Source organism: Phyllobates terribilis, unplaced genomic scaffold (assembly GCF_046119375.1).
Source record: "Phyllobates terribilis strain yellow unplaced genomic scaffold, ASM4611937v1 Scaffold_3__8_contigs__length_932513732, whole genome shotgun sequence".
NCBI lineage: Eukaryota > Metazoa > Chordata > Amphibia > Anura > Dendrobatidae > Phyllobates > Phyllobates terribilis.
This window is the reverse complement of record NW_027362763.1, coordinates 258,183,455-258,471,812: the sequence shown is the minus strand read 5'-3', so window position 1 is coordinate 258,471,812 and position 288,358 is coordinate 258,183,455. Positions and strand designations below refer to the sequence as shown.

Sequence of the window (288,358 nt, the reverse complement as noted above, 5' to 3'; positions counted from 1 at the left end):
GGTTTTACTGTCATCTGGGTGGTCGTGGACCGTTTTAGCAAGATGTGTCACTTGGTTCCTTTCGTCAAACTGCCCTGCGCTAAAACTCTCACTAAGGCCTTTGTCAAGGAAATTGTCAGACTTCATGGCGTTCCTACTGACATTGTTTCTGATAGGGGTCCTCAGTTCGTGGCTCGTTTTTGGCGTGCCTTTTGTGATAGGTTGGGAATTCATTTGTCGTTCTCGTCCGGATATCATCCTGAATCTAATGGCCAGACAGAAAGGAAAAACCAGGATGTTGAGCAGTTCTTGCGTTGTTTTGTGGCAGACAATCAAGAGGGGTGGTCTGAGTTTCTGCCACTTGCTGAATTTGCTCTGAACAATCATACATCTTCTTCTGCTGGTTGTTCGCCTTTTTTTTGTTGTTCTGGGAGACATCTGTCGTTTGGGTCGTTCTCCAAGTTGGGATCTGCCATGCCTGAGGAGGAGAATTTTTCCGGTGATTTGGAGAGAGTTTGGACGGATGTGCGTGGTAATCTTCAGGAGGCCAACAGAAAATCTAAAGACTACTTTGATAGGAAACGACAGGAGGTTTTGTTCACTGTTGGTGACATGGTTTGGTTGTCCTCTAGGAATCTGCGGTTGAGGATTCCTTCAAAGAAATTGGGTCCCAAGTTTGTAGGGCCCTTTAAGGTGCTTCAGGTTGTCAACCAATCTGCTGTTAGGTTGGAGGTTCCTACCTCCTGGAGAATTAATCCGGTATTTCATGTCTCTCTGTTGAAAAAAGCTGTTGTGTCGGATGGTGACGCCTCTGCCTCTGTTCCTCCGGTGGTGGAGGACGGGGAATATGAAATTTCTCGCATCCTTAACTCTAGACGGTATAGAGGTAGTTTGCAGTATCTTGTGGCCTGGAAAGGTTTCGGTCCCGAGGATAACTCTTGGGTGAGGTCGGATGATGTTTCCGCGTCCAGACTTATCAGAGCGTTTCACAGGAGATTTCCTGATAAGCCTGGTCCTAGGGGATCCGGAGGATCCTCTTAGAAGGGGGGTACTGTTAGAACCTTGCTCTTAGGTCTTTTTTCCTTTGCTGGTCACATGACCTTGTTGGCCTATTTAATCCTGTTCCGCCCTCCTGGCTTTGCTGGACTTCATTGTATATCTACTTTCTAGCTAGCCTGTGCTCTGTGTCTTGCTCTGTTAGTTTGCTTGGTCTACTGACTAGTGTTGAGCCACCCCCGTAGTGTTCGAGTTCGGTTCGGTTCGTCGAACACCCGTGTGTTCGCCGAACTGTTCGTCGAACTGTTCGTCGAACACCTTCGAACACCGTTAAAACCAATGGCAGGCAAACAAAAACACATAGAAACACATAGAAAACACCTTCAAAGGTGTCCAAAAGCTGACAAACTGCTCAGAAGACATAACTAACACATGGAAAAGTGACAAGTACATATAGTCATGCGAAAATAAAAGAGGTGGAGGAGTAAAAGGAGGGGGAGACACAGATATAGGCATGTCATGCCCTTCTAAAATCCAAAAAGTGAGAAGCCGACACGGCCAGTCCGCTCCTGCCCGTGCCACCTCCGTGTCGCCGGGTTTGTGCCAGAGCCGCAGTGAACCCTGACGGCCAGCCCCCCTCTCCCAATACTGGTGCCTGTCCGCTGGTGGGTCGAGCGAGCCCCCCTGTGGTGGAGGCAGCTCTAAGCTTTTTAATTTAAATTGTCTCTCTAATTTGAATGAATACACTTTAAATCCATTTACAAGGATCTATTGGAGGGCAAGTCTCATGCCAGCAGCCGCGGTAATTCCAGCTCCAGTAGCGTCCACTAAAGCTGCTGCAGTTAAAAAGCTTTTATAAGGATCGAGCTCGGCTGTCCACCGCAAGGCATCCTACTGCCAGTCCCAGCCCCTATGCCTTGGGGTGCCTCCTGATGCTCTTCACTAAGTATCCCATGGTCCCGAAGCATTTCCTTTGAAAAAATTAAGTGTCTAAACTACAGGTGGTGCAGCTTGCTTAACAGCCGGGATAATCCGCTCACTAGCAGACACTGCTACTAGGCACAAAGTATTTCCTGGGCTAGATGCAGTTAAAAATTTGTAATTAGATACTCTCGTTGGATGCTGAGAAAGCATTCCATAGAGTCTCCTGGCACGCCATATATGATTCTCTTAAAAAGCTTGGGGTAGGGGTCTAGGGGACCCTTTTATAGCCAAAATCACGGCCCTGTATCGCAATACGTCACCTAGGCTGAAGATAAATGGAACTGTAGCACCCTGAGGGCTCGGTTGCTACAGACGTATTGCACCTCACCCAGAGGTGTGATATCTCACTCTCAGGTAAGGATGGAGTGTGGATCAGGACCCGACACCTGCATGCATTACACCACATTGCCGTGGGGCAGGGCGACCAATATGCCCCTGAGATGGGCACGACAGTCCCTGTCCCTGGCTGGAGTGGGGGGAGGGAACACTGAGGAAGGGGAACCCTGTAGTGCAGGAGCAGGGAGGAAGCAGTTCCTGGGTGCATTGAGAAGGGAGTATAAAAGGTGGGCACCATCTTAGTTCAGTGCAGAGAAGTCTGAGCAGAAGTGGCAGGGAGCAGGGGCTCTGCATGAGCTCTGCTCCGGAGGCGGGCCTAGTAACAGAGGCCCAGGCCTGGAAGAGGGAGAAGGAAGGAAGAGGAGCGGAGAAGGCTCCAGGAACGAGGAATGAAGGGATCCCAGGGGTGCGGACGGGCGAGTCGCCACCGCACGCCCGAATCCACCTGCGTGGAGGGGTCAGGCCAAAGGGGGAGACCGGTCCCCGAACTAGTGGAGGCAGGAAACGACCCTCAGCTAGAAACCGGAGGCTCTGACATTTTATGTGGCGCAGCCCCTCGCTACACCCGCTAGGAAGGCACCACATAGGGTCAGGGAAACTGGCGCCAAGTTTACCAAGAGGAGGCCCGAGGCAGCCGGACAGAAGTGTTGGTAAGAAAGGCCAGACAAAGGACACACAAAGGGGGTCCTGTGAAGTGCTCCAAAGTTATCTGGGAGTTGTCTGAGCCCCTCACCTGGTGAGCACAGTACGACGTGGGCAGCCGTTACCTGCAGACGTGGTCTGGATAATAAGAACTGTGAGTAAAGGCCCTGAACTGCATCACTGACTCCGTGTCATTACTGCTGCTGCCCTGCACCATCACCCCCATCCTCCGCATACACTGCCCTGAGGCTATACTCCTCCCATGGGGAGTTATGCTACGCTCTGCTGCACCCACAACACCAGCCTCAGTGGTCTGCCCTGTAGCGGCGGTTCACTCTGACCGCAATCCACGGGTGGCGTAGTCGGACATTTAAACATGAAAACCACATAAATAGTTCCGCCACTGGTTTGACCGCCCTGAGCCACGGAACTGGGTCGCCGCCACGAAGACTACAACCACCAGCATCCACCAAAAAGGGACCGGCTCCGGGTGTCCCAAGGCCCAGGGGGTGCGTCAGAACATTTTCATCACCTTTCACAATCACCAATGGGACAAGGCAGTGATGTCCTCTGTCCCCTCTCTTATACATCCTAGTGACGGAGCACCTGCTCTCATCAATTCGCCATAACCCCAATATTAGGTGGATTGAGGTGGGAGGCACCGAGTACAAGTGCTCTCTATTTGCTGATGATGTCCTAGTATATATCACTCAATCACATATATCCATCCATGCTGTTATGGCTGAAATAGATCACTTTGTTACATGGTAAAATTTTAAAATCAATGCAGCGAAGTCTGAGGCCCTCGATGTCTCCCTCCCCAAATCCATATAGGATTCCATCCAGTCCAACTTTCCCTTTGCCTGGCCCTCACAGGGTATCAAATACTTAGGAATTCCTATTCATAGAGACCTCTCCCATCTATGTTATCTTAATTTTGGGCCCTTTATTGAACAACTCCATACAGACCACGGTTGGCAAGTTAGAACTGTAAGATTCACTACGTGAACCACTGGTGTTTTGTGGAAAAGCACATGTACACTGCGTTCCAAATTATTATACAAAAAGTGTTTAGGAGTGATAAGGGAAGAATTTGTTTGTTTGTCAGTTAAACTCATTGATGGTGATGTGTGTCAGGGCTCTTTATATCACTGTAAGCAATTGCAGACACCTGTGCTAATTAGTTTGGCAGGTGTGTCCAATGAAAGGCAAGACTACTTAAGAAGGCTCTCTCACATTATTAAGCAGCCTACATTTTCTGCCAAAATGGGAAAGAAAAAGGATGTGTCAGTTGCTGAGAAGCAACAAATTGTGGAGTGTTTAGGTCAAGGCATGACTACAATCAACATTGTGCGATGATCAGGATGAAGTGTCTTGGCAATCAAGAAGTATGTAGCTGATTCACAGTACACACGTGTGCGTGCTGATAAGGGCAAATTGAGGACTCTTTCCTACAGGCAATTACATCAGGTTGAAAGAGCAGCGGCAAAAAAGCCTTGTCATAGCAGCAGACAAGTTTTTGAAGCTGCTTGTGCCTCCAACGTCCCCCGAACAACAAGATGCAGGGTCCTTCAGAGGTTTGCAGCTGTGCATGCGCCATCCTGTCGACCTCCTCTATCCACTTCACACAAGCAGAAACGGCTCCAGTGGGCCAAACATTACATGAAGACTGATTTCAAAACTGTTTTGTTCATGGATGAGTGCCGTGCAGCGCTCGATGGTCCAGATGGATGGAGTGGAGGATGGCTGGTTGATGGACACCCCACGCAAACACGGCTACAGCGCCAACAAGGAGGAGGTGGAGTAATGTTTTGGGCTGGAATCATGGGGAGAGAGATTGTCGGCCCCTTTAGGATCCCTGAAGGCGCTAAAGATGAACTCCATAATGTATGTGGATTTTCTCAAACAGCACTTCCTGCCATGGTTCAAGAAGAAGAACCGTGTATTTCACAGCAAGATCATTTTTCTGCATGATAATGCACCATCTCATGCTGCACATAAAACATCTGCATCTCTGGCTGATATGGGCATAAAAGGGGACAAACTTATGGTGTGACCCCCATGCTCCCCTGACCTCTACCCCATTCAGAACCTTTGGAGCATCATTAAAAGGAGTGTCTATGATGGCGGGAGGCAGTTCACATCTAAGCAACAGCTCTGGGAGGGTATTCTGTCCTCATGCAAAACAATTGAAGCAGAAACCATCCAAAACCTGACAAATTCAATGGACGAGAGAGTTCAGAAGCTCCTTTCGAACAAGGGGTCCTATGTGAAAATGTAACATCACCTAGAATAAAGTTTTGAGTTGAAAACTGTTTGATTTCAGTTTCTAACAACCTGCTAATGCTTATAATTTCAAAAATGACCATTTTTTTGGTCTTTATTAAAATGAAAAGGTTGATCGAAAAGTTTGGGGGATCTAAGAGTGTGGCAACCCAGTAATCATGATTACTTCGAATTCTGACAATATGAGGGTCATGCTGCAGGTAGTGCAGCAAGAAGGCACTTATGTGCCTTGCGCATCTCGGAGCCCCAAAATTATTTTCCGGGCTAGATGCAGCTAAAAATTATTTTTAATTTTAAATCTGGTGAAGCTTTAGTATAGATGGCCTAATAGGATCAGTGCTGCACACTGCTACAAAGCCCAAATTATTTTCCAGTCAAGATACAGATAAACATGATTAGTAATTTGAAAGCTTAAAACGGTTGGTAGGGTGATTTTAACCAATCATCAAGCTTTTACTCTCCCCAGGATGACACAGGGGTAGAAAAGTCGTTTCGGATCTATGATTTGTTCATCTTTATGAACGTGAGTCTGTCTACATTATCAGTGGAGAGCCGCGTGCGCTTATCTGTCAGCACACCACCAGCAGCGCTGAACACACGTTCAGACAGAACGCTGGCTGCGGGGCATGACAAGATCTCCAAGGCGTAAGTGGCTAGCTCCGGCCATTTATCCAGATTGGAAGCCCAAAAAGAGCAAAGGGTCCAGTGACACAGTCGTGGCTTCAATGTTTACTTGGAGATACTCCTGTACCATCGTCTCTAGGCGTTGACTATGTGTCAGACTTCTTGTCTCCTGTGGCCTTGCAAAGGATGGGCTAAAAAAGTGGTGAAATGATTCCGCAAAATTGATGTTACCAGCAGATACTGTGGTTCTGTTACGGTTTGAGTGCTGAACACTTGACGGTCCCACGGTTGGCAAGTTGGAACTGTGAGATTCACTACGTGCACCACTGGTATTTTGTGGAAAAGCACATGTAAGATTCTGCAACAGTCTCTGCTGATACTCCTGCATGCGTGCATCCCTTTCTATGGCAGGAATAATTTCTGCAAATTTACTTTTGTACCGGGGATCTAACAGTGTGGCAACCCAGTAGTCAGGATTATTTCTAATTCTCACAATTCGAGGGTCATGTTGCAGGTAGTGCAGCAAGAAGGCACTCATGTGTGTTGCGCATCCAGGAGCACCAAGTCCCTGTTGTGTTGGTGGCGAGGTAACAATCATGCTTCCTTCCTCTGTCCTCTCCCCCCAACCTCGCACAACAGAAATGTGATCAAGGTCTCCCTCATCTGATGAGTCTTCCATCAGTTCGTCCTCCACTTCTTCCTGGGCTCCTGCACCTTCCTCACTAGTTTGGCTGCTACCATGCGCCCTGGTAAAACCATCTCCCCCACCCTCACATGCCTGCCGCCTTGGTGCTGCCGACCGTCTGGACCTTGCAGATGTTAGCCCTTCCGCATACAACTCCTCCTCCTCTACTTCCTCCACCTCCTCTTGTGCCACCACCTGACTCCGAATTCTGTTTAACATGTGCTCCAGCATGTAAATCACCGGAATAGTCATGCTGATAATGGCATCGTCAGCACTAAACATCTTCGTCGCCATTTCAAAACTGTGCAGAAGGGTGCATAGGTCCCTGATCTGAGACCACTCCTCCAGCGTGATTTGCCCCACCTCTGAATCTCGTTGGCCCAGGCTATACGTCAGAACGTATTGCACCAGGGCTTGTCGGTGCTGCCACAGTCGCTGCAACATGTGCAGAGTTGAATTCCACCGGGTAGGCACATCGCATTTTAGCCGGTGAAGTGGCAGGCCCAACGACTTCTGTAGAGATGTAAGTCGCTGAGCTGCGGGATGCGAACGGCGGAAGTGAGCACACAGCGACCGTGCCCTCTGCAGAAGGCCATCTAGTCTGGGATAGTGGGCTAAAAATTGCTGGACAACCAGGTTCAACACGTGAGCCATACAAGGCACGTGTGTGACATTGCCCCGGCGAAGGGCCGCACCCAGGTTTGCAGCATTGTCGCACACGGCCTTCCCTGGTTTCAGGTCCAGTGGAGACAACCATTCATGAAATTGGTTCTCCAGAGCTGACCACAACTCCTCAGCTGTGTGACTCACATTTCCCAGACATTTCAATGTAAAAACCACCTGATGACGTTGAGCCCTACTGCCAGCATAGTAAGGAGGTGTGCAGGATCCCTTCTGTGCAGTTAGAAAGCTTGTGGCATGACCAGACAGGCTTTGGGTGCAGGTGGAAGACCGAGAGGAGGTTGAGGAGGCAGAAGCAGTGGAGGAACTTTGACATAAAGAGGATTGACGCACAACTCGTGGGGACGGCAAGACTTGGACAGCAGCCCCTTGTCCTGCTGTCACCATAGTTACCCAGTGCCCAGTCAGCGACATGTAACGCCCCTGTCCATGCCTACTCGTCCAAGTGTCTGTGGTGAAATGCACCCTGTCACACACAGAGTTTCTCAAAGAAGCGGTGATGTTGTGTGCGACATGCTGGTGGAGCGCAGGCACACCTTTCTTTGAGAAGTAGTGCCGACTGGGCATCTGGTACTGGGGCACTGCGACGGACATAAGGTCTCGAAAATCCTCTGTGTCCACCAGGCGGAAAGGCAGCATTTCTGTAGCCAAGAGCTTGCAGATGGTGAAATTCAACCTCTTAACTTTCTCATGGCTAGGAGGAAATGGTCTTTTACTTGTCCACATCTGAGGGACCGAGGGCTGGCTATTGTGCTTAGACGGGGTTGATAAGGGTGTCCCCGGCAAACTGCCGGTCTGTGAGGAAGATGCAGGCGGACATGTTAGGTTGCCTTGATCCAAAGGTGGTGCTATCGATGTCGGACAGCGCTCAACACCAGCTGGTGATACCACCTCCAAAGAAAATGATGACCTCCCAATCACGCTGGCTGTTGCGGGTAAAGAGGTGGCAGGTCTGCGCCCCAAAACAGGTGTGACTGCTGTCCCCCCAGTCACAGAGGATGAAGAGGCCGCGGATGCACAAGATATGGCAGACGGTGATTGGCCCGGCCGGCTAGGCCGCATTGTAGCACACTGAGCTTCCCACTGCAACTTATGCTTCATGTCCATGTGCCGGTTCATGCATGAAGTACTCAAACTATGTATTTTTTGGCCTCTACTTAGCTTTTGCTGACAAATGTTACAGATAACACGAGTTGGGTCATCTTTATCGATCTGAAAAAATGCCCAGGCTATGCAAGGCTTAGCACCCATGCGACCTGAAGAGCCACCACGACTTGTGGTGAGAGGCAGAGTTGTGTTTGAGGATGCAGTTGTTGACGTGCTTCCAGTACTACGTCTCTGTCCAGGAAGGCGCAACCTGACCTCGTCGTCACTAGCATCTTCCTCCACCTCCTCTGCTGACCTCATCTCTTGGCTGACTGTGGGTTGACAGTAAGTGGGATCTCCGACCTCATCATCATCACCCTGTGCGTTATCACACCCGTCGTCCTCAGAGCCAACCTGTTCCTGCCCTGACAAAAAACTAAAGTTGTCGCTCCAATCAGGTATTTGAGTCTTATCATCGTCTTCCTCATTGTCTCCACCAACAGGAGTTACAGTTTGGGAATGAGGGTCTACATTATGGTCAGAACCTTCTGCGTCTGGTCCTGGATCCGACTCATAAAGATTCTGGGCATCAGTGCAGATCATTTCCTCGTCTGGATTCACAGAAGCGCTGGAGTCGACCTCTGATTCCCAGGCTATAGTATGAGTAAACAACTCTGCAGACTCAACCATCTGTTCTACCTCATACTCAGACGGGCAGCTGGAGATTTGGGAGCTGTGAGGAAGCAAGTGCGATTTGGGTGACACCTTTGAGGACTGGAGTATTTGTGATGTTGAAGTTGATGTGGAGGAGAGCCCACTTAAAGGAGCACTTGATATCCGTTGAAGCACCTGCTGTTTTTGTGCCTCATCTGGAATTTGTAGCGATTGGCGTGGCCGTAAGAAAGGGATCTTATCACATTGTCCGCTAAAAGAAGTAGACATTTTAGTTTGGCTGGAAGATGGTCTTTCTTCTGCAGATGTTACTGTTGCTTTAACACCTACCCCACGGACACAACCTTTTTTCCCCTTCCCAACACGCCTATTCCCCTTTCCACCAGCAGCAGGCCTTTTTCCACTCATTTTGGTGGTTAACTAATTCACAATTCTGGAGTTGTTTGCACAAAAAAACAATGGATGGTAACCGAGCAGAGCTGAGTGGCCAAACTGTGGTATTAGGCCAAAACTATTGGCTGGGTTAGATGCAGAAAAAAAATATTTTGAATTTGCAACCTGATGGAGGTCAGTATAGATGGACTAATACAAATAGTCCCACACACTGCTAGAAGCCCAAATATTTTTTCAGAGGTACTGTAGATGCAGATAAAAATTATAGATGGACTAATAGACCAAGTCCCACACACTGCTAGAAGCCCAAATATTTTTTCAGAGCTAGATGCAGAAAAAAATTATTTTTAATTTGCAACCTGATGGAGGTCAGTATAGATGGACTAATAGACCAAGTCCCACACACCGCTAGAAGCCCAACTATTTTTTCAGAGCTAGATGCAGAAAAAAATTATATTCAATTTGCAACCTGCTGGAGGTCAGTATAGAAGGACTAATAGAACAAGTCCCACACACTGCTAGAAGCCCAAATATTTTTTCAGAGCTAAATGAAGAAAAAAATTATTTTTAATTTGCAACCTGATGGAGGTCAGTATAGATGGACTAATAGACCAAGTCCCACACACCGCTAGAAGCCCAACTATTTTTTCAGAGCTAGATGCAGAAAAAAATTATATTCAATTTGCAACCTGCTGGAGGTCAGTATAGAAGGACTAATAGAACAAGTCCCACACACTGCTAGAAGCCCAAATATTTTTTCAGAGCTAAATGAAGAAAAAAATTATTTTTAATTTGCAACCTGATGGAGGTCAGTATAGATGGACTAATAGACCAAGTCCCACACACTGCTAGAAGCCCAAATATTTTTTCAGAGCTAGATGCAGAAAAAAATTATTTTTAATTTGCAACCTGATGGAGGTCAGTATAGATGGACTAATAGACCAAGTCCCACACACCGCTAGAAGCCCAAATATTTTTTCAGAGCTAGATGCAGAAAAAAATTATTTTTAATTTGCAACCTGATGGAGGTCAGTATAGATGGACTAATAGACCAAGTCCCACACACTGCTAGAAGCCCAAATATTTTTTCAGAGCTAGATGCAGAAAAAAATTATTTTTAATTTGCAACCTGATGGAGGTCAGTATAGATGGACTAATAGACCAAGTCCCACACACCGCTAGAAGCCCAAATATTTTTTCAGAGCTAGATGCAGAAAAAAATTATTTTTAATTTGCAACCTGATGGAGGTCAGTATAGATGGACTAATAGACCAAGTCCCACACACTGCTAGAAGCCCAAATATTTTTTCAGAGCTAGATGCAGAAAAAAATTATTTTTAATTTGCAAGCTGATGGAGGTCAGTATAGATGGACTAATAGACCAAGTCCCACACACCGCTAGAAGCCCAAATATTTTTTCAGAGCTAGATGCAGAAAAAAATTATTTTTAATTTGCAACCTGATGGAGGTCAGTATAGATGGACTAATAGACCAAGTCCCACACACTGCTAGAAGCCCAAATATTTTTTCAGAGCTAGATGCAGAAAAAAATTATTTTTAATTTGCAACCTGATGGAGGTCAGTATAGATGGACTAATAGACCAAGTCCCACACACCGCTAGAAGCCCAAATATTTTTTCAGAGCTAGATGCAGAAAAAAATTATTTTTAATTTGCAACCTGATGGAGGTCAGTATAGATGGACTAATAGACCAAGTCCCACACACTGCTAGAAGCCCAAATATTTTTTCAGAGCTAGATGCAGAAAAAAATTATTTTTAATTTGCAACCTGATGGAGGTCAGTATAGATGGACTAATAGACCAAGTCCCACACACCGCTAGAAGCCCAACTATTTTTTCAGAGCTAGATGCAGAAAAAAATTATATTCAATTTGCAACCTGCTGGAGGTCAGTATAGAAGGACTAATAGAACAAGTCCCACACACTGCTAGAAGCCCAAATATTTTTTCAGAGCTAAATGAAGAAAAAAATTATTTTTAATTTGCAACCTGATGGAGGTCAGTATAGATGGACTAATAGACCAAGTCCCACACACTGCTAGAAGCCCAAATATTTTTTCAGAGCTAGATGCAGAAAAAAATTATTTTTAATTTGCAACCTGATGGAGGTCAGTATAGATGGACTAATAGACCAAGTCCCACACACTGCTAGAAGCCCAAATATTTTTTCAGAGCTAGATGCAGAAAAAAATTATTTTTAATTTGCAACCTGATGGAGGTCAGTATAGATGGACTAATAGACCAAGTCCCACACACTGCTAGAAGCTCAAATATTTTTTCAGAGCTAGATGCAGAAAAAAATTATTTTTAATTTGCAACCTGATGGAGGTCAGTATAGATGGACTAATAGACCAAGTCCCACACACCGCTAGAAGCCCAACTATTTTTTCAGAGCTAGATGCAGAAAAAAATTATATTCAATTTGCAACCTGCTGGAGGTCAGTATAGAAGGACTAATAGAACAAGTCCCACACACTGCTAGAAGCCCAAATATTTTTTCAGAGCTAAATGAAGAAAAAAATTATTTTTAATTTGCAACCTGATGGAGGTCAGTATAGATGGACTAATAGACCAAGTCCCACACACTGCTAGAAGCCCAAATATTTTTTCAGAGGTAGATGCAGAAAAAAATTATATTCAGTTTGCAACCTGATGAAGGTCAGTATAGATGGACTAATAGAATGATGCTATGCCCAAAAGATTTTACTTCACTAGGTGCAGTAAAAAAATTGGTATTCTATACACAGGTGTTATATCTTGCAACACAGATAGGCTACTCCACTGACTAACACACTCTGCAATAGGCCAAAAAGGATTAGCTTTGCTAGATTCAGCCAAATGCTGTGAAAAAAACTTGCACAGCACTGGCACAGACCTGCCTGGCAAAAACTGATAGGAACTCATGTAACCTAGTCCTGAAAAGGACTCCAATTACAATTAGTCTTTACTCCCACAACCTATCTATTTAAGAGCACAGACCTCCCTGATAAAAGTCGTAGGAAATGCTGTAACCTAGTCCTTAAAAGGACTGCAATCACAACTATTCCCTACTCCCAAGCTATCTGTATATTTGTGCGAAAATTGGCTTGAAATTAACAAGGTATAGCGCACACAGCAACAGCGGTGCCGTCTAACACGCAGCTGCAGCAGTGAGAAAATGGTGGCGACGGGGAAAATGGCTTGGTCTTATAGGGCAAGGACATGTGACATACACTGCCAATGACACATGCCCTTGCTTGTGTGAAAAAAAGCACTTAGCTCCGTGTGTGCGCTGCTGATAGGCTGACAGATTGCACCTCCCCACTGCAAATGCGGGAAAGAGAAAAAAAAATGGAGATCTTCATTGTTCCTGCAGAGATCCATCCCCTGCCCCTCCCCCCACCCCGCTGTACACTCAAACTGCGTATTAACATTAATTTTCATCATTACTGAGAAAAAATCCAGTTATAATTTTGGTGCACGAACAGTTATCGAACATAACCTCGAACAGCCGAATTTTTCTCAAATTGTTCGTGTTCGCCGAACGGCTCGAACACCGCCCAAAACAGCTCGAATTTGAGATTGGCGAACAGTTCGAGTAGAACAACGCTCATCTCTACTACTGACCTCTATGTTCTATATATTTTGTTTGTTCGTCTGTCTGCTACTATTTCTGTTAGGAGGTGTCCCATATTCCTCCCAGTCCTTAGTACTTGTAGGGATTCCTTCCCCACATCTATAGGTCTCCGTACAGACTAGCTTAGGACTTTAGCAGGTCTGATCGCAGGATCAGGTCCCCTGTTACATCGTAGGGATTAAGCTGAGTTCTATCGTAGGGACAGATCTCCTCTCTTTCCTTAGCTCTGGTAGCAGAACATAACATAGAATTTGTATTATGGCAAGAAAAAAGCAGCTAAGTAAAGAAAAACGAGTGGCCATCATTACTTTAAGAAATGAAGGTCAGTCAGTCTGAAAAATTGGGCAAACTTTGAAAGTGTCCCCAAGTGCAGTTGCAAAAACCATTAAGCGCTACAAAAAATCTGGCTCACATGAGGACTGCCCCAGGAAAGGAAGACCAAGAGTCACCTCTGCTTCTGAGGATAAGTTTATCCGAGTCACCAGCCTCAGAAATCAAACGTTAACAGCAGCTCAGATTAGAGACCAGGTCAATGGCACACAGAGTTCTAGCAGCAGACACATCTCTTCAGCAACTGTTAAGAGGAGACTTTGTGCAGCAAGCCTTCATGGTAAAATAGCTGCTAGGAAACCACTGCTAAGGACAGGCAACAAGCAGAAGAGACTTGATTGGGCTAAAGAACACAAGGAATGGACATTAGACCAGTGGAAATCTGTGCTTTGGTCTGATGAGTCCAAATTTGAGATCTTTGGTTCCAACCACTGTGTCTTTGTGCGACGCAGAAAAGGTGAACGGATGGACTCTACATGCCTGGTTCCCACCGTGAAGCATGGAGGAGGTGTGATGGTGTGGGGGTGCTTTGCTAGTGACACTGTTGGGGATTTATTAAAAATTGAAGGCATACTGAACCAGCATGGCTACCACAGCATCTTGCAGCGGCATGCTATTCCATCCGGTTTGCGTTTAGTTAGACCATCATTTATTTTTCAACAGGACAATGACCCCAAACACACCTCCAGGCTGTGTAAGGGCTATTTGACCAAGGATGAGAGTGATGGAGTGCTATGCCAGATGACCTGGCCTCCACAGTCACCAGACCTGAACCCAATCGAGATGGTTTGGGGTGAGCCGGACCGCAGAGTGAAGTCAAAAGGGCCAACAAGTGCTAAGCATCTCTGGGAACTTCTTCAGGATTGTTGGAAAACCATTTCTGGTGACTACTAGTGTTGAGCCACCCCCGTAGTGTTCGGGTTCGGTTCGGTTCGTCGAACACCGGGATGTTCGAGGAACTGTTCGTCGAACTGTTCGTCGAACTGTTCGTCGAACACCTTAGAACACCGTCGAACACCGTTAAAACCAATGGCAGGCAAACAAAAACACATAGGAACACATAGAAAACACCTTCAAAGGTGTCCAAAAGCTGACAAACTGCTCAGAAGACGCTTTCTTTAAAAAAGCCGGCCGGCAATTCAGCAGCGGCATACACCGGTACCCGACAATTTAGACATGAAGGAATAGAGCATCACACATAGATTAGATAGATAGAAACATGTCAGTCACATATATATGAAGTACAGTGACAGTGTTGCTTACTGTACTTGTCATTTAGTGTAAAGGATTTATTAAAAAATATAATAGTGTTTTCGTGCACCGTCTCTTTAAAAAAGCCGGCCGGCAATTCAGCATCTGTACCCGACAATTTATAACAGACAGAATAGAGCTTCACACATAGATTAGATAGATAGAAACATGTCAGTCACATATATATGAAGTACTGTGACAGTGTTGGTTACTGTACTTGTCATTTAGTGTAAAGGATTTATTAAAAAAAATAATAGTGTTTTCATGCACCGTCTCTTTAAAAAAGCCGGCCGGCAATTCAGCATCTGTACCCGACAATTTATAACAGACAGAATAGAGCTTCACACATAGATTAGATAGATAGAACATGTCAGTCACATATATAATAAATACAGTGACAGTGTTGGTTACTGTACTTGTCATTTAGTATTAAAATAAAGGATTTATTATTAAAAAAAATTGGCGTGGGGTTCCCCGTTATTTTAGTCTCTAGCGGAGGTTAAGCAGACAGCTGGGGCAGATGTTTGAAGCCTGGGAAGGGGGTAATACCCACGGAGCTTCCCAGGCTACTAATATCAGCCCCCAGCTGAATACCTAGCCTTTACTAGCTATTAAAATGGAGGACCCCCCCAAAAAAAATGACGTGGGGTCCCCCCTAATTTAATAGCTAGCAAAGGCTAGGCAGACAGCTGGGGGCTGATATTAATAGCCCAGGAAGGGAGCCATGAATATTGGCCCCCTCCCAGGCTAGAAACACCAGCCGTCAGCCGCCCCAGAAATGGCGCATCCATAGGATGCGCCAATTCTGGCACTTAGCCTCGCTCTTCCACGCTGCCCTGGTGCGGTGGCAGGGGGTAATAGGGTTGGGGTTGATGTCAGCTTATAATGCCAGCTGACATCAAGCCCAGGTTAGTAATGGAGAGGCGTCTATAAGACACCCCCATTACTAACCCCATAGTCAAAGTTAAAAGAAAACACAAACACCCAGAATAAAGTCCTTTAATTGAAATAAAGACACATTCCTTTATTGTTCTAAATTAAACCATACTTACCGTCACGCCCATTCCAGCTGAAGCCAACGATCTCCTGCAATAAAAGAAAAATAATAAAGCAACCTCATCCTTACCTTTCCATGGTTCCCAGGACAGCTTCAGCTCTGCTACATCGAGATGACAGGCTGGACCGCAGCAGAACGCTGCCATCCAGCCTGTCATCCCGCAGACACTGAGAAGCGCAGGCATGCTTGCACTCCTCAGTGTCTGACTGACGGCATCCAGATGAGCCGACAATGAACTCGGCTCACCTCATGTACGTCACTGACAGCGTGGGAAAATTCTCCTGCACTCAGCGCTTCAGCGTGAGAATTCTTCCACGCTGTCAGTGACGTGCATGAGGTGCGCCGAGTTCATTGGACATGAACTCGGCTCATCTGGATGCCGCCACAGCCAGACACTGCAGAGCGCAAGCATGCCTGCGCTTCTCAGTGTCTGCGGGATGACAGGCTGGATGGCAGCGTTCTGCTGCGGTCCAGCCTGTCATCTCGATGTAGCAGAGCTGAAGCTGTCGTGGGAGCCATGGAAAGGTAAGGATGATGTTGCTTTATTATTTTACTTTTATTGCAGGAGATCATTGGCTTCAGCTGGAATGGGCGTGATGGTAAGTATGGTTTAATTTAGAACAATAAAGAATTGTGTGTTTATTTCAATTAAAGGACTTTTTTCTGGGTGTTTGTGTTTTTTTAAAATACTTTACTAGAAATTCATGGTGGTCATGTCTAATATTGGCGTGACCCCATGAATTTCGGGCTTAGGGCCAGCTGATAATGCCAAGCTGGCCTTAACCCCTTTATTACCCAGTGAGCCACCGCACCAGGGCCCTGGATGAGTTGGGTACAGCGCCAGAAGATGGCGCTTCTATGAACGCGCCATTTTCCGGGGCGGCTGCGGACTGCAATTTGCAGCGGGTGGGGCCCAGAAAGCTTGGGCCTCCCTGCGCTGCAGATTCCAGCCCCCAGCTGCCTAGTTGTACCTGGCTGGACACAAAAATAGGGCGAAGCCCCACGTATTTTTTTTTTAAATTCATGAAATTCATGGAATAATTAAGAAAAAAAGGGCTTCCCTATATTGTTGTGTCCGGCTAGGTACAAATAGGCAGCTGGTGGTTGGGAGCAGCCCGTTCCTGCCTGCTGTACCTGACTGGACACAAATATAGGGCGAAGCCCCACATCAATTTTTTTTTCATTATTTCATGAATTTCCTGAAATAATTGAAAAAAAATTGATGTGGGGCTTCGCCCTATATTTGTGTCCAGTCAGGTACAGCAGGCAGGAACGGGCTGCCCCCAACCACCAGCTGCCTATTTGTACCTGGCCAGACACAACAATATAGGGAAGCCCTTTTTTAAAAAAATTATTTCATGAAATAATTAAAAAAAAATTGACGTGGGGCTTCGCACTATATTTGTGTCCAGCCAGGTACAGCAGGCAGGGACGGGCTGCCCCCAACCACCAGCTGCTTATTTGTACCTGGTTGGACACAACAATATAGGGAAGCCCTTTTTTTCTTAATTATTCCATGAATTTCATGAAATAATTTAAAAAAAAAATGCGTGGGGCTTCGCCCTATTTTTGTGCCCAGCCAGATACAACTAGGCAGCTGGGGGCTGGAATCAGCAGCGCAGGGAGGCCCAAGCTTTCTGGGCCCCACCCGCTGCAAATTGCAGTCCGCAGCCGCCCCAGAAAATGGCGCGTTCATAGAAGCGCCATCTTCTGGCGCTGTACCCAACTCATCCAGGGCCCTGGTGCGGTGGCTCACTGGGTAATAAAGGGGTTAAGGCCAGCTTGGCATTATCAGCTGGCCCTAAGCCCGAAATTCATGGGGTCACGCCAATATTAGACATGACCACCGTGAATTTCTAGTAAAGTATTTAAAAAAACACAACACCCAGAATAAAGTCCTTTAATTGAAATAAACACACAATTCTTTATTGTTCTAAATTAAACCATACTTACCATCACGCCCATTCCAGCTGAAGCCAATGTCTTCTGCAATAAAAGTAAAATAATTAAGCAACCTCATCCTTACCTTTCCATGGTTCCCACGACAGCTTCAGCTCTGCTACATCGAGATGACAGGCTGGACCGCAGCAGAACGCTGCCATCCAGCCTGTCATCCCGCGGACACTCAGAAGCGCAGGCATGCTTGCGCTCCTCAGTGTCTCGCTGTGACGGCATAAAGATGAGACGAGTTCATGTTCAATGAACTCGGCTCACCTCATGCACGTCACTGACAGCGTGGGAGAATTCTCCTGCACTCAGCGCTTCAGCGTGAAAATTCTCCCACGCTGTCAGTGACGTACATGAGGTCAGCTGAGTTCATTGGACATGAATGAGCTCACCTCATGCACGTCACTGACAGCGTGGGAAAATTCTCACGCTGAAGCGCTGAGTGCAGGAGAATTTTCCCACGCTGTCAGTGACGTGCATGAGGTGAGCTCATTCATGTCCAATGATCTCAGCTCACCTCATGCACGTCACTGACAGCGTGGGAAAATTCTCCTGCACTCAGCGCTACAGCGTGAGAATTCTCCCACGCTGTCAGTGACGTGCATGAGGTGAGCTCATTCATGTTCAATGAACTCAGCTGACCTCATGCACGTCACTGACAGCGTGGGAGAATTCTCACGCTGAAGTGCTGAGTGCAGGAGAATTCTCCCACGCTCTCAGTGACGTGCATGAGGTGCGCCGAGTTCATTGGACATGAACTCGTCTCATCTTTATGCCGTCACAGCCAGACACTGCAGAGCGCAAGCATGCCTGCGCTTCTCAGTGTCTGCGGGATGACAGGCTGGATGGCAGCGTTCTGCTGCGGTCCAGCCTGTTATCTCGATGTAGCAGAGCTGAAGCTGTCGTGGGAACCATGGAAAGGTAAGGATGAGGTTGCTTTATTATTTTTCTTTTATTGCAGGAGATCGTTGGCTTCAGCTGGAATGGGCGTGACTGTAAGTATGGTTTAATTTAGAACAATAAAGAATTGTGTCTTTATTTCAATTAAAGGACTTTATTCTGGGTGTTTGTGTTTTCTTTTAACTTTGACTATGGGGTTAGTAATGGGGGTGTCTTATAGACGCCTCTCCATTACTAACCTGGGCTTGATGTCAGCTGGCATTATAAGCTGACATCAATCCCAACCCTATTACCCCCTGCCACCGCACCAGGGCAGCGTGGAAGAGCGAGGCTAAGTGCCAGAATTGGCGCATCCTATGGATGCGCCATTTCTGGGGCGGCTGACGGCTGGTGTTTCTAGCCTGGGAGGGGGCCAATATTCATGGCTCCCTTCCTGGGCTATTAATATCAGCCCCCAGCTGTCTGCCTAGCCTTTGCTAGCTATTAAATTAGGGGGGACCCCACGTCATTTTTTGGGGGGGTCCTCCATTTTAATAGCTAGTAAAGGCTAGGTATTCAGCTGGGGGCTGATATTAGTAGCCTGGGAAGCTCCGTGGGTATTACCCCCTTCCCAGGCTTCAAACATCTGCCCCAGCTGTCTGCTTAACCTCCGCTAGAGACTAAAATTACGGGGAACCCCACGCCAATTTTTTTTAATAATAAATCCTTTATTTTAATACTAAATGACAAGTACAGTAACCAACACTGTCACTGTACTTATTATATATGTGACTGACATGTTTCTATCTATCTAATCTATGTGTGAAGCTCTATTCTGTCTGTTATAAATTGTCGGGTACAGATGCTGAATTGCCGGCCGGCTTTTTTAAAGAGACAGTGCATGAAAACACTATTATTTTTTTGTAATAAATCCTTTGCAGTAAATGACAAGTACAGTAAGCAACACTGTCACAGTACTTCATATATATGTGACTGACATGTTTCTATCTACCTAATCTATGTGTGATTCTCTATTCTTTCTGTTATAAATTGTCGGGTACAGATGCTGAATTGCCGGCCGGCTTTTTTAAAGAGATGGTGCATGGAAACACTATTATTTTTTTTAATAAATCCTTTGCAGTAAATGACAAGTACAGTAAGCAACACTGTCACAGTACTTCATATATATGTGACTGACATGTTTCTATCTATCTAATCTATGTGTGAAGCTCTATTCTGTCTGTTATAAATTGTCGGGTACCGCTGCTGAATTGCCGGCCGGCTTTTTTAAAGAGACGGTGCACGAAAACACTATTATATTTTTTAATAAATCCTTTACACTAAATGACAAGTACAGTAAGCAACACTGTCACTGTACTTCGTATATATGTGGCTGACATGTTTCTATCTATCTAATCTATGTGTGATTCTCTGTTCCTTCTATTCTAAATTGTCGGGTACAGATGCTGAATTGCCGGCCGGCTTTTTTAAAGAGACGGTGCATGAAAACACTATTATTTTTTTTGATAAATCCTTTACACTAAATGACAAGTACAGTAAGCAACACTGTCACTGTACTTCTTATATGTGTGACTGACATGTTTCTATCTATATAATCTATGTGTGAAGCTCTATTCTTTCGGTTCTAAATTGTCGGGTACCGGTGTATGCCGCTGCTGAATTGCCGGCTTTTCATGTTTCACTGTGAGCACTGTTCCCATCGATTTGGGCAATCACTGTAATGCCACAACCACCATGGCTGTGGCATTACAGTGAGTGGCAGACAATCCCTGCATGATTGGTGCTCTAAATAGCACCAGACATGCAGGACACGCTTTTGGTGCACGAACAGTTATCGAACATAACCTCGAACAGCCGAATTTTTTGCAAATCGTTCGGGTTCGTCGAACAACTCGAACACCACCCAAAACAGCTCGAATTTGAGATTGGCGAACAGTTCTAGTCGAACACCGCTCATCTCTAGTGACTACCTCTTGAAGCTCACCAAGAGAATGCCAAGAGTGTGCAAAGCAGTCATCAAAGCAAAAGGTGGATATAAGACATATTTTCAGTTGTTTCACACTTTTTTATTAAGTATATAATTCCACATGTGTTAATTCATAGCTTTGATGCCTTCAGTGGGAATGTACAATTTTCATAGTCATGAAAATACAGAAAAATCTTTAAATGGGAAGGTGTGTCCAAACTTTACTTTTGGTCTGAACTGTATATATATATATATATATATATATATATATATATATATATATATATATGGTGGATGGAGCGAAACATGATGTCCCAGATGTGGTCAATCGGATTCAGGTCTGGAGAACGGGCGGGCTAGTCCATAGCTTCAATGCTTTCATCTTGCAGGAACTGGTGACACACTGCAGCCACATGAGGTCTGGCATTTTCCTGCATTAGGAGGAACACAGGGCCAACTGCACCAGCATATGGTCTCCCAAGTGGTCTGAGGATCTCATCTCAGTACCTAATGGCAGTCAGGCTACCTCTGGCAAGCACATGGAGGGCTGTGCGGCCTTCCAAAGAAATGCCACCCCACACCATTACTGACCCACAGCCAAACCGGTCATGCTGAAGGATGTTGCAGGCAGCAGATTGCTCTCCACGGTGTCTCCAGACTCTGTCACGTCTGTCACATGTGCTCAGTGTGAACCTGCTTTCATCTGTGAAGAGCAAAGGGCGCCAGTGGCGACTTTGCCAATCCTTGTATTCTGTGGCAAATGGCAAGCGTCCTGCACGGTGTTGGGCTGTGAGTACAACCCCCATCTGTGGACGTCAGGCCCTGATACCACCCTCATGGAGTCGGTTTCTAACCGTTTGTGCAGACACATGCACATTTGTGGCCTGCTGGAGGTCATTTTGCACAAAGGCGGAGGTAGCGGTCCTGCTGCTGTGTTGTTGCCCTCCTATGGCCCCCTCCACGTCTCCTGGTGTACTGGCCTGTCTCCTGGTAGTGCCTCCAGCCTCTGGACGCTATGCTGACAGACACAGCAAACCTTCTAGCCACAGCTCGCATTTGTTATGATCTGCAACATGAACTAAGGAAAGATAGGGGAAAGCTGTCCCTACAGTAAGACTAAGCTGAATTCCTACGATGTAGCGGGCTGCCTGTTCCTAGTGAACAGACCCGCCTTAGTCCTCGGCTAGTCTGAACGAAGACCTATAGAATTAAGGGAGGGGTCCCTAAAAGAACTAAGGACTGGGACAAAAATGGGACACCTCCTAAACAGAAGTTGTTGCAGAACACAGAAAGACAAACTGACAAAATGTACTAGAGGTCCCAGAGGACCAAGCGAACTTGACAGAGAAAGGCACCGAAGCACCAGGCTAGAGAAACAGTCAAACACTGAAGTTCAGCACAGCCAGAAGGGCAGAGCTGGAATATAAAGGCAGATGGTCACGTGACCGCAAAACACAAGATAGAAAAAACAAACAGGAGGGTTCTAACAGCATTGATGTGCCATCCTGGATGAGCTGCACTACCTGAGCAACTTCTGTGGGTTGTAGAGTAAGTCTCATGCTACCACGAGTGTGAAAGCACAATCAACATTCAAAAGTGACCAAAACATCAGCCAGAAAGCATTGGTATTGAGATGTAGTCTGTGGTCCCCACCTGCAGAACCATTCATTTATTGAGTGTGTCTTGATAATTGCCAATAATTTCCATCTATTATCTATTGCATTTGCACATCAGCATGTGAAATTGATTGTTAATCAGTGTTGCTTTCTAAGTGGACAGTTTGATTTCACATTAGTTTGATTCACTTGGAGTTATATACTGCTGTTTAAGTGTTCCCTTTATTTTTTTGAGCAGTGTATATCCAACTGAACTAACAGTCCTTCTGAGGACTAATCCAGCTGCATATATTCAGTGGTGATAGCAGGAGTTAGGCCGGCAGGCAGAGGGTCCATTGAACGTCCTGTCTGCTGCTGATGTAATAATTACAGATATTTGTAGACATAGCCCCAGATATCAGGGGCCAGGGCAATTTTTTTTTTATCTTAATCCTGGTTATTTGCTTAAAAAGCAATCCGGAGTACACCATTTTTTGCCTTTTGCTCCATTTGCTTGTTAGCACTGCAGAATACAGCCAGATCTGTTCCATATTTCAGCATTAAAAATCCAGAAATTTGAACTGAACATGGAAAATATTGGCCTCCTTTTCCATTCTGTTGCAGTGTGTCAGTCAAGCTATTCACACTAGGTCTCTGTGTAGAATAATATTAGTAAATTACAGGCCAGCTATTTAAAACTATGGTTCTCTGTCAGATATATCACCTATAAGAGTGTTCCAAAATCAGTCATTTCTTCCATTTTAATTTCGTTGCAGTGTGTTGGTCAAGCTATTCACACTAGGTCTCTGTGTAGAATAATATTAATAAATTACAACCCTGCTATTTAAAACCGTGGTTCTCTGTCAGACATATCACATATAACTGCATTCCAAAATCAGCCATTTCTTGTGAACGTGGAAAATATTGTCGTCCATTTAAAATGGGCAAGGTGCGTGGCAAGGGACGGGGAAGTGGATGTGATCATGCATGCAGATGCCAAGGCCGTGGGCAAGCTGAAATTGTGCCACCCTGTCTTCCACAGGGTCAAGTCTCAGTAGCTGTGAGTCTGTACCGCAAATTCCACACCATGATCCTCCTTCCTCCCACCAGACCGAGTGCCCGAAGACAACTGATCCCACACTTGGACACTCAGAAGAGCTGTTCACTTTTCCATTTATAGATTCGGTCCTCTCGACCGGCCAGCTTCAAGTGAGTCAAGAGGAGAATGCGAGTAGTGATGCCCAAATATTGGAGCAGCCACGGTCACACGAAGACAATGGTAGGAAAGTGCAATTACTGTTGCAAGAGGTGGATGATGAGACACAATTGCCAGAAAGTCAGGAGCGGGACAAGGGTGCGGAAGTGGAAGACAAGGTGGTGGATGATATAGTAAATGACAGGGGGACATACAGAGTGAGGACAGCAGTACACAGGGGGAGGGAGGCGTAGCACCACAACAGGCAGGAAGAAGCAGTGTGGTCGTCGCAGACACAAGGCGGGAAAGCGTTCCTCATAATGCCAACACGACGGAAGTTGCCAGTACAACTGTTAGGTCTTCCCGAGCCTGGTTGTTTCTTAAAGACTCTGCAGATAACCCCAAAAAGGCCATTTGCACCACCTGCCAGGTCAGCATCAGCAGGGGTAGCAAAACTAGCAGCCTGACCACCACCAGCATGATCAGGCACATGGCAGCAAAGCACCCAACTAAGTGGGCTGAACCCGAGGGTCCAGAAACAGTGTCTGCTGGTGACACCACTGCTTCTTCCGTGTTGAGCGTGCACGGCAATCCCCTGTCCATGGCGCATGCCAAGATGCCTCCCGCCCTGCACGTGTCATTGCACACTCTCAACTAGCACCATCAGCAACCACGTCCACGTCCTTGTCCCGGCACAGCGTTCAGTTGTCCCTACCCCAGTCCTTGGAACGCAAGCACAAATACACTGCCAACGCCCCACAGGCCACACTACTGAATTCACACATTTCACGAATGCTTGCGTTCGAAATGTTGCCTTTTAGGCTCGTGGAGATGGAAGCTTTCCGCAACCTGATGGCAGTGGCTGTCCTCAATACTCGGTCCCCAGCCACCACTATTTCTCCCGATGTGCCGTCCCCGCATTATATGAGCACGTATCACAACATTAGCTGTGCCCTTAAAAACGCAGTTACTGAGAAAGTCCACCTAACCACGGACACGTGGACAAGTGCTTGTGGGCAGGGATGGTACATCTCGCTGACGGCACACTGGGTTAATATAGTGGAAGCCGGGACCCAGTCAGGCCTTGGGACAGAACAAATCCTCCCGACGCTGAGGATTGCGGGTCCTGGGTCCATCAGGATTGCCCCCACATTCTACAGCTCCTGCACCTCCTCTTCAGCCTCCATCTCTGAATCAGTCGCAAGCTGCAAGCACTGCAGCAATGCCTTGGCCAAGCAGCAACAGGCTGTGCTGAAGCTAATATGCTTAGGTGACAAACCGCACAACGCTGAAGAGTTGTGGACAGCTCTGAAGGAGCAGGCAGATCTGTGGCTGACACCGCTGACCCTACCGCCAGGCATGGTTGTGTGTGACAATGGCCGGAACCTGGTGGCAGCTCTGAGGCGAGGCTAGCTCACACATGTACCATGCCTGGCCCATGTGCTTAACCTCGTGGTTCAGTGGTTTCTCATAACCTACCCAGATCTGCTTGTCAAAGTACGCCGCCTGTGTGCCCATTTTAGAAAGTCAGCTACAGCTTCTGCCACCCTTGCCATGCTTCAGCAGCGTTTGCAGCTTCCAGCTGATCTGCGATGTCTCCACGCATTGGAACTCTACATTACAGATGTTGGGAAGGATTTGTGAGCAGAAGAGGGCAGTTGTTGACTACCAACATCAACAAGGCTGTCGGTATTCAGTTCAGACTCCACACATAAAACCCCATGAGTGGACATGGATGTCAGACATATGTACCATCCTCCAAAACTTTGAGGACTCCACCAAGATGGTGAGCGGCGATGACGCCATAATTAGCGTCACCACCCCGATTCTCTGCCTTCTGAAACGCTCTCTGCTCACAATTAAAGAGGATGCATTGCAGGCGGAGCACGATGAGATGGAGCAAGGAACCATACAGGATAATTCCACACAGCCCAGCCTCATCTCATCTCAATGTGGATTGGGTGACAAAAAGGAGGAGGAGGAAGAACAGGAGTTGGTTCCTGCGCTATAGACGGTGCTACCTGCACAACTGTCATACCGTCTGTTCAGCGTGGATGGCCTGAGGACAGGGAGGAGGAGGAGGAGGATGAGAGCATGGTCAGTTGTCCTCTTGGTGAGGACATGGAAGTCTTGCCTGTTAGCAGTCTGGCACACATGGCTGAGTTTATGTTACGCTGCTTTTCCCGTGACCCTCGCGTTGTCCAAAATTTGGGTGACAGTCATTACTGGTTGGTGACACTTCTAGACCCACGCTGTAAAGAACTTTCTGGCTCTTATTCCCTTGCAGGACAGGCTTAATAAAATGGTGCAGTACGAGAAGGCCCCTGTTGCGGATTTTAAAAATTCCCATCTGAAAACGATTGTGGCAGAGGTCACAGTTCGTTGGACAACCAAGAAGTACAGGCAAGAGTGACACAAATGCAATCTAGCAGAGGCAGGGGAGCACTGTCAAAGTTCTGGGACAGTTTTCTCAGACCCTCCCATAACACAGGCCCTGAGGCACGGGGTACTCTCCAAAGTAGGGAAAAGTTTCAGAAGATGGTGAGGGAGTACCTTGCCGACCGTACCAACGTCCTCCGTGATTCCGGTGGAATTATACCCGATAGGCGCATCCATCTGTCAACTGAAAATGCTGACAGGCTGACTCTTATAAAAATGAACAAGGGCCAGACTTCTCAACATCACTGAATTATAGCAAACAGGTTTTTTGGGAGGTCTAACTCTATTCCCATGCACCTCTGTCTTCATACCCAGACATGGGTATATGCTTCCTGGTTTTGTCTATTTGCTCTTGTCCTTCTCCTTCTCCTCATCCACCTCCATATCACCACCATATCTACCATACCTACGTCTCTTGCAAGGGACATTGGAGTTCCTCCAAATTTTTGGCAGCCGTTGCATTCACTGTATAGGCAAACAGTATGGGAGACGCACTCCTTTTCAATGGGAACATGTTGTACTCGTTACTGTAGCCCAACTCCATGTGTCTTTAAATTGTTAGTAGGGTTTTTCCTAAATTTTGACAGCCGTTGGACTCACTGTATACCCTATAACTGGATAGCAGACCCTCTCCTTTCTAATGGGAACATGTCATTACTCTGGCCCAGCTTTATGTGTCTTTAAATTGTTAGTGGGTTTTTTCCTAAATTTTGGCAGCTGTTGGACTCACTGCATACCCTATAACTGTATAGCAGACCCTCTCCTTTCTAATGGGAATATGTCGTTACTGTGGCCCAGCTCCATGTGTGTTTAAATTATTAGTGGGGTTTTTTCCCAAATATTGGCAGCCCTTGCAGTCACAGCATGGGCATTACCACTATAGGAGACTCACTCCTTCATAATGGGAACATTTTTTTTACTGAGACCCTCCTCTATGTCTCTTCAAAGGGGTATTGGGTTGCCTCCAATTTTTTGGCAGCCCTTGCAGTCACTGCATATGCAATAACAGTATAGGAGACCCACTCTTTAATAATGGGAACAACAAAGCATAGCCGACTGCTGGCCCTTTAAGAATAGTAAGGCTATAAAAATAGAGTTTGTGACTTTCACAATCCCTACTTCATAAATGAAACAGGATGTGTCTGATGATGTTTCACACCCCACATGGCCAGAAAAGGTTGTAAAATGTTAAAATGACATTTCCCGGTGAATGCATTTGTCTTGGTTGAAAGCAATGCAAAAGTGCAAAAATGCATCAAAAACGCTTCGTGTGAACATAGCCCAAGGCGTGGAGGAGCATTTTTGGTTTTGGTTATTTATTTTGCCTTATATACAAATCATTACCCTGGAAAGGATGTTCCTTAACATATTTCCCAGGAAAATCCATTCTGGTTTCGTTTTTGTATATTTTATTAGGAGTCCGTAAAAGTGGCGTAATACCTCTGACAACATTTTTGACAGCATTGACCTGGGAGTCAGAAATGCTTCCAGGGGTCTTCCCCATGCTGTTCCCATCAATTTGGGCAATTTTTGGGCCCTCTGCAGACCGCCGGGGGGAGCCGCCGGAAAAATGCTTGAGTTTCCCATAGACTTACATTGAGCTTGTTACTTGGACTCAGCACTCGAGCATTCCAATTTGTTCTACCCAAGCAACGAGTACCTGAGCATTTTAGTGCTCGCTCATCACCAGTGTGCTCCTGTACATAGAAGAGCTATGTGTGTGAACATGTAAGGTGCACAGGGCGGCAGACATGGTCGAGGGACTGCGTTCCCACGCCCTCACAGACCACAAATAAAGTGTCCCTGTCCATCAATGTTGTACTGTGTACAATGCAGTGTATTCACTTTTAGGCAGGATGCCTCCGCTGCATCCACGTCCTTTGGTCCAGGATCAGCCGCATACAAATCAGGGGACATTCGCTCCTTAACAACCAGTTCAACTTTACTAAAAAGGAACCTATCAGGTCCTGCATGCCCTCTAAACTAGCAGTATTCAGCCATGTGTGATAAAACCCCACCCTAACCATGCCTGTGTAACATAAGTCAGTTAAATAAATGCTTTAAAAAAAAGCATTTATAACCTCCGCTTTCCCTCTGCTAATGAGGGCTTTGATTAGTCGATGGGGCATTGTCACGGGTTTATCAAGTGTGACAGACAGTGGCTCTGGATCCGGCTGTAGAAGGTGTAGCGTCGGCGTCCCTGCCCTCTGCTAGGCAGGGACGCTGTTCCCCTCACCTCTCTGCTCCGAGCCCGGCGTCCTCCTCCCGCTCTGCTGGCAGCGCGCGCTCCTTCCCGGCCACTGTGCTTAGGGCGCGCGCGCGCTCCCTCCCTCTTAAAGGGGCCGCGCGCGCCGTCCTAAGGAGTCCCCGGCCAATGGCCGGAGGACTTCACCATATATAAGGCACCTCCTCCAAAATGGAGGTGCCCGAGCAATGTTGTTGCACTGTTCTACTCTGCTTCAGCCCTCAGGTCCCATTGCCAGTTACCTGTCAGATACCTGCCAGATTCCTGCCAGCCTGCTGTCTTATTCCTGCCTGATACTCTGCTACCTGCCTGCTAGCCTGAGGTCCGACGGTCTGCCTTACTACTCCTGTCAGTCTGTCTAAGGACCAGCTTGCCCGCTCACCTGGGAGCGCACATCAACTACCTGCCTGATTGCCTGAGGTCCGACGGTCTGCCTTCCAATTCTTGTCAGTCTGTCTAAGGACCAGCTTGCCCGCTCACCTGGGAGCGCACATCTGCTACCTGCCTGCTAGCCTACCTGGAGGCTCTGCCGTCACGTGCTGTGACCACCAGCCTGTCCAGTGACTCCTGCCCGCTCACCCGAGAGCGCTCATCTGCTGCCTGTCTGCTAGCCTACCTGGAGGCTCTGCCGTCACGTGCTGTGACCACCCGCCTGTCCAGAGACTTCTGCCCGCTCACCTGGGAGCGCTCATCTGCCGCCTGTCTGTTGGTCTTCCTGGAGGCTCCGCCGTCACATGCTGTGACCACCCGTTTATCCAGAGACTCTCGCCTGCTCACCTGGGAGCTCACGTCTACCATCAGCCGCCACAGGTCGTACCAACCCTTTACCCAGAGACTGCCCCGGTCACTTGCCGTGATCATCTGCCCGTTCACCCAGAGACTGCCCCGGTCACTTGCCGTGACCATCTGCCCGTTCACCCAGAGACTGCCCCGGTCACTTGCCGTGACCATCTGCCCGTTCATCCAGAGACTGTCCCGGTCACTTGCCGTGACCTCCTACCCGTTCTTCTAGAGACTGTCCCGGTCACCTGCTGTGACTGCCTGCCTGGTCGCCACCCGCTCCCTTACAAGGACCGCCCCCTTGTATAGTAGCCCAGAGGTTCCGCCTCCCAGACCCGTTACAGAAGGTCACTGAGCTTGGTATTGCAGATGCCTTCTTGATGCTCTCATCTCTGTAGTGTAGTGATATCCTTCTTTCTTTAGGACCCAGCAGCGACCTCCACCTTCTGCTGCTAAATGACACACCCTTGCTTGATAGTTAAAAACTCTCAGTGTCTCCAGAGAGTCGCCGGTGATATTCCTATGTTCCTCTGTCCAAGCCTGGAGTACTAGTAGTCGGCTAGATTCTTCTTGGATTTTCCTTGGAGGACTGTTAGCTTGAGAAGACACCAGAGAGATAACGCTAAGTGTATCCCCTTTGTTTACCTTGTTGTCTTTAGTTACAGTGGGGCCTTACTAGTGTTCACTCCATCCCCTCCCTACCTAGGGTCAATCTGCCTGAGCAGATTTGCATTAGCTGGCGATTACGCCGCTTGTGCAAATTATGTTATCACGCCCACAGGGGCATAACGTGGAAAGAGGTCTGACTAGTCTGGGGAACTCTTGCCCCATAGACTAGTCAAAACCCTCATTAGCATAAGGAAAACGAAAGGTTAAATGCTTTTTTAAAGCATTTATTTAACGGAATTATATTACACAGGGCTGGTTATGGTGGGCGTTTTATCACACATGGCTGAATACTGCTGATTTAGAGCACATGGGGGACCGGGCAGGTTCCCTTTAACAGTCTGAGTTCAATTGATGATAAGGTGTAGTACGTTTTCATGCATGTTTTAATTGTCTGATCTATCCCTTTCCTTACTAGGTCCTTCAGCCATAGGGATATTCTGTCCGGCTCGGTAGTACTCACAAGACCCGTCCCGGCTCCCTCACGCGTTTCCATTTGTTAAAAGGGAATAAGAAACCCTTCCCAGTGCCTAGCTTGGGCCATAGGCCCCGGACGTTGCAGGAATGTCCGCTGAAAAAGTTGCTGATGTTCTCATGCTGCCGGAACAATCCGTACTTTTCGTACCCTCCAGCCTTGAACTCTTACTAATACTTTATCTATCTCTCAATCTAATCTAACCAGGAAGCGCTCTCCTTTTTATATGACCATTCCCCTCCCATGGTAGGCTGGTCCCAAACATATTAACCGTATCTAACGCTGTGCACTACTTCCTGCAACTAATATGCCGGCCTCTGCATATTTCCCTCTCTTAATCTAAACTATAAGCACTATACGACACTGCTCAAAAAAATAAAGGGAACACTCAAATAACACATTCTAGATCTGAATGAATGAAATATTCTCATTGAATACTTTGTTCTGTACAAAGTTGAATGTGCTAACAACAAAATCACACATCATCAATGGAAATCAAATTTATTAACCAATGGAGGCCTGGATTTGGAGTCACCCCCAAAATTAAAGTGGAAAAACACACTACAGGCTGATCCAACTTTGATGTAATGACCTTAAAACAAGTCAAAATGAGGCTCAGTATTGTGTGTGGCCTCCACGTGCCTGTATGACCTCCCTACAACACCTGGGCATGCTCCTGATGAGGTTGCCGATGGTCTCCTGTGGGATCTCCTCCCAGACCTGGACAAAAGCATCCGCCAACTCCTGGACAATCTGTGGTGCAACGTGACATTGGTGGATGGAGGAGACATGATGTCCCAGATATGCTCAATCGGATTCAGGTCTGGGGAACGGGCGGACCAGTCCATAGCTTCATTGCCTTCATCTTGCAGGAACTGCTGACACACTCCACATGAGGTCTGGCATTGTCCTGCATTAGGAGGAACCCAGGGCCAACCGCACCAGCGTATTGTCTCACAAGGGGTCTGAGGATCTCATCTCGGTTCCTAATGGCAGTCAGGCTACCTCTGGCGAGCACATGGAGGGCTGTGCGGCCCTCCAAAGAAATGCCACCCCACAACATTACTGACCTAGTGCAAAACCGGTCATGCTGAAGGATGTTGCAGGCAGCAGATTGCTTTCCACGGCGTCTCCAGACTCTGTCACATGTGCTCAGTGTGAACCTGCTTTCATCTGTGAAGAGCACAGGGCACCAATGGCGACTTTGCCAATCCTGGTATTCTGTGGCAAATGCAAAGCGTCCTGCATGGTGTTGGACTGTGAGCACAACCCCCATCTGGGGCGTCAGGCCCTCATATCACCTTCATGGAGTTGGTTTCTAACAGTTTGTGCAGACACATGCACATTTGTGGCCTGCTGGAGGTCATTTTGCAGGGCTCTGGCAGTGCTCCTCCTGTTCCTCCTTGCACAAAGGCGGAGGTAGCTGTCCTGTTGCTCGGTTGTTGCTCTCCTATAGCTCCCTCCACATCTCCTGGTATCTGCTCCATGCTCTGGACACTGTGCTAACAGACACAGCTACCCTTCTTGCCACAGCTCGCACTGATGTGCCATCCTTGATGAACTGCACTACCTTAGCAACTTCTGTGGGTTGTACTGTAGACACCACCTCATGCTACTGTACCTCTAGGGGTGAGAGCAATGGCAAATGAAAAAGTGAACAAAACAACAGCCAAAAAGGCTGAGAACAGAGAAGTGGTCTGTGGTCCCCACCTGCAGAACCACTCCTTTATAGGGGATATCTTGCTAATTGCCTATCATTTCTACCAGTTGTCTGTTCCATTTGCACAAGAAATTGCAGGAGAAATTGATTCACAATCAGTGTTGCTTCATAACTGGACAGGTAGATTTCACAGAAGTGTGATTGACTTGGAGTTACATTGTGTTGTTTTAAGTGTTCCCTTTATTTTTTGAGCAGTGTATATCTTATGTCCTAAGCCTATCTATTCTTTCCCTATACACTACACATTAATAACATTGTACATTAATCACCATACATTAGAAAAACCGCATACATTAGTGCCTACAAGATTCTATACACTTTACACTGCTATGAAAATACAATAAAACCACCTATTTAAATAAACATCTTACAAATGCTGTTTTCAGGAGGAGAGGCATATGACAGTCCCATGCTATAAAACTATACGTGCATAACATACATGCTACAAAGAAACACTAACCATAGATATATTACCGCCATATTCTACCCTACTGTGTTGAAATGAGATATTGACCCTTGCCATACCTTACACCGCCAGTGAAGTTTTTCTTTTATGTAGTCTCAAATATGTTTATCCTATTTTCTGCTGTTTACACCTGTGATGTGTCTTATAGCACGGTGCGTCCTACAGTCCGAAAAATATGACAATTTAGGACCTATTATTAAGGTCACTTTGTCAGCACTCCATCAAAAAGTGAAGAAGAAATGTATCCAAGCTTTAACCCCTTTACCCCCGAGGGTGGTTTGCACGTTAATGACCAGGCCAATTTTTACAATTCTGACCACGGTCAGTTTATGAGGTAATTACTCTGAAACGCTTCAACGGATCCCCCTGATTCTGAGATTGTTTTTTCGTGACATATTGTACTTCATGATTGTGGTAAAATTTCTTCCATATCACTTGCGCTTATTTGTGAAAAAAATGGAAATTTGGTGAAAATTTAGCAATTTTAAAAATTTGAATTTTTATGCCCTTAAATCAGAGAGATATGTCACACAAAATAGTTAATAAATAACATTTCCCACATGTCTACTTTACATCAGCACAATTTTGGAACCAACATTTTTTTTTGTTAGGGAGCTATAAGGGTTAAAAGTTGACCAGCGATTTCTCATTTTTCCAACAAAATTTACAAAACCATTTTTTTAGGGACGACATCACATTTGAAGTCACTTTGAGAGGTCTTTATGACAGAAAGTACCCAAAAGTGACACCATTCTAAAAACAGCACCCCTCAACGTGCTCAAAACCACATTCAAGAACTTTATTAACCCTTTAGGTGCTTCACAGGAATTTTTGGAATGTGGAAGAAAAAAATGAACATTTAACTTTTTTTACAAAAATGTTACTTTAGACCCAATTTTTTTTATTTTCGCAGATAACAAGAAAAAATGGACCCCAAAATTTGTTGTGCAATTTCCCCTGGGCATGCAGATACCCCATATGTGGGGAAAAAACACTGTTTGGGCGCATGACAGGGCTCGGAAGGGAAGGAGCGCCATTTGACTTTTTGATTGTAAAATTTGCTTGAATAATTAGCGGACGCCATGTTGCATTTGGAGAGCCCCTGATGTGCCTAAACAGTGGAAACCCACCACAAGTGACCCCATTTTGGAAACTAGACCCTCCAGGGAACTTATCTAGATGGGTGGTGAGCATTTTGAACCCCCAAGTGCTTTGCAAATTAATCCGTAAAAATGAAAAAGTATTTTTTTTCCCACTTTTTCATTTTTACGAATCAATTTGTGAAGCACCTGGTGGTTCCAAGTGCTCACTATGCATCTAGATAGGTGCCTTGGGGGGTCTAGTTTCAAAAATGGGGTCACTTGTGGGGGAGCTCCAATGTTTAGGCACACAGGGGCTCTCCAAACGCGACATGGTGTCCGCTAACAAATTGAATGGAAAATCGGCTCAAATTGTTAGCGGACACCATGTGGAAAACAGTGTAAATGCCCAACAAGTGACCCCTTTCTGGAACGGATACCTGATTTGTCAATTTTATAATGTAGTGTTATACGCCAGTTGTGTAGGACAACCTGACAAACACTACACAACTGAAGTATGACAACCTGACGAACACTACGTCAGCTGTGTAGTGTTCGTCAGGTTGTCATACGTCAGAAATTAATTCAATAGTCCATGGAAGTATGGTACCTTCTGAAGCATTCTTTCATGCAGAGGCCAGGTTTGTCGAGGCAGGTGTCACATTGGTAAATGGTGTCCTTGCGTATTCCCCTTCGGTAACACACTCGGCACCTCTTTTGTGACTTACCTTTTTTCCGCTGGTGAGGGATCTGCCCCGGGAAATGCTGGCCCGGTACAATTCGAGGTCCTTCAGTTCCAGAAGTAGTGGGGCCCGCTCCGCCACCACTGCCAAATATCAGGGCCTTGATAACTGTCTCTTGAAAGTGAAGATACGACGCAGAAGTCTGGCCTGCACATTTTGACAGAAGGAAAGCGTTGTGCATTGCCATCTGAACAATGTGCACGGCCAGCTTCTTATACCATACCTTGGCCTTTCTCAAAGCACTGAACGGCTGGAGGACTTGATCGGAGAGATCAACTCCCCCCATGTACTTGTTGTACCCCACTACACAGTCTAGTTTGGCGACCTGTGTAGTGGAACCTCTTACAGTGCTGAGGGTGCTGCCATCACCATGTATGGTGGTCAAGAGAAGGACATCCCTCTTGTCCTTGACCACCAATAGGTGCTCGCTACATTGGGCTCTGCTCTCACCCCTTCTGAGCAGCTGCCCAATTAGCGTCTTTGGGAGGCCTTTCTGATTTTTGCGGACAGTACCGCAAGCTGCGGTATGTCGCGCAGAGAGGGACTTGAAGAGCGGGATACTTGTATAAAAGTTATCCACGTACAGGTGATAACCTTTATCCAACAGTGGGTGCACCAAATCCCACACAATTTTCCCACTCACTCCCAGAACAGGGGGGCATTCAGGGGATTCAATCCGGGAGTCCTTCCCTTCATAAACTCTAAACTTGTGAGTGTACACTGAGTACTCTCACAAAGTTTATACAGCTTGATCTCGTACCTGGACCTTTTACTGGGCAGGTACTGCCGGAATCCAAGCCGCCCCTTGAAAGAAATTGCGTGGATGAGTCCTTAGATGTCCCTTTGGGGCATGTACACTTCACCAAACTTGTTGTTGAAGTGCTCGATGACCGGCCGAACTTTGAAAAGACGATCAAAGTTCGGGTCATCGCGTGCAGGACACCTTGCATTATCTTGGTAATGCAAGAACTTGCGGATGGCCTCAAAACGTGTCCGGGTCATGACCATTCGGAACACTGGAGTGTTATACAAAACGTCAACACTCCAGTATTGCCGAACCTCTGTTTTTTTCAGGATCCCCATATGAAGGACCAGGCCCCAAAACTTCATCATTTCTTCTGCGTCTACAGACAAGTTAGAAAATGATGATGAGGGGTTTTGTTCCAAAAATTGATGAGCATACAAATTAGTTTGGCCCACCATGAGGTTTATAAAATCCTCAGAGAAAAAGACTTTGAAAAAGTCTATTTCTGTGAGGCCGGTGGTGTCAAACTTGATTCCTGATTCCGCTACGAAATCAGGAATCAGCGGCTCATAATTTTCGGGGGGCGAGGTCCATATGGGGTCAGTAGTGGGGGGCGCTGGAACATCTTCTCTCCTGCGATGACTGCGGGGCAGTCCAGCAGCACCTGAGGAGGAAGAGGAGGAAGAAGCGGAGGACGATAAGGTATCGGAAAAAAAAGAAATGTGGGATCCTCGCCCTCGCTGTCAGTCTCAGTGTCGGAGGCAACAATAGCGTATGCCTCCTCCGCTGAATAGCAAGTTTGGGATGAGCCGGACATTTTTTTTTCTCGTGTATGTGGTGCGTGTGTGTCAGTACTTTATTTAGAGTGTGAGTGTGTGTGTCAGTGTGCTTGGTGTGAACTTTTTTTTCTGAAAAAAAAAAGAAAAAAAGGAACTACCGTAGGTGGTGCAAACAGCGAGCACGAGTGTGGATCGGTGAACTATGTCACCAATCAACTCTCGGCAGCTGCTGGGTGTGTGCGCGGATGTGGTGCAAAGGTGGTGGGGGGGGGGAATTGACAGGGACAAGAAAAAGTCCTCAAAAGCAGCGAGCACGAACGTTGATCAGTGACGTAGACACTGCTCAGAGCTCGGCCGCTGCAGGACGCACGGAAAAAAAAAGCTGGGGGGGGAGGAGGATTGGGGGTAAAAGGAGGGGGGGGGAGAGGGGTGGATGAGGGGAGAACAGAGATGGACTTACCAAAGTCTTCTCTGCTCTTCTTTCAACAGGATCAGCAGCAGGTTCTGGAAGAGGCTCTGGAGCAGGATCCACAGCAGCAGGATAAGGAGCTGGAGACCCAGGACCCTGGAGACAGCAGCAGGACGCCGAAGCTGGAGACCCAGCAACCTGGAGACAGCAGCAGGACGCCGGAGCAGGAGATCCAGGACCCTGGAGACCACAGCAGGATGCCAGAGCAGCAGCAGTGACTGGAGCAGGTAGGAGAAAGGTCTTGTAGTGTAACAGAAGATTCTGTGGCACTACAAGGCCAAGCATAGCGCAGATCAGATGTGACCGCTCTGTAGAAATCCTCACCAAGTGTGAGGATCTGCAGGGCGGTCACGGGGGGGTGACAGGGTGGTGACAGGCAGGTCACAGGCCAGTCACCACCCTGTCAGGTACTCTGATTGGTGCGATCGATGATGACATCGATCGCACCAATCAGAGATGGCTGGGGCCTGGGCACGCACTACAGGGGGTCACAGGGAGGTGACAGGCAGGTCACAAGCCGGTCACCGCCCTGTCACCTGTCTTCAGGTACTCTGATTGGAGCGATCGATGTCATCATCGATCGCTCCAATCAGAGCTGGCTGGGGCTTCTATGACATCACAGGGGGTCATGGGGAGGTGACAGGCAGGTCACAAGCCGGTCACCGCCCCGTGACCGCCGTTACCGCGCGGTCCCGCTGTGATCGGCGATCGCACCGATCCTAGCAGTTTGGGGAGAGGGCTGGGGTTACTAGGCAACAGCCTAGGATAGGTGCTCTTAAGAGCACCGATCCTAGGCTGCACATCACTGTTTCCGGCAATCTGATTGCCGGAAACCGTGAGAAATGCTGTGATTGGCTGTTCAGAATTGAACAACCAATCACAGCGATCGTGGGTGTGAAGGGGAGGCGACACCCCCCAAGATGCTGGCGCCATCTACCCTAAGGTAAGATGGCACCGGAATTTTAATGCTATCACCGCGACTTCGGTCGCGGTGCCGCATTAAAGATAGGGCGTATTAATACGTATCTGGTCCATAAGACCCAGGGCACAGATACGTACTAATACGCCCTATGTCATAAAGGGGTTAAAGGGTATCTGGCAGATTCTCAGAAAGATCAGTAGATCTTAACAGCTCATTTACATATAAAAAAAAACATGAATTTCTCAGGAATAAGAGATCAGATCACAGATATAAAGGCATCTTTTTTTTAAGCGTCCTGTGACCTACATGCCCATATAGACAGCTTAGGAAGACTGATCCTACTGACACATTCCCAAATTCCCCAGCATTTCATCTTAACTCTACAGAGTGCCCTGGATTATACATTTATTATTATTGTTATGGTTGAAATACAGGTTACATTTTCTGTATCCCAAGCGCTACATTCATCACACGTTCACTAGTACAGCCTTGAGCTGTGAAATATTCCCACATATAACAATGAACTATCAGAACGCTTATAAAGCAGTGCAAGTCTCCAAGCAACAACAGAACTCCTCTTAAACTTATGGCGCAGTTCGCCCTTGTCCTTGCCCTTATGGCATCACCCATTCCTCCTCCATTATGCAGTGCACATCAGGTCAGGTAGACTGATGCCAGCACAATGATCATCTCCCCCTCTTCTGCTGTACACATGCTCCGCCACATGATAGAGACCTGTGCACTTGTATTACGTCATTACAAAGCAATTAGGTTTCCGTACACCTTTCTGAACACATTTTTTTAAAGGGATAGAAGCTAAATCTGCAAAAAAAGTTAGAAAAGTAAAAATACAGCAGTTTAAATGTGGCACCCCAGGGGTCTGGTTTCCACAGTAATAGCCATATTACGTCTGAGAGCAGGTGGGAGGTCTCCTGGTCAGGAATCCTATGCATGCCACACCTCCTGCCCAGTCCTGGGAGGGGAAGAACTTCCCCTATATAAAACTAGGGCTGAGGCAGGGTTGGAGAGAAGAGAGAAAGAGCAGAGAACACAGACAGAGACACAGTCTGGTCTGTAGTGGAGCAGCTTTAGGAACAAGAAAGATCAGGAGCTCTGTGGGAGCTGTGCTAAAAGAGATCAGGGGCTGGAAGCTGTAGAGCTCGCCCTGATTGAAGAGTTCTTACCGGACCCGGAGTCCGAGGCTGTGGGGACCAATCCTTACCCAGCAGCAGAAAACCGCCCGGCAGGGGATTTCAGGTCCTCTGACCAAGAAACCCGAAGGCACGGTCACACGCAAGGGACCAGCACCGCGACGTGGAGCGGAAGCTACCAAAAGGCCCCGAGTCACCGGCCATACGGGTGAGCACCACACGGTACACTCAGGGACGTGGGCTACTTTTACCCGCCTCTAGCAAGGTAGCCAGAAGAGTACGATTAGTTGGGGAGGCCTACAACTCCGCCTGGCCAGGGGAGATCCCATCAGCTCACGGACTGACCAGGCCCCGATCGCTAGCCAGTACTCCGGGAGGGTCTACCTTGTCACCAGTAAAGACCCAGAACTACACCGCACCGTCTCTGAGTGGTTCCTGCTACCCCCCTTCAAACACGTCGGTTGCCCTGAGGCCATACCCCTCCCGTTGGGGGTTCTACCAGCTACGCTGCACAACCTTACCACCGGCCTCAGCGGTCTGCCCTGCAGCGGCGGCTTCATAGCCGCATTCAACGGGTGGCGTAGTCGAACACCGTACCATCTTCTGCTAAAGACTGCCGCTCAGTTTGACTCCCTGGGCACGGACCGGGTCACCGCCACGAGACTACTACCCCCATCTGATCCGGCTCCGGGTAGGCTCCCGCGTGCGCAACGCTACTCAGCACAGGCCCAGGGGCGCGTCAACTTTTGGCGTAGTCGGCAGGATTTCGTGCCCGCAACCACCGGGTACTGCGTGCCTGAAAAAGAGACTTTTAAACTTACCTGTGGTGAAGATTCCCGCCATCCGGCGCCATCTTCTGCCTTCTTCCCGCCATCCGTGAAGTTTTCCCGCCATCCGGCGCCATCTTCTGCCTTCTTCCCGCCATCCGTGGAGTTTTCCCGCCGTTGGACGCCATCTTGAAGACGCCGCGCGGGAAGAAGAGGGGCGTGGACTCCGAAAAGCCCGCGAGAACTGAAGCCCCGCCTCACGTCCGGACGTTGCGTAAGGTCCTGGAAGGAGCCCAGCAGACGCCGACGTCACAGGAGCGCGACGGAAGGTCCTCGACCCTGACGATCCACTGCGAAGCCGCGGCCTACGGAAGAGGATCATCGCAAGGTAGGCCACGGTCCACTAGGGGGGAGGAAGATGTCGGATACGGAGGAGAGCTTCACTGCCACAGCCACCGCCAGCGCCACCGCTGCTGCGGTCATGCCTTTCACTATGCCCTATATCCCGGGGGCAGCCTGGCTGCCCCAGTACTCAGGGGAGTCACATACCCTGAATGACTTTAGAGAAAAGCTGGATAGCCTCTTCCAGGTGTACCCCCTCACAGAAGAGCAAAAAGTGAGCATCCTGGTGGCCCAACTAACCGGGGCAGCCCAAAGGGAGGTAAAGTCCTGGCCACCTGGGAGGAGGACTGTCGCAGGGATATTAACCCGGCTGAAGGACACCTTTGATACCCGCACCTCAGCCGAGATTAGGCTTAGATTCTACGGGTGCAAACAGCGAGCACATGAGAGTATAAGAGACTATGCACTAAACCTACAAGAGGCCCTGAGAGCCATTAAGCAGACCGACCCTGACGGCGTGGGAAACGAGGACAGGCTGTTGACCGAACAATTTATAGAGGGACTATATTGCAATGCCCACCGAACCCAGTTGCGGGCAATGGCCTTACAGGATCCTCAACTGGACTTTGCACAGTTCAAGGACAGAGCCATCCGGGTGCTCCGAGAACCGGCACCGGGTGGCGTTGTGACCCACAGGCGCCCTACTACCGCTTACCACCAGGAGGCGGCGCCCTTGTCGGCAGGGCCTGTGGGAGCTGATGCGCAGGCTTTGAACAATGACCCGGCTCCAGACCTGCACCATCAGGTCCAAGAGCTAGCTAAAAGCGTAGCTGCGCTAACCCGAACTGTGCAGTCTTTACAGGTTGCTGCTCCAGGGAAGATCCAGCTGGCATCCGGACCGGAGGACATCCCGTGGCGTCGACCAAGGAGGACCCCACCGGCCAGAGGAAGACCCAGCGACCGATACAACGAGGACGGACAACCCATCTGCCGCCGCTGCAATCAACCCGGACATATGGCAAGGTACTGTCCTTTAAACTGGCACAACCTGGGGTAGAGGGCCAACCCCCAGGAATAAGATCACCAGGCCCATCAAACTGGCGTGACAAATACGTGGGAGGACGTCCAGTCTTGCCTGTAGTACTGGATGGCATTCCTATGAGTGCCCTACTTGACACCGGGTCACAGGTCACCACCATCCCGTACGTGCTCTTTAAGCAGTACTGGAATGACTCGGATATAACCCGCTACCCTGACGACGACTTGAGTATCATCGCCAGCAATGGTCAGCCCGTGCCACAGATCGGATTTAAAGAGATGACCATTAAAATCGGTAGAGTCGAACTGGCAGCACAGGGACTGATCATTGTAGACATTGACAAGCGCGAGAGTCACCCAAAGATAACTCTAGGGACTAATGTGATTGAAAATTGTCTTGCAGAGGTGATTTTCATTTTACAGCAGGTTGCCAAGAACGCCAGCGCCGGCCAGCAGCGTGTGCTCCAAAAAGAGATCCGGGCACTGATGCGACGGCAACAGGTGGAACTCTCCGGTGGTGAGATTGGAAGCGTGAGAATGTGTGACCCTTTCCCTATTGCCATGCCCCCAAAAAGTGAAATGATGATTTGGTGCCGGGCAGCTATTGGTCTAAGAGGTAGAGATTACCAAGCAATGGTAGAACCCGTCTACTCAGACAGTAGGCCCACCATTTTGACAGCACGGGGGGTGGTTGATGTACGCCATGGGAGGGTGCCCGTTCGCATAATAAACATCGGGAAGAGAGAAGTACACCTGCCCCGGTATGCCACGCTAGCTAAATTGTTCACCATAAACCAGAATTCTGTACAGGCCGTGGAACCCTTGCCTCCATCTCAACCAGAGGAAGGTAACGGCTCTAAGAAAACAATAGAGGACTGGTGTCAGCAACTACATTTGGGTACTGACTCCACTCCCTCACACCAGAAACAGGGAGTCTATCGGGTGGTTCAAGAGTACGAGAGAGTGTTTAGTAAACACCCGTTAGACTTCGGGCGAGTAAAGGGAGTAGAACACCACATCCCCACGGGAGACCATCCTCCCATAAAGGAGAGATACCGACCCGTACCCCCTGCACACTACCAACACGCCAAGGGGATGCTTAGAGACATGAAGGAGGCTGGGGTAATCAGGGATAGCTGTAGCCCCTGGGCAGCTCCACTAGTCTTGGTTAAAAAGAAAGACAACACCATGAGAATGTGTGTAGATTACCGGAAAATCAACCGTATCACACACAAAGATGCGTACCCATTACCAAGGATAGAGGAGTCTTTGGCTGCTTTAAGATCTGCTAACTTCTTCTTTACTTTGGATCTCACTAGCGGGTACTGGCAGGTTCCTGTAGCAGAGGCGGACCGGGAGAAGACCGCATTCACCACCCCGATGGGACTTAGCGAGTTTACCTGCATGCCGTTCGGACTCTGCAACGCACCAGGAACCTCCCAACGGTTGATGGAATGCTGTCTGGGACACCGAAACTTCGAGACGGTCCTGTTATACCTGGACGATGTCATCGTCTACTCCAAGACCTACGAGGACCACCTGAAACACCTGGCAGAAGTGTTCGAAGCCCTGGCAAACTACGGCCTAAAGGTGAAACCCTCCAAGTGTCACCTCCTGAAACCAAAGGTGCAGTACCTGGGACACGTGGTGAGTGCTGACGGAGTGGCTCCCGACCCTGATAAGATCACCGCAATTAAGGAATGGCCAAGCCCCTCCAGCGTAAAGGAAGTGCGGCAGTTCCTCGGGTTGGTAGGCTACTACCGAAGGTTCATTCCCGGTTTCACCAAAAAGGCAGCTCCTATGCAGGACCTCCTGATAGGCCAGTCCAGGAAGGCCAAGAACCAGAAGCCGCCCTTCAGATGGGAGAAGTTGGAAGAAGAGTCCTTCCGCCAGCTGAAGATGGCCCTCACGGGTGATGAAATCCTGGCGTACCCGGATTACAGCCAGCCCTTTATCCTCTACACCGACGCAAGTAACATCGGGCTAGGAGCCGTACTGTCCCAGATCCAGCAGGGGAAGGAACGGGTAATTGCTTACGCCAGCCGAAAACTGCGACCCACCGAAAGAAACCCTGAGAATTACAGCTCATTCAAGCTAGAATTCCTGGCAGTGGTGTGGGCAGTCACCGAACGCTTTAAGCACTACCTCGCCTCTTCCCGGTTCACCGTGTACACGGATAACAACCCGTTGACACACCTGGATACAGCAAGACTCGGTGCCCTGGAGCAGAGATGGATGGCCCGCCTGTCCAACTTTGAGTTCACAATCAAATACCGGGCAGGACGCTCCAATACCAACGCGGATGCCTTGTCCAGAATGCCAAACCTACCGGACGTAGGAGAAGATCCAGAGGAACTGGAAGAAGTTGAACTCCCCGCGTTCCACCGTCATGGGACTATCCAGTATTCCCACCGTGTAAGGGGTAAGCAATCCGCTACGTTCAACCCCTTACCTCATTACAACTGGGGGGAAACGCAAGACAGTGACCCCGCTGTCCGACTGGTGAAGGAGATGCTGACTCAGCCAGATGCTCGCCTTGACCCAGACGCTCCGGAGGAGACCAAGCAACTGTGGGCTGAGAAGAGTCGACTGTTCCTTTACAAGGGGAAGTTGTGCCGCAGAATGGTTAACTCCCGGACGCATGAACTGATCTGGCAAGTAGTGGTGCCAAGAAGAGACGCGGCTATGGTACTGGAGGCATACCACGACGGAGCTGGGCACTTCGGATGGAAGAAGCTGGAGTTCCTGCTGCGCAGGCGGTTCCACTGGGTAGGCATGAGAGGAACCATCGAGAGGTGGTGCAGAGACTGTGGACCGTGCCACCTAAGAAGGAAGGACCGTGCCAGCCAGAAGACTCCCTTGCAGCCCATCATCACCCGACAGCCACTGGAACTGGTAGCCCTGGACCATGTGAAACTGGCTCCAAGCAGATCTGGGTATGTCTACGCCCTCACAATCGTAGATCATTACTCCCGGTTCCTGGTGGTGGTCCCGGTCAAGGACTTAACGGCTCAAACAGCAGCTAGAGCCTTCCAGCAGCACTTCTGCCGTCCACACGGATACCCGGAGCAGGTGCTGACGGACCAGGGACCTGCCTTTGAAGCGGAAGTCTTCCAGGAGTTCTGCACTCTGTATGGCTGCCGGAAGATAAGAACAACACCCTATCATCCGCAAACCAATGGGCTCTGCGAGAAAATGAACCAGGTGGTGATAGATCTTCTGAAAACATTGCCCCTGGAGGAACGCAGTCTGTGGCCTGAGAAACTGCCTGATCTGGTGGACCTATACAACCACATCCCGGTAGGTTCTACCAACTGTACCCCGGCTTACCTAATGAGAGCAAGACCTGGTAAGCTTCCTGTTGATCTGGAGATTGGAGTCCTGACACCCGAGGACACTTCACCAGAAGCAGACTGGGACACAGAAAGGCAGCAGCAGTACCGGAAAGTACAGGAGAGCGTGGAGCGAAGTCTGTCAAGCTAGAGAAAGACAGGAGAAGACTTACAACCAGTATGCTCCCGCTGTTCCCCTGGTACCTGGAGAGCAGGTCTTGAAGAGGAAGAAACGCCTCCACAAGTTGGACGACCAGTGGGAGAAGGACCCGTACACCGTACTGCCCTCAAGCCATGAGAACCCGAAAGTCTGCATAATCAGTAAGGATGGAGGAGAAATCACAGCCATTGTATCCCGAGATCACCTGAAGAAGTGTCCCGAACAGCTACGAAGCCCTGAAGAAGAACAAGAAGACCCTCGACCCGCAGAGGAAAGGGAAGATATGGTTAGTACTGTGCTCTGAGACTTCCCTCGGTCTTGGACTCAAGTCAATGGCGCAGTTGTGGTACCCGTCCTCACCTTCCTCCAACCAGCATCTCAAGTACCTACGGAGAAACAGGTAGAGCTGGAAGAGCAGCCGGTCCAGGAGGCAGAAGACCCCACACAAGCAGACCAGGAGAATCAACCCTCTGCTTATAGTGAGCCTGCCATACCCCTAGTGAGCCAAAGAGCCCGTAGACAGCTGCCCAGTTTACCTTTGACAGCTCCTACACCTGGTAGCTCAGGACCAGTCAGTCAGCTCCGTAGGTCCACTAGAGCCACTAGAGGCCAGTTACCCGTACGTTGGAGGATCTAAGTGTTTAGACTGTTTATTTGTATTTACCTGTTTTCTGTTACCTGTAAATAATTGTGTATTTTTAGTTATTCTATAGGTGTCGTTTGTGGATTATCCGGAATCCTTTGTACATATGTTTGGAGCGTAACCCGGGAATGGACTAAAGACTGTTAAAGACTCGGGGTAGGACAGACCCCTACCTGGTTACGGCTCCCTGTTCCTTGGTGAAATGGACACCCTTGTTTTCTTCAAAAACTGCACCCGGTTGCGGACACGCCGTGACCATCATAATGTGTTTTTCTTTGTTATGATGTTTCTGTTTATAACTTGTTTTGTTTACAAAAATATGTTTAGTCCCGGAGTACTAAATTTCACTAGGGGGGAATGTGGCACCCCAGGGGTCTGGTTTCCACAGTAATAGCCATATTACGTCTGAGAGCAGGTGGGAGGTCTCCTGGTCAGGAATCCTATGCATGCCACACCTCCTGCCCAGTCCTGGGAGGGGAAGAACTTCCCCTATATAAAACTAGGGCTGAGGCAGGGTTGGAGAGAAGAGAGAAAGAGCAGAGAACACAGACAGAGACACAGTCTGGTCTTTAGTGGAGCAGCTTTAGGAACAAGAAAGATCAGGAGCTCTGTGGGAGCTGTGCTAAAAGAGATCAGGGGCTGGAAGCTGTAGAGCTCGCCCTGATTGAAGAGTTCTTACCGGACCCAGAGTCCGAGGCTGTGGGGACTAATCCTTACCCAGCAGCAGAAAACCGCCCGGCAGGGGATTTCAGGTCCTCTGGCCAAGAAACCCGAAGGCACGGTCACACGCAAGGGACCAGCACCGCGACGTGGAGCGGAAGCTACCAAAAGGCCCCGAGTCACCGGCCATACGGGTGAGCACCACACGGTACACTCAGGGACGTGGGCTACTTTTACCCGCCTCTAGCAAGGTAGCCAGAAGAGTACGATTAGTTGGGGAGGCCTACAACTCCGCCTGGCCAGGGGAGATCCCATCAGCTCACGGACTGACCAGGCCACGATCGCTAGCCAGTACTCCGGGAGGGTCTACCTTGTCACCAGTAAAGACCCAGAACTACACCGCACCGTCTCTGAGTGGTTCCTGCTGCCCCCCTTCAAACACGTCGGTTGCCCTGAGGCCATACCCCTCCCGTTGGGGGTTCTACCAGCTACGCTGCACAACCTTACCACCGGCCTCAGCGGTCTGCCCTGCAGCGGCGGCTTCATAGCCGCATTCAACGGGTGGCGTAGTCGAACACCGTACCATCTTCTGCTAAAGACTGCCGCTCAGTTTGACTCCCTGGGCACGGACCGGGTCACCGCCACGAGACTACTACCCCCATCTGATCCGGCTCCGGGTAAGCCCCCGTGCGCGCGATGCCGCACGACACAGCAGGCCCAGGGGCGCGTCATAAGTTTGCAGCTGATGGTATATTCATTGCTATCAACCAATGTACTACTCGCCATACCAAGAGTGTAATATGCAATTACCCCCTTATGAATCTATCATTTTCTTTGGTTTGCTTTTTCGTTGTTTTTTTTATGTCATGTAGTTGCATAGAAAATGTTTCTGGGCAATATGTTCTTCTGTTTTTGTCTCCCATTGCTTCTGTATAGTCAGTTTTAGGACCACATGTATATTTGTATAGCAAGGATAATTTTGTATATGTCTCTTTTTTTAGCGATGTTTGAGAAAAGACCCAGAGAGAGTCGAAACTTTACCCAGCATATCGCTTTGGTCCATTATCAAGTATTACATTAACTAACACTGTGGTAAATGACTGTCATAATAAATCTATTTGTAAAGATATCTCCATGAGTGCGGCTGATTACCTCTTATTTAATATACAACCATGACTGCCCAGATGGTTTAATATTTGATTAAATGACAGAAAAGACGCTAAAGAGAAGAAAATGGAAACAAAAAATTGTATCCACTTTAACACATTCCACTAAACAGTTAAAAATGTCATCCCATAAAATATATCAATGAGCATCTAATGAAGATCTCCCAGCATGCAGAACTCACGTGGTATAATCCAACTCTTCACACGTTTTTTTTATTAATGCCACTAAGGTTGAAGAAATGTTGAAAAAAATAGAATTAGACTTACCGGTAATTCGGTTTCTAAGACCCTCCACGGCAGCACACCTGGAGGTAGCCTCCCCATCCTAATTAGGGACAGGAAAACAAGAGGTTAAATAGCCCCTCCCCGCTACAATCCCAGTGTTTTCAAAGGACCACACAGTATGAATGCTGTAAATATTTATTAACACTAAGGATTTTTCCAATCAAATAAGGAAAGAGCGGGAATTACCCGTGCTGTCGTGGAGGGTCTTAGAAACCGAATTATCGACAAGTCTAATTCTATTTTCTCCAATCCCCTCCATGACAGCACACCTGGAGTAATACCAAAGAATGAATTTTAGGGAGGGACAACAGCCTGAAGGACTTTCCTTCCAAATGCTAAGTCACTATTAGATATTACATCTAGTCTATAATGTTTAGCAAAGGTATGGAGAGACGACCATGTAGCTGCCCTGCAAATCTGCTCGATGGATGCACTAGCTTTTTCCGCCCAGGAGATCGACATAGCTTTAGAAGAATGAGCTTTCAAGGATTCCGGAGGAGGCAAATCTTGAACTATGTAGGCTTCAAAAATTGCTTTCTTAATCCAACTTGCTAGCGTATTTTTTGCAATTTTCTTTCCTTTATTTGGGCCTCCATATTGGACAAATAGGTTCTGATCCTTCCTCCAGGTTTCAGTCTCCCTCAAATAGCGGATTATAGTCCTTCCTACATCCAACGTGTGGAATACTTCTTCCTTGTTATTTGATGGATTTTGACAAAATGACAGAAGAATTATGGGCTGAGACATATGAAAATTAGACGACACTTTGGGTAGAAAAGAAGGATCCAACTGGAGGATGATCCTGTCCTCCAAAATACGACATTAAGGCTCTCTGAGAGACAGGGCTTGGATTTCACTCACTCTTCTGGCTGTAGTCAGAGCTATAAGCAATGCCGCTTTCCAAGACAATTTGTCTATGTGTGCCTCCGCTATTGGCTCGAAAGGATGCATAGTTAGGCCTCTAAGAACTACATTGAGATCCCAAGGTGGAACTATTTTAGCTTTTGTTGGATTAATCCGAGAAGCAGCTATCATGAACCTCTTAATCCATCTGTTTTGGGCCAAATCAGCATCAAAATAGGAACTTAAAGCCGAGACTTGGACCTTCAGTGTGTTTGGTCTTAATCCTTTAGACAGACCGTTCTGTAGGAAATCCAATATTATGGCCATGTCAGGCCGAAAAGGATCTAATGGACAAGGCTCATACCACAGCTTGAAAGCTTTCCAGATTTTTCCATAGATGGAATTCGTGACCGGTTTTCTGCTTTTCTGCAGTGTATGGATCACCTGTACTGAGAAGCCTCTGGCTTTTAAGAGGGCGGTCTCAGGAGCCAAGCTGCTAGAGACAAATTCTGAGGGGCCGGATGGAAAATCGGGCCCTGATGCAGTAGATAGCGGATTCGAGGAAGCATCAATGGATCCTCCATTCTTAGACTGCTTAATGTTCCAAACCATGCTCTTTTTGGCCACATTGGAGCTATTAGGATAGTTTTGACCCCTTCCGACCTGATTTTTTGTAAAGTCCTAGGTATTAACGGAATCGGGGGGAAAAGCATAAGCGAGCCCGACTTTCCAAGGGTGAGCGAATGCATCTATCCCTGTTGCTGAATCCTCGGGGTCCAAAGAGACAAAGGCTCTTACTTTTGCGTTCTTCTGGTTCGCAAACAGGTCCACATCTGGGTATCCCCACTTTTGAACAATCATCTGAAATATCTTCGAGTTCAGACTCCACTCCCCTCGATGAATGTCTTTTCTGCTCAGAAGATCTGCATGATAGTTGTCGGAGCCCCTCAGGTGCAGAGCCGATAAGGACAGTAGATGCTGCTCCGCCCAGTGGAAGATTCTTTCTGAGATCATCTGTAACCTCCTGTTTCTTGTACTTCCCAGATGTCTCAAGTGGGCTACAGTTGTCATATTGTCCGAGTAGCCTCTGACATGCGACCCCTGAAGCAGAGAATTGGCTGCCCATAGAGTTTCTTCTACCGCTTTCAGCTCTCTTAAGTTCGAGGACTGCTCTGCTATTTCTTGCGACCAGACCCCTTGGAAGGCCACGTGGGAGACTACTGCTCCCCATCCCCTTTTGTTTGTGTCTGTTTTGACGGATAACAAGGGAAGTTGAATCCAAGCTGAACCTTTCTCCAGATTTCCTGGATAGAGCCACCAATTTAAAGATGCTTTCACCTTCTCTGGCAGATGAATTCTGTTGGAGAGGGAACTTGGAGATTTGTCCCAACAGGAAAGGATGCAGTTTTGAAGGACCCTTGAATGTGCCTGAGCCCAAAGTACCGCCTGAATAGATGAGGTCATGGACCCGAGGACGGACATGGCGAATCTTAATGACACTCCGCTGCGGTTCTTTAGTGCATAGACTTTCGACCTCAACTGAATCTGCTTCTCTTTTGGAAAAAAAGAGGCTTGTTGCTGAGAATCCAGGAGAATTCCCAAGAAGGTCTTCCTAGTGGAGGGAATCAGATCTGACTTTTTGTAGTTTATCAACCATTCCAAAGATTCCAGGATCTGGAGGGTCATCTGAAGGTCTCTTTCCAAACTTGAAACCGAGGGAGCCATCATCAAAAAATCGTCTAAATATGGGACGATGCAGATATTCCGTTTCCTTAGATAAGCTACTACTTCTGCCATGATCTTTGTAAATAGGCGGGATGCTGACGAAATGCCGAAGGGGAGTATCATAGAATCATAGAATGGTAGAGTTGGAGGGGACCTCCTGGGTCATCTGGTCCAACCCCCTGCTCAAAGCAGGATTCACTAAATCATCTCAGACAGATGTCTGTCCAGCCTCTGTTTGAAGACGTCCATTGAAGGGGAACTCACCACCTCTCGTGGCAGCCTGTTCCACTCATTAATCACCCTAACTGTCAAAAAGTTTTTTCTAATATCTAATCTGTGTCTCCTCCCATTTAGTTTCATCCCATTGCTTCTAGCCTTTCCTTGTGCAAATGAGAATAAAGATGATCCTTCTACAATGTGACAGCCCTTGACATATTTGTAGACAGCTATTAAGTCTCCTCTCAGTCTTCTTTTTTGCAAGCTAAACATTCCCAAATCCTGCAACCGTTCCTCATAGGACATGGTTTGCAGACCAGTCACCATTCTGGTCGCTCTTCTCTGAACTTGCTCCAGTTTGTCTATGTCTTTTTTAAAATGTGGTGCCCAAAACTGTACACAGTATTCCAGATGAGGTCGGACCAAAGAGGAGTAAAGACCGATAATGACTTCACGTGATCTAGACTGTATGCTTCTGTTAATACATCCCAGAATTGTATTTGCCTTTTTTGCTGCTGCATCACACTGTTGACTCATGTTCAGTCTATGATCTATTAGTATACCTAAGTCTTTTTCACATGTACTGTTGCTTAGCTCTATTCCTCCCATTCTGTATATGATTTTTTCATTTTTATTGCCCAGATGTAGTACTTTGCATTTTTCCCTGTTAAAAACCATTCTGTTGGTTGCTGCCCACTGCTCCAGTTTATTTAGGTCTTTTTGAATCCTCTCTCTCTCTTCTCTAGTATTAGCTATCCCTCCTAGCTTTGTGTCATCAGCAAATTTAATCAGTTTACCCTCAATTCCTTCCTCTAAATCATTGATAAAGATGTTGAACAATACAGGTCCCAGGACGGAGCCCTGTGGTACCCCACTTGAGACATTCATCCAGCTGGATGTGAAGCCATTTGCAACCACCCTTTGAGTCCGATCACTAAGCCAGTTATGAATCCACCTAACAGTTGCCTGGTCCATTGCATACTTGGTCATTTTTTCAATAAGGATGGTGTGAGATACTTTGTCAAATGCTTTGCTGAAGTCAAGATATACTATATCTACAGCATTTCCCTGATCCACCCAGTCAGTGATTCTGTCATAGAAGGAAATTAGGTTAGTCTGACATGACTTGTTAGTTACAAACCCATGCTGACTCTGGTTAATCACTTCATTTTTATCCATGTACTTACATACATGTTGTTTAATAATTTGTTCAAAGATCTTTCCTGGTATAGAAGTCAGACTCACCGGCCTATAGTTCCCTGGGTCCACCTTCTTCCCCTTTTTGAAGATAGGAACAACATTTGCTCTTCTCCAGTCTTCTGGGACTTCTCCTGTTCTCCAAGAATTTTCAAAGATTATGGAGAGTGGTTCTAAAATTTCTTCTATGATCTCCTTCAGTACTCTGGGGTGTAATTCATCTGGACCTGGAGACTTGAACTCATTCATGTTAGCTAAATATTCCCTCACAATCTTTCTGTTTACAGATAACTTGGATTCCTCTATTCCTTTAAAAGGACAGTGAAGATCAGTTGATGTTACATTTTCTTTCTGAGAGAAAACAGATGCAAAATAGGAATTAAAAAGTTCGGCCTTCTCAACATCCTCTCTTACCATTTCTCCATTTTCATCCTGTAAAAATCCTATAGCATCTTTGACTTTTCTTTTACTTTTGACATACCCCCAAAATCCTTTTTTATTGCTTTTGACATCTCTTGCAAGCCTTAATTCATTGTCAGCTTTAGCTAACCTGATACGTGCCCTGCAGGATCTGCAGACTGCATTATAATCTTCTTTAGATATGCCTCCCTCTTTCCATTTAATAAACATTTCTTTCTTTCTTTTTAGCATGTGTTTAAGTTCTGTGTTCATCCATCCTGGTTTCCTTAAATGCTTCCCATTCTTCCTACTTTTCGGGATTGTTAACGATTGTGCTTTGAGAATCTCATTTTTAAAAATTTCCCATCCTTCCTGGACATTTTTGTCCTTAAGGACATCCAGCCATTGGATCCCTCCTATTCTCTTTCTGAGTCTCTTAAAATCTGCCTTTCTAAAATCTAACCTTGAAGTTTGAGTCTTCACATGTCTTCCTCCTCTAGTTATCCAAAATTCTATAATAGCATGATCGCTGCCTCCTAGGGTCCCAGCCACCTTTACCTCCTCAACCATTTCCTCCCTGTTTATAAGGATTAGATCCAAAGTAGCAGATCCCCTTGTTTTCTCCCCTACCTTTTGGAAGATAAAGTTGTCAGCAAGAGAGGGTAAGAATTTGCTTGACCTGTTAGTTTTACTTGAGAGAGATTCCCAACAAATGTCTGGATAGTTGAAATCTCCCATGACCACTACGTCATATTTTTTGGAGAACTTGGTCATTTGATACATAAAGAGTTCATCCATATCTTCAGCTTGCCCAGGTGGCCTGTAGTAAATGCCTACAATGGTGTCCTTTCCGTTGTTCTCTCCTTGTATTCTTACCCAAACAGTTTCCACAGAACTCCCAGTCTCTGAAGCTTCAATCTCTGTGCAGATATACGCTTTTCTAACATACAATGCAACACCTCCTCCTCGTTTATCAAGTCTGTTTCTTGCAAATAAGTTGTATCCGTTTAGCCTTTTATTCCAATCATGTGTATCGTCCCACCAAGTTTCAGTGATTCCAATGACATCATATTCCTTTTCCTGCATTAGTAGTTCCAATTCTCCTTGTTTGTTGCCCATGCTTTGTGCATTTGTATAAAAACATTTTAGTTTGTGATTGGTTTCTCTTCCTCCCATATTTTTAATATTTAAATTGTTTTGTCTTTGTTCTTCTTTTCCACTTCCAGTAGCAGAGATCTCAATAGTATTTGTCAGCTGTATGGCTTTTTCTGGCCTTTTGCTTCCCTTCCCACATTGTTCTAGTTTAAAGCTCTTCTGATGAGTGTAGCAAGGCGACTTCCAAATACATGTTTTCCAGTCTTCGTAAGGTGCACCCCATCTCTAGCAAGTAGTCCATCGTATAGGTAATTCATTCCGTCATCCAGAAATCCAAATCCTTGTTGACGGCACCATCGACGTAGCCAGTTGTTCACCTGTAGAATCTTATTCCACCTCATTGTTCCATGACCATCCACTGGGAGGATGGATGAGAAGACCACCTGCGCTCCCAATTCTTTCACTTTCTTGCCTAAGTCTTCAAAGTCACTGCAGATGGTTTCCAGGTCCTTTCCTGCGGTGTCATTTGTCCCCACATGTATTAGCAGGAATGGGTAGTGATCTGTAGGTCTGAAGAGTCTTGATATCCTGTCAGACACATCTTTAATTTTTGCTCCTGGAAGACAGCACATTTCTCTTGAGGTTATGTCTGGTCTGCAGATAGCGGCCTCTGTTCCTCTTAACAGGGAATCCCCCATGACCACCACTCTCCGTTTTTTCTTCACAACATTCTTCTTTCTCCATCCAGGAGGATTCTGAGGGCTTACAAGGTTATTCATTGCTGGCAAAGTCTTATTTTGCTGTATTTCTTCATGGTTCTCCTGCGTGAGAGCCTGGTACTGGTTCCTGAGCAGTATGGGTGCTGACTGCCTCTCGATCCTCCTGCTTCTGTGGGTCACATGCTTCCATTCCTCTGTTTCGTCAGGTGCAGTTCGAATTTATTCTCTTTCTGAATCATGAAGAGATAATTCTGCTCTGTCTAAGAACTCTTCACCTTCCTTAATGATTTTCAAGGTAGTTAACCTCTCTTCTAGATTTCGCAACTTTTCCTCCAACAGGGACACAAGCTTGCATTTCTGGCATGTGAAGTTTGGCTTTTCCACTGGCAAGTCTGTGAACATGTAGCAGGATATGCAGCTCACCAAATGGCTCCTGGACTCTTCCATGTTCTTATTGTTAATGTTCTGAAAACAGTGAAAAAAGCTTAAAAAAAAAGCTTCAAAATGCGCGTGCCGGTAGGCGCGCGGTTTACCGATGTCCTCTTTTCAGCTCCAACAGCCAAAATCCAGTATTCTTTGAGCTCGCGGAGACTCTTCACTTACCCCAAAATGCAGTGGGAATATGCAAATTATCTCCTCAGGACTCCTCCCCTGGTTTACCGATGTCCTCTTTTCAGCTCCAACCGCCAAAATCCAGTGTTCTTTGAGCTCGCGGAGACTCTTCACTTACCCCAAAATGCAGTGGGAATATGCAAATTATCTCCTCAGGACTCCTCCACTGAATTGAAAGTGAAGTACCTCTCGGTTCTGAGTTACAGCAAATCTGAGAAATTTTCTGTAATCCGGATGAATTGGCACGTGGTAGTAAGCCTCTTGCAGGCCATGACAAATCCTTTCCCAATCAACGGAATCGTGGACTTTATCGACTCCATCTTGAACCTTCTGTATTTCACATATTGGTTGAGATGTTTCAGATTGAGGATTATCCTGTAAGAACCTGAGACCTTCCTTAGCAGAAACACCCGAGAATAGTGTCCCTCTCCTTGTTCCATGCGAGGCACTGGTGAAATGACTCCAGAGTTTTGAAGCTTCTGAAGACCTAACATTAGGAGCCTGTGTAATCTTGCTGATGGTAAAGATGTTACCTCTATCACTCTTGGAGGGTAGGTGGTAAAGTCTATTTCTGCACCTACCGTCACTGTTATGCACACGCCCGAACTGACTGGCGTGTGCGTGTTTAGTGATCCCACTGTGCCATGAACCGGAGAGTGCCTGGAGGGGCGTAACTAAGTATCAACCCGATCCGACCAAGGTCGCACAACGGCTATGACGCCGTGCACCAGTGAGGTACCGAGCAGAGGGACCAGGTGCTACTCCAGGTCAGACCCCGGACACGGCTGTTGACCCACACCGGGGAATACAGGAACAGGCAGGTTAGGCTGGCACACTGACTGGTGGGTATAGGCAGGCACGACTGGTATGCAGACAGGCGGGTACTGGTAAGCACGACTGGTATGCAGGCAGGGGGTACTGGCAGGCACGGCTGCAGTGCAGACAGGGAGGCACTAGCAGGTTGGAGCACAGACTGAATAAGGTCCAGTACAGACTGGGACTCAGGAACAGAACCGCAGATGCGGTAGACAAGCAGAGCAGAGCGAGACCGCTGGAGCGGTGAGCAAGGCAGAGCAGGGCGAGACCGCCGGAGCGGTGAGCAAAGGCAGAGCAGAGCGAGACCGCCGGGGCGGTGAGCAAAGGCAGAGCAGAGCGAGACCGCCGGGGCGGTGAGCAAAGGCAGAGCAGAGCGAGACCACCGGAGCGGTGAGCAAAGGCAGAGCAGAGTGAGACCGCAGGAGCGGTGAGCAAAGGCAGAGCAGAGCGAGACCGCCGGAGCGGTGAGCAAGGCGAGACCGCCGGAGCAGTGAGCAAAGGCAGAGCAGAGCGAGACCGCCGGAGCGGTGAGCAAAGGCAGAGCAGAGAGAGACCGCAGGAGCGGTGAGCAAAGGCAGAGCAGAGAGAGACCGCCGGAGCGGTGAGGAAAGGCAGAGCAGGGCGAGACCGCCGGAGCGGTGAGCAAGGCAAAGCAGGCAGGAACCGCCGGAGCGGTGAGCAAGGCAGAGCAGAGAGAAGCCGCCGGAGAGGTGAGCAAGGCAGAGCAGAGCGAAGCTGCCGGAGCGGTGAGCAAGGCAGAGCAGGCAGGAACCGCCGGAGCGGTGAGCAAGGCAGAGCAGGCAGGAACCGCCGGAGCGGTGAGCAAGGCAGAGCAGAGGAGGCAGGGTTCTGTTCACATGGAACAGACTGGAAGGGAAAGGCAGAACCAGATACACACAAGGTACGAGTGGACTCTAAACTCACAAACGGAAGTACAGTGACGAGTAGGAGTTAGGTGCGGGTTCAGACTCTGCAGGAAAAGGGAAGGTACGGACATAGAGAAAAACAGGTAACAGGCTAGGAGAGTGTTCAGACAGGAACTGACACTGCAGTGAGATACAGGAGCGAGTCTGGGTATGCGGCCCCCAGAATGGCAGACAAACAGGCTAGGAGCGTGTTCAGACTGGCCTGGAAATACAGCCTCCAGGAAGGCGGACTGACAGGCAAGAAAACACAGATAACAGATCTAGGTATGCGGCCCCTAGAAGGCGGGACGAACAGGCTAGGAGCGTGTTCAGACTGGCCTGGAAATACAGCCTCAGGAAGGCGGACAGACAACAGGCTAGGAGATTGATGTGCCAGGTCCTGTCTGAACTGAGGCAACAAGCCCTCTGAAGGAACGAGTTGCTCAGGCCCCTCCTACTGGGTGGAGGGGGTTTAAATATCCAGTGACTCACAGCAATAGGCGGGAGACGCATTAGGGGTGCGCCCACAGCAGCTATAAGAATCAGGAAGTAACCGGGCCGCCACCCAAAGCAGTCAGTCAAGGGACATGCAAACAGCATACACAGGAGCAGGAATAGCAGACTGGACAGACAGGTAAGATGGCGGTCTTGCATAGTGGGAGGTGGTGCACTATGCAAGTACGCCGCCAGGGATGTTACAGTCACCATGTCCAGTATCTTCCAGTCTGAAGACATCAGCTGCCATTGAGGAAGGAAGCTTGTAATTCTGCCTCCTACGTTCTTGGCGTCATTGTCTGTCCTGCCTAGAACCTTGAAAGATATTCCTTCCTCTTCCCCCTTTTGGGTAACTCCAGCGACCAGTTTTACCCTTGCCTCTGTACTGAAATGTTTGCTGCTGTTGTTGTTGAGGGGGGAGAAATGGTCTCTTTCTGAAACTTCTTGGGTTCTTTGGCTCTGGCAGAGACTTCTTCTTGTCGGATGCTTTCTCCAACAACTCGTCTAGGACCGCCCCAAACATATACTCTCCTTTAAATGGAATGGAACAAAGCTTAGATTTTGATGCGTTGTCCCCACTCCACATCTTCAACCACAGGGCTCTTCTCGTAGAATTCGATAATGCTGCCGATCTTGCCGCAATCTTGACTGACTCCGCTGAGGCATCAGCTAGGAATCCAGTGGCCTTCTGCAGCAAAGGAAGAGATGCTAGGAGGTCTTCTCTAGGAGTACCTTTCCAGAGATGTTCCTCTAGTTGGTGGAGCCAGAGGAACATGGAATGAGCTAGCCAAGTTGAAGCAACATTAGTCTTCAGTGAAGCCGCCGATGTTTCCCATGCCTTCCTTAGCAGACTGTCCATCTTCCTATCCATAGGATCTTTGAGCTGTGACGAGTCTTCAAAGGGAAGGGTTGTTTTCTTCGCAACCCTTGCCACCTGTACATCAACCTTCGAGACTTCCATCCAAAGCTTAGCCGCCTTTTCATCTAGAGGGAATCTATCCTTCATTTCTCCTGCCATACTAAGCCTTTTCTCAGGTGACTCCCATTCATCCAAAATAAGACTCCGAATGTTGTCATGCACAGGGAACACTAACTTCTTTTTGGATTTCAGACCCCCAAACATTTCATCCTGAACTGTACGAGTTTCCTCCTCCTCTGCCACCGGCATCGTGTCTCTCACATGCAACAATTCCTCCATATTCTCGGACGAAAAGTAATATTTCCTAACTTCCTCCTGATCTTCACTTATGACCCCTTCTTCCGGTTCCTCCATAGACGCGAATTCTGAATCAGGGGTCTCCCTAACCGTATATTTTCTCCTTTTGGGGGGAGATGGACCTTCAGCTATGGCTTGTGAAAAGGTCTGTGAGAAGGAGGCTAGGGAAGATTGTATTTCCTGCCGAACCATTCCCCTGACTTCTTCCATAAGGGAAGGCTGTTCTTCCTTCATAATGTTGTCAGTGCATTTCCGGCATAGGGGTTTCTTATGCCCTGAAGCAAGCTTTTTTTCTACAGATGGCACATTTGCGAACTGTAGTGCTTTCTCCCACTCTCGGTGCAGGATCCTTGTCTCCCTAAATTAAAAATAAAAAGAGGGAGATTTAAAATATATTTAGGATCCTGCTCAAAAGAGAGTGGGGAATAACCTAGGACCTAGTACTTACTGGGGCTGGGTTAGCGCTGGGCTCTGCAGACACAGGCTTTGGAACAGCACCCTCCATAGTAGCAGAATATTCTGTCCTACCTTAATGGAGTCTTCTCATCTGGGTCTTTAGTAGGGGAGACCGAGATCCAGCGCCAAATTTTCACCTATCCGGTGAAGGATCCTCATTTTCGGGGCAAACCGCGGCTTCTCCATTTGAATTTCCCGCCGCGGCCCCCATGCGTTCCACGGTGGAACGCACCGGAAGTGACGTCCCGCAGGCCGAAAGCCTGACTTCCGGCACATCCTGCATGCGCGCCGGAACGCCGCCATGGAGGACAGAGGAGACTCCGGCCGGGGAGCTGCAGGAGGCCCCCAGCCCCCAAGACCCTACTCGGCTTTACCCGCAGGCGAGTAAGGGGGTCCCGCTCTCAAGGAGACACGGGAGCTGCTAAGGAAGGAAGGCCGGAGGTGATCACTCCCTGCAGCCCGGCAGGTAAACTTAATAGGGCCCTGCTTGCCGGCCGCAGGCACCCCAGGTAACCTCTTCATCCCATAGGGACAGGAAAACACTGGGGATTGTAGCGGGGAGGGGCTATTTAACCTCTTGTTTTCCTGTCCCTAATTATGATGGGGAGGCTACTTTCAGGTGTGCTGTCGTGGAGGGGATTGGAGAAAATAAAAATTATACATTTATATATGAAAATAAGGATCTTCTGACATGTTTAAATGGATTTGCCTGCGGGAGAAGCCTAGAAGCAATAGATGTCATTGTGAATTATCTAATTTGTGCGACAAGTTGCTCCAGAATGTCTCTGAACTAATCCGAAGGAGGAAATTAGTTCATGGCAAGTGCCCAACTGGTGTTTTGGATTTTCTGCAAGAAATTTTGAATTTTAGGTTTAGAATTAGATCTACACACATCACTTGAAAGGCTGCATGGATATAACGCTATAAAGATTTACATTTAAAATAGAAATAAGACTGTGAGAATAAGAGACTATAAGGAAGGGCAAATATACAACCATGAGGGGCAGAGAAGTAATGACAAGATAAACTCCATGATAGGGAGGGTGCAGGTGACCAGAGGGACCACGAATGCAGCTGGTCATCACTGTCTGTAGTAATACATGATCCTACTTGTCATGTGGCAGGAAATCTTCACTGAACCCAAGAGACGTCCAGATAAGGCTCTGCTCATATCTGCTCCACTGTGCAGTAAGGATAGGTTCACACCATCGGATACAAAAAAGGTCAGAATTTTATCCAGAAAAGTGGGATGATTTTTTTCTCACTTATCATCAGTATGCAATCTGTTTTCTCAGCAGCAGCTTTTAAAGGGAACCGGTCAGGTCCCCCGTGACCCCAGAACCACCAGCAGTTGTGTCTGCATATGTAAACTCCCTGCAATATGAGGTAGTGCAGAAATGTGAAGAGCGCTGTTGGAGAGAAAGATAAGTTTGTATTGTACAATGTAGTGAATGGGCAACCACGGCAATGACTGGCACAGGGTAGAGACAGTAGTGTAGCGGCTGAACAGAAATACGACCCTGGCTGCCGCATTCAGGAAGGATTGAAGAGGAGAGAGTTTGGTTAGAGGGAGATCGATCAGAAGAGAGTTGCAGTAGTCCAGACAGAGTGAATAAGAGCGACAGTAAGAGTTTTCAAAGGTGAGATAAGGTCAGATTGTGGAGATGTTTTTAAGATGTAGGAAGATGTAGGTGACAAGAGCGGGTGAGTGATCGAATATAGGGAATAAAGGAAAGTTCTGTGACAAATCACCCCAAAACAGCAAGAGTGCCGTTTGGGAGTTATGGTTGATCCTCCCAAGGTAATTGCAATATCGGTTATAGGTAGGTTAGTAGAGGAAACATGAGAAGTTCAGTTTTGGAGGGATTCAGTTTGGTTTGGCTTGACCACTACTAGGACAACCCCTTCTCATTTTTGACCCCATTAAAATAAAAACAATTAGGCCAGAGACACACTAGCGAATTACATCCGATGAGAGATGCTAATGACACTCGGCTCCTGCTCTGCTGCGAGAATGAGCCGAGTGTCAGTGCGCTGATCCTCTCACGAAAGAATAACAGCACAGCTGCAGAGGAGACGAAGAATGTAATTTCTCCCTCTCCTCTGTTGTCGACATCTGCGGGAATCGCACTGCACTCGGGTGACATCAGAGTGCAGAGTGATGTTTCACACGCACCCATAGACTTGTATGGATGTGTGCAATCCAAATTTCACATGCAATGGCAGCATGCTGCGTTTTTTTTTTTTTTCAGTCCAATCTCGATACGAGCAGGGCTCACGTGTCACAGCAACCGCATGTGAGCGCCGACAATGCTGAAAAGTCGCCGGAGGTAACTATAAGTGTTTTAATTAAAAAGGAACAACCTCTTTAAATAAAAAAGTATCAAAACATTGTAGGTACCACAAAATGGTACCAATGAAAACTACACATCAACACACTTAAAAAAAACCTCCCATCACACAGCGCCATCGGCGGAAAAAACTAAAAGTTACTGGTCTCCGAAAATTGCGATAAAACCAATTGTTCTTCTCACAAAATGATGAATATTTTTAGGACCAGTTAAGTATTAAAGCCTATACAAGCGTGGTATCGCCATAGACAGACTCAGTCAGACGGGCGTATAACACGGAGACGATCACATCGCACTGCTCGGACTGACCGCGGCTCTCCTGACCCGAGCATGACACTACAGTAACAAATGGCGTCATTCACAACTGAAAATGATCTGACAAAACAAGCCCTCAAGGCGATGGCCACGGAAAAAATAATGAGCGTTATGCTTCTTAGAAGGAGGGGGGAAACGAGAGCGAAAAGACATAAAATCGCCTTCAAGAAGGGGTTAATGTTAAGGCTGATAAACCAGCAGGTAGCCGACATCTCTGCCCTGTTCACATGATGCAGCTCTGCACCGATAAAGAGGAGGTCCAGAGACTGCTGATACACTGAAGCGGAAACCAGCACTGAAAGTCGCACTGATCCCACATATATGTATGCCCCGTGCACACACAGGTGACGTTTGGATATGCCGCACACAAATCGCAGTAATCACGTGTCTCCAGTGGAAAGAGCTGTGGTTGGCACCCACTAAGGCCGCACATGAATGACGTCAGTATAAGGCCTAACTAGCTGCTCCTTATCCTTACACCTCCGCTGCCCTGGAGAAAGATGGCCGCCACGCCGTAGCACCGGTCACGTGGCACAGAGTCTGCCGTTTACTCAGCAATACACTGATTTCTGTGCTTTCTTTCAGCAGTTGCTCACCTTGCCCTGCTCTGACCGGACACCTAGTAATAAATGTCGGTGAACGGAGCAGGATATTTCTCTATCTTTCCCCACCAACAAAACGGCCGCATCATTCTTAATGGCGACAGTTCCGTAACGGTAGTGACGTAATTGCTCGCAATTCGCATTTGCCCGTGGAAAGTGAATATTCCGGTATTATTTTGTCTCAGAAACCACGGTCTTCCACACACACGGTAAAGAAGGGCACGCGCTCATGTACAGTAAGTCACGTGACCACTGACGTCACATCTCTGCCCAGCGATTATTCGAGCATCTATCCCAAAACTGGTCAATCACACGAACTGTGCGCACGCGCTTTCAACGGCTGTACGGTGGCTACACTGGTGCAAACTTCCTCCGCTTTGATCCCCTCGCAGTCGTGCCGGTGACGGTTTGGTTGAGGTGGTCGCGGCTGTTTTTCTTTTCTTCTGCGCCATCATCCGGCGGTATGAGTTACGAGCAGCGGAAAGGATGGGGCCGGGGTCGCGGGGGACGAGGACGAGGGTCCTACTCCCATTACGAAGCTGGCTCTTCCAGGGAGACTGGAGAAGGTGTGAAAGAAAGACCCCCGCCGCACCTGAGAGGCCGGGCCATAGGAATGTGGTATGCACGGAGGCAAGGCCAGAGAGGCAAGGAGAAGGAAAGGCTGGAGGTAAGAGGGCACCTCTGGAGTACCACCCTGTGGGGATGCGGCTGTCACTGGCAGCTCTGGAGTACCACCCTGTGGGGATGCGGCTGTCACTGGCAGCTCTGGAGTACCACCCTGTGGGGATGCGGCTGTCACTGGCAGCTCTGGAGTACCACCCTGTGGGGATGAGGCGGTCACTGGCAGCTCTGGAGTACCACCCTGTGGGGATGAGGCGGTCACTGGCAGCTCTGGAGTACCACCCTGTGGGGATGAGGCTGTCACTGGCAGCTCTGGAGTACCACCTTGTGGGGATGAGGCTGTCACTGGCACCTCTGGAGTCTCACCTGTGGGGGATGAGGCTGTCACTGGCAGCTCTGGAGTACCGCCATGTGGGGATGTGGCTGTCACTGGCAGCTCTGGAGTACCGCCATGTGGGGATGCGGCTGTCACTGGCAGCTCTGGAGTACCACCCTGTGTTGATGACGCTGTCACTGGCAGCTCTGGAGTCTGTAGATGTGTAGAGAATGGGACAGCAACTCTAGGGCTCTGGCAAAATAATAAACGCCTCGCCCCTCAGCCGGTGCCATGACACGGGTTATGCTTTATTGGACCACTTGTAGTAACTACTAACCACGATATAAGAACACCCAAAATAATCTCAAAGTGGCTTCTACTTTCCCAGCATAGCTGTGTTCACTTTTACCTGCGATCATGTGAATGGATCAGTGCTGCAGAAGCTACAAGTGCTGCCATTATTGAGGTGGGGATCCCAGAGATCTGCCCTCACTGCTAGTGTAGAGAACACTAAACATTTAAAGGGAATCTGTCAATAAGATCACCCCTCCTAATCTGTCTATATGGGCATGCAGGTCATAGGAAGCTGAATAAAATGATATCTGCAATCTGATGTCTTATTCCAGAGAAATCAAGAGCTGATTTTAAAGGGAACCTGTCACCATGAAAATGCAGCCCAATCTGCAGGCACCATGTTATACAGCAGGGGGAGCTTAGCAGACCAATATATAGCTTTGTGAAAAAATTGAGTATAACCTGTGCTTTATTCATTTAATCCTCTGCTCTCTTTGGGATTTTCAGTCCATTGGGTGGTACTGACAGCTATTTCTTTATGCAAACTAATACAAAGGAAAATGCTTATTCATAAATGTCCAACAAATGTCAGCAAACATGCTAGACTCTATAATGTCAATATGTGACACCCCCTGGAAGAAGCATGGTGTGAAACAGCGTAGGGGTTCTGAGAGGTCAAGCTACACCAAATGGTTGTTTTCGATCTGCTTTACTCCAATAACCACAGGTATTTTTTATTTTTTTGTATTTATTTCTTACAGACACTTTGCACTTGATATATGAATTGATAATATCTATTGGTATACCGTTGGTTTATCTGAGCGAGACTCTCCATGGTTGCACTATTGGCACTTTGAAGTTCACATTTCATTCAGATATCCCTATACCTTTTTAAGTTCATTATACTTTGCTGACAATTCTATGTACCTGTGTGTTATCTGTAGTTATTACATTGTTATACAACCTAGCTTTACTGTGAATTTCTCTGCATTTGGAGGTTTCCTGTCCCTATTTTTTAATTTTATTCTTGTTACCTTATTGTTGTTTTTAATGAAATATATATTTAATAAAAATTGAGTTTTAATTAAGCTAGAGTCTCTGTTCTCATGGTAGTATCATATTAGGTTACATGGGATGGAGTGGATATTACAAAGGAAAATGTCAGTCACTGATGGGACCGCCCACTAGACCGTTCAGTGAGTGACAGCTTTTCTTGGCATAAGTGTGCATACAGAGACAGCTGTCAGTCACTGATAGCCCCGCCCACTGTATTGAAAATCCCAGAAAGAGCTGAGGATTAAATGAATAAAGCACGGGTTATACTGAATCTTTTTTCACAATGCTATAAGATAGGTCTGCTCAGCTCCCTCCACTAAATGAAATGGTGCCTGCAGATTGGACTGCATATTCATGGTGACAGGATCCCTTTAAATGAAAGGAGGCACTACCAGTGTGAGACATGTAACTAACACTGAAGAGCTGAACTTTGTCTTGTAACAAACACGTTAGCAGCTGCAGCTCTCACAGCTCTGCTGTATTGCAACACTGGCTGCCAGTAAGATGGAAACTAAAGCACTGAGAGGATTTCTACCAAAGTACTTAAAATACCCTAACCTCTTGTAATTAGCTTTATTAAACAATACCCTGCATTTTTCCCTGTCTAGCTAATCCTTTCATTTGAGATCATTCTCCAACATGATGTCACAGGAGTGTGGGGCTGCACTCACTTCCCATAGCATCCATCGCCTCTCCTGGAACAGGGTGTCATCAGGGGGCAGCGCTACAGTTACTTACTGCAGTCTTTTGTAATGCTAGCCCCAGAAGAAGTCTTGGATCCATAGTGATAGAAACTGCGGGAGAAGTGAGTGCAGCGCCGGCATTCTGTTTCTAACTGGGAAACAAGATGTAGTCAGGGGGCGGAGATAGAAGCAATGAGTGAGACCAGTACCACAACACAGCTTCTATCTCTGCCCCCTGATGAAGTCTTGTTTCACAGTTAGAAGCTGTGACGGCAGTGAAAGAAGCAGAGTGCGGTTGCTGCACTCCTCTCCCGCAGTGTCTATCACCATGGATCTAGGACATCTTTAGAGGGTGGCGATGCAAGAAACTGTAGTAAGTAACTGCAGTGCTGCTCTCTGTGATGTCCTGTTCCAGGAGGAGTGATAGATGCTGCGGGCAAGTGAGTGCAGCCCCAGCCTCCTGTGACTCCTCTGAAACAAAACATCACAAGAAGTGCAGTAAAAAACAAACATTTGGGGTTTAGCTGGATAGAGACAAGTGTAGGGTATTCTCTAATACTGCTAATTGCAGAAGTGGTTAGGGTGTAAAGATAGCTATTTAGAAAGTCAGTTACAATCAAACACAGCTCTGCAGTGAGATCAGGAGAGCAGAGAGCGGCCATTATATATCACACTGGTAACACTGCCTTTCATTTACAATAATCTCTGGAGGCAGATTCTCATACAGATCAGTGTCCAGACCATACATCTTATCTGCTCATTTACATACAAGAAAAATGTGGATTTCTCTGGAATAAGATATCAGATCACAGATATCAAGGTATCATTTTATTCAGCTTCCGATTGCCTACATGTCCATATAGATGACATAGGAGGGCTGATCCTACTGACAGATTCCCTTTAATTACATGTAAAATGTTCCATCCTGTGGTAATAATTTTGTAAATGACATGTTTTTTCATGTATTTGAGCTATACATTGCCTTTTTTGCAGTGAGGGGAGATCAGTACTGTAGACTGTAATATGGTATACTAATACATGTATTATTTTCTTCTATTGATTTATTTTAGAGAGCAGTGGTGCGGATGGATGAATCCAGAGAACAGCAGATTACACGACTTCTGAACTCTGTGCAAACGCAAAACAAGGATGTGAAGCAAGAGCCGAGCTCGGAGGAGTCCTGGTGGGCAACCGAGAACGAAAGGTGCTTGTTATTAACAACTATGGGGGACAGGCATTGAGCCATTTCCATCTCTGTACGTCTACAAGACTCATCCAGACTTTGATTTAAAAAAATCATTGTAGTTTTTTAGACAGGGGTCTCATATCCAGTTATGAAGCTTGTTCCTCTGGACTGTTACACATTATTGTCCCGACCTGTCGTCTATTCTCATTGTTGTGGTCTGGAGTCATCACTAATTACAATTCTTGGGGTATGTAGAAAAAGATTTCTACTCATTGCTTTACAGCCAGAAAATAAAATCCAAGGAGCCTGCTGATTTGGTGAAGTGTGAGATCTGTGATCAAATCTGCATTTCTTACATGGAATCTGTTGCAGATTTGGAGACCTGATCAGCAGTGGAAACTTTCTCCTGTGTGAACATGTCCTTATAGAAGAAAAATAGCGTACATATTTAATTGGTACAGTGCGATTATTTCCTTAGGGGTTGTTACAGCATAGAAATTGGCCATCTGTGCCTTATTTCTGGGGGTCCGACCAGAAATTGACTTCCCTTGTTCCACTTGTTTTAGCATAGGGTTAAAACTGTTCTCTAATGTCTCTGTTCTTTTCAGAAATATTGCGGCCCCTGATATCAAGCTGCCAGTAGACATTGTGAAAGATGCCTGGGATGACGATGATGACGATGAGAAATTCTCACAATCCTGTTATGGAGAAAATAGAGTAAACGCAGCCTTAGATCGACAGCTTAAAGAAGAACTGCGGGATAAAAGGAGCGATTATAGATATGTGGAAATGCAGGTGCCTCTTACATAGGATTTTCACTCTGAATGAAAAATCAGCCATATAATATTTAAAGGGTTTTCCACAAGACTGATATTGATGACCTATGCTTTGGATATGTCAACAATATTAGATAGAGGGAGGGCCAAGACATGACCCCCTACTGATCAGCTGATAGCCGTTCTGGCTGAGGCCAGAAATAAGCAGTGTGATGAGGCGGTACACTGCTCTCTGGTACTGCAGATCAGCTGCGGTCATATATGAGCAGTGTGATGAGGCGGTACACCGCTCTCTGGTACTGCAGATCAGCTGCGGTCATATATGAGCAGTGCGATGAGGTGGTACACCGCTCTCTGGTACTCCCGATCAGCTGTGGTCATATATAAGCAGTATGATGAGGCGGTACACTGCTCTCTGGTACTGCAGATCAGCTGCGGTCATATATAAACAGTGTGATGAGGCAGTACACTGCTCTCTGGTACTGCAGATCAGCTGCGGTCTTATATGAGCAGTATGATGAGGCGGTACACTGCTCTCTGGTACTGCAGATCAGCTGCGGTCATATATAAGCAGTGTGATGAGGCGGTACACTGCTCTCTGGTACTGCAGATCAGCTGCGGTCATATATGAGCAGTGTGATGAGGTGGTACACCGCTCTCTGGTACTGCAGATCAGCTGCGGTCATATATGAGCAGTGTGATGAGGCGGTACACCGCTCTCTGGTACTGCAGATCAGCTGCGGTCATATATGAGCAGTGTGATGAGGTGGTACACCGCTCTCTGGTACTCCCTATCAGCTGTGGTCATATATAAGCACTATGATGAGGCGGTACACTGCTCTCTGGTACTGCAGATCAGCTGCGGTCATATATAAACAGTGTGATGAGGCAGTACACTGCTCTCTGGTACTGCAGATCAGCTGCGGTCTTATATGAGCAGTATGATGAGGCGGTACACTGCTCTCTGGTACTGCAGATCAGCTGCGGTCATATATAAGCAGTGTGATGAGGCGGTACACTGCTCTCTGGTACTGCAGATCAGCTGCGGTCATATATGAGCAGTGTGATGAGGCGGTACACCGCTCTCTGGTACTGCAGATCAGCTGCGGTCATATATGAGCAGTGTGATGAGGTGGTACACCGCTCTCTGGTACTCCCGATCAGCTGTGGTCATATATAAGCAGTATGATGAGGCGGTACACTGCTCTCTGGTACTGCAGATCAGCTGCGGTCATATATAAACAGTGTGATGAGGCGGTACACTGCTCTCTGGTACTGCAGATCAGCTGCGGTCTTATATGAGCAGTATGATGAGGCGGTACACTGCTCTCTGGTACTGCAGATCAGCTGCGGTCATATATAAGCAGTGTGATGAGGCGGTACACTGCTCTCTGGTACTGCAGATCAGCTGCGGTCATATATGAGCAGTGCGATGAGGTGGTACACCGCTCTCTGGTACTCCCGATCAGCTGCGGTCATATATAAGCAGTGTGATGAGGCGGTACACTGCTCTCTGGTACTGCAGATCAGCTGCGGTCATATATAAGCAGTGTGATGAGGCGGTACACTGCTCTCTGGTACTGCAGATCAGCTGCGGTCATATATAAGCAGTGTGATGAGGCGGTACACTGCTCTCTGGTACTGCAGATCAGCTGCGGTCATATATAAGCAGTGTGATGAGGCGGTACACTGCTCTCTGGTACTGCAGATCAGCTGCGGTCATATATAAGCAGTGTGATGAGGCGGTACACTGCTCTCTGGTACTGCAGATCAGCTGCGGTCATATATGAGCAGTGTGATGAGGTGGTACACCGCTCTCTGGTACTGCAGATCATCTCCATTTATTGTAGTGGAAAACCCCTTTAAAAGAGAAATGGGAAACTAAACAAACAGTTATTGTAATTTTCCTGTCTTGATTTGCATTTGGCGGTTTTGTAAAATTGATAATGAAGTGCAGCCATATTGGTTGTCACTTTGGCATTCACTTTTCATAAACTGATCATCAGCTGTCAGAAGTTCACTCCATGATAGCGTGACAGTCTTAGCAGTATGTTTCTTGTTATTCAGGTGCATGTTCTCATTATATGTAATTTTGTTTTTTTTCCACCAGAGGTTTCGTGAAAAGTTACCATCAAATAATATGAAAGAGGTAAGGACAAAGTATGGATCGTTGCTTTTCCTTGTTCTACAATTAAATTATGTTTTACTAAAAATCTGATTACTGGGTAATGTTGAGTATTCGAGTGTCATGGCAGGACCAGATCAGACAGACTTATTGCTGCCTTAAGAATAAATGGGTTGTAGATCCGTGCGTAACATTATCATCTTCAAAGTATAAGAACCATTTCCAGCTCTGACTTCAAATCCCAGTTTGTTCTATGTAATTGCTCATGATTTTCTAATTTTATCCAATGCGTTTCTGAAGAAGTATAATAGCAAAAATAAAGTATGAGGACAGTTATTAGGATAGTCCATCATTTTATGATTAATGTTGCCTGATCCTGAGAATGCAGGTGCTGCAGTGCAGCGCCAACTTCTACATTCTTCCCTGCGTGCTGCCGATCACTCAAATAGAGCCGAGCTGCAATTTGTGGCCAGTAACTTCACTGTCTAGGGCAGGGATGTCAAACTCAAACACACTGAGGGACAAAATGAAATACTTGGACAAAGTTGCAGGCCAACCAGTATACAGTATAATGGGCCCCACATAGTGCTCTATACAGAATAATGGGACCCACATAGTGCTCTATACAGTATAATGGGCCCCACATAGTGCTCTATACAGTATAATGGGCCCCACATAGTGCTCTATACAGTATAATGGGCCCCACATAGTGCTCCATGCAATATAATGGGCCCCACATAGTGCTCCATGCAGTGTAATGGCCTCACATTGCCTTCCATACAAAATGGGCCCACATAGGGGTGGCAGTTCTGGTGTTGCCGGCCTAATATAATCACCCTGTGGGCCAGATTTGCCCCACGAGCTGGAGTTTGACATGTGTGGTCTTAGGGACAAGACGATGGACGAGCTGCAGCACTGTGACCATTTTTAAGGACGGGGGGTCCAAGTGGTCAGACCCCAGAAGTCATAGTCGTGACGTAGCCTACTACTGTAATGTTATTTATTTTTTATGTTGTTTTAAAGAAATGGCTCCTATCAGCTGCTGCTGGAGGGAGTTTAGTGGATACTAATATGTATGTAGTAAGATCCCAAGTCCCCCCTAGGCAGCGAGCTGCGTTTGACATGTTTATGCAGTGGATTTGTGGGTCTGACTGCTATAAAGATATATTCAGAAGTTAAAGGGTTAGTCTCATCATAGATGGGTATTGTTGGATTTTGCAATTTACTTTTAATTACAATTTTAAGCAGTTCTTCAGGTATTAACACTTTTCTTTTGTTTATAGCTTGTTGACTAAGTGACCGACCACCAGTACTGTCAAGAAGCGGTGACCGAATATGCCCAGTGCTTACAAGCTCTATTCTCTTTCATTGTTTTCATTTTTAAATCTCAGGAAATTATTAAAATGATCTCTGGCAATCAAGTGACGGTCATTAGTGGAGAGACTGGCTGCGGGAAGACTACACAAGTGACGCAGTTCATTCTGGATGATTACATTAACAAAGGAAAGGGCTCTGCTTGTCACATCGTGTGCACTCAGCCCAGAAGAATCAGCGCAATCTCGGTAAGATGTCCTAGTGGAGACCACTGCTGATGCATACGCTGCTGCTTAGTCTACCATGCAAGAAAAGCTCTTTGTATACCGATCAACCAAGTGAATTAGAACAATGTGAGTGGTGCTCACCATGCACAACACTGCAATGAACGTGCGAGCTCCCCCGGATTGCTGCTGCACCCACCATAGGCTCCCACTGCTGAAAGCACGGAGCTGGATGAATGAAGGAAGGGGAGAAAAAAAAAAGGAAAGCGACATCTACCAGGCGCTGCAAGGAGAAGACAGTAGATGCGGCTTTCCGTTTTTTTTTTGTTTTTTTTTTGGTTTTTTTTTTGCATTTTCCTTCACTTAGTATACCATGGATGTGTTGATAATCTAGTCATAGTTTTCCTTATTATTGTGGGCTGTTATAGATGGAACAATGGGGTTGTCCAAGAGTGATTACTTATCAGAAATTCCCTTGTTCAGTATCTGAGCACTTTGTTTCACGCTGCTGGAGCCACCCTTAAAATCATAAAAACAGGGGTTCAATGTTCCTTGTTTTAAGGCCCCGTCACACTAAGCGATGCAGCAGCGATCCCGACAACGATACGACCTGTCAGGGATCATTGCTGCGTCGCTATGTGGTCGCTGGTGAGCTGTCAAACAGGCAGGCTCACCAACGATCAGGGGAGCAGCGACATCGTGGAAAGAATCTTTCCACGATGTCCTGCTCCCAGTTACCAGCCTGCTGCTGAAGCAGGAGCAGGCTGGTAACTATGGTAAACATCGGGTTACTAAGTGCGCGTGTGCCCCTAGTAACCCGATGTTTACCATGGATACCACTCTGCTACGGTGCGCGGGAGGTTACCGTTCACCTTAGCGGAGTCATATCCATGATAAACATCGGGTTACTAGGGGCATACCCGCACTTAGTAACCCGATGTTTATCATGGATACGACTCTGCTAAGGTGAACGGTAACCTCCCGCGCACCGTAGCAGAGTGGTATCCATGGTAAACAGCGGGTTACTAAGTGCGCGCGTGCCCCTAGTAACCCGATATTTACCATGGATACCAGCCTGATCGTTGGTCCCGCTGGTCACACACAGCGATGTGTGCTGGCCAGCAGGAGGCCAACGACCAAAAAATGGTCCAGGACACTTTGCAGCGATCAGCGACCTCACAGCAGGGACCTGATCGCTGCAAAGTGTCACACATAGCGACATCGCTGGTGAGGTCGCTGTTGCGTCACCAAAACCGTGACACAGCAGCGATCTCGCTATGTGAGACGGGGGCTTAAGTGAACCAGTGCCATTCCTTTCAAAGTGTATGGGACTGAAGGAGATAAGTACAGCGAAGCTGACAAGTGAGCGACAGAAAGCTAGTGTCCACTTACTGCAACTGCTGTAGTGGCTAAAGAAGTAGCCGACAAAAGTTTAAGGGAGCTAAACCAAATGTGATCTGTTTGTGCTTTGAAGCAGCTATTTTACGAAAAGGAGAGTTTCTTAAGTTTCGGACCACCCCTTTAATTCTATCACTTATTTTAATCCTAAATCTCCATCTTTATAATGTAGTAATTTAACTTCTTTTCTAATATACTTTAATTAAAAATCCCTATTGCTCCCTCACTACTCCAAGGCTACGTCCCCACGATTAGGAACCAGCAGCGCTTTGGAAGCAGCATATTTTCTCAGCATCCAAAGCGCTGCGTTCCAAGGCTGCACTTGTTTTGTCAGTACATGTGGATACACTGCATGTACTAACATTCAATCGGTCAAAATCTGAAGCGGAGACTTAGCGTCTCCACTGCAGATAATTAACATGCTACTGCTCGTAAACCCGCACTGCGGGTGAGTTTACTCAACATCAAAAACAAGCACAGTTGGCATGGGATTTACTTCCTCTTTGATGACCCTTCATTTGAGAATCACAGGGCATTTTGGTAAAGTCAAAGGAGCTGTCATCCCGCATGAATATGAAGCGTCATCATTGACGTCCGTTTCAGAGGCTGGGCTGGTCCCTGCTCTGAGCTTCCCTCAGTTGTCTGTTCCGACATATGCTCAGTAGGATCTTGTCACTGTGTAATATACACAGTGACCGTGCGCTCCCTCGCCGGCTCTGATGAGAAGTGATGAGCTGCAAAAGAGTGCACTGTCAGTGCGCATTGTAACAAGATTGCCCTGCGTGTAGAAAATGCAGAGACCAGCCCCGACTCCGCATGTCATGTTAGTTTCGGACCTCCCCTTTAATACCGGAAGGCCAGAAAAATATCTACTCATAATCACTAAATAGAAAAAAGCTGAAGCAGCACCTTAGTAACAGAGGGTGCAAATCCAGGGACTTCAGTCAGATCCACAAGCAGATATACGGTAATATGAAAATTGCTCCAAAATTCAAATCGATAGAAAAAGTTGTGCATTTATTGAGCCATGTGGATATAGCAATGTTTCAGTCTCTCCTGGAAGGCTTGAAAAAGTTTCCAGGAGGAATCAAAATGGCTTAATAAATGCTCAACTTCTTTTTTCTTTTTTTTTCTTTTTTAGCAGTCTCCATATTATAGCTACTTTTAATCTCTAAATATTTCCTGTCCTGATGAACCCCAGAAACATTCATAAGCGTGTGTGTGAATGATGGTAGTGAATCTTATACATGTAACTTCTACGGACTGTTTCATTGGGCTTCAGACAGGATAGTCTGTGGTCTGTTATCTTCCAGCTCCCGACCTCTTCTGCACCTTGATAAGAGCTTTAATTAAAAATACAAAGTTGTTTCCTTTTTTTATCAACACATTGGACTGATATAGAAATACTAGGTATCCTGGTATGCATGGTACCCCATCCCTCATCCCCAATCCTGGTATGCATGGCTCCCTCATCCCCAACCCTGGCATGCATGGCACCCCTCATCCCCAACCCTGGTATGCATGGCACCCCTCATCTCCAATCCTGGTATACATGGTACCCCTCATCCCCAATCCTGGTATGCATGGTACCCCTTATCCCCAATCCTGGTATGCATGGCTCCTTCATCCCCAATCCTGATATGCATGGCTCCCTCACCCCTATCTTGGTATGCATGGCACTCCTCATCCCTATCCTGGTATGCATGGCACCCCTCATCCCCAATCCTGGTATGCATGGGCCGCTCATCCCCAATAGTGGTATACATGGTACCCCTCATCCCTTTTCTGGTATGTATGGTACCCCTCATCCTGGTATGCATTGCACCCTCATCTCATTTCTGGTATGTATGGCCTCCTCATCCCTGAAACCTGGTATGCATGGCACCCAATCCCTCATCCTAGTATGCATGGCACCCCTCATCCTTATCCTGGTATGCATGGTACCCCTCATCCTGGTATGCACAGCAACCCAACCCTCATCCTGGTATGCATGGTACCCCACATTCCTATCCTAGTATGCATGGCACCCCTCATCCCCTAATCCTGGAATGCATGGTCCCCTCACCCCCCAATCCTGGTATGCGTGGCCCCCTCACCCTGCAATCCTGGTGTGTGTGTGGTACCCCTCATCCCCCCCAATCCTGGTGTGTGTGGTACCCCTCATCCCCCCCCAATCCTGGTGTGTGTGGTACCCCTCATCCCCCCCCAATCCTGGTGTGTGTGGTACCACTCATCCCCCCCCAATCCTGGTGTGTGTGGTACCCCTCACCCCCCCCAATCCTGGTGTGTGTGGTACCCCTCATCCCCCCCAATCCTGGTGTGTGTGGTACCCCTCATCCCCCCCAATCCTGGTGTGTGTGGTACCCCTCATCCCCCCCGATCTTGGTGTGTGTGGTACCCCTCACCCCCCCGATCTTGGTGTGTGTGGTACCCCTCATCCCTTTCACGCTGTACACACATACAAAAAAATAAACACGTATACTCACCTTCCTTCCTTGTGCTCCAGCGCTGCTGTGTTCTGTTATGCCGGAGGACGCGCGTGCCCATACCGCTCTATCTGGCGCCATTTTGCTGAAGACACACTGCAAATGTGTCTTCAGTAAAATGGCGCCGGATAGCACTATGGGCATGCACCGATCCGACGCCTCACTCCTGTCCCGGTCTCCAGAGAAGAGAGGCGTCGCAGCAATGCTCCTCCCGGTCAGGTAAGTATGGCGCTGGAGATCGCGGTATGCGTTCAGTGTCTACGCATACCGTGATCTCCGGCGTCATACACTCCTCTTACCTGTAACGGCTAGATGTGGTCTTCTGTCTGGAGCCAGACTGTGCGTCGCGCATGCGCAGTCTATCGAGGCTTCAGACAGAGACACGCTTAGCCGATTATATTATAGATTGCAAAAGTTTATCTAAAGATTGTTAAATAAGTGACTGTAACAACTTATTTTTTTTTTAATTCTAGGTAGCAGAACGTGTGGCTGCAGAGCGGGCTGAACCCTGTGGCATGGGACACAGCACTGGCTACCAAATACGTCTGGAAAGGTATGTGATGGAGACCTGCTCATAGTGTTCTGGAGATGCACAGTATTTGAGACCATGCGTGGTTCTGAATTATAGAAGTAATTTGCTAAAAATGCTCAAGATTTTTAATATGTAGATGTCAGCTGCGTCCATGTCCACCAGATGATGCATTTTAGATATAGACTTTTTGGCAGCGTCTTACAATTGAGTAGAATATAGTCAGTCGTGTAAAGCCCTCGTCTCACATAGCGAGATCGCTAGTGCGATCGCTGCTGAGTCACAAGTTTTGTGACGCAACAGCGACCTCAGCAGCGATCTCGCTACGTTTGACACTTAGCAGCGACCAGGCCCCTGCTGTGAGATCGCTGGTCGTGTCGAAATGGCCTGGACCATTTTTTGATCGTTGAGGTCCCGCTGGGTAGCATGCATCAGTGTGTTTGACACCTTACCAACGCCCTCATTGGCTTCTCAGAACTGAGACACATAGGCGTGCATTTGCGTTGCATCGCTATACAGGTCGCTGTATCGTTGCTGCGTCGTTGGGAAGATCTGACTGTTTGACATCTCACCAGCGACCACATAGCGACACAGCAACGATCCCTGCCAGATCGTATCGTTGTCGGAATCGCTGTAGCGTCGCTAAGTGTGATGGGGCCTTAACAGATTGTATCAGCATTCAGTGATTATGAGACAAATGATAATGAGGACCTTTTGCATTGGGTAGGCTAATATATACTAATAACTTTTACAGAATATTAATATATTAACATGGCTTCAATGTCGTGGATGACTCAGTGTTGCCCCCACGGACAATGACCAGTAGAGTATAGTTATGTTGTGTTATCATTCAACATGTTTTGCAGATATTTTATCATTCTTGTTTCTTTTTTCTACCTATCTTTTTCTTTTTTACAGTCAGTTACCACGGGCACAAGGCTCTATTTTATACTGTACAACCGGCATAGTCCTCCAGTGGCTTCAGTCCGATCAGTAAGTGCCCTTCAAGTGTATGAAATCTGAACAATGATCTCCACTCTCTTTGACAGTAGATTAAGTCTTTTCTCAAATATCTCATTAGCAAATTAGATGATTTTTCATTAGATAATCAGATTGTTTCTTTATTTTAACAACACAGATTTTTCTCTCATTTTGGCAGCCTGGTATTCAGCACCTGTTCTAAAGAATACAATGAGAAAGTCCATTCCTTCCCTTACCTCTATGAATTTCTGATTAGTATATGGTTGTGTAATATGCAGCCCAGTTAAAGGAGGGGGACACATCAGCTTGTATATCTTCCTGGAGGAGGACATGACTGCTTCTAAAGAGTTAGTCTGCTAGAGTGTAATGTAGAGTTTAGACTAGCATGTTTGTGATCAGCATGCCGTCCCTGTGTTCATCAATGTCTAATTGCACATGAGCATACACTAGCTTCATACATTTAATGGATTGTACTCATCCTGCACATAGACTCCAGCCAGCCTCTGTCTTCCAGAGCTAAATTAGAGAAGTGTTTTTTTTTCCTTGAATTTCCTGGTTATGTATATTTCAGAGTAATAGGTTTTACTATTTTTCTCTGCTGATACCTAATCGGTTTTCTAGAATATTATAGTAGATCCTTTAAGCACTATACAGACATTTTTATTTCTTTCAGGCTATTGAGCAGCGTCAGCCATGTTATATTAGATGAAGTCCACGAGAGGAACTTACAATCTGATATGCTGATGACAATTGTAAAAGATCTTCTGAGGTGTCGTCCAGATCTGAAGGTCATACTGATGAGCGCCACGCTGAATGCCAATAAGTTTTCTCAGTATTTTGGTCAGTTAACCGTTTGCATTATGGTACTATCACTGCTTTTCATATACAGTAGAGTATGTATAGTTCATCTATATTTTCCTTGTAGAACTGGACTGACACTGATTCACACGTCTTTTACATTCTCCATTATAAATAAGTTCTGCAGTGTAAGGCATATGGTTCTTTCTATCACATTTTCATAAATCCTTTTAGTGTATTTACTGATCAAAACTAGTTTAAAATAATGAAAGCCGAACCAATATGGCACTAGGTATGGATGCGCCATATGGACTACTAGGTATGGATGCGCAATATGGCACTAGGTATGGATGCGCAATATGGCACTAGGTATGGATGCACCATATAGCACTAGGTATGGATGCACCATATGGCACTAGGTATGGATGCCCCATATGGCACTAGGTATGGATGCGCCATATGGCACAAGGTATGGATGCGCCATATGGCACTAGGTATGGATGCGCCATATGGCACTAGGTATGGATGCGCCATATGGCACTAGGTATGGATGCGCCATATGGCACTAGGTATGGATGCGCCATATGGCACTAGGTATGGATGCGCCATATGGCACTAGGTATGGATGCACCATATAGCACTAGGTATGGATGCCCCATATGGCACTAGGTATGGATGCGCCATATGGCACAAGGTATGGATGCTCCATATGGCACTAGGTATGGATGCGCCATATGGCACTAGGTATGGATGCGCCATATGGCACTAGGTATGGATGCGCCATATGGCACTAGGTATGGATGCGCCATATGGCACTGGGTGTGGATGCGCCATATGGCACTGGGTGTGGATGCGCCATATGGCACTGGGTGTGAATGCCCCATATGGCACTGGGTGTGGATGCGCCATATGGCACTGGGTGTGGGTGCGCCATATGGCACTAGGTGTGGACGCGCCATATGGCACTAGGTGTGGACGCGCCATATGGCACTAGGTGTGGACGCGCCATGTGGCACTAGGTGTGGACGCGCCATGTGGCACTATGTGTGGACGCGCCATGTGGCACTATGTGTGGACGCGCCATGTGGCACTATGTGTGGACGCGCCATGTGGCACTATGTGTGGACGCGCCATGTGGCACTATGTGTGGACGCGCCATGTGGCACTATGTGTGGACGCGCCATGTGGCACTAGGTGTGGACGCGCCATGTGGCACTAGGTGTGGACGCGCCATGTGGCACTAGGTGTGGACGCGCCATGTGGCACTAGGTGTGGACGCGCCATGTGGCACTAGGTGTGGGCGCGCCATGTGGCACTAGGTGTGGGCGCGCCATGTGGCACTGGGTGTGGGCGCGCCATGTGGCACTGGGCGTGGGCGCGCCATGTGGCACTGGGCGTGGGCGCGCCATGTGGCACTGGGCGTGGGCGCGCCATGTGGCACTGGGTGTGGGCGCGCCATGTGGCACTGGGTGTGGACGCGCCATGTGGCACTGGGTGTGGGCGCGCCATGTGGCACTGGGTGTGGACGCGCCATGTGGCACTGGGTGTGGGCGCGCCATGTGGCACTGGGTGTGGGCGCGCCATGTGGCACTGGGTGTGGGCGCGCCATGTGGCACTGGGTGTGGGCGCGCCATGTGGCACTGGGTGTGGACGCGCCATGTGGCACTGGGTGTGGACGCGCCATGTGGCACTGGGTGTGGACGCGCCATGTGGCACTGGGTGTGGACGCGCCATATGGTACTAGGTTAATATGCAGCATGTATCATGCATTGGCTGTATGATCTCAGCCAGATGTGTTTGACTCTGAAACAATGCGGCAATTCAGAGAAAACCTACTTTAAAAGCTGCCGGAGACCAGTTGAAAAGGCCGGTCCCCGGTGGTTTCTCCCTGCCTGGATTGACAGATCTCTTCCTACATGCATGTACAGAAGTCTCATCAATGCCTGATGCATGCTGCCCACGGATCGGGTAGCCTTTATCAAATGTCGGGTTCCCTTTTAAAGGTTTGTTTTGGATGTAGCTGAAAAAAATCTCAGTGGTAAGAAGAACGTGTTGTGAATTTCCAAATCCACAGCATGGTCAGTATGATGCGGAATTTGGGCTGATTTCCACTACAGATTTCACCCCTTTCAGTTTTTAGGTGAAATCCGTGACATTCTAAATCCACATTTGGCCCATACCGACTGTGGGGACCATCAGCTCCTCTACGTATAGAAAATGATTTACAGACTTACTGGAACTAGTCTGTAGTAGGAATGGTAGAGACAACTAAGTTTTTATTGACCTGCAGCAGACATTATTAAAACTGTCGAAAAGGAGACTCTTTGTTGCCCATATCAACCAATCACAGCACAGCTTTCACGTTGTATTGTTCTATTAGGCTGTGTTCACATGTCCAGTAGTGATCAGTTAGAACGGATCCAGCAGCAATCTGATGGCAAAAAGTGGTACAGACATAACTGTTTAGTCTGCTATTAAATAACTGAATTCTTCTGGATCTGTTTTTTTTTTTAACATTGAAGCCTATGGAAAACAGATCCCTTAATTAGCCATCTGTTTTTCTTTCATTTGTAACAGATCCTTTTTTTTCTTACTGGATCCAGTAAGCAAAAAGCTTATCTGTTACTGATGTCAGGTCCCCTTTAACAGCACTTTTCAGATTCACAGTTGATCTTGCTGGCATCACATCTTTGTTGGGAATTGCTTTTCATGCCATCTGATATTGCCATTGGAAAAAAATCACTGTTAGCTGGAAAAATATTAATTGAGTCTTCTCCATACAGACAACTGCCCTATGCTGCACATCCCTGGATTAACATTCCCTGTAAAAGAGTATCTCTTGGAGGATGTGTTCGAGATGGTAAAGTAAGTATGATGTCCGCTCTAATCCACAGAAAAGCACATATTGCTTCTGTTTTATTTAATGTTTGTCTCTGGAACAGAATATCTCCAAGACACAATGGAAAATCCTCATTTATTCCGGACTACTATGTAGACAGGAACTACTGTATAATAACAACAAAACCACCCTGGAATCTTGCAGTTTTCACTCTGCTCGCTAAACCTGATTGCTTGGTCTCTTTATTGGGGGACACTGGAGACCTTGGGTGTACTCTGCTGCCGTCAGAAGACTGTCACAAAGAATTACAACTATGAAAAAAGTCGGCTCTTCCCCAGCAGGCGGCTGCACCCGCGTACTGACAACCACGCTGATCAGTTCAGTTTGGTGTCAGTAGGAGCTCCAGACAAGTTTTGCTAAACCCAATATTAGACTCGCTCTTCCTGTTCTGATCACATTTCATTGGTCATCCCATTATCACAGGCAGGATTCCAATGAGCGTTATTACCTATGGATAACACAGGATCCATGACTGACAATAGGTGATGTCACATTTCCTCTCTGCACAACAACCTCTGCACAGATCGCAGAGCATGCCCAGAACATCCTTCCCTAGAAGTCAGTGAATCAAATTTTCTCTTACTCTCTATGGTCCATCTGGCTAAACTTACGCATGTCTCTAGATGCCGTTAACAGAAGCCAAGATGACCACCGAATCAGAAATAAAAACAGATGAGAAGATTCACCAGTTGGTTTTAAGTATTAAAATATAGCTGATGCATTCCCTTTACTTTAGCTTTTAGAGAGTACTTGTCTTTTTTTTTTTTGTTTTTAGTGATTGGAACTACCTGACATTTGTAGCAGATTGGTGGGGTATGGAGACCCCCCCCCCAACTGATCACTCTAAAATGCTTAGGCTGAGCTCCTGCTTGAGTGCACACAGAGCGGTGGGGGGTCTCAGTAGAAAGGCTGTGAGCGTGTACACGAGTGCAAGATGGGGACACAGACTTTCTAGTGAGCCGGACCCCACTCTGTACAGTGCACACTCAGGCCGGAATCCAGCACTTCAAGCTGCAAGGTGTTTTTTTAGCAATTGGTGTATGACTGACCCTCACCAATGTGCTGTATATAATAGGTATTGCAAATTGTTTAAAAAAAAATCATAGATACTTTTTAATGAGTGAATTTGCTGCACTGAGACAAATTATATGTTGTTTTTCATCTTTTTATTAGATTTTCCCCCAACGATGCCGATTGGAAGCCAAAAACAAATAGACGTTTTATGCAGGGACGTACCACTCGTCCTGATAAAGCGGAAAAGGAAGAAATCTACAGGGAACGCCTTCCAGAATTTCTAAGGCGACTTCAAGGAAAGTGAGTGAGAGTCTCTTTCTAAAGTGCCGCTGAAGCCAAAAGCTCGAGCATGTTCCAGAGCCCGCTGCGCTGTGTGAACCAGGCATTGACTGTGCTATCAGTTCCTCTTGGTCTTACATAGTCCTATCATCTGAACCACACTAATGTTAACCCTTACACTGGTCAGGGCCTGAAAAATTACATTTCTTCCTATTGAAGTATTGGTCCCATAGTAATAAAAGTACAAGTAGCCCCCATTGATGTTCCAAAAGCCATTCTTAGTGGCCATAGGGATGTAAATGGTGAGAATTACTCCACTCGTTTATTTTAGAGTTCTAGAAATTGCATAGCTATTTAGAAACTAAAATGTAAAAATGTTTATATGCCTTTTAATTTTTTTTTATTTTATTTTAAAAAGTTTAAATCATTGAACTTTTCTTCATTCATAAATAAAGAAATTGAAAAACAAATTGGATTTGGTATTGTTGTGTCAAAATAGTCCTATCAAAATAATATCAAATTATTTAAAGGGAACCTGTCATGTCCTGTCTACTATGTAAACTGCACCCATAGCTTTGTTAGTTATGCAATGTGCATCACTAACACGCTTTTTTCTTAAAAATGGTGCAAATATAATGAGTATATAACATTTTATATACTTCTAATCCTACCTGCGTCATAGGGTGTGATCCTCATATTCAGTCATGGGCGGGCGCAGCATTCAGTCACTGCTGGTGCCGCCCAGTTATTTGAATACTGCTCCCGGCGAGCGCTGATATTTGTGGGGTGCATGTACTGTATGACATGGCCAGGCAGTAAAGCTTCCAGCGCTGGGAGCAACGCGTGCGCATTGAGGCTGTGTAGTTTCCAGCTTCACTGCGCATGCGCTATGATGAGCGGCTTCAGCTGCACACAGTTAAGCTGGGAACTTCACTGCGCATGCGCTATGATGAGCGGCTTCAGCTGCACACAGTGAAGCTGGGAACTTCACTGCACATGCGCCATGACGAGTGGCTCCAGCTGCACACAGTGAAGCTGGGAACTTCACTGCGCATGCGCTATAACGAGCGGCTCAAGCTGCATACAGTGAAGCTGGGAACTTCACTGTGCATGCGCCGGGAGCAGCTCGTCATAGCGCATGCACAGTGAAGCTGGGAACTACACAGCCTCACAGCATGCGCGGCTCCCAGCGCTGGAAGCTTTACTGCCTGGCCGTGTCATACAGCGCATGCTCCCCACAAATATCAGCGCTCGCCGGGAGCAGTATTCAAATATGTGGGTGGCGCCAGCAGTGACTGAATATGAGGATCACACCCCTATGACTGAACGCTATGGGGGCATTTTACATAGTAGATAGGACATGACCGGTTCCCTTTAAACCCCAAAAAGAAAAAAAGAAGCCAGAAGCAGACTGTGCCCCCTGAACTGAGGGGGAGCAGTGAGGATCAGCTTCAGCGTCACATTCAGTATCAGGAAGTTTCCGGAGTACAATCAGCAGTATGGATGTTGGCTTTATAGCTCATTAAAGTACTTTATCTCCCCAGATTGCCCCTTTAAGGAGTTAATGTACTTTTTATCAGAATGAATATAAGTGAGTTTTGCAGTTGACAATTGACTTTTTACTTCCCTGTAGATATTCTGAAAGTACAATACGTGCCATAGAATGTGCGGATGAGGAAAAAGTTAACCTTGGCCTGATTGTAGAGCTCATCAGATACATTGTTTTGAGGGGAGAGGTAAGTTCTTTTTTGATTCAAAGGAGTTAAAGTGAAAATCTGCACCATTTTCTTATTTTTTATATACCTTCAACATTCGCTATGGATTTTTTCGTCTTATATCTTTAAAACAATCAGCACTGAGAATATAATTACCCTTCACTGCCAGGAAGGTGTGATATAGAGCATGACTTTATATGATTGATGCAAATACAAAAACACCAGGTTATTTATTCTGTCTTAAAGGGAATCTGTCACCAGGATTTTGTTACCCTATTTGAGTCCACCAAAATGTAGGGGCAAAGATCCTGATGCCAGCGATGTGTCACTTACTTTACTGGTTCCTGCCGCTTTGATTAAAAAACATTTTATCTGGTGCATATATCCCAGTTCTCTGACTGCTGAGCTCTGTATAACCCCGCCCACACCACTGATTGCCAACTCTCTGTGTACACTGTGCATAGGCAGAAAGCTGCTAATCAGTGGTGGGGGCGGGGCTGGGGTACATGGCAGCAGGTTTTCTAGTCCTCTAATAATAATCTCCTGCTGATGAAATAGAGTTTTTATGAAAACAACACTAAGCAGCCCTGTAAGTGATACATCGCTGGAATCAGGGTTTCTGTCTGTACATTATGCTGCTTTCAGGTTATGGGGCAAAAACCTGGTGACAGATTACATTTAATATTGGGGTGAATAGGACCACTAATTATAGTGGGGTTGGAGGGAGCAGCTATACAAAAGTAACAAAAAAAAGTTATAAAAAGTTTGAAGTGATTTTCATATTTAGTTATTGGCTTACAGATCCTATAGGATCTTGTGCAATGTTTGGCATCCAAAAAACACTAGGAGAACACAAAAAACTGCTTTTTAGTTAAAAATGATGTGTGTGATACCACTATAGTTTGCCGTTACATTCTGTTGCCTAAGCCTAGATGAGCACAGAGCCTCACTCGCTGGCTGTCACTGACGTACGTCATGCAGTGCTGTTCAGTGTGTTAGATAAAACACATGGTATACAGACTATCGTGGTTATAGAAGCTTAAAGGGGTATTCCTATCTCCAAGATCCCATCCCAAGATGTAGTAGGTGTAGTAATAATAATAGTAAATACCTCCAATTAGAAATGTAGTGTAGTTCTGATTATCTATGTTGATTACCCCATGTGCAGGGCATTGCAGTAGCTTAGGTATCCATAGTTACGACGACTCATATAGTGACTGCTAGTTGCCATGGATACCTAATTTTCTGCCATGCCCTGCACATGGGGTAAGCAACTTCAGCGAATCAGAAGAACTATATTACATTTCTAATTGGAGATATTTGCTAATATTATTATTATTACACCTACTACATATTAGGGTAGGATCTTGGAGATGGGAATACCCCTTTAAGTACTATATATCATTGATTGTACGATATGAATGATCTGGATTAAAACAAAGTTTTGAGCTCTCATATTATTTTATTTTGTGCTTTCAGGAAGGTGCCATCTTGGTTTTCCTTCCAGGCTGGGATAATATCAGCACCCTAAATGACTTACTGATGTCACAGGTCATGTTTCAGTCAGGTACGTCTAGATTTTGGATCTATGAGCTGAAAGAAATGTATCATAATAAGTCCGATGTATAATATTCTGAATTATTTTTTACAGATCAGTTTATTATTATCCCTTTGCATTCATTGATGCCAACTGTAAATCAAACCCAGGTAGGTAGTGTAAATGAGCGCTTAGCAAATGGTTTCTTGCAGACTTGACTTTAGTTTCTTAAAGGGAATCTGTCACCAGGTTTTTGCTACCCGATCTAAGAGCAAAATGATCTAGAGGCAGAGACCCTTATTCCAGTGGTGTCACTTACTATACTTGTTGCTGCAGTTTTGATGAAATCACTGATTTATCAGCTGCAGATCTAGCAGAGCTCAGAATACTGAGCCCTATATAACCCCGCCCACACCACTGATTGGCAGCTTTTTGTGTACACTGTAAAGTGGCAGAAAACTGCTAATTAGCGGTGGGGGCGGGGTTATATAGAGCAGGAGGCCTACATGGCACCCAGCAATTACACTGATTTTATTGAAAGAACAACACACAGCCTAGTAAGTGATACATCACTGGAATTGGGCTCTTCTCCCCTACATCAAGTTGCTATCTGATTACATAACAAAACCTGATGAATTTATTCCTTTTAACTTCCTAGTTTGCTAGTAGGCATAATATTTCCCTTTTTTTTTTTTTATTTTTTTCTTTCATAAATTCTTCTTTTCTAGTTGAATATATTGTGTCTTATTTGCTCACTCGTATGCTGTGTCATATAACACATAAATAACATAATAACACATAAAAAACAGCAGTTTGCGGAGGTTTCGTCTAATTCTTCCACCAGAACTAGTAGAGAGTCAGGAAAAGGAAGTCACCAGCTAGTCCCAACTGATTCCGCAAAATATTTTTGCCCCAGATTGATCCAAAACTTCTCCACAGATGTTTTCCTGGCACCAGAGTTTTCCTTCATCACCTGGATAAATCGCCACCTTAAGGTTAAGTTCACATGACCCTATTTTCCGTCCGATTCCGTCCGAGTACTGTCTGTGCTAAAACGTGCATCACACGGACCAATGTTATTCAATGGAGCAGTGCAGATGAGCATATTTTTTTTACTGATCGAATCTGTGTTTGAAAAACATTCCAGCATGGATTCTGCCGCGCGTGCCGGGTTCTGCTTGTGTTGGATGAGACTCACTGATTCAAGTTTATGATTGCACATGAAAAATCAAATGCTTATGGAGCTACACTATAGCATCCAATATTTTTTTTACGGATACACTGAAATTCTGTAACATAGGAAACTGTAAGTGGTCTTATAAAATATTGCTAGCTGCTGCTATAAAAAAAAACAATGTCTTCAGTTTTCTGGATGAAACTCTAGTGATTTGTTTTTTATACAATCATTTGAACTTAACAAAGGGTTATAGACACCTTCAAAGAGACTACATTTTTTTATTTTCTTAGAGTTGCCACTAGATGTAATTTCCCACTTTTTGCTCTTACATTATTTCCACTGCTTCTGAGTATTCCAATTTTTTGTAGTTTTAAAATCCGCCATATGGCTTCTGTGATCATGACCTTTTAGTTTAGTGCCAATTTTTATGGTCCTTGCCAAGAAGGTGCGGCTCACAGGTTAATGATGAGCTGCCTAAAAATGCGCCCCACAGAATCTGTGAGGAAATTTGAGAGCCACGCTCCCCCCCCCCCCCACCCGAATCTGGGAGCTTTCCCCCTGAGAATCTGGGAGCTTCCCCCCCCTTCACCCTGAAAATCTGGAAGCCACACCCCCTCCCCCCTGAGAATGTGGGAGCTATGTCCCCCCGCCGAAGAATCTGGGAGCCACGTCTTGTCCCCCGGAGAATCTGGGAGCCACGTGCCCCCCTTCCCCTTGGAGAATCTGGGAGCCACGTCCCCCTGCCTTGGAGAATCTGGGAGCCACGTCCCCCTGCCTTGGAGAATCTGGGGGCCACGTTCCCACCCCAGAGAATCTGGGAGCCATGTTCCCACCCCGGAGACTCTGGGAGCCATGTTCCCACCCCGGAGACTCTGGGAGCCATGTTCCCACCCCGGAGACTCTGGGAGCCATGTTCCCACCCCGGAGACTCTGGGAGCCATGTTCCCACCCCGGAGACTCTGGGAGCCATGTTCCCACCCCGGAGACTCTGGGAGCCATGTTCCCACCCCGGAGACTCTGGGAGCCATGTTCCCACCCCGGAGACTCTGGGAGCCATGTTCCCACCCCGGAGACTCTGGGAGCCATGTTCCCACCCCGGAGACTCTGGGAGCCATGTTCCCACCCCGGAGACTCTGGGAGCCATGTTCCCACCGCGGAGACTCTGGGAGCCATGTTCCCACCGCGGAGACTCTGGGAGCCATGTTCCCACCGCGGAGACTCTGGGAGCCATGTTCCCACCGCGGAGACTCTGGGAGCCATGTTCCCACCGCGGAGACTCTGGGAGCCATGTTCCCACCGCGGAGACTCTGGGAGCCATGTTCCCACCCCCGGAGACTCTGGGAGCCATGTTCCCACCCCCGGAGAATCTGGGAGCCACGTCCCCACCCCGGAGAATCTGGGAGCTACGTCCCCACCCCAGAGAATCTTTTCACTATGTTTGGTTCTTATTCTGTAGACAGCAGAGGTTCCACTTTTATATTTTAAAGGAGGTTGGATATTGGAGCAGCTTCATCAAAGGAAACCTGTCATCTGATTCATGCTGCCCAACCACAAGCAGCATGGATCACACCCCACGATTGAAGCCAGGTATATTGAGACCTTAAGGACCCACCTCTGCTAGAGGTTTTTGTCAGGTTTCTCCCTTTGTGCACATGAGAGAGAGACCTGTCACTTACCTGCAGCAGCACTGGGAAGAGGCGGTGGAGGTGGACTAGTCTAGTCATCATCTATGGTCGCTGGCTGGATATTTAAAGCACCGCTCTGGCGTTAATATAATATATGTAAATATGTACCTAGATGCGATCGCTCATCCAGGATCTGATTCATGCTGCCCATGGTTTGGGCAGCATGAATCAGATGACAGGTTCCTTTTAACATCAAGTGCACGGAGCTAGGAGATATCCCAAGCTGAATAATTGTCAAGTCTTCATTAAGGGTCCTTCAGATGTCTGTGATAATCGGTCTGATGTCAGATCGCAATGCATGGACTGGCCACACATCAGACCGATTATCACAGACACCTGAAAGAGCCCTTATGGTGGTGAAAAAGACTCTGGTCCCAGGAGCGGTGAGGTGTCTTGTAATATAGTGTCAGATGTTGCTCTGTTAGTCACAGTGGCCTAATGTGTGAGTGGAGCACATGCAAGCAACACACATGCTTGTAAATGGCCACTATGTCTTCCTCAGAGGCAGACTGTGATTACTTTGACTTGCTTATTGTCTTTTAGGTCTAAAATTCTGCTCGGAATATTTTTTTTCTTTGTAGAGGTTGGAGCTCTGTTTTTCTGACACAGATTTAAAGAGTAATATTCAGGCTTCCTGTAACCCCCACTATAGGGAGCGCACTGGTATATAACTCATTAATAATTTAGTATGCAGAAAAAAAAATTGTGGAAAACAAATGTATTGTGCTATGCAAAAGCTCCAACTAAAATGTGATCTCATCAGGTTTTCAAGACCCCCCCTCCCGGAGTCCGGAAAATTGTAATAGCGACAAATATTGCAGAGACAAGGTGAGAATGTACAATGCATGAAGACATTTCTTACACCTTCTGAAATTTTTTGATTAGTTTTATTGTTAGTTTTTTTTTAATAATCATACAGGCAGAATATAATTCTTTGTTTAAATTGTAGATTACAAAAAATCCCTTCTAGAGTGAAATAGTCACTACTTAATTGAGAAGAGGTGGAAGATGAGACTATAAAGGTTCCCATATGCATTAAAGAGGCACACTTATCAAAGTTTTTATCCTCTTAACATATTGGCATCATCATATTATATAGCACATTGTACTTACAATTGCTCATTTTGGCTTTCTAGCCAGCTAATTCTTCTCTTTTCTCTGCTGTCTGTAGAAACAGGAAGCCTTTTTTCCCTACATTTATCATTCCCCTCTTTAACTCCTGACCCTGCTGCTCCCTCCTCCCCCTGCTATATACTTTTGCAGTGACTTATGACTCATACAGGGAAAATTGACCTCCTGTTTCTACATAGAGCTTAGAAGTATTCAGCTAGTCAGTTTTTAAACAGAAGAATTAGCTGGGTAGAAAAACAAAATGAGCAATTTTGAGTACACAGTGCTATATAATATGATTGCAATATATTAAAAGGTTAAAAACTTTGATGGGAGGAGTGCTTCTTTAAAGAGATTGTTCACTACTTTAACAATGTCTGATCGTGGATTGTCTACTGTATAGTAGCCGCTGCTGGGTACTGCACATTCGCCCCCTATTAATTTGAATAGGGACCGTATGTGCAGTACCCAGCTGCAGCCACTGCACAGTAGACAGAGCTACTGATCAGTTCCAGCTGCCGCCGATACTGATAACAGCTGATCGGCAGGGGTGCAGGGTGTCGTACCCCAACTAATCAGACATTGATGACCAATCGTAAGGATAGGCCATCAATGTTAAAGGGAACCTGTCATGTCCTGTGTAGTACACATGTTGTCAAAATTGTTGGTACCCCTCGTTTAATGAAAGAAAAACCCACAATGGTCACAGAAATAACTTGAATCTGACAAAAGTAATAATAAATTAAAAATCTATAAAAATGAACAAATGAAAGTCAGACATTGCTTTTCAACCCTGCTTCCACAGAATTTAAAAAAAAATTAAACTCATGAAATAGGCCTGGACAGAAATGATGGTACCCCTGAAAATAATGTGACAAAAGGGACATGTTAAATTAAGTTGTGTCCACTAATTAGCATCACAGGTGTCTACAATCTTGTAATCGGTCAGTGGACCTGTATATAGGGCTACAGATACTGACTGTGCTGTTTGGTGACATGGTGTGTACCACACTCAGCATGGACCAGAGGAAGCAAAGGAAAGAGTTGTCTCAGGAGATTAGAAAGAAAATTATAGACAAGCATGTTAAAGGTAACGGTTATAAGACCATCTCCAAGCAGCTTGATGTTCCTGTGACTACAGTTGCACATATTATTCAGAAATGTATAATCCATTGGACTGTAGCCAACCTCCCTGGATGTGGCCGCAGGAGGAAAATTGATGACAAATCAAAGAGACGGATAATACGAAAGGTAACAAAAGAGCCCAGGATAACGTCTAAAGAGATTAAAGGTGAACTTCAAGCTTAAGGAACATCAGTGTCAGATCGCACCATCCGTTGTTGTTTGATCCAAAGTGGACTTCATGGGAGACGACCAAGGAGAACACCAAAAAAATCATGAAAAAGCAAGACTGGAATTTGCCAAACTACATGTTGACAAGCCACAAAGCTTCTGAGAGAATGTCCTATGGACAGATGAGACAAAAATGGAAGTGTTTTGCAAGGCACATCAGCTCTATGTTCACAGACAGAAAAATGAAGCATATCAAGAAAAGAACACTGTCCCTACTGTGAAACATGGAGGAAGCACTGTTATGTTCTGGGGCTGCTTTGCTGCATCTGGCACAGGGTGTCTTGAATCTGTGCAGGGTACAATGAAATCTCAAGACTAACAAGGGATTCTAGAGAGTAATGTGCTGCCCAGTGTCAGAAAGCTTGGTCTCAGTCGCAGGTCATGGGTCTTGCAACAGGATAATGACCCAAAACACACAGCTAAAAACACCCAAGAATGGCTAAGAGGAAAACATTGGACTATTCTGAAGTGGCCTTCTATGACCCCTATCGAGTATCTTTGGAACAAACTGAAACATGCCATCTGGAAAAAGCAACCTTTAAACACGAGACAACTGGAGCAGTTTGCTCATGAGGAGTGGGCCAAAATACCTGTCGAGAGGTGCAGAAGTCTCATTGACAGTTACAGGAATCGTTTGATTGCAGTGATTGCCTCAAAAGGTTGTTCAACAAAATATTAAGTTAAGAAGAACCATCATTTCTGTCCAGGCCTATTTCATTTCAATTTTTTTTTAAATTCTGTGGAAGCAGGGTTGAAAAGCAATGTCTGACTTTCATTTGTTCATTTTCATAGATTTTTAATTTATTATTACTTTTGTCAGATTCAAGTTATTTCTGTGACCATTGTGGGTTTTTCTTTCATTAAACGATGGGTACCAACAATTTTGGCCATGTGTGTATCTAAACTGTCCCCAGTGCGTTGTTAGTGATGCAATGTGCATCACTAACACATTTTTCATTAAAATCGGCGTTCTAATCATGTGTAAAAACCACTTTATATACTTATGTCATAGGGGTGTGATTGATCGCATTCAGTCTGGCTGGTCACCGCCCACGCCATTTGAATTCTGTTCCCAGATTTGCGCTGATGTCACTAGTACCGGAGTTTAAATCCCGCGCTTGCGCAGTGTGTATATTGGCCTGCCACGCTTGCGCATTGTCGATCTGGGAGCTGCGCATGCGCCGTTACGAGCGTCTCCGGTCGCACACAGTGAAGCTGGGACTTACACACAGCTTCACTGCTCACACGCGGGGAGCCGGTTGTCACAGCGCATGCACGGCCCCCAGATCAACACGCGCGGCTGGCCAATATGCACACTGCGCAAGCACGGGATTTAAAATCCGATCCTAGTGAGCGTGGGCGGCGACAAGCCAGACTGAATGCGATCAATCACACCCCTATGACTAAACGAGCAGGTATGATATAAGTATATAAAGTAGTTTTTACACATGATTAGACCGCCAATTTTAATGAAAAATGTGTGTTAGTGATGCACTAAAAAGATTATTATTATTAATAATAATATAATAGTAATATTATTATGCACATTGCATCACTAGCAACGCAATGGGGGCAGTTTAGATACTACACAGGACATGACAGGTTCCGTTAAAGTAGTGGACAACCTCTTTAAATGAGAGTTGTCTAAGCTCCCGAGTTATATAATGTATATGGGGCATGTGGCTACGCTTCATAGGAGAATATCTTTTTAACTACAACCCTCACATCATGGATACACATGTTAATTATCTGCAAATTATTAAAGAATGGAAACAAAACTTTCATAACTTTACAATTTATTCAGTATTGAGTATGAGTGCCACTCGCAGAAATACACGCACTTGCATGCTTTAGCTACTATCCATGAAGTTATTAATATACATGTGCGGAATGTCCTGCCACGCTGAATACACTTGGGCACAAAAATCAAGATCCACTGCTGGCAGCTCCCTTTTGTTGACCAATGACGTCCCAGATGTTCTCGATGGGAGACAAATCCGGAGATGCTGCAGGCCATGGTAGCACATTTAGGTCACACAGGTGGCCACATTATGCTGCAGTGTTATAAAACTGCTCCTGGGACACCAGAAATGGCCGGACCACTGGTTCCACAACAAAATCAATGTAACATCGAGCTAGGATGAAGACAAGAGGGTTCTGGCTACTGTACATTATGCCACCCAACACAATAATCCTAGGAGTTGAACATGTGTGATGTCCTACAGTGATAGCTTCATGGCTCAGCATGGTCTCCAGACTAATCTCCGGCTATCATTGTGTCTAAGAAAAAAGTGGGACTCTTCATACATTCTAAATGACTGTAACCTGATCCCCCTCCTCCATCTCACCCGAGCATATAAGAAAACAGTCATCTAAAAAGTCAAATTTAATCTTTTGCAGCCAATGACTGATGTAAAAAAAAAAAAAGTCTTGCATTGTTCATATAAAGCTTTATAACAATGATTGGCCGCAAAATATAAATTTTGACTTTTAGATGACTGCCGCCTGTTGTGCATGGCCATCTCTGGTTGTGAAAGGAGGAGGAGGGATCAGGTCATAATCTGTGTCTGTGTTTGGGATTGGAGAGAAGAAGGGCGATGCAGCAGGGGAGACTTCTGAACCTGTCCTTATGTATTTCAGTATCACCATAGATGATGTGGTACATGTCATAGATGGCGGCAAATTGAAGGAAAATAATTATGACACACACAACAATATCCGCACCTTGACGGCAGAGTGGGTCAGCCAAGCGAATGCCAAGCAGAGGAAGGGACGAGCTGGCAGGTAAGGGCTCTGTGGACTGTGCTGTGTTTTTTCACCTGTCTATGGTTAAAGGGAACCTGTCACTAGGTTTGTCCCATATGAGGTAAGACCACCACCCTGATTTACAGCATTCTAATATGCTGTATATATGCCCCCAATCCGGCCCGGAAGACAAGAAAAAGAGCTTTTATGGTACTCACCGACAGGGCGGTCCGGTCCAACGGGCGTCGCTGTCTTGATCCAACGCCTCCTCTTTTCTTCTTACGATGCTGACCTCCTTCTGTGCTTTGTGTGGATGACAATACGTCCTACGTCATCCACGCAGTCTCCCCGGCATCGCGCTCCTGCTCAGGCGTACTTCTCATCCCTCACCAGGGCAGAGTAAAGTACTGCAGTGCATATGCGCCAGCGCTCTTTAGCCTTTTCTTGCGCATGCGCACTGCAGTTCTTGGCTCTGCCCTCAACAGGGAAGAGAAGTGAGCCTGTACAGGAGCGCAATCCTGGACAATGTGTGGATGATGGAGGACGTGTCATTCACACGAAGCATAAAAGGAGGACGACATCGCGAGAAGAGAGGAGGCACCGGACCTAGACAGCGTGCCCATCAGACCGGACACCCCTGTAGGCGAGTATAATAAAAGGTTATTTTCTTGTCTTGCAGACCGAAATGGACATATACAGGGTGGTCTAAAAGTAGGTGGACAGAAAGTGTAATAAGGTTATGTAGGGGGAGATTTATCAAACACTAAATTGCAGCCGCCTGTCTGGATCATCCTCCAATAAACCATGAATTATACATGGACAATAAGCTTTCCACCCAATAGATTTCAGGATTCGCATGATAGAAGCTCGTGAAATTCCCAATTCCAAAGAGGCTCTTCTGGTGACTTTTATGGACTCTGAACAAATGTTTCAGCAACAAGTTGTTTATTATCTTCTGTACAGACTGTTTTGGGTCGACCAGTTTTTGGAGCATTAAGGATTGAGCCAGTGGCATTGAATTTGTCACTGATGTGGTAAATGGTTTGTCTCTTTGGGGCTTGAGTACCGAATGTTTCAACCCAATTTGCTCTAACGGTTTCAGCATTTTGAGATTTCCAATACTCTGTTAAAATCCATTTTCTTTGATCTGTATTTAAATTATTTGCCATTATGTGTTATCTGAATTATCTGAAAAGAAAACAGATTTGGGGGAGATCTTTCTGTGAAAACTAGATCTGTGAAACTGGCTCAGTTGCCCTTAGCAACCAATCAGATTCCACCTTTCATTTTCCAAAGAGTCTGTGAGGAATGAAAAGTGGAATCTGGTTGGTTGCTAAGGGCAACTGAGCCAGTTTCACTTTACACCATGTTGGATAAATCTCCCCCTTCATAACCTTATTACACTTTCTGTCCACCTACTTTTGGACCACCCTGTATATAGCATTGCAGAATGCTATATATCAGGGCTTACAGTTACTGGCTTTACCTCATCTGGGAAAAACCTGGTGACAGGTTCCCTTTAGAGCAGGGGTCTCAAACTCGACTGGGTATATGGGCCGCACATGGAAAAAATTAAAATTTAGGGGTCCGCATTCTTTACAGGTCAAAGTGACATTTTTAGTGATACCATTTTTTTATGTATACACCGTCTGAACATTTTTGCTGTGTTTATTTTATTTATAGCTTGGGTCGTTGCGGATGTGGCGATAATAAACGTGCACTTTTTTGTGTTTACTGTAGTTTATATATAAAACAGCATTTTTAGCGGCAAAATATTTTTTTCATGCTTTATTTTTAATTTTTTTTTTTTTTTTAATTTTTACAATTTTGTTTCCTCCAATTGGCCACATACAGTAATATTGTTTTACAATTAGCACCATATAGTAATTCTGGCAAACATCTAGTAATGTGCCCCGTGCAGGTGGTCCCAATCTTGCAGTAATATGCCCCATTCTGGTGGTCCCAATCTTGTTGTAATTTGCCCCATCCTGGTGGTCCCAATCTTGTTATAATGTGCCCCATTTTGGTGGTCCCCATCTTGCAGTAATGTGCCCCATCCTGGTGGTTCCAATCTTGTACTAATGTGCCCCATCCTGGTCCCCATCTTGTAATAATATGTTCCATCCTGGTGGTCCCCATCTTGTAGTAATATGCCCCATCCTGGTGGTTCCCATCTTGTAGTAATGTGCCCCATCCTGGTGGTTCCCATCTTGTAGTAATGTGCCCCATTCTGGTCCCCACCTTGTAGTAATATGCCCCATCCTGGTGGTCCGCATCTTGCAGTAATATGCCCAATCCTGGTGGTCCCCATCTTGTAGTAATGTGCCCCATTCTGGTCCCCACCTTGTAGTAATGTGCCCTATCCTAGTGGTCCCCATCTTGTAGTAATATGCCCCATCCTAGTGGTCCCCATCTTGTAGTAATTTGCCCCATCCTAGTGGTCCCAATCTTGTAGTAATATGCCCCATCCTGGTGGTCCCCATCTTGTAGTAATGTACCCCTTCCTGGTGGTCCCCACGTTGTAGTAATATGCCCCATCCTGGTGGTCACCATCTTGCAGTAATGTGCCCCATCCTGGTGGTCCCCATCTTGTAGTAATGTACCCTATCCTGGTGGTCCCCATCTTGTGGTAATATGCCCCATCCTGGTGGTTCCCATCTTGTAGTAATATGCCTCATCCTGGTGGTCCCCATCTTGTAGTAATGTACCCCTTCCTGGTGGTCCCCATCTTGTAGCTATATGCCCCATCCTGGTGGTCTCCATCTTGCAGTAATGTGCCCCATCTTGGTCCTCGTCTTGGAGTAATGTGCCCCATCCTGGTGGTCCCCATCTTGTAGTAATGTGCCCCATCCTGGTCCCCACCTTGTAGTAATATACCCCATCCTGGTGGTCCCCACCTTGTAGTAATATACCCCATCCTGGTGGTCCCCATCTTGTAGTAATGTGCCCCATCCTGGTCCCCACCTTGTAGTAATGTCCCCCATCCGGTAGTAATGCCCCATCTAGGTAGAATTGTCCCCTGCGCTGTTCTTCACACACATAAAAAAGAAAAAAAAAAAGATTCCTCTCACCTGTCCTCCGTTCCCTCGGCGTCCTTTGTGCACATATGGCCCGCAGGCACAGACCCCTTGACGATCCCCACCTGGTCCAGGAGGAGCCGCCGGCAGCAGCGCTGTATTGCCGCACAAAGACCGTCTCCCAGCACAGCATTACAAATGCCAGTCGCCGGCCAATCAGAGGCCAGCCGCTGATATCTGTGCATGGCAGTGACGTCATACGGCGTTGCGCTGGGACGCAGATATCAGCTGCTGGCCTCTGATTGGCTGGTGGCTGGCATTGGTAATGCTGTGCTGGGAGACGGTCTTTGTGCGGCAATACAGCGCTGCTGCCGGCGGCTCCTCCTGGACCAGGTGGGGATCGTCAAGGGGTCTGTGCCTGCAGGCCGTATGAAGCAGCCTCAGGGGCCGCATGCGGCCCGCGGGCTGTGTGTTTGAGACCTCTGTTTTAAAGAATCAACTTTTTTGTTTAAAAGGAAGCAAGAAGTAAGACATGAAGAAAAGCATCTTTAATTTTGCGCAAAATTTATCCAAACCCATGTGCATCATTTTGAAGATTTTGGTGCAGAAAAAACATCAACACAAGAAATAAAATAATTAGGAAGAAAATAAAGATAACAGAAATAATACCCCCCCCACTCCATCAGTGTCTTTGAGTAACCATGTTAAGTAACCTGTTACATGGCTTGTGGCTGATTTCTGTATTCTTTCCTTTCAGGGTAAAGCCAGGTTACTGCTACCATCTATACAACAGACTGAGGGAAAGTCTGCTGGATGAATACCAGCTGCCAGAAATCATGAGGACACCATTGGAAGAACTGTGCCTTCAGATCAAGGTAGCTCTCTAACCAGGACTTGCTTTTCCTGTTAAGTTATTGACTCCCAACATCATTTATTGACATATATTTTTTAGATCCTAAAACTAGGAGGAATCGCCTCTTTCCTTCAAAAAGTAATGGATGCGCCATCTAGAGAAGCAATAATCCTAGCAATAACTCATCTCATGGAACTGGTATGTAGTAAGACGTGACGCCATCATAAAACATTCTGTATATGTGCTGGGATACGTGTCTGTCTATACTATCTTATGAAGCCATTACCGAACAGTACAACCTGCCCAATAACAGACGACCTGCACCCTCTCCCAGACTGGTGTATAAATTCTGTATTTTTTGTTCCCTGCTAGAATGCCCTCGATAAGCGTGAGGAGTTGACACCACTTGGCTTTCACTTGGCCCGCTTGCCTGTTGAGCCACATATTGGCAAGATGATCCTCTTTGGTGCTTTGTTTTGCTGTTTGGATCCAGTCTTAACAATTGCAGCAAGTCTCAGCTTTAAAGACCCATTTGTAATTCCTTTGGTAAGTCCTGCTGATTATGAAGGGGCAGCGGAAGTCTACTGCACACTGTTCTCTTCACCTAGCTGCAGTATCAGATACCAGCCCACGCAGAAGGCCGGTGCCGTGTCAGGGACTGTGGTTACATGGCCGCAGCTCTCAAATGACTGCCGCTGCCTCCTCTTTCTGCTGAATGCAGGGGTCTTCAGAGCCCCAGGAACTAGGACAGTAGTCAACTAGGTGGGTCATTGCCACATGACTCTACTTCATTGACAGATCTCTCCCGATATGTGACTGTATAGAGAAATACCTACAAGTCCCCTGCCCACAGCCTAATACTCACTTTCCAACATTTTCATTTGTTTTCGCGTCCGGTCCATCTCCTGCAGTTTGTGACCTGCCGGCTGCTCCAGTGTTTCATGGAGCTCGCTGGAAGTCACTAATCAATGTAAGTCTATGAGGGCCCATTGTGGCCTCGCTCTCGCTCTTTATACACTTGCATTGAGAGCTTGTGACATAGCTTCTGAGTTCCAGCCTGTCAGAATCTGTGCTCACAATATGGCGCCACGGGACTGCTCCTGAGCCAAAAAACGGTGAAGACACCGGAGGGCGAGTATATGACTTGGGGCAGGGAACATATGTTTAAAGCACCACTCCAGCGGTGAAAAAAAAACTCCACTGGAGTGATGCTTTAACCCCTTAATGGCCTGGGGTGTATTAGTACGCCTCAGGCCATCACCCCCGGTTCAGCGGGGGCTCCAGCGCTGAGCCCGCACTGAACCGGGCACATGTCAGCTGATTCTTATAGCTGACATGTGCCTGCAACAGCCGCGATCGCGATCCACCCGCTGCTGTTAACCAGTTAAATGCCGCTGTCAATCCCACAGCGGCATTTAACAGCTCCGAACCGGAAGCGCCGCATGGGCCCCGCCCATCGGTGACCCTGTCACATGATCGCGTGTCACCAATGCGTGGGCATGACAACCCGGGGTCTGCAGCAGACCCCTGTGGTTGTCATGTCTCGCTTGCTATGAGCACCACCCAGTGGTCAGCGCTCACTTGCTATGAGCGCTGACCACTGGGTCAGCTACACAGAGGTGATCTGCTCATCGCCTCTGTGTAACAGAAACGATCAGATAACTGCAGCTTCTGCATGCTTCAACAGTCTCCATAGGAGACTAGAAAGTGGAAAAAAAATGTATTTAAAAGAAATATAAAAGTTTAAATTTCGCCCCATTGAAAATAAAATAATTAAAAAAAAAACCACATACACATATTTGTTATCGCCGTGTTCAGAATCGCCCGATCTATCAATATAAAAAAAGAATTAATCCGATCAATAAACGGCGTAATGAGAAAAAAATTATAAACGCCAGAATTAAGTTTTTTTGGTCGTCGCAACGTTGCAATAAAATTCAATAATGGGCGATCAAAACATCACATCTGCCCCAAAATAGTATCAATAAAAAACGTCAGCCCGGCGCGCAAAAAATAAGCCCTCATCCAGCCCCAGATCCCGAAAAATGGAGACGCTATGGGTCTTGGAAGATGGCTCCATTTTTTTTTAAGCAAACTTAGGATTTTTTTTTCACCACTTAAATGAAAAAGAACCTGTACATGTTTGTGGTCTACGAACTCGTAATGACCTGGAGAATAATAATGGCAGCTCAGTTTTAGAATTCAGTGAACGTGGTAAAGAAGAAATTTAAAAAAAAACAAAAAAAACAACAACCATGGAATTTTTTTTTTTGCAATTTCACCGCACTTGGAATCTTTTTTTCCCGTTTTCCAGTACATGATATGGTAAAACCTGTGACGGCGTTTAAAAGTTCAACTCGTCCCGCAAAAAATAAGCCCTCACATGGCAATATTGAAATAAAAAGGCTATGGCTCTGGGAAGAAGGGGAGCAAAAAAACGAAAACGGAAAAACCCAAGGTCATTAAGGGGTTAAACAGAACCTGGAAGGGAAGAGCCAGTGGGGATCTGCTCCGATGACTACTCTCCCTGTTCCCTCCGTGTCCCTGATTTGTGAATCCCATGGCAGGTTCACTCTAATGTCTGTATTTGCAGTAGATGATTAATTTACATGTATTTTGATCTCTTTCTTTAAGGGAAAGGAGAAACTGGCTGATATGAAAAGAAAGGCGCTGTCGCAGAATACCCGAAGCGACCATTTGACTTCCCTAAATGCATTCCGGGTGAGCGTGTGCTGAAGTGAACCTGTGGTTGTCATACAGTAGTGGTTTGTATAGTGCCGCACCCAATAAAGGGGGCACACGGCATCGTTTCTCTCGAGTGAAGTAAAGTGGGCACACAGTTCTGGAGGGCCACAGGAATTTTAATGCAGGGCCTCACATGCTTCAAACATTTATGCTGTTGCCCTCGTTCATCACCTCAGAATCAGCTGAGCTTATAGGAGAGCTGAAGAAAAGTCACTTCTGTATATTTGTTTCAGGACGCAGGATTTTATTTAATTTGAAAACTAAGGCGGTCTCTGGGCGGGGAGGCGCTGTCTCTGGGCGGGGAGGCGCTGTCTCTGGGCGGGGAGTCGCTGTCTCTGGGCGGGGAGTCGCTGTCTCTGGGCGGGGAGTCGCTGTCTCTGGGCGGGGAGTCGCTGTCTCTGGGCGGGGAGTCGCTGTCTCTGGGCGGGGAGTCGCTGTCTCTGGGCGGGGAGTCGCTGTCTCTGGGCGTGGAGTCGCTGTCTCTGGGCGTGGAGTCGCTGTCTCTGGGCGGGGAGTCGCTGTCTCTGGGCGGGGAGTCGCTGTCTCTGGGCGGGGAGTCGCTGTCTCTGGGCGGGGAGTCGCTGTCTCTGGGCGGGGAGTCGCTGTCTCTGGGCGGGGAGTCGCTGTCTCTGGGCGGGGAGTCGCTGTCTCTGGGCGGGGAGTCGCTGTCTCTGGGCGGGGAGTCGCTGTCTCTGGGCGGGGAGTCGCTGTCTCTGGGCGGGGAGTCGCTGTCTCTGGGCGGGGAGTCGCGGTCTCTGGGCGGGGAGTCGCGGTCTCTGGGCGGGGAGTCGCGGTCTCTGGGCGGGGAGTCGCGGTCTCTGGGCGGGGAGTCGCGGTCTCTGGGCGGGGAGTCGCTGTCTCTGGGCGGGGAGTCGCTGTCTCTGGGCGGGGAGGCGCTGTCTCTGGGCGGGGAGGCGCTGTCTCTGGGCGGGGAGGCGCTGTCTCTGGGCGGGGAGTCGCTGTCTCTGGGCGGGGAGTCGCTGTCTCTGGGCGGGGAGTCGCTGTCTCTGGGCGGGGAGTCGCTGTCTCTGGGCGGGGAGTCGCTGTCTCTGGGCGGGGAGTCGCTGTCTCTGGGCGGGGAGTCGCTGTCTCTGGGCGGGGAGGCGCTGTCTCTGGGCGGGGAGGCGCTGTCTCTGGGCGGGGAGGCGCTGTCTCTGGGCGGGGAGGCGCTGTCTCTGGGCGTGGAGGCGCTGTCTCTGGGCGTGGAGGCGCTGTCTCTGGGCGTGGAGGCGCTGTCTCTGGGCGTGGAGGCGCTGTCTCTGGGCGTGGAGGCGCTGTCTCTGGGCGTGGAGGCGCTGTCTCTGGGCGTGGAGGCGCTGTCTCTGGGCGTGGAGGCGCTGTCTCTGGGCGTGGAGGCGCTGTCTCTGGGCGGGGAGGCGCTGTCTCTGGGCGGGGAGGCGCTGTCTCTGGGCGGGGAGTCGCTGTCTCTGGGCGGGGAGTCGCTGTCTCTGGGCGGGGAGTCGCTGTCTCTGGGCGGGGAGTCGCTGTCTCTGGGCGGGGAGTCGCTGTCTCTGGGCGGGGAGTCGCTGTCTCTGGGCGGGGAGTCGCTGTCTCTGGGCGGGGAGGCGCGGTCTCTGGGCGGGGAGGCGCGGTCTCTGGGCGGGGAGGCGGGGTCTCTGGGTGGGCGTGATCCTGCAAAACGAACTTATGCTAAAAGATGGGTTCACTTATTGCTTTAGGTTTACATGTGGTGTGTGCACTGGGAGTGCTCCAACAAGTACATCTTATAGGGTCCTATTTACCCAATTCATGCCAAAGTGGGTGGAAGGTTTTTATTTCACTTTTTCTGAAACGTGACATGCGTCCGTACATTAATTCTGAGTTAATATCTGCCTTTTTAGTTATAACTTGCCTCTTTTTGAAAATGTTAAGGAATATGACAGTTTTCAGAGTCATGCAGGCTAAGGCTTTGTTCACACATCCCATTTTGAGTTCTGTTTTTATGTTTCATTTTAGGAACTGAGAAAATGAATTGATGTGGAAAATGGATCTGTGACGAAACAAAACCAGATGTTGTTCTTCTGTTTAGATCAATCTTGTAACAGATCCGTGATCCACATGAAATCCATTTCTCTGTTCCTAAAATGTAACAGAACTGACAATCACCGAAAATAACAAATAAATGTTCACTTTTTTTTCCTTTAACTCCTAAGTGTACTTGTTCCGTTTTGACATAGGCAGCACGGTGGCTCAGTGGTTAGCACTGCAGCCTTGCAGCGCTGGGGTACTGGATTTGAATCCCACCAAGCACAACATCTGCAAGGAGTTTGTATGTTCTCCCTGTGTTCACGTGGGTTTCCTCCAACACTCCAAAGACATACTGATAGGGAATGTAGATTATGAGCCCCAATGGGGACAGAGATGATAAAGTCTGTAATGTGCTGTGGAATTAATGGCTCTATATAAGTGAGTAAAATAAATAAACATAGATGTCTTCTATAATTTCTGTGTGTATAACTCTTGCCTTTCTCTTTTCTTAGGGCTGGGAGAAAGCAAAACAGTGGGGTCCACGAGCAGAAAGGGAGTACTGCTGGGAGTACTTCTTGTCCTCCAATACCCTGAAGGTAATCTGGGCTGTCCGTGTCTAATAGCCCTCTGATTTATTGTACAACGCTTCTGTGCCTAGCCCTGATATTGCTGTAAGAGACGCTTTGTTCCCCAGATGTTGGGAGACATGAAGGGACAGTTTGCGGAGCATCTGCTCGGAGCTGGCTTTGTGAGCAGCAGGAACCCAAAAGATCCGAAATCCAACATCAATTCAGGTAGAACATGAATCTTACATGGCCGCCTGTTCTGGGGGTTGCAGTTATATTACAAAGGTTATTCTTTCTCTAGATAACGAGAAGCTCATTAAGGCTGTAATCTGCGCTGGATTGTACCCAAAAGTAGCAAAGATTCGTGTTAGCCAGAAAAGGAAAAGACCAGGGTAAGTAGTGAATATACAAGGCAATAACTTCAGGGATATAATGGAAATATTACTTTCCGTTTTTGACTTTTATATGTTTTTGTATGGCACCTTGTGAGTTACTTGTGGAGCATAATACTGGTTGGTCTACATATGATATTGGAGACAAGTTTCTAAAAATCTGTGCTCAGTTTACAGCATCATCACCGCTAGCACAAACTACAGCTGCCCCCCACAGCCCACATCCTTTATATACAAATGACATTACGGCAAAGGGGGACACAATTTAATTAATATTTTAGTTTTAATTTGTGCTATTAAGAAATAATTGAAAAAAATGTGAAAACACATTTATTTTTTCATTTTAGCCTGTTTTCACAAAAAAAAAAAATACTAAATATATATACAAAATGGCATTAAAAGCTCCACACGTCTTGAGAAAAGATTATTTAAAGTGGTTTCAGCAAACGTCACCTCTTAGCCTCGGCTAGGATTTAAGAAAAAACAGAGCTTTGCTTGCCCTCGCTGACCTCAGTGCTGCGTCTCTGCCGCTGGCTCGGTCTCTGGCTGCAGCAGTGATGTCAGGTCGACGGCGCTAAGTGGCTCTGCCAATGTAGACCACGTTGGCCACTGATCTGAGTGCTTGGCTACCGAGCTATCGACATGACTGCAGAAAATAGATGAGAAGCAGCAATGGCCCCAGGGACGGCAAGTAAAGCTGTTGGTTTTTTTAAAACCCTAAATGAGCTTATGGGATAAAGTGTGCTGAAAGCGGACAACCCCCTTAAATAACTGAATGAGAAAAACAATTATAGCCTATAATCCTAAGTGTACTTAAAAACCCTAAACTGTCTAGTTCAGTCCTCACACTCCCTGCTTATGACCAGTTAGAGAAGGTGTTTCATGAAGACTTTCTTGAGCGACCAGCAGAAATATGGCCGACCTTCCATACCCCCTAACTGTGGTCATCCAATATAAAAAAAACCCCTCAGCGATGGTTCCTCCAAATGGAAACTAACACGTTTAAAAAGATTACATTAAAGGGGTGTTTCCATCTCCCAGGATGTGCCATGAAGGTGTAAGACACGCGAGTCCCTCATCTAAGCCGCCATTAGTGGAGATGTGGTCAGAATCCCCTTACAAGCGTGGCACCAGAGCAGAGACGGTTGTACTAGTGGGGTCCGCATCTACCCTGCTGTTATGAATGAGATGGTAATACCCCTCTAAGGTCATTGCAAAATCCAAGATACACATAAACATAGAAACAAAGCAGACGTGGTAGGGCACTTTTTTTTTAATATGTATTGAATCCCCTTTATATTGGATGACTACATTGATATAACTAATATACTAATATATTAGGGATTTCAATAGAAGGCTGAATGTTATCCGTCTCAAACAATCGTGATTATGGTAACGGAAAACACATTTATTTCTATAGTAAAATCTTATTTTCCAAATTTAATGTGACTTTCTATAGGGTAAAGGTCTCTACAAAGGCAGACGGCGGCGTCAGCATTCACCCCAAATCTGTCAACGTAGAAGAGCGAGAGTTTCAGCACCACTGGCTGGTCTATCACCTGAAAATGAAAACTAGCAGTGTAAGTGTCACCCTGCAGTATACGGAGCCGACATAGTGTGGCATAACCGCGTACTGTGGTGGAGTATGGAGCTGCTGTGCCAACCTTGTCATCTAATGGTAATGTTCTGGTTATACTGGGTGCGATTAGGAACACCAACCCCCACTTTATCTAACACCTTAGGTAAGATTGGATTTGCAGGAGTCACTATTCCTTAGTTTTGGTAATTGCAGATGTTTTAGCATAAATGCTCATTTCTGTGCTGCCATTACAATCTGTATTCTATGGCCTACACCAATGATGGCACCCGGTGGTAGTGTAAAGCTGTGGTCTCTGACCCGAGTTTCCACAGACTGGTTCCCAGTACATGACTGGACTAGTTTCCAGGTCACATGTTGGAGACCCCTGGTGTGATCTTATACAGGGTAGATGCTCAGGCCGCGCTGCCGGCTAACCTGTGATAGACTGGGTTATGGGATAAGCTGGAACTTTATCCATCTTTAATGCTGTGTAATGTTATTATTTTTTATTTTCTTAAGGATTTCAATCTCTCACAAAACAAATGAAATAAAATATGGTGACGTTAGAAAATATGTCCACAGGCTGCAATCCACATCACCACCACTGGGTGGCAGCACATAGGCACATACAGTACAGTACAGGCATCCGACTGAGGCTAATAGTTGTGAAATGTGTAATTCTTATAGTCACCAATCTGGGGCCCTTCTATCTAATAATTGAGCAGGCTGCCCCAGACTGGTGATGATAAGTTATTGCCCAAAGTGAGCAGAACACTCCCTAATGTTCCCCAGGAAGGGTCTGACTTTCTACCAAAAGTTGGGCCTGACCTTTCAGGCTGTCGGATCTTGGTGTGCACAGTGGCCTACCTCAGCTCCTATTGTAGTCTGAGTAAGAGACCTGATGTATTATTGTATACGCACTATTTGCCCTAACCCAGCGCTGCATAACTGCCTCAGAGCCGATACCGTTCTGTAACCGCTTCATAAGGGACGCGCATCGCCAGGTTAGTGCAAAGAGCAGGTTCTCACAATGACACACGAGATCTTATGCGTTCCTTGTGAGTGGGGGATACCGGGGGGATCCAATAGCCTGGACGTTTTGGCCTGACTTTTGGTAGAAGCCGGGCTGTGGGGTATTAGGCTTCCTTCTGCGTACTTTTGAAAATTAAATTATATTCCAAAAAATCCTAACCCTTTTATTAGAGGGGTTCTCGTTTTTGGGATAATTTTTTTTATATACATTTATTTGGGCTAAAAATATTTTTTTTTTGCAATTAGGTTTTCGTAAAAGTTTTGCACCGTTTTGCTTTTACAGACTGTTTGTTTCTATGCACATTAAACTTCAATATCATCTGAGAGGAGCTCAGAAAAAGACAGTTAATATAGTAGCAAACTCCACATCAGACCATCATAGCGAGCTGACTGACAGATTCTCAGTTACCTCATTCTGCCTCCAGCAATAGACAGTATAACGCTATAAAGAGCAAATGGTGCAAAATTTTTATTGAAACCCAATTGCAAAAAGGATTTTTAGCCCAATTACATGCACTTATGTATAAAAATATATGAAAAAGAAAATTGTTCCCAAAGATGGACACCCCTTTTAAATAAAAATTGCAGCCCAGATTGGAGATGGATCTTTAAAGCTGGTGATCTTGTGCCATACATACATCTTAAGATGTGTTAAGCCAAAAGGAGCGGTAAGAGATGACACACTTTCCCCCAATATTCCAGAACACGGCTTCCCAGCTCTTTGCTGTTTCTCCACTTACTGTTCCTAATTGCCATCTCCGTACAGATCTACCTGTATGACTGCACCGAGGTCTCTCCATATTCCCTGCTTTTCTTTGGAGGAGATATTTCCATTCAGAAGGACCAAGACCAGGACACTATTGCAGTTGATGAATGGATTGTCTTCCAGTCGCCCGCTCGTATTGCTAATTTAGTTAAGGTAATTAAAAACCCCACAACTACATACATTGTACCACAGCCACTATTTACATACACTGTATATGTTAGTTTATTTTGAGAACTCGATGCGGAAATTGTTAAAAATATGAAACCATGAACAAATGTTTTTTAATGTTGTAGGGTTGAAGGCAGATTTGTCCATGGAGTGCAGCCTATAACCTGACATGTTAATCCAGAGGAATGTAATGAGGCAGATGATGATGATTGCCCCATATTGGCTGAAAAATTCCTTCCTGACTCTACATATGTCAATCTGACTAGTTCCCTGGATCAACGCCCATCACAAAATCTAGTGCCTGTAATATATTTATTAAGAAAGGCATCCAGGCCTCCTTGTACTTGTTTAGTGACTCAATCATTACAATATGTTCATTTAGCTATACAGTCATGGCAGCGGCATATGAGATCCTACGATAGACTGCTCTATCGTTCTCCATGCTACATTGCTAGGTTGTCTATGCTGGCTCCTGCTAGGTTGTCTATGCTGGTTCCTGCTAGGTTGTCTATGCTGGCTCCTGCTAGGTTGTCTATGCTGGTTCCTGCTAGGTTGTCTATGCTGGTTCCTGCTAGGTTGTCTATGCTGGCTCCTGCTAGGTTGTCTATGCTGGCTCCTGCTAGGTTGTCTATGCTGGTTCCTGCTAGGTTGTCTATGCTGGTTCCTGCTAGGTAGTCTATGCTGGTTCCTGCTAGGTAGTCTATGCTGGTTCCTGCTAGGTAGTCTATGCTGGTTCCTGCTAGGTAGTCTATGCTGGTTCCTGCTAGGTTGTCTATGCTGGTTCCTGCTAGGTTGTCTATGCTGGTTCCTGCTAGGTAGTCTATGCTGGTTCCTGCTAGGTTGTCTATGCTGGTTCCTGCTAGGTAGTCTATGCTGGTTCCTGCTAGGTTGTCTATGCTGGTTCCTGCTAGGTAGTCTATGCTGGTTCCTGCTAGGTAGTCTATGCTGGTTCCTGCTAGGTAGTCTATGCTGGTTCCTGCTAGGTAGTCTATGCTGGTTCCTGCTAGGTAGTCTATGCTGGTTCCTGCTAGGTAGTCTATGCTGGTTCCTGCTAGGTAGTCTATGCTGGTTCCTGCTAGGTAGTCTATGCTGGTTCCTGCTAGGTAGTCTATGCTGGTTCCTGCTAGGTAGTCTATGCTGGTTCCTGCTAGGTAGTCTATGCTGGTTCCTGCTCAGCTGTAATATTTCCATGACTATAAAATGCTTTAGTAGAAAACAGTGGGAAAACTGTAAAGTTCCTACTTTAAAGGGACTCTGTCAGCACAGAGTGACTGAACACACCAAGTACAGGCGCTCGGTGCTCGCTTGGCTTGGCCAAACATATAAATGCACCGTCACATATATTTGTTTTCCATCTATCTCTGTCCTACTATGGCTTTATAAAGTCAGAGATTTCAATCAAAAAAGAGTGGGAGGGTGGAGATAGAGGGGGGAAAAAGCAAGTGGAAGGTGCACTAAATCCCTTCAGATTTTTAGTTTTTTGCTCCCCTTCTTCCCAGAGCCATAACTTTTTTATTTTTCTGTAAATATGGCCATGTGAGGGATTATTTTTTGTAGGACAAGTTGTACTTTTGAGCGACACCATTAATTTTACCATATCGTGTACTGGAAAACGGGTAAAAAATTCCAAATGTGGTGAAATTGCAAAAAAAAAAAGGCACTTCCACAATTGTTTTTTGACCTTTTTTTTTTATCATGTTCACTAAATGCTAAAACTGACGTGGTAATATGATTCCTCAGGTCATTAGAAGTACACAGATACCAAAACATGTATAGGTTCATTTTTATTTAAGTGGTGAAAAGAAAATCTAAAGTTTCTAAGAGAAAACAAATAAAATGTCGCCATTTTCCAAGACGCGTAGCGTCTCCATTTTTCTGGGGCTGGGTGAGGGCTTATTTTTTCCGTGCCAAGCTGAAGTTTATATTGATACCATCTTTGGGTAGATACGATGTTTTGATTGCCTCTTATTGCATTTTATTACAATGTTGCGGCAACCAAAAAACGTAATTTTGACTTTTTGATTTTTTTTCTCATTACGCTGTTTACCGATCAGATTAATTTATTTTATATTTTGATAGATCGGGCGTTTCTGAACGCAGCAATACCAAATATGTATATTTTTTTCTCTACTTTTTACTGCCTTCAATAGTCTCCATGGGAGAGTAGAAACTGATATTGTCTGATCGCTTGTGCTACACGTAGCTGGGCTTCAGTCTTCTGCAGACCCCCGGTTGTTATGCCAACCTATCGGCGCCCCACGATCATGTGACTGGGGCACCGATGGGTGGGGTTTGACAGCACCCATTGGCGCTCATTGACAGTGGCATTTAACATGTTAGCACCCGCTTGTGGATCGCGATTCCACCCGCGGCTGTTAAGGACACATGACAGCGGATCAAAACATGGTCCCCCACAGGTCATGTTTTCAGGATTTCCTTAGTATTGCACTGGTAATAAAGGTCATCAAGGCATCAGGAATTCTCTCACCTGTGCAACACTATGGAAATCCTGAGAACACGACCTGCTGGCGGCCGTTAGGAGTTTGGGAAACACTGCTTTAGAACTGTTTCACACGTCAGTGTTTCCAGTATGTGTGGTTTCCACACACACTGGAAACATTGACACACACAGACCCATTCAAATGAATGGGTCTGTGCACATGTCAGTGTGTTTCCACGGACCGTGTGTCCCGTTTGCTCCACACGCTGACATGTCTGTTTCTTTGCAGATGCACGGTTCACAAAACGTCCCACACCTATGACAACCGTGTGTCATCCATGTGACACGTACCGGCGCCATGGGGCACTGTTCCCAAGCGCCGCTGCTGAACGCTGCCTAATCATGGTTCCCTGCAGGCGCTGCGATCAGTACCAGCAGGGACAATGATGAGGGTAGTAGTATTCTGCTCCCGCAGTGTTCCTGTGTAAAAATAAGAATGAAATAATAAAATCCTTATACTCACCTGTCCGGAGATGTCCCCCACTGTAATCCTCTGACCGATGACGCCGGGGAGAATGAGCCGCTCCAGCCAGCAGCTCCGGAGCTGCGCTCAGTGAGTGACAGGACACTGTTCCTGAGCTCAGCTCCGGGGCCTGCTCGCTGGAGCGGTTCATTCTCCCCAGCGTCAGCGGTCAGAGGATTACAGCAGGGGGCATCTCCGGACAGGTGAGCATAATGATTTTATTATTTTATTCTTATTTTTACAGGTGGACACTGCGGAAGCAGACACTACTACCCTCATCATTGTCCCTGCTGGAGCTGATCGCAGCGCCGACAGGAACCATGATGAGGGCAGCATTCAGCACCCAGCGCTTGGGAACAGCTCTAACTGTACACTGATTCCCAGGCGCCGGTACGTGTGATCCTGATGCGGCACACGGTTGCCACACTTGTGACACACACGGGACACGGATATCTCCGGTACCGGAAATATACGGACTTGTGAAACCGGCCTTAAAGTAAGATTTTTTTATTTTTTGGAGAAATGTTGCCGTCCATGATGGTAACCCAAAGATTAAACTTTTTATGTTTTTTTTTCCCGGCTGCAGTTTGTTTTTTTCAAAAAACAACTGTTATTCACTCACCCTCCCCGTATGCAGTACCCAGTTTCTGCAACTGCTCCTGGGATGTGTTATTGTCTGCTGTCCTGACATCACATCAATAGCACTGCAGCCAATCACTAAGCTCAGTGACTCAGCCCAAGTTGATGACATGAGCTGTTGAGCTCACTGATTCGCTGCAGTGCTGTTGACGTAATGGTGCTACAGACAATAACACTGAGAGCAGCAGCGGAGACTCTGTGCTGGACCCGGGGAGGGAGAGTGAAGCACGTGTTTTTTTTTACTTATCGTATTTACAAACTGCAGCCAAGGGCAAAGGGGTTTTCTGATCCCTTTAAGCAACGGAATCATTCTAACTGGCGGATAATCATTACTGTATTGTAGGATTTAAAGACAGAGTTGGATTCACTTTTAAAGGAGAAGATAGAAAAGCCGCAGCCTGTAGACTGGAATGACACCAGCTCCAGAGACTGTGCTGTGCTGTCAGCCATCATTGACCTGATAACCACACAGGAGAGTGGGCAAGCCAAGGACTTTGATCCTTCGTTCCCAGGACGCCTGTTCTAGGTGGTGTGCGCCATCTTTACTGCTGTACATAGGACATTGCCGTGTCTGCCTCGTCTTCATTTCTATGTAAGTGTTGGTCAGTCTGGGCTGTTCCAGGCTCGGCCATTTGTGATGGAAACGTTTAAATAATTCGAACAAGAATTGAGCAGTTGTTAAATGCCAAAAGTTTGGGCAGGATGTCATTGTTTTTACTGTTATTTGTTATTATATAGGTTGCGTTAATGGCACTGATACTTCATATCTGCAAGGCCAGGTTTGTGAGCCAGTGTTTTATTTATGTTCTGCCTGTTCTGATGCCTGGCGAGCACTCCAGATCCCTAAACAACCAGTTAACACATTAGGCCATCTTTTCCTTTAATGCACAAATGAGATCACACTGGTGACACATGGACCATTTCTGATTTCCTGAAGAGAAGGGCTCTATAGGGAATTCAGACCCCTTGGGCACAGTGCTGAGATTTCACTAATATGGTCTCATGCATCTATGCCCAGAAAATGATTTTCACTGAATTTCCTTCTTAACAAAAATGCATGAGTTTTATTTTACAGATCTGAAATGAGCAGCAGAATGCATGAAACCTCTACAGATAATTCTCCTAAAGTGCTGGCTGGTAATTTTGCACCCTAAAACTACGAAAAGGTCCATTTACACTGTGCGATGTGCAGTGTTACTCTACCGCCATCTGGTAACATGTTTGCCAGACGTTTAATAGCCTGTAGATCTTCAGTGCACACAGGCTACCATTGTTCTTGGCTGCTGAGAACGATGATCTTTTGTGCAGCCCAAAAGATTATTTCACCTGATGAACAAGCCTTTACCTTGTTTGTTGGGTGATCGACAGTCTGTTTAGACTGCTGCACGATTTTCATGAAATCGAGCGTTCCTGATAATCGTGCAGTGTAAATGCACTTAAAGAAATGACCTTCCTCTAGGTCGTCCCCTAATTAATTGGTATTAGAATCACTCACTTCACAAGAGGAAAATCCAGGAAAAGCTCTGTAGGAAATTGCAGTAACCTGCAGGTTGTAAGTCAACGTCTATGTAATAGTCATTTGGATGGCTGTAACCGACATCTTAAGGGAACGGCCGCATAGGGAAAACACACACCAAATCGTGTGCAGATTTTTATTGCAGAGAGTCAAAGTCAATGGGATAAGTTGATACTGTGGATGTGAAATCCTCAGCGCTGGTCAGTTTATGCTGCAGATTTTCTCTGCAGTATAAGATTTTGTAAAAAAAAAAAAGTGCTGGTACTGTAATATGCAGCGGACTCTCCATAAGGAAAGTGCACTGCATTTCTGATCCGTGTGGGCGCCCTCTAACGGTCTTCTTATTCTTTCTCTGATAGAACAAATCTGATAACATGAAATAAAAGTTCTAGGTACTTGTCACCAGCAAAAGGGAACCTGTCAACAGCAAAAACCTTACTAACCTGCAGATATGCGGTTAATCTGCAGGTTAATAGTGTTACTAACCTGCCCGGCGCCTGCACTTAGCCGAATGCTGCAGGGAGAAAATTCACTTTATTTCCCCCGGCAGCAGAATTTGGTTTCAGTCACAGGGGAGGCGCCGGTTCAGTCATTGCTCTGAGAATACAGAGCGGCGGCTGTAACCGCACCCTCGGCCCTGACTGACGGCCAGCCCTAATGCAGAGCGAGTGTCAGACAGGGCCAGGGGCGCAGTTACAGCCGCCGCTCTGTATTCTGAGAGCGGTGACTGAACCAGCGCCGCCCCTGTAACTGAAACCGAATGCTGCTGGGGGGAATAAAGTTTATTTTCTCCCTGCAGCGTTCAGTTAAGTGCAGGCGCCGGGTGGGTCAGTAATACTATTAACCTGCAAATTAACCCCATATGTGTATGTTTATAGTGTTTTTGCTGGTGACAGGTTCCCCTTTAAATTACAGTAGATCCACAATGGGAGATTTGCCTCCATCTGCCCTCTTAGAATGTTATATACCGCACTGGCACTATACTACTGTAGTTGTGTTTATGCTGCCCCCTGCCATTCACAATATAGAAGTGCATCCTTAAAGGTGCTTGTAAGATGCAGAATGTAACATGTTTATTTATCTAGTGGATATAATGTTATAAGAGGCCAATTCCAGGGTCTGTCTCGCTGAAGACATTGATGACATTCCTTCAATGTCTCGTCGGTGGGATACATTTCAGCTGTAGTATGGGTGACCAAGAGGCGTCGCCAGTTTGACTAAATGGCCAACCGTGTAGCCCCCACCTCCCCCTTAAGAAAAAACCTTTCTAGTGCTACTGCCACAAGTTCTGCAGTGACACAACTTTTATTTTTTATTTATGTACGTTAATTACCTGCATCTAGGATGTGTTCCAGGTCCTGAGACTCCCACCAATCTCCCAAAAAACATGTGAGAAGTGTGCAGCTCGGGGGCCGGCGTGCACACAGCAGAGTACGGATTCAATAGTCATAGCCTCATGGGCTTTCTACTGAGCCTGTACTCTGCTCTGTTCACTCCTCAGTTGGTTTTTAGGAGATAGGACACAGAATCCCACCTAAACCCCCCCAATCTGCAGGCAATTAAGACACATAAATATAAAAAGTGTCCAGTGTTTAGTTCTTTAAGAAAAGCTGCACATAGAGAAGAAGGTGCAGCGAGATAAAGTAGTTTCCGCCTGTGTTGGTAAAATTCAAAGTTGTGACTTTATCTTAATATGTTCCTGTAGATATTACAGGTCAGGATCTGTTATCTGGATACAATAAAAATACATATTTTCTGGTTGATGGCTGCTTTGTCATTTTTCAGTGAATTCTGACACAGCTTTTAGTTAAGACGAGCGATTCCAGTCTTCCCAGTACCTGGATTCTGTGGTGTTCAGTGTTATGAATATAACTGGATAGTAAATCACAATGGAAAGATGTTGGTGCTGACATAGCCTCCTATTCTCAGCTACCTAGGGCGGCAAAACGGCACAGTGCTGTCCGCTTGCTACGACAACAGTCTGCTGCCCGGTAAGTATGGGGCATGGGTCCTATGCTAATGGATAGGACTTGGGCCACGTTCACACGTTCAGTATTTATAAGCCAAAACCAGGAGTGGAACAATCAGAGGAAAAGTATAATAGAAACACGTCACCACTTCTGTATTTATCACCCACTCCTGGTTTTGGCTTACAAATACTGATCAAAAAGTGAACATGTGAACATGGCCTTTTTTGCATGGTACTTTCAGGGCTTTGATTGGTTGTCTCAGTAACTGCTGCCCAGGATGCAGTGGGGTCCCTTACCTGGAGCAGCATTTTTAAGAAATATTCCCCTCAAATAGTTAAATAATATTTGGATTGTGAAAATGTACCTATTGTTTAAACTAGGTTTTTGTGTTATATGTATTTAAGAAAAAAAAATATATATTTTTTTCATATAACAATTTTTATGGGAAAAAAAATAAACTAGTAATCTTAAAATGTTCACCCTGGCCACTGGGGCTCAGGCTCAGTTCCTGTCCTTTCTGTAAGTGTTTGCACCGAGGCTCCATAGTATCAGAGGCAGGATTATGACAGGTGCTAACCTCTATACACAGCTGATGACACAGGATCCCCCAATCCCACTATGTGATGTCACCGCTGACCCTGCTCCCCTCCTGCCACAGTGACCTCTGCACACGCTCACTAGACACTTCACTACAAAAGAGTTGGGGGTCTGTTCATTGTGACTAATTTACATGTGTTTTTTTCCTTAAACAATAACTTACATTTTTTTTTAGACTATCATTTGTCAGTGTGAAAATTGCAAAGTTACTATTTTTAATACAAATTGTGCCATGTAAAAATAAAATACATAATGGTCTGATAGCTTCCCTGTAACAGTTGCCCACAGATACCAATACTGCTAAAAGAAATCACACTTACCCTCCCTTCTGCCAATGCTCTTTGCGGCTTACATTATACTGCAGCTAACGGTTTGGCTGTAACCATCACATCACTGGCTTCTGGTATTTTGCTGTACGCCACTGAGGTCAAGGACTGGCCATAAACAGTATACATACAGGGAAGTGTCATGGAAGCAGTATTAGAGTTGAGGATTAGTATAAATTCCAGCCATTACACTCGCAGCTCCTCCCTTTCTGGCAGATATGTATAGATACAGCCTAATGAGGAAAACTACAAATGTGCACTTAAAGGAAACCTGTCACATCAGCTCAGGCTCTCAGATTTAGAGTTAATCTGCAGGTCAATAATGTTAGAAAGGTGTCCAGTCACCTTACTGAATGTTTGGTTCCCCCTGAGAAAATGAACTTTATTCCTCTCGGATGCGGCTTGCATTTTCTCCCACCGGCCGCACTTTTACTACGGTGGCTGGGCAGCTTCCTCAAACTATTAACCTGCAGACTAACACTACATCTGCAGGTTAATTTTGTTATCTGATGTGACAGGTTCCCTTTAAATGGAGGTCTCCATATAAGCAAAATCACTTGTATTTTTAGTTCCTGGGAACATATGAACAGATTTCACTGATTGTGCAAATTTTGCATAGCAAAAAACAGATCTCTGTGGATGCAGATGCTTTTGAATAAATCTCTGGCCTAAGACTAGTGTACAAAATGCCGTTAGTGAATTTCCACAATACGTGCAGCTCATGCATAAGCTTTACTGAATGATTGTCATAGTGGATTTTAGCTCTGGAGGAGGTCTTGAAAATGGAACTGAACATTCAAAAAACTCTGCATAAATAGTACACGTAAATATAAGAAATGTCTTAGTATATCTATCTTATCTATGAAATCTGCTTCCTTTGCCTCCTGAACTTCTTAACCACTTTGAAAAAAAATAAAAAAATGGCTTCTAGGCTCACTGTGTTTTCATGTTACATTATACTCTAGGAAGAGTGGGAGAGACAGAGAAAGATCATGCTGAACTTTCAAACAAATTCTTTCTGTCCAGTGCTGGATTCACATCCTGCCTGCTCAGTACTGCAGTGTAATATCCTCCATGTTGCTTGTATGTGTGCACGTTTAAAAAAAGAAAAAAAAGTGCAAAGCAGAAATTCATCTTTGTATGCTGTCCTGTGTATGGGAGAGATCACCACTGATAAGTCTCCCCCACCAGCTCAGAGTGGATTGCAAATTACAGAGTGAGCCTGCAGAGGGGAAAACTAGTGAATAAGTAGGACACAAGTCACACAACGGCCTGCTATAGAGTTATTCTTCATGTACAGCAGATATCTTATCCTGAAAAGTTACGCGAAAGTACAATTACTATATAAGGGTAAGTTGTGTCCACAGTTAATGCAGAGTAACCACATCCCATTGTGATCTAATGTCCTCTTCAGTGTGCCCATTTCTGTTTTGGATAATTGAATTGACCGGGTCCATGGCAAAAAAAATAATTCACAACCACACGGTGCTGATATTTGACATTATTAACATCTTTTATGTACAGAGGCACATACGAGAAAACATTGCAGTATTAGAAATGGCATTAATTAGCGACAGGTCTCCAGTTTATCAGGAGCAGTAAGGCACGTGACGCTGGGCCCCGGGACGGGAGCGTGCTCGGATTAGAACATTTACTAGAACAGCACAAGACGCCTTGTAAACAATGTGGAACTCCTAGAAAGGGTTTGTAAAAAAACACAAGTCTTAGACTGTCCTGATGCTGGAAGGAAATACATGATAGGAGTTGTCATACAGCGAGAAGTAGTGTCACAAGTCTTACTATCATATATTGCAGTTATCACCAACACTTTATTCCTGCCCATCATGTACAATTGTTTCATGTGTTATAAGTTCATTGTTTTATTTTTAAAACTTATTCTAAGTGATGTAACCATAAAATACATATTTACTAAGAGGTCCCCTTTATAAGGGTACTATGTTACAAGGGGGTCACCGATTGCCACATGGTGATTGATTACGGTCGCCCACTAAGTTCCCATTTTTCAATGTTAAATCTCTAAGCTATTTTGCCTGTGGTCTGTAATCCCAGTGATGTCCTGTTTGCATGTGCGCTGCTATCAATTCATATATTCCTCTATAAATAATAAGTCACAATAAGAACTTCCAAAAGATAACAGCCCACATCAGCTGCAAAACAATCAGAAAAGGAGGTTGCTTGCCATTGTGACTGCTTGTTTTATAGCAGGCGTATATTTGATTTTCTCACTTTTGAAAATGTGCAAAGTTCAGTAAAGGGGCATGTGTCTTGTAATAAGTTTTCTAATAGGCTTTTCAATAAGGAAGATGAAACTCTGTGCCACTTATTAGAGATAACAATCCTAAGGGCTCACACACACCGGTGTATACATCAGATGAGTACTATCTGTTAGCGCGCAAGCCAATGTTATTCAATAGGGCTGTGCTGATGCTCGATTTTTTTTTTTACTGACAGACTGTGTGTGAAAAAATAGCAACATGATGTGATTCCACTCATTCAAGTCTATGGGTACGTGGAAAACATCGGACTGCACTCAGATGACATCAGAGTACAGTCCAATTTCCGTGCATTCACAGAATGGAGAAATTTTGTTCTCCATCTTCTCCTCATCCGAGAAAATCGGATCATACTATGCGGACACTGTGATCAAATTCTGATGAGATCTTGATCAGTGTCATTAGCATAATCGGATGAGAGAATCTACTGTTGTGTGAGTGAGCTCTAATATTGTCCCTTTATAGGACCATCACTTAGAATAAAAAGCCAAACCAGAAACTTAATTTAATGGGTTGATATTGTTTTTGCGGAAAATAAAACAGACATTTTTTTCTTATGTCATACACCCCCTATTTTACAGAGAATACTGCAAAATATTAAAGAGGTCATCCGCCTAAGGGTACAATTTTGTTTTTTTGCTTAGATGCATGCAGCTTTGATTAAAAATTATTATTTTTTTTTTGCAATATGGCTTCATTAAATTTTGCACCATTTGCCTTCTATAGCCTCTGCCTTGCTGGCTGTAGAATGAGTTAACTTAGTGTCCATCAGTGAGCTCATTCTGTTTATCCAATGGGAGTGCTTCTGACGCTTTTTCTCCTTTTGAGCTCCTCCCAGCTGATTTATGACCACATTTAACCATAGTTACGGTAAATGGGTTGTGAAATAAGGAGCCAGCGAAAGATAAATTTAATGAATCCAAATTGCAAAAATTATTTTAAGCCCCATTTACATGCGTTTAAGAAAAAGAATTGTCCCCAGATATGGCTAACCCCTGAGAATTTGCAAAGGGTAAGCTAAAAACAGACATGAAGGAATGGTCCCGATAAGGAAAATATAATGAATATGGTATTATGGCCACTCCGACTCATTCTGACATTGCTGCAGAACATGTCCGCCACATTGTAGTGGTGAAATGCATCGTGCTGCTCCAGCCTGTTAAAATCCACATTATATCAGCTCTGACATTAATCCAGAACATGGTCACAGCTCCGATGTCCACAGAGAGTAGTTCGCGTGGGCTCGAGCACTCGCTGCGTGCTATGCAGGATGATCCCATGGGCTGTGGGGTCTCCGTATCGTCCGCGTGCTTCTAGTCATTTCCTGCCGAGTTATGTTTGAAGATCTGAGAGTAAAAACTTTCACTTAAGAATTACAGAGATAAAAGAAGGTTAAAAACATGTGGAGTGATGAGCAGGGAGCTGTCATCCAGAAAGTGCAGCCACGTCCTGGGTAAGTCCTACACCCGTCACCGCTCCAGGTCCTTCTTACTTCACTACACAGTGCTGCTACTATAGTGCAAATCCAGCGGTAAGGACAATGTGAACATGCCCTTCTACACATTAGTTTCCAGTGCCAGCAGTCGCCCCATACGCTCCATGTTCTTCTCTATTGTAGCTTTGCATGTTATTTCTTTTGCGCACTCCAGGGGGAACCAGCCTCGCTCTCCATCCCTCAGCCTTTCACCCTCATACCATCCTGTGAAGCAAATGACAATAATGGAATTGTGTTATTAAAAAGAACTGAGGAGTAAGATGACGTGACGGATTTGTAATGTGGCACGGGGCGATAGCGGTGAGGTACTGGTCCCTTACGCCCCAGCACACGACATGAAGGTGGGGGTCCTGGCTGGGTGCGTGGGCTTCATTTATGGGGACGCTACATCCTTGCAGGCTGCATGATGCGATTACTTCGGTTGGCCAGGACCAGATGTTGGGAAGTTCAATGAGGAAGACCACCACTCAAAGATAACGCAACATTAACATGGTGGGAACTATATACAATAGATAGCGGGTACATAACTTCACGAACATTTTTTTCACAATACGGAGCATCTTCACACTCAATCTCTACCTCTTCAAGTTTACTTGTTTGTGCCTCACATTTCTCCGTCTTCACCACCACACTTCTACAGTTCAGTTATTGAGAGTCCTATTCTCAATTGTCCTCTTAAAGTACCACTCCAGCATTTGTTTTCAGCGCTGAAGTGACGCTTTAATTGTAAGTCCCCTGGTCACATACTCACCATCCGGCGTCTTCACAGTTTTTTGGCACCACACCAGTCCCGCGGCGCCATCTTGTGCCCGTAACCTTTGACTATCCGGAAGTCAGAAGTTACGTCACAAGCTCTCAAAACAAGTCTGAGAGTCAGAAGGAGGCTCTCAGACTTGTAATGTAAAGTGACCTCCATGAAACACTGGAGCTGCCCACAGGTCACTTTTCGCCGGAGACTGACGGGAGCGACGCTGGAAAATGAAGGCGGTGGCAGGTGAGTATCAGACAGGAGGCAGGGGAATTACATTTAAAGCAACACTCTAGCGGTACAATAATAAAAGAAACGCTGGAGTGGTGCTTTAAGTGGACTAGTTTGCCAATATGGCCAGTACTTGGCTTCTCAGCTTGCTGACGGCTTGGAACTCCTGCCCAGGGCACTTTCATCATCTCACATTCTCTGTTCCGTCCTGACCCATTACCTCTCTGAATTATAAACTCGGGGACGTACTTGCTATGAGTCCTGTCCCAGGACCCGTATCCGGTGCTTCACTCTGTCCTGTCACTTCTTTCTTTATTCCAGATCTCGCTCTCCTTTCACGTCACGGACACCCGTGTCAGGCGGCTCTACTGACTAGTCACACCTTAGAGCCCCACGTGTACCAGAAGCAAACCTATCTAACTTCCTGCCAGGAAACTGTCCTTGTCCCTTAACATCTCCCACTCTGGGTTAGTCCCAAATATTAACCCTACCTTCCCTACTGTCAGGCAATATACAACCCATCACTAATAACACATGTCACAATACACATTAAGATACATTATGTTAATACACATCTTAAAAGGGGGAACGTGGACAGCATATCCATCTCCTTATTCAGCGAGGAGGAGACAAAACAGTAAGAAAAAAGGCTGCTGGGTTACCCTCTAAAGGTATCCACACAGATTTTTTTACATGGAATTCTGCTGGTATTCCAGGCTATAGGCTCTGTAAGCCATGCCAAAAACCAATGCGATTTTGACAGCGACTTTAAAAAGTTACGTCACCTCAGTACTGCTGGAGTTGAATTGCTGACTTCATTAACAGCAACTTAATAAATGTAGCATCTCTCGAGTGGCTTGGACCTCCGTGAGCCACACCACGTCAAAGACTGGAGTAGCATTGCTGGAGAACTAAACACTGGCACACTTGATGACTGATGGGGCAGCCTGGCAACACCCACCTCCGCGCAGCCCATTTCACCAGAGCGGATTTAAACTGCCATGAAACCCAAGTCACAACATTTTAGCGCGAGAACATGTTGCACAAAAATGTAGAAACTTTTCAAAAAGCTTTGTTGTGTCGGCCTGCTGGGCTTCTGAATTTTACTGCACCCGCTCTCCAAATTTCCCCTTCAGTCAAGGGGGCACTTAACAGTGATTCCTTTCTATGGGGCATTTACTTTTCCCCCCACTGAGGCTGCCCAATCATAAGAAGGGGGACAAAAGTCCACAAAGTTGATCTAGTAAACCTGCTGCCACAAAGTCCTCCATATTTTTTTAGCTCTTTATAACTCCACTGATTGACAACTCTCTGCCTATCCACAGTGTACACAGAGAGCGTGTGGGCAGGGTTATACAGAGCTCAGCGTTCAGAGAACTGGTAGATCTGTTACAGATAAAACAGGGATTTTATCAAACGTGCAGCAAGCAGCCCAGTAAGTGACACTGCCGGAATCAGGATCTCTACCTCTACATCATGCTGCTCTCAGATGGGATAGCAGAAACCTGGTGACAGGTCCTCTTTAAGTACTGGTTTCCAGTTTGTTTTTTAAACTTACCATCATTAACTTTCTGGTAAATCAGGACGACATCAGCAACTTGCAGAGATAGCTCATCTGGCTGCTTGGCGGTATAGGTCCTGATAATCTCCACTTGTGTTAAAGCTACAATAAGGAAGAATAAAAAGAAAACTGACTTCAATTCATGTTAGAAAAACAAAATAGGAAACACATATATAGTCAAAGTATTGCACAAGGATTCAGTTTTCACGTCTACAGTACATCTGATAAGTCGGCTGATTATACATTATTATTATACATTATTCAAGTTTACCCTTTATGTACCTCAGTTGTATATATTCAGAAATTTTAATAAGGAAGCCGTGTAAAGAACAAACTACTTAGGGAACAGATGTTAGGTTTAACCATCCATATTGTTAAAGGGATTCTGCAGGGATTGAAAAAAAAACTGTCATTATGTATAAATTCCTAAATACCTTTCATTAGCATTTTACACTCGTTTGTGTAGGCAGGTAATCACTACAGTATTAATATGGCCGCCCTCGTTACACTGACAGAAAGCTGTCAGGAAGCTCCAATATACAGTGCTGGCCAAAAGTATTGGCACCCCTGCAATTTTGTCAGATAATACTCAGTTTCTTCCTGAAAATGATTGCAATCACAAATTCTTTGGTATTATTATCTTCATTTAATTTGTCTTCAATGAAAAAAACCACAAAAAGAATTGTCCTAAAGCCAAATTGGATACAATTCCACTCCAAACCTAAAAAAGGGGGTGGACAAAAGTATTGGCACTGTTTGAAAAATCATGTGATGCTTCTCTAATTCGTGTAATTAACAGCACCTGTAACTTACCTGTGGCACATAACAGGTGTTGGCAATAACTAAATCACACTTGCAGCCAGTTAACATGGATTAAAGTTGACTCAACCTCTGTCCTGTGTCCTTGTGTTTACCACATTGAGCATGGAGAAAAGAAAGAAGACCAAAGAACTGTCTGAGGACTTGAGAAACCAAATTGTGAGGAAGCATGAGCAATCTCAAGGCTACAAGTCCATCTCCAAAGACCTGAATGTTCCTGTGTCTTCCGTGCGCAGTGTCATCAAGAAGTTTAAAGCCCATGGCACTGTGGCTAACCTCCCTAGATGTGGACGGAAAAGAAAAATTGACGAGAGATTTCAACGCAAGATTGTGCGGATGGTGGATAAAGAACCTCGACTAACATCCAAACAAGTTCAAGCTGCCCTGCAGTCCGAGGGTACAACAGTGTCAACCCGTACTATCCTTCGGCGTCTGAATGAAAAGGGACTGTATGGTAGGATACCCAGGAAGACCCCACTTCTTACTCCGAGACATAAAAAAGCCAGGCTGGAGTTTGCCAAAACTTACCTGAGAAAGCCTAAAACGTTTTGGAAGAATGTTCTCTGGTCAGATGAGACAAAAGTAGAGCTTTTTGGGAAAAAGCATCAACATAGAGTGTACAGGAAAAAAAAGAGGCATTCAAAGAAAAGAACACGGTCCCTACAGTCAAACATGGCGGAGGTTCCCTGATGTTTTGGGGTTGCTTTGCTGCCTCTGGCCCTGGACTGCTTGACCGTGTGCATGGCATTATGAAGTCTGAAGACTACCAACAAATTTTGCCGCATGATGTAGGGCCCAGTGTGAGAAAGCTGGGTCTCCCTCAGAGGTCATGGGTCTTCCAGCAGGACAATGACCCAAACACACTTCCAAAAGCACTATAAAATGGTTTGAGAGAAAGCACTGGAGACTTCTAAGGTGGCCAGCAATGAGTCCAGACCTGAATCCCATAGAACACCTGTGGAGAGATCTCAAAATGGCAGTTTGGAGAAGGCACCCTTCAAATATCAGGGACCTGGAGCAGTTTGCCAAAGAAGAATGGTCTACAATTCCAGCAGAGCATTGTAAGAAACTCATTGATCGTTACCTGAAGCGGTTGTTCGAAGTTATTTTTGCTAAAGGTTGTGCAACCAAGTATTAGGCTGAGGGTGGCAATACTTTTGTCTGGCCCATTTTTGGAGTTTTGTGTGAAATGATCAATGATTTGATTTTTGCTTCATTCTCTTTTGTGTTTTTTCCTTGCAAGCAAATTAAATGAAGATAATAATACCAAAGAATTTGTGATTGCAATCATTTTCAGGAAAAAACTGAGTATTATCTGACAGAATTGCAGGGGTGCCAATACTTTTGGCCAGCACTGTATAACCTATAAACCATCAAGTTATCTGCAGGTCACACAGCAGAGCTTCCTACCGCACAGGCTGACAGCATGCGCTGCTTTGATGTTGTGACTGTTTTACATGTAGGCCAACAGTCTGTGTGTAAAGACGTTCATGTGAACGACCACATTGACTTGCATTGGGCCTTGTGCTACCCATTTTGCACATGTGCATTACGCAAACATTTAATACGCTCGTCTGAGCGAGTCCAATGGCTTTGTACCCACAGTTTGAGGAGTCTTTGAAGCTGAAACGGAGCAGAAACTCTCTAAATCTTCCTACAAAACTTGACATGTCCGCTCATTTTCCACTCTATAAATGTGTCATGTGTACAAATCCTTAGGCTCAGTTTTGGATATTAGACTGAGTTTTCTGATAAATTCTCAAAAATCACTTGGAAGCAAATGTGAACAGATTATTAGATTTTTTTTCTTGAGGGGGTTTTGAAGAACGCCTGGTGGGGGGGGGGAGCACCTGTCACTTCTTAGAAGCGGATACTGACGGAAACCTCTCCAAACAAAAAATTGCCAAATCCAAAGAACACTTCAGTAAAAATTAAAAAAAAATTCTTCTAAAACCTCTTCAGTAAAAGAAAAACTCTGCCATTAAATTCCTTAAAGAGGTTGTCCACTTTTGCATTGATGACCTACTCTTAGGATAGGTCATCAATGTCTGATCGACCGGGGTCCAACACCCGACACCCCCTCCAATCAGTTGATATCAGTGCCGGTGCCGCCAGCCAGAAGTACTAACTTACCGAGCTGCTTCGTCTACTTGTAGTGGCCAAGGCTTGGTACTACACATCCTCCTCCTATTGATCTGAATAGGAGGCGGATGTGCAGTACCCGGTGGCAGCCACTATAAGTAGACGGCCAGCTCCACAAGTAAGCTTATTGGCGGGGGTGCCGGGTGTCAGACCCCAGCCGATCCGACATTGGTGACGTATCCTACGGATAGGCCATCAATGTACAAGTATAGGACAACCTCTTTAGGGATGTCTTCCTGCAGTGGATTCCACTTGAAAAACTCCTGGCTTTTGGATGCTTCCAAAACTCCATGTGAACATGATGATTGCCAATGCCTAACTTTTCCTTTGCACCAGTTTTGTCTCACGAAGGTCTGGAAGGGATGGAGGTCCATGAGTTATTAACAAGTTATTAAGACTTTAAAAGATCTCCTTTACACGTTGCATAAATTTACAGCTCATAAACTTACCAGCGGTGCAAATTTTTAAATCTACAGCATGTCAATTCTTTGTGTGGAATTCATTGAGGATTTCATGTAAGACATGGATTTTGCCATGGAAATGCTACAGAAAATCTACCCTAAGGAGAGGATCCCTGTGTCGTGCAAAGCCCTAGGCGTACCACACTATACACTTTTGCTATGAGTTTCCCTTTTATTATGCAGAAATTGTAATAAAATCTCCGTCCTCTTCACTAAACTAGCTGTGGGAAGTTGGACGCTGTAACAGGAAATCCCAGTGATGTCATAATGTGGGTTTCGTATGCACGGAAAAGCAGCTGGATTTACAAAGTCACAGGGATGTATGTCCCTGGCACAAAGCCCGCTTTACTAGAGCACATGTTCCATCTAAGTGCAGCGCCATGATAAACACACAAAGAAAAATCATGGCGTTCAGGTAATGCTATGTTCCATGCTGCAGTGTTTAATCTAATACATTGAATAATAATTTAATCAATATAAAGGAATTTATTTTTGTGTCTCTAAGTTAATATTAAGATTCTATTGATACAGAGTCTATACGACTGAAAAAAGACAAATATCCATAAAGTTTAAAAAAAATATGAGAAAGGACAAAAGAGCTAATTTCCAGCCCTACTGGTTCCCAATTGTCGATCCACTGAATTAAACATTCAGAAAAAAACTTAGATAGGTTGTCCACTACTTTTTCATTGATGACTTTTTCATTGATGACCTATCCGGATTAGTGTTGAGCGAATTTGTTCGTCATTTCAAATTCGTGTTCGTGTTCGGGGTTCTGGCTTGTTAGCGCCAAAAAAAAATCGGCTCTGCCCATGAACATCCCTGATTTGCCACGCTGTCACGCAGATCACATCAGTTCCGGCCGGAACTGCTCGATTGAGGAGCTGCTCAGTCTTGTGATAGTGGCGACGGCAGGGTACTACACATCCGCTTCCTATTCAAATCAATAGTTGGTGGATGTGCAGTACCCTGCCGCCGCCACTATCAGAAGATGGAGCAGCTCTGCAATCGAGCTGTCTTGGCCGCCGGCAGCAGCTGGCACCTAGAGCAGCTCTATGGCAGGGCTGCCTGGTGTTGAACCCCGACCGATCAGACATTGATGACCTAGTGTTCTTCTGTGCAGGTGCTTGCGAGTCACTGCTGGTGCCTGCGCACAAGATCACTGAATAGTGTATTCCGTGATCTTCTGCACAGGCGAGTGACGGCAGATGGTGGCAGGGAGTGCAGGGCGCAGGGTACTGGGACACGCAGGGGAGGGGGGAGATATTATAATGAAGACAGGAAACGAGGATTTCCTTCGGGCTCAGGGCCTAGAGAAATCATTAACATAAATATAAAAAAAAAAAATGTCATAATAAGGCCATTAATATGGGGCATACAGGTAGGACTAGATTAACATTTCTATCACCTGTATGCCCATATTAATAGGTTATATACGTCCAGGGGGTGACCGATTCCCTTGAATGACTTTATTTATAGGATTTATCAGCACCCATCCTTTCAAAGTTTCATAAGCATCCTATATATTTCCTACATTACTATATTAAGAACATTACACTTTAAAGGGGGTTTTCCAGTGACGCTCACTTCTGCATCAGAAGTGTGTGTCGCGGATCACATTATGACCTCACACACTTGCTGAGACGTATGCACGATCTCTAGGTATTATGCACACGTGCGGTTCATTACAGTAGGACACGTGCACAATAGCTGCTGATTGTGCCCAAGGTGGCAACGTCATTGATGCATCACCAGATAACCCTTCCAAATGTGTATATACCCCAAGTGTATGCTCACATAGAGTCTTTTTCCAGGGGACAAAAATGGCCATTTTTCAAGCAGAAGACGCTTCAGGAATATCTGCTGTTCATTGGGTGCATTTTTACTACCGTTTTCTGAAAGTTTTTTTTAAATTCATTGAACAATGAAGAAAATGATAACGTTTTTGAAGCAAAATGCTGAAAAGGACGCTCGAACGTCTTCTGGATGTCTTTTTAGCCTTCCCATAGACTTGTATTACAAAGTATTGAGTCTACCAATCAGAAAACTCCAGAATACTATACATGACGCTTTTTTAAATGCTTGGTGTCTTTGAAAGCCTGAAGTGTTTAAAAAGGTATTTTCAAGTTTGAAAGTTATCCTCCATCCAGGGAATGGGGGATAATAGCTCGATCGCTGGGGGTCCACATGACAGCACAACAGTGCACATGATCGACCTCCACTTTGTTCTTGAGATAGGTGGGGGTCCAAGAAATCGGGAAGTTATCCCTGAAAATACTTCTTTTATAAGATACTCAAAAGCCAAAACATTTCAACAGTGACTCGTTTTTACAAGGAAATTAATAGGTCCATTCTTTGGAACATTTTGTCATTGCTTTTTCCTGTGTTTTCCGAGCATAAAAAACATCAAACATACCCTTAAACCAGCAAATTAAAATGAAAGAACAGATTTCCAAGCAAACAACAGGGGGCAGCATGAGACAGCTAGATAATGTACTTACTGGTTCTGTCCGTGCAAGCCTTTTCTCTATTCTGGCCCAGTGCAGTGATCCAACGAGCTCGGTCACTCCTGGAAGACACAAAGTAGTGATCAGACTCTTCACATTATTCAACTAAATCAAAAATAAAAAGCAAATGCCAAGCAAGAATAGTAATTATTACACATATTCCTGTATGTAATATATACTTCTGCAATACGCTGTTATTACAGCGTTGGTCAAACTACCCCTTGTTGCCCAGGCGGTGGGTACGATGCCACCGTATGCAACTTCAGCCATCAGGTGTAGGATTTGGATCTTGATCCCATCCCAGGTTTGTACAGTACAATGTCCTGTGCCCCCTTTTGCAGGAGAGCGGACAGTACTTTCCTGATACCCTGTCGTATATCAATATAAAGCTCCCATGGGTGGTCTTGGGGAGTAATAAAACATATGTTATATGATATAATCCAATAAAAAACAGCTAAGTAGTATAAATATAATAAAATATAACAATTCATACAGCATCATAACCGGTATCTGCCGCTGGTGTCTGATTCAGGGTTAGCTGGTTGCTATTCCTATGCGGCACGTAGCTGCTACTTTTATTTTTTTTTATTATCGCCTCCTCGGCCTATTTTCGTATGTACATTTGTATATTTCCTCCCTTCTTCCAAGAACCATAACTTTTTTAGTTCTCCATCGACATTGCCCTATGAGGGCTTGTTCATCAGTTGTAGTTTTGAGTAACAGAGTTCATTTTACCTTATAGTGAACTGAAAAATGGGGAAAATAATTCCACGTGAAAGTATTTCTGCAATTTTCTGGGGGGTGGGTTGGGTTGTTTGCATGGCATTCATTGTATGGTAAAAACAGATCTAGAAACATGACTTTCCAGGTCAGTACAGCTTTGGTGAAATTAAACTTGTATACATTTTTTTTATTTAGGTGGTGAAAAAAAAATTCTAAAGTTTGTTTAAAAAAAAAAAAAAAAAAGAAAAATAGTTTTTTGTGTCACCATTTGACTGTTCGGAGTCTTCATTTTTGTGTGATACATGTGAATTTTGAATCGATTTTTACTGCTTTTTTTAGGGTGCGGTTGTGACCAAAAACCTCACAATTTGATCTTTTTCTCATTATGGAATTTATTCCCCTGGCTAATTCATTTTATATTTTGATAGACCAGACTTTTACAGATGAGGGGATATAAAATATGTCTATTATTATTTTTTAATTTTTTTAATTTTTAAAGGGGTAAAAATTGGGTGACTTTAGTGAATATCTGTATTTTTTTAAAAAAAATTTACTTTATTTTTTTAGGCCCCTTAGGAGACTTCAACCCATGATCACTGGATGATATACTATATACTGCAATACCTCAGTATTGCAGTAAAAGGCCACAGCCCCACTATCAGTATTTGGTCAGTATTTTTTCTCAGGAGTGGGAACCAAAACCAGGAGTTGGTGATAAATGCAGAATTGGTGACTTGTTTCTATTATACCTTTTCTCTGATTGTTCCTCGCCTGGTTTTGGCTCCCACTCCTGGGAAAAAATACTGACCAAATACTGATAGTGGGGCCATGGCCTAAGAGTGAATTATTAGTAGTTGAGCTTCACACGAGTAGCAAAATAATAGTGATAAGGGCCTTCAGCAGGCCACTAATGTACAGTACAGACCAAAAGTTTGGACACACCTTCTCATTTAAACATTTTTCTGTATTTTCATGACTATGAAAATTGTACATTCACACTGAAGGCATCAAAACTATGAATTAACACATGTGGAATTATATACTTAACAAAAAAGTGTGAAACAACTGAAAATATGTCTTATATTCTAGGTTCTTAAAAGGAGCCACCTTTTGCTTTGATGACTGCTTTGCACACTCTTGGCATTCTCTTGATGAGCTTCAAGAGGTAGTCAACGGAAATGGTTTTCACTTCACAGGTGTGCCCTGTCAGGTTTAATAAGTGGGATTTCTTGCCTTATAAATGGGGTTGGGAACATCAGTTGTGTTGTGCAGTAGTCTGGTGGATACACAGCTGATAGTCCTACTGAATAGACCGTTAGAATTTGTATTATGGCAAGAAAAAAGCAGCTAAGTAAAGAAAAACGAGTGGCCATCATTACTTTAAGAAATGAAGGTCAGTCAGTGCGAAAAATTGGGAAAACTTTGAAAGTGTCCCCAAGTGCTGTTGCAAAAACCATCAAGCGCTACAAAGAAACTGGCTCACAAGAGGACCACCCCAGGAAAGGAAGACCAAGAGTCACCTCTGCTTCTGAGGATAAGTTTATCCGAGTCACCAGCCTCAGAAATCGCAGGTTAACAGCAGCTCAATGCCACACAGAGTTCTAGCAGCAGACACATCTCTTCAACAACAGTTAAGAGGAGACTTTGTGCAGCAGGCCTTCATGGTAAAATAGCTGCTAGGAAACCACTGCTAAGGACAGGCAACAAGCAGAAGAGACTTGTTTGGGCTAAAGAACACAAGGAATGGACATTAGACCAGTGGAAATCTGAGCTTTGGTCTGATGAGTCCAAATTTGAGAACTTTGGTTCCAACAACCGTGTCTTTGTGCGACGCAGAAAAGGTGAACGGATGGACTCTACAGGCCTGGTTCCCACCGTGAAGCATGGAGGAGGAGGTGTGATGGTGTGGGGGTGCTTTGCTGGTGACACTGTTGGGGATTTATTCAAAATTGAAGTTATACTGAACCAGCATGGCTACCACAGCATCTTGCAGCGGCATGCTATTCCATCCGGTTTGCGTTTAGTTGGACCATCATTTATTTTTCAACAGGACAATGACCCCAAACACACCTCCAGGCTGTGTAAGGGCTATTTGACCAAGAAGGAGAGTGATGGGGTGCTTTGCCAAATGACCTGGCCTCCACAGTCACCAGACCTGAACCCAATTGAGATGGTTTGGGGTGAGCTGGACCGCAGAGTGAAGGCAAAAGGGCCAACAAGTGCTAAGCATCTCTGGGAACTCCTTCAAGATTGTTGGAAGACCATTTTCGGTGACTAACTCTTGAAGCTCATCAAGAGAATGCCAATAGTGTGCAAAGCAGTCATCAAAGCAAAAGGTGGCTACTTTGAAGAACATAGAATATAAGACATATTTTCAGTTGTTTCACACTTTTTTGTTAAGTATATAATTCCACATGTGTTAATTCATAGTTTTGATGCCTTCAGTGTGAATATACAATTTTCATAGTGAAGAAAATACAGAAAAATCTTTAAATGAGGTGTGTCCAAACTTTTGGTCTATACTGTACATGTGCATCATCTTGCTTTATGATGGTAATAAGGGGAGAAATGTTCGACAGCGGAGCAATACCATTGATTCAGAACAGATTTCTAGCTAGATTAAATTATTGCTCCGTCTGTCTGTCCTATGCAACATCCCGACATGTTTCCTCATTCGGTGTTGCCTTGATTCATCAGGGGCTTGGCAGTCTATGATCAGACTACGTATCAGATATAAAGGGGGATCATGAGCCAAGGGGGGCACAAAAGCTCCCCTGGATCCATATGAGAAGACCAATACTATTAAAGACCATTGATTGTTAAAGGCCTGTTGGAGATTTTATATCGGGACCCACGAACGTCAAGTTACGGTATTGGGTGGATTCTCCTTTATCAGACATTTCCGCATTATTTACCATCACAGCAGGGAAGCAATTAATCAATGATCATCAATCAGCGCGCCACATAGGGGCAATACTAGCTAGCAGATTACAGGGTATGCTATTATCGGAGTCTGGCCCTTTCAATTATACTTTAACAAGTTATTGATGGTACTTAGCTTGTCCTTTTTATTGGATTTTTTCATAAAAGTTTTATTACTTCACATGCCAAATGAGGACATATATTAAACCAATATAATGCAAACTTGTCTGGAGGCTGTCAGGTTCTAATGCACTAGATGTAAAAGGAAGTCACTACTTCAGGCCATGATTTCTCACTATACGTGTAACCTTTTTGTCCTCTTTATACTCATAACCTTTTTGTCCTCTTTATACTCATATTTACATTCATTGGTGCTTATATATACTTTTAAGTGGTGTTGGGTTGCTTTAAGTGCTGCCATTAAAGTATGTTTAGTTTAAATAGGGGATTATTGTGGATTGTAGTGATAACTCCCAAGTATTGGGGTTAAGAGAGTCCTGGCAGACACGGCAACTTACTGTGGTCACAAAGAGCAGATAATCAGCCCAGGGCAGGTGGAGTAGTGGGCAGATGCTTTGTGCAGTATATACTGTATATATTGTACATAGTATACATATTGTATATAGTATACATATTGCTCGATTCCTCAGAACGGCCTAAAGCTGCACATTCTCCAAGATCTGTTTATTCTCCTCTCTATATTATGGCAGCTCTTCATCAACGTCTATTAGGTCTGTGTATATAACCCAGCAGTATCCAGCTACAGACAAGAATTACATGAACACACCAAATGTATTATGTGGGGGACGATGGAGATAATAAAAACACTGTACTGGATAAAGCACAAGCGGAGCAGGACTACCCATGTGCCCCAGAAAGTAAATGTTGTAGCCGGTAATCCTATCATGTCATGATACCAGAGGTGATAACTCCGCAACACTCGGGAATTTACTGACACTTTGTCATTAACAATTCATCTGCACCGGAGAGCCTCAGGGGTTAAGTACAGGGAATGAACTGATGGAAAACAGATACCAGGGGAACCCAGAGATGATTACAGCCCCCTGTCCTATAAAAGGAGCCAAAGATTCTGCTTCATGCCAGTCCTGTCCATACTACCTATCAGAAGTCTACAATCCCTCAGGAACCATCACTGTGATGTATGTGATAAGGATAGAATTATGTGTGACAAATATCACTATTCTCACCACCGCATACAAACAAATACACCAGTACTGTGAATGCACTTACAGTGGATTGCAAAAGTATTCACCCCCATTGGCATTTTTCATGTTTTGCTGCCTTACAACCTGGAATTTCACTGTGTTTTGAGGGTTTGCATCAGTTCATGTAAAGAACATGCCGACAACTGTGAACATTTGATTTTCGTTTTATTGTGAAGCAATCAACAAATAGAAATAACTGAAAACCTCAGTGTGCATAACTATTCACCCCCTAATGTCAATACTTTTTAGAGTCTCATTTTGTGGCAATTTCAGCTGCAAGTCGCTTTGGATAAGTCTCTATGAGCTTTCCACATCTTGCCACTGGGATTTTTGCCCATTCCTCAAAGTAAAACTGCTCCAGCTCCTTCAAGTTAGATGGTTTCCTCTGGTGAACAGGAATCTTCAGGTCTGACCACAGATTCTCAATTGGATTAAGGTCTGGACTGTGACTAGTTCATTCCAAAACATTTACAAGTTTCCCCTTAAACCACTGAGTGTTGCTTTAGCAGTATGCTTTGGGTCATTGTCTTGTTGGAAGGTGAACCTCCTGAACCTCCGTCCTAATCTCAAATGACTGAAAACAGGTTTTGCTCAAGACTATCCCTGTATTTTGCATCATCCATCTTCCCCTCGACTCTGACCATTTTCCCTGTCCCTGCTGTCGAAAAACACCCCAACAGCATGATTCTGCCATCACCATGTTTCACTGTGGGGATAGTGTTCTTGGGGTGATGAGCTGTGTCGGTTTGGCACCAGACACAGAGTTTACCTTGGTGGCCAAAAAGTTTAATTTTGGTGTCATCTGATCACAGCACCTTCCTCCAGACATTTGGGGAGTCTCCCACATGTCTTTTGGCAAACTCAGAATGAGCCTTACAATTTTTGTAAGTAAAGGCTTTTTTTCTGCCCTTCTATAAAGGCCACCTCTATGGAGTTTACCATGTTTTTTCCATTTGATGATAATGGATTTGATGGTGCTCCGGGGGATCATCAGATATTAACCCTGACTTGTACTTCTCAACAACTTTGTCCCTGACTTGTTTAGAGATCTCCTTGGTCTTCATGGTGTTGTTTGGTTAGTGGTGCCCCTTGCTTAATGGTGTTGCAGCCTCTGTGGCCTTTCAGAAAAGGTGTGTATATGTGATACTTCAATTACACACAGGTGGACTTCCATTCACTCAGCATGTGATTATTTTTGGGAGAGGGGGGGGGGTAATGTTTTCTGACAGTTGCCTTTAACAATGGTGGCCGATAAGCAGGCAGCAAGCTGTAAAACAAGATGAGCTGAGCAGATTGATATATAGTTTCTTGGGAAAAGATTCAGTATGAATTTTTGCTCTATTGATTCCCTGCTAATTCTGGGCTCTGGAGTCCAGTGGGCGGTCCTGATCAGTAAATGAAAGCATCTCCTTTATGAATGGACTACCTACTGGACTTCATAGCATGACAATAGAAGAAGTTTAGATCAATAAATTACAATACAGAATATTTTCACATACAAGTATCTGTTCAGCATCTCCTGCTCTGTAACATGCTCCCAGGTCTGTATTGGAATCCCTCACACCACTCCTGCAAGATCTGTGCTTTTTCTTGGAAGCAACTCGTAATCTAGTCGTTTTAATACAATTAAAAAAATGAATTTCCAAGGCACCAGATTTTCCTCAAACGTTTACTTTATTACATCAGGCTTGCCATGGATTTTTTTCTTTTAACATGAAGCAATAAAGGAAACATTTGGGCAATATTTGGTGCTTTGGAAATTCATGTTTCTATACTTTAAGATGCTTCCCACAAATAGGACTATATTCTGGCTTACTGAAAAAGTATAAAGAAATGTAGGATATCCCTACTTTTTTAATGTGATAGAATAAAAACAATGAATTTTTAGCATATTGGACTGCACGGATCCTTTTTTTCTTTTTCTGTATATTCTGGCTTCCTTTAAAGAGGAGTTCCACGCAGCACATACAAATACCTATATTTTTCAAACCAGACATTTGAGAGATTTTTATTAATGTTTTTTGTTAATTAAAATAATATGGTCTTTATCTTTAGCTGTGACAGACAGCAGGAAGTGACAAGAAGGGATGTCAAATTGACATTTTTGAGGTTGTTCCCCCAGTGAAGTGATTCAAGACCTGATCTTTACTTACAGGGTCTCTGCTCCCAACAGCATCTCCACCTCGTCTCCTGCATAATTGCTTCGGATGGTGAGTGTGAACAGGTGGTTTGCTGAGCTTTGTCTCGAGTAAAGGATGGGCGCACTGTTCTTTAAAGGAGAAAGTGGTTCTTCGTTGTCACACTGCTCAACATGGAGCTGGTCCAACATGGAATAGTCTGTCACATTGTAACTCTCATCACTGCAACAAGACAGAACAGTATATTAATCTACACATCTCCTCTTCCTCCTCCTCTACGACATGGTGTCAGTAGATTGGACTGCACTTTAAAGAATGTCCCGGCATTTCAGGGAAAATATAGTTAGAGGTTCCATCAGTGAACCATAACTAGATGGAAGAAATACATATGCGTACAAGACCCAATATTAAAATAGCACTCCAAGTTTTGTTTTTTAATTCATCCTGCCACTTCCTTCACTATATATAATAGTGTTACCTTATTTGGTGATCCCTTTCTATTTGAAAATTCATCCTATACTTTTTTTTTTTTTTTACTTACATCATGTGACCTCATTTTTACCCCTGGGAATTACATGGCTTAATATTCTCTGAAGGGGGTCATAATCTCTATTACTTGAGCAGTCGGTATCATACAATCTCATGAATTGTACCACTTAAGTTCTCATATTAAAGCTAATGCTGATGACTGCACAGCTCCTGTAATTCAGTCATAATACAGGAGATCACAGTTCAGTATCCAGTATTAGTATTGCTGTATACCTGTAATTTATTAAAGAAAACAGGAGGTTAAACTAACTGGAAGAAAGTACACTGTATATAAGATTGCAGTGTGAGACAGAACTAGGTGGTGGGTGCAGATATAGGTAAAATAAAAAAAACAAATGTAGTGCTTCTTTAAAGGGGTTGTCCATTACCTGGACAACCTTTTTGAAAATTAAACATTTTTTTAAATTAAATATTCCCGCTTTTAAAATAAAATAATACATACTCCTCTTCCACAATGGAACCGTTCCAGTGATATTGCTACTGGGTCTCTCAGGGCTTGAGTGACATTATTATGTCACACAAGCCCTGCAGCCCTATAACAGCCAATGATTAACTACAGGGCTCACATGACATAAGAATATCACAAGAGCCCTAACTTAGTTGGAATGACGCCAGAGCCAGAGAAGAGAATCTGTTATTTTTATTTTACAAGGAGAAATACTATACTTAAACAGGAATTGAACAGGTCGTGGAGAACCCCCTTTAAAGAAGCATTCCCTGCTGTACACAGCATTCAAGTCAGAGACCGGGCTTAATACAGTGCAACTATGGGGACAGGATACACAAGAGAAAGAAAAGCTAATGATTATTTTTCTATTCTGGGAGCATTTTTACATTAGCTCACTACCTGTTTACTGTTTAAGGCACAGATAGGAAACACATTGGAAGGAAATCAAAACACTAACATGAAATTCACTGCAACATCTGCAATTCCTGATCCGCTGCCAACTTAAGGTTGAGAGCGCCTTCATATAAACACTACACAATGTGTAGGAGACAGACATTTCAGCTCAGGGGCCCTTGTCACTCAAACTTCTCTCCACGATGGGAATGTGATTAACAACAACTCCAAGCAAAAGGAAAGGATGATCTAGAATACCTCGTTTTATGAGCACACACAAATCAACTGCTAATTTAGTTTCATGTGTACAATAAACGTCATCCCTGCTGCTTTTATGAAGATGAGGTAGACTGTCACGTGCAAGAAGTGTTTGTTAATGCAGCGTTTCATTACTTCTTGCAGAGGCAGCAGGAATAAGGACTATACATAGGCATTCCAGGTTATGGTGTCATCCTGGGCGACAAAAATTGAGTGATTCTGTTTTGCTGCAAATTTTTTGGGAAGCGTAAATTATTTGCAATGTTTCAGAATCTTGCAAAATGTAAGGCAAAAGGAGCAACTTGATGTTCCTTCCAACTGTTACTGGCAGATAGCCCAGGTCCCAATGCAAACTCTACACCCCGGTACTTACATTCCTGATTTTCTTCACATAAACCCACTGTCGTAGATATCGATCAAGTGCATTGCAGAATATCTGCTCTTAACACACTTGACAAAAAATGATGAATGCGACATTTCATGTTTTATAGTGAAAACTTTTATTGGAATGGTTTAGTAATATAAACATAGTGATAATTAATTTGCCTGGACATCCCCTTCTCATTCCCACAGAACTTACAGCAGATCCTTCTTTTTATGTAAAGGGGCTCACTGTTCAGTCTCTGCTCAGTTCAAAGGGGATGATCGGTGTTCAGGAGCGCACCTCTGCCCAACCTGCCAGCATTCCGGTTGGTGGATGAGCAGACTCTACCGAATGACAGACAGTCCAGGTGAACAGCATTGTCACATGGACGCTCCCGATGCTGCTATACAAGGCAGTTTTGCCAGCCTCCGCAGCATCGGAAGCACTGTGATTATGACAACCAGCTATTGTAAGCACGGTTGCCACCATCCCCCTAGTAGCCCCTGGTAGGTGGCTGAACAAAGGTGGCCGGGATTAGAAGTTAGCACAAATGCTCCAGAATGTGCAATCCCTGCTGGTCCCAGGAGGAATTGCGCATAATTGGCACCCAATCCTAGACCACAGCGAGAGCCAGTTGCCTTGACAATGAACTAAAACCAATGAGTGAGAAAATGAGAGATGTTAGGGGAATGAGGGAAAATTTAACCAACAAGTAATTTGGAAAGTTGCTTATTTTTACACTGACTGTACAGACTCACTTAAGGAGATTGGATGAGCCCTTTAACGATAATGTGTATGGTCCCTATTAAGTTATTTTATAATTTCAATTTTTCTGCACTCAGCCCATAATTAATAAATTAATATACCTCACACAATCTCATCAACATCTGCTATTTTCTTTCCATACAAAGAAGCTAAACATGTGCACAATCTTACATAAGTGGCTGATTTAATGCCTTTTGCTTTCTTCATGCTGCGTCTTTATGCATTGCTCACTCCTTTTGGCCTTGGCAGCAGCTGTCTGGCTGTGCTTTAGTTTACAGCTGACTAGTACTTATAAATCCTTTTCCATCTCATTTCTGTGTCCCAAATGCATAAGTAGCAGATTTGTAATCACACCCTAAGTGCTAAACCTTACATTTCTTTACTTTATACGTCTCCACCCAAGTTTCCGAATTTGCCTGAATACCTCAATGGTATTATATTACTTGACTGTGTAAAATACCTTACATAGTTTAGTGAACATTTTGGATATTTTCCATGTATGAGCCCCCGGTTTCCTACTCATAATGGGTGTATAGCTCAACAGTCAACAAAGTAAAAGTTAAAATAAAGTACCTTTGTAACTTTTCTACAGCTTTGCCAAATTAAGGAGAATGCCCCTTTACCATTGATGTCGACCATCATAAGATATATTCAGGGCCCTTTACATGAACATTACTTCATTACTTTCCCTTTGCTGCTTGTACGTTGTATATTCATATTGATATATAACTTCATGGTCTCCGTACAAATTAGACTAACTTTGGCTGAACCCGCCAATATCAAGAGGTTCGACCGTCAGTCTAAAATGTATGAAGGCCCCCACAGATGAGGTCGTGGAAGATAAGGGTCCCGTATGTCCAATTTAATTCTACCAATCCTTTTATTCTCTAAGACATAACCTACCGCCAGAGGAGTCTGGCAGAGGCTTGCTCATAGATAGCACAGGGGTGTTTAGCAGAATAAGCACTCTTGTGAACGAGAGAGCCAGGCAAGATAGCTGCTCATCATTCGCGGGGCTTTATAATCCATAAAATGCTCCTCTATAAAATTTATAAAAGTAGACCTGTTTATAGAGATTTTAATTGGAGCCAGATCACAAGTCTTCTTGCTGGGTTTCTAAGAGGAGATATACTCAAGTCTGAACATAGGGCATGTGACTGATGTCATATCTGTGTGATACTGTGCCACACAACAGATTATGTACTGAAGCTTCAGAAGCAGGGACTAGGGTACACTATATGCACATTGGAAAGAATCTGGTTAATGAACAGGAAACCAAGAATTCAAAGTAAATGATACAATCCCTAAATGGGTTAAAGTGAGGTACCACAAGGATAAGTGTTGGGTTGAAGTCACAAATCCGAGTTTCGCATAGACCAACAGCAGGTCTGCTTTACAGCCTTGTTTTGGTGATTGTGGATAGGTTATAAAATTTCTTTTTGTTGGAAAATATCGTTGAACATTTATTTAATCAGTGGAAGAATGAGGTTAATCAAACTGCCTAGTTAGATACGATGCAAATAGATAAGAAGGGGACGCAAATAGTGCCATTACCAAGATAAAACCAATGTAGAAAGTGGAAAAAATTTTGCGCACCTTCTATTGTTGTGAGAATGCACAACTCATATATTGGCTTATGGAGTGCTGCACCAGACAACAAACACCGTAGGTGAGGATTTGTTCCAAGAAGAAGATAAAGATGTGTCTCCAAATCCGCGCTCCTCCGTGTGACAAATTCCAATAGTAAATTAGTAAATATAACTTATTTATCGAAACATAGTAAGGCTAAAAACAACGCGTTTCATGGACATCCGGTCCACTTCATCAGATACATAGCCATTCCGAATGGCTGTGTGTCAATAAATAAGTTATATTTACTAATCTACTATTGGAATTCGTCACACGGATGAGCGCGGAGTTGGAGACACGTAGTTAGATATGATGAGCACTCAACCAATCAAAAGTTTAGCTACAGATTTCCTAGTGCTTGGGAAAAGACTTCAGAGCTTGCTGGGGCATAAAAGATAAACAAAGAGGAGCCAGATGGGTCCATACATTTCGGAGAAAGATCAGGGTAATCTGGATTAAACTGATGATGATGGACCAAGCATATGACTGGTGGAGGACATATAATAGAGTTAATTGTTCAGATCAGGTAAAACTTATTTGGGCACATTACATGCCTGTGTCCATTACTCATTTGTGATTGGGCCACTGGGCTTTGACCAGATATACCTCCCTCTTAGGTCAATAAACTGGCAGACCAGTGTTAACATGGAAGTAGTTTTCCTAAGCAGTTGCATGATTACAAATTATAGTACAAGGAAGACATAAAAAGAGCTGGAGATAAAAGAGTTAGCTTTGCAGGATTGCTCATCATCCGTGAGTAGTTAAAATGATCTTTTTTAAGTAGTATATTAAAAGATGTTTAAAATTGTTTCACCCTCGTTACACTTTTGCTCATATTTATGGGTGAGCATGACAGGTGCACTTTTTTTGTAATATAAACAGCATGGACTCATTAGTACTAGTGCCACTGCCTTAGGCAGGTCATGATGGCACCACTACACAACGTGAGACAACTTGTGCTGCCAAGTAATAGATACGGAGATGGGAAGAGCGATTCTGTAGGGTATCGCATTTCCTGTAGGAAACATTAACTACAAATCAACTGGGATCTTGTTTAACCAGTAAGACAAGACATCAATTTCATTAAACATATCAAAACATTTGCATTGTACAGACGCATGCTTACCTTCATATAACCACTGCAACCAATCACTGGCTTCAGCACTAAGGTTAGCATGGCCAGCAAAAGACTGATGGATGAGGCCAGTAATTGGCTGCAGCAGTCACTTTAAGGTACTCAGAACTTCATCACTGTAAGACAGCTAACCCCAAACCAAGCCCCATTACCTTTGTATGAAAAATGACAGGTTTAAACCAATATATTCAACTTTTTTCCTAACATAAAGCTGGTAAAAGAAGCAAAACACATTTTTCTCTTTAAGGTTTTCTCTGCATAAGCCCCTGAGCTCCTAAGCACAAGGGGTCCATGTAATAACATTGTAATAATATTACAAAGAACCTGTCAGGAGCTTGAAGATCAGCAAACATATGACATGAATTGTTAGGATAGTAAAACACAAGCTCAAACAAACCTTCCTGGCCATAAATTGATTTTCCATTGCTGAGAAAATCTTTATATAATGAGGTTGAAAGCGCACCACCGAGGATGGAGCAGTCTAGTCACCGCCTTATCCCCCTTAGTACCACCCCCAGGGGCTTTGAGGTCTATTCAGTTTTCCTGGTCTCTTTTTCATCACTGCTTTGTCACTTTTGTCGGTCAAGATCAAGGAGGTGGCGTGAGGAGAGGAATAATGCAGATGACGAGTTGACTTTCCTTCCACCCTCCTTTGTGTACTTGCATCCTTATTTACATTAAAAAAGGTTGATTTTCTCAGCGATGTAATATCTGCAGCCAGGAAGTGTTTTTTTTCACTATCTTTTATCATCATAGACCGCATCATAATTAGTTTGGCGACCGTAAAGCTCCTGACAGTTTCCCTTTAATGAGGTCACAACCACAGCAGCAGTGCAAATGCAGAATCAATAGTTTCTGCATTGGGAACATAGCATTCATTACGAGTCCTTGTAATTGGACAGGGAAACTATTATTTCAGTTCCTTATCACATTAGCAAAATTGGGCTGTGTGACATGCCGATCCTGCTGATGGCACTGTGTGCAGTTGTGCTCAGAGTCATTAAACTAGGTGTGCAGATTCTGGCACTGGGGGTGGGCATGGAGGGGTTATGAGCAAGCAGGGATTTCCTTTCTAATTTTTACAAGTTACAATAAAATAAAAACACTTCTGACCTGAACATTTTCTTCCATGGAATATGAAAGTGAGCTATGCAATTTTTTTGTTGAGAAGCCCCATCTGTAATCAATTGTGAGATAATGTGAGGCAAGTCATCGGTGTAGGAAAACAGGAAACACAGACGACATTGCTGTCACGTGGGCTGTCGTCAGATAGATAGTATCACTTTAATTTAAAAAAAAAAAAAAAAAAAAAAGTTTTATATCTAGAATACCAACTCTATTAAGACCCAGTAATTTAACCACAGTGACCACTTAAATGGGATGTCCAGGCTTGGGGCTCAAGTCTGCAGTCACGTTATGTAATTACAGACTTAGGAATCCTCACAGCGCACAATCTGCGCACTGTCAGGATTCTCCGATGCCGTGAGAGAGCGGTCATGTGACTGCAAGTATGAAATTTGCATGCTTTCGGCCACATTCCGACTACACGTCCGTCCTCGCTCAATTCACTTGTACTGAGTGAGGCCTCATGCATCTAGTTAGTATGTGAGCACATGCTTGCAAATCGCATTTTTACAGTCACGTGCCTGCCCGTTCCCAGCGCCGAAGAATCCTGACAGCACACATACTGCACACTGTGAGGATTTGCAAGTCTGCAGTCAGAGTGACTGCAGACTTGAGCCCCAAGCCTGGACAACCCCTTTAAGGGCTCATTCAGATGAACATATGCTAATGTCCATGTGCTAGCCATATGAAAAACAGATTTTTGGATCAGAACCAATGTAAGTCAATGTAATAGTTCACATGAATGTTTTTATGCACGGACCAATGGTCTGCATGTAAAATTTGCAGACATGCACTACTTTGATCAGTATTCTGGATCAGGCTCGTCCATTATAAGTCAATAAGTGTGTAGCAAGCAGATTACATACAGGTTACCATCTGTACGTCATGTGGATACATTACAATTATAGAGATAAGAAACTGTATTTGACCTTTATTATTCATTAAATTGTTCATGTAAAGAATGGATACTATAGAGATGGACATAACATACAGTGGGTACGGAAAGTATTCAGACCCCTTTAAATTTTTCACTCTGTTTCATTGCAGCCATTTGGTAAATTCTAAAAAGTTCATTTTATTTTGTCATTAAAGTACACTCTGCAACCCATCTTCTACAGAAATGTAGAAATTTTTGCAAATTAAAAAAGAAAAACTGAAATATCACATGGTCATAAGTATTCAGACCCTTTGCTCAGACACTCATATTTAAAGAAGTTCTCCACTACTTTATATGAACCCCCCAATGTATCCCCCCAGGGCCCCGAAGTGTTTTTGCAAATACCTTGCGGTGCCTTTTCTGCCTCTGAGCGGCGCTATCGCTGGCCGCTCAGAGGCATCACGTGACCCGTCACTGATGTCACGTCAAGTGAGGCGTGACATCAGTGACGCGCTCCCCGCGGTGGATGCTGGGCTGTGGGCGGGGTTACCCCATGCGTCACACCCAGCACGCTTTCCCACCGTGCGCTTTCCCAGTGAATGAGGAGAGGGAGAGTGTGGGGTGGATTCCGGGTGTGATGTGCGGGGTAACCCCGCCCACAACCCTGCAGCCACTGGTGAAATGCGGAAGAGGGACCCTCGGCTGCAGCCAGGACTTGTCGTGACGTCAGCGGATGTCAGAGCTGGCTGCAGCCGGGGGTCACGTGATGCCTGTGAGCAGCCAGTGATAGCGCCACTCACAGGCAGAAAAGGCACCACAAGCTATTTAGAGAAACACTCATGGGCCCTGGGGGAATACATTGGGGGATGATATAAAGTAGTGGACAACCCCTTTAAGTCACATGCTGTACATTTCCTTGTGATCCTCCTTGAGATGGTTCTACTCCTTCATTGGAGTCCATCTGTGTTTAATTAAACTGATAGGACTTGATTTGAAAAGGCACACACCGGTCTATATAAGAAATATTCTTCCCCTGTACCATTTTTTAATGGCTTTTAAAGAAGATCGGTGAGTGCTACCTTTTTATTTCTTTTCTTTTTGTTTTTGGACAGTTACTCATCCATTGGTATGCACCAGGTCGTATTGGACATTGTGGTTTTTCTGGTCTCTCATCTGGATTGTGTTCCAAAGGATTTGCTAAACAGTTGCATAGGTGCGGACTTTTTTTTCTTTGTACAGACAATTGCACTGTCTATATAAGACCTCACAGCTCACAATGCATGTCAGACCAAATGAGAATCATGAGCTCAAAAGGAACTGCCCAAGGAGCTTAGACAGAATTGTGGCAAGGCACAAATCTGGCCAAAGTTACAAAAGAATTTCTGCAGTACTCAAGGTTCCTAAGAGCACAGTGACCTCCATAATCCTTAAAGGAAGAAGTTTGGGACCACCAGAAGTCTTCCTAGACCTGTCTGTCCAGCCAAACTGAGCAATCGTGGGAGAAGAGCCTTGGTGAGAGAGGTAAAGAAGAACCCCAAGATCACTGTGGCTTAGCTCCAGAGATGCAGTAGGGAGATGGGAGAAAGTTCCACAAAGTCAACTATCACTGCAGCCCTCCACCATTCGGGCCTTTATGGCAGAGTGGCCCGACGGAAGCCTCTCCTCAGTGCAAGACATATGAAAGCCCGCATAGAGATTTCTCAAAAACACATGAAGGACTCCCAGACTATGAGAAATAAGATTCTCTGGTCTGATGAGACGAAGATAGAACTTTTTGGTGATAATTCTAAGCAGCATGTGTGGAGAAAACCAGGCACTACTCATCACCTGCCAAGTACAATCCCAACAGTCAAACATGGTGGTGGAAGAATCATGCTATGGGGGTGTTTTTCAGCTGCAGGGACAGGACGAATGGTTGCAATTGAAGGAAACATGAATGCGGCCAAGTACAGAGATATTCTGCATGAAAACCTCTTCAAGAGTGCTCTGGACCTCAGACTTGGCCGAAGGTTCACCTTCAAACAATACAATGACTCTAAGCATACAGCTAAAATAACAAAGGAGTGGCTTCAGAACAACTCCATGACCATTCTTGACTGGCCCAGCCAGAGCCCTGACCTAAACCCAATTGAGCATCTCTGGAGAGACCTGAAAATGGCTGTCCACCAACGTTCACCATCCAATCTGACGGAACTGGAGAGGATCTGCAAGGAAGAATGGCAGAGGATCCCCAAATCCAGGTGTGAAAAACTTGTTGCATCATTCCCAAGAAGACTCATGGCTGTACTAGCTCAAAAGGGTGCTTCTACTCCATACTGAGCAAAGGGTCTGAATACTTATGACCATGTGATATTTCAGTTTTTCTTTTTTAATAAATTTGCAAAAATTTCTACATTTGTTTTTTTTCAGTCAAGATGGGGTGCAGAGTGTACTTACCCTGTAGCTCGTTATAAAGCACCCAATTATTTCTCTCAAACAATCCATCAATAAGTGGGAACTATGAAATTAGCTCATGCCCTTACGTACAGTATAATGGATAGTGAGAACCTGCTTTTAAGATGATCGTGGGCCCCTAACCTATTGGGCCCTCGTGTGGCTGCACAGATGGCACCTATGCTATGTCCGACCCTGTAGTGGAGTACGTTTGTTAATTCACTAATTAAAATGTTTGGAAAAGTCAATAAAAACAAGTGGAAAGAAAAATATGTTGTCAGCTGTTGTGTTTTTCAGAAAGCTCGGTAACATCAGAATCTGAGATTACCCTCATCCATCTTTCCTAAATGTAACAGTAACAGGTGTGGAGCAGAGAATCCGGAAAACAAACCTGGATAATTCAATCAGCCAAACAGAAATCTGTCAGTACTGAATATTTCTGTACCAGGAAAAGTATGACTGATGGGACATTTAGAATCTGGTAATGGGAAAACCAGGTACGGTCTGAACATGAGAAATATTCATTAGTGAGCCTCCAGAGAGCAATGTGCACAGTAGAATAATGAGGAGTGCTCGCAGACAGAACATTCCTGACACAACATGGAAGAACTTCCTCCCATTGTGTGTCATACGGTGGATTCTTGTGTGCCCAGTAATAAAGGTAAGTGTGACGACACAACTCACCTGCCAAAACTGATCCAGTCTATAAACAATAAAGGGATCAGGATAATCATTTCATGCATAAGGCATCCAAGTCCACGTGTCACCGGGCAGCGTAGGAGATGTCTCATGCATGATGTGTGCCATGCTGCCAACCAGAAGCCGCTCCCAGTGCAGATCTGGATCAGTAGTGATTAGCACAGGAGAGTACTATCTATCCAGAGTCTCTGCACAAAGGTTGGCACCTTCTTTTAGCTCTACGAAAGGGCTGTAGGTACCCCATTTATTTTATAGCACAATTTAGTTGCAAGGTGCGGTACATGTAAAATAAAGATGGGCCTTAAATGCATAGCGAGTAAACAAAGAATAAAAGTTTCATCATCATGTGCTTACTGTCAAAGATGATTACTTGTATTTTGTCCCGAGAGTTCACGCCGGTCTTGATGAGGAGATGTGCTGGAGGCAGGTGCCTCCTCATGAATCAGGAGCGCTGAATGAGTGGCATACACCTGTGTGTGCACCTAATCACAGATCCTACTGCAGCCTGTCGTCACACCCCTGTGCCAGCAATGCCGATTTAGTTGGGGAGGTATGAAAATGGCGCAAGAACGCCAGAAGTCGTATAATTTAAGCGCAGCCACTAGCTGTGTCAAAAGTATGTGACTCTTCAAAGATTTTTAAGCCAGAATACTGGTGTAAAAGAACTGATGAATCGAACCTTTAAATATATAAAGATGTATAAATGGAGTGCAATCACACTTGGTCTGCAATGTACCTTGGTGTATAGTTAAAAAAAAAAAAAAAAAAAACTTTGGAGAAATATGCAGCATCCTACTTTCTCTAAGGATAGGTTCACACAAGTGTATGCAAAATCGTCCTTTTAATGTATAGGAAAAAAAAAAGACGATTTTTCATCCATTCGGTCATCCTATCTTTATAAATGAAAATTGCATGTCGTACGGGTGGTAACCTGTATGTGATTTATTTTTGCGCACCCATTAACCTATAATGGACTGGTCTAGAATATGGATCAAAGTAGCACATGCTGTGATTTTTTACACGCAGACCATCGGTTCGTGTGTAAAAACGTTCATGTGACTTGCATTGGTCAGTGTGCTGTCCGTACGTATGCTATCAGTTTTAGTACACTCGTCTGAATGAGGTCTAAGAGTTCCTATGTTTAGAAAAAAATAATACAACATACACCATACAATGTACATTTATTACTAGATGCTTCTCTATACAATGGCATAGTCACCTACACTCTTACACTGTTCTACACCATTTAAAGAAAAAAAGTATCCCACCAGAGTGTCCTATCGGCCTACATCTGATATGAGGGTGCCCATGGGTATATGTCTTCACAATCTTTACATACACGGGAACCTCAGTGTGACTGCACAAATCACAGATTTTCCCCATTCAAGTACAAAGCAGGAGCTCGATTCTGATTATTGCAGAGAAAACACAGTAATAAAACAATTGGCTAATAAAGTATTGTGTGACTAGTTGACTTAGGTGTTCTCATCTAAAGCAATTATGGCATACCCATAAATGCTGCTATTTCTGTAGCTCCCAATGCATTTTTTCAGTGCCATTTTTGTCCTGTGTCTGGTACTGACAAGAGTGGTGCTCAGCTGCAATACTAGACCTCTCCAGCACAACACTGTCCATTCAGGTGTTATGTGGTCTTATATATGCCATGTCCAATAAACAAGGGTAAGAGGTCCTTTTAGAAGTCAGATTTTAGCAGTTCCTCTGGTATCTGATGTATAACACGTCTGTGTCCAGCTGCACAGGTAGTGCTCCACCGCACTGTCCAACTCCTGGAACCAGGCCAAGCTTTAATGTCCAGCTGCACTTTGTCAAACATATCTGTTCTCCAAAAGGCACAAAGCCAAAACTCTAGTAATTGACTGGGATCCCAGAGGAATAAACTAAGGAAGAGAAAGATGTACAGCAAAAAAAGCCGATTACGGCTAAAATACTGCTGGCCTTGAAGTCCATGTATATTTACATCTCAGTGGAAAATGTGCTAATTAAACATTCATCCAATATTACCCAGAATGTGCAATATAAGGCCCAAGCTACACAGGTGCAGCTAAAACAAAAAATTGTGGAATGATGCAAATAGAAGCTTTCTGATCAGAGGCCTGGCCTGCTGTTCAGTCCTTTAACCATGCTTTACACTGCAGCCTTACTTGTTTGTATACAACTTTTGTGGCATAATAGTGGTGCAGGTTTGTGCTCAGTATTTAGCCTTACAGCAAAATGAGAATAAGCCTCAATTTCATATTGTGGAGAAATTCTAGTGAAGAATGCCTCCATTGTACAGCACCAAACAGAGCTCCGTGCATCACTATCCGTAGTGGGGGAGGTGAATGGTGCAATTCTCAAAGTGATTAATTTGTTGCAAAACTGCAATATAAGCATTAAACAGTTATGTGAGCAAAATAATGCACCATATACCTGTCATTACAGGATTGCTCTATTTACTCTGAAGGAGACAATATAAGAGGAGAATTAACCGACTGGTCCACCCACAACATCCATCATTACATCTGGCTTCAAACATGTCCGATCACTATTATAATGATACAATCTATTTTGCGGGTGGTTTCTGTAAGGTGTTTTGCTTGAGATAATTACGGTCAATATAAACCCAGTGGATGAAGCTGCGGTCTGGAAACATCAGTCTGTCATCTCCAGTTTCCTCTGAGGAATTGGCTCATAAATAGTTTACGGGGGAAAATTTGACTTTATTGTGTTGGGTGATGTTGTGTCTCCAGGAAAGCGGACATACTTCATCTGATGAACAGATAATGTTATTAGACATTATTCCTCAGATTGTGATCTGTCAATACCTCTTAAGAACAGAACCTGAATGACTAAGAGAATTATTGAGGCATTAGGGAAATTGCAATATATTTTAGTTTTTCAATTTACATCCATTTGCCAGATATTAAAAAAATATATATATATATATATATATATACACACACAGTACAGACCAAAAGTTTGGACACACCTTCTCATTTAAAGATTTTTCTGTATTTTCATGACTATGAAAATTGTACATTCACACTGAAGGCATCAAAACTATGAATTAACACATGTGGAATTATATACTTAAGTGTGAAACAACTGAAAATATGTCTTATATTCTAGGTTCTTCAAAGTAGCCACCTTTTGCTTCGATGACTGCTTTGCACACTCTTGGCATTCTCTTGATGAGCTTCAAGAGGTAGTCACCGGAAATGGTTTTCACTTCACAGGTGTGCCCTGTCAGGTTTAATAAGTTTGACTTCTTGCCTTATAAATGGGGTTGGGACCATCAGTTTGGTTGTGCAGAAGTTTGGTGGATACACAGCTGATAGTCTTACTGAATAGACTGTTAGAATTTGTATTATGGCAAGAAAAAAGCAGCTAAGTAAAGAAAAACGAGTGGCCATCATTACTTTAAGAAATGAAGGTCAGTCAGTCCGAAAAATTGGGCAAACTTTGAAAGTGTCCCCAAGTGCAGTTGCAAAAACCATCAAGCACTACAAAGAAACTGGCTCACAAGAGGACCGCCCCAGGAAAGGAAGACCAAGAGTCACCTCTGCTTCTGAGGATAAATTTATCCGAGTCATCAGCCTCAGAAATCGCAGGTTAACAGCAGTTCAGATTAGAGACCAGGTCAATGCCACACAGAGTTCCAGCAGCAGACACATCTCTACAACAACTGTTAAGAGGAGACTTTGTGCAGCAGGCCTTCATGGTAAAATAGCTGCTAGGAAACCACTGCTAAGGACAGGCAACAAGCAGAAGAGACTTGTTTGGGCTAAAGAACACAAGGAATGGACATTAGACCAGTGGAAATCTGAACTTTGGACTGATGAGTCCAAATTTGAGATCTTTGGTTCCAACAACCGTTTCTTTGCGCGACGCAGAAAAAGTGAACGTATGGACTCTACATGCCTGGTTCTCACCGTGAAGCATGGAGGAGGAGGTGTGATGGTGTGGGGGTGCTTTTCTGGTGACACTGTTGGGGATTTATTCAAAATTGAAGGCATACTGAACCAGCATGGCTACCACAGCATCTTGCAGCGGCATGCTATTCCATCCGGTATGCGTTTAGTTGGACCATCATTTATTTTTCAACAGGACAATGACCCCAAACACACCTCCAGGCTGTGTAAGGGCTATTTGACCAAGAAGGAGAGTGATGGAGTGCTATGCCAGATGACCTGGCCTCCACAGTCACCAGACCTGAACCCAATCGAGATGGTTTGGGGTGAGCTGGACCGCAGAGTGAAGGAAAAAGGGCCAACAAGTGCTAAGCATCTCTGGGAACTCCTTCAAGAATGTTGGAAGACAATTTCCGGTGACTACCTCTTGAAGCTCATCAAGAGAATGCCAAGAGTGTGCAAAGCAGTCATCAAAGCAAAAGGTGGCTATTTTGAAGAACCTAAAATATAAGACATATTTTCAGTTGTTTCACACTTTTTTGTTAAGTATATAATTCCACATTTGTTAATTCATAGTTTTGATGCCTTCAGTGTGAATGTGCAATTTTCGTAGTCATGAAAATACACAAAAATCTTTAAATAAGAAGGTGTGTCCAAACTTTTGGTCTGTACTATATATACATACATATATATATATATATATATATATATATATGTATGCGCCTTTGATGCCGCAAAGGGAATCTGTCAGCAGGTTTTTGCCACATAAGAGAACATGATGTATGGGGCTGAGGGCCTGATTCCAGTGATGTGTCTCTTTACTAGGCTGTGTTTTGCTGTTTCGAAAAAATCTGTGTTTTAACAGCAGGAGATTATCACTAGAGGACTATGTGTCTCATGCCTCCTAGTCCAACCACACCCCCATCACAGATTAGCAGCTTTCTGTCAATGGACAGTGTACACAAAAATCAGTGGAGTGGGCGGAGTTATACAGGGCTCAGCATTCTGAGCTCTGCTAGATCTACAGCAAAAAAACTGCTGCACCCTGTAACCTTAGTAAGACATTACTGGAATTAGGTTCTTTGTCTCTACATCATGCTGCTGTCAGATTACATAGCAAAAACCTGACGACAGATTCCCTGCCAGTGTTCAAAAATGCCATATCTAAGTTTATATAAGGGACAAATTACAAAACATTTCTATCGACCACAGAAGACACAGAATATACTACAGGGACAATGTATCTGGTACATTTTGGCACTTCTGCAGAGGTAACTGGCACAATTGTGTAATGTGGGCACACTTGTATAGGTAGTTTTATGTGGATTTAAATCATGTGCTGGCCTCTATCACTTTATTTGCATCTATTATGTAATATGTACTCACGGAAATAATTGACTTTGTATTTGCTTCTGTGTTTCCATGTTTGAGGCTCCTGAATGACAACTGGCTATTATTGTGGCTACACAAAGGTTAGTCAACCTGTAATGCCAAGTTCAATCAGCCAATCTTAGAGGGATTGTATAGGAAGGCAGCAAACATGACCAGTCCCTCTATCACCATTGTCCATCCTCGCTAATGAAGCAGTTTGTAAAGCGGTACACAACGGATAACGCAGGGTGACATTACACTGGTCACCATCCTCACAGTTATGATAGAAATGTGCAGCCATATTGTCTGTAACAGTTGAGATGTAACACATAATAAACCCAAACAGTTGAGAAATGGAAACCCAAACAACCTACTAATTACAGACTAATATTGCTTCCTCCTATTTGTTTTCCATGTAATATAAGGCAGAAAGAATAACCACAAAGGATCTAGTAATTATTATCCTAGCAGTATAAAGAATTACATCACAATATAAAGAATGCTGTTGTTGATACCATGAGGGAATTGGTTCTCAAACAATGTGATAAGTGTACAAGGTCATAAATAAATCATAACATATATTATCTGGTACACGAACAATAACACTTCTTCTGCAACAGTCGTGAATACTTGCAATGGATTTAGTGTTTTCTCCCAAAATAAAATTTGTAATGAAGCTCTGGAGTTTTTGTCTTGTTAAACTCTTGAGTGCGACCTGATGCTGGGAAAAGTGGTTGACAACAAATTTTCTGACACCCTATAATTTGAAAAGGAGTTGTATCTGTGCATAAATAGGGAGATTATAGGGTTATTCGGAAAATAAACATGTTATCCCTTATCTACAGGATAGTGAATATCTTGCTGATCGCTTGGGTTTGCCCACTGGGACCTCCAGCAATGCCAAGTTTGGGACTCTGGGACCCACAAGATCAGGACTTTGAAACCCTGTCATAAATGGAGTGAAGGTGCGCATGTTTGACCTCTGCTCCATTCATGATCAATGGAACTACCGGAAATAGAGTACAGTGCCAAGCCTTCTCCAACAGTCCATAGACAATGAATGGAAGTGGAGGCCAACCATGCTCTAATCAAGACATGGCAGCAGAACCCCATTCTCTGGGTTCCAATAAGTCATCTACTCTTCTTGTTTATAACGTGGGTTTATTTTGTGAATAAATCTTTAATCAAACAGAAAACGTATACAGAAGGGTGATAAATCCTTGACAGCGTTGCATTAGTATCCATACTGGCTGTAAACTACCTCCAAATTAGAATTAATCGAACAAAAGTAGCAAAGCTCCATTCACATATCCAGTTGTCATCAGTTTGTAATGGATCCAGTATGAAAAAAAAAAAAAGAAAGAAACTCGATCGGTTATAAATGGAGCAAAGACGGATACAAACTCTGGTTTCCATTTTGCATCCGTTTTTTGTTCCGTTTGTATCTGATCCGTTTCTACTAGAGATGTCTCTGAACACCACTATTGTCCTTGACACGCAAAAAGCGGATCTATTATTTAATGACATAACAGAAGACCATCAGTTGTGACCTGACCGGTTTCCCACAGATTTCAGATTGAAAAAAAAAAAAACCAGATCCATTTCTTTTAGCAGGACAAAAAAGTTGCAGAGACTTTTTTTTTCTTTTTTGAGGGAGGGGGAAGGGAGATGTGATTTTTGGATATATAATAACATGTTACTATTTGGTTAACATTCATAAAAATGGTAAACATTACAGGGATTATAGGGGGACAGGGAGGTAAATGGAGTGTTAGGGGTTATGTGATGGTTGTGAGGGCGACGGAAGGTTATAGAGTCCTGCTTTAGTGGTGGCATTATGTGTATAGTAACGATTTGTCTAACGAATAGAAATGGATTTGTGTAGGTATAAATGTTATTTGTTGTTTTCCTTATTGCATGAGGTTGGATATTTAAATAATTAGGTTAGTGAATTATATTGTTTATTAAAATGCGGTTTAGCTTTGGAATATAGATCATTTATTCCAGTGTTCAAGCTTTGTTATTACTGGTGCGAGAAAAACAAATATTTTCTATACAGCTAAACAGATAGCAGCAGGATTACAGTGAAATAGAAGACATTTTCGGACATTTCCAACCCCATTCAAGTGAATGTAACTAAATGGGATCATTTTATTTACGTTTTTGTCGTCCCAAAGAGGAGCAAGAACGGAAATAACTATAGGATGAGTGAACGAAGCCCAAATGTTTTTCAGCTCAAGGATTACGTAAAAGTTTCTTACTTCAGATTAAATCTTCAGAGTTATCGCGTTATATAGTGTTTATTATAAAATATGTTCTCCCTTATCACACACTAAGATAGCGAGGAAAGAAGAGAAAAATCTGCTAATGGGTCCTTCTTCTACACAGTAAACAAGAAGGTCTGGGACCAAGCTCTAGTTTAAAGATCTCCAAGACTTGTGGGGAAAGACTGATTTGTTTGTGATCTAAATGTACTTTTGGCTCTGTACTCATTCCTGGAAATGGAAAAAGGACATACTTAAAACTACAAGCCAAGAGTGGGAAATTTTCAGTGATCTTGGCTGTGATCCTTTAGAAATCACTCTAATTCCTTCAACAGTGTGTGTCATGAATTATGGCTTAAATGCGTTTTAATGCAGCTGTAAAGCTGACTCTTACTACTGGTTCACTGGTGGTAGTGGAGTTCCCATGAACCCAAGAAGATTGCTCACCCTGTGCTGCCAGACATGGTGTGCCTGGGTATATGAAAATCAGCCACTGTATATACTATACAGTGCCTGAAAGACATTCTGGACAAGTAATAAAGACAACACTGAGCAAATGGGATGAGGGCAGAGAGTTCACCGACTCTACAATAGTACAATGAAGCATTTACCAAATGGCCTTCCCAGTCATAACAGCTGATTTTAGTAGACCCCCTGTGATCAGCCTCTCACTGTATGACCTACAATATGCAAAGTAGTTCTCAATATGACCAATATACCTCCTCATCAAGAAAAGTAAAAATTCTGTCCAAATATATCCTCACCAAAGTGCTGGGAGCAAAAGTTATCTTGGGGGTCAAAAGTGCAAACTGCATTTATCACCATGAGGACTTGATATTGACAGTGTCACCTGCTAAGGACGTCTCAGAGCCATGGGAAGCAGAATAGACAGGAAGCGTTTCAGAATGTATGTCTTGGTTCAGATGAGCACAAGTAAAGGTGTATTTCATCCAGAAAAAAAAACGTTTGATTCTTCATCCCCACTGTTTTCCGTATACAAGCTGTATGTCTTTTATACATCTGTATTCCATCCGTTTTATGCACCATCAACAGTTTTCTATATTAATAATTGCAATGGATCAGTAAAAAACAAATGCTATAGGAATTGTGTCAATACGTCATCTGTTTATTTAATGCACTCATTGAGTTTAATGGGAAAGTCTGATACTTAAAATGGACTTGTGAATGCTGTCCAAAAACGCTCATGTGAACGACACTATTGACTTCCTATAGCCAGTGTGCTTGCATGTTTGCCATTTTGCAGCACATGGACATATAATACTCTCATCTTAATGACCCCTAACCTAGAAGCCACATATCATTTCCACTACTCCCTGATCTGAGCCACATAACACTTAAACTTCTAACCAGCTTCCTTTCCTATTCCCCTCTTGTATCTGGCTGCCATCTTTACCTCAAATATTGCCTTCACAAATTCAGAAGTAGGCAGAATGTCAAAGGCCACCAAAAAATACACCAACTAAGAAACATTCCTAAAAAGGTTTTCTCTTTTCTCTTCTGCCCAGCAGCGGACATTACGATCAGTAATACAGTGGGTATGGAAAATATTCAGACCCCTTTAAATTTTTCACTGTTTGTTTCATTGCAGACATTTGGTAAATTCTAAAAAGCTCATTTTTTCTTCTCAGTGTACACTCTACACCCCATCTTGACTGAAAAAAACAAATGTAGAAATTTTTGGAAATTTATTAAAAAAGAAAAACTGAAATATCACATGGTCATAAGTATTCAGACCCTTTGCTTAGTATTGAGTAGAAGCACCCTTTTGAGCTAGTACAGCCATGAGTCTTCCTGGGAATGATGCAACAAGTTTTTCACACCTGGATTTGGGGATCCTCTGCCATTCTTCCTTGCAGATCCTCTCCAGTTCTGTCAGATTGGATGGTGAACGTTGGTGGACAGCCATTTTCAGGTCTCTCCAGAAATGCTTAATTGGGTTTAGGTCAGGGCTCTGGCTGGGCCAGTCAAGAATGGTCACAGTTGTTCTGAAGCCACTCCTTTGTCATTTTAGCTGTTTAGGGTCAATGTATTGCTGGAAGGTGAACCTTTGGCCAAGTCTGAGGTCCAGAGCACTCTAGAAGAGGTTTTCATCCAGGATATCTCTGTACTTGGCTGCATTCATGTTTCCTTCAATTGCAACCAGTCGTCCTGTCCCTGCAGCTGAAAAACACCCCCATAGCATGATGCTGCCACCACCATGTTTCACTGTTGGGATTGTATTCTGCAGGTGATGAGCAGTGCCTCGTTTTCTCAACACAAACCACTTAGAATTATCACCAAAAAGTTCTTGGTCTCATCAGACCAGAGAATCTTATTTCTCATAGTCTGGGAGTCCTTCATGTGTTTTTGAGCAAACTCTATGCGGGCTTTCATATGTCTTGCACTGAGGAGTGGCTTCCATCGGGCCACTCTGCCACAAAGGCCCGAATAGTGGAAGGCTGCAGTGATAGTTGACTTTGTGGAACTTTCTCCCATCTCCCTACTGCATCTCTGGAGCTCAGCCACAGTGATCTTGTGGTTTTTCTTTACCTCTCTCACCAAGGCTCTTCTCCCATGATTGCTCAGTTTGGCTGGAAGACTTCTGGTGGTCCCAAACTTCTTACATTTAAGGATTATGGAGGTCACTGTGCTCTTAGGAACCTTGAGTACTGCAGAAATTCTTTTGTAACATTGGCCAGATCTGTGTCTTGCCACAATTCTGTCTCTGAGCTCCTTGGGCAGTTCCTTTGAGCTCATGATTCTCATTTGGTCTGACATGCACTGTGAGCGGTGAGGTCTTATATAGACAGGTGTGTGCCTTTCCAAATCAAGTCCTATCAGTTTAATTAAACATAGCTGGACTCCAATGAAGGAGGAGAACCATCTCAAGGAGGATCACAAGGAAATGGACAGTATGTGACTTAAATATGAGTGACTGAGCAAAGGGTCTGAATACTTATGACCATGTGATATTTCAGTTTTTCTTTAATAAATTTTCAAAAATTTATACATTTCAGTTTTTTTTCAGTCAAGATGGGGGAAAGAGTGTACATTAATGAGAAAAAAAATTAACTTTTTAGAATTTACCAAATGGCAATGAAAAAAAGAGTGAAACATCTAAAGAGGTCTGAATACTTTCCGCACCCACTGTATATACCCCAATGCTCGATCACATTACATTTTCAGTTAAAGGGTTTGTATGACAAAATCATCACTGTATTTTCCAAAAACTCTCCACCAGTCGATGTGTTGTGTTTGGTATTACAACAAAGCTTCATAGAAATGAATGTGTAAAAGCAATATCACAAAAGAATATTATGGACGATCGTGTGGCGCTGTTTTAGAAGAAAGCAGTGATGATTTTCTTCTCCTGGACACCCCCTTTATTTTATAGAAAAGAGATCGAGAAGTGCAACAGAACTGACAAATGTATAAATAACATTTCCCTGAAATCAACACAATTAGATAATGGGCTAACTTTTTTCTTTCGGAATTGTCATTCATGGTTGGTCTGTAAAAGATGTCGTTCTGGATGTTAACGCTGTAAATTAGAGTAATAAATTGGTAAATTGACATCTTCCCTGCTCTGTGTCCTGGACCGTGAATGTCTTGGTACACATCTGACATTTGTCACGAATGGCTTTCCAAGTATTCCAACAACTGCACCTAAGACAGATCAACTTGTCCATCCATATCTATCTTTGGTCCCCATTTATCATACTCTTTCATGTCATAAAAAGGAGCCTACAGTTGACAGGATTTTGGGCCAAATTTAAACCATTCTTAAATTCTGTGCCTGCACCACATACAACATCTGTAGGAATCCAGAGTACCAAGCTTGTAGTAATAAAGGCGTAAAGATAATTAGATTGCACCACAATTATCTTACATTTAAAATAATGTGCTTTAATGATGTCATACATTATGGACATGTATATACCTACACCCATCTGCAAAGTACCCACATTATAAGAATCAGTAAGGCCAGTGCATAGGCAGGACTTAAAGGGGCATTCCCATCTCCAAGATCCTATCTAGTGTTGAGCAAGCACTAAAATGCTCGGGTGCTCGAAGCTTGGGCCGAGCTCGCCGTGATACTCGGTTGCTCGACCCGAGCAACGAGCCCAATGTTAGTCTATGGGAGACCCGAGCGTTTTTGCAGCGGCACCCCTGGCAGTCTGTAGAAAGCCTAAAAAGTGCACAAAACGATAGTGACAGTGCTCAAAAGACATGGGGACAGCATGGGCATCGCCCCAGGAAGCATTTCTGACCCCCAGGTCACTGTTGTCAACAACGTGGTCAGAGGTATTAAGCCACTTTCCAGGGTAAAGACTTGTGTATAAGGTAAAATAACCAAAAACAAAAATACCCCTCCACACCTTGGGCTATGTTCACAAGTAGCATTTTTTATGCGTTTTTGCACATTTGTATTGCTTTCAACCGTGACAAATGCATTCACCGGGAAATGTAATTTCAACATTTTACAATCTTATCTGGCCATGTGCTGTGTGACACATGCATACAGTGCTGAAAAGACATGGGAACAGCATGGGGAAGACCCCTGGAAGCATCTCTGACACCCAGGTCACTGCCTAAAAGTGTGCCCATCAGAAGTGATCCTTGCCGCATCAGAAGATGCAGACTTGCAACTATCCCCGTGCAAGTCCTTGTCCCAGGGCAGTGCTCAATTGTACCTCCCCCATTCCTTGCAATGCAAGCGCAAGTATGCAGCCTCCCACCCACCCACCCCCAGGCTGCAATACCATACTCCTAGCTTGCTTGTACTTGAAATGGGGCCTTTTAGCTTGGAGGAGGCCGAAGCTGGCCACTACCTCATGGCTGCTTCGGCAGCGAGGTATCCATACTCAGTCCCCAGCCGCCCGGCGGCCGGGTGTCAACGCTCAGTCCCCAGCCGCCAGGGGGCGGCCGGGTGTCCATAAACGGTCCCCAGCAGCCCCTATTTCTCCTTGGAACATCCCCCCACACACTTTTCTTAGCCAGGCCTGCTTTAGGGCAGCATTGGACGAGCCCACCAGAGAACCAGACTCCTTCGGTGGGCCCTGGCTTCTCCATCAGGGGAGTTGAGCGTGCCAAGGTGAGGAGCATGATGATGATGATAGACGTTAGCATCTGCTTTGTTTTCTTGGAATGCAAGCGTAAGTGTGCAACCTGCCACCCACCCACCCCCAGGCTGCAATACCATACTGCTAGCTTGCTTGCACTTGAAATTGGGCCTTTTAGCCATGTGGAGGCAGACGCCGGCCACCATGTCATGGCTGCGTCGGCGGCCTGGTATCCAAACTCAGTCTCCAGCCGCCCGGCGGTCCACGCTCGGTCGCCAGCTGCCAGGGGGCAGCCGGGTGTCCATACTCGGTCCCCAGCCGCCCCAATTTCTCCTTGGAACATCCCCCCACACACTTTTCTTAGCCCGGCTTGCTTTAGGGCAGCATTGGACGAGCCCACCAGAGAACCAGACTCCTTCGGTGGGCCCTGGCTTCTCCATCAGGGGAGTTGAGAGTGCCAAGGTGAGGAGCATGATGATGATGATGATAGACGTTAGCATCTGCTTTGTTTTCTTGGAATGCAAGCGCATGTATGTAGTAGCAGCTAGGCCTGAGGTGGTCAGCGTTTTGGCGCATATCCTACCTCCTCCGAGGATTGCTGGATGTTTTCCTGCTGCTATCACAGTTCTATGACTCCCGTTAAAACAAAGCTTCAGGTGATGAATGATGGATGAGGTGGTGGCAAAGGAGAAAGAGCAGGAGGAACAGGGACCATTCACATCAATATCAGGCCAGTCAACCACACATGTCTAGTAGGATATGTTTCTGTACCAAAAGGAGAGGTTCGGCAACACAGTTATAGGGCATGAAGTGAGTGCAATGCCTACCAAAAATTTCGAGGCACTTCAATGCCCCTTGGAAGTGACATGGAGGTGAGAGGGCCTTAACTAAACAGTTTTTTCCATTTATAGCAACTGGGTCTCCTGTGCACTGTTGGCCTAAGCAGTTAATGGAAGGCTTTCCAAAAATTATGAGGAACTGCAATGCCCCTTGAAACAGATGTGGATTACAGCATACTAAAAACCTTCTACCCATTATTGGGGAGTGGGTCTCCCTTAGTGTTCGCCTATGCATTGAAAAGCAAAAGCTGACTAAAATTAGGAGGAAATGCAATGCCCGTTGGAAGAATGGTGGAGTTCGCAGTGGAATAAATAAGACAATATCAATGTCCCTGGGAAAAATGGTGGAGGTCGCAGTAGCTTAACAAGATGGTTTTAATGCCCCTTGGAAGAGTGGTGGAGGTCGCATTAGCTTAACAAGACGGTTTTAATGCCCCTTGTAAGAGACGTGGAGGTCGCAGTGGAATAAAAAGACAATATCAATGCCCCTGGGAAAAGTGGTGGAGGTTGCATTAGCTTAACAAGAAGGTTTTAATGCCCCTTGGAAGAGCGGTGGAGGTCGCAGTAGCTTAACAAGACAGCTTTAATGCCCCTTGGAAGAGACGTGGAGGTTGCAGTAGCTTAACAAGACGGTTTAAATGCCCCTTGGAAGAGTGGTGGAGGTCGCATTAGCTTAACAAGACGGTTTTAATGCCCCTTGGAAGAGACGTGGAGGTTGCAGTAGCTTAACAAGACGGTTCAAATGCCCCTTGGAAGAGTGGTGGAGGTTACAGTAGCTTAACAAGACGGTTTTAATGCCCCTTGGAAGAGACGTGGAGGTTGCAGTAGCTTAACAAGACGGTTAAAAAGGCCCCTTGGAAGAGACGTGGAGGTCAGAGTGGTTTAACAAGACGGTTTAATGCCCCTTACAAGAGCCATGCAGTACAGCATATTAAAAACATTATTCCCATTATTGGGGAGTGGGTCTCCCATAGTCTTTGCCTATGCCTTCCAAGCAAAAGCTGGCAAAAATTAGGACGGAGGAACTTGCAATGCTGGCAACACAGACCACGGTCATCCTGGTGGTATAGTGGTGGTGGAGGCTGAGGATAAGGAGAAGAGCAAAAAAAAGCAGAATTGAGGTAGCGTATACACCCATGTGTGGGTGTGAAGCGGAGCATGGGAATACACCTCCCGAAATAACACAGTGGATTTGACTTTATGTTACTCTGCAGTCATTTGGTGGTGATGAGAAGTCTGGCCCAATTCAGCCCTTGTTCATTTTGATGAGGGTCAGCTTGTCAGCAGTGTCAGTTGACAGGCGAGTGCGCTTATCAGTTATAATTCCCCCAGCGGCACTAAAAACAGGCTCCGATAACACGCTAGCGGCAGGGCAGGCCAGGACCTCCAAGGCGTACAGAGCGAGTTCATTCCAAGTGTCCAGCTTGGATACCCATTAATTAAAAGGCACAGAGGAATCACGGAGGACGCTGGTACGGACGGCAAGGTACTCCTTCACCATCTTTTGAAACTTTCCACTCCTTGTGAGAGTACCCCGCGCCTCAGGGCCTGTAAGCTGGGCGGGTCTCAGAAAACTGTCCCAGAATGTTGACAGTGTTTCCCTGCCTCTGCTGGATTGGAGTTGCGTCTCTCTCGCCTGTACGCCTTGGATGGTCAACAAACTGTGACCTCTGCCACTAGCGTGTTCAGATGGGAATTTTTTTTTTTAAACAGTTCTGCAGCAAGGGCCTTCTGGTACTGCCCCATTTTTGTAGACCTTTCCACCTCAGGAATAAGAGAGCGAAAGTTCTCCTTGTAGCGGGGGTCTAAGTGTCACCAACCAGTAATGACTGTCGCCCAACATTTTGGCAACGCGAGGGTCACGGTTAAGGCAGCGTAACAAAGTCAGCCATACGTGCCAGACTGGTAACGGGCAAGATTTCCGTGTCCTCACCAAGATGACGACTGACCATGCTCTCCTCCTCCTCCCACCTGTTCTCAGGCCACCCACGCTGAACCGACTGTATGACAGTTGTACAGGTACTACCGTCTACAGTGCATGATACCAGCTCCTGTTCTTCCTCCTTCTCCTCTCCCTCATTGTCCCTCAATGCACGTTGGGATGAGACGAGGCTGGGCTGTGTGTAATCGCCCATTATGGCTTCTTGATCCATCTCCTCATACTCTGGCTGCAATGCCTCCTCTTCAATTCTCTGCAGAGAGCGTTGCAAAAGACAGACAAGTGGGATGCGGACGCTAATGATGGCGTCATCGCCACTCACCATCTTGGTGGACTCCTCAAAGTTTGTCAGGATGGTACATATGTCAGACATCCAGGTCCACTCCTGAGGTCTTATGTGTGGAGTCTGACCTGTAATAAAGAAATCGGGGGCAGACCTAGCACCACACTAAATTTATGCTATATATTTGTGCCAATGTCCCCATAAATGCAAAAGAGCAAAATAAAGGAAAATTGGGACAACTCAAGGGCACCAAATATAATAAATAATCAGATATAGGAACGATAATATATAAATATATGCAAAATTTTATTATTCTCAAGACACAGAAAATAGAACATTCTTATAAAAAACATGATTAAAAAACACATAGGACAAAAAACAGAAAGAAAAAATCACCCCAAAAAAAAGAAAAAAAATTATAAATAAGCATAACAATAATATATCGTAAATCTGTGCACAATCGGTATATATCAATAATGATGGTACATAATTCCAAATATCACTAGAGCATATATGGCATGATACAAATAAATAAATTAATCAAGGAGCATAGTAAAATATATAAGCTCCACTATCTAAGCCCATAAATGAATCAAGTATATTATAATAATAATATAGGAATAAAGACAGTACCAAATAAATAGTAGAGATGCACAGAGAAAAGGAAAAAGAAGTATAAATAACCTACGCGTTACGCCAAATGTTTATGGCTTCATCAAGGGTGTAATGACCTGAATATCGACGGCCTTGTTGCAGCTGGTACTCCACAACTGCTCTCTTCTGCTCACAAATCCTTTGCAACATGTGGAGGGAGAGTTCCAAAGTGTGGGGACATCACACACCAGTCGCTGTGTCGGAAGCTGTAAACGCTGCTGCAACACAGCAAGGGCGGCGGAAGCTGCAGCCGACTTGCAAAAATGAGCTGACAGGCGGCATACTTTGACGAGCAGATCTGGCAACTTGGGGTACGATTTAAGAAACCACTGAACCACGAGGTTAAGCACATGAGCCAGGCATGGTACGTGTGTGATCTCGCCTCGCCTCAGAGCCGCCACCAGGTTACGGCCATTGTCACACATGACCATGCCTGGATGTAGGTTCAGCGGTCTCAGCCACAGATCTGCCTGCTCTTTCACAGCTGTCCACAACTCACAAGCAGTGTGAGGTTTATCACCTAAGCTTATGAGTTTCAGCACAGCCTGTTGCCGCTTGACTGAGGCAGTACTGCAGTGCTTCCAGCTTGTAACTGATGTGTTAATATCTGAGATGGAGGCTGAACATTAGGAGGAGGATGATGCGCAGGAGCTGTACACTGTGGGGGCAACTCTGACAGAAATATTGCCCGCAATCCTCGATGTGGGGAGGATGTGTTCCGTCCCAAGGTCCGACTGAGTCCCGGCTTCCACTATGTTTACCCAGTGTGCCGTCAGGGAGATGTACCATCCCTGGCCACAAGCACTTGTCCACGTGTCCGTTGTCAGGTGGACTCTCCCAGTAACTGCGTTGTTGAGGGCACGGCAGATGTTTTTGGACACGTGCTTGTGTAGTGCGGGGATGGCACACCGGGCAAAATAGTGTCGGCTGGGGACAGAGTACCGAGGGACGGCCACCGCCATAAGGTTGCGGAAGGATTCGGTCTCCACCTGCCTAAAAGGCAGCATTTCCAACGCAAACAGTCGTGAAATGTGCGAATTTAGGACTGTGGCCTGTGGGGCGTTGGCTGCGAATTTGCGCTTTCGTTCAAAGCTCTGGGATATGGACAATTGAACGCTGCAGTGGGACGTGGACGTTGATGCTGTTTCTTGAGAAACTGCAATAACAAGTGAAGACTGAGAGGAGGGGGCATCTTTGCATGCAATATGGACAGGGGTTTGCCTTGCACGCACAACAGGGGGTTCTATTACATGCACAACAGCGGAAGAAGCAGTGGTGACACCTGCTCACACTGGTCGTGGACACTGGGGTTCGCCCCACAAAGTCGGGTGCTTTGCTGTCATGTGCATGATCATGCTGGTGGTGGTCAGACTGGTAGTTTTGTCACCCCTGCTGATGCTGGCATGGCAGGTGGTACAAATGGCCTTTTTGGGGTTATCAGCAGAGTTTTTAAAAAAATTCCAGACTCTGGAAGACCTACCTGTTGTCCCTCGTGTTGGTGCTGCCCACCTTCTGTGTGCGGCCACCGCACTGCTTCTTCCTGCCTGTTGGGGTACTCTGCCTCCCTCACCCTGTGTGCTGCAGGCCTCGCTCTGCGCGTCCTCCTGCCACGTTGGGTCAGTTACTAGATCATCCACCACCTCCTCCTCTTCCACTTGCGCACCACGATCCTCATCCTCACCTCGTGGCAATTGTGTCTCTTCATCATCCACCTCTTGTGACAAATTGCCAGCGTCGACTTCCTGTGGCCGTGGCTGTTCAAATATTTGGGCATCGCTACATGGGATCTCCTCTTCCACCACTTCAAGCGGAGCAGGCGAGGGGCCCAAATATGGAAATGGATCAGTGAACAGCTCTTCAGAGTGTCCAAGTGTGGGATCAGTTGCTGTCTGACGACACTCGGCATGGTGGGAGGAAGGAGCATCAGAGTGAGGAGGAGTATGCGGTCGAGACTCACGGCTACTAAAACTTGACCGTGTGGAAGACAGACCGGAGGTGGTGGTGCCCAGGTAACGAAGTATTATCTGCTATCCAATTAATAACCTGTTCACACTGATCAGTTCGCAATACTGGTGTTGTAGTGTGCTTCCCTCGTAATTCGGTCAAGAAGTGGGAGCGAGAAGATGTGGCTGTTGGTTGTGGCACATTTTCACTTTGGCCACGGCCCCGTTCTCTACACGCACCATCACCAGAACGTCCAATTCCACGTCCCTTGCCATGCGCCTTGCCCTTTGTAAATGAAGTAAAATAGCTTACACTCGCACTATCAATGGAAAAAGGGTAATAAAAAGGAGATTAGAACCGTGGAAGAGGAAAACCACAATTCTATTTCTCTGGCCTACACCAGAATCTTTTAAACAGATATATTTGTGACTGAACAGACAGGGAGACACTATTACTGTTTTTTTTTACGGAAAACAGGCCAAAAGCTGGATAATCCAGAGATTTGAACCGTGGAACTGCAAAACCACAGTTCTAATTTACTGGCGTATACCAGACTTTTTTAAATAGATATATTTGGGGCTTGTAGCATCGGCGTCTCTGCCTCCTGCTAGGCAGAGACGCCGTCCCTCTCACCTTCCTGTTCAGCGCACGGCGTCCTCCAGCGCTTCTTCCCTCACGCGCTCCTCCCCGGGCACTGTGCTTAGGGCGCGCACGCTCCCCCTCTCTTAAAGGGACCGCGCGCGCCGTCCTAAGGAGTCCCCGGCCAATAGCCGGAGGACTTCCCATATATAAGGCACCTCCTCCAAAATGGAGGTGCCCGAGCAAAGTTGTTGCAAAGCATACTCACCTCTGCTTCAGCCCTCAGGTCCCGTTGCCAACCTGACTACCAGTCCTGTCTGCCTGCTTGTCTTCTCTTCAGCCCGACAGAACCGTGGGAGCCACCTGCTCTATTACAAGGTCGTCCCCAGTATAACATTTGCCCTCGGGGTCCCTCCTTGTTCCAAGGCACAGAGGTTCCACCACCCGGCCCCGTTACAGTTTGCTCAGGCCATGGAACCCGGTGGCACCCAAGCTCCCTCACTCTCTGACCTGTTCCACGAAGTCTCCCGTCAGACATTCCAACAGGAATCCATCCTGAACCACCTGCGCAATGTCAACTCCCACCTGGACACACTGACTGCTCCACCTGGACCTGCCTCCAGTCGTACGACTCACGCCCCGGCAGCGCCGCTGCCCATCCATGTCATGGTACTTGGTCCGGGTCCCCGGCTCTCTGCACCGCCTCGTTTTGATGGAGATCCCGCCTTGGCTCGAGGCTTCATTAACCAGTGCACCCTGCACTTTGAACTCTTGGCACATCACTTTACCACCGACCGGGCCAAAGTGGCCTTCATCATGTCCCATCTCACTGGGGAAGCACTGGCTTGGCTAAATCCCCTGTGGGAGAGAGGGGATCCCCTGGTATCCAACTTGTCAGCTTTCCTCACTGCTTTCCGGAAAGTCTTCGACGAACCGGGACGAAAGACCTCGTCAGCCTCCTCTCTGCTACGTCTCCGCCAAGGGAGTCTCACCGTAGGCCAATATGCCATACGGTTCCGTACCCTCGCTTCTGAGCTTGCCTGGGATAACGAGGCCCTGCTGTCCGTCTTCTGGGAGGGTCTTTCCGGTCGGATTAAAGATGAACTTGCCGGTCGGGACATCCCTACCACCCTGGACGACCTGGTGTCACTTGCTACCCGGATTGACATCCGGTTCCAGGAACGTACCAAGGAAACCACCCGTGAGAGAAGGTTTCCCTGCCTTGCTCCTAACTTCCAGAGACCTGTCTCTTCTTTAGTCACTCCCCGGGCGCACTCACCCGAGCCCATGCAGGTCGACCAGACCAAGTTGGTCAAATCCCGCCAGGAGTCATGCCGGGCCGAGGGGAGCTGTTTCTATTGTGGCAGCAAGGAGCACCTGATCCGTTCCTGCCTGGAGAGGCCGGGAAACGCCGGTGTCTAGGATCGCTCGGAGAGGTCATCCTAGACAAAGGTAAGTCCTCTCCCTCCCTGACTTTGTCTGCCTCTTTCTCCTGGGGAGAGGATCAGCACTTTGAAATTGCCCACCTGGACTCTGGAGCTGCTGGGAACCTCATCTCCCAGTCCTTGGTAGAGAGATACCGTATTCCCACCAAGCCTCTCACTGAACCATTGTCAGTTGCCTCCGTGGATGGTAGACTCCTTCCAGTGCCCATCCTGCTCGTCACTGAACCCTTAACTCTGCAGGTGGGAATGCTGCACTCAGAGAAGATCTCCTTCCATGTGCTATCCGGACTCTCTCACTCCCTGTTGCTAGGTCTACCTTGGCTCCAGACACATGAACCCGTATTGAACTGGCGATCCGGTGAAGTACTCCGGTGGGGGCCAGACTGCCATAAGACCTGCCTGGTTCCGGCCCGCCCAGCTCGCCCTCCGCCTACTCCAGCTAATCTACCCGGTCTCCCGGCTCCTTACTGGCCCTATGCGGACGTCTTCGGTAAAAAGGAAGCAGAGACGTTGCCACCCCATAGGCCATATGACTGCCCGATCAACCTGGTACCTGGCGCCACTCCTCCCCGTGGGCGTATCTACCCGTTGTCTGCGGCCGAAACCCGGGCCATGTCTGAATACATTGAAGAAAATCTGGCTAGGGGATTTATCCGAAAATCTACCTCCCCGGCTGGAGCCGGATTCTTCTTTGTCAAAAAGAAAGACGGCTCGCTACGTCCCTGTATTGACTACAGAGGACGCAATCTAATCACTGTAAAAAACAAATACCCCCTGCCGCTCAACTCCGAATTGTTTGACCGTCTCAAGGGCGCCAGGATCTTCTCCAAGCTGGATCTACGAGGAGCATATAACCTGGTCCGTATCCGTCAAGGAGACGAGTGGAAGACAGCATTCAATACCCGGGACGGTCACTATGAGTACCTTGTGATGCCCTTTGGTCTCTGTAATGCCCCCGCTGTCTTTCAAGAGCTGGTCAACGACATCTTCCGTGACCTCCTGTACTCCTGCGTAGTGGTGTACCTGGACGATATCTTGGTCTTCTCTCCGGATCTCCCCACACACCGGAGGGATGTTCGTCAGGTCCTGCTTAGGCTTCGGCAGAACCACCTCCATGCCAAATACGAGAAGTGCCTCTTCGAGCAGACCTCCCTTCCATTCTTGGGCTATGTTATCTCCCAGACAGGTCTGCAAATGGATCCCGAGAAGCTCTCTACAGTCCTAAAATGGCCCCGTCCAGAGGGATTGAAGGCGATACAGCGATTCCTCGGCTTCGCCAATTACTATCGTCTTTTCATCCCACATTTCTCGTCCCGGACTGCTCCCATATCTGCGCTTACCCGTAAGGGGGCAAATCCCAAGGTATGGTCGCCTGAAGCCGAGGAGGCCTTCCTTTCCTTAAAGAGAGCCTTCGCCTCTGCCCCCGTCCAGACTGCAATAAACAATTCTACCTGGAGGTTGATGCCTCCTCCTCCGGAGCCGGATAGGTACTCACCCAAAAATCTTCTACCAGGAGAATGATAACCTGCGGCTTCTTCTCCAAAATCTTCACCTCGTCTGAGCGCAACTACTCCATAGGAGACCGTGAATTGCTAGCCGTCAAATTGGCACTGGGGGAGTGGCGCTATCTGCTTGAAGGGGCTCTTTACCCGGTGATCATCTACACTGATCACAAAAACCTGGCATATCTCCAAAATGCCCAGAGACTTTATCCTCGCCAGGCCCGGTGGTCGTTGTTTTTTGCCCGCTTCGACTTCATTCTTCATTTCCGTCCGGCGGACCAGAACGTCAAAGCTGATGCCTTGTCCCGGTCCTTCCTGTCCTCCGATCAAGAGGAGGAGCCTACGCACATCATTGACCCCTCCAAGGTGATGAATGTGACCTCCTTGGATCTGATTCGTCTTCCACCCGGTAAGATGTTTGTAGCAGTACCAGATCGGGAGAGGGTTCTTCGCTGGGGACATTCTTTTAAACTAGCTGGCCATGCTGGCCAAAAGAAGACCTTCCAGCTCATTACCCGGCATTACTGGTGGCCTACCCTGCGTAAGGACATTGTAGACTTCGTCGCGGCCTGTTCATCCTGTGCCCATAACAAAGTTCCCAGACATCTACCAGCTGGCCATCTCCTGCCCCATCCCGTACCTGCTTCTCCATGGCAGCACATTGCTATGGACTTTATCACCGATCTTCCTGTTTCTGCCGGTTGTACAGTTATTTGGGTGGTCGCTGACCGCTTTTCTAAAATGGCCCACTTCATTCCCCTGCCTGGTCTCCCATCTGCACCCGAGCTGGCTAAAGACTTTATCCGCCACATCTTCCGTCTCCATGGCCTACCCCTCCACATCGTGTCGGATCGTGGGGTTCAGTTCACCTCACGCTTCTGGAGAGACACATGTAAGCTGCTAGACGTCACCCTGGATTTCTCCTCCGCTTACCACCCACAGTCCAATGGTCAAGTGGAGCGGATCAATCAGATCCTGACCAGCTACCTCCGGCACTTCGTTAATGCCCACCATTCGGATTGGGTGGATCTCCTACCATGGGCCGAATTCTCTTATAATAACCATGAGAGCGAATCCTCTTCCAAATCCCCATTCTTTATAGTCGGTGACCAACAACCCCGGATTCCAGTTCCTGTCTCGGCTTCTGTGGACAACCCTGCCGGGGAGTCTCTTGTCAGCGAATTTTCTACTATTTGGGAGAGTACCAGGTCCGCTCTTCTTCTGTCCTCTGAGCGGATGAAGAGATATGCTGATAAGAGACGTCTGGATCCGCCTCAATTCCGTCCGGGAGACAAGGTTTGGCTCTCTTCCATACATGTACGGCTCAAAGTACCCTCCTACAAGTTGGGCCCTCGTTTCATCGGACCCTTCGAAGTCCTCAGGCAAATTAACCCAGTGGCCTACAAATTAAAACTCCCGGCCACCCTACGCATTCTCAACTCCTTCCACGTATCCCTCCTCAAACCCGGTGTCCTTAACACTTTTTCCCACAATCCAGGTACTCCTCCTACTCCGGTTTCTGCTGAGGACGTCTTTGAAGTGGAGAGTATCCTGGGCACCAAGAGGGTAAGAGGGAGAACTTTTTTTCTGGAGGATTGGAAGGGGTTTGGTCCTGAGGAAAGAACTTGGGAACCCAGGGAGAACATCAACGCTCCGCTTCTCCTTGAGAAATTTCTCTCTGGCCTAAAAAGGGGGGGGCCTAAAGGGGGGGGGTACTGTAGCATCGGCGTCTCTGCCTCCTGCTAGGCAGAGACGCCATCCCTCTCACCGTCCTGTTCAGCGCAAGGCGTCCTCCAGCGCTCCTTCCCTCGCTGCTCCACCTCTCTTCAAGGGACCGAGCGCGCCATCCTAAGGAGTCCCCGGCCAATAGCCGGAGGACTTCCCATATATAAGGCACCTCCTCCAAAATGGAGGTGCCCGAGCAAAGTTGTTGCAAAGCATACTCACCTCTGCTTCAGCCCTCAGGTCCCGCTGCCAGCCTGACTACCAGTCCTGTCTGCCTGCTTGTCTTCTCTTCAGCCCGACAGTCTGTCTCCTGCATCCGCCAGTCTATCTATGGGCAAGTCCACCTGCGGACCAGGAAGCACCTGCCAGTTACTTGCCTGCTACCTGCCGTACCTGCTAGACCGCTCACCTGGGAGCGCTCACCTGCTACCCGCCTGCTAGCCTTCCTGGAGGCTAAGCCGTCACTTGCCGTGACCACCTGCCTGCCAGTCAAGAGACTCTTACCTGCTCTTCCGTCACTTCCCGTGACCACCCGCCTACTCACCCAGAGACTGCTACCTACCTGTTGTGTCCACCCGCTACTCCGGTCAGTCCCAGCTACCTGACCCGTGGGAGCCACCTGCTCTATTACAAGGTCGTCCCCAGTATAACACCTGCCCTCGGGGTCCCTCCTTGTTCCAAGGCACAGAGGTTCCACCACCCGGCCCCGTTACAGGGCTGAACAGTCAGTGACACACTCAAACTGTTTTTTTTATGTAAAAAAGGCCCAAAAGTGGATAATACAGAGATTTGAACCGTGGAACTGCAAAACCACAGTTATAGTTATGTGGCGTACACCAGAATCTTTCAAACAAATATATTTGTGTCTGACCAATCAGGGAGACACCATTACAGTTGTTTTTTACGGCAAAAAATGCCAAAAACAGGATAATACAGAGATTTCACCCATGGAACTGCAAAACCACAGTTAATTTTTCTGGCCTACACCAGACTCTTTTAAACAGATATATTGGTGTCTGAACAGTTACAGACACACTACATTTTTTTTGGGGGGGGATACCAAAAGGTTAATAAGATGCGTATTTGGACAGTCTGACTGAGGAAAAGAAAAAATACAGGATTTAGATGAAAAAAAAAAAAAATTTCCTGGCCCCTGAGACCGGGGTGATAAGTCTAGCACTTTGACCAACAGGAGCACACAGGACTGTAATGCAGCGTTTGCTGGTATAACCACTGAGTCTCCTATACAGCCTGCCTGCCTGATATCTGCGATGGATATTAGTCCTGAGAAGGACTGTTTGTTTGATTTGGCAGGCTTTAGAGACCCTACACTACCTATTTCGCACTATATATCTCTCCCTAACTCAGCAGCACTGACCCTACACTGGCTGATCCGGAGCGACTGTGCACAAGATGGCGGCGCCCGGTTTTAAATACTTGAGGTGACGCTGTGCGGCCAGCCAATCACTGTAATGCCCACAAACAACATGGCTGCGGCATTACAGTGACTGGCTGGCAATCCCTGCATGTTCATTGGCTCTGTAAAGAGCGCCAAACGTGCAGGGCGGAGACCCGAGCTCCCGCCCGAGTAACCCGGAAATGCTCGGTGCTCGCCGAACATCCCGAGTAGTGAGATGCTTGGGCGAGTAACGAGCAGTGTTGAGCATGCTCGCTCAACACTAATCCTATCCCAATATGTAGTAGGTGCAGTAATAATAATAATAGCAAATACATCCAATTAGAAATGTAGTATAGTTTTTCTGATTCACCATGTCTCTTCCCTCATGTGCAGGCATTGCAGGACCTTAGGTATCCATGGTTACATCCACTGATAAAGTGACAGTTAGCTAGTTGCTAGTGGTCGTTACTATGGATACCTAAGGTCTTGCAATGCCTGCACATGAGGGAAGAGACATGGCGAAACAGAAAAACTATACTACATTTCTAATTGGATGTATTTGCTATTATTATTATTACTGCACCTACTACATATTGGGATAGGATCTTGGAGATGGGAATACCCCTTTAAAGGCAAGATTATAGCAGTGAGGCAGCAGCAGGCTAGTCTTTCTAGAAGAAAGACTATGAAAAGAAATCCTCCACAATCTACTCGAAATTGCATATTAAAAACATTGTGAAGGAATGAAGGATAAAGCCTTAAGGGGGTTTCTCATGAACAAAGTACATTTTAATTAATAGATCTTGGAATAATAACTTCCACAATTGGATGTGTTTAAATAAAATGTTCCTGTGCTGAGATAATCTTATAAATGTGTCCCTGCTGTGTACTGTGTAATGGCTGTGTCTGACCGTACAGGAACATGGTCTGATCATACCACATCTCCTGGGCAGATGTGGAAGCAAAAGAGTATACAGACAGAATAGCAGAGGATTACAGCCGATTCATTTTGTGAGGTAAAACATTTCACCGCCTGTTTTTACGCAATGTTTTAGCTCGAAGAAAGAATAATTAGAGATCCCATAATCTAATGTCAGTATACTCTTTTGCTTCCTCCCCTGCCCAGGAGATGTGGTATGATCAGACCATGTTCCTGTACGGTCAGACACAGTCATTACACAATATTCAGCACAGGAACATTTTCTTTAAATCCATCCAGTCGTGGAACTTATTATTCTTCAAAGATCTATTGATTAAAATGTTTATTTAAAATTACCTGTTAGTGGGAAAACCCTTTTAATGGTTTCTGGCTCTTAGCACTTCCGATGTTATTGGATATTAATAATATATTATCTACTCCATTCTCCTTCTATTCATATTATAATCCCTGCTACTTTCTTCACTTACTGAGTTTATATACAAAGTATTTAATTCTACTTCCAGGCTGCCTTCCATGTCATTGTTATTGGAATACGGGAAATCACATTTTTACCGGATGTTTGTAACTTCCTGGTATGTTTTGGTCACTAGAGATGACAATAGCACACCCATATTGCAGTGATAACACTGATTTTCATATTATGCATTTAACACTTGAGGAGGTCACCACCAAGAAAAACACACTAAAAACAATAAAAAGATGTCCAGTTGAAAAAAAAAAAATAATATTAAAAAATGTGTTTCAAAAAGTCAGGCATATAGCTTACTAAAATACCTAAATTATTCTAGGTGCTCTGATTGTCCTGGGTTTAGCATCTCCAATTCCAATCCAGTACACAACAAAGGAGTCATCTGTGTCGGCACATGATCAGCACTGTGTATGAAGGTGGCTGTCTGACAGCTACTCTCAATAGCTAAGCCACTCCACTTCTTTGTCTATAAAATGGCTATGGCAGAAAAGGGGGTTGGCTTAGCCATTAAAGTGAGCCAGAAAGTCAGCCCCTTCACACCCAGCACTAGTCATAAAACCCTCTCCTGTGTTAAGCACATGAGCAGAAGAAGGACTGCTAAACACGGACCTGGGTACTTTCATTATTTGAAGTAAACTAGTATGTCATGTAACCTACTTTTGTAAGCATGTATTTGTATATACATATATATACACATATATATATATATATATATATATATATATATATATATATATATATATACACCACATATGTCTATATACAGTAATTATTATTTTTTTTTCTTTTTAGTGGAAAACCCTTTTCATTGAATTATTTAGCAAACCAAAAAATGTCTGTTTTAAACCAAGTGTTTAGTAAATGCATTGTTTTAGCATTCAAAAGACAGAACTTTGACAATAGAAAGCTGACAGGAATGTAACGTTGGCAAGAAAATTACCTCTTTTTCTTTGTAATAATGAGCACATCATTGAACAGGAAGAAGTAGACGGGTTGTTTTGTTGTCCTCCTGGAGAAAATGCCAGTATCCTCTACAAAAGATGTAAGTTCTCCCCTCTTCAATAGCCACCGAGAAGATGACACTAAGGGGAAAGGCTGCAGAAGATACAACATATGGCATCAACACAGCTATTATAAAAAGTACCCAGAGGATAAAATAAAAATGCAAATATTCATTCAATCTCTCATTTTATTTCTGATGTAGATACAGAATTTAACTATATAAAATGTGGACATCAATAATAAAAACAAGCCATCATTTTGTTAGAAGACAATCTAAAAGACATAGTGAACATTTGACAATTTCTCAACTTTAAAAACTCTTTTTACATTTAACAGCATTTTAAAACTATAACAAAGTGTTAATGACTACAAAGGGTATATAATGGGTCTGTTGGTCCGCAGCCAGACCATGAGACTGGTGGCTGTATGATCAAATGTCTTTAGTCTGTGCCAAAATGTTAAAGGGCAGAGTGCCAACACTAGTAACTCCTTTCCTAAATGAAAGTACCCAGTTTCCTGCGAAGAGTCAACAAAACCGGACAGTTCAGATGGAAAATAACAAGATAGCGCTGTTGTTTTTAACTCATCCTCAGCCAAAGGTCCCTACTAAAGTAATGGTCCACTCTATTGCTTTGGTGTAATACACGAGCACTGCGGCTTTATTGAACTCATCAACTGGATCTCCAGGTTTTATGTTCACAGCAGTATTACTAACCGTAATTGCTGCCAGGGAATCCTCAGTTACTATATCTGTTTGAAAATGAAAAAACATCTGTCTGTAGAGAAATCCATGTGAAATAAAGCTTTTATTCAGACTCCAGTGTAATGATTATATCAGGAAAAATTTAATATATATACAGCAGGTAAATTATGAAAGTTTCCGGTGGCTCAGTGATTAGAGTTATTAGCACTGTTGCTTTGCAGCACTGTGGTCTTGAGTTCAAATCCCACCAAAGAACACATCGGCAAAGAGTTAGTATGTTTGCTTGCATAGGTTTCCTCGGGTTCTCTGGTGTACTCCCACACTTCAAAGATATACTGATAGGGAATCTAGATTGTGAGCCCCAATGGGGGACAGTGCCGATAATGTCTTTAAAGTGCTATGGAATTAATGGCGGCCATAGGCAGACAACAGGAACCATTTAGGACAGGCAAGCTGAATTCTGGTAATGCAATGCCAACAGTGCCTGTATTGTGCTGCCATTAGCAGTAGTTGATCGCCATCTCTATATAGTGAATACTATAAAGATTCAGATATTGTAGCCAAGAACTTGTGTGGAGTCAGGATCATTACATTTACATTTTTGCTCTTTTACTATAAGACAAAGAATTCCAACTATGAAAAACATGTAAATTCTGGGTAAAAAAGTCAAATACCTGAAGAAATACAGCATAATATTCTCAACAGACTATGCGCGTTTAGTTCCATGTGTGCAGTGTCCATAGTTAGAAGGATTTTTAATGTGAGAGCAGCACATTAGAGAGTATTATTTCATAATTTTACATACATCATTTTTCATACAGGTGCATCTCACAAAATTAGAATATCATCAAAAAGTTAATTTATTTCAGCTCTTCAATACAAAAAGTGAAACAAATTAAATAGAGTCATTACAAACAGAGTGATCTATTTCAAGTGTTTATTTTTGTTAATGTTGATGATTATGGCTTACAGCCAATGAAAACACAAAAGTCATCATCTCAGTAAATTGAAATAATTAACAAAAAACACCTGTAAAGGATTCCTACGCATTTAAAAAGGCCCTTTAGTTTGTTTCAGTAGGCTCCACAATCATGGGGAAGACAGCTGACTTGACAGATGTCCAGAAGGCAGTCATTGACATACTAAGTAAATGCAAAGTAAATTTTGCATTTCATTTGGAAATCAAGGTCCCAGAGTCTGGAGGAAGAGTGGAGAGGCACACAATCCAAGCTGCTTGAGGTCTAGTGTGAAGTTTCCACAATCAGTGATGGTTTGGGGAGCCATGTCATCTGCTGGTGTAGGTCCACTGTGTTTTATCAAGACCAAAGTCAGCGCAGCTGTCTACCAGGAAATTTTAGAGCACTTCATGCTTCACTCTGCTAACAAGCTTTTTGGAGATGGAAATGTCATTCTCCAGCAGGACTTCGCACCTGTCCACACTGCCAAAAGTACCAATACCTGGTTTACAAACAACAGTATCACTGTGCTTGATTCACCAGCAAACTCGCCTGACCTTAACCCCATAGAGAATATATGGGGTATTGTCAAGAGGAAGATGATAGACACCAGACCCAACAATGCAGACGAGCTGAAGACTGCTATCAAAGCAACCTGGGCTTCCATAACACCTCAGCAGTGCCACAGGCTGATCGCCTCCATGCCACGCCACATTGATGCAATAATTGATACAAAAGGAGCCTGACCAAGTATTGAGGGCATTTACTGAACATACATTTCAGTAGACATTTTGAATTTTAAAATCATTTTTCAAGCTGTTCTTATGAAGTATTCTAATTTACTGAGATAATGACTTTTGTGTTTTCATTGGCTGTAAGCCATAATCATCAACATTAACAGAAATAAACACTTGAAATAGATCACTCTGTAATGACTCTATATAATATAGGAGTTTCACTTTTTGTTTTGAAGAACAGAAATAAATTAACCTTTTGATGATATTCTAATTTTGTGAGATGCATGTGTATATTGTGTAGCTAGCTTCTAAAACTTTCTCACTAAGAACAAGTCAGAAATCCATAGTCTTTCCAGCACAAGACTTGTTCATATCATAGTGAATATAGTTGTACTGTATATTTATCCTGCTATTATACATTTCATGTCAGTCCCAAACCCAAAAGGTCTCACAATCGATTTCTCGATTACACATACACTGGCCCAACAAGCATAGAAGAGTGTGTATATTGCTCATAGTACCCTATCAGATTCCAGTCTTAGTTTTTTGAGACCAGGTAAGCAAATAAAAGATAATCTGATTGGTTGCTATGAAAAATATTAAAAATGGAGACCCTCAGTGGTTGATACCTTTTAATGGCTAACTGAAAAGATGGTAAGAAATAGCAAGGTAAAAGGTATCAACCTCTAAGTATTCTCAATTTTTTATATTTTTCTATCTATTGGCTAACACGGTACAAAGATATATTTTTCCTGGTTGCTATGAGAAATACCGAATCTTCAGATTAAGTCAGTACTTATATATAGGCCATGGCTGTGTTCTGTAAAACAAATAAGGGTATGTGCACACTACATCTTGAGGCAAGTACACTCCGGAGTCTAAAAGACTTTGTGAACACACCCTTAAATTGGAAGCCATTTATTCAAAATTGAAAAGTATTTTTGTGTGCCGGAAAAATGTATTAATTGCTCTTCTCAACCCAGCGAATAGAGCAAAATATATGAAATTCCTAAAAAATTAATCTGCTTCATTTTCTTGTAAATGATTTATAATTACCAAGATCCCTTTAGGGACAGGCAAATTGTTTGCAATTTGGGAAAGACGTAAACAATAGGATTAATGTCACATTATATGGTACATTTGGCAACATTCTTAGGAAGATAGCAAGTAAGCAGAATAAGTACGTGGCAGATCTTCCCCCAGGTTATGAACTGTCTGACATGAAATTTGGGAGTGGCCCCTACTATGTAAGAGACAAAACAAGTAAAAGTTATATGGGAACAAGGAACGAGCATTTCCCAAGATAATGACTTAGGACAAACCTTACATAACCTCTCTTCCATATACAGCCATGTAAATAATTTTATGTAAAAAAAGATACGGTAAGTATTATATGCTCTATACCTTTACTGGCTAAACTGAAACATTATATTTGCAAGCTTTCTGGACACACAAGCCCCTTCATCAGGCAACTTAACAACTGAATGACAGACAAGAACACAATATGAAGGGGCCTCTATTGGTTAACAAGAATAAGGTTACCGGGCGCAAAGGTATCATTCATATAATAATCTGAAGGGGTGCCCAAAAAATGCTTTTGCTACAGGTGAGTCCCTAGAAGCACCTCAACTAGAGGCACTGTCCCATAAATGATTTAATCCATATGTGCCACCATAACTGCCTAAGTTATGGGTGTGCCCCTATAAGCTCCTCAACTACAAGAGTGATCCCATAAGTGCGTCGACTACAGGTATACCTCTATAAGTGACATATCATTACTGTGAGTCCTATAACAAGGTGACACAACTAGATGTCTAATGTAGTCAGAACTGGTGCAGTCTAGAAAATAAAGTGTAAAAAAACATTAAAAACACACAAATAATTCCAATGCAAGGGCTAGAGACAACCGTGTTGGTTTACAGAATGGAAAGAGTTTAATGTTTCATTTGGAATATCTGGAATATACTATGCTACAAATGTAGAAGTAAAAACAAATATAGAAATTGCATTGGAAAAGATAAATTTAATTTTTTCTGACACCTTTACATTCCAATAAAAAAAAATATTTGTATGAAGAAAGTTTCTTTTAAAATATTTATACGGTGCTGGAATGTTGTAAACGGGCAAAATGCTTTATGATCTCCACTGTAATTCTGCGTGATGGATGACGTCAAGGCTTCTCAATGATCATTTATCTTATATTTCATATATACACACCAGATGTTTGTTCAAAGCGGAGTTCCTGAGATGCAATACTCAGTGAAGCACCACATTACAGGCCATCAGCTTACAGTGCAGGAATACTCAATTTCGCAAAATGCAAGTCACCACAGATGTACTGATCGGAGAGTGACCTAACAGAGGGTGTTGGGAGACTTGAGCTTATGTGGGGTACTCCAGTTAAGTTGAAACCCCCACAAATTGCTACGACAGGAAAGTATTGACCCCAACTGTCCAAAAAGACCACTGCGGAGAACTTGAATGGAGTAGGTGGTTGTGTATGCATCACATTGTCTTGACACTTAATTCACTGTCTATGGCACTTAACAAGAATCCACCCAACGCCTACTGGGCGCGTCTTGCAGATTTGGGAAAATGGGGGAAGAAAATTCTAGTGATCGATAGCAGTCTCAGAGATCAGACCTACATTGAGCTAATAATTTGCCAGTCATCTTGTCCATCTTTCCCATGCATAGTGCTCACACTACCAAACACTCCTGTGTTATATATGAAAGAGTTGCTGCCAGACATGTCCGGCAGGGGCTTATCTCCAGGTGATCAAAAGCATTGACAATCCGAAATCGGACATGCTGGGTCCTTTAGTCCGCCAACAGTCAAATGTCCTTAATCCTTATACACATTAGACTGTCAATCAAACCCGTCAATATGAGTCGGTTCTGCTGAGCTTAATCTAATGTGTATGGGGGAACTTTAGGGCTTGTGGACACATTGCAGATTAGCTGCATTTTTGTCACTATTTTTCTGAGCAGATTTGTCACAAAACCTGAAGGGTTTCCTGATGCCAGCAAAGTGAATAAGAATCCTCAAGTCTCGTACACACATTGCTCATTTGTGACTTGCAGATTTGGTATAGATTTAAATCTGCAGAATGGCAATTCTTTCAACGTTTTTGCTGCAGATTTCACTCAAAAAACATTTGGGGAAAAATTTGCAAGTAAAAAATTTATCAAAAACACGGCAAAAATGCACCTATTTTACACAGCGTTTTTCCAGCCAAGAGATGTAGAAATGTGCAGATACCCTGACTGTTCAAGTAAAGCTTAATTTTCTAAGATGCAAATCACCAAAGGTAGAGCTGTAAGGACATAAAACAAGCAGGATAGTGTAAGTTAGAGCCCTGTTGCCTGAAGAATTCTGACTGCTCTGTAAAACGGTCTTCAACAAATCAAACACAAGATAGTCCCAAGTGAAAATGTAGTGTATCTATAATATAATCGGCTAAGCGTGTCTCTGTCTGAAGCCTCGATAGACTGCGCAAGCGTGACGCGCAGTCTGGCTCCAGACAGAAGAACGCATGGAGCAGTTACAGGTAAGAGGAGGTGTATGGCGCCGGAGATGGCGGTATGCGTAGACACTGAACGCACACCGCGATCTCCGGCGCCATACTTAGATACTTACCTGACCGGGAGGAGCGTTGCTGCGGCGCCTCTCTTCTGGCCGGAGACCGGGGGTGGAGTGAGGCGTCGGATAGGCGCGTGCGCATAGCGCTATCCGGCGCCATTTTACTGAAGACACATTTACAGTGTGTCTTCAGCAAAATGGCGCCGGACAGCACGATGCTCCGGCACCGCACTCCTCCCCCGGCCTCCGGCAGAACAGGACGCTGCAGCGCTGGAGTACAGAGAAGAAAGGTGAGTATAACTGTTTATTTATACCAGCATTAGGGGGATGAGGAGTGCCACACATACCGGGATTGGGGGGTGAGAGGTGCCACGCATACCAGGATTGGGGGGTGAGGGGTGCCACGCATAACGGGATTGGGGGGTGAGGGGTGCCATGCATACCGTGATTGGGGGGGGGGGGGGGGAGGGGTGCCACGCATACCGGGATTGGGGGGTGAGAGGTGCCACGCATACCAGGATTGGGGGGTGAGGGGTGCCACGCATAACGGGATTGGGGGGTGAGGGGTGCCATGCATACCGTGATTGGGGGGGGGGAGGGGTGCCACGCATACCAGGATTTGGGGGTGAGGGGTGCCACGCATACCGGGATTGGGGATGAGGGGAGCCACGCATACCGGGATTGGGGGTGAGGGGAGCCACGCATACCGGGATTGGGGGTGAGGGGAGCCACGCATACCGGGATTGGGGGTGAGGGGAGCCACGCACACCGGGATTGGGGGTGAGGGGAGCCACGCACACCGGGATTGGGGGTGAGGGGTGACACGCATACCGGGATTGGGAGTGAGGGGGTGACACACATACCGGGATTGGGGGTGAGGGGTGACACACATACCGGGATTGGGGGTGAGGGGTGACACGCATACCGGGATTGGGGGTGAGGGGTGACACGCATACCGGGATTGGGGATGAGGGGTGACACGCATACCGGGATTGGGGATGAGGGGTGACACGCATACCGGGATTGGGGATGAGGGGAGCCACGCATACCAGGACTGGGGGTGAGGGGAGCCACGCATACCGGGACTGGGGGTGAGGGGAGCCACGCATACCGGGATTGGGGGTGAGGGGAGCCACGCATACCAGGATTGGGGGTGAGGGGAGCCACGCATACCGGGATTGGGGGTGAGGGGAGCCACGCATACCGGGATTGGGGGTGAGGGGAGCCACGCATACCGGGATTGGGGGTGAGGGGAGCCACGCATACCGGGATTGGGGGTGAGGGGAGCCACGCATACCGGGATTGGGGGTGAGGGGAGCCACGCATACCGGGATTGGGGGTGAGAGGAGCCACGCATACCGGGATTGGGGGTGAGAGGAGCCGCGCATACCAGGATAGGATGGTGGGGACAGGATGGGGGCAGCACATACCAGCATGAGAGACCATATACCAATAAAAATGCTCGTCACCCGGGCGTAGAATGGGTTCAATAGCTAGTATACAGTATATTCATAGACAAAACTAAGGCCATCGTCACATCTCGGCCCAGCATCTTCTGGGCGCCTCAGTTGCTTCTAAGGTTTTACAACATCAACACTCTGTAGCGCGACTCCCGTCACGATGTCACATAAGGACTAGTAACAGAGGCACCCTGGAGATGTCGGGCTGAGGATGTCAGCAATAGAAGTGTAGTCCGACTGCAACAAAAGACCGGTACATAGGTTGGAACAGGGTACTGCAAATCTTTTTACTTGTCTATACACCATTGGCTTTATTTTACTAGACAAATCAAAACAGTGTCTTTCTGGCATACACCTAGCTAGTAGCCATTGTTAAACCTGTGTTATCACTGTACTGAAACCTCAGTCGGCTACAAGTGCTTACATCAGGAAACAATGAAATAAGAAATTAGCCAAAAACACAAAAGCCAAAGAGACATTTATCAGTTAGACATATACTGCTTTTACATCTATTAGTGGGCTCAGACCTATGCTTAGACATGACTATGAAGATAGGATCTATGTAATGAAATCACCTACATGAAGGAAAAACTGTACATATTTCTGTAAGAAGATGCATGCAGATCCACATTAGCCATACATTGGGGCATATATATGCAAATACGAAAAACAGGAGTTTTTTGGCAAATGTTTGACAGAATATTTTATTAAACACTTAGGACAAATTACGTACAGCAAGGAACAACCCGGCACCAAAGTTGGGCAGCATACATAAGTATATTGTTGATACTCATAGAAGACAGAAATCTCAATGGAAAAAGTGCAGCAGTGCTTATTCCCAAGTGAGATAGCTGTTTAAGTGCTACATAAGACAATCAGAGTCCATAAATAAATTCATTGTCTATGCAAAATAATGTAATAAATAAATATGAAAAGGAGGCTCTCAGACAATTGAGAGACAGAAATACCTATGAAAAATTACCTTTCTCACCTTTTGCTTCTTTTTCGGCTCAGCTGCACTCCATACTTTGTGGGGCTTTAGATCAGGGTATTATTAAAAAACAAATTTTTGAGGGACTAATGACTAAATATCCAAAAGTCCCAACTTTCTACATTCTTCCAAAAATCCACAGGGATCGGGTCGACCCTCCTGGCCCTCCGATCGCGTCAGGAATTGATGGCTTCTGCGAACCAGTGTGTAAGTTCATAGATTACTACTTGAAACCTATGGTGGAAACTTTACCATCCTTTGTGAAGGACACGACGGACGTGCTAAGGAGGGTGGACGGGATCTTTGTGGAATCAGATATGTTATTGGTCACTGCGGATATAGAATCCCTCTACACTTACATTGATCATGAGGACGGTCTTGGAGCTGTCCGCTTCTTCCTGGGGAGTTCAAACTGGGACAGCCAATTGGGTGATTTGGTCCTTGAGTTGCTCCGGTTCATATTAACACATAATTTTTTATTTTTAAGGATGTTTTTTATTTGCAGAAACGCGGCACTGCCATGGGGGCGGCCTGTGCGCCCGCGTACGGAAACCTTTTCCTGGGTTACTGGGAGAGGTGTTTGTTTGGTGATGCGGGGGAGCAGGCCGCTAACCATGTGCAGTGCTGCCTGCGATATATTGATGACGCTTTTATTATCTGGCAGGGTACTGCCTATGAACTGGAGCAATTCATGGACCTACTCAATGATAACCCCTTTAATATTAAACTGACCTTTCAATATAGTGCAAAAAAAATTGATTTCTTGAATATCTCACTTGAGGTGGATGAACAGGGATATATTCAAACTGACGTCTACCGGAAGTCTACATCAGTGAATGCACTATTACATGCTGATTCAGCACATAACGCTTCTACGGTCAGGGCTGTCCCAGTTGGACAATTCAATTCCTCAAGATGATATGCTCCTCAGAGGCGAGATTTGAGGATCAGGCCACAGACCTCACCCGGAGCTTTGTAGAGAGAGGCTATAGTAAGCGATGTGTGAAACAAGGGTACAGGAGAGCAAGGGTTACCCCATGTAACAAGTTGTTGAGCTCTACAATAAAATCAAAGGAAAACTTTGGACCACCGAGATTCATTTCCACATATAACCAGGATTGGTCACTTATGAGAACTATCTTGCAACAGCATTGGCCGATTTTATTGACTGAACCTTCTTTGGCTCCTCATATCTCGACATCTCCTCTTATGACCTCAAGAAGATGGAAAAATATCAAAGATATTCTAGTCAAAAGTCATTATGTTCCGCCTAAGCCTAATCCATTTGGGTCAAGGGGACCAATAAAGGGGTGCTTCCCGTGTGGTCACTGTGTGGCATGCACCAATGTCTCTCGCAGTATTGAGTTCTCTAATTCCTCTGGAAGTCGTCACTATAAAATCAATGAATATATCTCATGTGGGACTTCAAATGTGATATATTATGCAACTTGTGGCTGTGGAAAAATATACGTTGGATTGACATCTAGAGAATTGCGGGTGAGGATTAGAGAGCATGTGAGAGACATTGGTGCAGCAAGGACAGTGGCCGAAGTTTCTTTACTAAAAACTATACCACGCCATTTTAGGCAATATCATGGTAGCAGCCCCAAAACCTTTATGGTGCGGGGGATTGAAGTCATCCATGGTGGTATTCAAGGAGGCAACATAAAAAAACCTTTTAGCTCAAAAAGAGGCTAGATGGATAGTAGGACTGGGAACTGTGACTCCTAATGGCCTCAATGAAACTCTAAGTTTCGCCCCATTTCTGTGAATATATAGTAACCCTTTGGTATTTTTAACCAGTTTTAATCACATTTTTATTTTCTAATGTCTCTTGTCTCTTTTTATATATTTTTTTCTTTTTCTTCCATAGCTTTAATAATAATCAGGCGGTATGAATCAATATCATCTCTCAACATATGAATTCACACCATTTGCATTGGACCTAATAATGTCATCAATACGAATTTATAGTTTGTGCTATCTATATATATATATATATATATATATATATGTATTATTGTCACAAACTTCTCTCAAATGGTGTGCGCGTGCACGCTGCGCTGTCTGATGCCCCCGCTTTGCCCCCGGCATCTTTATGGAGCCTGCGTGTTGTCTGGGAGCCATGGTTACTTACCATTGTCTTCCTGACATGCGCTGTTTGCCTTGATGGCTGTGGGTGGTGCGGCTCACGCACACGGCGCAGTGCGCATGCGCCGATATACCATGATATGATTGGTCCATCGTGACCATGTGACCGCAGGTCCTGATTACATTTAAACATGCATGGAAGGTCCTTTTCTGTATTCCCCCCGAGGAAGCTGTCAAATACACCACGCGAAACGCGTGTTGGGGATTTTTTCTTGTTGGGCTGCTACTTTTAAGCAATGGGTAAGAGTGCAATATTATGATTTAACAAATGGTTTTATGTGTTTATGTGCTGACACGACCGTTACATTATTTTGCATAGATAATGAATTATTTATGGACTCTGACTGTCGTATGTAGCACTTAAACAGCTATCCCACTTGGGAATAAGCACTGCTGCACTTTTTCCATTGAGATTTCTGTCTTCTATGAGTATCAACAATATACTTATGTATGCTGCCCAACTTTGGTGCCGGGTTGTTCCTTGCTGTAAGTAATTTGTCCTAAGTGTTTAATAAAATATTCTGTCAAACTTTTGCCAAAAAACTCCTGTTTTTCGTGTTTGCATATATATTAGCTTTATGGAGTGGCATAAATCTCCACTTTTCCTATATTTGGGACCTTACTCTGGTTAGAGTGTTTTTTTACAATGTACCTTATGAATATATGGTTATTTATACATTGGGGCATAGCAGTCTCTTCCCCGAACAGCTACGGTAAAACACAATGAAAGCCTCTGGCCTTCTCCTAAATGAGCACTAAAAATGCATCGCAGACAAACAAAATAATCATTGTCTTCTATTTCCAACAGCAGAACCTAAACCAGTTTCCCAGGTGTACGAAGTTTCTGCACTAGATAAAAGGTCATGCAACACAGTAGAAACATAGCATGCCCGTGAATCACTGCGCAATAACAATTTAGTGTCAATAAAAACTTAAATGCAATCTACACTCGAGAAAAACATATTGAGGGTTTTTTTTTTTTGTTCGGCTTTTTTTTTTTTTTTTTACCCGAGGTAAGTGCTCAATTCACTGCACTGGTCTTGACCAATACCAAGGAAAAAATCAGCAAGTAAAAAAATGATATTTGCAGTCTAATATTGCCTGCAGATCAGACTGACAGGTTCACTGTAAAGATAAAAACCTATTTACGCTTTAAAGGGCTCGCTCATACGAGCGTATACATCGGATGAGTGCTATTCAATGGGGCACTATGGGGCAGTGCTCATGCCAATCCGGCATGAGGAAAAAAATTGCAGCATGCTGATCGAACTCACCCATTCAAGTCAATGGGTGCGTGGAAAACATCAGACTGTAGTCCGATTTCGGTGGACTCACAGAATGGAAAATATAGAGAAGTCTTGTTCTCCATCTTCTCCTCACCTGTGCTACGATTCGCTCATCCAAGAGAACCGGATCACACTAAGCTGACACTCTGATCAGTGTTTGAGCAGAGTGTCATTTACATAATCGATCCGGTTCTCTCGCATGAGAGAATCTACGGCTGTCTGACCGCAGTTTAAATGGGAAGGACGTGTGGGGCGAACGCTCATACAATGTCTACAGCCTACAGACCACTAACATCATCTCCATGTGGAGCAGCATTCAGTATCGGGGGACACGTAGAACCCAGAACCTCACCATTCCAAACCTTTCAAGTGTCACTGTGACAAGTCAGAGGTCATCAGAATCTACGGTGACACTTTCAGGAAAGGTTCAAAAAGTTTATGTCAACTTGAAGTAATTAAGACTGAATAACATACGCCTCTTAGGAACATGATCATTTGGGAGATTCCGCAGTCCCAGATGTTCAAATTACTATTTTCATTTGAGAATCAGCTATTTTAGTCCCTGGATCTTGTCCATTCCTACCTTGCAGGGTGGGGGAAAAATATACCTGTCAGACCTATAATTACTATAGATAATATATGATGTGGTAGATACTATACATATCAACATAACTACTCAATGTATGCAATAAATTAACCTGATATTACAAAGTAAACAATTTGTTTTTGAACGACAGCTTTGTCTGTTACAGGCAACCCACTTCTATATAATCTGTTGAGCTGACAGAGGAGAACTCTATGATGAGAACCCCCCTAAACTGCTCTTGGCTCTCGTGTCCACTGAAAAAAACAAAACATTTCCATTGATGCTCTGTAATACATAAAATGGTTTTCCGGCTTTGGAGAACCCCTGTCACCCCCGCTTTAGTAGATTTAAAAAAAAAAAAGTGCTTTACTGACCCTCCCTAGGTCTAGAGCTAAGCCGCCACTGCAGCTCAGGGTGTCTGGCTGTAGCGCTGTCGACAATGGATATCTCAGTTCTCAACATATGTGCGGTTTCCCAAATTGGCATCAGCATCTATCAGATATTTTAATGCTCAGGACAGAAGCAATTGTCCATTTATACAGCCAAAAAAAAACTTTAAAAAGGTTCTGTTTTAATTTGTTGGCCAATTATTCAAAATAATTTGTGAATATAAAAAGTTCTCTATTGAGACTAATTAACTTATTTCAGTTTCTAAAGTTATCATATAACATTCTCATTCTCGGTTGGTGTGTTTCCACTGATCATATATTTATCCAAAACTCTGACAGAAGACATACTATGTATTTAGTGAGAAATCCCTGCCATCTGCAACTAAATGCAATATTGTTCTTGAACCTCTTCATCTGTTCAAGGGAAATAAATTCGGCATCAACATTTAAATCCAGCTACAAATTAAACAACAAATTGCAATACCTTTATTTTAAACTCCAACTGGGAGTTAATGGTCACCATCATTTCTGTTCTTTCCATCTTCCGTGCTCCTTCATTGCACAGACGCACCAGCTATGGGAGAATTAATATTTTAAAGTACGATTAAATGGATATTAAAACCCAAAAAGATGAAAAATGGTAGTACTAAGGTAATACTATCTCTCCCCTTGACCGAGGAAACTTTATGTCAACACTGTGACCGATTCTCTAAAACTAATGCAAACAATTAAGAAAAATGTGTTGATAAGTATTCAATGGGGTTGAGATCAGGGCTCTGTGCGAGCCAGTACAGTTTTCCAACCCCAACTCCCACGATTGTGCCTTTACGGACCTTGCTTTGTGCCTTGGGTTAAGTAATGCTGTCCCCAAACATTTGAAGGCTAAAATAGTCCAAAATTTCTCCGTATGCTAAAGTATCACGATTTATCTTCACTGGAACTAATGGTAGGCCAACCCCTGAAAAATAACTCCATAGTATTATCCCTCTGCCACCAAACTTCAGAGTTGGCACCATGCAGTTAAGCAAGTAACGTTCTCCTGGAATTCTCCAAACCCAGATTTGTCCATCAGACTGGCAGATTAGGAAGTGCGATTCGTCACTCCATAGGACATGGTTTCCTTTGCTCCAGAGTCCAGTGGCGGTGAGCTTTACACCACTCTAATGGATGTTTAGCATTGTGCTTGGTGATGAAATGATTGAATGCAGTTTCTCAGCCAAGGAAACAAATGCTATCAATCTCCTAATGCAGTTTTTCTGCTGACGATAAGGAGGTTTTTGAACTCTGCAATTATAGTTGGTGACTTTCCTGCACATGCACTACCTGCCTCCGCATTTGGTGACACTACTTTGTAACTCTGCATAGTCTGCTACTTTGAGTTGGAGGGAAGAAAGTTCATGAAGGACTTTTTACAACGCTGACATTATATCACAGTGCCACGCTCAGATTCAGTGAGCTCTTTAGAACGATCCATTCTTTCTTAAATGTTTGTAAAGACAGACTATATGTCGAGGGGCTGGATTTTATATACCTGTAGCGATGGGACTGAATGCAAAAACCTGAATTCAATGATTGAAAGGTGTATTTTGGTCTATATAGTGTACCCGTACTAGTGCTCCTATTAAATACCATTCCTGCCCTTTATTTTACACATTTTATTACATTAGAATATGCATTATTATTTCCTTTTGAATGATGCATTTTTAATGCCCTAGACATATACAATTCAATGTGACAACTTTCCTTTATCAAGCTGAAATAAATTATTTTGCTTTATAATTAAATAATTGCCAGATCATCTTATTTAATTGGGAGAAAAAGTTGCATAAGTCATTAGTGCAAGCATATATAAGAAACTTGGTACTATATCTTATCAGAAAAATCTACTTAATTCCCCACTCATAAGAACGTTTCTTCCTCTCCCGCCTGCCTCCTGAACTTGTTATAGACTCTGAAAGCACAGCTCATATCCAACTTGCTCAGACGTACTGCCAGTTCACTGTGGTGTTGTGTGTCACAGCGCACTGTACTCTATGAAGGGGGAGGAGAGAGGATCACAGTGAGGACACAAGCAGAAAGAGAGAGATAATGATCATGCTGAGCTTTCTAACAAATCTTTTAACTCACCCCAGAGCTGGAGTCACATCTACACTGATCACCACTGCTGTATAACGTCTACCATGCTGCTGCTTGTCTCTGTGAGCTTAAAAAAATGAATGAAGAGCAAGAATTCCCTGTGTGCGGAGATATCTGTGGGAGATATCAGAGCAGCTAGTCTCCTCCCACAAGCTCAGAGTGGATTGCAAACTAGAGATGCAGGAAACAAGTAATATAATGGCCAGAAATAGTGTTAAACAACATGTAGACACAGAACACCTTATTCTGAAAAGTTACTTAGAAGTAACTTTTAAAGACAACAGAGATTAAAGAAGAATATCACTCATAATTCTGGCCAAAGCCTTAGGGAAAGGTGATGTACTGTACATTTTGTAGAGTGGTTCGTCTTTGAAAACCATAACTTAAAGAAGAACCATTTCTCAGTGAAGGCACATAATGATTTTGTAGCTCCAGCATGTAAATAAGGATTAGCTTACTACAGCATGCAGGTTGAAGATTTGACTAGTCCAAAACAAGTTACTTTCCTCAGGTGTATAAGCTAAAATTGACAAGAATGCTGAGCGCCTTGGGAGGTGTTCAGTCATAACATGTGCTACACCTCAGCTCATAACTTATATGAATTCATCAGACACACGTTACCAGCACATCTAATTGTTTTCAATGCACATTGCTACTGTAAGAAACTAAAGGCCTTCCCAATCTCCTTAGGACAGGATCCGATCACATCATATAGCTATAAGTATCTCACATACACAGGCAAAGCAGCTATGTGATGATCCATTCAGCTGCATTAATGACAGAGTCTGATGATATGTACCCTCCTGATGTCTGTCAGGTTCAGTCAACAGCAATTTCCTATGAAGAGGAGCATTGATTCATGCATGAGGCTATGTGCCCACGATGCAGAAATGCTCCGGATTTTTCCTGAGAGTCTCTGCATCTCCCCTGGCAGAAAAAACGCACGCAGATTGTACAGGGACATGCGGATGTGAAGCGTTCTTCACTTGCATTTCCGCATGCGGGTTGACAAGCGCTTTCCAAGCGATTTTAGCATCACTTGGAAAGTGCTTGACAACTTGGTCACACTATATAAATCCATGCAAACGGCATGGATTTATATAGTGTGACCAAAACAATGTTAAAAAATAAAAAAATAAATCTATACTTACCTTCTGATGGCCCCCGGAGTCTTGATTCGCTCCGTCCTGGCTTACCGGCAGCTCGCGGTACACTACACTGAAGGACCTGCCGTCACATGACTGTGACGTCAGCGCAGGTCCTTCAGTCCACCGCGATCTGCCGGCAAGCGAAGACAAGCACACCGGGGGCCATCAGAAGGTAAATATAATAGCTATTTTTTATTTTATTCTTTTTTTTTTTTACAGGTTCTATGGTACCTGGGTCCCTTCCAGACCCGGGTACCATCCATACAATGAAACGGATGCGACCAATCAGCGAACCGTGTTAGTGAGGACCGGCGCTGCCTGTGCGGGTACTTCCGCTGCGAGCAGCCGGGAGATGACCGGCTAGCGCCGGTCATCTCCCGGCTGCATCACCGCTGACCTCCATGCGGCTACCGTCAGGAGATCAGCGGCTAGGGCCGCTGATTTTCCGACAGCAAGTGTGAAGGGAGGACTGGGGAGCGGAGCCGCCTAGGCCGTTGGTCCGGTCATCTCCCGGCTGCATCGCCGCTGACCTTCGTGCGGCAGATGAGCCGCTAATGGCCGCCATCTTGTTCTGAAATCCCGCGTCGCTGATTGGCCACGGCCGGACCAATCAGCGATGCGGGATTTCTTGGACGGACAGACAGACGGGATAAGCCGATTATAAAGTAGATATTCAAGCTATTTTATACTGCAGCTACACCACCAAGAAGAAATAAGGGGCTGCAGTAATTCAAGGCTTTATCTATTAACCCGGCAGTGAAATAAATTTAGCGCAAATGAATCAACCACACAGCCTAGAACCGCATTGTTTTTTATTCGTTTAGATTTTAAAAATTTTTACACTGTGGTGCAATACCTAAGAGGTTTTTATGTGGAGGCGTACGTTAACCCCTTCATGACCGGAGCATTATCTGTTTTTGCGTTTTCGTTTTTTTCTCCCCTTCTTTCCAGAGGCAGAACTTTTTTATTTTTTCGTTCAATATGGCCATGTGAGGGCTTATTTTTTGCGGGACGAGTTGAACTTTTAAACGCCATTACTAGTTTTACCATATCGTGTACGGGAAAACGGGAAAAAAATTCCAAGTGCGGTGAAATTGCAAAAAAAATACAATTCCACAGTTTTGTTGTTTTTTTTTACCACGTTCACTGAATACTAAAACTGACCTGCCATTATTATTCTCCAGGTCATTACGAGTTCGTAGCTACCAAACATGTATAGGTCCTTTTTTATTTAAGTGGTGAAAAAAAAATCCAAATTTTGCTTAAAAAAAAAAAAATGGTGCCATTTTTTGGGATCTGGGGCCGGTGAGGGCTTATTTTTTGCACGCTGGGCTGACGTTTTTATTGATACCATTTTGGGGTAGATCCGATGTTTTGATCGCCCGTTATTACAATGTTGCGGCGACCAAAAAACATAATTCTGGCGTTTAGAATTTTTTTCTTGTTACGCCGTTTACCGATCGGATTCTTTTTTTATATTGATAGATCGGGCGATTCTGAAGGCGGTGATACCAAATATGTGTATGTGTTTTTTTTTTTATTATTATTTTATTTTGAATGGGGGGTGATTTAAACTTTTATATTTTTTTAATTTTTTAAATATTTTTAAAAACTTTTTTTTTCACTTTTCGCTTGCTTCTATAGTCTCCATAGGAGACTAGAAGCAGCACTTGTCTGATTGCCTTTGCTACATAGAGATGATCAGCAGATCACCTCTGTGTAGCAGAAATGGTCCTGTGCTATGAGCGCCGACCACTAGGTGGCGCTCATAGCGACCAGCTCATGACAACCACTGGAGTCTGCTGCAGACCCAGGGTTGTCATGCCCACCCATCGGTGACCTGCGATCACGTGACGGAGTCACCGATGGGCGGGGTAAGTGACGCGCTTCCGGCGCGGTGCTGTTAAATGCCGCTGTCAGAGATTGACAGCGGCATTTAACATGTTAACAGCCGCGGGTGGATCGCGATTCCACCCGCGGCTGTTGCGGGCACATGTCAGCTATAATAATCAGCTGACATGTGCCCGGTTCAGTGTGGGCTCAGCGCAGGAGCCCTCACTGAACCGGGGGTTACAGCCTTGTGAGTATAAATACAGCACAGGCAGTAAAGTGGTTAATATCAAAGCATAATGCTGATAAACTACAGCAACCTTCAATCAACATGCTTTCCTAAACTATGCAGTCTTTAAACAAGTTATCTAATTTTGTGTAGCAAAACATGCAAGTATTTCAAGCAATTAGCCATTACGTTCTGGCTTTCATCCAGTCAACAAGAAGTTCGCTTTCCATAATTTGAACTAAAATCTCTCTGCACATTGTGACCTCAAATGTTCTAAAATGCAAGAAAACCTAGCAAGCAATTACTACGAAAAAAGCTTTGTATTGCTCAGAGATGATTCCTCATCCATTTTACTTCAGCTTAATTTCACCTCGTTTTGGAAAAATAAAATAAAAAATATGGTCTTCAGCAAATTGTAGTTGCGTATAATTTTTCTATAGTGTTGTAACTTTCCTCATCGCATAACCACTAAAGTTAAAGGGTTATTCTCAATTTTTGTGTTCAGCTTTCATGTCTCTTCCACTTTCTGGTTTCTAGTGGAGAGGAACATTTTCATTGAGTGACAGGGAGAGGAGGAAGAGGAGCAGTTATATAGAAATCAATTGGCTGGAGAGAGGTGGCTAGGATGTTAGGAGTTAACTCCTCTCCTGGAATGTTACTACTGTGCACACTTGCCCAGGCTCTCTAGGTCAAGCTCTTTAGAAACAATCTGTACACTGTGTAAGATGAAAGCTCTTACAGAAGGAGAATGACAGCAGATAGAAAAAGCAAGTAAATTCTGAACTTACTAATTTTCATGCTGTCTAACTAAAACAATTTAATAACATAAGAATCCCCCTTTAAATGGGTTTCACTTGAACCAATATTTAATTCATACTTCCAACTGAAACCAACTACTCTAGCCACTGCATATCTGTAGGTATTGATGACTTAAGCGTAAGTTCTCGTGTGAGTATATTAGAGATAGCACTATTTCTGCTATTAGATGACTTGCATTTTAACTAAATTTCCTTTCCCAACTGAATGCTTGGTTTCTAATTTTCAGTGTTATCTGAGCTAGTGGGTACAGACAAGCTGTTATAATGTCTTCCATACACAGTGCAAATCTGATGAATTCCTGCTCTCCTGCCTTTAAGTAGCACATGCTTAAAATCAGCATGGAGGACATTAATCGGCAGTATTGAACAGCGTAGCTGTGAATCCAGCTCTGAAGTGAGGTAAACACTAGAAAGCAGTAGCACATTCTATGTGTCTCCCTCTACACCTCTTCTCCACAATGCTCCTTCCCCCTCAATAGGTAGCTTTACTCTGCTACCTCCATTGTCTGGTAGTCTGTCTTCTTTTCAGCAAGACAGAATTTTGTGGTTCTTCAAAGTGAATGATGAAGTTCGGCAGTGAGGAGAGGCTCATAAGTGAAGAAACAAGCATATGTTTCTGATAAGATATATTACAAAGTTTCTTATATTTGCCTGTACTTTGATTTAAGTAAAGTTTTTGTAAACGACAATCACAATTTAGAGTAACAGCTGTGAAACTATGACAAGTCAGAGAATTACTAAAATCTTGTATCATTTGATATTGCACATAGCACAGTGTAAGCAATACAACCACATACGAGTAAGATATCTCTCACTCACCTTGCTAACTTCTTTCAAGGCTCTCTTACAGGCTTCATATTTAGCAGAATCTTTTGGCGTTTTTTGACAAATTGTCTAAATAAAATAAAAGCAAAATATTAAATCCTTTTTTTTTTTTTTTTTTTTTTAAATATAAATATTTTAGATCTGGTGATAATGATATACTGCAACTGAAAAATAAATATGTACTAAAATAGAAATAATGCTGCACAATTAGACACAGATGCAGTCTATGGAGTCCAGTTAAATTAAAAAAAACAAAAAGTACATGACAACAGAAACAACTGATGAAAATGTGATGTATGTAAGGTATGTGTAACTCGCAAAATGTATTATACCTAGATCAGTAACACTATTTAACACAGAACTTACATCCATGAGGAGTGGGAGACGAGTAACCCTTTGCATTGGAAGAATAAGGAAGGAGATCATGGGGAGATTTCTGCATTCTTCTTGGGCCTCAATTTTCATCAAAACCTCCCTAAATGAAGCGTTTGTAGATCTATGATACCGAAGATATTTTTGTTAGTGGTAAGAATGTGATGTTAAAAATACAGAGGAAATAGAAATATATTTAAAAAAAAAAAAAAAAAAACACTGACTACAGCCTATAACGGCAACAAACTTAAAAAATGGGCATTATTACAATCAGTGTTTTATTAGCAGGAGATTGTCACTACAGGACTAGGTATTGGGGGCAAGACAATAAGGCTGATCTGTGTAACCGCACCCCCACCACTGTCTGGCAGCTTGTCACACAGGAAGCTGCCAATCAGGGGTGTGAGCAGGGTTATACACAGCTCAGCATTCTGACCACTGCTACATTTACAGCTGAGAAAACAGGAATTCTATCAAAACTGCACCAAGCAGCCCAGTAAGTGACAGATCGCTGGAATCGGGATCTCTGCCCCTACATTATGCTGCTCTCAGTTTTCTCAGCAAAAATCTGCTACAGATTCACTTTATGATAAATAACGCCACAGCACACACACATAAAACAAATGCAAGGAAGATATAAGGTAAATGAACATAATAAATCTATAAACTGTACATTAATTTCTGGAGTGTCCTCTGCTGATAGACTTCATTAGTGCAGTATTTCACGTAGGGATCAAATGTAGTTTTTGCATGTTTCTCAACAATGTCACTGATATCTTCAATAAGAATATTTCTTTGATGTCTGCCTTCCAGTTCTTTAAAAAATCTAAAAAAGAAAAAAAAAAAAAGAAAAAAACGCTAATTAGTGTTTACCAATACATGCTAATGCACTAAGAAGTCAAACCGGTCTCCCACTAAACAGCTGAGAGTAGGATGTCCTACAAAACTATGCAAATCTGATTTTACGTTAGATCAAAAGCCAGTATTATATTAAGGAAACACCTTATAAACTGCGTTCTACCTTGTGCAGGGCCTAAGGGCACCATGCATGATACAGGGATTTAAAGAGAGCCAAAGCAACCATGGCGGCACACCGTGTTCTGTGCTTCAGACTTGGGTGAATTAAAATCAAAATTCATATTCAGTTAAGAGGGGGTGTATGTAAGACCGGTACAATGAAAACTCTTATTCCTGTACTTGGACCATCACTACTCTCATCAGGAACCTCAACACAAGTGGGCAAACATTAGGCATTTCTGCTTTCTGATATAAAACAGTAAAAATGAGACCAAATTAATCAATTGAAATACATGCATGCTGCCCTTGCAGGGTAACATGAGGACACATTCCAGCTTTCCTTTATTTTACAGTTGCATCTGAGTAGATAGAAGGGCTAGCATAGAAAAGAGATCCCACTGTGAAATCGCGCAATGGGATGAACTCAAATGGCTGCAAACAATGTCACATTACATAAAACGCACTAAGCGATAGTCCATTATAATAAACACTTCATTGATCCTTCACCCATTCTACAAATAGCAGCTGATGGTGTTTTGGTAGTAGATGAAATGAGTGAAATCTGAACAGGAAGAACGAGAAACAATGTTACAAGAAGATCATAGATTGCCAAATAAAATGTTTACTCATACTAATTCCTGCCCTAATGGACTAGAGGGACTGCTGAAGCTTACTTAGTACAAGTTCTCCTGAGAGCTGGTAATAATGACATAAAAATTCAATTACAATCCGGCCATAAAAGTATTCTGGCTTCTCACATTGCACACATGGCTGAGCTTACATAATAGAAATGGCTGTCTAATAACATCATAATGATTTCTTTTAAAAGGTACTGATTAGTTAAGGTTTACAATAGCATTAGTAATCATTCTAGGAGTAGTCATGTAATCTATACTGCTCATATGAAATAAATGATTCACACATACATACACAGCACAGGAACGCTACAAAAGGGTATGTCCTCAAAACGAGATATTCCATCAGCAGGTATCAGCGTCCCAGTGTGTGCCAAGAAGACATTCCTCATACCATTACTCCACCTGCACCAGGCTAAAGTGCTGACACAGGACAGGAAAGGTTCTTGGTTCATGATGCTTGCCCAAAAATCTGGCCGTCCAATCAGCATAGTGCAAAAGAAATATGGATTCATCTGACCAATCACTGGTCTCAATGGTGTACGGCACAAGAAAGATGAGGCCAGAGATTGGCTGCAGACGTCAAGTGGGGTGTATATGGGCTGTGATTTCTGCAGCCTATAGAAAATATATATATCAGCAGAGATGCAATGCTGGAGTGTAGAGTATGTAATATTCAATTTTTTTTTAGCAGTGCAGATGCCTCTCTGTAGGGCTTTACATAAAAAAAGACAATGGCTTTAAGTGCAAAAAGGAAAACCTGGAGTAAACTATGCTACAAGCAGCTGCAAGAGAGACAGGGAGTGTTGTTGCATAGGGAGGGAGTATAAAGTGGGTGTTAAGAAAGCAAAAGGGTTATTCTCATGTTCATTGATGGGTAAAACAAGCAACTTTACAATTTGTTATTAAAGGGATTCTGTCATTAGGATCAACAATCCTAATCAGTCTATATGGGCATGTAGGTTATAGGAAGCTGAATAAAATGATACATTGATATCTGCAATCCGATGTCTGATTCCAGAGAAATGCACATTTTTCTTAATATGTAAATGAGCTGTTCAGGACTATCGGCCAGACACTGATCTGCATAAGAATCTGCCTCTAGAGATTATCTTAAAAGAAAGGTAACTGTCACGGCACTGTTGTACGATATCCTGGGGCTAGGGGCTCCATCCCTATCCCTAAAACTAGGGGCACGCTAGCTATCCCTGCTCCCTGGATTATTCTGATGGTGAAGATGCCGGGGCCACGTGCCTTGCTGAGCTCCTAAATAAGCTATTATTTGTCCCCTCGCTCACCCAGGAAAGTGGGGAGTTGCTGTATATACGAATACACAAGCCAGACTAAAAAGGGAAGACGTACAGGGATAAAAGGGAAAATCAAATAGGAGAGGATGAGGATATGCACTCCAAATCACCAAGTAATAGTCTTTAGAACAACACTCCAAATGCCTCCTCATACAACCAACACCTCCTAATCCAGAACCAGGCAGTATGAAACGAACACTGGCAATCTCTGATTGCCAGAGGCCAGTATATATAGCAGAAGAGAGTGGCCAACACTGAACAGCTGAAACCATAAAAGTAGGAAAGCTCAAGAAGCTCTCAACTGAACAGATTAGCCCCAGCACTGCTAACAGAAACCTTCACTGTTTAATGTGATAGTGAAGTGCTTCTAATCAGTGCAGCAGTATGTGAAATCAGACACCGCGGTCTGCTGGCCCCTCTCTGTCGTGGTAAACTGATGACAGTAGTGTTACCACTGTGAGACATATGACTGACATTTTGCTCTTCTATTCTTAATTAATGCTTCTTCAGCTTCCCCCACACTGGCCGCCTCTGAGATGGAAGGGCCAGTGCAGGAGATCTGAGCTTTGTCTCATTATAAACACATATGCAGCTCATCTGTCATATTTCTGTCACTGCAGAGCACGGCTTGATTACAACTAAGTATGTTCACACAGCTTCTTATTTACATAAAAAAGACTACGTTCTACAGTAACAGCAAATGCTATTATAAGGCTGTGTGCCCGCGATGCATTTTTTAAGCATTTCCGCAACGGCAAAAACGATGCAGAAAAGCTTAAAAAATACATGTGAAGAACTCTTCACATCCGCTTGTCCCTGGCAGGAAAAACGCATGTACAATCCGCATGTACAATCTGCATGCGTTTTTTCTGGGAGATGCAGAAACGCTCAGGAAAAAATCTGGAGCATTTCTGCATCGTGGGCACATAGCCTAATTCAGAGATCTGAATCATGTATCCACTTTTTTTTTTTTTCTTGACTGAATTTGAGCACTGCAGTGTTTTTGAAATCTGCAGCATGCAATATTTTCAGCGTTTTTACAGCATTTTTTTACCAATAGAAAGCAATGAAGAAGTGCAAAAGTGCTGCAAAAAACACAGCAAACAGGTTTTGCTATGTTTTTGCTGCATTTTTGGTGAATTAAACTAACTTTATTAAACATATACTGAGAAAATAAACACATGTAATCAACACCCAATAAATGCAGCTAAGAAAAAGTTGCAAAACCTGGATTTTGAACAGTGTTTTTATCGCCAAAAGAGAAATTAATGGCTGTAGAAATAAAATGCTGTAAAAACGCTGCATGTGAACATAGCCTAACACTTCTTTAGCTTTCATCTTACAGCCATCCGATGTAAAGGAAGGTCAGTACAGCTAAGCTGACAATACGGTGAGAGGAGAGCTACAGTATATCTGCAGATGTGTTTGTAATGAGACAAAGCTCAGCTCTGCTATACTGTGTTAGTTATAATGACACACAACTCTGTAGTAAGTTTAAGAAAGCAGACTGTCCGTTATTATAGATCTGTGTCCGGCCCATAGATCTTAACTGCTCATTTACATATAAAGAAAATCGTGGATTTTTCTGGAATAAATTAATAAAATTAATAATTTAATCTCAATAAAACACTCTACATGGGTCCCCAATGCTAGAGAAGAATATGTACCATTTCCCTTTTTAATGACAAATGTCATCTATTGGTTGGAACTTAACTATGTAGTTGGCATTGCCCCCTACTGACAGATAAGGATTGCTTTCAATATTAGTAACAATGGGCTTTTGTACTGCTTTCAGTTTGGCTCCAAAACTTGAACACAGCTAATTCCAAAACTGGCAAGTGACTGCGGGTGTTGCAAAGAAAATATAACTACTTGTTTGCTGGGACTTCCTTGTATATGTAGCTATGTATATAGCTAAGTGTATATAATTAAACATGGCAGAAAACTAAATATGCGATATATGGATACCCTAAATAATCCCGCACAGAGTAAAGGAACAAACCAATAGCAGAGCTGAGTTTGTCTTTGTGAGTAAAGCATTAGTGAGCATGTGCACATGTTAGCTGTGCAATAACTGTGGATGCATATGCTCACTAGCTCTTCATTCACATAGGCTTACTTTGGGACACAGAATCTCAGAATCATTAGGGGGGTTTAGCAGCTGGACCCCAACAGTCATCTTTCTAGTGGATAGGTGATAGATGTGCTTATGGGACATCTATCACATATCCATGGCCAGCAAAATGGCTCAGTAATTAGCACTGTTCCTTGGCAGTGTTGGGGTCCTTGGTTCATATCTGCAAGGAGTGTGTATGTTCTCCCCTTGTTTGCGTGGGTTTCCTCTTGGTTCTCTGGTTTCTTCCCACACTCCAAAGACATACTTAATGGTGCTATATAAAAAAAGTGAGCAAAATAAGTAAATAATAAAACCTGTTAGGCCACTAAATAAGATTCCTCACGTTTTCTTTATAGTGGTACCATACAGTATCACTGTTGGGTCACATATTACACGACTCTCTATAATATGCAGATTCAGACTGGCCCACAGGAGAACAGGTGGGCCCTTGTGCAGGAGTAAGTTAGTTACCCCCCCAACCAGTAGTTGTCCCAATACATATGATTCACTAAGCAGCGACAAAATCAGCATCTTATCATTCATTCATTCATTCAACAAATTACCCCGTGTGTTCTTATATAGAAGGTAAATTTCTGAATGAGGGCAATGTAATATTAGCTTGTAGCTAAACAGTGGACCTCCAGAGTCAATGATACTGGTGGGCCCTTGCCACCCAAATCCAACACGGATAGTATGTATAGTGCACGATTTTAGGACTATAAATATGAACCGGTGTACGATACAAGATGTGGCTCTGATGCCATATTATTGTGACATTTCTACAATGACAACAGAGCACGTTGAATAAGTTGAGCAAATTAGAAAATGTGATAAAACTACACACAGACATTCAAGCTGGGTATTTGTATACACTGGAGAAAATTTGCACAAGATCTAAACATCAGTTTCAGTTTCTCTCATCTGTAACACATTATCGCAGTTGTCCATTCTGTAATATGCCACACCAGGGCCACTTTAAAGATATTGGATACGTTGTATTAATGCATGCATTCACAAGTTGCAGTCATATTAGCGACAGTTTCCAGCATTTGTGAGTAAATTGTTTAAAAAAATAAATGTATATAAAGAAGATATTGTGCATTGAGGCCTACTATGGAGAAATGTGTACAGAACACCCTTTTCTCTCCCAGATGCAATGCTTTTAGAGGAAAGTTCCATACAAATGGAATGATTTGGTTTCAGGACCTCGGTATTAAATGGGAGGTATATGGCTGTACAGTACAGGCCTATGAATCTCTATGGGATCCCTATAATGGATGTGTACAGCACTGAGCTTTAATCCGGCCTCAGATCCAAGAAGCAGCTTGTCATGTGGTAAACTAAGTAAATGGAAAGTTTTCATTTCACAAAGGACAGTATCTATATTTTACTGTGTGTCTGCAAAATGTAAAACACTAGATGAAAATATGATGATGAAGTGACACTCCATAAATGCGGCTGGTTGGCACCACATCCACAGTTTCTCTTTAACCTAGATTGTAGTTGAAGAAAAAATGCTGAGGTGTTCAAGTCCCGAGCTGAAAAAATGAATCCCTGTAAAAACAGGAGGAAAGGAGAACAAGTCTGTACTTAAATCATTCCAGATGGGAACATTTCCATATTGAACAAACCACCCAGAAACTGCAAGAGATGAAAACACCACTCTAACCATTGCTGTTGGGAGAAGGAGCCTTCAACTATGAGAGACCAGGAGCAATTTGCAAAAGAAGAGCGCTCCAAAATTCCAGCTGAGAGGCGTAAGAAGCTTGTTGATGGTTATAGGAAGTGAATGACTACAGTTATTTATTCCAAAGGGTATGCCACCAAATATTAACCCCTTCACCACTGGGCCATTTTCCGTTTTTGCGATTTCGTTTTTTGCTCTTCTTCTTCTTCCCAGTGGTAACTTTTTTATTTTTTGGCCAATATGGCCATGTGAAGGCTTATTTTTTTGTGGGACAAGTTGTACTTTTGAACGACAACATTGGTTTTACCAGATTGTGTACTGGAAAAAAAAAAATAATTCCAAGTGAGGTGAAATTGCAAAAAAAGTGCAATTCCATAGGTTTTTTTTTTTTACCATGTTCACTAAATGCTAAAACTGACCTGCCATTATGATTCTCCAGGTCATTATGAGTTTGTAGATACAAAACATGTATAGGTTCTTTTTTATTTAAGTAGTGAAAAACAAATCCAAAGTATGTTTCAAAAAAAAAAAAGTCGCCATTTTCCGAGACCTGTAGCATCTCCATGTTCATTTTTGCGCATTGAGCTGACGTTTTAATCGATACCATTCTGGGTTAGATACGATGTTTTGATCGCCCGTTATTGCATTTTATTGCAATGTTGCAGCAACCAAAAAACTCTTGTTAAGTTGTTTACCGATTTGCTTAATTCTTTTTATATATTGATAGATCGGGCGATTCTGAACGCGGCGATACCAAATGTGTATAGTTGATTTTTTTTATTGTTTTATTTTGAATGGGGCAAAAGGGGGGTTATTTAAACTTTTAGATTTTTTTTATATTTTTAAAAACATTTTTACTGTCTTCAACAGTCTCCATAAGAGATTATAAGCTGCGATCATCAGATCGCCTGTGTGTAGCAGAATTGCTCACTTGCTATGAGCACCGACCGCTGGGCTGGGCGGCGCTCATAGCATCCTAGCAATGACAACCGCAGGAGTCTCCTGCAGTCCCCGAGTTGTCATGCCAACCCATCGGCAAACCGCGGTCATATGACACGGGCGCCGATGGACGGTACTAGTGACGTCCTTCCGCCGCGGCCATGTTAAATGCGGATCGCCATTCCTCCCGCAGCTACATTTAGTAGTAATTATTAACCTTCTCACATTATGACCTGTGGTCATTAATGATTTCTAATCTCAAATCTCTCTCACAGGGCACTGACCACACCTGTATTATGCTTTCTATCAAAAATTCTGATAATCTTAAACATCAAGAACAGTATAATCTGCATATTTTACCATCAGAAATGCCAATTGTCGCCATCAAAAAAGATTATTACATAAGTATTAATACAGGATTAAAAAAAATATCCATATACCCTTTATCCAACTGAAAACACAATGTACTTGCTCATTGATAACACCATGATGAAAGAAACACCTACGCTGATGAATAAACCTTCTCATACTGCAGGACCTTGAACTTTCCATATTCACTGTGTACTGGAGTCAATAAAAGCAATAAAAACAAACCTGCAATAAGATAACAACTTTCAGCTATACAAGACTAAACACACCCAATGTTTAGCATCTTATCTCTAATATATACAAACTAGAGGGCGGACAATCCTGCGGATGACCATGGTGGCCTAGAAAAGGCGTACTAGATCCTGGAATGGAAGGGGGGGTGTTGGTGCTGCTAATTTGAAAATCAAATACCAACGCCCTTCCATAAGGCCAGCCTGCACTAGCCACCTGTCAGATACAATGACTGACTATATTGTGCCAGCACTTACAGGCTGTAGTTGATGTAGTTGACAGAAGAATGGCGATTTTTCATTTTCATTTTTTCAAAAGCCATAAATTTTTTATTTTTCTGTCAATATGGCCATGTGAGAGCTTGTTTTTTGCGGGACGAGTTGTACTTTTGAATGACACTATTGTTTTTACAATATACAGTTATATGAAAAAGTTTGGGCACCCCTATTAATCTTAAGCTTAATGTTTTATAAAAATTGGTGTTTTTGCAACAGCTATTTCAGTTTGATATATGTAATAACTGTTGGACACAGTAATGTTTCTGCCTTGAAATGAGGTTTATTGTACTAACAGAAAATGTGCAATCTGCATTCAAACAAAATTTGACAGGTGCATAAGTATGGGTACCCTTATCATTTTCTTGTTTTAAATACTCCTACCTACTTTTTACTGACTTACTAAAGCACTTTTTTTGGTTTTGCAACCTCATTGAGTTTTGAACTTCATAGCCAGGTGTATGCAATCATGAGAAAAGCTACTTAAAGTGGCCACTTGCAAGTTGTTCTCCTGTTTGAATCTCCTCTGAAGAGTGGCATCATGGGCTCCTCAAAACAACTGTCAAATGATCTGAAAACAAAGATTATTCAACATAGTTGTTCAGGGGAAGGATACAAAAAGCTGTCTCAGAGATTTAACCTGTCAGTTTCCACTGTGAGGAACATAGTAAGGAAATGGAAGAACACAGGGACAGTTCTTGTTAAGGCCAGAAGTGGCAGGCCAAGAAAAACATCAGAAAGGCAGAGAAGAAGAATGGTGAGATCAGTCAAGGACAATCCTCAGACCACCTCCAGAGAGCTGCAGCATCAACTTGCTGCAGATGGTGTCACTGTGCATCGGTCAACTATACAACGCACTTTGCACAAGGAGAAGCTGTATGAGAGAGTGATGCAAAAGAAGCCGTTTCTGCAAGCACGCCACAAACAGAGTCGGCTGAGGTATGCAAAAGCACATTTGGGGAAGCCAATTTCTTTTTGGAAGAAGGTTCTGTGGACTGATGAAACCAAGATTGAGTTGTTTGGTCATACAAAAAGGCGTTATGCATGGCGGCAAAAAAACACAGCATTCCAAGAAAAACACTTGCTACCAACAGTAAAATTTGGTGGAGGTTCCATCATGCTTTGGGGCTGTGTGGCCAATGCCGGCACCGGGAATCTTGTTAAAGTTGAGGGACGCATGGATTCCACACAGTATCAGCAGATTCTTGACAATAATGTTCAAGAATCAGTGTTAAAGTTGAAGTTACGCAGGGGATGGATCTTTCAGCAAGACAATGATCCAAAACACCGCTCCAAATCTACTCAGGCATTCATGCAGAGGAACAATTACAATGTTCTGGAATGGCCATCCCAGTCCCCAGACCTGAATATCATTGAACATCTGTGGGATCATTTGAAGAGGGCTATCCATGCTCGGCGACCATCAAACTTAACTGAACTGGAATTGTTTTGTAAAGAGGAATGGTCAAAAATACCTTCATCCAGGATCCAGGAACTCATTAAAAGCTACAGGAAGCGACTAGAGGCTGTTATTTTTGCAAAAGGAGGATCTACTAAATATTAATGTCACTTTTCTGGTGAGGTGCCCATACTTATGCACCTGTCAAATTTTGTTTGAATGCAGATTGCACATTTTCTGTTAGTACAATAAACCTCATTTCAAGGCAGAAACATTACTGTGTCCAACAGTTATTACATATATCAAACTGAAATAGCTGTTGCAAAAACACCAATTTTTATAAAACATTAAGCTTAAGATTAATAGGGGTGCCCAAACTTTTTCATATAACTGTACTGTGCTGGAAAACGGGAAAAAAATTGCAAGTGAGGTGAAACTGCACAAAAAGTGCAATTCCACAGTTGTCTTGTTTTTTTTTTTCATTTACCATGTTCACTATATGGTAAAACTAACCTAGTAATATGATTCTCCAGGTCAGTATGAGTACGTAGATACCAAACATGTAAAGGTTATTTTTTATTCAAGTGGTGAAAAAAAATTCAGAAATTTGTATAAAAAAAGGTTTCGTCTTGGTCGCCATTTTCTGAGACCCGTAGTGTTTTAATTTTTGGGGATCTGGGGCTGGGTGAAGGCTTATTTTTTGCGCCCCGAGCTGATGTTTTTATTGATACCATTTTGGGATAGATACAATGTTTTGATCGCCTTTCATTGCATTTTATTGCAATGTTGTGGTGATCAAAAAACAGTTTAGATTTTTTTCTCGTTACACTGCTTAATAATCGGATTAATTTACTTTATATTTTGATACATTGGATATTTCTGAACGTAGCGATGCCAAATGTGTATTTTTTTTTTCGGTTTTATTTTTAATGGGGCAAAAGGAGGGTGATTGAACTTGTGTTTTTTGAATTTTTTAATATGTTAAAAATGTTTTTTTGTTTTTTTTACTTTTTAATTTATTTAACAGTTCCCTTAGGAGACTTGTAGCAGGCATTTTACGATTGTCTGTGCTATATGTATAGCAAAAATCACGATATCCTATGAACACCGGCTAGGAGCTGGCATTCATAGGAGCATTGTGATGATAGGCACAAGGATGTTCTGCAGACGCCCCCGATTCTTGACAGCCCATTGGCGCCCCAGGATCACGTGACAGGTGCGCCGATGGGTGGGGTTTGTGATGCGCTTCTCGCCGGCACGTGTTAAATGCTGCTGTCAGTGACACATCCTCGGATACAACCGTGGTTGTTAGAGGCACTTGATGGCTAGTTAAATCAGCAATCAAGTGCCGGGAAAGATGCAGGCTCAGCGCCAGAGCCTGCATCTTTCCCCGCACTTGATTGCTGATTTAATAGGCAGGGACACAGCTGATGATGCTAATATACGTCTATCAGTCTTAAAGGTATTAAAAATTAAAACAACGTTTACTATTTATTTGATCAATCAATAGTACACATGAAGATAGGCAATAATAAGGAGATGGCAGCTGCTATGTATACACTTCTATGTATAGGGAGGAGATAGAGGTAGAGCTCCTCCCCTTCCTATCTAAATAGGAAATGAGAGCTGCTACTGATGAGATTCTATCTTAGTAATGGGGAAAGTCTGTCTTCACTGAATACAGATTTTACCTCAGAATTGAGAATTTTGATAATGACTGATCAATTCTGGCAGACAAGGGAGCAGATTTCTATTATAAGATATATTACAAAGTTTCTTATTTTCACATGTCCTATTGATTTATGAAATAAAAATTAAAATGACGGTTACTCTTTAACACCAATCATTTTCTCACCATAGTCTCTGATTCCTTACTGTAATCCATGGCCGGGTAATAATACCAAGGGACTACTGAAATCTCTACTACAATGAGCTAATGATTTCTGTCTATTTTTGGCACGACTACAGGAATCTGCTATGTAATTATTTCGTCAGCGCCACCAGAAAGATCATAAATCCTGTATCGCTGTTAGGGCCCGAAACCCAAAACCTATTGCATGTAATGGAAGATGCTCGGGAACCATAACTCTACATTATTATTAACCCATGGCAGTGGGACCAATATACACATGTAATGAGTATTCCTCCAACAATCTTGAAATATTGTAAGTTTTCAACGCAGTTCTCAAGGGTCTTTTGCTTGCCAGGGTTTTAGGGAAATTCTGTTCATTATCTGGATTATTTTTCAATTCCACAATAAATAAGGTCGGAGAATTTAAAACTGTTTTCTCTCAAGATAAAAGCAAGGTGGTGTGATAAACCCTTGCTCCCATCTACCAATTTACAATTGGTAGGTTTCTCAAAGATCTCACAGGCAAAATTTGATTGTACAGGTGGCGCACATATAATATATTGTGTATAATTAGAGGGAACTTGTCATCTGTTTTATGCTGCCGAAACTACAGGCTGCAAAATTGAAGCCAGAGGTAAATTTTTTTCTGAAACGCTCTGGCATTTCAGAGAATATATAGTTAGATGACCTGGCTAGAGACCAACTAGTCCAGCTCGACCCTTGACTGGCTCTTCCAGAGCTGCTGCAGGTTATTGAAAGAGAAATTCTACTGTGCATACCAAGCACCTGACAGATCGTGCAAGGGACCATAGCCGGAGACTAAACTGGTCCGTTACAGTCCCTGGCAGACTCTTTCCAGCGCCGAGCAGGTGATTAATAGGTCTCTCCCATGTATTTATTTGGGGAGACCTGTCAGTCACCTGCAGCAGCGATGAAATCAAGCAGCTAGGAGCAGTGCGGACTAATTACCCGACCCCGGCTTGGTCCTCTAATTAGATTTTCTCTCAAATGCTGGAGCATGTCAGAGAAAAATACAGGTGCATCTCACTAAATTAGAATATCAAAAAGTTAATTTATTTCAGTTCTTCAATGCAAAAAGTGAAACTCATATTATATAGAGTCATTACAAACAGAGTGATCTATTTCAAGTGTTTATTTCTAATAATGTTGAGGATTATGGCTTACAGCCAATGAAAACACAAAAGTCATTATCTCAGTAAATTAGAATACTTTATAACAACAGCTTGAAAAATGATTTTAAAATCTGAAATGTATGTTCAGTAAATGCACTCAATACTTGGTCGGGCCTCCTTTTGCATCAATTACTGCATCAATGTGGGGTAGCATGGAGGTGATCAGCCTGTGGCACAGCTGAGGTGTTATGGAAGCCCAGGTTGCTTGTAATACATCAGTGCAGAAGACGAGGACACAGCGGTAACTTAACCAAAGATTATTTATTACCCTAACACAGTAATCTGATTGATTAGGATACAAAATTTAACAAGGTTAGCAGATTACTAGAGACTAGTGTTGAGCGAGTATGTTCTGTTCCGAGTATGCTCGGGCCGAGGGCCGAGTATTTATAGCTGCTCGGTGATGTGTTTGAATCGTTCCCGTGTGCATGATTTGCAACGGTTTGACAGCTTTATTACATGTGAGGAATGTGTAAGAAATAGACATTCCTCACATGTAATAAAGCTGTCAAACAGTAGCAAATCATGCACACGGGAGCGATTCAAAACACATCACCGAGCAGCTGTAAATACTCGGAGGTCGGCCCGAGCATACTCGGCAAAAGAGTTGATAGAACATACTCGCTCAACACTACTAGAGACCAATAAAATGTTTTGCAATTTAAACATAAGTTACTTCTTCAGATAGAAGTGTGGCACCCCTGCGGGTTCAGTCGCCACAGAGGTACTGCATCTCATCCAGAGGTGTGGTATCTCACACTCAGGTAAGGAGGGAGTACTGCCCAGGACCCAAACACCTGCATCCAACACTACACTACTCCAGACCAGCAGGAGGGGCAAGATGCGCTGCTCCTCTGCTGAGCCCTGTCCCTGGCTGGAGTGGGGGGAACCATGTAGTGGGTGTGGGTGGAGGGAGGAGTTTAGGGGAGCACTTCAGCAGGTGTATAAGAAGGGATGGAACCATCTAGAAGGGTTCCAGTCAGAGGAGGACAGTGAGTGGGAGTAGCTCTGCTCAGGCAGAGCAGGCCTAGTGAGAGGCCCAGGAGGTGAGACTGACTGAAGAGCGGAGATGAGCAGGAAAGAAGGCTCGAAGAAGGAAAGAGGGGATCCTAGGGGTACGGGAAGTGCTGGAGGCCACCCGTGCGCCCGAATCTACCAGGAAGTGGAGGGATCAGGCCGCAGAGGGGACCGGCCCCTAACTAGTGAGAATTGCAACGTTCAACTAGAAACCGGAGGCTTCTGTACTTTTAGGGTGCAGTTGCCACAGCCACAATTACATCGCCGAAAAGGTGGGACTGCAGGTCGCCCGACAAGATCCGAGACTACTGGCTCGGGACACTGATTGTGAAGCGCAGGGCAGGAGGGTGAGGGCCAGCGCAGGAAGACGACTGAGAAAGGCACACAGAAGGGGGTCCCATTATGTGCTCCTGAATTATCTGAGGGATTGCTGAACCCCTTCCTTGGTGAACACAGGACGACGTGGGCGGTTATAATCCAGAAAGTGTAACCTGAGGAACTTAACAACTGTGAGTAAACCCTGAAGACTGCATCCCACTGTCTCTGTGAATTATTAGCTGTGCCATCATCCCCTGCACCACACTGCACAACAACATCTACCTCATCTATAATCACCGCAGCAACGCCCTGGAGCTTAGCTCTACCTGTGGAGAGCTGAACCAACTCTGCTGCATTAACAACAGCTCCAGAGGATCTGCACAGCAGCAGCGGCTCCCTATAGCTGCATACCACAGGTGGCGTCACGAACATAAACTATAAAAACTATAATCCTTTTCTTAAAAACTCCTTTTTTTTACCGCCCTGGGTCACGGACTGGGTCACCGCCACTGTGACATCTCCCCTAGCAACGACCGGCCCGGCACCGAGTACCCCACAGCCCAGGGGGCGCGTCATTAACAATTATAACAATTAAACCCTATTATACACGGCACTGAACATTTATAATAGATACAAGGGTCTCTATTCTATTACTACGTCCAATGGTGCGTCACAGTCAGCCTTGTACCTGTCACCATCATTACCCCGTCACTCTGGTGGTAATGACACATGTTGTCCAGGCCCTAACGGGAGTCTATGCCAATACACAGTTAAGCCACAAGTCCCTTCTTGGTGGATCTCCTCTAGCACATGCTGCACTGGCCGCCTCAGTACTCTGAAGCACGGCCCCAGTCCGCTGTGTACCGTAATTCTGTCACTCAAGTCACGGATCTCACGAAAGTCCCTCCAACACTATCTGCTCACTTTCTGAGCTCAGGTCATGCTCACTCAGCTTTGGCCCCAGTCAGTCATTCAGTCCTTCTCTGGGTTCTGGCTCCAGTTTGTGCACTCGATTCTTTACTTGGGTCTGGTCACTCACAATGGCGGTTATAAGCCAACTCTGCTGCACCACACGTCCATCCTGCTACAGGTTTAGGCACAGACTTCTCCCCTACACTGCCCTCCTGGGCCTTTTATAATTACTAACTGCACTACAGCTATCTCCTGACATGGTGTCTCCTCCAATCTCTCCCCCCAGGGAACATGCACTTCACTCTTCAGTTCCTGCTGATGTAATTCTCTCTTCTTTCCCTTTCCTATCATCTTTGACCAGCAGATAGCGGTGTTTACCTGCAGACACTCTGTTAGGCAGTAACTGTGTGAGTCTTATCACTTATCCATCTCCTTACAGCTGCACAGGCTGCACCAATTATATGTTTGCCCCTGCTTACAATTAATGCTAAATTAATATAACCATAGGAAACTAATAAGGATTACAATTATGATACTTTAAAGGAACCACAAACGTTAGCCTAACTATCTACAGTCATAAGACTGTGTCCTCCTTAACCAAATTCCAGTCCAAGCATTTATCATTGTAATGTTACATACTGTAATCTCATCCATACATCAGGACGGATGCCAAATGTCTAACTTAATAGCAAAAATGAACTGTGGGATAAGGTCAATGTTATAAACACAACTGGTGGGAATAAGGTCCATTTACTTTCAATTTGGCATTGAAACTCTGTCTATATAACTTTGAAAAAGACACATACAATTCAACCCAATTCAACAAGCCTGTTGAATCTGCTTCCAAGAGAAAATATACTCATGATGACATTGCAGTCCCCTTCTCCCTCAAGCAATTTGCAGAATTTCCTGCTACGAAGCCATTACAGAATTTAATAGGCATCTGGTCAGTCAACTACAAAAAAAAATACAACTTGTAGAATGGCTTGAAAAGTATCCGTCGTTTTAATTTTTATTTCAGAAAGCAATAGTACACACAAAAATAAGCTTTGTAATATATCTCATCAGAAAAATTTGCTTCTTTCTCCTCCAGAACTGATCATTCATTCTCAATTCAGAGATAAAATCTGTATTCAGTGAAGACAAATTTCGCCATAAATGAGATAAATTACTACTCATTGGATCATATGCAGAGAGGAGGAGGAGGAGGAGGAGGAGGAGGAAGAATTAAAGTGTAACTGTCGTTTCAGGAGAACTTGCAGCAGGATGTCCATGACTGTCTCCCTCCTCCTCCTCCCCTCAGCATATAAGCACCAACTGTCATCTCCTATATCATTAATGGTCAGGAGAAAATGAAAGGATTCATCCAGTCAGTTCAGCGCTCCCAGGAGACAGGCACCAGGCGGAGGTATTAAAAGTCTTCAGAAATTTACTTAGATAAAAATCATCATAAAAAAAGATACATAGAACAACGCGTTTCGGCTATATATTGGTACAGAATAGACTTCCTCAGGTAAGATATTGCTTTTCATTAATGGGGAAGTCTGTATACACTAAGGACAGATTTTTCTTCCCCATGATTGAGAATGAAAAATCAGTCCAGGAGGAGAAAAAAAATGATTTCTCTGATAAGATATTTAACAAAGTTGCTTATTGTCATGTTTACTATTGATTTATGAATATAAATTAAAACGACTGTGACACTTTAAGTAACAGCTTTATTGCACTTCTAATAAAAAATTTAGGATCTAACCTGTCAGGAGCTAAAATAGTCTTAATTATCCAAGGAAGGTAAGCGGTCACTGACATAAACTGGTTCTAGAAATTCTGTGGTCTCTGTCAAGGATTACTTTTTCTAGACCAGATGGAAAAGTGAATAATGTAATGTTTACTAGCCTTCCATATTATATAATGAACTAGTTATTTACCAAAAGGTACTATTCTATGCAGTTTGAAAAAGTAACGTAATGGACTTCAAATACATCAATAGGGCTCATAAAAGATGTCTTATACGTCATGTATACTGTAAAATGGAAGCCGTTAAATGTAATCTGTCAGCAGAATTTGCCTGAAAAGGCCCTTAAAAAATACTAAAGAAAAATTACCACATGCACTGCAATGTCAAAACAACTTGCTGTGTATAAGTTCAGCTTTTTTTAGTTTCTATCAACTGCTTCATGCATTGAAAGCAGAAAAGAGGCTAAAAGAAGAGACCTGGTCATTCTTCAAGCTGCTAACTAATATATATTTATAGCAAAAGCAAAGGAAATCTCCGCTAGTGTTTTTCTGAAGCATCTTCAGCCAGTGTCTGAAAGACATGTACATGTCAAGTCTCTCAGTCTTAGTGTCCCCCCTCCCTGCTGCGGAAATCTCGCTATGCTCAGTAAAAGCGGCAGCGGTTAGGCAGGTTCGGTGGACAGAGACTGAATACACTTTCACTCATGAGCTCTCATTCTTGAACGGATCTCAACAATTTTTTAACAGTATTAAATGTTTACTTTAATATTAGTAGTTGAAAATCGATGTGAGATTCGTGTAAGAATAGCTGTGTAAGTAAGTACACCAGCATTGTTGGGTCTAAGATATCTAATTAATAACATATGCAGGTTGTATTATGACATCTGGTGACCTCCTCTTACATTTCCATTAGAAAGCTATAGACTAGGCTTTATGGGTGTCTATAATCAGAAGAGTAGGCTAAAACATTCTATAGTTTACAAAAATACACTGCATGTAATACTATCAGATTCCTGAGTATCTACAGTCTTTTTTTATCGGTAAGAGACTAACATACAACTGAACAAATATATAGGAGTCCATAATATTTTCTGAATAATACCTATAAAAACAGAACTTGAAGCTATTTGTAGCTATAAGTAGAGAAATTAGAAGATCTAGCAATGCAGGAATGGCCAATAAAATATAGCTTTTATTTATACTTATATTTTTTATTGCAACATGATACAGGTGCATCTCACTAAATTAGAATATCATCAAAAAGTTAATTTATTTCAGTTCTTCAATACAAAAAGTGAAACTCATATTATATAGATTCATTACAAACAGTGATCTATTTGAGGTGTTTATTTCTGTTAATGTTGATGATTATGGCTTACAGCTAATGAAAACACAAAAGTCATTATCTCAGTACATTAGAATAATTAACAAAAAACACCTGCAAAGGCTTCCTAAGGGTTTAAAAAGGCCCCTTAGTCTGTTTCAGTAGGCTCCACAATCATGGGGCAGACTGCTGACTTGACAGATGTCCAGAAGGCAGTCATTGACAGAGTCCACAAGGTCACATAGTTCCAATTTTCATTTGGAAATCAAGGTCCCAGAGTCTGAAGGAAGAGTGGAGAGGCACACAATCCACGCTGCTTGAGGTCTAGTGTGAAGTTTCCACAATCAGTGATGGTTTGGGGAGCCATGTCATCTACTGGTGTAGGTCCACTGTGTTTTATCAAGACCAAAGTCAGCGCAGCCGTCAACCAGGAAATTTTAGAGCACTTCATGCTTCCACACTGCCAAAAGTACCAATACCTGGTTTAAAAACAACAGTATCACTGTGCTTGATTGGCCAGCAAACTCACCTGACCTTAACCCCATAGATTTGGGTATTGTCAAGAGGAAGATGAGAGACATCAGACCCAATAATGCAGCTGAAGGCTGCTATCAAAGCAACCTGGGCTTCCATAACACCTCAGCAGTGCCACAGACTGATCGCCTCCATGCCACGATACATTGAGGTAGTAATTGATGCAAAAGGAGCCGACCAAGTATTGAGTGCATTTACTGAACATACATTTCAGTAGGCCAACATTTTGGATTTTAAAAACATTTTTCAAGCTGTTGTTCTAAAGTATTCCAATTTACTGAGATAATGACATTTGTGTTTTCATTGGCTGTAAGCCATAATCATGAGGGTTCAGGGCTGGCCGCACAAGGACCGGGGACTACGGCCTCAGGACTGGCCGCACAAGGACCGGGTACTACGGCCTCAGGACTGGCCGCACAAGGACCGGGGACTATGGCCTCAGGACTGGCCGCACAAGGCCAAAGCTATTGGGAGCCATCTTGCAGGTGTACTCCTATTCTAAATGCTCCGCTGACTACAGGAGAGAATGGCAGCGGAGCGAAGCTGCAGGGATCCATCCTCTACTTACTGCCCGGCATTTTCTGTCCGACACAGACGCGTGCAGCTTGATGACGTCAGCAAGCAGCGCACGCCTGTATCAGAAAGAAAGTTTCCGGTGACAATGCTGCAGGGGAATGGGCAAAGAGGGGAGTGTATTTTTTTTTTTTTTTATCCAATACACTGGGGAGAGGACACAGATGTGTGGTATGGGAGAGCAATGATGAGGGGGTGATGAGGGGGTGATGTGGGAAAGCAGTGATGAGGGTGGTGTGGTGTGGGAAAGCAGTGATGAGGGTGGTGTGGTGTGGGAGAGCAGTGATGAGGGTGGTGTGGTGTGGGAGAGCAGTGATGAGGGTGGTGTGGTGTGGGAGAGCAGTGATGAGGGTGATGAGGGTGGTGTGGGAGAGCAGTGATGAGGGTGATGAGGGTGGTGTGGTGTGGGAGAGCATTGATGAGGGTGATGAGGGTGGTGTGGTGTGGGAGAGCAGCGATGAGGGTGATGAGGGTGGTGTGGTGTGGGAGAGCAGCGATGAGGGTGATGAGGGTGGTGTGGTGTGGGAGAGCAGCGATGAGGGTGATGAGGGTGGTGTGGTGTGGGAGAGCAACGATGAGGGTGATGAGGGTGGTGTGGTGTGGGAGAGCAGCGATGAGGGTGATGAGGGTGGTGTGGTGTGGGAGAGCAGCGATGAGGGTGGTGAGGGTGGTGTGGTGTGGGAGAGCAGCGATGAGGGTGGTGTGGTATGGGAGAGCAGTGATGAGGGTGGGGTGCTGTGGGAGAGCAATCGTGGGGGTGCTGTGGGAGAGCAATCGTGGGGGTGCTGTGGGAGAGCAATCGTGGGGGTGCTGTGGGAGAGCAATCGTGGGGGTGCTGTGGGAGAGCAATCGTGGGGGTGCTGTGGGAGAGCAATCGTGGGGGTGCTGTGGGAGAGCAATCGTGGGGGTGCTGTGGGAGAGCAATCGTGGGGGTGCTGTGGGAGAGCAATCGTGGGGGTGCTGTGGCAGAGCAATCGTGGGGGTGCTGTGGCAGAGCATTCGTGGGGGTGCTGTGGGAGAGCATTCGTGGGGGTGCTGTGGGAGAGCAATCGTGGGGATGCTGTGGGAGAGCAATCGTGGGGATGCTGTGGGAGAGCAATCGTGGGGGTGCTGTGGGAGAGCAATCGTGGGGGTGCTGTGGGAGAGCAATCGTGGGGGTGCTGTGGGAGAGCAATCGTGGAGGTGGGAGAGCGCAATCATGAGTGTGATGGGGTGATGTGTGAGAGCAAAGATGGGGGTGGTGTGTGAGAGCAATGATGGGGGTGGTGTGGGAGAGCAATGATGGGGGTGGTGTGGGAGAGCAATGATGGGGGTGGTGTGGGAGAGCAATGATGGGGGTGGTGTGGGAGAGCAATGATGGGGGTGGTGTGGGAGAGCAATGATGGGGGTGGTGTGGGAGAGCAATGATGGGGGTGGTGTGGGAGAGCAATGATGGGGGTGGTGTGGGAGAGCAATGATGGGGTGGTGTGGGAGAGCAATGATGGGGGTGGTGTGGGAGAGCAATGATGGGGGTGGTGTGGAACAGCAATGATGGGGGTGGTGTGGAACAGCAATGATGGGGGTGGTGTGGGACAGCAATGATGGGGGTGGTGTGGGACAGCAATGATGGGGGTGGTGTGGGACAGCAATGATGGGGGTGGTGTGGGACAGCAATGATGGGGGTGGTGTGGGACAGCAATGATGGGGGTGGTGTGGGACAGCAATGATGAGGTGGTGTGGGACAGCAATGATGGGGTGGTGTGGGACAGCAATGATGGGGGTGGTGTGGGACAGCAATGATGGGGGTGGTGTGGGAGAGCAATGATGGGGGTGGTGTGGGAGAGCAATGATGGGGGTGGTGTGGGAGAGCAATGATGGGGGTAGTGTGGGAGAGCAATGATGGGGGTGGTGTGGGAGAGCAATGATGGGGGTGGTGTGGGAGAGGATGGGAGTGGTGTGGGAGAGCAATGATGGGGGTGGTGTGGGAGAGCAATGATGGGGGTGATGTGGGAGAGCAATGATGGGAGTGGTGTGAGAACAATGATGAGGGTGGTGGGGGAGAGCAATGATGCGGTGGGAGAGAGGACACTGAGGTTTGAAGGGGGTGGTGGGAGAGGACACTGGTGTGGTGTTGAAGAGCAATGATGGGGTGGTGTGGGAGAGCAATGATGGGGTGGTGTGGGAGAGCAATGATGGGGTGGTGTGGGAGAGCAATGATGGAGGTGGTGGGAGATGGGCAATGATGGAGGGGTGGTGGGAGATGGGCAATGATGGAGGGGTGGTGGGAGATGGGCAATGATGGAGGTGGTGGGGAATAACAATGATGAGGGTGGGGAACAACAATGATGAGGGTGGGGGAGAGGACACCGAGGTGTGGGAGAACAATGATGGGGGTGGTGGGGGAGAGCAATGTTAGGGTTAAGGTGCATAGGACACTTTATAATGAATTGAAAGGTGGGAGAAGATGCTGTCAGGGATTTGTAATGAATTGGGAGGTAGCTGAGGATGCTCAGTACCTGATAATGTCTTCTCCCACCTCCAAATTCATTATGATGCTATCAAGATCTTATAATGAATGGGTGGGGGCACATGACAGGGAATAAGGCTATGTGCACACATTCAGGATTTGTAGGAGAAAATTCTGCTGCATATCCTAATGTGTTGGCAGGAAGAACGCTGCGTAAAATAATTTTTTTGTCACGTTTTTGACTTGCTTTTGTTACTTATTTTCCCCCACTCATTAGTATGTCACAGTTAACTGGGGACAGTCACAGAGACTGAATAATTAATATTATTGGGCTGCTGAGATTATAGTTAATGGGGGGCACAGTGCTGCTTATCACTTTATATTTGATTGGTGCGTGGTTAATAGTATATTAATGGTGGGGTACATATCTGTATTCAGGGGCGCAGTGCATGTATACAATATATGTGACCTTGTTATCTTCAGGGCTGCGGTGATCATCGTGACAAGATGGACAAGTCATGGCTGGGAGATGTCGGCTGACCAGATGGAGAAGAAACAGCAGAAAACTACTCTAATCAGACGAGACATCAGCTGTAAGTTCATGGATGTAAATATTATTCTATATCCGCACTATGTGATAATGTTATCTGTAAAATCCCTTAGGGCACATTCTCACATTCGTGTGATATGTCTATGTGATGCCAGATTTGTTTTATTGGACAGCACAAGGACTTGTAGAGTTTTATAGATTCATTCACACATCTGTGAAAATCACGGATCTGAGAATGAGATCCGTGAGGGTCAGAGAATATCCTGTTCTGATTTTGAGGATTAGAATAGGGCATGCTCAATGCGTCTGTAAAAGCGGGCAGCACACTGACACAGTGTCACGGGTGTGTTACCACGAAGATCGTCACGAGTACACAGCCTGACTTCTCGCAGCTGACTTGTTGGTGCTTTGTGTTTTCTCGGCAGTGAAGGAGTTAATTCTCTCTCTCTCTGGGCTAGCTGAGGTCCAGCCTCGCCCAGCTGCAATCAATGCTTCGTTAGTGAGACTCCTTTATATTCCTGCAGGTCTGTTTGTGAGGTGTCGGTGAAAGCTTTTCATTCTGACTTACAGAGCGGATCGTGGTGTTTGGAGTTGCTGAGTTAAGTGTATTTGGAAGTGTTATTTCCCTTTCCTCGCTTTATCATTTATCTCCTTTCCCGTTGGTGTTCCCTCTGTTGTAGTTGTGTTGAAGTTGTATGCAAGGTGGTTTTGGTTTTTCCCTTGTACTGTCTCGTTCGTCTAAATACTGTGTGTGGGCATATTATTGCTGGTTCCCAATTGTTGTGATCGGGGTCCTTCTCAGGACTAGATTACTGTGGTGCAGGGATCCTCAGGAGGTAGGGGTTACGCTGGCGGCCTGGACCTCTGTACCTTTAACAGTACCTCCAGGATGAGGGATTAGTCAGGGCCCCAGCTTAGGGTCAGCTTAGGCCCCCTACCTCCAGTATTCTGTGACAGTGTGACATTTTCACCGACCAACTTAGTTTTTCTCCAGCTACCATGGATCCAGTAGCCGGTCTAGCTCGGCAGTTGCAGAGTTTGTCCATGGGGCTGGCGGACGTTAGGTCCAAGGTTTTGCATCCTCTGGAGCAAGCCGGACCAGAACCTAAAGTAGCTCTCCCTGACAGGTTCACTGGGGGGCGGGACAAGTTTTTTGTTTTCCGGGAGGCATGCAAATTGTACTTTCGGCTGCGGCCTCGGTCATCGGGCAGTGAAGAACAAAGGGTGGGAATTGTCATCTCGCTCCTACAAGGGGACCCACAATCTTGGGCGTTCTCTCTTCCCCCAAGTTCCCCGGTTCTCCAGTCAGTGGATAGGTTTTTCGCTGCTTTGGGACTCGTATATGATGACCCAGATCGGATCTCCCTTGCTGAGTCTAAGTTACGTAGGATTCAGCAGGGAGATCGTCCGGCGGAGGAATTCTGTTCAGAGTTCCGTAGGTGGGCCACGGACACCCAGTGGAATGACCCGGCTCTTAGGAGCCAGTTTTGTCATGGTTTATCCGACAAATTACAGGATGTGTTGGCACAGTATGACTCTCCCGCGTCACTGGAAGCCGCTATGGCCCTTGCTATTCGCGTTGACAGACGGCTTCGGGAGAGGTGCGGGATAACTCTACCCCCTGTAATGTCTCCACCTCTTACAAGGTCCCCTCATATGGTGGTTCCCCTGGTCAGTCCGGAGGAGCCTATGCAATTAGGAGGGACATCATTTCGGGGAAGGGGACCGGTGGTGCGCCATAAGACAGGAAGGTGTTTCCTCTGCGGGAAAAAGGGACATTTTATTGGGGGGTGTCCATCCCGCCCCTTGCAGAGTAAAGAGTCGTCGAAAAAACTGTTGATCCCAGGTTGTGTGGTGGACGGCAATCTGGGAGTAGGTATTTCGTCCCTAGGTTCGTCTCAATTTCTCGTACCGGCGGAGGTGGTGGTGGGTACGAGAACTGAGAGGATATCTGTTCTTCTGGATAGTGGGGCCGGGGCTAATCTGGTTGATGCTCGGTTTGCCCGGGTTCAAGGTATGCGATTGAGTGAGTTGGCTAAACCCATCCCCATATTCTCGATCGATGCCAGGCCTCTCGGTCAGGGAAGTTTTTTGCAAGCTGTGCATGGCGTAAAACTTCAAGTGGGGGCAATACATAAAGAACTGTTGTCTTGCTACGTGTTGGAGGGTCTTCCCACTCCTATAGTGTTGGGCCTTCCTTGGTTAGCTAAGCATAACCCTGTTATTAATTGGCAAACCAGAGAGATAAGCCAATGGAGTAAATTCTGTAATAAAAACTGCATGAACACGGTCATCGGTGCGGTTACTCCTTGGGTCTTACCTCCATTTCTGGCAGACTTTGAGGATGTATTCTCGGAGAATGGGTGTCAGGAACTACCTCCTCATCGCGAGTATGACTGTTCTGTAAAACTGCTCCCTGAGGCCAAGTTACCTAAAGCTAGGTTGTATAACCTTTCTGGTCCTGAGAGGCAGGCCATGAAGGATTATATTTCTGAAAGTCTGGCTAAGGGGCATATTAGACCTTCATCTTCACCGGTGGCCGCGGGGTTCTTCTTTGTTAAGAAGAAAGATGGAGGCCTACGCCCTTGCCTGGATTTCCGTGAACTTAATCGGATTACGGTCCGAGATCCGTATCCGCTCCCACTTATTCCCGATCTCTTTAATCAGATCGTGGGCGCCAAATGGTTCTCTAAGTTGGATCTCAGGGGGGCGTACAATCTGATTAGGATGAAGGAGGGGGATGAGTGGAAGACGGCTTTTAACACTCCGGAGGGGCATTATGAGAACCTTGTCATGCCATTCGGTCTGACTAATGCCCCGGCGGTGTTTCAACACTTTGTTAATGATATTTTTCGCCACCTGGTGGGACAGTTTGTTGTCATATATCTGGATGATATCTTAATTTACTCGCCGGATCTGGTGTCTCATCAGGAGCACGTTAGACAGGTGTTACAGATCTTGCGGGATAATAAACTGTATGCCAAGTGGGAAAAGTGTGTGTTCGCCGTACAGGAACTCCAGTTTTTAGGCTTCCTGGTTTCTGCGTCCGGTTTTCGTATGGACCCTGGGAAAGTGCGGGCAGTTCTTGAGTGGGATCGGCCGGAGAATCTTAAGGCACTACAACGTTTCCTGGGGTTTGCTAACTATTACCGGAAGTTCATTCGTAATTTCTCGTCCATGGTTAAGCCTCTCACAGACATGACTAAAAAGGGGACGGATTTTTCTAGGTGGTCTGACAAGGCTTGTCAAGCATTCTCCTCCTTGAAAAAATGTTTTGCCTCGGCACCCATACTCATTCAACCTGATGCGTCTCAGCCATTCTTTGTAGAGGTAGACGCTTCCGAGGTAGGGGTGGGAGCAGTATTGTCACAGGGTTCGTCCCCTGGTAAGTGGCATCCGTGCGCCTTTTTCTCTAAAAAATTGTCGTCCGCTGAGAGGAATTACGATGTCGGCAATAGGGAACTCCTGGCCATTAAGTTAGCTTTTGAGGAGTGGCGCCATTTTTTGGAGGGGGCAGTTCATCCGGTCACCGTCATCACCGATCACAAGAACCTGCTATATCTGGAGTCCGCTAAACGTCTGAATCCCAGACAAGCTAGGTGGTCATTGTTTTTTACCAGGTTTAATTTCGTCGTTACATATCGTCCTGGGTCTAAAAATGTAAAGGCGGATGCCTTATCTCGTAGTTTCCCTGGGGCCGGGAATACGGACGACCCGATTCCTATTCTTCAGGAGGGGGTGGTGGTTTCGGCAGTATGCTCTGAGCTGGAGGAGGAGATATTGGAGGCTCAGGGGGACGCCCCTGTTGGACCTCCGGGGAGACTGTTCGTTCCAGATCAGTTGCGACAAAAGGTGATCGAGGCACACCATAACTCAGTTTTTGCAGGACACCCGGGGAGTAAAGCAACTGTGGATCTCCTCTCGCGTCGGTTTTGGTGGCCTAACTTACATAAAGAGGTGGTAACTTTTGTCGCGTCCTGTGGGGTTTGTGCGCGCTCTAAGACCTCACATACCCGTCCGTCTGGGGCCCTCTTACCTTTGAAGATCCCGGAGCGTCCTTGGACTCATCTGTCTATGGACTTTATTACGGACCTCCCTCAGTCTTCGGGTAAAACGGTCATACTCGTTGTAGTGGACAGGTTCAGCAAGATGGCACATTTTATCGCTCTTCCGGCTCTCCCTAATGCTAAAACTCTTGCGCAGGTGTTCATTGGGGAGATTGTGAGGCTTCACGGGGTACCCTCCGAGGTGGTGTCTGATCGGGGGTCTCAGTTTGTGTCCAAGTTCTGGAAGGCGTTTTGTGCACGGCGGGGGATGCATTTGTCATTCTCGTCGGCTTTTCATCCTCAGACCAATGGTCAGACGGAACGTATGAACCAGAGCTTGGAGACATATCTTCGGTGTTTTGTGTCAGAGAACCAGGAGGACTGGGCTTCTTTCCTACCTCTGGCAGAGTTTGCTCTCAATAATAGGCGAAGCGAGTCCACTGGTAAGTCCCCGTTTTTTGGGGCATATGGTTTTCACCCCCAGTTTTGTACTTTCAGTAGGGGGGGCTCTTCGGGGGTTCCGGAGGAGGAACGATTTTCCTCATCTCTCGCTTCAGTATGGAGAGGGGTGCTGAAGAATCTGAATACTATGGGGAACCGATACAAACGTATGGCTGATAGGAGGAGAGTGTCTGGTCCGGACCTAAGTGTGAACGATCAGGTATGGTTGTCTACCAGGAATATTAAACTTAAGGTTCCCTCCTGGAAACTGGGTCCCAGGTTCATCGGGCCGTACAGAATCAGTTCTGTTATTAATCCGGTGGCATTCCGTCTTGACCTCCCCTCTACGTTTAAAATTCACAACGTGTTTCACAGATCATTGCTTAAGAGGTATGTGGCGCCGGTGGTACCGTCACCTTTACCTCCCCCTCCTGTGGTTGTCAATGGTAACTTGGAGTTCCAGGTATCGAGGGTCATTGATTCACGCTTTAATCGCCGGTCTCTTCAGTACTTGGTTCATTGGAAGGGGTATGGTCCTGAGGAGAGGATGTGGGTTCCTGCGTCGGATATTAACGCAGACCGATTAGTTCGGGCCTTCCACACGACTCACCCGGATAAACCTGGCCCTGAGGGTCCGGAGGCCCCTCGTAGAAGGGGGGGTACTGTCACGGGTGTGTTACCACGAAGATCGTCACGAGTACACAGCCTGACTTCTCGCAGCTGACTTGTTGGTGCTTTGTGTTTTCTCGGCAGTGAAGGAGTTAATTCTCTCTCTCTCTGGGCTAGCTGAGGTCCAGCCTCGCCCAGCTGCAATCAATGCTTCGTTAGTGAGACTCCTTTATATTCCTGCAGGTCTGTTTGTGAGGTGTCGGTGAAAGCTTTTCATTCTGACTTACAGAGCGGATCGTGGTGTTTGGAGTTGCTGAGTTAAGTGTATTTGGAAGTGTTATTTCCCTTTCCTCGCTTTATCATTTATCTCCTTTCCCGTTGGTGTTCCCTCTGTTGTAGTTGTGTTGAAGTTGTATGCAAGGTGGTTTTGGTTTTTCCCTTGTACTGTCTCGTTCGTCTAAATACTGTGTGTGGGCATATTATTGCTGGTTCCCAATTGTTGTGATCGGGGTCCTTCTCAGGACTAGATTACTGTGGTGCAGGGATCCTCAGGAGGTAGGGGTTACGCTGGCGGCCTGGACCTCTGTACCTTTAACAGTACCTCCAGGATGAGGGATTAGTCAGGGCCCCAGCTTAGGGTCAGCTTAGGCCCCCTACCTCCAGTATTCTGTGACAGTGTGACACACAGCACACGGATACGGGAATGTAGCCTTATGATGTGTAGCACAGTCCTTTAGCACATATTGTACTCACTTATTATGTATAGCGCCATCCTTAATTACAGTTTCCTCTTTTATTATGTATAACATCGTCCCTTATTACGTACCATCCTCTACTGTAGTTATACTGTCTATGGTGCTGTCTTTTATTATATAGCTTCCTCTGTTGTTATGTACAGTGCTGTCCCTTACATAGCGTATTCTTGTTATTTTTGTCAGTCACAGCGCCTTCTCTTTATTACATAGTCGTCTCTTGTTAGATATAAAATGACTGCTGATGGAGCAGCCGGTAACCAGAAGACCAGTCCATCAGCTCCTCCATCAGAAAAGAAGCTTTCCCATGCTCCACCAGCCGTCATTGCATTATATATCTAACAAGAGAAGACGTTATGTAATAAAGAACAGGGCGCTATATTATCCGATATGTAAGGGACGGTGCTGTACATAATAAGAGAGGGCACTGAGTAATAAGGGGCGGCAATATACATAATATAGGAGACTATGTAAGATATATATATATATTTATATATATCTGTAGCTTTGTCGCAATAAGAGGAGGGAGGCCCATTCACATTTCTTGCACAGGGGCCTAAGCTGTCAGTGTCCGCCTCTGAACCATAGTATAGTCCGGCAAACAAACCAGCAAACAATAATTCCAGTATCACTGCGATATCAGCAGCTGTCATTTACAGAGAATTTCAGGCAAAGACTTGTGCTTAGAGTGACAGCAGAGAGATAGTGATAAAGGGAATATACTAGTGGCAGGTAATGTGTACTACTATATGTGGGACTTTTTACTGACAGACGTAGAGTCGCGTACAATATTTTATTAAACAGAAAATAATAGCGACAACAAATTTCCCACAATTATTAGGTTGCCATGTAGCCCTTGTCATAATGTATGATGCATTACTCCAGAATAGTGAGAGTAATTATAAATATAAAATAATGCCAAATTCACAGGCTTTTTTATACTGGGCACAATAGGAGCTGTATACCACAGTCCTATTTACTAACAGTTGAAGGTTGCAATTTCTCTGTGTACCAGACATGGCTGGTATGAAAAGCAGCAGCCAAGTGAATTTCATTGACATGAAAGAACACATAGTGACAGCTCCATATTGTAGGAGACGGCCACTACAAACACACATGGCTGGGAACCGACAACTGGTTGAAACACTTTCCCTTTTTTAAAGGGGGACAGATTCCAAGGAGCAGCCTGGAGGAGATGAGGCATTCCGACTACATTCAATGCTTTACAAAGGTCTCTTTGTACCAACCCATATTGATGACCGCTCCATTCAGGACCCTCTGACATATGCAAGTGGAGCTATTTATACCAAGCTGTATTTTATAGAGCAGGCCAGTACAATTCTTTCAACTCGGATATCTGCATTCTTCTACTACACAGTGATGTTCTGTAAGAATAGAATTGATTATAACCAAAACAGTAGTTACATGTGTCTAGATGTAACTCAGATTAGAAGTCCATCTGCACTGAAAATATGATATTTTTTAGAAGAGACTCAGTGAACTGTATGTAGGCTATGAGGAGGTGGGATAAAAATGTGAACTTTCTGTATTATTAGCAGGAGATAACATGGCCTGGGAGGGGAATTGATTTTAATATACAAATAAGCCCTAAAAGGGCAGATGACCCACTAAATGTCAACTCCTCACTAACAGGCCATTAAACCTAAGCCATTATGGTAATTCTAAAACCATACACTCGCTTGCTGAAGCTAAATTTATTCTTGATGGGATATTACAACTCAAAAGATACCCATAGTTGCTAGAATTGGTTGGTGAATCTATAGGTAGAAGAGCATGAGCTGAGCTTTAATTGTAATATGTAGATGACACTTTCTAAATGCATGGTGCCTACAGTAAAACATGGTGGTGGCAGTGACCTTATGTGGAGCTGCACGAGTGCTGCTGGTGACAGGGAGCTACATTGCATTGATGGTATCATGAATTCACAGATTACTGCTCTATATTGAAAGAGAAGATGCTACTATCACTCCATGCCCTTGGTAGATGTGCATTTTTCTAACATGACAATGATGAACGAACAAAATACACATCTGTTGCAATTCTGAAAAACAGGGTGAAAGTGATTCAGAGGCCCAGTATGTCTCCTGATCTGAACCCAACCAAACACTTATGAGGAATTCAGGCTCTAAAAAAGGTCTCCTTCTTGAAAAAAGGAAAAAGATAGATGTTCCAATAGGTCGCCAACTTGTTCATTCCATGCCTAGATGACTTTGTGCTGTCCTTAGAAATAATGGAGGTCATACAAAATAATTTGAGTAAAACTGAAGCTTTAGCATTGAAAGTTATATTATTAACCTTACATTCGTGTTATGGGTTAAAAAAATGTTCCATGAGACTTTGTCTGGTCCAAATTTTGGAAATTGTTCTTGCGTTCATTGAGGTATTGATTAAAATGTATTTTTTTTCAAAGGGGGTGTACTCAATGCTGAGCACTGTATCTTTTAAGCACAATTTTATATCTCAGATGAACATTATATTTTGAAATTTCGCAGGAAGGAATTAAACTACCCAAATTTGCATTATTCTGGGGGTAGTTGGGTCAGCGACTGAACCAGCCAACGTACATCAGAATTTCTTCTTACTTAATGTAAGATTTGGCAGTGACCATTATACAACTAAAAAATATTTGGCGCTAATTTGACGCCATAGGAAATAAACACATAAGATACAGAGCTTTATAGGAAGTAAACTTTCAGAAATATGCATTGTCACTCACAAGAGCTAAAACCGCAAACAAGAACTAGATATTGTAATCCGCTCTATAATTAAACATCGTATAACAACAGCTGTCATTCTACAAAGCCCGAGATCATTAAACTGATAGGAGCTAGTGTTTATTGTCCAGGATATTTACAATGAGCTTTAGTAATAATATTCTGCCTGTAAGTGCCAAGTTTACATTGTGCCTGTTATATCTACTTTAGCTATTGAGTAGGAGTATAAGGAAAAAACATCAAAACTACAGTGAAAGATAGAATAGTAATCTGCATTTTCTATAGTATGGACTATTTCACATTAGAGGGAGCATGTCACCAGGTTTTACCAGTATAAAAATTGTACTCAGTACTTTATCTGAAATGACATTTCCATTTTAAAATTGAGGTTATTAGTCCCTTGTGGCGCCACTTACCCTATACAAGGAGGAGGACCCAAGATTCCGCTGGACATATCTTGCCTATCCAATTGAATTGGTGACAATTTAGCAGGAGAGTTGGATGGTCCGGATATGCTCAATAGACACTACACATCTCCTTAGTAAAAGGGCATTTTTTCAAGGGACCAGTTGATAGGGGAAAAAACTTGTGACAATTTTCTATTAAGGTTTTTACGTTTTTAAAAACGAGGGGAAAAAGGGATTTCATACATTTCCATGGATGGTAATTTACATTTCAAACATTTCTGGGATGTTCACAAGATCCACTCACACCTATAGCTACCTTGTGAATGGGGCCCCACCATGTGCACCACTGTTGTTAGTGGTGAGAAGGCCTCACTCGTGTAGCTTGCTTACTTTTTATGGTGGTTCTGAAATATTTCCAATTGCACTTATTTAGCAATTTTCTATGCTCCTACAGAAATTAGCTGAGAGTCTTTTCATTGGCAGCTTTGTACAAACTTGCCCAAGTTTTCAAAATATATAGGGGTCCAGTGATGAAACCCACACCTAAAACACATGACATAATCCAGTGCATATGTCATCGAGATGTAAACACCCATTTAAGCCATTGACTTGCATTCTAAGAAATAATGCATAAGTTATGTAGAAGCCCTTTGGTGTTACCTACACTGAATAAAAGTAGCCTTGCAGCTGCACACTTTGGCATACATTTGGCCAACAGTAAAAGGGGGGTACTGCCACTTTTGTTTGACGTATGGTGACAGTGTTAGCAGCCCAAGGCTAGGTTTGCACAATTATCTGAGATCTGCAGACTGCAATTACACAGAAATATTTTGAAGGGAAATTGTTCTGTTCAAGAAACAGGTTATGCCGCATAATTATGTTTAGCATTTTCTATTTTCCATAAGTTTGTAAATTACAATTGGTGACTGGATTGTAACTGTAACTCTCTCACCTCTCCAGTCCATCCTTAAAGGGGTTGCCCACTACTATTTAAAATATGCCAAAGCGTTTTTATGATGAAAAGCAACTTCTTTCTAATTACCTCCCTCTGCCTTTTCTGCCTGTGAGCGGCGCTATCACTGGCCGCTCACAGGCAGCACGTGACCCCCCCGCTGACGTCCCGTCTATTGAGGCGTGACTCAGCGCTGGGGTCCCCGCGGTGGCTGCTGGGTTGTGGATGGGGTTACCCCACCAAGTCACACCCAGCATCCACCACGCGCTTTCCCAATGAATTGGGACAGGGAGAGCGCGCCGTGGATGCCAGGTTTGACGCACCCACAACCCAGCAGCCACCGTGGAACGCGGAAGAGAGACCCTCGGCTGCAGTCTGGACTTGTCGTGACGTCAGCGGATGTCAGAACCAGCTGCAGCCGGGGGTCACGTGATGCCTGTGAGCAGCCAGTGATAGCACCGCTCACAGGCAGAAAAGGCAGAGGAAGGCAATTACAAAAAAGCTGCTTTTCATCTTAAATAGTAGTGGACAACCCTTTTAACTCTGCTGCCCGACTATTCCACCTCTCTCCTCCTCCGCTTCTCCCCTCTGCAAATCCCTTCATTGTCTCCTAATTCCCCAACATATACAGTTCAAACTACTAACATTGACCTACAAATCCGTACATAATCTGTCTCCTCCATATATCTCCAAACCAATCTCCTGATATCTTACAACACAATCTCCGGTCCTTCCAATACCTCCTTCTCTCCTCCACATTTGTACGTTCCTCACCCAATTGCCTCCAAAACTTCTACAGAGTATCCACTGTCCTCTGGAATTCTGTGCCCCAATAAGTCTGATTCCAACACATTCAGAAATTTCAGACGGAACTTGAAAACGCATCTCTTCAAGAAAGCTTACAGCCTGCAATGACCCCGCTGCCACCTCGCCACAACCCCCTACCTTACTGTCTCCTTTCCCATTATACTGTAAACTGTAAGCCCTCCAGACAGGGCCCTCTCCTTTCTGTTCCAGTCTGTCATTGTTTGTTTGTTCACCGTCTTTTCTATTTGTATCTTGTATGTAAAACCCTTTTCATGTACAGCACCATTAAATCAATGGTGGTCTAAAAATAAATAATAATAACTGTGTTCAGCAGATTGAGTCAATTTAAGACACATTTCTAATTTTCAGATATCTGTTGATTTGTTTTTTAGCAATCTTCCTCTCTACTGTGGCCAAGTCGTCCTTCCAGTGTGACATATGACATTGTAATCACTTTGTCCATGGTTTAAACCACCTGCCCCATACTGTAATCAAATGCACAGTGGCATGTAACTTCACAACAAGATAGACATTTGGGTATTTGGACTTCAGAATCAACATGAACATCCCATGACAGAACTCATCATCTGTGGGGTCCCATAAGCCAAAATAGGCACTGATCTTTTTTGGAAAAACAACACTATATTCTCATCTAAAAGGAAATCTTTACAATTCTAAAAAAATTGCTTTAAAAGCAAATGTCTCATTCCCAGCACTGAAGTATGGTCTCTTTCATCTCTCCATTTATCAATCTTCAAGAACAAGTCATCTTTCATGTAAAATCTGCTCTGCTGTATAAACTGGAACTTGGCCCTGAACTTGACAAAGAATTCTCATTTTGAAGAGGTCAGAGTTCTTCAACAATCTGTTCTGAAAATGGATATATAGTACAGGAGGGAATGCTGCAGGCACATAGCACCAATGTAGAATACCAAACACAATGCAATTAGGCTCTGTCCCTACTTGTAGAAAGAGGTTTGAATTAAAACTCATATGAACATCAACACTTCAGAGAGTTATAGCTGAACTCCCCAGATCAAGACTCATGTGACTAAGTGATTACTTGGCAACTGCATAATTATTTGTTTTTTCCTTTTTAGTTGCACATAGTTTAATAATTGTATATTTGCTATAAAAAGCATTACAAGCATTAACTCCCTGTTTAGTTTACGATTATTCATAGACCTTTTGTGTGACTGGTCCTTCTGCCAATCACTGATCTCAAGCTTCTGCTTAGACCGGAAGAAAAGCAACCAAATAGTCAAAATGAAGTAAATAAATACCAGGAAGGCAGGACACAAAAATAGAATTACTACTGGTTTTAATGATATAGAAGGACCCTTTGTGTAAAGTTATGAAGACTATAATAAGAGTTGATTTTTGGTTTAACCCTAGAACGCATACCTGGGGCCTCGCAGGCCCGCCCTGTTAATTGTTTTCTATTTTCTGCAAGATTACTTTAGCTAGAATTTTGAAACTCTAGGTATATAGTTGTTTGTCATTTTTGTTTGAGTTATTCCATGTTATTTGCACACAAGCCTAAAAGGCCCCAGGTATGTGAAAATGTAGATTTTTATGGTCATGCGTACTAGGGTTAAAGGGTTGTCCACTACTTTACAGATGGCAGAGATCATTAGAAAAGAAAAAAAGGATCTAAATTCACCACTGGAATCCCCCACTGTGTCAGTGTTGCTGATTTGATGGTCTCCACCAGGACAGGTACTGATGAGGTTGTCACAGACAATCGTCTTGGATCCAGCTATAGAAGGTCATTGCGCTTGGCTCTGCAGGCACCTTCTTGATCTTCTCTTCTCTGTAGTGTAGTGATATCCTTCTCCTTCTAGGACCTAGCAGTGACCTCCAACTTCTGCTGCTAATTGACACACCCTTGCTGGATATTTAAATACCTTCATGCTCTTCAGAGTGTCGCCGGTGATAGCTCTATTTTCCTCTGTCCAGGCTTGAAGTACTAGTAGTAGTAGGCTAGTGTCTTCTTGGCGTTCCCTTGGAGGATAGTTGGCGTGATCTCTCTGGTGTCTTCTCAAGCTACGTGTTTCCCTTGACTGTTTACCTGTTTGTCTTTAGTTGCAGTGGGGGCTGACTAGTGCTCACCCCGTCTGCTCTCTAACTAGGGCCTATCGCTATGGGCAGTCAGGGATTAGGTTTCCTGCTCAGCGATAGGTGCGGAATCTATTTAGGGACATTAGGGGATTCAGGGTGATTGTCAGATCTGCCTAGAGGTCTCCACTCCCCCTTTCCCTAGTGTTTGGGCTTCCTCCCCCTCTTCCCGTCGTTGTGCACTTAGTCTTTCCCTCACCTTGTGTGACAGGTCTCCATAACCAGTCACTAACAGATTTAAAAGATTTAGTGGCAAAGAAAATGTACAACACAAATCTTACTTTTTGCTGGCCTCACACACATCTGTTATATTGGAAAAGAGATGGTGGTTTTCAGTCTTGGTCATGGTAGAACTCAGTTGCTTTGAATTCTTAAACATTCGAATTAAAATCTCCAAGCTGAGCAGGTATGAATGTTCAGAAGAGATCACCTCAAACATAGCCTGCGGGATGAGAACAAATTGAGGTTGAGATTTCATACCTCATTCAGAAACATGCTACAATAATCTTATTAAATGGAACATGTGACTTTTTACAGGCATTTTGCTTCAAAGCAACAAAAACAAGAAATTAAGCTTTATAGATAGGTCTTCATGGAAACTCTAGGCAGATTAGGGTGGAATATGTTTAAGACAATGTCTCCATGGTTACAGACTACAATTATCCTGTGTAGTCTGATAATGAAGTCATGTGTTATTCCACTCTGTTCCACTTACTATCTATAGATTAGCAAGATAGATATAAGAAATTACTTTAATATCACTCTACACACAAAGTCTGTTTGTAGTCGGAGCTGCATTAGACACAAAAAAGCACAAAATTATATCTACAACTGAGAACATAGCGCCGCCCAAACACAATGACAAAGTTGGCAGGCTTCAGTGACAATATAATTTGCAGAGCCTGTTTGGCTGTCCCCCAACAGCAGACTTTTAGGGGACACAATAATTTGGCACATTACATTTCAATGACTAATCCAATTGCTTTAAAAAAAAAAAAAAAAAAAAGAGTGTCAGCGGCAAACCTCAAAGTTGTGAGCTACACAGGCACAAAAATGAGACAAGAATCCACTAGTCTAGCAAACCATGGAAAAAGGTTTATTACTCCATACGCTGGAGCAATAAATCTTTTTTTTTAAACTTTTTTGCAACCCCTGGTGAGTGCTGTTATGATTTCTTTTTTATTCTAATCCAATTTCTTTGGAGAAAAGTTACTGGTAATGCTATTTGTTTCTGACCTCGGCTCATACAAATCCACATAGCTAAGCCAGCTGGCAATATAGCAGAAAGCTAGAAGACATTAGGTGCACTGAAATTATATTTTAGATATATACCTCTTGTCTTTTTCTTTCTTCTTGGCCAATACTCTGTGACAACCCATTCTTCCTCACCTGAAATAGTAAAGTAAGCAATTTAGGCTTATCTTTCATCTATTTAGCTATTACAAGAGCAATTTATAAGCACAATGTAACAGAAACAACGTTATCCAATTTAATTACAAGAGCAGATGAAAGTCCGCTCATTACTATATTTTATTACTTTCTTGTGTAAAGAGCATATAAAATGGTCACTGGTTTACTGGTGGGGAACACTGCAGCAATACAAATGTATGAGAGGCCAAACTGGGAGAATTGATCTTTAATGGGGGGAAAAAAAAACAGTTATCCAGATTTGGTTTAAATTTACCGTCAATGACAAGAAACAGAAAATTATTCATGACGAAATGATTCTCCCACATAAAGTGCAAATCATCAGATTGAAGGATTCTTATTCTGGTTAGCATATATCCAGAGTAAGGGCTAACTTACTGATCGTTGGGGGTCTTAAGGAAGGGACCACCAGCGTTCCACAGTATGCAGTGCCCCATCTGGAATGGAGCAGAGGTGCACATTCTCAACCTCAGCTCCATGCATTGTATATGGGACTGCCAGAGATAAATTAGGCAACACATACCAGGTAGGCACTAACCAATTTTCAATAAAGTCTATTTTGTCAGTTATACTGGCAGAATTATGTGAATTTCTGCCTATCATGTCCCAAGTAGTTGCATCAATCTTCCAGTTACAAGAAGCATAATTATTATAATAAAAAGAAGCTTTGTGAAGAGGAAAGTTGCACAAGAGTGTCATAAATACAGCTAGTGTTCAAAACAATGCAGTAAAATGACAGCGGAGAAGAAACATAATAGGAATACAGTTTGTAATGCCAATTAAAGTTAGGTACAAACTGGTATAATCAGCAAGACATGATAAATCATTACCAGCAGATGCTCCAGAGCCACCTCTACACAATAAACAAGGCTGTATTCAAAAGAATCACTATAAATAATACGGTAAGTAATGCAATTTATAAATAACAATACAATCCTTTAGTTCAGCAACTAATAACTGAATACATCTCATTAATCCAGTATATCCAAAAAAGTTAACCTGGAATTGCCCGGTCATCTGGCATTTTCTATGTTCAAACACAGAAAGTAAATGGCCAGAAAGGTTGTGTAACATCTGTATCACGCCGATGTACAGAATTATAATGCAGGATCCATAAAGCGGATCTGTCACCAGCTACCACAATACAAACTGTATACCTTATTAACTAAGATCAGATGATGATGAACCTCAATATCGTAATGGCTGCACAATCCTCTTAGAAAGTTTTCTCACTAGATATTAAAGTTAAACTGTTTAGTAAACACTTGTATTCTCCATGAAACAACAATTGTAGAGCATTATTCTCTAGAGCTCGGCATTGTGGGGTCCCTTTATTATTTATCCTAAAAAAACATGAATAATGTGACAACTAGGTGTTAACAGTTTGGGATCTCACATTGAACAATTAGTGTAGTAGAGACACGCTCCTTTGAAAATAGGAATGGTGACACCCAGTTGTCTATTTATTTAAAAGTTTTAAGGAACAATAACAGAGGAATTGTATAATACAGAATTAGAATAAAATATGCCTGACATCCGTTACTTTAAGAGGACCTAACTTCCCCCATTATACAAGTCCAACGGGATCTTTGTAAGAGGATTCTATAGCCATTCGGATATAGATCTTAGGCCTGATGAGGCTGGGAAACTTCCTTTTAAAATCTATTTAATAAGGTATCTGGTTAGTATTGTGAAATCTGGTAAAGGATAGGCTTTGAAATGTATGTGGCCTCACTGTACTTCAAATAGCATTGTAAAGCAGAAGTGTCCCTCCTCTAGAACTAATGGAGGCAACATACTGTAGTACGTAGTGATGAGTGCCAACAATTCAATATTGCAGAGCCTTAGGGACTTGTGTGCCAACAAAAACTCCATGCAGAGGTTTCTATCCCTTAGTCTAATGTAATGTTCCCCAACTGTGGTCCTCAAGAGCCAACAGCAGGTCATGTTTTCAGGATTTCTTTAGTATTGCTCAGGTGATAATTGTACCATCTGCACAGATAATAATTCCATTACCTGGGCAATACTAAGGAAATCCTGAAAACATGACCTGTTGGTGGCTCTTGAGGACAGCAGTTGGGGAACACTGATTTAATGGATAGACTTTACCCTAAAATGTAGAAAGCTTTGTATTTTTAGGAAACAGTCTCTACAATCTTAGATAAAGTTTTAGAGCAGCATACAAATACATCACTAGTACCCCAACTGCAATACGTAATGTGACTAGGAGAAATAAAAGGTAAGCAACAGTCTGCATGCGCCAACAGATCGCCTTTAAATTCCTCGTAAGTCACATAAGTAATGGGCACAAACCAGAGAGGATCACCTTTCAGCCTGAAGAGCTTAAGATCCTCTCTAGCAGATAAATTTTAGATAGCTTGACAGTACTATCAATGTAAATGTTATGAATGATATATATTTTCTTGAATGGCCGAACAATACCGTTACCCTCCATATAGATCAGATATCAACAGAGATTACACAGCACACGTTCCATCTAACTGTGCAATATCTCTGTAGCCTGCACTTGCTATAGGAAAATTAACGAGAAACTATGATAAAAATAAAATAAAAGAAAAAAAAAAAGAAAAAACAAAGACACAGTTTCACATGTTGTTAACTGCACCGGTACAGTATCAAATACCGCCTGCCATTAGCTAGGGTAAGTTCAATGACAAACATACACTGTCCGTCAGCAAACTGCAATCAATAAACTAAGTATCTCAAGTTATTTTAGGTTTGCAGCAACAGTGGAATCCATGTATTCATTGACTGCAGCATGCTGACAAAGTCTTTGTATATATATTTGTATATTGGCTAAGGTGTATGTGCACATTAATTCAATACTATAGGAGTGATCGCCTTGTCATATTTATATATATATATATATACACATACATACATACACACATATACAGTACAGACCAAAAGTTTGGACACACCTTCTCATTTAAAGATTTTTCTGTATTTTCATGACTTTGAAAATTGTACATTCACACTGAAGGCATCAAAACTATGAATTAACACATGTGGAATTATATACTTAACAAAAAAGTGTGAAACAACTGAAAATATGTCTTATATTCTAGGTTCTTCAAAGTAGCCACCTTTTGCTTTGATGACTGCTTTGCACACTCTTGGCATTCTCTTGATGAGCTTCAAGAGGTAGTCACCGGAAATGGTTTTCACTTCACAGGTGTGCCCTGTCAGGTTTAATAAGTGGGATTTCTTGCCTTATAAATGGGGTTGGGACCATCAGTTGTGTTCTGCAAAGTCAGGTGGATACACAGCTGATAGTCCTACTGAACAGACTGTTAGAATTTGTATTATGACAAGGAAAAAGCAGCTAAGTAAAGAAAAACGAGTGGCCATCATTACTTTAAGAAATGAAGGTCAGTCAGTTCGAAAAATTGGGAAAACTTTGAAAGTGTCCCCAAGTGCAACTGCAAAAACCATCAAGGACTACAAAGAAACTGGCTCACATGAGGACCGCCCCAGGAAAGGAAAACCAAGAGTCACCTCTGCTACTGAGGATAAGTTTATCCGAGTCACCAGCCTCAGAAATCGCAGGTTAACAGCAGCTCAGATTAGAGACCAGGTCAATGCCACACACAGAGTTCTAGCAGCAGACACATCTCTTCAACAACTGTTAAGAGGAGACTTTGTGCAGCAGGCCTTCATGGTAAAATAGCTGCTAGGAAACCACTGCTAAGGACAGGCAACAAGCAGAAGAGACTTGTTTGGGCTAAAGAACACAAGGAATGGATATTAGACCAGTGGAAATCTGTGCTTTGGTCTGATGAGTCCAAATTTGAGATCTTTGGTTCCAACCACCGTGTCTTTGTGCGACGCAGAAAAGGTGAACGGATGGACTCTACATGCCTGGTTCCCATCGTGAAGCATGGAGGAGGTGTGATGGTGTAGGGGTGCTTTGCTGGTGACACTGTTGGGGATTTATTCAAAATTGAAGGCATACTGAACCAGCATGGCTACCACAGCATCTTGCAGCGGCAAGCTATTCCATCCGGTTTGTGTTTAGTTGGATCATCATTTATTTTTCAACAGGACAATGACCCCAAACACACCTCCAGGCTGTGTGAGGGCTATTTGAGCAGGAAGGAGAGTGATGGGGTGCTACGCCAGATGACCTGGCCTCCACAGTCACCAGACCTGTACCCAATCATGATGGTTTGGGGTGAGCTGGACCGCAGAGTGAAGGCAAAAGGGCCAACAAGTGCTAAGCATCTCTGGGAACTCCTTCAAGATTGTTGGAAGACCATTTCCGGTGACTACCTCTTGAAGCTCATCAAGAGAATGCCAAGAGTGTGCAAAGCAGTCATCAAAGCAAAAGGTGGCTACTTTGAAGAACCTAGAATATAAGACATATTTTCAGTGGTTTCACACTTTTTTGTTAAGTATATAATTCCGCATGTGTTAATTCATAGTTTTGATGCCTTCGGTGTGAATGTACAATTTTCAAAGTCATGAAAATACAGAAAAATCTTTAAATGAGAAGGTGTGTCCAAACTTTTGGTCTGTACTGTACATACACATTAGATATATATAATTTATTTATTTTTTTCATGTAAATTTGTCAAACAGATGCTTTAAAATCTCCACAAGCTATGTTCCCCCATTGATCTCCCAGCATCAATAGGCATAAGGCATGAGCTTGTGCATCATGTGACTGTTTCAACCAGCCATAATGTAAAAATAGATTCAGCACTCTAGTTGATGGAAAGAACATAAGTGTTTTATTAGTACAGGTTCATCCACTGTATATTCAACAATTTGACATTTCGGCCAATCACGTGGCCTTCATCAGAACAGGGGAACCTTTTTAAAAATCCCAGAATGGCGCTGGAGATATGCGCTGTTGTGATGGAGATATGGCACCACGTTGAATGCACTTGGGTACACAAATCATCGATAGCTGGCAGCTCCCTTTGCAATTGATGACAAATGAAATCCCAGATGTCCTTGATTGTAGACAAAAAGGTCTCACGGGAATACTTTCACATTCCCTCGTGAAGGCATCTTCATGGCACTACCCATGACCATTCTCTGGCCATCATTGTGCCCAAGACAAAAGCGAGACTCATCAATGAAGAGAATAGACATTCCATGCAGTCTTGCTCTGCACCATGATAGCCTTTGAGAGTGGTGGCGTGAGGTCAAGGGAACACCTGTAGCTGGACATCTGACTTGTAGCCTAATGTCATCCATACACCTTCTAAAGCTATGTTCACATGTTGCTTGTTGCAGCTTTTTTTCTGCAGGCAACACATGACAGTAAAGAAGCTGCTACAAAAAGCAGGTTGTGCTGCGTTTTTCCGTTGCTCTTTTGTTTCTGCGCTTTTTAGGATATCAAAGTTCAACTTTGCTTCCACCTTGCAAGCAGGGACAATGTCTGAAAAAATAGTGACTATTCTGAACAAAAAAGCTCTTGGGCTGGGATAATCTTATAAATGTGCCCCTGCTATGTAAAGCGTAATGGCTGTGTCTGACCATGAAGATGCCTTCATGAGGGAATGTCATACTGGTCCTACTCCTGGGAATATGGTGTTGGGTGGCTTAATGTATGGTTGCAAGTACCAGGTACACTAACATCTCAGCATTACACTGATTTGGCGGTGGAACCAGTGATATGGATATTGCTACAAAGTGTCCCAGGAGCGGTCTATCAACACGATAACGTCAGGCTGAATGTTGTTCATGTGACTTTGAGCAGCCTGTGTGTTGTAAATGTACCTGCAGCATTTCCGGACTTGTCTCCTACCAATCACATCTGGAACGTCATTGCTTGGCAAATGCAAAGGAAGCTGTCAGCAGCGGATCTTGATGATTTACGTGCTCAAGTTCATTCAGCAAGGCAGAAAATTCCTCAAACAGCCATTATAACCCTACTGATAGTAGACAAGGCGTGGAAGTGTGTATATTTCTGCACGTGGCGCTCTGGCTCAATACTGAATAAGTCAAAATGTTTTGAAAATTTTGCTTCCATTTTTTCACATTTACATATCTTGAGCATGTCTATCAGTCCTGTGAATTTCATAATTTCAAGATGTTTGCTTATATATGTGTTATAAAATGACATTTTGTAGAAATGAGGTCTCGGACGTTGATGAAAGAAATTTGGTAAGGGTAAAAAATACAGTTTTATCACTTGAATAACGACCATAACAAGTCAGCTTCTACTCAGTCTACAGTCATTTTACATCTATTTTTACACCCTCAAAATATTGTATATCCTAACTCCTAACATAGAAGCAGATCATGTGTGGATGTGGGGACCTACAGTAACTAAGTATATCACATAACAATAGAAGTAAACAATGAAGTATACAATTATGCAGAGGTCAAAAAAATAGTAAGTAATTGACACAAAACCTAAAATGAATTGATACAAAAAGTATATTGGAAAACTGTCTGCTAATTATACAATAAAAAATTCATATACATTATATATATATATATATATATATATATATATACACAGTGCTGGTCAAAAGTATTGGCACCCCTGCAATTCTGTCAGATAATACTCAGTTTCTTCCTGAAAATGATTGTAATCACAAATTCTTTGGTATTATTCTCTTCATTTAATTTGCTTGCAAGGAAAAAACACAAAAGAGAATGAAGCAAAAATCAAATCATTGATCATTTCACACAAAACTCCAAAAAAGGGCCAGACAAAAGTATTGGCACCCTCAGCCTAATACTTGGTTGCACAACCTTTAGCCAAAATAACTGCGAACAACCGCTTCCAGTAACCATCAATGAGTTTCTTACAATGCTCTGCTGGAATTGTAGACCATTCTTCTTTGGCAAACTGCTCCAGGGCCCTGATATTTGAAGGGTGCCTTCTCCAAACTGCCATTTTGAGATCTCTCCACAGGTGTTCTATGGGATTCAGGTCTGGACTCATTACTGGCCACCTTAGAAGTCTCCAGTGCTTTCTCTCAAACCATTTTATAGTGCTTTTGGAAGTGTGTTTTGGGTCATTGTCCTGCTATAAGAACCATGACCTCTGAGGGAGACCCAGCTTTCTCACACTGGGCCCTACATTATGCTGCAAAATTTGTTGGTAGTCTTCAGACTTCATAATGCCATGCACACAGTCAAGCAGTCCAGTGCCAGAGGCAGCAAAGCAACCCCAAAACATCAGGGAACCTCCGCCATGTTTGACTGTAGGGACCGTGTTCTTTTCTTTGAATGCCTCTTTTTTTTCCCTGTACACTCTATGTTGATGCTTTTTCCCAAAAAGCTCTACTTTTGTCTCATCTGACCAGAGAACATTCTTCCAAAACGTTTTAGGCTTTCTCAGGTAAGTTTTGGCAAACTCCAGCCTGGCTTTTTTATGCCTCGGTGTAAGAAGTGGGGTCTTCCTGGGTATCCTACCATACAGTCCCTTTTCATTCAGACGCCGACTGATAGTATGGGTTGACACTGTTGTACCCTCGGACTGCAGGGCAGCTTGAACTTGTTTGGATGTTAGTCGAGGTTCTTTATCCACCATCCGCACAATCTTGCGTTGAAATCTCTCGTCAATTTTTCTTTTCCGTCCACATCTAGGGAGGTTAGCCACAGTGCCATGGGCTTTAAACTTCTTGATGACACTGCGCACGGAAGACACAGGAACATTCAGGTCTTTGGAGATGGACTTGTAGCCTTGAGATTGCTCATGCTTCCTCACAATTTGGTTTCTCAAGTCCTCAGACAGTTCTTTGGTCTTCTTTTTTTCTCCATGCTCAATGTGATACACACAAGGACACAGGACAGAGGTTGAGTCAACTTTAATCCATGTTAACTGGCTGCTAGTGTGATTTAGTTATTGTCAACACCTGTTAGGTGCCACAGGTAAGTTACAGGTGCTGTTAATTACATGAATTAGAGAAGCATCACAAGATTTTTCAAAGGGTGCCAATACTTTTGTCCACCTCCTTTTTTAGGTTTGGTGTCGAATTATATCCAATTTGGCTTTAGGACAATTCTTTTTGTGTTTTTTTCATTGAAGACAAATTAAATGAAAATAATAATACCAAAGAATTTGTGATTGCAATCATTTTCAGGAAGAAAATGAGTATTATCTGACAGAATTGCAGGGGTGCCAATATTTTTGGCCAGCACTGTATATATATAGTACAGACAAAAAGTTTGGACACACCTTCTCATTTAAAGATTTTTCTGTATTTTCATGACTTTGAAAATTGTACATTCACACTGAAGGCATCAAAACTATGAATTAACACATGTGGAATTATATACTTAACAAAAAAGTGTGAAACAACTGAAAATATGTCTTATATTTTAGGTTCTTCAAAGAAGCCACCTTTTGCTTTGATGACTGCTTTGCACACTCTTGGCATTCTCTTGATGAGCTTCAAGAGGTAGTCACCGGAAATGGTCTTCCAACAATCTTGAAGGAGTTCCCAGAGATGCTTAGCACTTGTTGGCCCTTTTGCCTTCACTCTGCGGTCCAGCTCACCCCAAACCATCTCAATTGGGTTCAGGTCTGGTGACTGTGGAGGCCAGGTCATCTGTCGTAGCCCCCCCATCACTCTCCTTCTTGGTCAAATAGCCCTTACACAGCCCGGAGGTGTGTTTGGGGTCATTGTCCTGTTGAAAAATAAATGATGGTCCAACTAAACGCAAACCGGATGGTTAGCATGCCGCTGCAAGATGCTGTGGTAGCCATGCTGGTTCAGTATGCCTTCAATTTTGAATAAATCCCCAGCAGTGTCACCAGCAAAGCACCCCCACACCATCACACCTCCTCCTCCATGCTTCACGGTGGGAACCAGGCATGTGGAGTCCATCCGTTCACCTTTTCTGCGTCGCACAAAGACACGGTGGTTGGAACCAAAGATCTCAAATTTGGACTCATCAGACCAAAGCACAGATTTCCACTGGTCTAATATCCATTCCTTGTGTTCTTTAGCCCAAACAAGTCTCTTCTGCTTGTTGCCTGTCCTTAGCAGTGGTTTCCTAGCAGCTATTTTACCATGAAGGCCTGCTGCACAAAGTCTCCTCTTAACAGTTGTTGAAGAGATGTGTCTGCTGCTAGAACTCTGTGTGTGGCATTGACCTGGTCTCTAATCTGAGCTGCTGTTAACCTGCGATTTCTGAGGCTGGTGACTCGGATAAACTTATCCTCAGTAGCAGAGGTGACTCTTGGTTTTCCTTTCCTGGGGCGGTCCTCATGTGAGCCAGTTTCTTTGTAGTCCTTGATGGTTTTTGCAGTTGCACTTGGGGACACTTTCAAAGTTTTCCCAATTTTTCGAACTGACTGACCTTCATTTCTTAAAGTAATGATGGCCACTCGTTTTTCTTTATTTAGCTGCTTTTTTTCTTGCCATAATACAAATTCTAACAGTCTATTCAGTAGGACTATCAGCTGTGTATCCACCTGACTTCTGCACAACACAACTGATGGTCCCAACCCCATTTATAAGACAAGAAATCCCACTTATTAAACCTGACAGGGCACACCTGTGAAGTGAAGACCATTTCCGGTGACTACCTCTTGAAGCTCATCAAGAAAATGCCAAGAGTGTGCAAAGCAGTCATCAAAGCAAAAGGTGGCTACTTTGAAAAACCTAGAATATAAGACATATTTTCAGTGGTTTCACACTTTTTTGTTAAGTATATAATTCCACATGTGTTAATTCATAGTTTTGATGCCTTCAGTGTGAATGTACAATTTTCATAGTCATGAAAATACAGAAAAATCTTTAAATGAGAAGTTGTGTCCAAACTTTTGGAGAGAAAGAGAGAGAGAGAGAAAGAGAGAGAGAGAGAGATACTCTTAAATTGGCTTCTTGAAACATCTCCATGAAGACGGAGCACAGCAAATACCTGTTCAGCTTCTCACTACAGAAAAGTAATGTAACTGTGAAGCTCTTTGTATACAAACTTGGGAAATAGGAGACAAACAAACATGAGCTGTTTATAGATTCAAGCACGGAACAAAAATCAATGAACATTTTAGTTCATTTCAGAAAATATTTTATTAGACACGGCGATCTCTGCACATGTAGCGTCGGCGTCCCTGCCTCCTGCTAGGCAGGGACGCCGTTCCCCTCACCTCTCCGCTCCATGCCTGGCGTCTTCCTCCCGCTCTGCTGGCAGCGCGCGCTGCTTCCCGGCCTCTGTGCTTAGGGCCGCGCGCGCCGTCCTAAGGAGTCCCCGGCCAATGGCCGGAGGACCACACCATATATAAGGCACCTCCTCCAAAATGGAGGTGCCCGAGCAATGTTGTTGCAAAGCCTTTCAACTCTGCTTCAGCCCTCAGGTCCCGTTACCAGTTACCTGCCAGATACCTGCCTGATACCTGCCTGATACCTGCCTGATACCTGCCTGATACCTGCCTGATACCTGCTTGCTATCCTGTGGTCCGACAGTCTGCCTACCAGCACCTGCCAGTCTGTCTATGGATCAGTCCGCCTGCGGACCAGGAAGTACCTGCCAGATACCTGCCTGCCTGTCCAGAGACTCTTACTCGCTCACCTGGGAGCGCTCACCTGCTACCTGCCTGCTAGCCTACCTGGAGGCTTAGCCGTCACTTGCTGTGACCACCTGCCTGTCCAGAGACTCTTACTCGCTCACCTGGGAGCGCTTACCTGCTACCTACCTGCTAGCCTACCTGGAGGCTTAGCCGTCACTTGCTGTGACCATCTGCCTGTCCAGAGACTCTTGCCCGCTCACCTGGGAGCGCTCACCTGCCTGCTAGCCTACCTGGAGGCTCTGCCGTCACTTGCCGTGACCACCTGCCTGTCCAGAGACTCTTTCCCTGCTGTCACTGGCCGTGACCACCTGCCCGTCTAGAGACTCTTACCCTGCTGTCACTTGCCGTGACCATCCGCCTGTCAAGAGACTGTCCCCGTCACTTGCCGTGACTTCCTGCCCTTCTACCCAGAGACTGTCCCTGTCACTTGCCGTGACTACCTGCCCACCTTCCCTGGGAGCCACCCGCTTCCTTACAAGGACTGCCCCTTTGTATAGTTGCTCAGAGGTTCCACCTCCCAGACCCGTTACAGCACACAATATTTTCTCCAATGAAATCAGATGAAAAACGTAAGGATACATTGACATCAATGTCAGGACTTTGTTTTGTTCCATTTTAGAACTAGAAAAGTGGAATCCATGCAGAGGACGGATCCGTCACATGACACATCCCAATGACTCTAATAGGGACCTATCTGGTTTCTATAATTTAACCAGAAGGAAAGAAAAGAGCAGTCCAACCATAAAGTCCAACACGTAATATACGGTGAAAAATAAGGTACGTTTATTTATTACAGGTGACAAACATAGGATAACAGAACAATGCCAGATAATTAAAACCACTAAAAGCAACTAAAAACCGGGGAGCATGTCAGGGAAAAGAGTGGAAATCGTAAAGGGAACCACTAGTCTCACAAATTGTAACACAATATTCGCATAACATATGCTAAATGAATAAATAAATAAATATGCATAAATTATACAAGAATGAGATCTACAGAGCAAGTGGAAAATACAACTGTTCTAAATAATAATAAATAGTAAGCACTATTGCAAATGAGTTTATACAAGTAGATAGACACATGGATATTGCCGTTAGTGTAACTATAAAAATCCCGTCAGCTACATGGTAATATGCAATTTATGAAGTATGTAAAGTGCTAGTGCATAAATACAATATGTGCAAACAGCAGCAACAGTGATCAAATCATCTTAGTGAGAACAGGCTCAAAATTTTTTTTACTCATATAATGCTATCACATCTCATTGGTGTATATTGAGGGTACTAGTGTAAGAGAGACTTAAAGTAAAATGGCCCCCTAGCCCGGACTGCGTCCACCCGACGCACGTTTCGGAAAACACCTTCGTCAGGGTTTTTTTTCAGTTGGTTTTAATTATCTGCCATTGTTCTGTTATCCTATGTTTGTCACCTGTAATAAATAAACTTACCTTGTTTTTCACCGTATATTACGTGTTGGAACTTTATGGTCGGACTGCTCTTTTCTTTCCTTCTTGTTTTACCGACTGTCCTCTGGTTATACTGGTCTGGATTTCTGAGGAGGGAAATTATATATATATTTACAAACTATTAGACTCCTTGTATATACAAGTAAACCAACATCAGGATTCCATTAATTTGTGTTTAACCTTGTTTCACTATCACAATTTAACCAGCAGGAATAGTACAGCAAGCTCTGCTATTCCTGTCTGTAAAAGTAAAGGAATCTGTGACACAGATGTGAATGGAGGCAACAAATGTGCAAATGTGAAACCACAACTAAAGAAATCTTTATTTCAGCTTATTTTGGAAAACATTATAGTAACTCTTTATTTTAAGTCACTGCAGCCATGCCATTTCTACAGATTAAAACATTTGCTATGGAAACTATAAAACCTGAGAAACCAGTTCCAAGTAACGAATACAGAACATTGATACAATAATCTCTATGAAAAGCAGTTCAAACACAATGCAACTGTGGACGCTGTGACACACAAAGCAATGGACCATTACATATATGCAATATGTATTTGTTTCTTCCTCTGTTTCCTCTAGTCTTCTGCAGGCAGCAGCCATTTTCTTTGGCTAGCATCAGTACTGAAGACTTGTGAGATGCAAATTGGAACCTGGAGCTGTCCCAGAGTTCCCTTACCTAATTAAAGACGACAAGTCTTTTGCCAGAAGCATGTCATTTTTTATCTGATTTAAATTCCACAGTTCTCCAGAACCTGGCATTGTTTGCTTTTTTTTTTCTTTTTTTTTTTTACTGCACCCTTAATTCCCAAGATCTGGCCTTCTTTACCTGTATTTAGTTGTAGTCTTTAGCAGAATGGGAGTCATCCTCATCTCTTTTTTTCTGAGAGTTTTAGGCTATGTTCACATTAGGCTTTTTTTGCTGAGTTTTTTTTATGAAAATTTTCTGCTGCATTTTAAAGTACCAGCAAAGTCTATGAGATTCCAGAAGCCTCATGCACACACCTTGGTTTTTGTTTCATCAGTATATTGTGCTTTACATGTTTTTTTGCAGAATAGAGCATGTCACTTCTTTAGGCGTTTTTCACCAATTGGAAGTAATGGGTTGTGAAAAAATGCACCAAAAAATGCAGGTATCAGGTTTTGCAGCGTTTTTTGTGCCAAAATCTGATGAAATAGAATAAGATTTTTTTCCACTAAACTTTATGCACATGCATAAAGAAACAAAAGGACAGTGGAAAAAAAAACGGAGTAAAAAAACGAGAAAAAAAATTAAGCAAAATCCTGAACAAACCTTCCTGGCAAGAGATCAGGTTTTGCGGCAAAAAAAAAACACCTAGTGTGAACATAGTCTAAAGGACCACATCCACTTGGCTAAAAAAAGACTAGATCTACATTCAAGGAAGAGGGGGTCACATATTGGGAATGGAGAGGCGCAGGAACAAAATAATGTCAGATTCAGGAGAAAAGCGGCATTTACACCGGGTAAAAATACATATGTTTATCAAATGACAGTTAAGGGGCTGTTCTCTAGTTTAACTCATCCAATTTTAGTAGGGATATAGATAATTTATTAGGACATTCAGTCAGAACTAACAGAGCTCCAGAACTTTGATCTCGATACCCATTAATTGGCACTTGACACTAAATTTCCTCATTACTCAAAATCTAATCTCAAGTCTAAAGCTGCATAAATTGTATAAATAATGGTTTGGCTAACAATCTAATGTGTATGTACAGTACAGACCAAAAGTTTGGACACACCTTCTCATTTAAAGATTTTTCTGTATTTTCATGACTATGAAAATTGTACATTCACACTGAAGGCATCAAAACTATGAATTAACACATGTGGAATTATAGTTCACAAAAAAATGTGAAACAACTGAAAATATGTCTTATATTCTAGGTTCTTCAAAGTAGCCACCTTTTGCTTTGATGACTGCTTTGCACACTCTTGGCATTCTCTTGATGAGCTTCAAGAGGTAGTCACCAGAAATGGTCTTCCAACAATCTTGAAGGAGTTCCCAGAGATGCTTAGCACTTGTTGGCCCTTTTGCCTTCACTCTGCGGTCCAGCTCACCCCAAACCATCTCGATTGGGTTCAGGTCTGGTGACTGTGGAGGCCAGGTCATCTGGCGTAGCAACCCATCACTCTCCTTCTTGGTCAAATAGCCCTTACACAGCCTGGAGGTGTGTTTGGGGTCATTGCCCTGTTGAAAAATAAATGATGGTCCAACTAAACCCAAACCGGATGGAATAGCATGCTGCTGCAAGATGCTGTGGTAGTCATGCTGGTTCAGTATGCCTTCAATTTTGAATAAATCCCCAACAGTGTCACCAGCAAAGCACCCCTACACCATCACACCTCCTCCTCCATGCTTCACGGTAGGAACCAGGCATGTTGAGTCCATCCATTCACCTTTTCTGCGTCACACAAAGACACGGTGGTTGGAACCAAAGATCTCAAATTTGGACTCATCAGACCAAAGCACAGATTTCCACTGGTCTAATGTCCATTCGTTGTGTTCTTTAGCCCAAGCAAGTCTTTTCTGCTTGTTGCCTGTCCTTAGCAGTGGTTTCCTAGCAGCTATTTTACCATGAAGGCCTGCTGCACAAAGTCTCCTCTTGACAGTTGTTGAAGAGATGTGTCTGCGGCTAGAACTCTGTGTGTCATTGACTTGGTCTCTAATCTGAGCTGCTATTAACCTGCGATTTCTGAGGCTGGTGACTCGGATAAACTTATCCTCAGAAGCAGAGGTGACTCTTGGTCTTCCTTTCCTGGGGCGGTCCTCATGTGAGACAGTTTCTTTGTAGCGCTTGATGGTTTTTGCAACTGCACTTGGGGACACATTCAAAGTTTGCCCAATTTTTCGGACTGACTGACCTTCATTTCTTAAAGTAATGATGGCCACTCGTTTTTCTTTACTTAGAATTTGTATTATGGCAAGAAAAAAGCAGCTAACAGTCTATTCAGTAGGACTATCAGCTGTGTATCCACCAGACTTCTGCACAACACAACTGATGGTCCCAACCCCATTTATAAGGCAATAAATCCCACTTATTAAACCTGACAGGGCACACCTGTGAAGTGAAAACCATTTCCGGTGACTACCTCTTGAAGCTCATCAAGAGAATGCCAAGAGTGTGCAAAGCAGTCATCAAAGCAAAAGGTGGCTACTTTGAAGAACCTAGAATATAAGACATATTTTCAGTTGTTTCACACTTTTTTGATAAGTATATAATTCCACATGTGTTAATTCATAGTTTTGATGCCTTCAGTGTGAATGTACAATTTTCATAGTCATGAAAATACAGAAAAATCTTTAAATGAGAAGATGTGTCCAAACTTTTGGTCTGTACTGTAGGCTACATAACCCTTGTTCTTATGGGAGCTAAATATTGCAATTGGTGACTTTATTGGCAGTATATGCAATGTTAAATCAGGGATTTATTCCTACTATAAGCATAAGTTGACTCTTTACCCAAAACAATCTTATCAGTTCTGATAGATTTCACTGCCCCATCTCATCCATAATTGGGCAGTCCAAGATCGCAGACAATTCCAACCATAATCTAATATATACAGTCATGATAGAAAGTGTTGGCACCCTTGAAATTGCCCAAAAAATTATTGCAATTACACATTTTTTGTTATACACATTCATTTCCTTTGTGCGTAATGGAACACAAAAAAAAAGAAAAGAAAAAAAAGGCAAATTGGACATAATTTCACACAAAACTCCAAAATTTTTGGCACCCTCAACTTAATATTCGGTTGGCCCCTTTGGAATAAATAACTGCAATCAATTGCTTCCTATAACCTTAAACAAGCTTCTAAAACTTCTTAACTGGAATTTTGGAGCACTCTTCTTTTGCAAACTGCTCCAAGTCTCGCATATTTGAAGAGTGCCTTCTCTCAGCAACAATTTTAAGATCTCTCCACAGGCGTTCAATGGGATTTAGATCCGGACTCATTGCTAGCCACTTCAGAAATCTCCAGTGCTTTGTTTTTATCCATTTCTGGGTGCTTCTTGAAGTATGTTTGTGGTTAATGTCCTGCTGCAAGATTCATGACCTAAGACACAATTTCAGCTTTCTGACACTGGGCACTACATTGCGACCCAAAATCCTTTGGTAATCTTCGGATTTCATGATGCCTTGCACCCAGTCCCAGAGTCAGCAATACTACCCAAAAACATCTTGAACCACCACCATATTTAACTGTAAGTACTGTGTTCTTTTCTTTGTAGGCCTCATTCCGTTTTCAGCAAACAGTAGAATGATGTGCTTTACCAAACACCTCTAACTTGATCTCATTTGTCCACAAGACACTTTCCCAGAAGAATTTTGGTTTATTCACGTAAATTTTGGCAAACTGCAGTCTAGCTTTTTTATGTCTCTGTGTCAGCAGTGTGGTCCTCCTGGGTCTCCTGCCATAGCATTTCATTTTATTCATAAGTTGACTGATAGTTCGCGCCCACTCTGATGCACCCTGAGCCTGCAGGACAGCTTGAATCTCTTTGGCACTTGACTGAGGCTGCTTATCCACCATGTGGACTATCCTACATTGCAGCCTTTATTCAACATTGCAGCCTTTCATCAATTTTTCTTTGCCACCCATGTTCAGGGAGATTATCTACAGTGCCATGGTTTGTAAACTTCTTGATTATGTTGCGCATCATGGACAAAGGAACATCAAGATCTCTGGAGATGGACTTATAACCTGGAGATTGTGGATATTTTTCAACAATTTTGGTTCTCAAGTCCTCAGACAGTGCTCTTCTCCTCTTTCTGTTCTCCATGCTTAGGGTGGCACACACTGACAAACAATGCAAAGATTGAATCAACTTCCCCCCTTTTTATATGGTTTCAGGTGTGATTTTCATATTGCCCACACCTGTTACTTGCCACAGGAGAGTTTGAATGAGCATCACATGTTTCAAACAAAGTTGTTTACCCACAATTCTGGAAAGGTGCCAACAATTTTGTCCGGCCCATTTTTCAGGGTTGTGTGTGAAATTATGTCCAATTTGCTTTTTTTTGTGTTATTCCAATGCACACAAAAGGAAATAAACATGTTTATAACAAAACATGTGTAATTCCAATAATTTTCTGGGAGGAATACTTCATTTTCTGGAACAATTTCAAGGGTGCCAACACTTTCGGCCATGACTGTATATGTATTTATATTTGTGAGCCATTAGAGGAGTATTTGACACCTAATTGTTTATACTGGACACTGTGTCCTAGCAAGGGGTGATGGTTGACGGAAAACCATGCCAGGTTACCAACTCACCAGTGTAGTGGAAAATGGCTCCTGCTACATTCACAACACACAGCGAGATGTGGGTGGTACCAAGAAGGGGGGGGGGGGGGAGCTGTCTCATCCAAACTCACTCTACTGTATCCTGCATTTAGCAGTGAAGGAGAGCGGGGCTCCCGCAAAACTAAGTTTAGCATTTGTCTCAGCTGCTCCTGCTTCACCATCCTGCAATTTGCCACTCCTGCTGTATTCACCACCAACATCCAAGTGCTTTACTGGGATATACGCCATGATGGGGGCCGAGCTCACTTTCTGTACACACCAGTTCCTGCTGCATACAGCACCTCCATTGACGTGCTGCACTGGAATGTACAGTGTGATTTGTGTTCTAGCAGCCAGAACTGGGCCCGTGCTTAGCGGGTCATGTGCAAAGCGCTTCCTACTGCATTCAGCTTATACATCGAAACATGTAGCGTGGATGGGGAGAGAAAGATCGAAGAAGGCCGTATCATTTAATCGCACTGCACTCCGTATTGTAGCAGAACAATGTACAATTGCGCTTTAAATGAGTAGGTCAGTGGGGCAACACACAAAGCGACCTCCACATTGGTTTGTCTTGGGTATTTTGTGTATTTAAAATAGTTGATGTCTTTACATTACAAATATTATTCCCAATTTCACAAAATAATTTTTGTCAGCATGTATATTTATATAGATTGCAGTCATTATCCTGGGACAAGAACTCTGGCCTTAAAGGGATTGTCCACTACTAGGACAATCACTTCTTGATCTAAATGTTTGGCCCCGATAAAATAAAAAAGTTTATATTAACCTCCGGTGTCGGCACCATTCCAGCGGTGTCGGCACTCGCGGTCCCGGGGCTCCCATGCAGTTGTTGTGACATACTAGCCTGGCGCCCAATCAGCGCTGGTGTCACTTTACCCACCTTCACACGAATTGAATATGAAGAGGAAGTCAGTGCTGCGGCTGATTTCTGACTTCCTCTTCATGTTCAATTCATACAAAGGCGGGGGGGCGAGTGACGCCAGTGCTGATTTGGTGCCCGGGTCACGTGTCATAACACCGCACGAGAGCCCCAGTACTGTAAGTGTCGACACCGCTGGAACGGGGCCAGCACAGGAGGTGAGTATAAGCTTTTTTATTTTATCGGGGCCAAACATTTAGATCAAGAAGGGGTTGTCCTAGTAGTGGACAACTCCTTTAAGTGAATGCATTTTTGGATTACAGTCACCATCCGGGGTGGGGGGGCCATCAGCTAGTGGAGCATAAGTGGACAGAGAGTGAAATAATGCGGATCTCTGTTTTGGGGGGCAGTTACATTCTTTTACCATTCTAGATTATAAGAGCTAAACATAGTGGGTGCAGGGGTTGCAGTCACACTCACCCCTAGAGCTTTAGGAGCCCTTATGCCCACATGATAATTCCATATTAAAGACCCGCCATAGTTGGGGGCTCTGAGATTCAAGTTACACCACAGATCACTTAAATCGCAAGCTTTTACATGCTTCTTGATTTTGTATGGCTACTATTTCCACTTACTGTCAATCACTACAGAATATGTTGCCACATGCATAATTATTATTACTGGGTTATCAAAATGGCGGAGGCAGATAAAACTTTACACATTCAATTAATACCCTCAGGAGCGCTTTCTATTGTGGTCTGTTGGTGATATATAACCCCTAAATAAGACAATGAAAAAGTCAAAAGCTTTTCTAAAAAAAAATTATTTTCTATGCGTTTTTAATGTGCAGATTTGTAATCCTTGTATGCATGAACTTGGAAATAGATCGTAATCCCCGGGTCAGTTTGCATCCGCTTTTTGTTTACAGTCATACTGATGAATTGATTTATCATAAATCCTTGTTTATTTCATTTGTGCTCTTCCTGGACCGGGGTACAACTGTTGCTTCCAGTCTATATGTCTGTGAGAAGCCAGCTATTTGGCTTTTTAGGATCCGATGTATCAGAGAATTCTGCTTCCAGCACCTCCAAGTATGATTTAATTCCCAAAATATAAATCAAAAGCATATTTCACCAGTCACATCAGAATAACAGGCTACAGTCTGCTCTTTGTTTAAAGGACACAGCATTACATTCAGCATCCAGTCCCGCGACGTTTGGACCATTTAAAAGAAATTCTATACCTCATTTACGACTGAGACTGTCTGCCTCCATGAGCAAGAATATCTATCCCAGAGCCAAGTTAATTTATAATTTCCATAAATCCTAATAATTCAAATGCCCATCATAACGAGTTTACCAATGCTTCCCCCTAAAAGAGCCATTTATGTATTACATGCTTAGCTATTCATTTAAAGTGAACCTGGCAGCTGATTCATGCTGCCCGAACTATGGGTAGTGTCAATAACTAACTATCAATTCTGCCATGTACGTTTTCTCTGAAACGCTGAGGCATTTCAGAGAAAGCATATTTAAAAGCCAGATGGGGACCTTGTTACTCAGGTGACTAGTCCAAAGGGCCGGTCCCCAGAGGCTTCTCACTACCCTTTTGAGTGACAGGCTTTTTCCCTATACACACACACCAGACAAAGATCTCCCTGAGAATCTGCCTGAGAATCTAGTTTATTTTAAATGAAAGGGGTGTTACCAGTGTGAGACATGTAGATCCAGAGAGCAGACTGTCAGTCATTACATGTCTCACACTGGCAACGCCTCCCTTCACTTAAAATAATCTCTGGAGGAAGATTCTCAGGGAGATCTGTGTCTGGACCATAGATCTTAACAGCTCATTTACATATTAAAAAAAAAACTTGGATTTATCTGGGATAAGACATCGGATCGCAGATATGACAATATTTTATTAAACTTCATATGACCTACATGCCCATATAGATGGCTTAGGAGGGTTGATCCTACTCACAAATTCACTCTAAAGAAGACCTCGTAGAAAAAGTAAAGGATTTGTACAACCTAGAACGGGGCACCAAAGAAGTGATTTCAATACTTCTGTTTCATTTTCCATTACATAATGTCTTCACATACTAACCACCTTCTTATTTCTGCTTTTGTCCTGAATCAGCTCTAGGTGGTATTTTCTTATACCTGTTGAGCTTGTTTAACCAAATACCTGGAAAGTACCGGCTGCTCAGTTTGTAGTCAAAGACGGATTTATATACCGTACTTCATATGCAGCATTTTTAGAAAGGCTGAAGGTACAGGAAATATATATGGTAATCTGTCCACTGACATACACACAAAGTCATTTTTTTTCCTAATGAAAATCAATATATTTACAAGATTACAAAACGTTTGTGTGCCATTTGCTCACACAATTTTTGTATGCGGACGAAAGGAGTAAAAATTAAAGGGGATGTCCCTTCTCAAAGCACCACTCCAGCATTTTGTTTTGTTTTTCAGTGCTGGAGTGGTGCTTTAAATGTAAGTCCCCTGCCCCCAGTCATATACTCACCCTCCAGTGTCTTCACAGTTTTTCGGCACCGCTCCGGTCCCACAGCGCCATCTTGTGAGAGCAGTTTCTGACTGGCCCGGAAGTCAAAAGCTATGGCCCAAGATCTCAATGCAAGTGTATGAAAGCGAGAACGAGGCCAGAACGAGGCTCTCAGACTTGTATTGAAACGTGACTTCCGCTCCGCTTCATGAAACACTGGAGCTGCCGACAGGTCGCGAAGCTGGAAAAGGATGAAGGCGGCGGCATGCGAGTATGAGACAGTATGAGTATGAGACAGGGGAATTATGTTTAAAGCACCACTCCAGCGGTACAATAAAAAAAAACACTGGAGTGGTGCTATAAATGCTGTAGTTCCTGGAGTAAAATAAACCCTTATGCTTTCAATTCCAGCAATGTTGGTGCCAAGTTTTATGTCTTGCGCGCGCCGCAGCCAATCAGCAACTGCTAAAGGACTGCAGCGCTCGCACTTCTACAGGACGTACAACTTTCGTCTGGGTCAAGATTGAGCGAAGAAGCTCATTAGCCACTGCTGACTGGCTGCAGAGCTCATGCGGTAGTTTGAAAAAGAAAGATGAATGTCGAGTTTTAAAGAAATCTGTTAAAGGAGGACTGTGTATTACCAACATTATTATTTTAAGTTCCACTATTATTTTAACACACAATTCTGCCCTTCATCAAATGTCATGAAGCAGATTTGAAGCATGAGATTGGTATATTATAACACAGTATTGTCAATTGCACTATGGTATCTACTAGTGTATGCGTCCATAGGCAACAAGATGTGGACGATAGGAGAAGAGGGAGTCTTGAACTGTCGCAAAGGTGTGCACTTTTTTGTCCCCATCTCAAAGACGATTAGAAAAACCTCGGCTCAGCTGATTCTTGGAGTATCCATACAGAGGTGCATGAACTCAATTTTCACAAGTCCGTACACTGCTCAGCTCATGTTCAAAGACTGAGCTGATTGCTCCTACACCTTCTTTTCAGCAATTAGTGGAGGTCTCAAGATCCAGTCCCCCAAACAACACTTCTGACATGTAGCTATACCATGTCACTGTTTTTAAATTTTTGCCACTCATAAAATTGAATGCTTTAGTGAATAGAGTGGTGATCCTGAATTGAAACCAGGGTGTAATATGTAGAAAATTGAACACACTCAATCTAGTTAGATGGAGGAGGTGCCAGCAGACTGGAGAGGAAGACCCCATCAACACTTGTAGAAATGAGAAGTTCAATGCAATCTACGCAAGTAAAAGTGTTCACATTCTTTATACTTTTCACCAAATAGAACACAAATGGGTGTGTAAGCGACAGTTCATATATCAAATATGACACAAAGAGGTGTAGCAAGCATGCTTTCCTTAAAATACGTGTATATTGCGACTGTAGTGACATTTCCACCCTCCCGTGTCTTTATGCAAGCATCGCTCAATAGCAGATGGAGAGAAATAAAGAAAGTATACAGTGACTATAATACCTCACCCGAGGTGCTATACATCTTCTTTTCTCTCAGTCTACAATTAAGAGACATTTGGATAAAGATCTGGAAGGGTCGATATGTCATTATAGTCGTAATATAGATGTCAACCCTTCTGAGCTCTCTATCTGGGCATGCAGGTCATAGGATGTTGAATAAAAGTATACCTTGATATCAGAAATCTGATGCCTTATTCCAGAGAAATCCACATTTTTCTTATATGTAAATAAGCTTTAAAATCTATGGGCCGGACACTGATCTCCCTGAGAATCTGCCTACAGAACTTATTGTAAATTAAAGGGGGTGTTACCAGTGTAAACATGTAAACTGGCACTTGGCTCTCATAATCACACACAGCTCTGCAGTGAGATCAGAACTAACACAGTACAGCAGAAGTAAACCTTGCCTAATTACAAGCAGATTTGCAACAGGACTTGTTCTCTCATACTGTTGGCAGCATTGCTTCAGAGCTGTTTCTGATTATAACTAAGAATACAGCTGAGTTGAACCTTGCCCCATTACAAACAAAACAAGCACATTTTCCAGCTGTATTGGGGGCTGTCACCTCTGCAGTATTGCCCTTTCCCTATACTGGCTGCGGGGTGAAAGCTGAAGAACTGTGACAGGCCAACTACAGCTAGAAATGTATTTGTAAAGAAACAAACTTCCCTTCTACTGTACTATGTTAGCTCTGCTGTACTGTGTTAGCCCTGATATCACTGCAGACCTTCGTGTGATTATGAGAGCAAAGTGCCAGTTATTACATGTCTCACACTGGTAATTCCCCTTTCATTTAAAATAAGCTCTGGAGACAGATTCTCAGGGAGATCTATGTCTGACGCATAGATCTCAATCACTCATTTACATATTAAGAAAAATGTAGATCTCTGTACATGCCCTTATAGATGGCTTAGGAGGGGTGATCCTACTGACAGATTCTCTGTAAGCAGGGGTGAGGAATCTTTTTTCTGCCAAGGGCCATTTAGATATTTATACCATCCCTATAAATTGTGCCACAAATTGCGGTCCAAGGAATCTGCCCAGGGGCCGGATAAAAGGTCATCAAGGGCCGTAAACGGACAGCGGCCCTGAGGTTCCCCACCATGCCTTTAAGGAAACCATACTACCTACAACTCTTATTGTGTCATGTTTGGTGTATGAACTGTCACCTGCATACTCATTTATGCTATATTTGGTGAAGAGGATAAAGAATAAAATAAAATAATAATAATAATAAATAATAAAATAAAGAACGTGAACACTTGAAACCAAAGTCAGCACTATGGTGAAAAATGTTTGCTAATAAGTGCAAAAAATTAGAAAACAAAAATTAACATAAAATAACAAATTATTTGCAAATAGCAATATCTTCTATTCATACTGAAATACAACATTTTCTGGGGTTCAATTGGGAATATATTTTTAACTACTATTTCCAGCAAGTCACTTTAATTTTGTGCTGTTCTTCGCATGACTAGATGAAAAAGCCAATTTTCAACTAGGACAGTCAAAATGACAGTAATTCTAGATCTTTTAAAATGTTTTCCAACATAAGGTCAAATACTTAGGCACAAACAAAATAAAATAAATTGCAGAAACAAGCGACAGTCTCATTTCTCCTTCCAACACATAACAGAGCAATTAAGAAAGTTCAGCTATGTCTCTGCTGGAAATATTCCAACACGCTCTTATCTGCTTCAGATGGTACCAGGGACCAAATGTCAATGAGAAATTCACAATACACAAAAAGCAGACATTTGTAAAGAATTTACAACAAAACAGCTGTTTATATGTGGAATCCAATCTTTCTCCAGTCCAAATGAAGTTCTTGAAAATGTCATGAATTATTACTTTGTTATGGAATATAGGGAATTTATGGAAATTACTTGACTTATGGAAATAAGATAAACAAAATAAATCCCTGGATCGACATCCAGTATCTAAAATTCTAGCAACCATACCCTTTAACACATTTTTCATGAAAGACAACTTAGGATGGAAGAGGTTGAGCAATGGGTGACAAGGAATCCATACAGACAGTGAAATAGCTCTACTCTATCAGTGTTTCACCCTTCTGCTTCATCATGAGCATGAGGCCAGTTTCATTCATCTGTGAAACACAGACCATGATAAAACTCAGCCTGACCTACGGGTCTCCCAACTTAAGCTAACTGCTTCATATATGATTAGCAGTTAGCAGAGATCAGAGACCTGACGGTCAGGAAACATTTTCTCATCCGAGCACAGTCTGGGTTTCATGGATGGGTCAAGACCTTACTCAATTAGTTTTTTTTTTATCAAGAAGCCAATATTCTATATCAACAATTTAATTTTATTAATAAATAAACGTCTGGCCCCTTTCTACTGTAACTATTTTTCAAATCGAACTTGTCCCTTCATGTGGTAATAACTCTGGAATGCTTATTCCGATCTCAGTGATATGGAAATTGTTTTTTTCATGACGCATTATGTTTTATTTTAGGGCGATATTTTCACTATATATATATATATATATATATATATATATATATATATATATATATATATATATATATATATATATATATATATATATATATATATATATATATATATATATATATATATATACACACGGCAAATGAAATGTGTTACACCATTTCTACCAAACGTGGCGATAACTCATATGTGGTGTAATGCAGCGGCTTGCTGTTAAAAAATGTTAAAAAAAAGTTACCATCTACCAAGGAAAATGGGACAGCAAGAGAGAGTATTCTGGTTTCCCCAGCAGTCAAATACAGAATGAATGGAACGACAGTAGAGCATGCACATTGCTGCTCCATGTAAAGGGGATAAAAGTGCCCCACTGTCGTAATTGATTGGTACTAGCGGTTGGACCCTCATGATCTAGAAGTTGTCACTGATCGTACGGATAGGGGATAACTTCTTCCAACCAGTATACCCCTTTACATTATGGCTACTATTTTTTTTTTTTAAGTGATTGAAAATAAATCTAAGAATTGATCAGAAGTTAAAATTGTCCCAATTCCTTTTCTTTTTTTTTAATATAGCACAAGTTGCATAAAATCAAACATAAATGGGTGAACAGTTTGCAATCGACCTTCCTAATCTTAGGTCTTATACACAGATGAATTGTGAACCTAATGGCTACAGATAAAGCAAACAGTTACATTACTCACAGACTGTTTAATGACAAAGTCCATAGCTCCTACACCTCATAGACAAACACACAATGCTCCTAATGAACGTCCCCATCCAACACACCATGATAATTTATAGACAAGGGTCCAATGTCCGTATCCCTCGCAGTAATGGTGATGAATGGCACCATAGATTTGGGAACAGAATACAGAAATCCAGTTCTTGGCTCACTTCTACATTGCCCTTCAGAGATCTGGTTACAATCTCAGTTCATTCTTTCTATTCTGCAATTATTATTTCAACAGAGGTTTAATGGTTATAAATGAGCAAACAACAAAGTGACACAAAAGAGATTTATAGATACAAATTATGGAAAACCTCAAGCATTAGATTTCATTTGGACTCACAGGTGGCTGCACGGCTATGGGAACATCTGTCCTTACTAAATGCATACAAACTCTATTTCTTTATTTTTACTTAATAAACCAATGAAACATATGTCATAAGTTGATAGCATTCAGTGTGCACCTTTCTACATACATGTAAAATGTCATGGCTAGTAGCCAAACATTGGAGCTAGACAACTTACAGACTGAAGTAGATTTTCTGAACATTTACTTGCCAGCTAAAACTAAGAAGGGACCCAAGGCTCTATTCACATCACATTTTAGCGCTACATTCGGCATACATGCCAGGAACTGTAACGCGCAGTATATTATTAGACAGACACAAGCTATAAGAGTGTATAATGGAAATTACTTTGGCCTGCCTAAGTCGTATACCTTTTATTCGTCTGTACTAACATGTATAGTCAACTATTACAAATAAGTGCCAAAAATTGTTTGGGAAAGTTTTCACTGAATGTTGAGCCCAAACTTGGATTAAAACGAGCTTAACAGATTGAATTTAAGGCGTTTTCTCTTCAGCATTAGAATCATACATTGTAAATGTACTGTGATTGTGACTTGAGAATTATTTTATTCTAGAATAATGATATTTTTTAGCAGGTGCTTGGGCTGTTTCACTTTAAATAATAGTTTTGTAATAATGACTATATGCATTTATACATAATGATGACCAGGGTTGATGCTTTCCATAAATATCCAACGCCATCTAAAATCTACACTTTAAATTAAAGGTGTTATCCAGGACTATTTTTAATTTTTTTTACTCTGGGCAGAAAAACTAACAGGCAGGTAGTTGCTAATTACCTGACTGTTGTTCCTGGCGCCGACTCAGATCCTTCACTGACCGCTCCTGGAGGCGAATCAGCTGCTCCACATCATCAGAGCAGCTCCTCTTCTTCCACTTTGCTCCGTTGATGGGGCATGACTGCCAACGTCATGGTGATTGACAGCCGGCTCCTTGCAGTTAGGCATGACATCGCCAGTCACGCATCGTCAACAGAGCAAAGAGGAAGAGAAGCCACTTCTCTGTCCTTGTGATGTCAGCGGAAGCCACCCAATAGCCAGCATTAGCAGTATGTGACCGCTCTGTATTGACAGAGTTACAACAGGCATCTAGTTATCAACTACCTGTCTGTTAGTTCTTAGGCCTGTAGTAAAGAAATTACATAATCCTGGATAACCCCTTTAACTAAAGAGTAAATGTTGTTTTACTTTTATATTATAAATTAATAGTACACATGAAAATAAGCAATGTTATAATATATCTTATCAGAGAAATCTGCTTCATTCTTTCCCAATTCCTGGGTAAAATTTGTATCCAGAAAAGGCAAATTTTCACATTACTGAGATAGACAATGTCAGTTGGTGCTTATAAGATTCCATGGAGACAGGAAGAGGGAGGAGCCAGAGGCAGACAGTTCTCCTGAAAACAGATTTACATTTCTCCACAGAACATTGTGAGCACCAAGAAAAAAGATGATTTTTCTAATGATATATATGAAAATTTCTCCTTCCCACCTGTATTATTGACTCATGGGAAAAAATAAAATAAAATAGCACAACGGTTACTCTTTAAAGCTTTCCCATGTCATGGAAAATGAATTTGAATAATTAGTGATAGTAAGTCCCACCATTATTGAATTCCGCTGCACCCCATGTAGGTGCCATAATTTAATAATAAGCACTACTTTACAGTAGGGGTTTTGCTACATATATTTCTCCCAAACATAAATGAACTCACCTTATGGTACAAGTATTTCTGCTTTATCAATGTATAAAGGAAAGGAACTTAGCTAAGTAAAGAAGCAGTCTACTGCACAGCGAGTGACACAAGAAATGAAGGATAGTTAACATACGTCTCACATCTGTAGCTGCTGTTTTCCCGCCTAAGCCCAGCACACAGAATGAAAAGATTGGCTCCTGCTCAACTAAAACAGAAGCCTCTTCCAATGGTCTCAGCATTTCAATAACCCGTTAACAAAAACCATTACGCAGACTGAAAGGTGAACACTAAAACTTCTCTTTGCTACCACAGAACTTCCCGAGGTCTCCCGCTGCTCTCCCCAGCATGTGGCTGCACCCTCCCCTCCATCTACAAAGACTCACTTTGTGGTGTGTAGAGGGACAAAGGATGGGTGCCATGCAACCTAGGCCAACCTCTATTGATTCAATGATGGGAAAAAGGGTTAGTGCTCCGATTCTGGGTAAACTGTCTAAAAATCCGTCATCTACTAGAACTTTTTTTTTTTATTCCAAATTATGAGAAAACTTGTAAGTAATCAAAGTATAACTGCAGGCCACACACCTTGTGCTTGGTAGTTTATTAAAGATAGTATATTTTTACTTTATACTTCTAAGACTTTGCTATTTGCAGTTTCACTCCTCTGGGTAATTACTTAAAAAAAATAAATCCTAAAATATTCAAAATAGTATGCAATGGAGGTGCGGAGGATCATACAATAGATCTGAGGAAGGGATTGGTTCGACCCCAAAAACGCGTAGTCTGTCAACTGCAATAAAGATTAAAAATTACTCCTCAGATTCCGAGGATTTCTACTGATCAGCAGCACAGCCATTTGATCCTCCGCAACTCCACTCCATAGTACATATGTGCAGAACAGATTGATACATACCCTCCATCTGAAGGTGGATCTATCATGCAATACATGTTGTGGGAGGGGTTGCCCCTTATCAAAACATCTGACAGTGATCGTGCCAATTCTAATTCAATCCTAGTTAGTGTATTGACGTTATTACCACTATGCCTCCTCTCTAGCATTTACAAAATATTCAATGTGACATCTTTGTCAGTTTATCAGAAGACCAGGGCCATTTTACAATAGCGGATGTCTAAGGATTCACAAGCAGATTACTGGTTGACTTAAAGGTCTGTTAAAGGGATTGTCCCAACTTGTGTGATATATCGATAATCGCTGGGAGATCTCACCGCTGGGACTTGCACTGATCCTGAGAATGGGGCTTGGAAGTGTCTCATTTGAATGTAAGTGCATGAGCACCACCACTGCATTCATTGTCTATGGGACGGATGAGGATATCCAAGTACAGTGCTGGGCTAGATATGGCCGTCTCACAGAAAATAAAGTAGGGAAATGACTTGTGTTGGTCAACCACTGCTCAGTTAAGATCACTGCAGGTTGCAGCAGTGGGACTCACAATAATCAGCCAAGTTGGTACAATCCCTTATGGACATATAGAGGGAGAAGGGGCCCCACTCAAAACCCCTCTATGAGCTAGAACGGAGATATATTAATATACAGTATAATAGACAAAATAAAAGCTTAGAAAAATAAAGAATATGTCATTACGCTCCTTTAAAAGTCAATATCAATTATATATTCATAGAAATTATTATGAAACATAAAATAAGCCACTACTTTCAGAATTAAAACATAAAAAAAGAAAAAAAAAGTAGAAAACAGCTATTACAGAGCGCCTCCGATCCCACCAATAAACAGATAAAATATTGTGATAGGGTCTCAACATGGAACTTACACTATGTGAGTGAAGGGAACACCACTCACAAAAATTGCATAAGACCCACAGAATCCCGTATGCATCTTCCACTACCAGGCACCACAATAAAACTAGATGCCGTATGGATAACTAATAAGCAATGAAAAAAAACGAAGAAGTGCCAGCCAACTGAATGGGAAGTGGAGTAAAAATTTAAATGACTGGCATTGGTTACTATTAATGGTTACGAGTTTTGGTGTCAAAAGGCGATCTGGGATATGGGAGGGTCAGAGGATCGGTTCCCCCCACAATAAGTAAAGACCTGATGGCAATCATTTCAATTCTTACTCCACTTCCCATTCAGTTGACTGGCGCGCCTTCATTTTTTTCTGCGCTCATTAGTTACTACTGAATGGTCTTTCCACAGTCGCTACTTGAAGAAAAGTCACTTTTACTGTAGCTGTCGGGTTGCAATGTTTTGGATTTACAGACTTAATGTCGAACGCCAACCCTGGATCTATAAAATGCTGTCCCTTTTAAGTATCATAACAGGATACATTATTGCAGGAATTCTCCCCATCTAGCTGAAAGTGTGCATTGTGCTATTTCTGGAGAGACAGTGCAATAATCAAGAAAAAGCAGTATGTTAACAGCAAGGATCAACAATAAAAAGGTAGGATTTATTTATTATCCCAAGACAAAATACAATTAAAAATAATTCACTAGTACCAACCAGAGGGCCCTGGAATAAGGGAATACTCCCGCCAGCTCTGCATTATAATACAGTGTCTAAATTCTAAGGTAAATCCACCCACACATTAAATGCCCCAAAATTAGTCATAACCATTTAATAAATACAGGCAATATAATAATTCCATTAAGTTATGCCAAACAATAATACATGGGCATAAGATGTAAAGTGTGGGATTTATAACATGCAAGAATTGAAAAATAAGCCCAAATGTATCAGCACAATAGTGAAATACTGTAAATGTGATTGCTCTTAATAAGGGAAAACCAAAATAATATGGGTAATGAAAAAAATACATGCACAGAGTAAAAAGATACCATTAGAGTAATGGGCAATATATATATATATATATATATATATATATATATATATATATATATATATATATATATATATATATATATATATATATATATATATATATATATATACATATATATATATACATACATATATACACACACACACACATACACAGTCATGGCCAAAAGTATTGAGAATGAGACAAATAGTAATTTTTCCAAAGTTTACTGCTTCATTTTTTGTAATGGCAATTTGCATATACTCCTGAATGTCAAAGAGTGAACAGCTTAACAGCAATTACTGTACTTGCAAAGTCAATATTTGCCCAGAAAATGAACTTTAACCCCCAAAACACATTTCAACATCATTGCAGTCCTGCCTTAAAAGGAGCAGCTAACATCATTTTAGTGATTGATCCATTAACACAGGTGTGGGTGTTGATAAGGACAGGGCTGGCGATCAATCAGTCATGATTAAGTAAGAATGACATCACTGGACACTTTAAAAGGAGGCTGGTTCTTGGTATCATTGTTTCTCTTCAGTTAACCATGGTTATCTCTAAAGAAACACGTGCAGCCATCATTGCACTGCACAAAAATGGCCTAACAGGGAAGAGTATCGCAGCTACAAAGATTGCACCTCAGTCAACAATCTATCGCATCATCAAGAACTTCAAGGAGAGAGCTTCCATTGTTGTCAAAAAGGCTCCAGGGCGCCCAAGAAAGACCAGCAAGCTCCAGGACCGTATCTTAAAACTGTTTCAGCTGCGGGATCGGACTACCAGCAGTGCCGAGCTTGCTCAGGAATGGCAGCAGGCTGGTGTGAGTGCTTCTGCACGCACTGTGAGGCGGAGACTCTTTGAGCAAGGGCTGGTTTCAAGGAGGGCAGCAAAGAAGCCACTTCTCTCCAGAAAAAACATCAGGGACCGACTGTTATTCTGCAAAAGGTACAGGGAGTGGACTGCTGAGGACTGGGGCAAAGTCATTTTCTCTGATGAATCCCCTTTTCGATTGTTTGGGACATCTGGAAAACAGCTTATTCGGAGAAGAATAGGTGAGCGCTACCACCAGTCTTGCCTCATGCCAACTGTAAAGCATCCTGAAACCATTCATGCGTGGGGTTGCTTCTCAGCCAAGGGAATCGTCTCACTCACAGTCTTGCCTAAAAACACAGCCATGAATAAAGAATGGTATCAGAATGTCCTCCAAGAGCAACTTCTCCCAACCGTCCAAGAGCAGTTTGGCGCCCAACAATGCCTTTTCCAGCATGATGGAGCACCTTGCCATAAAGCAAAGGTGATAACTAAATGGCTCATGGAACAAAACAGAGATTTTGGGTCCATGGCCTGGAAACTCCCCAGATCTTAATCCCATTGAGAACTTGTGGTCAATCATCAAGAGACGGGGGGACAAAGAAAAACCAACAAATTCTGGCAAAATGCAAGCATTGATTATGCAAGAATGGACTGCTATCAGTCAGGATTTGGTCCAAAAGTTGATTGAGAGCATGCCAGGGAGAATTACAGAGGTCTTGAAGAAGAAGGGGCAACACTGCAAATATTGACTTGCTGCATTAACTCATTCTAACTGTCAATATAACCTATTGGTACTCATAATATGATTGCAATTATATTTCTGTATGTGATATAAACATCAGACAAACACTAATAAAAAACAGAGGCCAGCAGATCATGTGAAAATATAATTTTGGTGTCATTCTCAAAACTTTTGGCCATGACCGCAGATAGATAGATAGAGAGATATATAAGAGATAGAGATAGAGATAGAGACTGTTATATATATAACCCGAGTCACAAAGAGAAAATGATGGTGATCATTAGATGTGGTGTAAATAAAAACCAAAGAAGAGACAAAAAGCAGAGTAGACAGGCTAAGTTCACATGTCCCGGAATCATCGGTTAGAATGGATCCAGCAGCAATCTGTTCACAAAAAAAGTTGTGCAGACACAACTTTTGTCCGGCTGAAAAAAAAAACTGATTTCAACTGGATCCGTTTTTTTTTTAACACTTAAGTCTACGGAAAACGGATCCGTTAATTATCCATCCCTTTTTCTTTCATCTGAAGAGGATCTGTTTTTTGCTTACTGGATATGGAAAAATAAATATTTAAACATATACTACTGGATACGACAACTGTTAGGTAGTCATCCATTTGAAACTGATCCAGATAGCAAAAAAAAGGATCCTTTTCAAATGGAAGAAAAGCGGATGGCTAATGCTCTGACGAATATAATTTATTAAAGGTGACAACACGCGTGCGAAGGGGCGATTCAAAGCAATGAGTAAGAACATCTACACAAGTACCGTACAGCGAATGTGACTACCCGGCGTACGTGCGCTGCATTAAAGCTGATATAAAACACGTGCAGGCGCAAAAGCACAAAAATTCTACAGCAATTTAGTAGAAAAAAAAAAATCACATGACGTGAACAGTAGATCAGAGTGAATAATTTGGAGAGCTGTGACAGTTGTGTATAGTCGACAAATGCAGGGACACAAAAAGTCAAGTCTAAAAGGAGTTGAATAACTACCCAGCATCAAAGAAAAGACTACCAGGCACAGAAGAAATATAAATGTGGTGGCATTGCTGAGAAAATAAATTATTAATAATAATAATAATAATAATAATAATAATAATAATAATAATAATAATGTGTTTAAGATATCACAACGTTTAAAATATATGTAGAAAAATACCAGTGTTTTAATATGTGGGGCACACATCACACACACACATATTGGAGATACGGAGATACGCAGATAACACAGAGATAATACAGATTTAGCCACGTAAAATTTGTGTCTCATCAGGACATATAAGAAGAATGAAAAGTCTTTGTAAATCTATGTACTATTCACTGAAAGCTTAATAAGAAAACCATATAAAGTGCAGGCTTTCTGTTAGTGTCCTGGTTCAATATTACTAATGTACACTGCTCAAAAAAATAAAGGGAACACTCAAATAACACATCCTAGATCTGAATGAATGAAATATTCTCATTGAATACTTTGTTCTGTACAAAGTTGAATGTGCTGACAACAAAATTACACACAAATCATCAATAGAAATCAAATTTATTAACCAATGGAGGCCTGGATTTGGAGTCACCTCCAAAATTAAAGTGGAAAAACACACTACAGGCTGATCCAACTTTGATGTAATGTCCTTAAAACAAGTCAAAATGAGGCTCAGTATTGTGTGTGGCCTCCACGTGCCTGTATGACCTCCCTACAACGCCTGGGCATGCTCTTGATGAGGTTGCGGATGGTCTCCTGTGGGATCTCCTCCCAGACCTGGACTAAAGCATCTGCCAACTCCTGGACAGTCTGTGGTGCAACGTGACGTTGGTGGATGGAGCGAGACATGATGTCCCAGATGTGCTCAATCGGATTCAGGTCTGGGGAACGGGTGGGCCAGTCCATAGCTTCAATGCCTTCATCTTGCAGGAACTGCTGACACACTCCAGCCACATGAGGTCTGGCATTGTCCTGCATTCAGAGGAACCTAGGGCCAACCGCACCAGCATACGGTTTCACAAGGGGTCTGAGGATCTCATCTCGGTACCTAATGGCAGTCAGGCAACCTCTGGCGAGCACATGGAGGGCTGTGCGGCCCTCCAAAGAAATGTCACCCCACACCATTACTGACCCACTTCCAAACCGGTCATGCTGAAGGATGTTGCAGGCAGCAGATCGCTCTCCACGGCGTCTCCAGACTCTGTCACGACTGTCACATGTGCTCAGTGTGAACATGCTTTCATCTGTGAAGTGCACAGGGCACCAGTGGCGACTTTGCCAATCCTGGTGTTCTGTGGCAAATGCCAAGCGTCCTGCACAGTGTTGGGCTGTGAGCACAACCCCCATCTGTGGACGTCGGGCCCTCATACCACCCCTCATGGAGTCGGTTCCTAATCGTTTGTGCAGACACATACACATTTCTGGCCTGCTGGAGGTCATTTTGCAGGGCTCTGGCAGTACTCCTCGTGTTCCTCCTTGCACAAAGGCTGAGGTAGCGGTCCTGATGCTGGGTTGTTTCCCTCCTATGGCCCCCTCCACATCTCCTGGTGTACTGGCCTGTCTCCTGGTAGTGCCTCCAGCCTCTGGACACTACGCTGACAGACACAGCAAACCTTCTTGCCACAGCTCGCATTGATGTGCCATCCTGGATGAGCTGCACTACCTGAGCAACTTCTGTGGGTTGTAGAGTCCGTCTCATGCTACCACGAGTGTGAAAGCACAACCAACATTCAAAAGTGACCAAAACATCAGCCAGAAAGCATTGGTACTGAGTTGTGGTCTGTGGTCCCCACCTGCAGAACCAGTCCTTTATTGAGGGTGTTTTGATAATTGCCAATAATTTCCATCTTTTGTCTATTCCATTTGCACAACAGCATGTGAAATTGATTGTCAATCAGTGTTGCTTCCTAAGTGGACAGTTTGATTTCACAGAAGTTTGATTTACTTGGAGTTATATTCTGTTGTTTAAGTGTTCCCTTTAGTTTTTTGAGCAAGTGTATATGGTTACTGTTTCCTCTTATACTCTAAAATATCCTGACATGTCATCATCGTTCAGTGGCTACAGTGACAAAGGTGAGTGATGATCACATTGTAATTGTTCCAACTGAGCAAATCCTGTCCAAAAGCCCCATCAATGAATATGAATAATATCAGGGGAATAACTTGCACAGGACTCCCTTCTATTGGACAGAACAAAATAATACAAAAATGAGCTCCTCTTCTGACAAATTCAGCAAGATCATCTATTACAATACACTCATTCGAGTCGAGATACCACCACTAATATGGAATGCCTCAAGACTGGTCAGAGGGAAACAGCCCATGACAATAGACTGCCTTCCAGTCTTCCCCTTACTAGACAGTTTTATTGATAATTTTAATTTTTTTCACTGGCAGTCTCACTGGTTTAGTAATCTGTACTTCATACTCATTCAGCCCATGTTGTCATAGAAATCAAGTTCTCCAGACGCTAACTTCTTGGTGAGCCTGAGATATACAGAAGCCATTCGGAGGAGGCTGAAGTGTAGGGGAAGGGATAGAGCAGCAGTCTAAACCAATCATGGGAAGGTGGGGATGTCTCAGACTACCCACGACTCACCATTACATACTGTAGCCAAGCTGAGGTTACATTACAGCCCTGCATTTATACAGGAGTCCTAAAAGAAAACCAAGGAGCAAATCATCATGACCTTTCGGCACCAATTTACATTCTATTTTTGAACTCATGATTGGGCCTCTGATTTGGGAGAAAAAATTCCAATAATACAACTTTATATGTAAATTGCTACTACAGACGTGTAGGTTGAGCAAAATTACCTTTCATTTTAACAGGTGTTCTCCAGTCTATTAATGCCCAATGGTTATACAACAAGTAATGCAATTATACACTGTATGTGCTCATACAATCAAATTTGATCAGCCAGAGGTTAATGCGTCATATGTGAAATTCTTACCACTGACAGCTGACTCCATGTGGACCTCAGAGGTTTATACAGAACTACAATGCGATCCTCTTTAGGTTCTCTGCCATCTGCTTCCTCATCGGAGTCAATATCTAGAGCCTTCTCCTTGTAGTTTTGATACAGGACGGCATTCTCTGAAAGTAAATTGGTGGCCATATATTAATAAGTGGCACGTGTTCTTTAATCTATATTCGAAAAAAAAATGTCCAAACAGCATCAATACTGAGAAGTTTGGGAGTTCAGCAGCATGTTCCATCTGTTTCCCATCTTCTTGTGTATCAATATGAAAGCCTTTATGGAAACTTCCCTGGCTCAGTGCCAAGATTAAAATAGCCTTCAGCGCCTATGAGTGTACACACTGATAAAAATGCAGGACATTGTATTAATAATGTATGGCTTTGATGGGGGAGTTGACATCTGGATTAGTACTTACAAATGAAGATAAGGCCCACACTATAAGTCCTCAATACAACAAGCTAGGTATGCACTGAAAACATTTAGGATTCAATGCATATAACTAACAGGGTAGGGTACAAGGCGATACTAAAAGTTACCTGGTACAAAAACCATCACAATCTATACAGCAGCTGAGCAAAAGCTCATATTTAAAGAGGTTTGGTCTATATGTAGGTGAGGAAATTAAAGGAGTTTGGTGGGAATCCAAGTCCCTGCACCTTCGCCGATCAACTGACTGAAAGGACCACAAGTCCTCATCTATTGGGGGTGGTGGTGCCTTGTACTGCAGTTTTATCCCATTCACCAAGCACACCCATTACTAAAAGTACAGGGATCTTATACAGTGTATACCACATATCCCAACTTGTTGAGGAATTCAGGCAATGAAAATGCTTGACAAAGAACGCATCTTTAGCGTTCGAAACGCGTTGCCCTGGCTATACTATGTGACTATGGAATCAGTTTTTAAAGAGCTTTTTTCACAATAAAGAAACCTATTTTTGTAACTATTCATGAAGCTGGTAATCCTTTCTCCTTATGCAATGAAAATGGCAGCAGGGTGGCTCAATGGTTAGCACTGTAGCCTTGCATCACTGGGGTCCTGGGTTCAAATCCCACCAAGGACCACATCTGCAATGAATTTGTATATTCTCCCCATGTTTGCGTGGGTCTCCTCTGACACTCCAAAGACATACTGATAGGGAATCTAGATTGTGAGCCCCAATGGGGTCAGTGATGATGATCTCTGCAATTAATGGAGCTATATAAGTGAATAAAACAAAACACAGAGCAGCCAATGGACTATTTCAGCTTCAGCTGCTGTCGTTCGCCACCCAATGGACATACACTAGTGGCGTTACCCATTGTGAGTCTAGTTCTTGAACACCATAATAGCAGGCAGACATATTGGTCTACTGCCAACAAGAGCTTCCTATAAATGTGGAGTTCATGAACTATTGTTCACTGCTGTCATATAGTTATAATATAAGGACATTTATCACACTGGTTTTGAGAACTCTGGGACCCTGCTCCAGTGACCGTGAAGAAGCCTAGCGTTCAGGACCCCAGCAATAATCCAATTATCATCTATCCTGTGGATAAGTGATATATGTTGTTTATGAGACTTCCATTAATGCTGAAGTGGGGACTGTTTACAAACAGCCAGGTCTTTCTCTGGCAGAAACGTGCAGTATATACAGTATACTACTGGTTGTCTATTTATTCGGATGGTTGCAATGTAAGGCCACGTGCCCACGGTGAGTATTTGGTCAGTATTTTACCTCAGTATTTGTAAACCAAAACCAGGAGTGGGACAATAAGAGGACAAGTATAGTAGAAACACCTGCACTCAACTTCTGGTTTTAGCTTACAAATACTGACCAAATACTCAACGTGCGCACTTGGCCTTATAGTACGTATCCCCATTGGTACCAGGAATCAAATATCACCAGAGGTTTTAAGAGCTGGAACCCTCAGCTTCATTTTGGTGTTAAAATTAAAAATTTTTTTTTTTTTTTTTTTTTATAATCAATTTTAGGTAACTTAGTATTATATTAGGCATTATGAGCCTCCCTGCTATTCCCTTACCCCGGCTCACAAGTAGGAAATTAATGACTACATTTTTTTTGCACATTCTTTTCAGCGGCCTCACGCACCAAACAGGTTAAGAAAAAAAATAGGGTTGTGTTGTTGCCATAGGAACCACTTTTAGCCATTTTCTGAGATGTGCTGGAAAAATGAAACAGGAACTTACAACTGATTTATTAATTAGCAGAGTAGTATGAAGTCATTACAGAAAATCTCGCACTGCACAGAGCTGCGCTACATGTGCACTGAACAGAAACAAAACCTTTGTGACAAATTGGGCTGTCACTTTTTTGTACTTTAGTCTTTGGGCAAGCGGCCAATATCTAGACAGCATACATTCACAGCAGTGTTTGTATGGCAGCCGTGAAAGCCTAGCAACCACCGAGAACACACCATGGCAGGCTGCGCTGGATTACATATGGAGTCTGTGTAGCATTTACCTCAAACAGTAAGTAGGCGATATCATGTCACAATTGCCTACAATTAACAGAAGTAAAAGTGGTGTAACTTCATACAGTAACAATATCTACAACACAAGACAATGCAAAGATTATAATCTCTTAAAGCACCAGTACCACTTTCTCTGGATTATTAGGGTAATTAGGGTATGTGCACACTGTCCGGAGCCGCCTGCAGCCCTGACACTGTGGAATAGCCTCCGGTGGCTTTCGCTCATTATGCAAATGAGCGGCGCCATTTTATTTTTTTTTCACATGTGGACTTTCCTCATAGAGGTTAGGTCTATGGGGAAAGCCCGCATGGGGACCCGCACAAGAAATTGGCATGCTGCGGTCTGGAAAAGTCAGCATCCATGGGTGAGCCACAGATGCACAAAGACGCATAGTGGACATGGGATTTCTACAAATCCCATCCACTATGCTGTAACATCTGGACGCTGTTATTCCTGGATAGAACATGTAGCCATTGGGCAGTTCAGATGCCCAGTTCTTTTGGGGTTTTTTTTGCAGATACTTGGTCTGTAGGCCATGTATGGCACAGATGACAATGGCTGCTGTCCACTTTCCACTGACTGATTGGAGAAGCTTGCATATGAGAAAAACTGATGAAACACTAATAGTAACTGCTCTGTCAGACGAACGTATATAATCAGTCCTCGTACCTTCTGCGTGTAAGTGCACATAGCCGATTTTCCAAATGAACAGTATAAAAAAAACTAAATAAATTGCAACATGCACAGTTCTGGTTCATTTTACAAACAAGAAAAATGTGTTCCATAAAGGCAGTTCAGGCACCTGTCCACAATGCGGACAAGCACAAAAGAGCTGCACATACAGCTAGTCACAATAGCTCGGGGATGTGAAGAGCATGATTTTCAATATGGCCGTCTTTATCCAGCCTAGCCTATTATCTAAGATGCCGGGGCTAGCCTATTATCTAAGATGCCGGGGCTAGCCTATTATCTAAGATGCCGGGGCTAGCCTATTATCTAAGATGCCGGGGCTAGCCTATTATCTAAGATGCCGGGGCTAGCCTATTATCTAAGAGCCCGGCCAAGCCTATTATCTAACACACTCATCAAACATGATCAAAATTTGATCCAAAACACCAATGAAAATTGTTTTTCACGTATGCAAAAAAAAAAAAAAACGGATGTGTGAAACTAGGATGCAACCCTCAAAATCTTGCATTGGTGTTTGCATCACAGAATGATCCAGTATGCCTGATCATTGTTTCTCGTGACAGCCGATGATGGCCTGAGATTGTACCTTACAGATTAAATTTTTGGTAGATTCTGGCATAAATTATCAGGATTTGCCGACAATTATCTAATTTATGTAAGTAGGGCAGCAAAAGTTATGGAGCATAACATGTAATACATTATAAAGCACGGTTCACATGGACATCATGGCTTCTGTCTACAACAAAGCATGCAATCAGTTATCAAAAAACTAGATATGATGGTAAAAATAGCTATGCACTATTCAAAAAACACAACCATTTCTTAGATGGAGACAAATCCCAAAATTCAAGGTATGTAGTGAATGGCTATTAGTAGACCACATGGGCCTACTAAAAACAGCTCATTCAACAAGGAGACCAAGGTAACTTAACGTGTCACCAGAAAAAAATGCTGTTAATCTGCAGGTTAATAGCGTTATTATCCTGCCCAGTGCCAACACTTAGCCAAACGCTGCGGGGAGAAAATTAACTTTATTCCCCCAGGGCAGCGTTCCGATATCAGTGGGGGTGGGGGCGCCGTGGGTTGTCACCGCACTGAATATACAGAGTGGCGGCTGTAACCGCGCCCCTGCCCCAACTAACATTGGCTCTGCATTGGGGCCGGCTGTTAGTCAGGGCCGGGGGCGCGTTTACAACTGCCGCTCTGTATACTCAGAGCTGTGACTGAACCAGCACTTGCACCGCTCCGTGGCTGAAATCTGTTTGCTGCAGGGAGTAATAAAATTATTTTTTTCCCCGCAGCGTTCGGCTAAGTGCAGGCGCCGGGCAGGTTAGTAACGCTATTAACCTGCAGATTAACCCCATATCTGCAGGTTAATAGTGCTTTCTTATGATGACAGGTTCCCTTTAAAGGAAGCAGAAAAGAATTCTTTGGCTTATGTATGTTTTTTCATATTAAAGATTTGTCTAGGGCTAAACAAATGATGACCTATCCATAAGATGGATCATCAATATGAACCCTGCCACCACAACTGATTACAGAGGAAATCTGATTCAGCAGCAGGCATAAATAAGCGATGTATGGAGCAGAACACTGCAGCTACGCACATATTAGGTGGACAGTGACGAGTACTTCAGTTTTCCCATTGACTTGAATGGGAGAAATAAAAAATGTACGAAGTTGCTGTGTTTGCCCTGTATATTGCCTGTATCCACTGTTTTCTCCATGTGTTGCTTACAGTAAATTTGAAGTATAAGACATTAAAGAAGCACTTCTCCCATCAAAGTTTTTATCCTCTTAACACATTGCAATCATCATATTATACAGCACTGTGTACTTACAATTGCTCATTTTGCCTTTCTACCCAGCTAATTCTTCTCTTTTCTCAGCTCTATGTAGAAACAAGAAGTCTCCTGTCCCTGCATTTATCATTCTCCTCTTCAACTCCTGACCCAGCTGCTCCGCTCCTCCCCCTGCCAGGGACTTTTGCAGTGACTGATAAGTCATACAGTGAAAATTGACCTCCAGTCTCTACATAGAACTGGGTAGAAGGGCAAAATGAGCAATTGTAAGTACACAGCGCTATATAATATGATGACTGCAATATATTAAGAGGATAAAACGTTGATGGGAGTGCTTCTTTAAATTATAATATGGAAGATATTGCCTGTATAGTGGTGAACAGGATATGGGTTGCCTCAAGACCAGTCATCATAAAACCTGGGTACCTCCTACACTGTCCAAGATCTAATAATTATAGATATGGTTTATGGGGAATCTGGCACTATCCCGTGCCCTTAACACGGATGCTTGGATATTCAGGACTTGGACAATATACCTGACTTTTTTCTGCATGTAAAACACAGGACCTGGTCTTGTCTATGTGCGTCTCTTCAGTGTCTGCCAGGTGGTTTCACAATTAGAAAGGATCTAAGTGTATCAGCTCGGGCACTGAACACGATGTTCCACAGTGCACTGACCGTACAACAAGCACTCACACAATATGGACTGAAAACAAAACTAAAGAAGGGAAGGAATGTCTCCTCATGTGTACCTACCATTGGGTGCACTAACCCTGCCCAGCACAAAAATAACACTAACTGAAAATATATGTTCACTATGCAGTCTAATAAATTCAGTGCCAATACAACTCTTACAATATTTCTCATTAACATTATCCAGTAGACTTTTTAGATTCCCTAATAAACATTATATACTTTGTTCTTGAGCAGCCGTCCATGAATATGTTAGGAAGGAAGAGGGTGACCACACCAAAGCTTCTCGTTTCTGTGGAGGCAGGCATTTTTAACCACCAGTCTGCAAATGTTGTGCACCACTACCACAGCTAATATATCTGAGCATCTCCAGCAATGGAGTTAAACAATGTGTGTATGTATATATTTTTTTATTATGGAAATAGGCAAAAGACACATATCGATTCTCCTCCAGAGGTCTTTTTATACATAGGTAAATATTTTTCATTATTCTGGTCAGCACAGTGAAATATTTTTAGATTCTCTTCTTCGAGTCCCATTATCTGATTTGGCTCACTCTCCTAGTGATGTAATACAGTGCACAGTACTCGCTTATACACTTACTGATAAGTAAGCACACCCTGTGCACTGTGCTCATTCAGATCAATCAGGAGTTAAGGTTAAGTCGTCCATACACATTAACTTTGCCATCTAATCCTGATTTATACTCTATAACGAACTGTTCACATAGTGGCCATCAGCAGTCATATCTGATCACCCCCAAACCACACTGAACAGTCTGATGGGTACAACTGCTGTAAAGATAGGCTACTTTCATCCTGAACAGTTACTACATCTAAATTCAGGATTGAGAAGACACAAAACTGGCCACTGGAAGAGGATGGTTCAACCCAACAGTCATAGATAGCCCTTCATGCTGCAAGCAACTGATGTTCCATAAATTCATCCCTTCAACATACCTTCTCCATCGAATGTCCCTTGTCCTCGTAGAATTTTGCGCTTCAGAAAACAAGAAAAAAAAAATAAGACAGGTATAAATGTGAGTATTATAGTAGTGTCAATCGAACTACGGAAAACAGGGAGATAAGAAGTTACTTATGTACTTAAGTAAACACAGTAAATAACACGTAGGATCAATGAGGACAGTGCTGGCTACATACACAACATACTACATAGCCTCCAGTCTGTGGCACTCTGAGTATGCGCAGACATCGCTATCAGGGCACAATGGGAGTTGTAGTTTTGCAATTGCTGGAGAGCAAGATCTTGGGGACTACTGTTGTAAAAAAAATATGAATGGTGGACAGGCATGCTCCAATCAGTGATTAAAGGGAAGGGACACAAACGACTGATATACGAAGCCTCTTAGGATATGTTCATACGTTGAGTTTTTGCTGCGTTTTTTTTCAGCAGGCAAAACCTGCTCTCTTGGCAATAAAGAAGCTGCTTGAAAAAATAAGGTATTGCTGCGTTTTTTGCTTCAATGTTCAGGTGCATTTGTCTCTTGTGCATGCTGATACAGTTTAGTGCCTGTTGTTCCTGAGTTTTCTAACCAAAAACACAGCAAAACCTGATAACTGCGTTTTTGCACTTGCTCATTGCTTTCTATGGGTGAAAAAAATGCTGCAAAAAAACTGAAAGAAGTGACATGCTGCAGTATTCAAAAACGCAGCAATTTTCCAATTCACTCAGGAAAAAAACAGTGTGTGTGCATGAAATTTCTGAAATCTCATAGCTTTGGCTGGTAGTGTAAAACGCAGCTTAAAATTTGCATTAAGAAACACAGCAAAAAACACAACATGTGAACATAGCCCTACACTATTTTTTCCTTAAATAGACACAGCTTCTACTAGTAAGGCGAGAATGCTAAACGTACAGACAGTAATGAAATACTCATATGAAGTGCCTTACAATGTTCTAAAGTAACAAAAAGAAGCCAGTGACTGGCTGCAGTGGACACCACTCCATGTCGAGACATCATTGTGAGACCATAGGTGAGTCAACCACCAGGAAAGTGTCATAACTTAAAATACCACGGTGGGGGGGACGTTTATTTCACCAGCGGAATGGTATCACTACTGCAAGTTCTCTGCCCCTAATAAAATTCTTAGCAGCCGCTGTCTTCTGCTCTTCCGCTCCAGCCTCCTGCTATTCTGAAAGAACTATTCTAGAGATTTGACCTACAATCATTTAATATTTTGTTACTTTATAGTTTTCATCTCTTATTTCTTGCCCGTTTTTCCCCTGTGATTATCTATCTACTGTCTTTCAAAAATCAGAGAGTCCCCTCGCCCCAGATATTGGCACTAGATTTACCTCGTTCTGAATTCTGAGAATCAGTCAACATCCCTGTCTACTTTTGTAAGTACTTGTATTCTTCATCATATAACTTTTCGGGAACATATTTTTCTTAGACACTCAGTTCCTCTGTATTCCTCTAGGACAGGGGTGGGGAATCTTTTTTCTGCCAAGGGCCATTTGGATATTTATACCATCCTTTGGGGGGGGCGCACAAATTGCATGCTAACTCTGCCCTCAAAGAACATCCAGATGATGGCGCTAGTTTCAGGACGGAATCTTTCAATGCACGTTCCTCGGGGTTCAGTAGTGAACACTGCGTTCGTGCAAATGCTCACGGAGAAATTAAAGAGTTGGTGGCCGTCAAAATACAGCTGCCGGCCCAAGCAAAGCAGTCAACAGGACTCTGCCTCAGGTCTTCTTAAAAAGTCAAAAGTAGCAAACATGAAGCCAAAGTTCATTAATCAAGAAATATTATCAAGGCATAAAGAAAATATGAAGCATGAGGACTGGATGACACATTGGTTCATGTTATCATTGGATTAGTTATAGATTAACAGAAGTCAAACACTACTAGTTATTGCATAGACAGAAATACTTACTCTTATTCTTCCCAAACTTGAAAATCGTTCTTTATCCTCTACAACAGCTTTGAGAATTGGTTGAGACATTCTATTATTCTTCTTCCTATCAAATGAATTATTAAAATCAACACCACTAACTACTGCCCTTCGATATGAGGTGGACCTAAGTCCTCTACGCAGCGAGCCTGGGCTTTCAGTCTCTGCATCTCCATCTCCATCTCCCATAGTGGCCACCCGACTACTGGTACTGGTCTCTACCATGCTTCGAGTCTTAAGCAACCTTCTGCAAGGCTCCATGTTCTGACTGTTCTGTGCGCTATTTTTATTTGCCGCCAACTTTATATCTGAGGCTAAGTCTTTGGGAATGATTTGTCGCTCCCCCACTTTGAGAGACACGGCACTATTTGTACTCAGAACGATGGACTGCCTTTCTGGGTTGGATGGGACTCTTTGCAGTGGCTGTTTTTCTTCTACAGGTGATTTTGGAGAACTAGGGAAAGAATCTGAAATTAAAAGATCCGTGTCCTGTGTTAGCCGAGATTGACAGCAGTTATTAGTGGTGACCATCCCATTAGATACCAGTCCAGCACTGGATCCAAACACAATCTTCTCTTGGTCAGGAGTTAGTGTCACATTACTAGATGTCCTCCTAGAAAGCATTGGTTTTTGGGTTGTAGAAGAAAGGTTTTCACCGTTAGTAAAAGTAATAGAATTATTAGAAACCACTTTTAAGACCTGAGATGATCGCCTGCGACTTGGGGACAAGGATTCATATTCCAGGGATAGGGATGTTGATGGGTGTAATTTCCCATTAGGACGGTGCAAGTAAGTTTCTCCTTGGTGATGTATCCTGCTCTCTGGAGAAGTTGTAATCCTTTCGGCAGGTTGAGTCACTGTAAAACACTGCTTGTCCTCCACTGGGAAGTCAGTAATAAGCAATCCATTCGGGCTCTGATAAGACTGTGGTCTTGGTTTGGGGCTGTAGTACAGTCCCTCTCCGTGCGATACATGAGAATTAGCTTTCCTCCACAATGGAACAAACTTAACATCACTGGGAAACTCCACCTCACTTTCTGCCTCCATAGCAACGTTTGTTCATTCTTCAAAAGCCACCAAAATCCTAATGAAGGTCATGGAACCTCCAGCAATCTGCCATTCCTAGAAAAGAGATATTGTCAGCACTGAGCTTAATACTCATTTGATTTCTAACATGTTCGGCCAAATCACATATTTTAAAGATAAAAGTACTGAACTTCTTAGCTTCAGTCATGAGACAACACAGAATGAGCTACTTTAGCTAATCACCATCACAACTTACAACTTCAGGCCAATTTGTAACAATGTAGCAAATGTACAAAATTCTTTACAAAAAACAAACAAACATTCTACAGGTTCGTTACCTTCGTTTTCATATCTGTGCAAGAGAGTAGAAGTGAAAACTAGAGAAAGTACATGATGCTCTATAGGTTTGCCCAAGTTTACACAGATTTTATCCCATAAGCAGATCGCTAGGCTGATAATTTACCAAGTGCTGAGGCAGGGGTGAAATACAAAATAATTAGAAAATCGTTAGGTTTTTTTCTGCACAAGGTGTATGGAGCTATTTTGGTAAATGAGATGTTTTGGGTTTTTTCAGCCACATTCACAAAAATACAAAATGCTGCAATAATAGGGAATTATAATCCCTATTTACACTCTCTGATCATAGTAAAGAAATTTATGAGAAAATGAGCATACTCCACTGGATTACAAATGGCAATCATCACTACAATCTGTAATTACCATGCAAATCTGTGTATCCTCAGGGTTTATTTCACAAGAAAACCTGAGCATTAATGCATTGGGAGCTCAAGTAACCACATTCACAGCCAATAGTGAGAGGAAATATACAGTACAATAGAAGAAAGGGATAAATCCCCTTCACTTGCTCTATAAAGACTCCAGGATAATAAGTACACCCTGGCAGCAGATTTCCCATGAAATACTTTTCACAAACCAGTGATTCCTTATTTTTGACAGTGAGCCTCACATACAATCCCTCCTCACCTTGTGTGATGAAGGAAAACCAATCTGTCATAAAAGCAAAGTTTGTTCTCAGGCTTGTGCTAAAAACAATGAAAAGAAAGAGTGGAACCCTACTGGGTGACAGATGAAAGTGGGAAAAGTACGTGTAGTGATTCTGCCATGCTGGGACGGTGGCAGGTGCGACATATGAGCTGATCTGTGGTCAGACATCATCCTACAAGTGACAGCAGGAAAGTAACAGAACACCTCATCCATAACAGATCCTGACCGGCCCATAAAGTGGAGAAGAAAGCTTGCTCACCTGCAGGGACACCCAACACCTCACCTGCCATGGAGGGGAAAGCTGCCCAGAATGGCCATTTAGGAACACTGGGTCTTGTAGTGAGGAGCAGAGATACAGTGGAGAATAACAGTAGTGTGATATACAGAGCCAGCAGTAAGGATATGCTGGGACTTGCAGTGCAAGAAATCACTGGCAATATGGAAAAGCTAAAGAATATAAACTAGGGTTTCAGGTACATGGCAAAAAAACATGTGAGGACTGTCATGATATGCTGGGCCTTATACTGAACAGGATAAACTGTAAAAACCATGATTTGTAGATCAGTACTGGGAGGGTATGCTGGGATTAGTAGTGCAGTGCTTGAATGGTATGCTGGGATTTGTAGTACAGTGCTGAAAGGGTGTGCTGGGATATGTAGTACAGGGCTGGGATTTGTAGTGCAGTACTGAGAGGGTGTGCTGGGATTTGTAGTGCAGTACTGAGAGGGTGTGCTGGGATTTGTAGTGCAGTACTGAGAGGGTGTGCTGGGATTTGTAGTGCAGTACTGAGAGGGTGTGCTGGGATTTGTAGTGCAGTACTGAGAGGGTGTGCTGGGATTTGTAGTGCAGTACTGAGAGGGTGTGCTGGGATTTGTAGTGCAGTACTGAGAGGGTGTGCTGGGATTTGTAGTGCAGTGGTGGGAGAGTGTGCTGGGATTTGTAGTCAGGGCTATAGGGGAATGCTGGGATTTGTAGTGCAGAGGGTATGCTGGGATTTGTAGTGCAGTGGTGGGAGAGTGTGCTGCCATTTGTAGTGCAGTGGTGGGAGAGTGTGCTGCCATTTGTAGTGCAGATGGTATGCTGGCACTCAGGGCACTGATTTGTTGGTTGCCTACCTGAGATCCGGATGACTCTTCTCACTGGCATCTCAGTGATTTCAGCACAAACTTCTGACAGCTCCCAGCCTCCGTACTATCACCCCCAGCAGACACCAGGCAGGACATGCTGCGCTCCCCAGTGAGAGGCTGTGAGACAGTGTCCCGTTGCTTGGTTCAGCTCCTCCTGTCAGTAGCACGGGCACAGCTCCACCTGCACAGGGTGGAGGGAAGGTTGTCTGCGTCCTCTGGGAGGGACGAGCTCAGAGTCCAGCGGCAACAGATAGAATGACGGCGGTATGGCGCAGGAGCAGCTGGGTACGCAGTGTCCGGAGCTACTGTCTGCAGGACGCCGCTACAACTCCTGCTCCACTACGCAGCCATTCCTACAGTGCGCCACCTAGTGCTGCTGGCAGGTACTGTATCAGAGAGACACGCACAAAGAAAACTACTTCATAGGGATTGTAATAGTGCGCCACCTAGTGGCGAGTCATACTCACTGGCCAAACGGACAGCTGTGTTCTTACAGGGTGCAGTAAAGGGTCTGCCACCATATCCCGCTCAGAGGTTAGTGCTGCCCCCGCAGTAAATCAGCACAAGGGACTACGAGAGGAGGGACCCCCGTTTTTTTTAGAATAATGTCTATGGACATTTGCATTTTATTAATGAGCCACATGTGAAGCAGTAAAGAATAAGGAAAAATAACTACAGATAGAACAAATATATAATAATAAAAACACACAAGAACAGTTTTGGAATGTAAAAAATAATACATCTTGTTTCTTAGAACACTATTAGTTGTAAGTGAAGTGTCTTCTTTCTCCATTCATGCACACTGGCATTTCACAGTGATTTACCTGGTCTGAGAAATGACATGTTCTGTTCATTAGATCTTCGTCCGCCCCAGGTTAGGTTCCCCAGGCTAGGTTCCCCAGGCTAGGTTCCCCAGGCTAGGTTCCCCAGGTTAGGTTCCCCAAGCTAGGTTCCCCAGGTTAGGTTCCCCAGGCTAGATTCCCCAGGCTAGGTTCCCCAGGCTAGATTCCCCAGGTTAGGTTCCACAGGCTAGGTTCCCCAGGCTAGGTTCCCCAGGTTAGGTTCCCCAGGCTAGGTTCCCCAGGTTAGGTTCCCCAGGTTAGGTTCCCCAGGCTAGGTTCCCCAGGCTAGATTCCCCAGGTTAGGTTCCCCAGGCTAGGTTCCCCAGGTTAGGTTCCCCAGGCTAGGTTCCCCAGGCTAGGTTCCCCAGGCTAGGTTCCCCAGGCTAGGTTTGCTCTGCAGTGTGAAACACATATGACCAGATTTTTGCAACTCTCATACCCTTACATAGGTCTACTACCGACTGCCATTAACATGTATAATGCATGGATCTACATTTTTTATACCGTTGTATGAAGCTGTGGGATAACAACATGCCATCACCAAAAATACCATTGGGCAACCATTGATCTTTATGGATAATTCAGCTTGTATATCAGATCTCCCTAATTTTTATTCCCAATATGCATCACAGCAGTTGTGTGAAGGAGAGATGGAAAGTTACTATTATTATTATTATTATTATAGCGCCATTTATTCCATGGCGCTTTACATGTGAAAAAGGGGTATACAGTTAAAACCAGAAGTTTACATACACTATATAAAAAGACACATATGCATGTTTTTCTCAATATCTGACATGAAATCAGAATAAACCTTTCCCGTTTTAGGTCAATTAAGATTACTATAATTTTTAATATTTGCCAAATGCCAGAATAATGAGAGAGAGAGAATGTTTTAAGGCATTTTTATTACTTACTGCACAAAGCTTACTATGCCTTTAAACAATTCTGGCCTGCCCATATGATGATGTCATGTGTTTGGAAGCTTCTGATAGTTTTTTGGCAACATCTGAGTTAATTAGATGTATTGGATATGGATGTATTTTAATGCACACCTGAAACACACTGTTTCTTTGTGTCGCATCATGGGAAAGTCTAAAGAAATCAGCCAAGAAATTAGGAAGAGAATTGTGGACTTGCACAAGTCTGGCTCATCCTTGGGTACAATTTCAAGATACCTGAAGGTGCCTCATTCATCCGTACAAACAATTATACACAAGTACAAACAAGATGGGAATGTCCAGCCATCATACCGCTCAGGAAGGAGACGGGTTCTGTGTCCCAGAGATGAACGTGTTTTGGTCCGACGTCCATATTAACCTAAGGACAAAAACAAAAGACCTTGTGAAGATGATGGCGGAAGCTGGTAAGATTGTGTCAATATCCACAGTGAAACGAGTACTGTATTAACATGGGCTGAAAGGCCACTCTGCCAGGAAGAAGCCATTACTCCAAAAGAAACATAAAAAAGCCAGATTAATGTTTGCAAATGCATACAGTAACAAAGACCTTAATTTTTGGAGACATGTCCTGTGGTCTGAGAAACTAAAATTGAACTTTTTGGCCATAATGACCATCGTTACATTTGGAAGAAAAAGGGAAAAGCTTGGAAGCCTAAGAACACCATCCCAACTGTGAAACACGGGGGTGGCAGCATCATGTTGTGGGGTTGTTTTGCTGCAGGAGGGACTGGTGCACTTCATATAATAGATGTCATCATTAGAAAAGAAGATTATGTGCCAATACTGAAGCAACATCTCAAGACATCAGCCAGAAAGTTAAAGCTACGGCAGAAATGGGTCTTCCAAATGGACAATGACCAGAAGCATATTGCCAAAATGGTAACAAAGTGGCTTAAGGATAATAAAGTCAATGTTTTGAAGTGGCCATTACAGAGCCCTCATCTCAATCCCAATGAAAATTTAATAGCAAAGCTGAAAAGGAAGGTGCGAACAAGGCGACCTACAAACCTGGATCAGTTACATCAGTTTTGTCAGGTGGAATGAGCCCAAATTCCGACCAAATATTGTGAGAAGCTTGTGGAAGGATATCCCAAACATTTGACCCAAGTCATTCAGTTTAAGGTCAATGGTACCAAATACTAATGTAATGTATGTAAACTTTTGACTTTGCAGTAAGTAATAAAAATGCCTTAAAACATTCTCTCTCTCTCATTATTCTGGCATTTGGCAAATATTAAAAATTATGGTATTCCTAATTGATCTAAAACGGGAAAGGTTTATTCTTTTTACAGTGGGGAAAAAAAGTATTTAGTCAGACACCAATTGTGCAAGCTCTCCCACTTAAAAACATGAGAGAGGCCTGCAATTGACATCATAGGTAGACCTCAACTATGAGAGACAAAATGATAAAACAAATACTGAAAATCACATTGTCTGATTTGGAAATAATTTTTTTTCTAATTTTGGTGGAAAATAAGTATTTGGTCAATTAGAAAAGTTCATCTCAGTACTTTGTTATATATTCTTTGTTGGCAATGACAGAGGTCAAACGTTTTCTGTAAGTCTTCACAAGGCTGGCACACACTGTTGCTGTTATGTTTGCCCATTCCTCAATGCAGATCTCCTCTAGAGCAGTGATGTTTTGGGGCTGTCACTGGGCAACACGGACTTTCAACTCCCTCCAAAGGTTTTCTATAGGGTTTAGATCTGGAGACTGGCTAGGCCACTCCAGGACCTTAAAATTCTTCTTACGAAGCCACTCCTTCGTTGCCCTGGCAGTGTGCTTGGTATCATTGTCATGCTGAAAGACCCAGCCATGTTTCATCTTCAATGCCCTTGCTGATGGAAGGAGGTTTGCACTCAAAATCTCACGATACATGGCCCCATTCATTCTTTCATGTACACGGATCAGTCGTCCTGGTCCCTTGGCAGAGAAACAGCCCCAAAGCGTGATATTGCCACCCTCATGCTTCACAGTAGATATGGTGTTCTTTGGATGCAACTCAGCATTCTTTCTCCTCCAAACACGACGAGTTGTGTTTCTACCAAACAGTTCTACTTTAGTTTCATCTGACCATATGACATTCTCCCAATACTCTTCTGGATCATCCAAATGCTCTCTAGCAAACTTCAGACGGGCCCGGACATGTAATGACTTAAGCAGGGGTACACGTCTGGCACTTCAGGATCTGAGTCCCTGGCAGCGTAGTGTGTTACTGATGGTAGCCTGTGTAACATTGGTCCCAGCTCTCTGCAGGTCATTCACTAGGTCCCCCCGTGTGGTTCTGGGATTTTTGCTCACTGTTCTTGAGATCATTTTGACCCCACGGGGTGAGATCTTTTGTGGAGCCCCAGATCGAGGAAGATTATCAGTGGTCTTGTATGTCTTCCATTTTCTAATTATTGCTCCCACAGTTGATTTCTTCACACCAAGCTGCTTGCCTATTGCAGATTTAGTCTTCCCAGCCTGGTGCAGGGCTACAATTTTGTTTCTGGTGTCCTTCGACAGCTCTTTGGTCTTCACCATAGTGGAGTTTGGAGTGTGACTGTTTGAGGTTGCGGACAGGTGTCTTTTATACTGATAACAAGTTCAAACAGGTGCCAGTACTACAGGTAACGAGTGGAGGACAGAGGAGTCTTCTAAAGAAGAAGTTACAGGTCTGTGAGAGCCAGAAATCTTGCTTGTTTGTAATTGACCAAATACTTATTTTCCACCAAAATTTGAAAAAACTTTCTTTCCAAATCAGACAATGTGATTTTCAGGATTTGTTTTCTCATTTTGTCTCTCATAGTTGAGGTCTACCTATGATGTCAATTACAGGCCTCTCTCATCTTTTTAAGTGGGAGAACTTGCACAATTGGTGTCTGACTAAATACTTTTTTCCCCCACTGTATATAGTGTATATAAACTTCTGGTTTCAACTGTACATAGCAAAAACAATTACAATAATCTTGAACAAAATGTGACGGCGACTGGTACAGGAGAAGAGAGGACCCTGCCCCCAAGGGATCACAGTTTACAAGGCATGGGTGAGGATACAGTAGGTAAGGGTAGAAGTGGTCATGCAGACAAGTTCGGGCAAAAGTTCTCCTTGTAGCGTGGGTCGAGAAGTGTAAAACCAGTAATTAGTGTTGGTCAAAATGCGTATTTCGCGAGGGTTACGTAAAGTCAGCCATGTGTGCCAGACTGCAAACAGCCAAAACTTACTTGTCACCACCAGAAGGATGACTCTCAATCTCTTCCCGCTCCTCTTCCTCTTCAGCCCTTTCCACGCTGAACAGACGGGATGAATCTGGTGTGGGTACTACCCTCTGTAGTGCTGGCAACTATCTCCTGTTCCTCAACCTCCTCTTCATTATCACCCAATCCGCACTTAGAAGATGAGATGAGGCTGGTCTGGGTAGTATCAATTGTGGGCCTGCTGGTGGCTACTGATGGTTTAAATCAGGGGTCTCAAACTCAGCTGGGCATATGGGCCGCACACGGAAAAACATTTAATTTGGGGGGCCGCATTATTTGCATGACAAAGTGACATTTTTAGTGATACCATTTTATTTTCTATACACCTTTTGAACTGGTCCTCATCTTGCAGACATGGTCTCCCCTCCAGGTCCCCCATATTGCAGACATGTCTCCCCTCCAGGTCCCCCATATTGCAGACATGTCTCCCCTCCAGGTCCCCCATATTGCAGACATAGTCTCCCCTCCAGGTCCCCCATATTGCAGACATGGTCTCCCCTCCAGGTCCCCCATATTGCCGACATGGTCTCCCATCCAGGTCCCCCACATTGCAGACATGGTCTCCCATCCAGGTTCCCCATATTGCAGACATGGTCTCCCATCCAGGTCCCCCATCCAGCAGACATGGTCTCCCATCCAGGTCCCTCATATTGTAGACATGGTCCCCCATATTGCAGACATGGTCCCTCATCCAGGTCCCCCATATTGCAGACATGGTCTTCATATTGCAGACATGGTCTTCATATTGCAGACATGGTCCCCATATTGCAGACATGGTCCCCCATCCAGGTCCCCCATATTGCAGACATGGTCCCCCATATTGCAGACATGGTCCCCCATCCAGGTCCCCCCCATACTGCGCACAGGGTCCCCGTCCCCCCATACTGCGCACAGGGTCCCTGTCCCCCCCATACTGCGCACAGGGTCCCCGTCCCCCCCATACTGCTCACAGGGTCCCCGTCCCTCCATACTGCGCACAGGGTCCCCGTTCCCCCCCATACAGTGCTCAGGGTCCCCATCCCCCCCATACAGCACTCAGGGTCCCCGTCCCCCCCCATACAGCGCTCAGGGTCCCCATCCCCCCATACTGCGCACAGGGTCCCCGTCCCCCCATACAGCGCTCAGGGTCCCCGTCCCCCCTATACAGCGCTCAGGGTCCCCATCCCCCCCATACTGCACTCAGGGTCCCCATCCCCCCCATACTGCACTCAGGGTCCCCATCCCCCCCATACTGCGCTCAGGGTCCCCGTCCCCCCATACTACGCTCAGGGTCACCGTCCTCCCATACTGTGCTCAGGGTCACCGTCCCCCCATACTGCGCTCAGGGTCCCCGTCCTCCCATACTGCGCTTAGGGTCCCCGTCCTCCCATACTGCGCTTAGGGTCCCCGTCCCTCCATACTGCGCTCAGGGTCCCCGTTCCCCCCCATACTGCGCTCAGGGTCCCCGTCCCACCCCATACTGCGCTCAGGGTCCCTGCCCCCCCCATACTGCGCTCAGGGTCCCCCCCCCATACTGCGCTCAGGGTCCCTGTCCCCACCCATACTGCGCTCAGGGTTCCCGTCCCCTTCATACTGCGCTCACGGTCCCCGTTCCACCCCATACTGCGCTCACGGTCCCCATCCCCCCCATGCTGTTCTCAGGGTCCCTGTCCCCCCCCATACTGCGCTCAGGGTCCCCGTCCCCCCCATACTGCGCTCAGGGTCCCCGCCCCCCATACTGTGCTAAGGGTCCCCGCCCCCCATACTGCGCTCAGGGGTCCCGTCTCCCCCATGCTGGGGTCATGGTCCTCGCCCCCCATACTGCGCCCAGGGTCCCCACCCCCCCCTCATACTGCGCTCAGGGTCCCCATCCCCCATACAGCGCTCAGGGTCCCCGTCCCCCAATACTGCGCTCAGGGTCCCCATCCCCCATACAGTGCTCAGGGTCCCCGTCCCCCAATGCTGCGCTCAGGGTCCCCATCCCCCATACAGCGCTCATGGTTCCCGTCCCCCAATACTATGCTCAGGGTCCCCGTCCCCCCATACTGCGCAGTGCCCCCCCTATACTGAGCGGACCTGTGCTGTATTTCACATGACAGAGAAAAAAAAAAAAGATTCTCACCTGTCCTCCGTTCCCTCTGTGTCCTTTCTGCACCTGTGGCCCGAAGGCACATAGACCCCGTAGCGATCAGCGTATTGCCGCGCAGTGAACGGCTCTCTGCACAGCAATACCATTGCCAGCCGCCGGCCTATCAGAGGGCAGCAAGCTGACATCTGCGCATGGCAGTGACGTCATACCCTGCTGCGCTGGTATGTCAGCTGCTGGCCTCTGATAGGCCGGTCGCTGGCACTGGTATTGCTGTGCAGAGAGATGGTCTCTGCGCGGCAATACACTGAATTACAATGCTGATGTCGGCGGCTGCTGGAGAGAGCCGCGATCGTTACGGGGTCTGTGCCTGCGGGCCGCAAGAAGCAGCCGGAGGGGCCGCATGTGGGCCGCGTGTTTGAGACCCCTGGTTTAAATGAAGACTCTGAAAAAGCTCACAACTTTTTTTAGCCTTTATTTACAAAACCTCTAAAAACAAATATACTTTGTTTGCAAACATTTTGTATTTTATGCATTAACCCCATTACGTTCATTGACAGTGATAGCCCGTCATGGCCGGATGCTAGTTCGCACACCAGGACGGACTGTTGCCTTCAATGATTTAAACTGACACTGTGTGTTCACACACAGTGACAGTTCCATGCCAACAGCTGTCACAGACAGCTGAGCGGAACGAGAAGGGGTGCAGGGACCCATGCCGGCGGTCCCCGCACCCAGATCGCTGTGATCAGTCAGTCAATCTGACTGACTAATCAAAGCAAGATCGTGCAGGAGAAGCTGAAATATCAGCTCCTGCACTAACAGCCAGTAGCGGTGTCAGCGACGCCCCTGGCTGTTAACCCCCTAAATGCTGCGATCGCTCACAATCGCAGCTTTCAGGAGGCAGGCAGAGGGATGGGAACTCCCTCTACCTTCAGATTGGTGCTCCCGCAACGTCATTGCAGGGTCCCGACCGTTGCCATGGTGACCCAGGGTCGTCATGATGACCCCCAGGTCACCAAGCTACGGAAAGCTTCTGAGACCATGCTGTACAGATATAATGCACTGCAATCTAGTGCATTGCAATACATTATATCTGTGAAAAAAGTGAAAGCCCCATAGTGGGACTAAGTAAAAAAGTTAAAAAAAAGTAAAAAAAAATGATAAAAAATAATAACAAATATTACACTAATAAATACACATTTTAATGTAAATAAATAAAAATAAACAAAAAAGCACACATATTTGGTATTGCGGCGTCCGTAACGACCCGATCTATAAACGTTTCACACTAGTTAACCCCTTCAGTGAAAGTCGTAAAAAAAAAAAAAAAACATGGGAAACTATGCTTTTTCATTATACCGCTGGAAAAAAGTGGAATAAAACGCGATCAGAAAGACGAATGTAAATAAAAATGGTACCGCTGAAAATGTCATCCAGTCCCGCAAAAAATATGCTGCTATACAGCTCCATCAGCTGAAAAATTAAAGAGTTATAGCTCTCAGCATATAACGATGCAAAGATAATTATTTTTTCTATAAAAGTTTTTATTATGTAAAAACGCAAAAACATATCAAAATAACATAAATGAGGTATCTCTATAATCGTACTGACCCCAAAAATAAAGCTGCCTTATCAATTTTACCACACGAGTAACGACATAAAAAAAAAGAAAAAAACAATTCCTGAATTGCTAGTTTTTGTTCATTCTGCCTCCCCAAAAATCAGAATAGAAAGCGATCAAAAAATGTAATTTTCCTGAAAATGGTACCAATAAAAATGTCAACTTGTCCCGCAAAAAACAAGCCATCACATGACTCTGTCGGCCGAAATATGGAAAAATTATAGCTCTCAAAATATGGCGATGCAAAAACTAATTTTTGCAAAAAAAAGCATATTTTAGTGTGTGACAGCTGCCAAACATAAAAACCCGATATTAATCTGGTATCGCTATAGTTGCACCGACCCAAAGAATAAAGGCGCCTAATCAATTATACCGCACACAAAACGGCGTAAAAAATAAAACCAATTATTCACCTGTTGCTGATTTGTTCATTCTGCCTCCCAAAGATCGCGGTATGGCTCGGTGAACATTTATCCTGCACTCTGCGCTGAGTGCTTGCATCGGGGTTTTCTTGTAAATCTCTGAAATATGTGATTCAAACGGAATCCCTGGCAGAAGATTCACTATAATGAGGCAAATGGAGGCACTGTGGATGCCGTCTGACCTATAATTCGGCTGTGTCCATCTTTTAAGGTGTGGATAAAAGCGCGGTCAGGCACAGTTTTGTGCCCTATTGAAAAGAAGGACAATGCTGAACAGAGACCAGACTGAGTCCAGAGTAACTCTGCTGCATCATTATAGTGAATGGATCCCTCGGGGGTTTCACCTCAATCATGTCATCCGGATATTTAGATGGAAACTCCAAGGTAAGTGCTCAGTGTAGAACACAGGATAAATGTGATCCCAAATGTTATGTAAAATTTTCCCAATAAAAGCTTCACATAAAAAAAGCCCCCACTCTGGTCCGTCATCTGTTAATTGAAATATAGTGGGCTTCCACATTACTGGTAGTACAAAGGCTCTGAAAAAGCTAAATGGCTCCTCGCCCCCCCCAAAAGAAATTCAGCAAATTATGCACTTCCAAATCCAAATTCCCCCCTCCCTTCTGAGCACCACAGTGTGTTTAAACTGTTATGATCTGCAGCATGAACTAAGGAAAGATAGGGGAAAGTAGTCCCTACAGTAAGACTAAGCTGAATCCCTACTGGCTGCCTGTTCCTAGTGAACAGACCCGCCTTAGTCCTCGGCTAGTCTGAACGAACACCTATATCATAAAGGGAGGGGTCCCTAAAAGAACTAAGGACTGGGACAAAAAATGGGACACCTCCTAAACAGAGAAGTTGTTGCAGAACACAAAAAGACAAACTGACAAAAGGGTACTAGAGGTCCCAGAAGGAACAAGCGAACTGACAGAGAAAGGCACAGAAGCACCTGGCTAGAGAAACAGTCAAACACTGAAGTCCAGCACAGCCAAAAGGGCGGAGCTGGGATATAAAGGCAGATGGTCAAGTGACCGCAAAACACAAGATGGAAAAAACAAACAGGAGGATTCTAACAGTACCCCCTCTTCTATGAGGATCCTCGAGATCCTCCAGGCCCAGGCCTATCCGAAAACCTCTTGTGGAAAGCTTTAACAAGGCTAGGAGCAGATACATCATCCGTCCTTACCCAGGAGTTGTCTTCGGGACCGAAACCCTTCCAGGAGACGAGATACTGTAATCTCCCTCTATGCCATCTAGAATTCAAGATACGAGAAATTTCATATTCGCCGTCTTCCACCACAGGAGGAACTGTGACAGTGGCGTCCCTATCAGATACATCAGCCTTTTTCAACAAGGAAACATGAAACACATGATTAATCTTCCAGGAAGTAGGGACATCCAACCTAACAGCAGACAGGTTAACAACCTGAAGCACTTTAAATGGAACCACAAACTTAGGACCCAGTTTTTTAGAGGGAATACTCAATAGCAGGTTCTTCGAGGACAACCAAACCATGTCACCCACAGTAAACAAAACCTCCTTACGTTTCTTGTCAAAATACTTCTTGGACTTCTTGTTAGCCTCTTGAAGGTTGCAACGTACAGTACATTAGTCCAAACTCTCTCCAAATCACCGGAAAAATTCTCCTCCTCCGGCACCGCCAACCCCAATTTGGAGAACGAACCAAAAGACGGATGTCTCCCAGTACAACAAAAAACAGGAGAACGCCCGGCAGAGGAGGATGTATGATTGTTAAGAGCAAATTCTGCGAGAGGCAGAAACTCAGACCACACCTCTTGCTTGTCCGCCACAAAACAACACAAAAATTGTTCAACATCCTGGTTCTTTATTTCAGTCTGTCCATTAGACTCAGGATGATAACCAGACAAAAATGGCAAATGGACTCCCAACCTGTCACAAAAAGCACGCCAAAAGCGAGCCACAAACTAAGGTCCTCTATCAGAAACAATATCCGTGGGAACGCCATTGACCTTGACAGTCTCCTTAACAAACGCCTTAGCGAGTGTCTTGGCGCAGGGCAACTTAATGAATGGAACCAAATGGCACATCTTACTAAAATGGTCCACGACCACCCAGATGACAGTAAAACCCTCGGACACAGGAAGATCAGTAATAAAATCCATTGTGAGATGCGTCCAAGGCGCACTAGGAACCTCCAGAGGGCAAAGCAACCCCACAGCAGGAGTATGTGAAGCCTTTGACCTAGCACACACAGTACACTGACGCACCCACTTGATGGCCTCCCTCTGCCATCCCGGCCACCAAAAACTGCGACTGATAAGTCTCTTAGCCTCCGAAATTCCTGGATGACCTGCCAACCAAGACTCATGACACTCCTCAAACAAATCTCTCCTAAAGGCTCTAGGCACGAACAACCTCCCATGGGGAGTGTTAGATGGAGCATCATCTTGAGCTTTCAGAATCCCATTCTCCAAAACGGAGTCCAATGCCGCCACCACAACTCCTTTCTGTAAAATGCTCTCCTCCTCCTCAGCACTGACCGTAGGAGAGAAGCTGCGAGCTAAAGCATCGGCTTTAACATTCTTAGTACCAGGGATATAGGTAACAGAAAAATGAAACCGAGAAAAAAAAAGTGCCCACCTAGCTTGACGGGCATTCAAACGCTTGGCAGCATCCAGATAGATCAAATTCTTATGATCTGTGAAAACCTAAATAGGAAATCTAGCGCCTTCCAAAAAATGACGCCAATGTTCAAACGCGAGTTTAATAGCCAGCAACTCCCGATTTCCAACATCTTTATTTAGTTCAGTTTCTGAAAATTTTTTCAAAAAGAAGGCACAAGGATGTACTCCACCCTTGTTCTCCTGAGACAAAACTGCTCTGACCCCCACAGATGAAGCATCGACCTCGACCAAAAAAGGCTTGGTCTCATCAGGCTGCATAAGGATAGGGGCAGAACTGAACCTCTCTTTGAGATACTCAAACACTTCAATGGCCTCAGTAGTCCACTGGGCCATATTCGCACCTTTCTGGTGAGATCGGTTAGAGGTTTAACAATTACAGAAAAATTCTTAATGAATTTCCTGTAATAATTGGCTAAACCCAAAAATCTCTGTATAGATTTCAAACCAATAGGCCTAGGCCATTCCTGCACAGCCTGAACCTTCACAGGGTCCATCTCAAAGCCCTCGCTGGAGAAAATGTAGCCCAAAAAACTAATTTTCTGCACAGCGAACTCACATTTCTCCAGCTTAGCAAAGAGTGAATTATCACTCAATAACTGCAAAACTTCACGTACACTCTGCCAATGGGACTCTAGATCTGATGAATAAATCAAAATGTCATCCAAATACACAACCACATTCTTACCAATCAAAGGTCTCAGGATGTCATTAATAAGGTTCTGAAAACATGCAGGTGCATTGGTAAGACCAAAAGGCATCACCAGAATCTCAAAATGACCTACCGGAGTGTTAAAGGCAGTTTTCCATTCATCACCCTCCTTCACTCGCAACAAATTGTAATGAGTGATTCACTGTTAAAATTTAAGAAGGGCATGGATGCCTTTCTTGAAAAGTATAATATTACAGGTTATAAATACTAGATTCCTTGATAGGGTGTTGATCCAGGGAACTAGTCTGATTGTCGTATGTAGTCGGGAAGGAATTTTTTTCCCCAATGTGGAGCTTAGTGTTTGCCACATGTTTTTTTTTTGCCTTCCTCTGGATCAACAAGTTAGGCTATGGGTTGGACTAGATGGACTTAGTCTTCCTTCAACCTTAAAAACTATGTTACTATGTTAAATTGTATGCCCCCCGGAGATCAATTTTAGAGAACCACTAACTGGTTAAACAAGTCAGGAATTAACGGCAATGGGTAGAAATTGCGTACGGTAATCTTAATTCACGAAAATCCAGACATGGACGTAAACCCCCGTCCTTTTTTTTAACAAAGAAAATTCCAACTGCCACAAGCAACTTAGAAGGTCTAATGTGACCAGCTGCCAGGCTAATCTGCATGTATTCCTCCAAGGCCTTTCTTACAGGGATAATCAGATTAAACAAGTGACTCTTGGGAAGAGTAGCTCCCAGAACAAACTCAATGGCGCAATCATAATCCCTGTGAGGAGGTAAAACTTGCGATGACAAAGGTTTGGATTTCAATTTAAGGTTTTCCAAAAACCCTTTATCAATCACAAGTGTTGAACCACAATCCACAAATACCTGAAATTCAATCAAATCTCCCTGCAAAGTAGTACTCACAGAAAGAAATACTCCTGCAGAGCATAAACAAGCTATACGGGCGTAACTGACCTTTTTTTTTTCTTTACTTAAATGACACTCACAATACTTAATCAAATGGTCAGCTTTACCACAATAAAGACACAATCCCTCGGCAAACCTCCGGTCTCTTTCCTGAGAGCGGAGTGACATCGCCCCAACCTCAATCAGTTTTCCGCCGTCTGTACAGATTTTCTGGGGACTAGGAACTGACATTACAGGAGTCTTTACCTCATTCAGCTTGCACCTCAGCCTCCTGTCCACACGAACAGCTAATTGCATGGCATCCTGCAGAGTGTCAGGTGCAGGGAATGCAATTAGCAAATCCTTAACCCTTTCACTCAGACCAGCAAGAAATAAACATTTCAGCGCAGGATCATTCCATTTAACTTCCGAGGCCCATCTCCTGAAGTGTGTGCAATAATTTTCAACATCACCTGACCCCTGATTCAAATGCCTGAGTTCTGCCTCAGCAGATGAGATTCGATCAGGATCGTCATATAATAGCCCCTTAGCAGAAAAAAATTGTTAAACAGACCTTAAACACGAATCATTAGGTTGGAGAGAAAAGGCTCACCCCCGTGGTTCATTGCGCAAAAGTGACGTAATAAAACCAATGCGCTGTGATTCATTCCCAGAGGACCTTTGTCTCAAATGAAAATATAACAAACAAGCATTTTTAAAGGAAAAAAAAATCTTGCTGTTTACCATAAAAAAACATCAGGCAGTGCTACCTTGGGTTTGACAAAATAGCCTGAACAACTACTCACATGTTGCTGAAGCTCGGCCACCTCCAGAGACAATCCCTGCAGGCGTTGAGACAAAATCCTGGGCGGAAACCATACTGATCCCCGAATTTCTTTCCTTTTAGGTTTTTGGGCTGGACTTACTGTTATGATCTGCAATATGAACTACACTCCCTGGCAGAAGTTATGTCGCTTATCCATGCTATGTAAATAAAAGCTTATAACCTGACGTTAAAGTCATCCATTGGTTTTATAAATTACTCTTTTGAAAGCTGAAACCCTCCCAAATTTGGTTTAGGTTAAGAAAATAAATTGGCATCAATGCTGAAATATTGATCCTTTAATGAACACAGAATGGTCAGATTTTGGCAAGACAAAAGTTTTGTCGCCTGGTCATATAATGCATCCAATCCTGTGTTTACATCCTCACCAGTGCTCAGTAAATGATCGGTTAATTAGAGGGTGTGTATAAAAAGAAACCCAGCACCCCAGACCTTCACTTGAACTGGAACTTGAGCTCTGACAACATGCCAAAAATCCACCCTGCGACCAAAGCCTTGATTATCAAGAGGCTGAAGACCAGATCCACTGCAGAGGTGGCTGGCACCTTTAATGTGTCTCAGCGTCAAGTGCAAAGAATTAAAAAAAGATTTGAAGAGACTGGAGATGTGTTTGACAAGCCCAGGTCCGGCAGACCCCGCAAGACAACTGCTCAGGAGGAACGTTTGTTGGTTAGAAAATCCAAAGCAAGCCCCTCTTCCACTGCAGAAGAGCTCCAACAGGCTGGGTCACCGCAAGTCCCTGTGTCAACTAGAACAG

The 288,358-nt window shown here is 44.1% G+C and overlaps 2 protein-coding genes across 3 annotated transcripts; one reads left to right on the top strand and one right to left on the bottom strand.

The window, feature by feature from the left end:
- The first annotated feature begins 60,358 nt into the window (after positions 1-60,358).
- On the top strand, positions 60,359-109,255 carry DHX36 (DEAH-box helicase 36). Of its 2 annotated transcripts, none has more exons than XM_073674755.1 (25): positions 60,359-60,511; positions 64,316-64,449; positions 65,040-65,226; positions 67,318-67,356; positions 68,724-68,894; positions 73,228-73,307; positions 74,202-74,276; positions 74,938-75,104; positions 77,846-77,927; positions 79,135-79,275; positions 80,888-80,990; positions 82,449-82,536; positions 82,621-82,676; positions 86,132-86,196; positions 90,472-90,615; positions 94,351-94,468; positions 94,546-94,644; positions 94,819-94,992; positions 97,081-97,167; positions 99,672-99,755; positions 99,854-99,953; positions 100,027-100,117; positions 101,577-101,697; positions 103,495-103,647; positions 107,608-109,255. In XM_073674755.1, the coding sequence occupies exons 2-25, from the start codon at positions 64,331-64,333 to the stop codon at positions 107,788-107,790; spliced, it is 2,727 nt and encodes a 908-aa protein (XP_073530856.1). In that variant the 5' UTR covers positions 60,359-60,511; positions 64,316-64,330; the 3' UTR covers positions 107,791-109,255. The 2 variants fall into 2 exon arrangements, with proteins under 2 accessions (XP_073530856.1, XP_073530855.1); XM_073674754.1 differs by lacking the exon at positions 60,359-60,511 and adding an exon at positions 60,533-60,942 and having other exon boundaries at positions 107,608-109,254.
- Positions 109,256-113,162: 3,907 nt separating this feature from the next.
- Positions 113,163-273,738, bottom strand: ARHGEF26 (Rho guanine nucleotide exchange factor 26). The gene is made up of 15 exons (XM_073674753.1): positions 273,363-273,738; positions 270,199-271,338; positions 268,258-268,297; positions 261,611-261,753; positions 225,774-225,830; positions 224,723-224,883; positions 189,817-189,969; positions 189,138-189,267; positions 188,766-188,840; positions 182,270-182,359; positions 168,883-169,037; positions 130,956-131,162; positions 123,926-123,993; positions 118,000-118,104; positions 113,163-115,666 (listed from the first exon to the last, which is right to left on the bottom strand). The coding sequence occupies exons 2-15, from the start codon at positions 271,261-271,263 to the stop codon at positions 115,524-115,526; spliced, it is 2,592 nt and encodes an 863-aa protein (XP_073530854.1). The 5' UTR covers positions 271,264-271,338; positions 273,363-273,738; the 3' UTR covers positions 113,163-115,523.
- Positions 273,739-288,358: the final 14,620 nt, after the last annotated feature.

Bases quoted from the DNA above. Each gene is read 5' to 3' on its own strand.
- ARHGEF26 (XM_073674753.1), bottom strand. From the start codon at position 271,263: ATGGAGGCAGAAAGTGAGGTGGAGTTTCCCAGTGATGTTAAGTTTGTT. The intron at 268,298-270,198 runs GTAAGTATTTCT...TGTTTTCTGAAG, and splicing joins CAAGTTTGGGAAGAATAAGA to CGCAAAATTCTACGAGGACA. The intron at 224,884-225,773 runs GTATATATCTAA...CTCATCCCGCAG, and splicing joins AAGAAAGAAAAAGACAAGAG to GCTATGTTTGAGGTGATCTC.
- DHX36 (XM_073674754.1), top strand. From the start codon at position 60,739: ATGAGTTACGAGCAGCGGAAAGGATGGGGCCGGGGTCGCGGGGGACGA. The intron at 60,943-64,315 runs GTAAGAGGGCAC...GATTTATTTTAG, and splicing joins AGGAGAAGGAAAGGCTGGAG to AGAGCAGTGGTGCGGATGGA. The intron at 94,993-97,080 runs GTAAGTCCTGCT...TCTTTCTTTAAG, and splicing joins ACCCATTTGTAATTCCTTTG to GGAAAGGAGAAACTGGCTGA.